The following is a 256,931-nucleotide window of genomic DNA, read 5'->3' on the forward strand; positions in this document are numbered from 1 at the left end:
GGAAGAGGCAGAGACGCTCCAGGGTCTCTCAGGCCTGGGAAAGGAACGATTCACAGCTACCCTGCTACAGAGGCAGCTGGAATAGAGGGAAAAATACTTAGAGCTAGTGATGGTATCCTCTGACTGGCACTCTCTAAAGAGCCGATGTTCTGGTGTGGAAAACAAAAGGCAAAAGACGACCGGGCTGTAGAAAGATGGATAAGGGCTCCCTGATGAGCCTAGATGAAGAAAAGATTGGTGTGACTGTGGGCACAGACAGAGTGGTCAGATTCACCCACAGGCCAGGGGAAATCAGCAAGTATTAGTTCCTGGTGGCACGTGGGAACTGAGAGAGACACACGAGTCAAGAATAAAGCATGGGTTTCTAGCCTAAGCCTTGGGGAGAAGGAAGACAACCCTGAAGAAGGAGGTTAGGGATGCTACGTGGAAGGAGGGCCCTGAGTCCAGCGTCCGTCCACGCTTACTCTCAATGACCCCTTGAGCGATCAGAGTAGGTACACCGAGTAAAGCTGACTGAGTAGACTCATTTCCCAAACATTGAGAGTTGCTAGGAAAATTAAAGACTTAGGACTGAGTGGACTTATGAAGGTCCTGTAGCATGAAAAGAATCTGGGACCAAATTCTAAAGATCTTTAACTTTAGGTAGTTAGAGAAGCGTGGTGAGGGACACTGGAAAGTGGTTGCCAGGAAGGTCTGGTGGCCAGGAAAATGACGTCACGGCGAGTATTCAAAGTGGGGAAAATATCTATGGAGGAATTTAAAATCATAAATCTACTGAAAAATACAGAACAGAGGAGAGGGAGAGCGAGGAGACAGAAAAGAAACAGAGACACAGAGACACAGAGACAAGACAGAGGGACATAGAATCTCTTAGATTCTGCAAAAATCTCTTAGAAGTAGTGATTTGTAGAATTCTGTGTGGGGGAGAGATGATACTACCCCTCTTCTTTTCTGTCTCTGTTTCTTTGTCTTTCTCTCTCTCTGCCACTGTCTGTCTCTGTGTCTCTCCTGTCTCTTCTCTCTGTGTCTCTGTCTCTCTGTATCTCTCTTTCACTGTGTCTCTGTCTTTGTGTCTCAGTCTTGTCTCTATGTCTCTCTCCTGATCTCTCTCTCTCCTGTCCCCCCCCCCTCTCTCTCTCTCTCTCTTTCCTACCACTTCTCCTCCCAAATCTCACACAGATGCCTCTGTTGTAGACCTAAAGCAGAAATGTAGTTTCTCGAGATTCAGAGATGCTGATGGAAATGCTGGGAAGTGTGGTTTTCAAGACACAGAGTCCCTCAGATACAGAGTTCATGGAAGGGTGTGGACTGGGTTACACCCAAACAAAAGTCAAGACAACCACGGCTACAATAATACTAACAGCACCAAGGCTTGGCAGCCAATGCAGGGCCTGCAACACCCACAAAGGAGGGTGGGTGTCTGTGTGAATCTGACTCCCCTTGGCTTTCTGACAGGCCAGGGGCATCCAAGCTCTCTTCTGTCCAGTCCTTACTGCCTAGAGGGCCAGGACTGACTTCCCTTCTTTTGAGAAAGTTCCTCTCTGACAACCATTTTTCCATTTCCTTTGTATGACAAAAACAATTTTTTGGAGTACTGGACCCTTCAGCTGGTTTGAATCTTTCCAACTTCAGCTCTGTCATGTGGCCTCCTGCTTTGACACACTCCCCTGCCTTTCTGAACAGGGATCACTCAATCAAGAGCTTGTATAATGAGCAGGCAAAATATTTGCCAAGAGGAAAAGAAAGCATGGTACAGCACTGTTTGTTTTTTTAACAATGTCTTCACTTCTAGCACAGTAGAGTGTTGCCAAAGATTTGAGGTAGTGAGCTGAAACTCATTAGTTAACATTTGGCTCTAAGGATTCTACAACATTGTTAAAAAATACCAATACCCTCCCCTCCCCACTCTCTCACTCCGTGTGTGTGTGTGTGTGTGTGTGTGTGTGTGTGTGTGTGTGTGTAGTGTATGTGTTGGGGTGTGTTGGGGGATGTGTATGTATGTGGTGTATGTGTTGGTGTGTGTTGGTGTGTGTGTGTGTGTGTGTGTGTGTTGGTGTATGTGTGTGGTGTATGTGTTGGTGTATGTGTGTGGTGTATGTGTTGGTGTGTATGTGTATGTGAGTGTGTATGTGTGTGTGAGTGTGTATGTGTGTGTGTGTGGTGTATGTGTTGGTGTGTATTGGTGTGTGTGTATGGTGTATGTGTTGATGTATGTGTTGATGTGTTGATGTGTGAGTGTGCATGTCTGTGTGTATGTGTGAGTGTGTATGTGTGTGTGTGTGGTGTGTTGGTGTGTGTGTTGGTATGTGTGTTGGTGTGTGTGTATGTGTTGGTGTGTGTGTGTGTATGTGTGTATTTCTATAAAGAGATCTGTTTTTAAAATGTATATGGCTCAGCAGTTAAGAGTGCTTGCTGTTCTTCCACATGTCAGCTTTCAGCCAACTGCCCATAACTCCACTTCTAGATGACCCAGCACTCTCTTCTGGCCTCTATTGACACTGGGCACACAGTCAATGCAGGCCAAACACTCATATGCATAAGATAATCTTTTAAAAATCATATGTGGTTATAGCCTATGTGTGTGGGTTTGGTGGAACAGCGAGTGAGGACAAGGGTGTTACTGCGCCCACCTCCTTATCCCCACACCTCTGGTGTCACCTAGCAAATACTGACCCAATGATCGACCAAGTAAGCTACATAAAAAGTGGAGATTGCAGCTCAGCCTGAGACAAGGAAGCTCAGCTGTCGGCGCAGACTGCCTCCAAAGCAAAGCTTGCACTTCTAAGTGTTGTTTAGCAAAAAGAAAACAATGGAAGAGACACCTAGAAGGTCAAAGAAGTTTTCCTCCTGCTGCTTCCTTTCTGGGAGGGGGTCCCTATGAAGGACTGGACTTCTGACTGTAATTGAATGAGTGCCTTCGATCTCCAGATACAGCAGCTACTTACAAGCTGCTCCCCTTTCCTTATAAAATGTAGCGTATAAATTCTATAAACAGACCTCTAAGCAAATCACATGCTTCCAAAAAAATACGTTATCACGATTCAAGTAACACACTTTATTATTTCCATGTTCGCTTGTGTATTCCAGCAGCCCCTCATACACAGCCCACATAGATATTCCCAGGGCTGTAGATCTTGTCAGTCTGGAAATATTTCAGTTACCCCATATGATGCCCTCCTAAACTATTTTTTAGAGGAAATAGAGAGCCCTGAATTCAGCCACAGTGTCTTAATGTGCACTTTAAAAAGCCCTTGTCACCTTGGTTGGCTCAAGGTTAGTGCATTTGTAGAGACAAAGAAATAACAGCATGTGCCCTCACTAACTAGCAGAACAATAGGTGTGTCAGCAAATATCAACAGTGTGGTTACTCTCCAGGTATCTGTGAGAAGGTTCTAGAGCACAGACAGAGCAGCAGCTTCTTCTTGCGGGAGTTGTTAGAAAAAAGCACGAAGACCTGCAGAAATGAAGGAACATAAACCGGATCATGGAGGACAGGCAGAAGTGTCTGAGCAAGCAAAATATGGGAACCTGTTTCTAACATTCTAGCACTTCATCCAGAGAGAGCAGGAGTCCTGAAACCCAGCCACCACTGACAGCTCGTGGGTGGGTAGGCAAGTTCCCTGTCTTCCTTACATTAGTTCCCTTATCTGAACATGGCATGGACAACAGTGTATTTCGTAAGGTTTCTTGTGAGGATTAAATGCATTAATGTTTGTTAAGTGCTGAGAGGAGTGTACCTTGCAGGAAGGGTTAGATGGCTGCTGCCACCGCCGTTACCACCACCACTACTTCTACTACTACTACTACTATTGTTTGGTTGGAGTCAAAATTTTTCTCATCTGCTAAGGAAAATTTAGTTTTGTGCCTATGATGGATTCAAGTCTACCTGTGTGCCTTGCATAGCAATTGAAAACCCTTGCTCTAAAGAAACTGGAGTACAAATACAGCAACCAGAGGCATGCACATATTAGCCAGCTTCAGTCATTCAGGTGAGGGATAGCATTGCTCCGTGTATTGCAAGCAGAGCACTCAGCCCATGTCGATGCTTTTGCAGGATTTATCAGGGAACACTGTTTTATTGCTACTCACAAGAAGAAAGATCTCAGGTCTGCCATGCATATTTGAGTACTGGTGCCAATCAAGCCGGCATCCTTCCTAAGAATGCTTTTTTTTTAATGGCTATTTTTTTTTTTTTTTGCCTGGCAATCTTTAAGGAAGGAAGATAGCTTAACACATCAAAGCAGCATTGTTCATTCTGTATGCATTGCCCTGGAGTAATCTTCTCCATGAATATTTCATGAAACAGACTCCTTGCAGGGAGACTGCAGACTGAAGGTCAGAGAGGGTGAGGCACAGCTGATGTTGGAAGACTCACCCGAAACCATTGTTGAGGTGTTCAGATACTGTCTGTAATGGAGACAAAGGATTCCAGGCCCTGTTGCAGGGGTCTAGAGAGAGAGTTTTAGGAAGACAGCTACTTTACAACAAATCCCTGCCGTTTCTGGAGCCGGCTCCCCACTCTGGACTATACTGCGTCATCACTCAACTCCCAGTTTTCTATTTCCACCTGATTGTCAGATGATTCTCAGTCATAACGCAGATTGCTACATACTTCCTCCCCCTAGGATTGCGCCAACACCACAGAATTATAGTGGCAATCTTACAATTTATATAAATCTCTAGCTAAGCTACTGGGATAATAAGAACAGCGGAAGGTTTCCAAGATGTGAGCTCAAAAGGGCCAGCTGTTTGCCCAACTCCCCCTAGGATGTTAACATGCATGCTGGGGGTGAGTCATGGCCCATCAGCTGGCTTTGTAGAGCAGTGAGCCTAGAGCCTTGTGAATACATCACTTTTCCATCAAAGCAGATGATGGTTACCACCCTTTGTTCAGATTTTAAAAGAATAAAAGAGGAAGAGGAAAAGGAAAAGAAGGGGGAAGAGTGAAAAACTTTTATCATAACCTCAATGACAGAATAAATGAAGCTTGTTCTGATTTTGTGTTAGTGATAAATTAGAGCTCCTTTACCACATCCTTCACCAAAACACTAATGCACTTCTTAAATGTGACCCTAGGTGATCAACTTAGATATCACGTGAAGATTCTTTAAATATGCAAATTCCCCAAGTTGCCAGTCAATCAGAAATATGAGATGTTATCTAACATTCTGTATATTTGACAAACTCCACAGGTAATTCTGGTGTACATTAAAGCTTCTAAGCTATTGCTCCAACTGTGTGAAAATTTATCTTCCAGAGATAAATTTTTACATTGAGTTGCAAAAGGCTTATATCAAATAACCATTTTGTTGACTCTAAGTCAACTTACCTATTTACAATCCTCTGGTGGTCCCTCTAAAGAATAAATTGCAAATCCCTTAGCTTAGTCTACAAAGATCTTACAAGCTGATCCTTGTCTAGTGTTACTTCCCTATGACATACACAACACTGCAGACCTACTGTGTGTGCCTTAATTCCATTCTATGTATATGCCTGGTAGACCCCTCTCCTTATATCACAGATTTCCCTCCATTCTCTCATGGACAATTAGATGCTGTAGCCTCAACATTTCCATGACACCTTCCTTGTTCACATGTCTCCAAGAGCACCCATTAAGTTATTTCCTAATCCTTCCCCATCTCTAAAGAATGGGATAAAGACTGAGCAAATCATGAATAAAGGCATTATCTGTTCTGCCTTTGTCGTCTCCTGACCCTGCTATACATTTGACATGTTTGTTACAGTTCATGCCATTGTTACTCACAGATGGCTTCTCTATCCACCCGTTTATACATTTCACTCTATGACAGAGACATCTGTGGTTATGGGAAGAGTTCATATGATCAAATTCTTATCAATGTTCTGAAAGTCTGTGTGAATAGATACTTAGTGATAGAAAAACCAAGTACTTCCACTTGGGGAATCATGAGATTTGATTCTGTTATCTGTTTACATTGAGAAAATGAAACGCTGGATCTCAGATTCTTTAATTGTAGAATGAATGGGAGGGAAGATTGAAAAAATATCTGCCTTATTTGTCTCACCAGTTTTTGTAATGACATGAAATCCCATTTACCATAAAGAAGATGATTGAAATCTCATGTCCTTTTCAATAGTTCGTCTTGTTATATATTGTATATTATCTGAAATGCTAAGGCCAGTAGAGTATAAAGGTCTCAACCATCACTAAATTCAGGTGACACTGGGATAGAAGGAAGGAAGGAAGGAAGAAAGGAAAAAAGAGAGGGAGGAAGGGAAGGAAGGAGGAAGGAATAAAGGTAAGGTAGGAGAAAAAGAGAAAGAGGAAGGAAGGAGGGGAGGAAGAGAAGGAGAAAGAGAGAGAGAAGCATATGTTCATCTGTTGAAAATATCCGCACTGCATTTCAAAGCAGGGACCCTTCCTATGGACACTTGCCCTACAGATTAGGTAGGATTTTCTCCCATCTCTGTGCGCCCCCCTCCCAGCTCCCACTCTGCTTTCTGAACAACATGAAAGCAACAAAGAGAACTCGCTGTGGTTTTATTCCTAATATCCCTTTACATTTTCTATCCCCATGCTCCATTGCTAGGAAAGTGGCAGCCTGCCAACTAGGTTTATTACCATCCTCCCAAGAGCCTCATGTCAAACGATTGTACCAGGCTTCAGGTTACTTGTAGTCAGGTTATCAGGCGCCTTTCAACTCTAGGCTTTTTGGCAGGTGTAGGGAACTGGGCAGAGCTGGGCAGGATCTTTAGTTATCATCCTGCTCTGCCAAGTAGTTGATGCATAGGGCAAGAATGAAGAAATGTGAAATTGACTGTGATATTCTAGTCAAACGCATCAGCAGTTTATAAAACTTAGTCATTTTAAAAAATTAAGTTTAATTGTTTGGGTGTGATACTCTGTAATATCCTCTGTTTTACAGCATTTGAGCCTATTTTTAACAGCCCTGTTTAGATGATATCATGGGATATGATGACTTGTCTATTTTTTTCAATTTTTAAAATGCTTTGAGTGCCCTATACCATAAGGCATTTTCACTTTGAAGGGAACTGCATGCATGAGCAGTACAGGCTTTGTTTGCTATATTGATAACGAACATAGCTATGAGCCAGGCAGGCTTGACTTGTATTGAAAATGATGAGTGAAGAGCCTCTAAGCAAAACTGAGAGGAAATAAATAAAATAAGGAAGAGGAGAGGGTAGGAGAGGAGGGAAGAAAATGAGAGACCATCCCTGAGGCCACTATGAGTAGGATTTGTTAAGAAACCAAAGCAACACGTCTAGGAAGGGCTCAAATGCATGCGATGAAGAATAGATAAGGCTACTATATCATAAAAGGAGTGAGTACCAATGACAAGAGAATAACTTTCTAAGAGAAGTGTCTCATGTGAGGTAGAACCCTCAGGGAACTGGCTAAGTTGGAATATATGATGGTTTGAATGAGAGTGGCCATTCACTGGCTTATACCCTTGAATATTTGGACCCAGTTGGTGGAATTGTTTGCGAAGAATTAGGAGGTGTAGCCTTGTTCTAAACAATCATCACTGAGGTTGTGATTTGAGGTTTCGAAAGACTTGCACCATTCCCATTATGCTCTGTCTGTCTTCTGTTTGCAGATCAAGATGTGAGCTCTCAGATGTTCTTACCACCATGCCTTTGCAGAGCCATAGACTCTGAAAGTCTGAAACTATATGCTCAATTAAATGCTTTTTTTTTTATAGGTTGCCTTGGTCATGGTATTTTATAACAACAACAGAAAAATAACTAATGCAGAGTATCTATGAGATCAATTTTAGGCTGGAACCAAGAAGTAGACTTAAGGTCCCCCATGAAACTTGTTTGTTTCCTGGTAAGAATAGTCAAATTAACTTAGACTTGGCATAGATTATGAAGAAAACAGTCATCTTGGAAGAGTCAATTGGCTTATTAAATTCTAAAATGAATATGGTAGAATCCCTAAGATTATATTCCTCTATTTGCTCCCAGGAAGTATCTCCACCCCAGAGTGGGTTTTATCCTGTGGTAAGGACACTGAAGAGCAAGGAAGACTTGGAATAATTGAAGGGAAGCAACTCTCTGAGTTGGCACTGTCTGATGCTAGCAAAGATAAACATAAATCACCACTTGTCAACTGGTGTCTCCCAAGCTCTAGTAACTCAATAAACTGATTCATTGCCCTGCTCTGCTGACTAGGAATTTTCCACGCCTCTGGACCACTTCTGACTTGGGAGAAAGGTGTCGATCTTCTTCTAGTCACTCCCAGCTCCAAGTTCCCTCTTATGCTGTAATGCTTTCTTTCTGACTTGAGATGGATTACCTAACCATGTCAATTCTGTGATACCTATTCCTCATAGTATTGATCCAAATATTTAGTTTGACCCTTTCCCTTAATATTCACTACCCAATAATCTAACAAAGTAAAACTATCATTGATATTTTTGTGTGAATAGAAGGCCTTACAGAGACTGGGACAATAGCAGAATACATGTAACAGAACAGAAACAAAATCCTTTGCAATCTCCACTTGGACCTAACAGTCTCTTGGCCATTTCTCTGAGCTGGCACTGGTTTTCAATTGTGTTCTTGACCCTTTCTCTCTTGTCTTTGCCTCCCAGGCTTGTAACATTATATTTACTTTTACAGAAGAGAAAGTGGTGGATCTCATTTGTTGCTCCAGGCCATTAGTCCGTGATGTCAGGGACTCATTCATGATAAGAAGGAAATCATTACCTTACCATATGAACACTCAGATCTCCTTCTTCAGCAAGTCTATACTCCCAGTAACGGTTTTATTTAACTGTTGCTTATTTAGTAATTGCTTCAGACAACTAATATGAACGAAGCAAGATGTTCATGCAACAGTTCTAATAATGCACTAATTCTAATTCTAATAACTCAAGTTTCAATCTGAGGTCACTAAGAAAATGCATCATGGATGAGTCTTGAAAAGAGATACTACCAATACTTAGTAGTTTGATTTACATTACATCATTTATGTGCCCCCAAAAAACCCTGCAGTTGCTTAGTCTTATATTTCTTTTTGGGGAAGATGGAATTAACTGATTGTCTTGTCTCATTTAAATATTAATTTGTGTCCACAACTTAGGCATTATGCAGTGTCTTTAAAGAGCAAGGCTAAATCATTTCTAAAGTTCCCTCCCCGTCTCCCTTGTTCAGATGCTAACTGGTTATAGGACAATTTCTCTCCTCTTTGACACCAGAAAAGAAAGGTCTCCTAGAGCATAGTATTGGCTTCCTCCTTTGATCTCTGGAGCAGGCTCCAGGCTACTCTGCCCTTTCTGGCACCCAGTGAAGCAGATGCCACTAGTCCAACTCAGTCTCATCTCCTGGCTTGACTAAGTGCTGAGTCCTTGGCTGAACAGACTGAATTGGTTCCTAGTAGATGATTATCTCTAAGCAGTCATCATAGCTTCTATACAGCCTTATAGTCCACTCTAGGTTTTGCTGCAAAATTACTTCATTTTTCCATAACAAACCCAGTCCAGGCTCACTTTTCTTGAACTCAGGATGGACCCCTGGCAAGGACAGAGGTATTCTAGAAAGTGCCAACAAGGCATTTAAAAATAAAAATGAAAATCTGATTTGACCATCCACCTCTCCCTCTTAATTAGCTTAAACTACCACATTGGCCCAAACAGCTCCTCCTTATGGTCCCAAAGGAGAATCACTAAAGAGGACCAGGAGCCTGCTGAAGGCTGTTTGTACCCTCAGCTCACAGAGGGCATAGCAAATTGGGGCTCACATTCCAATCTTTTATTTTCTTCTCTTCTTTCTTTTCTGTCTCTTTTCTCCTCTGGACATAAATAGAACGCTCTCATTGGCTATCTACATCCCCTGCAGCCTCTGAGCCACCTATTCATGTTTGACTGCCTAGGAAAGAAGTAGTGTTTCTTTCTACCAGAGACACAGTATAGTCTGGGAGCATCCAGGCTGCACCATATGATACAGAGAGGGAAGTGACCAGAGAAGTGTAGCAATCTCTTCCTCCTTTGCACCATGGTCCTATCTGCAGGAACATCGGCAATTTGAGATACTCCTGCCTTTCTCTCAACATTATTCTCATATCAAGTCAATGCAAAAAGATAAAGCCCACATGTTCAGGAAGACAAAAGAGGAATGTATGTTAGTAAGGAGCACCCTCATAGAGGCAAAGGGGAGGAGGAAGGGGGAGATGATGGGGAGGTTGTGGAGGGGTAACTGGGAAAGGGGATATCGTTTGAAATGTAAACAAATAAAATGATTAATATAAATAAAAATAAAATATTACTAATAAAAAGAATTTTAAAAATATGCTTCCATTTCAGGGCAACATTTTAAAATATGCTTATGAGGGTCGAGAGCTGTAGCTCAGTAGGTAGAGCGCTTGCCTGAAATGTGAAGTCCTTGGTTCAGTAGCCAGCGCCACATAAAAGCCACCTATGGTGGTGCGCACCTGCGATCTCAGCATTTGGTAGATGGAGGCAAGCGGATCAGAGAATTAAGGCTACGTTTAGAAACGTTTTCCAATTTTCATTTGGAAAAATAGATTTCTGAAAATAAAGCAGGACAAAAAAAATTATGGGAAAGTAAATCATAAGTACATTAAAATATGTATAGAGAAAAGATATCAAAACACCTTGCGTGGGTGCTTTGCTATATCTAGCAGCTGTGACACCTCATGTTGTTTTCCTGCTTGAAGTGTGTGCTTGTGTGAATTGCTGTTATCATGGAAAATGATGTAATGTTTTAAATGTAAATAAAGGATTTTAAATACGTTCTTAAAAATTTCCTGTAAAACTTAAAGTCAAGCACTACTTCGGCTTGCCATTTTCTCAGTTGAGGATCCCTCCTCTCAGGTGACACTAGCTTGTGTCAAGTTGACATAAAAACTGTCCAGCACATGGGTGTTCTAAATGCTGTGGGTTGCACTGACAAACACAGTTCTTGTCCCTAGGAGATTTTACATTCTGACAGAAAAAAAAAAAAGAGTGATGTCAAATTAAACCAGTCTGAGCTTAAATAGATCATTGAAATAATTCATTTATAATTAAAGTATCCAGACAATAATTTATCTTAATATAGCCTAGTATCACACATATGTAGCATATACTGAAAGTGTAGTATCTCTATAAATTATATGTATATGCATATGTATGTATGTATAATGTATAGTATGGATAAGAATGTTGTATATCAATACTATAGTAGTATTTAATACATTTAATTAAGCAATGGTATAAAATTTTTCTAAAATGACATTCTTAGAACACTGTGTAAAGCATCCCTTGATGCACACATGTGCTTGTGTGTGCATTCACACATACACACACACACACACACACACACACACACACTACTTCATATGTTTCTCTTTCTGGAGAGATATGCAAGCCACTGATAACAATGGTTCCTTTGGGAGACACATACTGAGGAATTGAAGGACAGAGGTAGGAAGCAGATTGGCTTGGGATATATGAATTTTGGCTTGAACTACAGACCTTAAAATTAAATAAAATTTTTCTAAGGTCCATGATTTCACTGGCCCTGGGAAATTGGCTAGGTTTCCAGCACCAGGCATGATTCCCCTCTTGGTGGATGGGTGCAAAGTCAAATTAGAGAATTGTTGGTAGCCAACAGTGTGTGAGTGCTACTTATTGCGTCATTATGAATATCTTGCCACACTGGTAACTGTTGTAGTCCATAGATGCTGCAGCTGGAAAGGACCGTGGATTCTCCTTGGTCTGTGCTTGTATCCGGTTTGCTAGTATTTTATTGAGGATTTTTGCATCTATGTTCATCAAGGGTATTGTTCTATAGAACTTATTGCTCTCACATTGCTAGCATAATCTCTTGATACTTTCTAATTTTATTTTTTTTTCTTTGTTTGCATTGTTTTCTTTATTTTTTAAAATTATTTTATTTATTTATACTCCAGCTGTTGCCCCCTCCCAGTCCCCCCTCCTACAGTTCCTCATCTCATTCCTCCTCATCCTTGCCTCTGAGAGGGGGCTCCTCCTCCCAACCAGGCCTCCCCCTTCCCTGGGGCCTCAAGTCTCTCAAGGATTAGGCACATCATCTCCCACTGAGGCCAGACCAGGCCTGCTATATATGGGCCTCTGGCACCAGCCTATTTATGCTCCTGGTTGGTGGCTCAGTATCTGGGAGCTCCCTGGGGTCTGAGTTAGTTGAGATTGCTGGTTTTCTTATGGGGTCACCCTCCCCTTTAGCTTCTTCAATCCTTCCCCTAATTCAACTGAAGTCAGGGGTCTCTTCAGTCCAGTGGTGTGAGTATCTGCTTCTGTCTCAGTCAGAGACTGGTAGGGCCTCTCAGAGAACAGCCAGGCTCCTGTCTGTAAGCGCATCATAGCATCAGTAATAGTGTCAGGCTTGGTTCCCACCACCCCTCCCCTCCCCAGTAGCTGGATCCCCAGTTGGCCCCATCATTGGACCACCATTTCTTCAGTCTCTTCTCCATTTTCATCTTTGCAGTTCTTTTAGACAGAAACAGTTCTGGTTTGACTGTGAGTTAGTAACCCATTCCCTTCACTTGAGGCCCTGCCTATCTCCTGGAGGTGGACTCTTTGAGTTCCCTCTCCCCATTGTTGAGCATTTTTGGATAAGGTCACCCCCATTGAGTCATAATAGTCTCTCACCTTCCAAGTCTCTGATACTGTCCATAGAGTCCCACTACCATCCCCTTCCCTGAAGTTGCGTATTTCCATTCATTCTCCTGGCCCTCTGGGCTTCTCTCCTGGCCCCCCTTCCATACCTAATCCTGTTTCCCTTTCCCCTCCTCCTCTCTTCTCCCACCCAGGTTCCTCCCTTCTTCTGCCTTCCATGATTATTTTCTTCCCCCTTCTATCTTATAACCAAAGACAAGTCTAACTATCACCCCTCCTTTAAAAAAAAAAAAAGCCTGTCTTTATAGCAATTGAAGACCATCACAAAAAAATCATGACTGGATAAATGCAGAGATCAACAGATTGTGGGAAACTTAACTCCAGTAGCTACACCTGCACTATAGTTCCTGTATGTCTCAGAGAACGTTGCAGAAAGGAGTGAAAAGATTGTAAAAGCCAGATAGCAGGAATTCTCCCATGAAATAGTCTCTCCTAGAAATGGCTGCATAGACAAGACCTGATCAGTGGCAGTATCAATGGATTTAATGTGAAAAGGCAAAAATTCCATGGGGTCCTTCACCTAAACAAAGAACTACAGGCAACTCTTGACAGTGAAAGATCGAGGATTAGCTTTTCCCAGGGACGAGCCTTGGGTTGTCTAATACAGAATGGTCATCCCTGAGATCATATACACACCAACGGCAAAATGGGTTTATCAAGTCATATGTAAGTATATATATATATATATATATATATATTTGTGAATACATAAATAACATATGAATACATGTATGTATTTGACAATAATAGTCAAAGAAGAAGAGGCTATCAACTTGAGAATGGAAGGAGTTCTAGGGAGGTTACCTGGAAGAGACTAGAGGGAAAAAAGAAAGAGGAGAAATGGAATCATTATATTTCAATTAAAAACATATTTTAAAAATTAAGTCTACATGGGTAATGTTATTTTATTCAATTATAAACGGAAAAAATCTTATTATTTTCAGGGAAATAGGTTTAACTTGAAATCATCATATTAAGTAAAATAAACCAGAACCAGACTCAGGAAAACAAATTTCACATGCTCTTTCATTCAGGTCCTAGATTTTTATAGGATGATATTAAATTATAACATATATATGTTATACATGTTACAAGCACATACACACACACACACACACACACACACACACACACACACACACACATATATATATATATATATATATATATATATATATATATATATATATATATATATATATATACTGTAGGAGCCTACGTGAAGCTGGAGGAGGGAAAAGGCTGGTGGGTGTTACAGGGGAGAAAGGAAAAGGAAGGATATGGAGGTAAACATCTGGAATAAATTCCTTATGAAATCCACACCATTTGCAATAAACACATGCCCATAAAAACATTTTAAAGCATCTTAAAAAGGAAAATACACATTTAAAACGTTCTGTCTAGCTGTGTGAACCATGTAGTCTGGCCCACATTTTCTGATGTTTCCTTTGCCTCTTGTACTTTCTCACACTTATCCCCCATCACCCTCCTTTTACTTCTGTTAGTATTGCTATGAAAAGAGGCAACTTTTATACAGTGCTATATCTAAAGGATACTCGACATCAAGTCCCCCAACACAGAAAACTTAAAATCAAATTGTCTTTGCATATCTTTTACACAGCAACTGCTTAGTAAGCTATAGTTTGAGAAATAAAACCTTTCAGTAAGAGAAAAACCCCACTGTTGATAAGTTCAACTTTCAAAGTGACACCCCCTTTAACATGTGATCTCCTTCTTGCTAATCGATGTATCCTATTGAAGCCTTCCTCCTTCTGAAGACAACTTGGGTTCCCTGGAAGGAACTGTGGAGGTCAGACCCTAGCTGAAGGGCTATGGTTGCTAACCATACGTCTTCCTCTCTCTCCATTTACAGCTCTCTCCGAGCTCTGCCAGGTTTTCTGGAAGCTCATTACAGCCAGCAGCTCAGTTCACTGTGTCTCCAGTCACTTTGCCTTGGATTTATCACGATAATCTTCCAGAGGCAGACCTGGGAAGGCCTGGGAAGGTCTGTCCTTTCCTTTGCTTTGAAGCTGCCCTCGCAATGAGCACACATAAATGCACAACTGTTGCTTTCTGAAAGTGTTGTTTCAGATGCCTTCTGCACCCTGGTTTTCTTCTTTCTTTTCCTTGCTGTTTTTCATTTGTCGGTTTGTTCTTTTGAGATAGGGACTCATGTAGCCCAAGCTGGACCCCAAATCAGTGACTAAGCCTGACCTAGAACTGTGGTCCTCACGCCTCTGCCTCTAACAGGAGTGCACTGCCATACCCAGTTTTATACCAGGTTGTGGATCCACTCTGGGGTTTCAAGCATGCTAGACAATCTCCTCATCAACTGAGCCATGCCCCAGCCTCTGACATCAATTTTCATCAAGTGGCTCAGCTGTAGATAGTGAAAGAGCTTCAGAAGTGGTAGGATATGCAAGGCACAAGGATGCCTGAAAGCACTTCTACTCTTCTCTTCCTTGTGAAGGCGCTGAGTACCCCTTGGTTGGCAGGAGGTGCTGGATCCAGGGCGTGTTTCCTCCCTCTGTGTGCGTGCAGACTGCCTTTCTTGTGCTTCAGCTGTGCCACTAGACTGGCAACCCTGATCCCACCTTCATACTTACTTATCTAATCATTTTATGGGGCTTTAAGCTACTGGGCTGAAGCAGTTACCAGCTGTGACAACGCTCCAGGAAAGGACATGACCTGTGCTATAGTAAAACACAGACAAGAGACAAGAGCTGTCTACACATATCTCTGATTCGAAGTTTATATAATTTACCCCGGGGCTCCACCCACTCTAGGCATGGGACAGCACCCACGCAGCAGGAGGGGATTGCTCACTGAAGGCATCCTGCCAGGCTAAGCCACTGCTAGGGTTGCAGAGGAAGTTGGTAGACCTTTTGCCATGGCAACGCATCTTTTGCACTTTCTGGGTGCAGTGAAGGGGGTGGAGCCAAGTGTTTCTGGCTTACAGACAATAACTGAAGTTTTACTATAGGCAGCAGTTGCCTTGTTTAAGGGGAGGATCAGCCTCTTGCCTGTTGAAAGAGGCAGAGCCCTGCTGTAACCCCAACATTTCAAACATGTTTTGGCTTGAAAAGATAATCACCGCCTGCAGCTGTCCACTGCAGCCTCCCCTGCACGTGCTTCTCTGGGGCTCTGGCATGTGTCACTCTGCAGCCACTGGCAGCTGCTGCTCAGTGCAGGAGATTCTAGCAGGTGAGGAATGTGTATTATGCAAACCATGGCAACCAGAAACACCAACATCTCCTGAACCCTGAAAACTGATGGGGTAGCTTCAGCAGCCAAGACCCCATGATTAGAGCCCAGTCCTGTAATAGAATCAATGGAGGTCCTGAAAATACGCCAATTCACTCACCAAGAGATGGTGTGCTGAAGTGGTCAGAAATACTACACTAGTGCTGGCCTGGGTTTGGATCCTGGTTCTAAGTCTTGGTAATTGTTTGACCTTGAGCAAGGTCTAGGATAGTTCTGTTGCCTCTGTTTCCTCATTTGTAAAATGGAGAAAACATCTCTCAAGGCTGTTCCAGATATTAAAGGAGTTAGTACAGTAACAGAGCCTTATCTGGTGCAGACTAATACTTTGGTAAGTGTTAGCTTGTCAGGTCAGAGGGTTTCCTTGTTTATAAGTCAGTATGTACAACATTTCTAGCCCCATAACAGATGTTCCCATGGCTGGGAACATCTTTTCTGAGATGTCTCCAAAGCTCTGCTGTCCCTCTGTGTCCAACACACAACAGGACAAGTTGCAATTGTTCCCTGGTCAATCAATCCAGGTGCTCGCTGTGCTCTTGGTCTTCTTGGACTCCAGCTTCTCCCTCACTGCACATTCCCTGCTCCAGGCACCATCTGGGCTTTTACCAAAGCAGTACAGACACTTCTCTCCCCACCTCATCCTGTACCTCTCCAATCTGGTCTCCATGAGCCATTAACAGTGATGCTTCCTAAGTCTTCATCCTATACATATATGTTTGCTGCCAAACAACCTTCAGCAGCCTCCCCAGACTCCCAGCATAAAACCTGATGCCCTTACCAAGCCCACTGTGTCTGGCCCTGCTGGCCCTTCATCCTCATCCTCCGCTGTCTCCTTCCTCTTTTTAGTCCAGACACATCAGCTTAACGTCAGTCATTTAGCACAATCCAAGCCATTCACCCTAGAAAACCTGTGCACCTTCTGTCTCCCCATCCCTAGTTTTCTTTCTAAGCCCAGTTTGTAATTAGATGGACTTTGATGTCTCTATATTCCTGTAGGCTAAAAGATTCAGGAAAGCAATGACTTAGGACAGTAAACAGCCCATGGATAGGGCTGAGGATTTCTAGAACTCTTTATTGAATTGAAGACATACATGTGTTTAATATTTCTCTAAGCATTACCTCATTTAGCCTCAGTGCCAGCCTTAATGTTGTGTGACCTTGTCCCATTTTCATGGGCACATGCTAGAGAGCCCAGTAATTTGCTGAAGATCATAAAGGGGGTGCATGGGGAAATGGAAGGCTAAGAGCCCCAGCAGGAAGTCAAGCCCCTCCTCACAGGTGCTCTTGCCAGCCTCTCCTCAGTAGTCCAGTATGGTTCAAAACCTCTGTCAGGAGCACCCACTAGCTTCACCAAGAAACCGAACTGCTCTGAGTCACAGACCCAGAATGTCTGCCTCCACTACCGAGCGACTGCGTCCTCCAGATAGTTCCTCTCCATTCACGAATGCTTACCTGAAAGGGGGGGGGGGCAAAACTCTTGGCAAATGGAAAACTAAGCCTCTGCTCATAATTACCCGAGGGCTAAGACATCCCTGCATCTCCCTGCTCTGTCCCCACAAAGACTACCCAAGCACCATCACTTCCCCTTGTCCAGAAACCAGAAAACCACTTCAGCTTGTCAAACAGTAACGGGGAGGGGTATCTGCTGCTAAAGTGGCTGAAAAAGAAATGACATGTGACAAGAGGCTGATGAGCCAGCCTGGGAGCCGTGCAGAGTTTTTCAGAAACCCACTGTCATCACAATGGACCTGATAACAGAGAGGCAGGGAGGTCAGTGAAGGCAGTACTAGAGTTGTGTGGTCACAAGTGGAAGAATGTGGGTAGCCGGGCAGGAGGTGTGTGTGGGGAGGGGTATCTCTAGAGCCTGCATGAGGCTAGCCCTACTGAGTTTAGTCTCTGAAGATAAATTTCTGACTTTTGGCCTCCCAAACCATAAAATGATAACTTTGTGTAGCTTAAGCCATTTGGTAGGTGTGTGTGTGTGTGTGTGTGTGTGTGTGTGTGTGTGTGTGTGTAGTCATTTGCAACACTAGCCACAGGAAACCAACATATCAGGCTTATCCTCTCTTCCCACTCTATAATCTTTCCATTACCTGAAGCCAACAGGAAGCCAACTGGCTGAGAAGCAGGAGAAGGGTCAGGAAAGGATCCAGGCGCATGTGCTCTGCCCACGGGGACCCTTTAGCGTGATGCTCAATCTCGCATGTTCACATTTGCAAGGCCTATCTTTCTCAGTTCTATTTTCAAAGCCTTTATTGGGTATAAGCATCTTTCTCCTAAGTGTATTCTGATTTAATTGGGGGGGGGGCAGCAAGGGGAGGAAGAATGACAAATTGAAACCAATTGCAGGGACAGGAACATGGGCACAACACTCACTCTCTCCTGATTCATTCAAACTTCATTGCTTATGCCTTAGAACCAAGAATGGCACCTGGCCAAGAAATACTTGCATGAAATAGTCATATGATTTTATAGATTTGGTTTATTTTCTCCTATTTTATTATCGTATGAATCAGAACAGGTGCCATGAGCTCATCTTTTGCAGTAATAGCGGTAATCAAACAGTCTATAAAATGAAAGTATTTCATCAGGACAAACGCCACCGAGTTATCATGCGTGTGGCTCCCTTCTCTGAGTCACATCCCACCAATGTGACTTGGCAGCTCATCAGATCCCATCAGGCCTGTGGTTGAAAAAAAAAATGGGTCATTGCTCCATGACAAAAGGACATTCAATGAAAATACAGCAATTAAGAAAAGTTTGAGCCCCAGTGGTCTCAAATGCCCAAAGGAAGCTTTTCCTTGAAGTGTGTGGGTGCCAGAGGCAGACAGACCTGCCAAGCAGCACAGACGTCACTAGCAGCCCACTGGGGACACGTTTAAGAATCCAACCAGACAGAAGGAAGTGGCTGAAAGCCACTGATGAGGAGGATGCGAGGACTTGGGGAGGGGTCATTTTCTGCATTTACTAGCATTTAATTGAAGCATTCTGCAGTCTCCATTCTCAGGGCCTTTACAAAGAGTGGGAAGGGATCTCAACCAAAAACCTCGGCATGTATTCACTTATGAAATTTATTTTTGCCTATTTGATGTGGGAAAAGGTAAGGCTCCCATGCTATGAAGGTAAAATTCTACCTGACACACACACACACATACAAAATACATGGGGAGAGGGTATTCATAAGCAAGCAAGCGAGAGCTGGTGGTTATGGAAGTTGGATGATAGACCCATAAGAGCTCATGTTCTAGTCTCCCTACAATTTTCACTATGCGGTTTTTAAAATTTCCACAAACCAGGTCATGTTGCTCACTAGTGGCAGGCAGGTTTTGCTTCTCCCTCCGCTGTTTGGTTTACAAACTCCTCTCCAGGTTTCATTGAAGCTCTTTGTCTAGGAAGCTAGAAACTCCTAGAACTCTGTGATGTTCTGTGCTTCAGTGAAGAGTGGATGCCTGGTCTCTGAGTAGAAGGGTGGGCATCCAGGCTGGGGCCTGGGAAACTAGGGGCAGCTGAAAGAGAGGGAAGATCTATGAAGTCCCACCCTCCACTGAAACACAGGACTAGGTCCACTTCATGGGATTAGTTCACCTGCACTAGATGGTTCCTGGCCCCCAACGGGTACCCAGACCCTAATGCAGCAGACTCTAACACAGCATCACTCCAAGTAGCATCAGTTGAACAGCCAGCTGAAGCTGCAGCACAGGGCTCAGCTCTGGGAAAAGCAGGCTGAAGATACAACAGCTTCTGAATGTCATCTTCTTGAGCTAAAGTATAAATATCTTTAAAGATGGAAGACTATTGACTGACTTGGCTACAACTGAATCCTTTCAACAACTTTAACTAAATGAAGAAACCAGAGATCCACAGCCAAACACCAGGCAGAGCTTGAGAGTCATGTAGAATAGTAGGGGATAGGATTGAGTGAGCTCCAGGAGTCAAGACCACCACAAGGTAACAGAGCCAACTAACCTGGGCCCACGAATCATCAACCAAAGAACATGGCTGGACCAAGGGCCCCTACACATCTGTAACGGATGTGCAACAGATGTGCAACAGATGTGCAACAGATGTGCATCTTGGTCTTCACGTGGATCTCCAAACAACTGGAGCAGGATCTGTCTCTGTTGCCTGCTATTGGATCCCCTCCCCTAGCTGCCTGCCTGCTCAGACTTCAGTGGGATAGGATGTGCCTAGTTTTGCTGTGACTTGATGTTCCCGGGTGGGGTGGTACCTAAAGGGAGCTTCCTCTTCTCTGAGGAAATGGAGAAGGAGTAATTGGGGTGGGGTGGGGTTGTGAGGGTGGGAGTAGGAGAAGAGGAGGGAGGGGGCCACAACTGGGATATAAAGTGAGTACGTGAATAAATAAATGAATCAATCTGGAAAGACAAATTCTTCAAGCACTGTTGCTCAGCACCTCCTCCCCCTGCCAGGGAGGGTAGATAAAATGGAGACTTTATGTGCTTACTTTCTTCTTAGAGGCAGTTTTTAAGAAGCAAGGCAAAGCTGTCCTTCCTAGGGAATAGCAAGACCATCAGGATATGTGCTGTCAGTAGGATGATTTTCAGCACTCATAGAGATACATCGATGAAGTGGAATTCAGTGAAAAAGAGAAATGTCCCAATCCCTCTGTGAAATACTGAAAATCACAAGGGCCCTTCCCTCCCTTCCAGCCTGATTACATTACAGCAGGGGGGAGGAGAGGGAGGAGGGAGGGAGAGAGGGGAGGAGGAGAGGGGAGGAAGTAAGTTGGATGCTCTGGGTTGTGCTGTGCCTTCTCCTCCTGAAGCCCTCCCTCCTCCCACTTCTTTTCCTTCTTAACAGCTGACCCAAAGGGCCTAAACTTAGCAAGGGCGAGGTGTAGGAAACTAGATAGTGCATTCTCCAGTTGGATAGGAAGTACTGGGCTCAATGTGTTTAAGGTTAAGATTAATTCCACACTTCCTCTGAATCTATTTTAAAAACCCAGCAAAGGATGGCATATGCTGTCTTCTAACAAAAATGACATATGATCAAAGGGTAAACATGAGCTGCGTGTCAGACTCTCTGACTCCTGCCCCCGACCTGTGCCTACAGAATCAGAAAAGGTATTTTACCATCTCCGTTAAAATGTGGTTGCTTCTGTTTATCAAGAAACTTCTGTAGTGACAACAGCCAGAGGAATCACAGATCAGGAAGGCTGAACTGAGAGGAGTCAGGACATAGGAAAAGCCCAGGAGCTCTGTTGCTGAGTGTCTCCTACTGCAAGAGGGACTATAAACTGCAAGTCTGAGCCTGGACGGCTGAGAGCAGAACTCGACCTGCTGCCTGGGTGGGAGAATGAAGTTCTCTCATTTTCAGTGACCATCCTCATTAATGCTGGCTTGTTATTATTCCCTGAGCTTGCAAACAGGAGCTCCCATTCTGTAGACCCACTCATTAGGGCTGATTTAATTGAATTTGAGTAGAAAAAGTACTGCCTGCCAGGGAAGCCAGGATTGAGGCTCCTGGAGAGCCCTGGTTTCCTGGTGACTTGAAAGTGTGGCTTTCTCTCGCAACAAGGTACAGAGGAAGAATTAACACAATCGCTGCATCGCTCTGTGTTTCTTCCAGTGTCCCTGGCCATTATCCACACAACACCTCAACTAAGGTTGACGTCACCCTAAACTATGGTCCCTTTGAGGTTTGTTTGGATGTTTGTTTGATGACCTACAGGCACGGGAGAAGTTGAAACTAACTCATGATCTCTTTTGTATAGAGAAAAATCAGCTCAGAGGTTCACAGGTCACAGAGCCTAACAATTCTACATTCTAATTGGTACGCTAGGAGTTCTTTTAAGCAGCATGGTGGAATGGTGGCAGCATCTGGGTGGAAAGTGATATGTCTTTGTACTGGGTGCAGTGGTTAACGCCATTCCTGGCCATGCCTTTCCTCACTGTTCAGACACTAGTGTTCTTAAACCAAGTTGGGTTTTCTGCTCTGAGCGCCAGTTCTATTCTTAGGGAGATTAGAACCTGGTAGAGAAAGATGGACCATGAACATGAAACCAAGCAAGTGGCCAGAAGGAAAATGCCATAAAGAAAGTAAAGAAGGTAACACACTTCACAACTTCCAGGCGGATCTGTTGGACCAGACATAGAGGGAAGACTGAGGCCATGCAGAAGCATGAATGTCCCTCGTAGGGGACAAGTTCAAATGCTACAAGGCAGGAGCAAGCATGGCAAATCCAAGGATCAGCATGGAGGCCTGCAGGGTGGAAACACAGAACACTGAGGAGGTGCTGTCGGGCCCACACAGGGCCAAGCTCTTCACGGCCTCCTGGTGCAAAGCTGGCCTCATTCTGGTGTCTTGGGTTTGATATTGTCCTCGTGTGATGGAGGAGCAGTGGTGGACAGAAGGCTATAAGCAGGGGATGCCATGCTCTCTCTCTCTCTCTCTCTCTCTCTCTCTCTCTCTCTCTCTCTCTCTCTCTCTCTCAGTGTGTATGGGGAGTAGAGGTAATGAGTGACACCAGTTGGGAAGTGATTGTGGCACAGCAAAGATATTAACAGTGAGTGACAGCCACCCTGAGTGTTCCAGGGTGCTCCGGCCACTGTTCTGAGCTCTCTGTAGGCAGGACTTCATTCATTTTCCCTAATACACCTTTGAGAAGTTGAGACTAAATGTCCACAAAGGGTGGGACAGGCAACCAGATGAATTCACCACTGTGGAACTTCTGCACTGAAGTCTACGGAAGTAAGGGGCAGATCCGTATGACAGTGAGACACTTCCTTTCATGTATCTCTATGTTTTCAAGGCAGTCCTAGAATTGAAATTATTTATTCCAGCAATTCTGATTATTTTTTATTTTATTATGAGACTGTGTGAAGGAGGGTTTTGTAGGCAAACACCAATGGGAAACATAAAGCAGCAAAAGGGAAGGGAGAGAACAGTCGCGCTGCCGATCATCTTAGTTAGGGTCTCTATGGCTGTGATTAAACACCAGGACCCAAGCAGACTGGGGAGGAAAGCATTGATTTGGTTCACATTCCCAGGGTCACAGTCCACTCAGGGACTCCAAAGCAGGAACTTGGAGACAGGAGCTGATGCAGAGGCCACAGAGTAGTGTTCTCACTGACTTACCACATCGTGGTTTGCTCAGACTGATTTCTTATAGCACCCAGGAGACAAGCCCAGCAGTGTCACTGCCCAGGGAGCTGGGCCCTTACATTAATAATCAACCAAAATAATACAACACAGGCTTGCCCACAGACAATTTTCTCAGTTGAGATTCCCTCTTCCAAAACGACTCTAGCTTGTATGACGTTGGCATAGAACTAGCCAGTACACATGGCACAAGGCAACACACCATTGTTTCAATAACTTCCTTTTGTTCACCTCCAAGTTTTCGTAATAATAAATGTTACAAATAGAAAACACGTTACAGATTTAAAAGTCCTATAGTCTTTACAAATTCAAACACTTTAAAACTTCAGTCACTAAAAATCCCAAGTCTCATCGCTTCTCGGCCTTTTGGCTAAGATCAAGTGTAAAAATCCCAAGTCTCTTTAAAACTCCAAACCTTCAGAAGTCTTTGATTTGAGGGGTGGAGAACTTGGGAGAAAGAGAATCTTGTCCCTAGGGGAGAGCGGAACAAATGATCCGTGACCAACAAGAGTGGGAGAGGGTGGGTCTCGTGGATGGGGATTCCAGAGGACCTGCTGGGATGGCTGGCAGAGAGCACAGAAGTGGGAGGATGAGTCAGGGGCGGAAATGAAGGAAACAACCTGGGAGTCAGAGTCCACACAAGGATGTGAGCTCACTTGGCTTTCATTTGGGGGGTGGTAGTGGCCAAGTATGACAGGGATGGAAACCAGGAAATTGAACGGGCTTATGGATCCAGACAGGACTTGGGCCTGGAAGCTGCTCTCTGCCCCAGAGCAGGGTTGTGGGTACTGTGAAAGCATCTGCTACCAGTTCCTCCCCCTTCTGTCATTTATCAGACACTAGCTCTTTACATAAGTGAGGCACACATAAGTTAGGCTCCTGAAGTCATCAGGTATTCTAAAACCTTGAAAACATAATTTATTCGTTTCAAAGTTTTAGGTTGAATTCTTCCCAAGGCTTTCCAGATCTCCCTGCTCTCCAGTGAGTAGGCTCATCAAAGGACATGAACCTAAACTTAACTTTGAAAACATTTCCAACTAAATAAGATAACATGTAACAATGAGGCAGAATGGAACAATATACTGGTAAGGTGTTTTCTATTTCTCTAAAATATCAATGACTTTGCCAACTATTTCCAGAAAATTCGTGGACTCATATAATGAGGATGGGGGTAACCCTGAAAATCTTTTGATATATAAGAATAGCAGTTTTTTGAATCTTTTTAAATCTTCTGAGAAAAAACAGATGTCTTCTATGCCAACCTACCTTAAAGTTAGCAGAGTCCCTGGGAACTATACTACAACAAGGAGGAGGGACATGCCTCAGAGATAGAAGCCATCCCACAGAAGGCTTCCCCACAGCACACACTCTAAGCACTCATGCAGTCTCTGTATGGATTCTGTCCTTGATTAGCTCTCTCCACACAGCAACCTCATTCAGACAGGAGTACTCACTCACCTCATTCAGACAGGAGTGCTCACTCACCTCAGAACCCCAAGCACATGCACCACACATGCCTTTCTGTTCCTTTGACTTCATCTTGAAATTTTGATTATTCTCTGCTTTCTCCTTTAGAGTGGGATTAAGGGGTGTTCCAAAGGAAAAGGAGGACTATTCTGCTGAAAACTTTGGGAAATAATAATTAGGTCAGATAAGGGAAGGAAATACTGACTTGTGTGCATTATATGTCAGGAAAACTCCAGGCAGCCTCTTCTGCATCTCACACACCCGTTCCAGCCCTCCACTCCTAAAGCCTGCATCCCGTTCACGCACCCGCTAGGACTCTACATGAAAAACTTGACTGAGCTTGAACAAATGATATGAGCAAGTTAATTGTATGTTATTACGAGGATGACAAAATACATCCTAAAATAGTATAGCATCCAGTTTGGCAATGTCTTATTCCAAGAGGGCAAATTTCAACAGCAGAAGCCGAGAGCCCATTTTTCTTATCAAGATCATCCATCCCTGGTCAGTAGGTCAGATAAGTGAGATAATTATATACTATCAGGATAATTATATGAGTTGAAACAGTCTATACTTGTGTAACATGTCAGTTTTACACCTTGGTGCAAATTATCACAGGAATCTCTTACAAGTTTTCCTGATGCCCAGAGGGACCACACAGTTCCCACTCACGCCTCAGCCTTTCACTCAAGGCACACCTTGGCCTTCACCTGTCAGTATGTCAACCTTTTAACGCACTTGTGTCCTTTGCCTTTATGTCACATGACATAAAGTCATAGTCTCAAGCTCCTGTTTACCAGTGGCCATCTTAGGAGCCCCCAAAAGTGTGTAGTAGACTAGAGTAGGAAGAGAAAGGAACCTCCACATGTTCGAGCAAAACACCACCCACTCCTTCCCATCCACTTATAGACACCTAGCTTAGAGACAGAGCAGAGGAGGAGACAGGTGTGATGGACTGTCTCTTGTCTGTTACCCATGCACTTTTGCTAATAAGATGTTCATGCCGACAAGTGCTCAGGGCTATAGAGACAGTACTACTAACAAAAGGAAGACTGCTGGGGGCTTCAAGGAAAGGTTTCCTCTCTAACAAAAAGAGATGTATGATGCTAGATCTTTAATGTGCCCCAGAGGATCATGTGGCAAAGAGTCTCCACTATAAAGGGGAAATATAAAACCTATCTTTAAGAGGTAGAACCCCCCCCCCCCGAGCTCCCAGGGACTAACCACTAACCAGAGAGTACACATGGAGGGACCCATGTCTCCGGTCATATATGTAGCAGAGCCATATATGGCCTTGCCAGACATCAATGAGAGGAGAGGCCCTTCGTCCTGTGAAGGCTTGATGCCCCAGTGTAGGGGAATGCCAGGATAGGGAAGCAGGAGTGGGTGGGTTGGTGAGCAGGGGGAGAGGGGTATGGGATAGAGGATTTTTGGAGGGTAAAGAGGAAAGGGGTCAACATTAGAAATGTAAATAAAGAAAATATCTTATAAAAATAAAAATTTAATTTTTTTTTAAAGAGGTAGAACCCACTGTGTCTTCAGGTCATTAAAGATATGCCCTGAAAGGCGACAATAAGTCCCAAACCCTTTCCTCTTCCTGACTTTTGCATTCTACCCATAGAGTAGACTATTTGTTCTGCTGCTTATTTTTCAGCATTGCTATCCAGCACCCTGACCAGGGACCTATAAGCATGGATGAGAGCATCATGACGATGGGCCAAAGTAAACCTTTGTTCTCTTTGTGAATTGATTCTCTCAGGTATTTGTCTAAGTAACAGAAGTTGACTAACACAAGGACATGGGAGGAACTGCCCTTTCAAGCTTTGTATATGTGTTGGGGTCCTCGTATCAGCTAGTGTATGCTGCCTGGTTGGTAGTCCAGTGTTTGAGAGATCTCAGCAGTCCAGATTAATTGGGACTGCTGGTCCTCCTACAGGGTCACCCTCCTCCTCAGCTTCTTCAAGCTTTCCCCTAATTCAACCACAGGGGTCAGCAGCTTCTGTCCATTGGTTGGGTGCAAATATCTGCATCTGACTCTTTAAGCTGCTTGTTGGGTCTTTCAGAGAACCATCGTGCTAGGTCCCTTTTTGTGAGCGCTCCATAGCCTCAGTAATAGTGTCAGGCCTTGGGACTTTCTCTTGAACTGGATCCCACTTTGGGTCTGTAGCTGGACCTTCTTTTCTTCAGGTTCCTCTCCATTTTCATCCCTGCAGTTCATACATGCCTTTGTGGGTTTGAGTTACCTCACTCAGGATGATATTTTCTAGTTCCATCCATTTGCCTGCAAAACTCAAGACTTCCTTGTTCTTAATAGCTGAGTAATATTCCATTGTGTAAAGGAACCACATTTTCTGTATCCATTCTTCTGTCTTGTGACATCCAGGTTGTTTCCAGCTTCTGGCTATCACAAACAAGGCCGCTATGAACATAGTGGAACGCATGCCCCTGTGGCGTGGTGGGGCATCTTTTGGGTATATTCCCAAGAGTGGTATTGCTGGCTCTTCAGGTAGATCTATTTCCAGTTTTCTGAGGAACATACTCTGGGAGGTGTTTCTTCTTTTTTGTCAGTTCTTCTTTAGGCAGCGGCGGGAGGCAAAACTTGGTCTTATGAAATTCTGGGGTAAGACTTTGTCTTATGAGATATTTAGGGTTGCTAAAAAAATAAAAGTTTACTTATCTAAGTTATTATGCTAAGGTAGCTGACCTGCCTTTTGTGTTCCTTTGAGGCCAGAGACTGCAGTCTGGGCACTTAGCATCTCATCCTAAAACAGCAAGAGATTAAGTAAAGGATTATTTGCTAGAGCCTTTTCCTTATTGCCCAGATGCCTCTTGCTTGTTGGGCCAGAGGGAAGTTTGGAGCAATAAGCTTCTATTGAACCAGGAGAAGAGAATAACACTGGCAGAAAGAAAAACTTTTATATAAGTGAATATGCATAATCTCACATAAATCCATATACAGCTTCATGCATGCAGAGTTCTCATTTACACATTTACACACAAACTCAGTTGGGCCCAGCTTGCATGCATCTCACGATTACATACTTACACACACATGCATACATTCTCATGGTTACATACTTACACACACAACCATACTTACATATGCATATGGAGCAAAAGACCAAGCACTGGTGCGGAAAGAACTCACTCATTCTGGATGAACATTGAGCTCCAATCTTTATCACATAGAGAAAGAAAAGGTGTCCACCCTTTTAATGCTAAATGAATTAAAACCATGCTTGTAAGAAAAAAGTTTTGTTCCTTTTAATAAGACTAAACCTGCCTTCTCCTTGCCATGGGACCCGCTCTGTCCCACAGTTAGAAGAAGCCTGCCTGCTCCTTCTGCTCTCTTCAACATCTTTTTTCCTCTTTTCCTCTGCATTCTGCACACAGCCCTCTCTTTTTTTATGCTACCTATAGTTTTGAGATTACTCCACTCTGCATTCTCCTTCTAATCTTGTTCTCTTCTGACTAAAAAACCTCTCCTCAGCTCAGTTCCTCTCTCAGTTCAGTTCTTTTCACCTCTGTTCCTCAGTTCTGACTCTTCTTTGTCCTCAGCTCTAAAACATCTTTCAGAATACATGATCACATGTTACAAAGTTCATCACAAGTTCACACACACAAAAATCATAAATTGAAATAGACATTTACAACAGAGAATGTTTACTTGCATATCTATTAAGAGTAATTAGCTAAATATTTATCACCTGTCTGAGCTCTACAGGTTCATTGAAAGTTTAAAACCATAACTAAGTTATTAGTGAAGTTTTATATAAATAAACCCAGTCAATATTTTATCTTCATTCCTAGCACTTATAATAAATCATTAGTTCCCTTTTTATGACCTTTGGTCAATTGTTTTACAACCTCTTGGAATGTGCTCTTAGTAGAAGAAAGTCTGGTTGGCATCTAAGAGCAATTAACTTGTGACACTTGGAGACTGGCAGAGTTCTCATTGCAGTTTTGACTATAATAAAAGAACCTAATAGCAGTCCCACTATAAAAGAGCTTAATAATCACAGATATAATTTTAGGATTCGTATAGGATCATCATTAAAACTTAACTCACCTATTTGTCAACATAGCATCACTATAAGACAGTACATCTTCATGGATCTGCAGAGATCTGCCCCAAAGGGGTGTGCCATTACTTACTGATTATTATATATGTTTAATAATAACAGGAAAAGCATATTAATAGCAGGAATCTTTCTTAAAGTTAGTCCCTCACAGCCTTGCTTAATGAGTGCTCACCTGCCACAGATTACATAATAATCCGAAGCAGGCCATTTCAGGATGATCACCTGCTAGTATATTAGCCATTATGGCTCTTGACAACCTACAGATTGATTTCCAGAGTGGCTGCATCAGTTTGCAATCACACCAGCAATGGAGGAGTGCTCCTCTTTCTCCACATCCTTGCCAACATGACCTTAGCCATTCTGATTGGTATAAGGTGGAATCTCAGGGTCATTTTGATTTGCATTTCTCTGATCACTAAGGACTTTGAACATCTCTTTAGGTGCTTCTCAGTCATTCAAGATTACTCTGTTGTAAATTCTTGGTTTAGTTCTATACCCCATCTTTTGTTTGGGTTGTTTGGGGTTTTTTTTGTTTTGTTTTGTTTTGTTTTGTTTTGTTTTTGGTGGTTAGCTTCTTGAGTTCTTTTTTTTGTCATTTTTTTATTTAGATTTTTTTATTCGATATATTTTTTATTTACATTTCAAATGATTTCCCCTTTTCTAGCCCCCCACTCCCCGAAAGTCCGGTAAGCCCCCGTCTCTCCCCCTGTCCTCCCACCCACCCCTTCCCACTTCCCCGTTCTGGTTTTGCCAAATACTGCTTCACTGAGTCTTTCCAGCACAAGGGGCCACTCTTCCTTTCTTCTTGTACCTCATTTGATGTGTGGATTATGTTTTGGGTATTCCAGTTTTCTAGGTTAATATCCACTTATTAGTGAGTGCATACCATGATTTACCTTTTGAGTCAGGGTTACCTCACTTAGTATGATGTTCTGAGTTCTTTATATATATCTGGAAATTAGCCAGTTGTGGGGTTAGTGAAGATCTTTTTTTCCTATCTGCAGACTGCCAATTTGTCTTATTGACTATGCCCTTTGCCTTATAGAAGCTTTCCAGGCCTACACCTAGACACAATAAAAGCAATTTACTTCAAGCCAACAGTCAATATCAAATTAAATAGACACATACTTGAAGTAATCCTACTAAAATTTGGGACAAGACAAGGATGCCTATTCTCCCCATATCTAATCCATATAATAATCAAAGTGCTAGCTAGAACAATAAGACAACAAAAAGAGAGCAAGGGGATAAACATTGGCAAAGAATAAATAAAGGTATAACTATTTGCAGATGATATGACAGTATATATAAGTGACCCCAAAAATTCTACCAGAGAACTTTTCCAGCTGATAAACAACTTCAGCAAAGTTGCCAGATATGAGATTAACTCAAATAAATTTGTAGCCTTCCTTTATACAAATAATGAACAGGCTGAGAAAGAAATAAGGGAAACAACTCCCTTCACAATAGCCACAAAAAATATAAAATATCTTGGAGTAACTCTAACCAAACAAGTAAAAATCTGTATGACAATAACTTTAAGTCTCTCAAGAAAGAAGTAAAAGAATATCTCAGAAAATAGAGAGACCTCCCCTGCCGGGCAGTGGTGACACACGCCTGTAATCCCAGCACTCTGGGAGGCAGAGGCAAGTGGATTTCTGAGTTTGAGGCCAGCCTGGTCTACAGAGTGAGTTCCAGGACAGCCAGGGCTATACAGAGAAACCCTGTCTCGAAAAAAAAACCAAATCCAAAAAAACCAAAAATAAATAAATAAATAGATAGATAGATAGATAGATCTCCCATGCTCATAGATTGGCAGAATCAATATACTAAAAGTGGCCATCCTATCAAAGGCAATAAACTGATTCAATGCAATCCCCATCAAAATTCCAACACAATTCCTCAAAGACATGGAAAAAGCAATTCTCAAATACATCTGGAAAGGCAAAAAACCCAGAATAGCAAAAAATAATAATAATAATAATAATAATAATAATAATAATAACAAAAAAAAAGAATGAGAAAGCGGAACAAAATACTCAAGGGAACAAATCCGGAGACAAAGTATGGATGCTTCAGCCCTCCTGCTGGTGGGATTGCAAGCTGGTACAACCACTCTGGAAATCAGTTTAGTGGTTCCTCAGAAAAATGGGCATAATACTACCAGAGGACACTGCTATACCGCTCCTAGGCATATACCCAGAGGATTCTCCAGCATGTAATAAGGACACATGCTCCACTATGTTCATAGCAGCCTTATTTATAATACCCAGTGGCTGGAAAGAACCCAGATGTCCCTCAACACAGGAATGGATACAGAAAATGTGGTACATTTACACAATGGAATACTACTCAGCTATTAAAAACAATGAATTCATGAAATTCTTAGGCAAATTGATGAAACAAGAAAATATCATCCTGAGTGAAGTAACCCAATCACAAAAGAACACATATGATATGGACTCACTGATAGGTGGATATTAGCACAGAATCTCCAAATACCCAAGATAAAATTCACAGTCCAAATGAAGCGTAAGTAGAAGGAAGAACAAAGTACTGATACTCTGCTCCTTCTTAGAAGGGGAAACAAAATACCCACAGGAGGAGATGCAGAGACAAAGTGTGGAACAGAGACTGAGGGAAAGACCATCCAGAGTCTGCCCCACCTAGGGATCCATCCCATATACAGTTACAAAATCCAGACACAATTGTGGATGCCAACAAGTGCTTACTGACAGGAGCCTGATATAGCTGTCACCTAGGAGACTCTGCCAGTGCATGACAAATACCCATGGGGACACTCTTCAACCATTGAACTGAGCACAGAGTCCCCAATGGAGGAGCTAGAGAAAGGACCCAAGGAGCTGAAGGGGTTTGCAGCGACACAGGAGGAACAACAATATGAACCACCCAGTATCCCCAGAGCTCCCAGGGACTAAACCACCAACCAAAGAGTACACATGGAGGGACCCATGGCTCCAGATGCATATGCAGCAGAGAATGGCCTTGTTGGACATCAAAGGGAGGAGAGGTCCTTGGTCCTGAGAAGACTAGATGCCCCAGTATAGGGAATTCCAGGACAGGGAAGCAGGAGTGGGTGTATTGGTAAATAGTGGGAGGGATAGTTTATGGAATTTTCGGGGGGGGGGACCAGGAAAGAGGACAACATTTGAAATGTAAATAAAGAATATATCTAATAAAAAAAGGGGAACAAAATACGGGAGCAAATATGGAGACAAAGTGTGGAGCAGAGACTGAAGGAAATGCCATCCAGAGACTGCCCAACCTGGGAATCCATCCCATATACAGTCACCAAACCCAGACATTATTGTGGATGCCAAGAAGTGCATGCTGACAGGAGCCTGATATAGCTGTCTCTGTAGAAGTTCTGCCAGAGCCTGACAAATATAGACAGAAGTGAGGCAATACTGAGCACAGGGTCGACAATGGAGGAGTTAGAGAAAGGACTGAAGGAGCTGAAGGGGTCCATAGGAGGAACAACAATACCAACCAACTAGACCCCCCCCCAGAATTCCCAGGCACTAAACCACCAACCAAAGAGTACACATGGAGGGACCCATGGCTCCACCCACATATGTAGCAGAGGATGGCCTTGTAGGGCATCAATGGGAGGGGAGGTCCTTGGTCCTGTGAAGGCTTGATGCCACAGTGTAGGGGAATTCAAGAATGTGGAGGCAGGAGTGGGTGGATGAGCGGGGGAACACCTTCATAGAAGCAGGGGGTGGGAGGATGGCATAGGGGGTTCTGGTGGGAGGAAACAGGAAAGAGGATAACATTTAAAATGTAAATAAAGAAAATGCCCAATAAAAATATAAATAAAAAATTTAAAAATCAATAAAAAGAATGACTGAGAGAAATTACCATCCCTGACCTCAAGCTTTACTACAGAGCAATAGTGATAAAAACCACATGGTACTGATAATGAGAGATACACTCGTTGACCAGTGGAATAGAATTGAAGACCCAGAAATAAGACCACACACTTATGGATACTTGATCTTTCACAAAGAAACCAAAAATATACAATGAAAAAAAAGAATGCATCTTCAATAAATGGTGATAGTCTAACTGGCTGTCTGTATGTAGAAAAAAATGAAAATGGACCCATATTTGTCACCTTGCACAAAGCTCAAGTTCAAGTGGCTCAAGGACCTCAACATAAAAACAGATACTCTCAGTTTAATAGAAGAGAAAGTGGGAAAGAGCCTTGAACTCATTGGCAAGGGGGAAATTTCCTAAACAGAACTCCAGTGCCTCACTCTCTAAGATCGAGAATTGACAAACAGGACCTCATGAACATTGACTTTGAAGGATACAATCCTTGTAACTGCTACGACTTTTTGTGCTCATGAAAGTAGTGCCAAAGAAATATGAAAAAAGCTGACCTGGAATGCAAGAAGCTTATCCTTGTCCATAATAAGGAAATAAATTATTTAATGGTGAAGTTATTTTTTAGCTAGATATTAAATTATTTAGAGAAAAACTCAACTTCTAGTCTGTTATTTATTCTTCACTAAAGGCTATATGGAAGATAGGGCTCAAGCATCAGCAACACATCTCTAAAGTAGCACTTGTGGATCATGGAATATATCATTTTTGGGTGGAAGGGGAAGAAAGATATCCTTTAACCAGCATCCTTCAGTGTCCTGCAAAAATGAACAAAATTTCCCAACAGTTCTGTTAATAAATAATGATTGTGGAGGCCAAAAAGACGGTTCAAGTGGCTCAAGGACCTCAACATAAAAACAGATACTCTCAGTTTAATAGAAGAGAAAGTGGGAAAGAGCCTTGAAAAATAGTGCTGTTGTATAAGCATGAGGACCTGGGCTCAGATCCCTAGAACCCATACAGAAGCCAGGCTTGGATATACATGCCTATAACCCCAGAGCTGGGGGACCGACACAGCGATCTCAGGATCTCAGGAGCTTACCAGCCAGCCAATCTAGTCCTAACAGTGAGCTCCAGATTCAGTGAGAGGCTGTGCCTTCAGTGACTGAGGTCTAGCCTTACTAAGAGCACCAATGTCTTCCTCTGCCCTCTATATTTTCTTACATGGCTGTGAGCATTTGCATGTGCACAAAGATACACTACACGAATCTCACATACACAACACACACCAAAAGAATAAATAAGATATGATTGAGTGTTGCTGGCAACCTCAGCACCTTAAAACCCAGCACCACCCCCAGAAAACCAGATTTCTCTTTCTTGTAAGGGCCCTTCAATAGGGAGTCCATCCCATAGCTATGAACAATATATGATCTTCATTCTCAGGGAACAGAAATCATGGTAGAAACAACAGAATCCTTGAATTCTAGAGGCAGAAAAAGGCAAAAATCATATAGACAAAACATTTTAATTTATAGTTAAGGAAAGAAGTTGCCTGGTCATAATTAAGATTCATAAGAGGAACAAAACTTTCACTTTTTATTTTAAAATAAAGTTTCCTCAATAGCCATTAGACCATCTACTTTTAAATGACGGCTTCTTTCTACCAGGGTCCTAGCATGTCGAAGTCTCCTTCCAAATGTTTATTTAATGATACGGAAAAAATTAACTCATGCATGCAAAAATGAAAGTTATCTGACTTCCCTATCCACTCCAGATGTCAATATGCAAAGAGATCCTAAGTTTATTTCCCAGGCTGCCATGTCTTGGAATTATCATCAGCATAAAACCACTCCTTCACATAAACTGCAATAATTATACTAAATCTGTGCTTGAGCCTTATCTTCTAAATACATGAATATATGTTTATTAACCATATAGAAAACTGCCTTTCTCCACCAAATCCATCTACCCCATTGTTGGAGAACATTTGTATCCCACCCCTCTGTGTGGTCAGTTTTCTAGTGCACTAGAAAAGTGCATTAAACCAGTCAAAATAAAGAGAGCTTTTTGTGGGCTCATGGTTTCTGAGGTTTCTGTCCACAGACTATTGTTCTTTGGTCTAGGGTCCCCTGGTCTATAGTGAGGCAGAGGCAAAGAAAGCTACTCACCTCACTGAAGCCAGTGGCAAAAGAGAAAGGAAAGAATAGGCCACATCCCAATATCCCCTCAGGATCATGCCTTCAGTGGCCTAGCTTTTGTTACTAACTGTACTATCACTTACCAATAGTGCAACAGTATACAGATCAAACAGACAACATATGGACTGTTGAGATACATTCGAGACCGACATGGTGATGCTCTCTAATTCCAATATGGAAGGGTCCATGATGTACCTTAGGCTATCTCAGCCTCCCATTTCAACACAGGAGGCCATCAAAAGAAGAGTTCCATCCCAAACTCTAGTCCTGTCTTCTCTTTCTCATTTCCCACATCCCTTGCAAATCAAAAGCCCCGACAGCTGAAAAGAAGATTAGGTAGGCCTTAACAAAATTCTCAGTTTTTATTAAGCAACATGGATCTAATTCCTGCCAAAAAGTGGTACTTAAACTTTGGCAAGGTGAACTTGAGTGCTGGAATGAACTTAAGAACTTTTGATAGGTCCAGACTCAACATGACTTATAGAGAAAACAAAAGCCTTAAAATGATCATGCACCTTTTAGTGACCTTGGCCCTATTCCAGATCCATCCTGGGGTGATTTTTCCTCCAAGGGTGAAAGGAAGCATTGGAATAAGATGTGAGGGCAAATATTTTAGGAAGAATCAATATGCTGGTTTAGACTAAGCAAAACCAGAAACTGTGCTTAAAAGACAAAGGATGCCTTGAGACAATACAACATGCCTGCACCTTTTACAGAAATAACAACCTCTGATGGAATTTTCATGTAATTGTTGGTTAGAAAGAACTTTCATCTCTTTGGAGGAAAGGTAGATAATGTATTAGATGAAAGCATAGGAAGATTTTACACCAGAAAGACAAACATGTTATTCAAATAACAATGAGTGAGGCTCAGTCAAGCTTGGTGTCAAGGGCCATTATTAAATGATAACCTTTTTTGCTAGAAGCACATGTAAAAATCAAAATTTTAAAAATCAGAAAGAGGAAGAATGTCCACTCTGTTCTGTCCCCCAATATGTTCCTAAGAGGTAGGCTTTTTTGTTAAGATCAAATTTCTGTTAACAACCACCAGACATAATAAAGACAGCATCTGCAACCCTCCGATACACAGGCTGAATTTTCATTTGGAAATGAAATTGGAAGTGAATTTACATTTCCATGTTTGAGAGATAATTTGTTGCTATTTAAGATGGGAGAGTAGAGTAAAACTTCCCAGCATTCATAACTTACACAGCTCTACTTTCTCCATTCATAATGCTGGCACTGGGTAGTGCTAATAATGCCAAAAGTTCTTGAAGATGTTAGGGGGGAAAAGCTTAGCAGAAACAATAAAAGAGCAGAGTCAATGAATGAGTACACATTAAATCATACAAATGAAACTGCCCCAAACTGGACAGCTCTTGTGACAGCAGAAAGCATCGGGGGCGTGTGTTGGAATGAGAGTCAACACCAAATAAAACAAAAATGGAGTGACATTTACTCCAGAAAACTAGCAAAGTAATTAAGAAGAATCAGAACAACATGGCTAGTTTAAAAATGTAGTCCAAGTTGATCATGTGTTCAAAACAGAAGAGAAATTGCTCACAGATGTTTTGGTGGATGAAAGAATGGAGTCTGCGTGACTTGGTCAGATGTTTTGAAAGGCGAACCTATGACACAATTGGGTGCTTTCAACTACAACCATCCTTTGAAGAATCTCAAGAAACAGAAAGTGTACATAAATTCTGACTTTTGTGGCCCTGATTAAAAAATTGTTTAACTGTAATTTATTTAAAAGTAAGTTGGCAGGGCTGGGATGATGGCTCGATGAATAGAAAGCTTGGCACATGGTCATAAAAGGTACTGAGCTCAACCGCCAGAACCCACACAAAGTCAGATGCTGTAGTGTGTCTAGAACCTCCATGCTCCTACTGCAAAGTGGGAGACAGAGCCTGGAGAATCCAAGTAAGTTTGGAGACCCTGGCTTACACAGGGGACCAAAAGACATATCAAATGAGGTAGAAGATAAGGACCTACATCCCAGAATGACTGGTACATGTGCATCTGCACACACACACACACACACACACACAGCAAGAGGGGTGGGACGTAGGGAAGAGGGGAAAGAGGGAGAAGGAGAGAGAGACACCAAACAGAGAGAGAGCAAAAGAGATTAAAACAATAAAATAATTTGGCAAAAAATGATTCTCAACCTGTGGGTTGCAACGCTTTGAGGGAGTCAAGTGACCCTTTTACAGGGATCACCTAAGACCATCAGAAATACAATGTAACAATAGCAAAATTACAGTTATGAAGTAGCAATGAAAATCATTTCATGGTTAGGGCTCATCATAACATGAGGACTGTATCAAAGGCTCATAAAAGTAGCCTGGTTGTTTATCAGCTGTAGGAGTTCTCTAGTGGAATTTTTTGGGTCACTTAGGTAGACTATCATATCATCTGTAAATAATGATAGTTTGACTGTTTCCTTTCCAATTTGTATCCCTTTGACCTCCTTATGTTGTCTAATTGCCCAAGCTAGTACCTCAAGTACAATATTTAAAAGATAAGGAAAAAGGGGGCAGCCTTGTCTGGTCCCTGATTTTAGTGGGATTGCTTCAAGTTTCTCTCCATTTAGTTTGATGTTGGCTACCGGATTGCTGTATATTGCTTTTACTATGTTTAGGTATGGGCCTTGAATTCCTGTTCTTTCCAAGACTTTAAGCATGAAAGGATGCTGAATTTTGTCAAATGCTTTTTCAGCATCCAATGAAATAACCATGTGGTTTTTTTTTTATTTGAGTTTGTTTATGTAGTGGATTAAATTGATGGATTTCCGTATATTGAACCAACCCTGCATCCCTGGGATAAAGCCTACTTGATCATAGTGGATGATCATTTTTATGTGTTCTTGAATTCGGTTGGCAAGAATTTTATTGAGTATTTTTGCATCGATGTTCATAAGGGAAATTGGTCTGAAGTTCTCTTTCTTTGTTGGATCTTTGTGTGGTTTTGGTATCAGTGTAATTGTGGCTTCATAGAAGGAATTGGGTAGTGTTCCTTCTGTTTCTATTTTGTGGAATAGTTTGAAGAGTATTGTTGTTAGGTCTTCTTTGAAGGTCTGATAGAATTCTGCACTGAAGCCATCTGGTCCTGGACTTTTTTGGTTGGAAGGCTTTCTATGACCCCTTCTATTTGTTTAGGGGTTATGGGACTGTTTAGATGATCTATTTGGTCCTGATTTAATTTTGGTATTTGGTATCTGTCTAGGAAATTGTCCATTTCCTCCAGATTCTCCAGTTGTGTTGAGTATAGGCTTTTGTAGTAGGATCTGATGATTTTTTTAATTTCCTCAGTTTCTGTTGTTATATCCCCCTTTTCATTTCTAATTTTGTTAATTTGGATACTTTCTCTCTGCCCTTTGGTCAGTCTGGCTAAGGGTTTATCTATCTTGTTGATTTTCTCAAAAAACCAGCTTCGGGATTCATTGATTCTTTGTATGGTTCTCTTTGTTTCCACTTGACTGATTTCAGCCCTGAGTTTGATGATTTCCTGTCTTCTACTCCTCCTGGGTGAATTGGCTTCTTTTTATTCCAGGGCTTTCAGGTGTGTCCTTAAGCTGCTAATGTATGCACTCTCCATTTTCTTTTTGGAGGCACTCAGGGCTATGAGTTTTCCTCTTAGCACTGCTTTCATTGTGTCCCAAAGATTTGGGTATGTTGTGCCTTCATTTTCATTAAATTCTAAAAAGTCTCTGATTTCTTTCTTTATTTCTTCTTTGGCGAAGGTGTCATTGAGTAGATTATTGTTCAGCCTCCATGTGTATGTGGGCCTTCTGTCGTTTTTGTTGCCATTGAAGACCACTCTTACTCCATAGTGATCCGATAGGAGGCATGGAATTAGTTCGATCTTTTTATATTTGTTGAGGACTGTCTTGTGACCAATTATATGGTCGATTTTGGAGAAGGTACCATGAGGTGCTGAGAAAAAGGTATATTCTTTTGTTTTAGGGTGGAATGCTCTATAAATATCAGTCAAGTCCAATTGGTCCAAAGCTTCAATTAGTTTTATTGTGTCCCTGTTTAGTTTCTGTTTTCCTGATTGGTCCATTGAGGAGAGTGGAGTGTTGAAGTCACCCACAATTATTGTGTTGGGTGAAATGTGTGCTTTGAGCTTTAGTAAAGTTTCTTTTACGAATGAGGGTGCCCTTGCATTTGGCACATAGATGTTCAGAATTGAAAGTTCTTCTTGGTGGATTTTTCCTTTGACCAGCAAGAAGTGCCCTTCTGTATCTCTTTTGATGACTTTAGGTTGAAAATCAATTTTATCTGATATTAGAATGGCTACTCTGGCTCGTTTCCTGAGACCTTTGACTTGTAAAATTGTCTTCCAGCCTTTTACTCTAAGGTGGTTTTTGTCTTTGACAATGAGGTGTGTTTCCTGTATACAGCAAAATATAGTGTCTTGTTTCCTTATCCAGTCTGTTAGTCTATGTCTTTTTATTGGGGAGTTGAGTCCATTGACGTTAAGAGATATTAAGGAGTAGTGATTATTACTTCCTGTCATTTTCGATGTTATAAACAACTTCAGCAAAGTGGCAGGTTATAAAATCAACTCAAGCAAATCAGTAGCCTTCCTATACTCAAAGGATAAGCAGGCTGAGAAAGAAATTAGGGAAATTACACCCTTCACAATAGCCACAAACAGTATAAAGTACCTTGGGGTGACTCTTACTAAACATGTGAAAGATCTATATGACAAGAACTTCAAGACTCTGAAGAAGGAAATAGAGGAAGACCTCAAAAAATGAAAAAACCTCCCATGCTCATGGATCGCAGGATTAATATAGTTAAAATGGCCATCTTGCCAAAAGCAATATACAAATTCAACGCAATACCCATCAAAATCCCAACTCAATTCTTCACAGAGTTAGAAAGAGCAATTCTCAAATTCATCTGGAATAACAAAAAACCCAGGATAGATAAAACTATTCTCAACAACAAAAGAAATTCTGGGGGAATCAGTATCCCTGACCTCAAGCAATACTACAAAGCAATAGTGTTAAAAACTGCATGGTATTGGTACAGTGACAGGCAGGCAGATCAATGGAACAGGATTGAAGTTCCAGAAATGAACCCACACACCTATGGCCACTTGATCCTGGACAAAGGGGCTGAAAACATCCAATGGAAAAAAGATAGCCTTTTCAACAAATGGTGTTGGTTCAACTGGAGGTCAGCATGCAGAAGAATGCGAATTGATCCATCCTTGTCTCCTTGTACTAAGCTCAAATCCAAATGGATCAAGGACCTCTGCATAAAGCCAGACACTCTGAAGCTAATAGAAAAGAAACTGGGGAAGACCCTTGAGGACATCGGTACAGGGAGAAAGTTTCTGAACAGAACACCAATAGCGTATGCTCTAAGATCAAGAATTGACAAATGGGACCTCACAAAATTACAAAGTTTCTGTAAAGCAAAGGACACCATCAAAAGGACAAATCAGCAACCAACAAATTGGGAAAAGATCTTCACCAACCCTACATCAGATAGAGGGCTAATATCCAATATATACAAAGAACTCAAGAAGTTAGACCCCAGAAAACCAAATAACCCTATTAAAAATGTGGTACAGAGTTAAACAAAGAATTCTCACCTGAAGAACTTCGGATGGTGGAGAAGCATCTTTAAAAAATGCTCAACTTCACTTGTCATCAGGGAAATGCAAATCAAAACAACCCTGAGATTTCACCTTACACCAGTCAGAATGGCTAAGATTAAAAACTCAGGAGACAGCAGATGTTGGCGAGGATGTGGAGAAAGAGGAACACTCCTTCACTGCTGGTGGGGTTGCAAATTAGTACAACCCCTCTGGAAATCAGTCTGGCAGTCCCTCAGAAAACTGGGCATGTCACTTCCGAAAGATCCTGCTATACCACTCCTGGGCATATACCCAGAGGATTCCCCAGCATGTAATAAGGATACATGTTCCACTATGTTCATAGCAGCCCTATTTATAATAGCCAGAAGCTGGAAATAACCCAGGTATCCCTCAACAGAAGAATGGATGCAAAAAATGTGGTATATCTACACAATGGAGTACTATTCAGCCATTAGAAACAATGAATTCATGAAATTCTTAGGCAAATGGATGGAGCTAGAGAACATCATACTAAGTAAGGTAACCCAGTCTCAAAAGATCAACCATGGTATGCACTCACTAATAAGTGGATATTAGCTTGGAAAACTGGAATATGCAAAACATAATCCACACTTCAAATGAGGTACAAGAAGAACGAAGGAGTGGCCCCAAGTTCTGGAAAGATCCAGTGTAGCAGTATAAGACAAAACCAGAACAGGGAAGTGGGAAGGGATGGGTGGGAGAACAGAGGGAGTGAAGGGGGCTTATGTGACTTTCGGGGAGTGGGGAACCAGAAAAGGGGAAATCATTTGAAATGTAAATAAAAAATATATCGAATAAAATTAAAAAAAAAAAAGTAGCCTGGTTGAGAATCACTGTTTTCAATACATAAGTATTCACTAAACAAATGCCACCTTTCTATATATTGAAAATTTTTGTGATAAAGTCTAAAGTTCATTAATAAATGAAATTCACTTGAATTAAAAATGTACTAAGACTAACAAATTCAGCACCCATTAGCTGGTGCCCAAAGGGAACCTGTATCACTAGGGTCTTCCTAACACTTGGCTGAAAGCTAACAATGAGATGATCTGTCTCAGGTTTATACATTTTAACCTCCTGTTGAAGAGTAAGAAACCTGAAAAATAAGAGACATGAATATATCTTTTTTGTACTCAAATAAACAAAAACTCATGTTCATGTTTATCCCAAATAGTCAATATTTGTGAATAATTTTCTAAAAGCAGCTGTTGTCTGTTCATCTCTCCATCACATGAATGTGTCCAGGAGATTTACACTTGAAAAAAAGCAGTACTTAAAATATGTCTATGAAAATTATGATTGTGTTGTGTAAGCTACAAAGCTACATTAAATGTTCATGAGTACTCTAGGGAATGTTCAGTTAGGAAAATAGTGGTAACCCAAAGGTGTCCATGTCTTCATGCTCAGAATCTGTAACTATGTTACCTTCTGTGGTGGTTTGAATAGGTTTTGCCCCCATAGACTCACGTGTTTGAATGGTTGGTCAGTGGGGAGTGGCATCATTGGGAAGTGTGGCCTTACTGAAGTGAGGGTGGCCTTGTTGGAGGAAGTGCGTCACTGTGAAGGTGGGCTTTGAGTTCTTACATATACATGCTAAAGCTCTGCTCCATGTGGAAGACAGTTTTCTTCCTGGCTCCTTTTGAATTGAAGTAGAACTGTCCAGCACCATGTTAGTTTACCTGAGCACTGTCTTGCTTCCAGTCATGATGATAATGAACTACACTTCTGAATCTATAAGCACACCCTAATTAAATGCTGTCCTTTATAAGGGTTGCCCTGGTCATGGTGTCTTTTCACACCAATGCACCCATTTCAGCCAAGTTAAGATTCAAAATCTGAGCAGCCAAGCTGGAATTCTGATAAAGATGATAATGATGCTGCTTCGATCACTAAGGCTTAGAATACTCAGGCATGTGACAAAAATTAACCAACCAAGTGTTTTCCTTAAAGTCTGTTTTCCACAACAACCAAATAATGAGATGCTAAGATGTGACAGTAAGGTGTGGGCCTGGATGGGAACAAGTCCAGAGAGGCTGCAAGGACTCTAATGACCAAAGTCTCTACCAGAGCAAAGGCCTTTGCAGGGCCTGCTCTGCCTCCAGGAGGTAGTCCACAGTCTGACTCTGAAGGAGCTAGCGCTGAAGATACCACTTCCCTGTCCTGGGATTGGGATGGAGGAAGCAGACTATGCCATTGTAGAACCCAAAGCTTGGATCCCAGTTCAAATGCCACCACCTCGGCTGTCTACTCTGATATGAAGTAGGCTTAACATAAAATATTGGATCCGCAAGATAGAGGCAAATTATGGAGAAACCAGAGAATACAAGGTGATGAGAAGACACAGACAGCCATAACATTTTGGTATTCTGAGGTATTCTAGTATTTTGTCTGTACTCCACAGTTTCACCATGTGTCTGCAGAAATATTATCAGAAAGGTATGGTCTTAAACTTACCATGGTTCACGGATGGAGAGGAGATACAAAAGGCCACCAGAGAACTCTGAACAAGTTTTGTGGTTTCTGTAACTAAAGTCACTAAATCATCATATCAGAGACTACTGGCAACTTGTCAATGCTCACTCTCCTTCCTCCTAGGTCCACAGCTACTTTATACTTCAGTCTCCTTCCCTGAAATAGCACCATGTGACTGAGCGCTGGCCAATGGAATAGGGGCAAATATAACACAGTCCAGCTTATGTCTGCTCCGTTCAAACCTTCGTGATCTTCTCCACTCTCTGTGTTGTTACAGCCATGACATCTCCAAAAACTACACAGAAAGCCATCAGATGAGTACAAACTCCTTTGCTTGGTTTTGTCGGAACAAGAATGAATCTTCTGCTTAATTAAATAATAGTACATATTTATAATATTATAATATAAATAAATAGCATTTAATAACTGGGATCTGGTAGCATACCTGATTACAGTAGCCAGAGTTATTTGCCTAAATAATACAAACATGCATTCTTTAATCTAATGGTTAATAATATTTTGACAGTTCTCAGGCACACTAATGTGCTTTATTTCAAAGCATGGGGAACAGCACACAGGCCATACAATTGTGACGCATTGGTGTGAGACTCAGAAAGATGACACTTATGATCCAGGACTGAAAGGATGTGTCTCATTAACACACAATGAAGTTCAAGAAGGGTGAAAATTCAAGAAGGGAGACAGAGAAATGGCAAGATTCCAAAATACACTGGTAAGGCCCTACCTGTGGTTGCACAATCCCAAAAACATGTACAAAGTAAGCATGTTGAGTCAGATTAAAGATGCTAAGAATGCAAAGGAAATGGCCACATCATACATGTGCCATATGGAGCATGAAACTGGGTGACAGTCACTAGCTTCCTGATGGACACTAAAAAACACACAGTAGAGTTGGATCATTCCAATAATATCAGCAGCCACTACATATTTCCTTCTGCTAAAGACAGTGTCCGGCCCATTCTTCCCCTTCCTGCTAGTGACTTCATCTCTCAGAGGTACAGGAAACCACAAGGGGACTGAAGTCCTAGGCCTGACTCTGAAGAATAAGAATGTGGTTGGTGATCAGATGTCACAGGAAGTGACTGTGTCCCTTGGAGTCTACAGCAGAAGAAAGAAACCTGTAAAGTGTTGGCCACACAAGTGTGGGCTTAGTTATTTCAGAGAAAAGTTAAATATGGCCGGATATTCTGAAGAAAACTTCAGAACTGAAGGTTTCACAGGTTTTTTTAAAGTATGAAATTCTGGGTATCCTATTTATGGAAAGATATGTGGAGAAGCATTTGAAGATATCAAATGTATATTTCACAAAAGTCCTACATTACCTTAGACTTGAAAGTTTCCAGTAAAGAAGAAAGGGAAGGAAGGGGGGAGGGAAAGAGGGAGGGAAGGAAGGAGGGAAAGAGGAAGGGAAGGAAGGAGGGAGGGAGGGAAGGAGGGAGATGAACAAAAGCAAGAATCAATACCTCTAAGTACAGGCTCGGGAGAGTACAAAGGACACGTGTTTTCCTTAATTCTGTAAAAATCATATCAGGAAATCCAACTTTTCAAAGTTACTCTGCAATTCTAAGGTTAATTAATGCTGAACTAAAAGGTGTCCTCTGCCATCTTGATTACTGCTCAGAATGTGGTACACTGTTACACGGTACAAGTTAGTGTCAGCTCAGAGGGTGACATGAACTCTGCTTCTGCTTCCAGAGTTTCCATCCTAAAGAACGAAACATCGAGCTTGGGGTGAGCAAGTTCACATGATGATAAGGAGGAAAGGTTTTTGGTTTACCAGGTGTGTGTTTGTTTCATGGGTTGGTTTTGTTTAGAAGCATTTTGTTGTTCTGTTTTTTTGTTTGTTTGTTTTCTAAACCAGGAATGGAACACAGAACCCAGGGCCTCACACCCTACCACTGAGCCAAATTAATGTTGGGCTCAAAACTGGTTCAAGAAAGTGGACCAGCATATACTTGACAATGCCTCTCCTAGACCCCACTAAAATATAGTAAGTGTCTAAAAATATAGTACAAGCAAATACCTGGGCCCTACTTTATAGCTTCAAAATAGTGCTTGCTCATTGAAAACCTTCTGGTAAGGTTGGGAGTACATTTCCCCTGGGTCCACGATGGTCTCTTTCCCATCATCATCTGCATTCTCTGTCTTCAAGTAATCAGTTCCCTCCTCCTTCCCCTCCTCCAACTGCTTCTCCTCCTGGCTCCACCACCTCTTCCCTCCTTTCTTCCCTGTTTATATGTCTGTCAGCTCCCTTTCATTCTACTGTCTCCAATTTCCTATACCCTTCTAAATAATAATAAATGAATGGAATAATGATAATATAATAATAATAATAATAATAATAATAAATACAAGAACAAAGGAAATCTTCCCTAAGCCTGAGGTGTGGCCATTCTTCCTTAAGAGCCAAACTTAAGAGTAGCAGGTAGCAGAAGACCAGAGGGTGGAGCACTACCATTAATTAGGACAGTGTGGTACACTGCAGACACTGTCAGGTAAGATCAAACTGTTTTGCTGGGCTTTGATATTCAGCATGAAAGATAAAAAATCCATTTTCCAGATTGATAACATGTGTGACAGGCTGGATGGATTGGATACAGTAAAGAGAAACAGTAACAATGACAGATGCAATTAAAGACGCCAGTTTGTGAAGTCTATGATGACCCAAGCCATCCTGACGCCATCTGTCCTCTGCTCAGAGCAAAACGACAAGATAAATGTAAAAGAAGAAAGAAAGAAATTCTGGCTGTGTATCCTTCCAGTCTTTAATGAGAGCATTAATCTTTGCTATTCCCTTGGTGTTTGGTATTGTTTCTGGCTCATAAAATTGTCTTTCCTGCCACAATAAAGAATAAACCACAGATCCAGCTGAATATTTTGCTGATTGCTCAATATATATCTTCAAACACTCTATTCAGATCCCACGGAAGGATCTGTGGTCCCCACTAAGCTCGCCTTGATGGGGCTCTGAAGGTATCTAGTGTCTGCTAATCAAGATGGTCTATGTTATACATCGTTATCACCTCCAAATATCGCCATCTTACTAAAACAAAGACTGCTTCCTGCTCACATTGCATGTCTATCACAGACTGCGCATGACAGCGGCCTGCACTGCCTTCACTCCACCATTCAGGCTGTGGCTGCCATGGGAACAGTGTGATCTTATAGAAAAGAACCATCAAGAATGCAGCATCTTGAAGCTCTCTCCCAGGGTGACATGTACTCCTGACCCAGCCACTTATCATCAACTACAATGACCAAAGTGGTGGCTAATGTGGCATAACAGAATCCTTCCATCATGAAGATAGCACAGAGAACAAAAATGGAGTTATCAGGCAAACTGAAATAAGGTTCACCACCTTGTCTTCTGACTAGTGGATCACAGTGACATTTGGGGATCTAAGGAATTAGTGTCTGCTTGAGGACAGTTATAGTGCTTACAGAAAAATCTGAAAAAAAAAAAACACATTGCACAGCTATTAAAAACGCCAAAGGATTCTTTGCTCAGAAGGCAAGCCTTCTTGTCAAGGGTTCCTGATGTAAGATCAGGTTCAAGTCTGGAAATGGAATGGTATAACTCAATCTTTGATTAAGTCTATACTCACAGACCTATAAGATTCCTATTTATTTGTTATATAAATGTCTTGAGGGTGTTATGATCTATTAATTATCATAAGGAATATCTGCTGCCAGGCTCTTCTGATTATCACTAATTAGCATCACTTTGTCAGCAACTGCTGTCACCTCCCTTCTGTCACTCTGAAATCCATCAGTCATGTTTAAACTGAGGAGCTCATTTATGTAGCAACATCTGCACCTGGTGACCCTTCCCAATAAAACACTGGAGCCCTGTCAGATGTGATTACAAATATAATAAAGGTTGACTGGTATAACCATATCCCAAATACTTGAGTCCAGACTGTTTGGATTTAGGATTGGGGAATATTTTCAAATGCATAATGAACTAATTGGATTATGAAGGAAACAATATTTGTTTATGGTCTGTGGGCACCTTATACAACTAGCCCAAACATAATTTTGTGTATTTCTAGTGCAACTTAATTTTGACATAACCCACCATGTAGGATCGATTGTGGAATTTTCCACTAAGGTTCATATATATATATATATTCTGGAGCATTTTTGATTTGGAGATTTTGGAATAATGATACTTAATAGCCTCTGAAACTTTGATAAGACAGAAAAAGAGTGCATTGTTTTCTAGGACTGCTGTAAAGCACTCTGAGCTAGGTGGCTAAAACGAAGAGATTCACCTTCAAATTATAGTTCTGGGATCTAGAAATCAGATTACAACATGCTTGCTTTCTTCTGAGGCCCCACTGCTTGGCTTACACATGCATGCTTCTCATCATGTCTCCATACAGACCCTGGTATCTTTCTTCTGCCACAAGGTCAGTTAGAACAAAGTCCCACCCTTATGGCATTGTTTAACCTTAATGACCTAGTTAAAAACTATTTATATCCTTATTACATGGTGGGGAATCCTCTGGATATATGCCCAGGAGTGGTATAGCAGGATCTTCTGGAAGTGAGGTGCCCAGTTTTCGGAGGAACCTCCAGACTGATTTCCAGAGTGGTTGTACCAATTTGCAACCCCACCAGCAATGGAGGAGTGTTCCTCTTTCTCCACACCCTCTCCAACACCTGCTGTCTCCTGAATTTTTAATCTTAGCCATTCTGACTGGTGTAAGATGAAATCTTAGGGTTGTTTTGATTTGCATTTCCCTAATGACTAATGAAGTTGAGCATTTTTTAAGATGCTTCTCTGCCATCCGAAGTTCTTCAGGTGAGAATTCTTTGTTTAACTCTGTACCCCATTTTTTAATAGGGTTGTTCGGTTTTCTGGAGTCTAACTTCTTGAGTTCTTTATATATATTGGATATTAGCCCTCTATCTGATGTAGGATTGGTGAATATCTTTTCCCAATTTGTTGGTTGCCGATCTGTCCTCTTGATGGTGTCCTTTGCCTTACAGAAACTCTGTAACCTTATGAGGTCCCATTTGTCAATTCTTGCTCTTAGAGCATACGCTATTGGTGTTCTGTTCAGAAACTTTCTCCCTGTACCGATGTTCATAGCAGCCCTATTTATAATTGCCAGATGCTGGAAAGAACCCAGGTATCCCTCAACAGAAGAGTGGATGCAAAAAATGTGGTATATCTACACAATGGAGTACTATTCAGCCATTAGAAACAATGAATTCATGAAATTCTTAGGCAAATGGATGGAGCTAGAGATCATCATACTAAGTGAGGTAACCCAGACTCAAAAGGTGAATCATGGTATGCACTCACTAATAAGTGGTTATTAACCTAGAAAACTGGAATACCCAAAACATAATCCACACATCAAATGAGATACAAGAAGAAAGGAGGAGTGGCCCCTGGTTCTGGAAAGACTCAGTGAAACAGTATTCGGCAAAACCAGAACGGGGAAGTGGGAAGGGGTGGGAGGGAGGACAGGGGAAGAGAGGGGGGCTTACTGGACTATCGGGGAGTGGGGGGGCTAGAAAAGGGGAAATCATTTGAAATGTAAATAAATTATATCGAATAAAAAAAAAGAAAAAAAACTATTTATATCAAATTAATGATCTTTAATTTCATTATCTTTAAAGGCCATGTCTTCACATAGAGCCACCTCGAGGATTGGGAATTCAAAATATGAATCTGGGGAGGGCACTCAGTTTATAATAGTGTTTCTTAGCTAACAGCATGTCTTTGACTGACAGTATAGTAAACTCTACCTGCTTTATACCCCTCTGGTGTGCAAGATCCATTATTTTGGTCATATATTTAGGTACATTTGGTACTTAAGGGTATTTACTGTTACTCCAAAAGATAATATTTTGGAAATATTTGGAAAACTCTGGGGTATTCTGATCATCCTTTTAGACAAATATATTCAAGAACTGAGAATATTGTTCCTTTCTCCAATCTTTCTAATTCACTCAGAAATATCCATCCCACTGTCAGTCCCTGTAGACTTCACTACAACAGTATCTAAATGTTAAAGCAGTCTCTCGGTCTCTCAAACAGTTCCTTTCAGTTAAGTACATCGATCTATGCAAGTGATAATTTTGTAACTGGTTTTCCCTGAGCTGCTAACTCTTCAGAAATCATCCGTACCTTAGATTTTTCCTCTCCAACAGCTTAGCCTTCATTCTGTTTTTAGGTTTGGTTGGGCTGAGAGATGGCTCAGTGGTTAAGAGCACTGAATGCTCTTCCAGAAGTCTTGAGTTCAATTCCCAGAAACCACATGGTGGCTCACAACCATCTGTAATGGGATCTTATGCCCTCATCTGGTGTGTCTGAAGAGAGCTACAGTGTACTCATATACATAAAATAATAAATAATTCTTTTTTTTTAAAAAAAAAAAAGACTTTGTTAAGTACTCTTTGTAAGGGTTAGTCACACTAGAATCTATTCTAGGTTGTCTTTCCTAGCAGGAAATGATTTCATGCACTGGTGTGAATTTGTTAAAATTGCTAGAAAGGTCATACCCGGAAATCAGGAAATCACACAGTTGACCATAAAGCTTCAGCTGCTTGTGGTGAGTAGGTAATATGAGAGTAGAAGTCGTCCATGTTAGCCTGTATTACTTCCTATGGAAGAAGATGAATCCCTGTTTCACTTCCTCCTAAACCCCCTCTGAGTGCCTTTCCTTGTCCTACTCCAAATAAGTATACCACTGGCAAAGGATCCTGGGAACTACATCCCTGGTCTTCCAGCCTCTCTAACACAGGAGGAGATCATGAAAGGTACCAGATGTAAACAGATGAACAGACATACATGCATTTATTGCCAGAAATTACTGGAAATAGCTTCCACAAAAATGAAGGATTAAAGAAAAGAAAAGGAGATCACAAAATCCTAAAAACTAAGAGTTCAAACCACAAGAGAAATAAAAGAATTTTCCAAAATGATGACAAAAAGAAATCCTGCTGTGCCAGATGTTCGTAGAGTAGCCAGTCTGGGTTAGAAGAGAGGATGATGGGAAGGAAAATCAGATGCACAGAACACAAGTGGATACAACCCTGCCTGTCTTGAGAGGATTTTGATCCAAAGGAGCTCTTGGAAAGATAAGGAAGAATTAGGGATAAGCATCGATATGTAAAAAACAAACAACCAGGCAATCCTGAACTCCAGGAGAAATAAAGAGCATATTGCTTGGTTAGAGACAATATTATAGTTAAACCACTTAGACCACTAAATTAGTTTAATCAAATGTTTATTATAATTATACTGAAAGGGGGAGAAAAACAGGTCAAGGTGGTAATATAAGAAAATAAACTTTGTGCTATCATGATAAAAGGTATAGGTTCATTCAAAAGTAGATAAATCTCTAAAAAGTAGTATGATCATCTGTATTCTAGAGATGGAGATACATACTAGGACAGCTAAAAGATAATGAAATGTTTACTTGAGGCATTATTAATGGAGATAGGAAAGTTAGAAAAGGAGAATGCCAGTTTTTGTTGTGAGCCTTGTGGCATCTATTTAAACTGCTCATATGCATTAACTAATTATAGAGTACAACAATTAATATTCAAAATTAATGGAGGGTGAGAAATTAAGGATGCAAGCTGTAACTTCAATGTTCCTGATTGCCCGGAGGCCTTGTTTGAAACACACAGCAGTACACATAGCGTAGAAATCTAAAATGTTGTATTTCTTTCATGCTACCAAGTGATCGGAAGGCTACAGGCTGGAGCATGAATCAGTCATACGCTGGGTAGCAATGCTGTACACTGTTCTTTGTCTTAGGAAGCAGGAGAGACCGGCAACAGTGTGGGCTTCCAGGGCAGAAAGCGGAGCTGCAGCTGAGCAGTCCTGTTGAATACCCTACCTTCCCTGTATCTCCAGCCTGAAAACCTGCTCACACTTTAAGGCCCTTTCACAGGCCATTTCCTCTGCATTCCCTGGAGCTCTGCAGTTCCCAGGTCCAAGCAACATTAGTTCCCTGCTTAAGGGCTCCCCCAAAGCTCTGAGAAAGCACAGGATTCATTGATCACTTGTTAAGAGTTCTTGTCTGTCCTTCCTCCTTAGATGTGGAACAAAATCATATTTTCCTAAACCTGTGTAATCCTTCAATATAGCATCAATATTATGAATGTCAACATTTCAATAAATGTTTTTGAAGAAAAGAATCACTAATGACAACATAGTCACAAGTTATATTTATGAGAATTATTTGAAAGACAGATATATGTTTATTGCAAACACACCAATGAAATTTATTTATTTAGGAGAAGCTGATGGCCACATAAACCCCCTTCTAAGATTCTGTGAGTCCAAACCCTAGACAGTACAAAAGAATAATTTTCAGTGAATGCTTGTCATACTTCCATTAATTTGTTTGGAGGAACTTTTTTTTTAACTTTTAATATATCTCGTTACAGTTGGTTTTTTAACTAATAAAATTTTAAGTGAGTTTTGGGTTTTTGTGTAACAGATATCACTATGTAGCCCAGGTTGGCTTCAAGGTCACCAATACCCCAAACCCTTTCTACCTACCCTATGCTGGGATTTAAAGTTCATACCACTGTAGCCAACTCTAAAGAAAATGGGAGAGGGGCTTAGCTCAAGGTCACACTGACAAGTTCCAGATTCCACAAACAAAATTGAATTCAAACTGACAGCCTCTACACCCTAAATTCTATGAGCATAGGAAGGCCGCTCACTAGTCATTCTACTTAAGGTGATAACCAGTGGTGACAGTAAGCAAGTGAATTTAGAGAGAGACCCCAATGGCATAGTTTTTAGATAATTCTTGATATTAATTCCAAGCATATAATTTAACGTTTTCTGTTTTTGGAACAGAAAGCCTTATCTATACACTTTATTTTTAAAGGGATATCATCAACACACCTTATACACATATAAACTCTAGACCACTTTAAAGAAAACTGAAGTTAAATAATTTGCAGAAAAATATGTGAGCTTATATATAATTTTTCATTTCCCCTCCCCCTACTCCTCCCCTTGTCTTTCCACCTCCCTTCCTGTCAGAGCCACACCCTTTCTGTTTCTCTTTAGAAAACAAACAGGTATCTAAGTAATAATAATAAAAGGAAATAGAATAAGAGAAACAAAACCAAGAAGAAAAGAGAGACAAAAAGCACAAGAGACACATATAGACTTAAGGACACACACATGTTAACACACACAGGAATCCCACAAAAACATACAACTGCAAGCCATAATGCATACATATATACATACATACATACATATATGTATATATATAAATTTATATATTTTAATAACCTATAGTTAAAAAAATTCTGATTCAACGTTGTCGGATAAAGAACTCCAAACAAGTTGAGTTTGCTTTGTGTTGGCTATCTATCTACAGCTAGGCACAGGGCCTACCCTTAAGGGCAGTTTGTTCCCTCAGTGAGACTCCCTTGGAAGAAACTAAATTTTTATTTGCAAGTGGTTATCACTTGGAGATAGCTTCTGGGTTAGGGATCTGCTAGGTAAGTCTCCATTTCTCCTTAGAGTTCTAGGACCCCATCTGGCGCAGGCCCATGCAGGTCCTGTGCACGCTGCCTCGGTCTCCATTCCTACTGCAGCTCAGGCCTGCTACATAGGAGTTGGCATCCATGCCCTCTGGCTCTGACACCCTCTCTGCCTCCTCATCCCTGGGCTCCCTGAGACTGAGGGGAGGCACTAGATGGGCTCACCTCTTTTAGGAGCGAGTGTTCCAAGGCCTCCCGCTCTCTGCATATTTTCTGGCTATGGGTTTCGGTATTTATTTCTATCTGCTGCACAATTTTTAAATGAAGTTCATTGAAAGAACAGGAACAAGGAAAGAGGATCTGACAGTCATTCAGTGAGTCGCTAAGAGGTGAAGAAGAAAGACCTCAGGTGGATGTATCATTCCAGCTGCAGACATCGGCAGATGCCAGAGTAAATGACCATGATTAGAAAGGGAATTAGGGAAAGTGACACTTTGAGCTGAGCCCACTGCAGTGAAGGATGTGAGGCCTGGGCATCCATCACCTGCCAACGCCTACACTTGAGTCTGAACTCAAAGGTCTAAAAGTCAACTTCCAGAGCAGTCATTCTTAGCAGACCTGAGGCTGGAGACACATGAACATCACACATCTCCTTTAACATTTTTCTGATGTCCCACAGGGATTCTGAGATGCCAGGCTGAGACCAGGCCAGGGTTCAGTGTTAGTGAGTTACTCGGAAGCAATTTGAACTTTAATAACAGCAAAATATTATGTGTCATCTTCCAAGCATAATGAAAAAAATAAAATTGCTTCCTTACTGCCCTCAGAAGATTCAGAGGCCATTCTATTCCCTTCATGCCAGACTCACCCTGTCGTAAAGTGCACATTACAAGACGTGTTATCCACAAGTTATTTTGGCACAGTGGAGAGAAGCCCATTACACCAAGTGTATAGTCAACGTAAGGAGCAGCTTTATTTCAGAAACATCAACTTATAAACAGCCATATGTCTAAATGTCAAGGAAATGGGATGACTTCCCTTTAACTTGAAATTGTTACCACCTGACAGAATCCCTCTTCCCCCGCCCCCCATTACAAGGTCACAGGGTTATCAATACAGCAAACTGACAAGGCAAGGCTTTGGGATCCCAAACATCCTAAAAGGTGATTAGGTTACTAAACGTACCACATCTTTGTTACCCATTCATCTGTTGGTGGATGTGTAGGCTGATTCTACATCCTTGCTATCATGAAGAGAGCATCAGCAAATGTGGACAAGCAAGTGTCTCTGTAGTAGGATACAGAGCTCTTTGGGTTTGTGTTGAGTAGTATAACTGGATCCTATTTTTACTTTTTAAAGATGCCTCCACTCTGATTTCCATCATGTATGCATTAATTTACATTCCCACTAACAATAAGTAAGATCAGCACAGAATTTTGTCATCTCATTTCTTGAACCTAGCCATTCTGGTTGGAGTATTTGACAGGAAAACATTTAACCTCCTTTCCTCTAGCTTTTGAGATGCATGTTACACAATGTGTATCTATGTAACCTTTTTGTACAACAGCTTTCTAGAGCTCCCACTTCCTATCCAACTGAAGCTCAGTACTCATCGATCAATCAACCTCTCCCCTTCCTCTCTATTCGCCCCAGCCAATGGTGACCATAATTCTTCTACCCAGACCTTTGAGATCAACATTTTATTTTTCACATATACACGATATTGTAAGATCACATGGTATTTTGTCTTTCTACGCCTGATTTATTTCGCTTCACGCAATAATCTCAGGTTCCATACACGTTGTCACAATTGGCAGGAATCCATTCATTTTCGTGGCTAAGCAGTATTTCATTGTGTATATTTACCACATTTTCTTTACCCACCTATTAAGTCACTGATGAGCATTTAGGTCACTTCTGTTTCCTGGTTGTTCTGAATACTGTTACAACAAACAGGAGAGCACACATGTCTCTCTGATTTACTGATTTCATTTCCTTTGGATATATACCCAGGAGTGAGACAACTGGTTTACCCAGTAGTTCTATATTTTTATGTATGTGAGTATTTTGTCTGCATATACATCTATACACCAGGTGTGTGAAGTACCTCAGAAGGCAAGAAAAAAATCAGATACACTGAGTTGGAGTAATAGACAGCTTTGAGCCTCCGTATGAGTGCTGCACTTGAACCCAGGTCCTCTAGGAAAGCATTCAGTGCTTTTAATCTTTGAAACATCTTTCCTGCCATTTTTAGTTCTCACCAGTGACTAGTAAAAAGTCACTGTAGTTCTGAATTTTCAGCATCATTAATATCCTTCTAATGTGTAGTCATATCTCATCACTTTGATATGCAATATTCCCCAATATAGCAACTTCACATAAGCTCCTTTGTGTATATAATATTTGGTATATCTGGGGACGAGTGCGCTTTTTTTCTATATTCTTTGTTTACATTCCAAATGATTTCCCCTTTCCTGGTTCCATCTCCCCATAAGTCCCATAAGCCCTCATCCCTCCACTCATTCCCCAATCACCCCCTCCCACTTCTCTGTCCAGGTAATCCCTGACAATTCTGCAACAAGCCATTCCAGGATCAGGGCCTTCGCCTTCCTTTTTCTTGGGAATCAATTGATATGTTAATTGTGTCTTGAGTATTCAGAGCTTCTGGGCTAATATCCATTTATCAGTGACTGCATTCCATGTGTGTTCTTTTGTGATTGGGTTACCTCACTTAGGATGATATTTTCCAGTTCCAACCATTTGCATTATTTTTAATTGCTGAGTTGTATTCCATTGTATAAATATGCCACATTTTCTGTATCCATTCCTCCATTGAGAGACATCTGGGTTCTTTCCGGCTTCTGCCTATCATAAATAAGGCTGCTATGAACATAATGGAGCATGTGCCCTTATTACATGCCAGGGAATCCTCTGGGTATATGCCCAGGAGTGGTATTTCAGGATCCTCTGGAAGTGTCATGCTCAGTTATCTGAAGAACTGCCAGACTGATTTCCAGAGTGGTTGTACCATCTTGCAATCCCACCAGCAGTGGAGGAGTGTTCCTCTTTCTCTACATCCTCGCCAACACCTACTATCTCCTGAGTTTTTAACCTTAGCCATTCTGACTGGTGTGAGGTGAAATCTCAGGGTTGCTTTGATTTGCATTTCCCTAATGATTAATGATGTTAAACATTTCTTAAGGTGCTTCTCAGCCACTTGAAATTCTTCAGGTGAAAATTCTTTGATTAGCTCTATACCCCATTTTTAATAGGGTTATTTGGCTCTCTGGTGTCTAACTTCTTGAGTTCTTTGTATATATTGGATATTAGCCCTCTGTTGGTGAAGTTCTTTTCCCCATTTGTTGGTTGCTGTTTTGTCTGCTTGACAGTGTCCTTTGCCTTACAGAAACTTTGTCATTTTATGAGGTTCCATTTGTCAATTCTTGATCTTAGAACATAAGCTAATGGTGTTCTGTTCAGGAACTTTCCCCCTGTGCTCATGTCCTCAAGGGTCTTCCCCAGTTTCTTTTCTATTAGTTTCAGTGTGTCTGATTTTATCTGGAGGTCCTTGATCACTTGGAGTTGAGCTGAGTACAAGGAGATAAGAATGGATGAATTTGCATTTTTCTGCAATATATTAATCCTGCCAATCTATAAGCATGGAAGACTTTTCCATTTTCTGATGTCTTCTTCAATTTCCCTGTTCAAAGACCTGAAGGTCTTGTCATACAGATCTTTCACTTGTTTGGTTAGAGTCACACCAAGATACTTTTTATTGTTTGTGGCTATTGTGAAGGGTGTCAGTTCTCTAATTTCTTTCTCAGCCTGCTTATGCTTTGAGTATAGGAAAGCTACTGATTTGGTTGAGTTGATTTTATAACCAGCCACTTTGCTGAAGTTGTTTGTCAGCTGTAGGAGTTCTCTGGTGGAATTTTTTTGGGTCACTTAAGTATACTATCATATCATCTACAAATCGTGATAGTTTGACCTTTTCCTTTCCAATTTGTATCCCTTTGACCTCCTTACGTTGTCTAATTGCTCTAGCTAGAATTTCAAGTTCTATATTGAAAGATATGGAGAGAAGGGCCAGCCTTATCTAGTCCCTGGTTTTAGTTAGAGTGCTTCAAGTTTCTCTCCATTTACTTTGATGTTGGCTACTGGTTTGCTGTATATTGCTTTTACTATGTTTAGGTATGGGCCTTGAATTCCTGTTCTTTCCAAGACTTTTAGCATGAAAGGATGCTGAATTTTGTCAAATGCTTTTTCAGCATCTAATGAAATGACCAGGTGGTTTTTTTTCTTTGACTTGGTTTATATAGTAGATTGCATTGATGGATTTCCATATATTGAACAACCCTGCATCCCTGGGATGAAGCCTACTTGATCATAGTTAATGATCGTTTTTATTTCTTGGATTTGGTTGACAAGAATTTTATTGAGTATTTTTGCATCGATATTCATAAGGGAAATTGGTCTGAAGTTCTCTTTCTTTGTTGGATCTTTGTGTGGTTTTGGTATCAGCATAATTGTGGCTTCATAAAAAGAATTGGGTAGTGTTCCTTCTGTTTCTATTTTGTGGAATAGTTTTAAGAGTATTGGTGTTAGGTCTTCTTTGAAGTTCTAATAGAATTCTGCACTAAAATAATCTGGTCCTGTGCTTTTGTTGGTCGGAAGGCTATCTATGACCCCTTCTATTTCTTTAGGGGTTATGGGTCTGTTTAGATGATCTATTTGATCCTGATTTAATTTTGGTATTTAGTATCTGTCTAAAAAATTGTCCATTTCCTCCAGATTCTCCAGTTGTGTTGAGTACAGGCTTTTGTAGTAGGATCTGATGATTTTTTGAATTTCCTCAGTTTCTGTTGTAATATCTCCCTTTTCATTTCTAATTTTGTTAATTTGGATACTGTCACTGTGTCCTTTGGTAAGTCTGGCTAAGGGTTTATCTATCTTGTTGATTTTTTTCAAAGAACCAGCTCCTGGTTTTGTTGATTCTTTATATGGTACTCTTAGTTTCTACTTGATTGATTGCAGCCCTGAGTTTGATGATTTCCTGTCTTCTTCTCCTCCTGGGTGAATTAGTTTCTTTTTGTTCCAGGGCTTTAAGGTGTGCTGTTAAACTGCTAGTGTATGTTCTCTCCAGTTGTAGGCCCTCGGGGCTATGAGTTTTCCTCTTAGCACTGCTTTCATTGGGTCCCATAAATTTAGGTATGTTGTGCCTTCATTTTCATTAAATTGTAGACAGTCTTTGATTTCTTTCATTATTTCTTCCTTGACCAAGTTATCATTGAGTAGAGTATTGTTCGGCTTCCATGTGTATGTGGGTTTTCTGTTGTTTTTGTTGCTATTGAAAACCACTCTTACTCCATAGTGATCTGATAGGAGGCATGGGATTAGTTCCATCTTCTTATATCTGTTGAGGTCTGTCTTGCGACCAGTTATTCTTTTGCTTTAGGATGAAATTATATATATATATATTCCAATTGGTCCAAAGCTTTAATTAGTTTCAATATGTCCCTGTTTAGTTTCTGTTTTACTGATTGGTTCATTGAAGAGAGTGGAGTGTTGAAGTCACCCACAATTATTGTGTTAGGTGCAATGTGTGCTTTGAGCTTTAGTAAAGTTTCTTTTATGAATGAGTTTGCCCTTGAATTTGGAGCATAGATTTTCAGAATTGAGAGTTCTTCTTGGTGGATTTTTCCTTTGACCAGTAAGAAGTGTCCTTCCATGTCTCTTTTGATGACTTTAGGTTGAAAGTCAATTTTATATGATACTAGAATGGCTACTCCGGCTTGTTTCCTGAGACCATTTGCTTGTAAAATTGTTTTCCATCCTTTTACTCTGAGGTAGTGTTTGTCTTTGTCACTGAGATGTGTTTCCTGTATATAGCAAAATGTAGGGTCCTGTTTATGTAACCAGTCTGTTAGTCTATGTCTTTTTATTGGGGAATTGACTACATTGGTGTTAAGAGATATTAAGGAATAGTGATTATTACTTCCTCTTATTTTTATGTTTGAGTAGTTATCTTCTTTTGGGTTTAATGGAAGAAGGTTACTATCTTGCTTTTTCCAGGGTGTAGTTCCCCTCCTAGTATTGGCAGTTTCTACCTATTATACTTTGTAGGGCTGGGTCTGTGGAAAGATACTGTGTAAATTTGGTTTTATCGTGGAATATCTTGGTTTCTCCATCAATGGCGATTAAGAGTTTTGCTGGGTATAGTTGTCTTGGCTGGCATTTTTGTGTTCTCTTAGAGTCTGCATGAAATCTACCCAGGATCTTCTAGCTTTCATGGTCTTTGGTGAGAAGTCTGGTGTAATTCTGATAGGTCTTCCTTTATATGTTACTTGGCCTTTTTCTCTTACTGCGTTTAATATTCTTTCTTTGTTTAGTACATTTGGGGTTTTGAATATTATGTGACAGGAGGTATTTCTGTTCTGGTCCAGTCTGTTCGGAGTTCTGGTGGCTTCTTATATGTTCATAGGCATCTCTCTCTTTAGGTTAGGGAGGTTTTCTTCCATAATTTTATTGAAGATATTTACTGGCCCTTTATGTTGTAAATCTTCACTTTCATTTATACCTATAATCTTTAGGTTTGGTCTTCTCATTGTGTCCTGGATTTTCTGGATGTTTTGGGTTACAAGCTTTTTGCATTTTGCATTTCCTTTAACTGTTGAGTCAATGCTTTCTATGGTATCTTCGGCATCTGAGATTCTTTCTTCTATCTCTTGTATTCTGTTGTTGATATTTGCATATATGACCCCTGATTTCTTCCCAAGGTTTTTTTAATCTCTAAAGTTGTCTCCCTTTGTCTTCCTTTGTGATTTCTTAGTTGTTGCTACCTCTGTTTTTAGATCCTGGATGGAGTTGCTCAGTTCCTTCACTTGTTTGTTTGTGTTTTCCTGTAATTCTTTAAGAGATTTTTATGTTTCCTCTTTCATGACTTCTGCCTGTTGACCCAAGTTCTCCTGTATTTCTTTAAGTGATTTTTGCATTTCCTCTTTATTGGCTTCTATCTGTTGACCCATATTCTCCTGAATTTATTTAAATGATTTTTGTGTTTCCCTTGTAAGGGCTTCTACCTTTTGATTCATGTTCTCCTGTATTTCTTTAAGAGATTTATTTATGTCCTTTTTGTGTTCCTCTAAAAGAATTATGACCAGTGGTTTTAAATCCAAATCTTGTTTTTCTGGTGTGTTGCTGTATCCAGGACTTGCTGTTGTTGGAGAATTGAGTTCGGATGCTGCCATATTGCCTTGATTTCTGTTGGTAATGTTCCTACGGTTGCCTTTTGCCATCTGGTTATCTCTGGCGTTAGTTGATCCTATTGTCACTGTCTGGTGCTTGAACCTCCTGTGAGCCTGTAAAGCTATTTCTGCTCCTCTGTATGACAGGTTTCCCCTGGCACAGATTGCTGATGGGCTGCCCTACTCTTGGGTGTAATTGGAGCCCTGGTGTGCCTTGCCCCAAGAAATGTTATACTCGGTTGTCTCTGTGAATCTGGTGTTGCCTGTCCTGTCTGTCTGGGAGTGAAGATTGCAGCGAGGAGTCCCTCATGAGTGTGCTTCTTAACAGACCCTCTGAAAACCAGACTTAGTGGGGAGAGTCTTCTAAATGAACCATCTCTTGTTTCTCACCTTTACTTAACCATTCAATTCCCATCACAGGATCCTGGACTGAAGTGAAAACTTCTGGTTTCTTTGGAGACTCAATTATGTATGTGATGCTTTTTCTGGAAGCTGTCTTATGAGAGAATGTTTTGCTGAAACAGACATGTGAGAGGATGTTTTGGTGAGGCAGACACTTGAGAGGGTATGTAATGCTAGGAAACAGTATAAGTATAAGCCAATAGATACTGAACAACACTCTTGTGTTGGTTGAGCTTGCAATACTTTGCTGATTTTAGCTTGTTATGACTTTATAGAGAGAAAAGCACCAAAGACTCTCTCATGGTATTCTGGCTGCTTCTCTGGACCTGTGCAGACTGGGGGAACCTTGAGGATTTTCTGGACTGAGCCACTGCCACTGATTCATGTTTTGTGTTTGCTATTGGACTGGACTGCTGATATTTTGATAATGAAAATTAGAATCACCCCTAAAGAATTACTTCCTTTTTTATGTTTTTGTTTTTTTACACTCCAGATTTTATTCCCCTCCTGGTCTACCCTCTAACTGTTCCCTATCCCATACCTCCTTCCTACCCCCTGTCTCCACAAGGATGTCCCCATCCCATCCCTACCCCACCAGACCTATAAACTCCATGGGGCCTCCAGTCTCTTGAGGGTTAGGTGCATCTTCTCTGACTGAACCCAGACTCAGCAGTGCTCTGCTGTCTATATGTTGGGGGCCTCATATCACCTGGTGTATGCTTCCCGGTTGGTGGTCCAGGATCTGAGAGATCTTGGGGGTTGAGATTAATCATCTGGTGATCCTACAGGGTCGCTTCCTCCTCAGCTTCTTCTAGCCTTTCCCTCAGCTTCTGTTCATCGGTTGGGTCTGTTTCTTTCATCTACTGTTGGGTCTTTTGGAGGGCAGTCATGATAGGTCCCTTTTTGTGAACACTCCATAGCCTCAGTAATAGTGTCAGGCCTTGGGACCTCCCCTTGAGCTGGAACCCACTTGGGCGTGTCACTGGACCTTCTATTCTTCAGGATCTTCTCTATTTCCATCCCTGCAGTCCTTTTAGATAGGAACAATTATGGGTCAGAGTTTTGATGGTAGGATAGCAACCCCATTCCTCACTTGATGCCCTGTCATTCTGCTGGAGGGGGCTCTACAAGTTCCCTCTCCTCACTGTAGGGCATTTCATCTAGGGTCCCTCCCTTTGAATCTCAAGCATCTCTCACCTCCCAGGTCTCTGGTATATTCTGGAGGTCCCCCCATCCTCCTACATCCCAAGGTTGCCTGTCTTCATTCTTTCTGCTGGCCACCAGGACTTCAGTCCTTTCCCCCCATCCAATCCCAGATTATGTATCCCTCTTCCCCCCTGCCTCATTCCCATTCCCTCCCAGTTCCTTCCTTCCCTTTCCCCTTGTGATTGATTCCTTCTCCCTCCCAAGGTGTCCTTCTGTGGACTGAATTATTGACTTTTGCTTGACTTCTGTGGATTGGATATCCTGAACTTTTTTTTGGCTAATATCCACTTATTAGTGAGTACATACCATGCATGTATCTGAGTTACCTCATTCAGGATGATATTTTCCATCCATTTGCCTGCAAGACTCAGGATGTCCTCATTCTTAATAGCTGAGTAGTATTCCATTGTGTAAATGAACCACATTTTCTGTATCCATTCTTCTGTCTTGGGACATCTGTGTTGTTTCCAGCTTCTGGCTATCACATATAAGACCACCATGAACATAGTGGAACACATGCCCCTGTGACATGGTGGGGTATCTTTTGGTTATATTCCCAAGAGTGGTATTTCTGGGTCTTCAGGAAAATCTATTTCCAATTTTCTGAGGAACCTACAGATTAATTTTGAGAGTGGCTGTACCAGTTTGTAATCCCACCAGCAATGGAGGAATGTTCCTTTTTCTCTACATTCTCACCAACATGTGCCGTCACCTGAGGTTTTGATCTTAGCCATTCTGATTGGTGTAAGGTGGAATCTCAGTGTTGTTTTGATTTGCATTTCTCTGATTGCTAAGGAGTTTGAACATTTCTTTAGGTGCTTCTCGGCCATTCAGGATACCTCTGATGTTAATTCTTGGATTAGTTCTATACCCTATTTTTTGACTGGGTTGTTTGGTGTTTTGGTGGTTAGCCTCTTGAGTTCTTTATATATTTTGGATATAAGCCCTCTATCGGATGTCGGGTTAATGAGTATTTTTTCCCGTATCTGTAGGTTGCCAGTTTGCCTGATTGACTGTCCTTTGCCTTACAGGAGCTTTCCAGTTTCATGAGGTCCCATTTATCAATTCTTGATCTTAGAGCATGAGCCATTGGAGTTCTGTTTAGGAAATTTCCCCTTGTGCCAATGAGTTCAAGGGTCTTTCCCTCTTTCTCTTCTGTTAGCTTCAGTGTATCTGGTTTTATGTTGAGGTCCTTGATCCACTTGGACTTGAGCTTTGTGCAAGGTGACAAATATGGGCCTATTTTCACTTTTCTACATACAGACAGCAGCCATTTAGATCAGCACCATTTATTGAAGATACTTCCTTTTTACATTGTACATTTTTGGCTTCTTAGTCAAAGATCAAGTGTGCATGTGTGGTTTTATTTCTGGATTTTCAATTCTATTCCATTGATCAACATGCCTGTTTCTGTATCAGTACCATGCAGTTTTTAATCACTATTGGTCTGTAGTAAAGCTTGAAGTCAGATGGTGATTCCCTCCAGCCATTCTTTTATTGTTAAGAATTGTTTTCGCTATTATGTGTTTTATGAAAACAGTGCTAAGAGGGAACATTATAGCACTAAGTGCCCTGGTAAAGATTCCGGAAAGATCTCATCCTAGCAACTTAATAGCACACCTTCCATCTCTAGAACAAAAAGAAGCAAGCACACCCAAAAGGAGTAGGTGGCAGAAAATAATCAAACTCAGGACTGAAATCAACCAAATATAAACAAAGAGAACAACACAAAGAATCAATGAAACCAGAAGCTGGTTCTTTGAGAGAATCAGCAAGATAAATAAACCCCTAGCCAAACTAACTAAAGGGTCCAGAGGCAGTATCCAAATTAACTAAATCAGAAATGAAAAGGGAGATATAACAACAGAAACAGAAGGAAATTCAAAAAAAATCATCAGATCCTATTACAAAAGCCTACACTCAGCAAAACTGGAAAATGTAGATGAAATGGATGGTTTTCTAGACAGATACCACATGCCAAAGTTAAATCAAGAGCATATAAACTATTTAAACAGGCCCATATTCCATAAGGAAATAGAAGTCATTAAAAAACCTCCCAACCATAAAAAGCCCAGGGCCAGATGGATTTAGTGCAGAGTTCTACCAGACCTTCAAAGAAGACCTGATACCAATATTCCTCAAACTATTGCATAAACTAGAAACAGAAGGAACACTATCTAATTCATTCTATGAAGCCACAATTACTTTGATACCTAAACCACACAAGGACCCAACCAAAAAAGAGAATATCAGACCAATCTCACTTATGACTATCAATGCAAAAATACTCAATAAAATTCTTGCAAACCAAATCCAAGAATGCCATCATTCACCATGATCAAGTAGGCTTCATCCCAGGGATGCAGGGTTGGTTCAATATACAAAAATTCATTAATGTAATCCACTATATAAACAAACTCAAAGAAAAAATTACATGATCATCTCCTTATCTGCAGCAAAATCATTTGATAAAATATAATACCTCTTCATATTATAAGTATTGGAGAGATCAGGAATTCAAGGCCCATATCTAAACATAATAAAAGCAATATACAACAAATCAACAGCCAATATCAAATTAAATGGAAAGATACTTGAAGCAATCCCACTAAAATCAGGGACAAGACAAGGATTCCCCCTCTCCCCATATCTATTCAATATAGTACTTGAAGTGCTAGTTAAAACAATAAGACAACAAAAAGAGAGCAAGGGAATACAAATTGGCAAAGAAGAAATAAAGGTATCACTATTTGCAGATGATATGACAGTATATATAAGTGACCTAAAAAATTCTACCAGAGAACTTTTCCAGCTGATAAACAACTTCAGCAAAGTGGCCAGATATGAAATTAACTCAAATAAATCTGTAGCCTTCCTTTATACAAATAATGAACAGGCTGAGAAAGAAATAAGGGAAACAACTCCCTTCGTAATAGCCACAAATAATATAAAATATCTTGAAGCAACCCTAACCAAATAAGTGAAAGATCTGTATGACAATAACTTTAAGTCTCTCTAGAAAGAATTTGAAGAAGAAAAAAAAAACAAAAAAAAAAAGAAAGAAAGAAAGAAATTGAAGAAGATCTCAGAAAATGGAGAGATCTCTCATGCTCAGGAATTGGCAGAATTAACATAGTAAAAATGGCCATCCTACCAAAGGTAATCTAGAGATTCAGTGCAAGCCCCATCAAAATCCCAACACAATTCTTCAAAGACATGGAAAAAGTAATTCTCAAATTCATCTGGAAAGACTTCTAAACATGTTCACAGCCCCCTTTGTCCCCTTTTGTCCTATTCACCACCTTTCTCCCCTACCTTTGGTCAGTGAGCTAGAAAGGAGTTTGAAGCATTAAAGAACCCTAAGTAAAGTAGGCTTTGAAGAATCTAAGCCTATATTGGACAGTAGTGGAAATGCTTTCACCATTACAGAATTCTCCACCTTGAGAGTTCCATCATTTACCTATCCATCAGCAATGCACATGAGTAAAAGAATAATCTATTGAAAGAAGCATCCTCCCCATGGGGGAGGTACTCACAGGTTGCAACAGCAACTTAGAGATGCACTGGCTTCTATAGTTTAAGGGACTGCATGGGTCATCATGGTCATCTCATGGCATCCCAGGATCTTCCCAAGCAAGACTATTTGGTATGTTACATTCAATTTCATAATTCAAGACGCATTTGGGGTTTTTGATAAAAACAAAGGTGTGATTCCACTTATAAAGTACAGGAGACTTGGTTTAGATTAAGCTTATACTTACATACAAAACAAATAAAAACCTTACACTAAAAAAAAAGCCACCTTTCCTCAATAGCCCTTGATACCATTGTTGTGTCTATTCTTTATTGTAAAGAGAAATTTTCTATTTCTCAAATTTTAGATGTCTTGGGGTATGTGCCACTCATACGTCCTGGAGGCTTCTCAGTTCCTATTGTCCTCAAGAGCTTCAAAGCACGTTATCACTTTCACGGAGTAGGAGTTGATCCGCCTCCTCTGCTCTCTGCACCAGCAACAGCAAGAGCAGTGGCATCCGGATCTTCATCAGAGGGACCTGTAGCTCTGTTCTCTTTTTGTTGCTTTTTCATTCACTCTGAAAGTTTAGAATAGACAATCACCCCATCGTTACCACCATCACAACCATGGTCTGGATATGTTATGCATTTTTAATGTACCTATAGGTACCATAAACTGTCTTTTTTTTCTACTCAATCACAACTCAAGATCAGCATTATTGGCAATCAAACCCTCTCAGTTACTATCATGGACTCTTTGCAGCTCTGGGAGAAGGGGATTATCAGCATTTTCCCACTTAATTCCATGCAATTATCTAGTGATTATCCTTCTTGCAACCTTCTATAGTCATCTCTATGTTGTTAGTTTTGTTTGTTTGGTTTGGTTTCAGTTTCCCAAACAGAACCTCCTGTATCCCAAGCTGGTCTTGAACTCACTATGTAGCTGAGAATATTCTTGAACTTATGAGCCCCCTACCTCTACATCCCAACTGCTGTGAAGAAAGGCATGTTTTTTCATACCTGGCTCTGGGTTGCTGTGGCTGTGAGCAAATGCCTACTTGTCTACTTTTGACAGCTGGCTATTCTTGGCTGCAGTAATGACTTCAGCTATGACCTTCTTCAAGTCCAAAGATTTCTTCATGCCTAAATTCATCCTCTGGTAAAAATACTGACCCACTTCTATAAAACACAGGGAGTATTGCCTAATAGATTATTCCAAAAATGTCAGGACCCATAAACATTTTTATTAATGTGCTTAGCTATAAATATACACATTGAAAAAAGCAAGTCCTCAATCTTTACTTATAAAATACCAGCTTGAATATTTTAATATTACTACCTATGTTTACCTATATCATACTAGATTTTTAAAAAGAAATCTAAGAGTTCATTTTGCCAGAAATAGTTAATGCATATGAAGGGAAGCTTTAGTTTTCTTTTATTTAATTATCCCAATGGTTACATCAAAGAATTTTCTAGAAATTTTAACTACAGAGTCTTAAATATAATCATACTATTATATAAACTACAAATATAATTTTATAAGAGTGTTTAAGAATCTTTCTATTCAGTCCTTTGATCATCTCCAAAAGTACATATGTCCTACTTCAGATGCTTAGTAGATGTGGGTTTTCAAAGATGTCTTCCTTCAGGGGAGAGGAAATCTCTTAAATAGCAAGCCTTTGGTCTATACACTGGAACTAAGCAAAGTGAACCTCGTTGCTATTTTACCTGATAATCTTTTTGCTGCTTCATGACAAGTATCAGAGTCACCCAAGTCTTTTTCATCTTCCAGGTCCCAGTTCCTTCCTTCATTCCTAACATGACATGCTTTCCTAAGCTCAACCTCTTTCCTCTTTCCCACTCAAGACAGGTCCAGTTCCTCAAGGCACCCTGAAGACACAGAAAGTTACAGTAACAACCCAGTGGGAAACCGTTCCAGACTGCCTCCTGTCCTGTGCACTGCCATGCTATGTAAGTGTCCAGTTGCAGACAATGCTAAGATGCTCCCTCCAAGGCCCTGCATTTCTTGTCTTCCAGCCAAGAGTTTCAACTGCAAATAATTAGAACACTCTAGACCAATGGTTCTCAACCTGTAGGTCTTGACCCCTTTAGGGATTGCTTATCAAATATCATACAAATCAGATGTTTACATTATAATCCTTAAGAGTACAAAATTACAGTTACAAAGTATCAGTGAAATAATTTTATGGCTGGGACTCACCACAACATGAGGGCTGTATTAAATGATCACAGCATTGTGAAGATTGAGACCCACTGCTCCAAATCTTGTAGCCTTCCTAAGCATTATTCTGCCTTATGAGGTCCCTGATGCCAAGTGCAGATGCCATTAATACCCACCAAAATAGCATCCATCCCTTTTCTCAGCTTCAGCAAAGCAATCCCCCTATGCCAACAACTCCATGCTCATTCCTACTTCGTCCCCTTGGCTGCATATTAGGGATCCCTGAGGAACTTTGACATCCGCAAGTGCTCATGCGCTATCCACAGAGGCTCAGATAGAATCAGACTGGCTAGGACTAGCATGTAGTTTATGAAAGCAAACAACAAAAATCCTCATCGAGAATGTGCCATCATGTGCCATCAAGACTGAAAACACCGAGCAAATACAGATTCATCCAGAGGGCATGCTTATCCATTAAACACATTTTCTCTCTCACACTACTGTGATTTAAGTGTAAACTAGCTCCCACAAGCTATTGTGTTTAAACGCTGGTGGTGATGGTGTTCAGAGAACTTATGGAGCCTTCAGAGATAGATCCTCAATGAAGGAAGTGAGTCACTGGAATGTTGTGAAATTTATAGCCAACCCACTTCCTGACAGCCTATGCTTCCAGGAAATGTCACAAATTATACCAGCACAGCCAAAGCCCCAGCCACTGCGACTCCCCATCCATGAAATTGTGAGCTAAAATAAATCCTTCTTCCCCTAAGCTACTTCTTGTCTGGAATTCGGTTACAGCAAAGAGACAAGTAACTGAGACTTCTGGGTCAGTAGATGTCACCCCTAGTCATGGCCCACCAATACTCCAAGTTGTTAGTGTAGGTATCTGCTATTGAATGTTGAATGAATGAATGATCCCAGATTCCCTTAAGACACTCATCTTGGAGAAAGACAACCTTGGGCTTTGGGTTTATCTTCGTATTCATTGCTACCTGAGAGACATGGAATGCCTCCACAGACTGTTTCTGCCAACTGCCTTCCACTTCTTCCTTAGCTTAACTGGTGACCGCTCCCCTCAAGTCCACATTCAACCTTTATTAGCACCCAGGACATCTTTCTTTAGATCCTCTCCCCACGGTCCCTTTCCAACCATCCTCTGCAGCTTTCACTCTTCCCCCTCCCTCCCTTCATCTCTCTCTTTCAGAGACGCACTTTCATTCTCCAGCATCATTTTGCCATCTCCTGTCCACTCCGCAAGTCACCACACTCCACTTCCTCACCAGTGTGTCCCAGGATTTAGCTTGTCTGGGGATATCTCTAATCTTGGGATATTGTCATACTTCCCAGTGTGACTTTCTTGAAGTCATCTCCTCTCTCAGCCTCACTCCCATAGCTTGCCTCTCAGACCACAGACCACTGTTTTTCAGCGTCCCTTGAAGATTCCTCCCCTGCCACCAGACTTGTGTCATGCCCTAAGGCCCCAGCCTGTTCCCTTGCTTGCACTTGAACGGTTGCAATCCTGCTTGTTGCTTCAAGTATTGTTTGTAAGCAGATATTATCCAAAACCAAGTCTTCATTCCAGACCTTTATCCTGAGGTATGAGGTGAATTTAGTATGTCATCATCCTCTCAAATCTAATACATTCACAATATAACCACTTGTCTTCTCATAGTAATGGTATTCTTCCACAAAGTTATCTGACTCAGACTCCAACCTGTGAGTTTAAGAATGGCTGATAGGCTAGGAAAGTGATTCAGGGAACAATGTGCTTGCCCTGCCAGTGAGAACCAGAGTTCTGATCCACAGAACCCACAGAAAAGCCAGGCGGGCAGTGTAGTCTTCTGCAACCCCAGGGGATCTCCAGGGCAAGCCGGCTGGCTAGACTGCAGAAATCGGGAAACTTTGCATTCAGCAACATGCCCTGCCTCATTAAACATGGTAGAAAGAGATCAAGGAAGACCTTCCAGGGTCAACTTCATGGCTGCTGCAAGAGCACTCCATGCAAACACATGTGCGCTCACACACATGCAAACATGCACACATACCATGTAATACAAATACATGTATACAAATAAGAAAAAAATTCATTCCCTAAGAACACCAACATGAATGAGCAAAAGCTACCATGTAACCACTCTGCTCAGAAACATCTGAGCAGAACCTTGTTTGGAGTGTACTCCCAAAATAACACTCTTCCTAGATTCCCTATCTAGGTATAAACACTGTTTTTATCCTGGTGATACATATATTTTTTTCTCATAGTAACAATGTATCTGGATAGATAGATAGATAGATAGATAGATAGATAGATAGATAGATAGATACATACATACATACATACATACATACATGTATATATGTATGTGTATATATATATATATATATATATATATATATATATATATATATATATATATATATATAAGTTGATCCTCCCTCTTTTACATCAGAGCAATCACCAAATCCCATTAACTCTCCCTTTTGAAAACTTCCTATTCAAAGACACCTATTTAGCATTTTTCTAACTCCCAAGTATTGTTCTAGATTCTGGAGATAATATGATAAGCAGGAAGTTGCAATTTTGCTCTTACTGTCTCCATGACCAATATCTGACAGAGTCCAATCAGAAAGGCAGACCCATTGAATGACCAGGGCTTCAGAGTAGAGACTGACCTCATGCAACTGTAGGGGGCGTTAGCTGGTTTGTGTACAGCTCTTACTTCTTCATGTGGTGCTGGCTTGAAGTCAGCAGGATGGGAAGTTAGGAAGGAAAGATTGGCAGGAAGTAGAGCTCAAGGACAGGCTTAACCTCATGTGAGTGAGTTGGAACTCAAGAGGACAAGCCAGAATGAGCATCATTCTGTTGCCACCACCAAGCTGTCAGCTTCCACAGTGTGGGTGACCTACAACAGGAGCCCACGCCCTCCATCCACAATCTAAACCCTTATCTGGCTCAGGAGCTGGTTTCTGAGCCCCAGATGGTCCCTTGAACCAAGAACCAGTGCATCCCTGACTGTGAGTGTGTGCTTTGATAGTGAATGAGCCTACACCAGCTTTTCACATAAACATGACTGGGCATTTTAGTCTCTCCTCCCAATTGTGAGCTAGAAGGATGTAGTTACCATGTGATCTTGACTATCCCGGAACTCAGTGTGGAGACCTGGCCTGCCTCTGCAGTTCTGAGATCAAAGGCATGTACCATCACTCCCAGCTTGTAGAAATACATTGTAATGTCATTCCTTACTCAAAAGCCAACAGGGAAAAGAATTTTTGGAAACATGTTTCTGGTTAGATAAGCTCACTAATACAAAGCCATTCAGTATAGCATCTCTGCCCTGAGGTGTGAGACTATGCACCTCTGATTTGCCTCACTCTCACTATGGTACCTAGGGGATGGCTGTAACCTCTGATCAGGTTTGCTGACCAGCTCAGATGAGCTGATGGTGCTATCTCTCCATAAGCAGCAGTACAGCACAAAATGTTCTTTACTCGATGAAGTCACTAAGTATGTCTGAAAGAGACAGTAAGATCAAAATAATAGCTGTTTAAACAAAACAAACAAAAAATGTACTTTTCATATAGAATATTTGTGGGCACCTCTGCCACATCAACCCTGAATCTCAATGTGCATCTCTAGTAGGTAAGACTTGAAGAGGAACAGTACCATATTAATTGTGCCAATCCACGAGCATGGAAGATTTTTCCATTTGCTGAGGTCTTCTTCGATTTCCTTCTTCAGAGACCTGAAGTTCTTATACAGATCTTTCGCTTGTTTGGTTAGAGTCACACCAAGATACTTTATATTGTTTGTGGCTGTTGTGAAGGGTGTCGTTTCTCTAATTTCTTTCTCAGCCTGCTTATCCTTTGCATATACGATGGCTACTGACTTGCTTGAGTTGATTTTATAACAAGTCACTTGCTGAAGTTGTTTTTCAGCTGTAGGAGTTCTCTGGTGGAGTTTTTTTGGGTTGCTTAAGTACACTATCCTATCATCTGCAAATAGTGATAGCTTGACTTCTTCCTTTCCAATTTGTATCCCTTTGACCTCCTTATGTTGTCTAATTGCTCTAGCTAGAATTTCAAGTACTATATTAAAATGATATGGAGAGAGGAGGCAGCCTTGTCTAGTCCCTGATTTTAGTGGGATTTCTTCAAGTTTCTCTCCATTTAGTTTGATGTTGGCTACAAGTTTGGTATATATTACTTTTACTATGTTTAGGTATGGGCCTTGAATTCCTGTTCTTTCAAAGACTTTTAGGATGAAAGGATGCTGAATTTTGTCAAATACTTTTCCAGCATCTAATGAAATAACCACATGGTTTTTTTCTTTGACTTTGTTTATGTAATGGATCACATTGATGGATTTCCGTATATTGAACCATCCCTGCATCCCAAAAGCAATCTACAGATTCAATTCAATCCCCATCAAACTCCCAACTCATTTCTTCATAGAGTTAGAGAAATTCTCAAATTGATCTGGAATAACAAAAAACCCAGGGTAGCTAAAACTATTCTCAACAGTAAAAGAACTTCCAGGGGAATCAGTATACTGGACTTCAAGCAGTACAACAGAGCAATAGTATCAAAAACTGCATGATATTGGTACAGTGACAGGCAGGTAGATCAATGGAATAGGATTGAAGACCCAGAAATGAACCCACAAACCTATGGTCACTTGATCTTTGACAAAGGAGCTGAAACCATCCAGTGGAAAAAAGATAGCATTTTTAACAAATGGTGCTGGTTCAACTGGAGGTCAGTTTGCAGAAGAATATGAATTGATCCATTCTTATCTCCTTGTACTAAGCTCAACTTCAAGTGGATCAGGGACCTCCACATAAAACCAGAAACACTGAAGCTAATAGAAAAGAAACTGGGGAAGACCCTTGAGGACATGGGCACAGGGGAAAAGTTCCTGAACAGAATACCAATACTGTATGCTCTAAGATCAGGAATTGACAAATGGGACCTCATAAAATTACAAAGTTTCTGTAAGGCAAAGGACACTGTCAAGCAGACAAAACAGCAACCAACAAATTGGGAAAGGATCTTCACCAACCCTACATCCGACAGAGGGCTAATATCCAATATATACAAAGAACTCAAGAAGTTAGACGCCAGAGACCCAAATAACCCATTAAAAAATGGGGTACAGAGCTAAACAAAGAATTTTCACCTGAAGAACTTCGAATGGCTAAGAAGCACCTTAAAAAATGTTCAACATCATTAGTCATTAGGGAAATGCAAATCAAAACAACCCTGAGATTTCACCTTACACCAATTAGAATGGCTAAGATTAAAAACTCAGGAGACAGTAGGTGTTGGCGAGGATGTGGAGAAAGAGGAACACTCCTCCACTGCTGGTGGGAATGCAAGTTGGTACAACCACTCTGAAAATCAGTCTGGCTGTTCCTCAGAAAATTGGGCATAACACTTCCAGAGGACCCTGAAATACCACTCCTGGGCATATACCCAGAGAATTCCCCTGCATGCAATAAGGACACATGCTCCACTATGTTCATAGCAGCCTTATTTATAATAGCCAGAATCTGTAAAGAACCCAGATGTCCCTCAGTGGAGGAATGGATACAGAAAATGTGGTATATTTACACAATGGAATACTACTCAGCAATTAAAAACAATAAATTCATGAAATTTTTAGGCAAATGTTTGGAACTGGAAAATATCATCCTAAGTGAGGTAACCCATTCACAAAAGAACACATATGGAGTACAGTCACTGATAAGTGGATATTAGCTCAGAAACTCTGAATACCCAAGACACAATTCACATATCAAATGACTCCCAAGAAGAAGGAAGGAGAGGTTCCGGATCCTGAAAAGGCTTGTTCCAGCATTGTAGGAGAGTACCAGGACAGAGAAATAGGAGGGGGTTGATATGAGAATGGGCAGAGGGAAGAGGGCTTAGGGAACTTATGGGGAGGGGGGAACCAGGAAAGGGAAAATCATTTGGAATGTAAACATAGAATATAGAAAATTAAAAAAATTATAATAAAAAAAGAAGAGGAAGTGTACCAAGGATCAGGTGCTTGTACCAGATGCTCAAATCTGTCCCTATGTTGCTGCTCTACAAATGAACTCTGAAGTTCTTGGGGGCAGTGTTGAGCCCTGGCAGGTTCTGTGGCTGTCAACTGCCACAGATGGGATTTAGCACAGGCTTCCCAACAGAAAAGCCTGGGCTGAGGAGAACAGCAATGACTTCTTCATGTCTCCCACCCACTGAGAGTAAACCCAGTGGGTCTGAACAATTTATGTGCAGGAAAGAAGATATATTTCACAAGTCTCAAACTGAAGTGTCATGGGATGCCTTAAGAAGGCTAAGAAGAGGATGTCCCATAGCAAGCTGAAAGCCAAGTAGACAAATATCACCACGGAGGGCATTGGTTACTAACACCACAATAGTGGTTGGGAAAAATGACCCACCCCCAACCAGTCAATACTTTATCCTCTCTCGGTCATCTTCAAAATAGGAGGCCCTTTGAATGCCACTATGTCCCCACCCTCACTCAACTATATCATCCTTTTGAAAAAAATATGAAAGCTCTTCCTTTGACCTACAAACACAGAACACTAAGGACAGCCCTTCCTGGTAATTACTGAGACACAGCTGGCATTATGTTTTGCTGAAAAGCAAATTTGAAAACTGTATTTGTAGCTACAAACAGTTTTCTTTCCTGTCTTGCTTGACACTCTGGAACTCAGAAACATGCTTCACCAGTTTCGAGCCTCAGTTGTGTGTCAGTGGAGACCATTTCAAGGCAAACCTGGAAGATTATATTTTCATTTGCTGAAGGGAGCCAGTGCAGCCTTGCAGAATAGCCCAGAGACTGCTGCTGTCCATATGACCATATCACCGAGAAAATACTACTTCTAGGGAATGATTTCAAGAAATTAATCAGTGTACGCAAAGTGTGTAGGATGGCCAATCCATAAGTGTGCAGGAGCAGTGAATAAATATCTCATAATAAAAAATTAACCATTTTCTCTCTCACGCACACACACACATGCATGCATAGACATACACACATACATACATACACCTTCAAAAAACAATGCTAAGGCACATATATTATTATAAACTAGTGTTCATTATGCTAGGTAAAAACATAGGGATATAAAGGAGAGTATTCTGATACATGTTCTACTTTTAAATTTTTCGTTCATATATGACAACATAGTTGACTAGGCAAGTGCTGGCCTAGATCATCACGTGCCTTCAAGTATATCTTTCCACAGTAAGACCTGAGACTGATTTGGTCTCTGCCCATGACCACTGTATATTCATAATTTATAAATGAGTAAAGACTCCTGAAAACCTAAGCCCCTCCTTCTGATTCCAGAGTGTCTGTGAACTGTCTGACGGGTTGAGGGTGAGAGTGTTGACTGAGTTTGAATTTTAGAAAACTCTGAAAGGGATTCACAATGTGGGTAGAAGGAATGATGAGCAGTGGATTCACCAGGGCAACAAAGAAAGGGTCAAAGGTGATCACGAGTCTAGGTCGGAGCAGGATTCCCTCCCAGCTCTTCCCAAATCAACCGCACAGAGATGGGTTTATAACAGAAAAAGTCTGACCTCCAGCTCCTTCTTGGAGAGGAGACACCTCAAAGGCCTCTCTCTGCCTTAATTGTATTGAATAAAGTAATGCAGCAGTAGCCCAATGGAGATGAATCCAAGAGGGGCTGACAGACCCTCCACAGGATCAGTGGTGACACTCATCTTACCTCGGTGACTGGCATGAACAACCTCACTTAGAGACTTCATTCTGTCCCTAGAAAATTCATGACTAACTGAGTGACTGGCATCCACTGGCATTTGGCTCTCTCAGTTAACAGGCAAAACCATTTGTCTTTCCCTGTCACCTTCAAAGTTGTTCTCCATTAGCAGTCAGATCTAGAATTTGTTCAGTAACGACCTCAAAGGAGACTTCAGTGCCTCGGCTACCTACAAATAGAAAAGTTCATGCTTGGGGACAAGCAAGTTCATTCTATAATTCTCAAGGATCCTGGGGAATAAAGACGTGGAGGAAACTAGATCCTCTATTAATTACCTGTAATGTCCATGGGTCAATCTAACCTGAGTATCAGTATGAGGATAACTAGTCTGAAAACCTGTAGGTGGAGTAAAGGGTAGCCTTCCAGAATGACTAATTTGTCAAGTTATACTTGCTATGAGAATAACTACTATGTCCAGGACAGGAATGATGTGACTTCGGGTACAATACTATATCCTGGTATTGTAAGAAAACAAGTGTGGACGAAACAGTGACTAGTGAAACTAATAATAAAGGACATTCTTATCCATGAGAAGCTCAAAAGAAATAATAAAGAAAATTTAGCTCTTTGAGGAAAAGAGATAGGAGTTAACTATTTGGAATGCTTAGTTGTGAGATGTGGTCATGGTTCTAGAGTTATCCTATGAGAACCACTTAAGCCATGCTCTTTACCAACACTGGGGAGTTGGAATTCTGTGCCCACATCTAGCACCTGCCTTTACTTCAGGTACATGTGGAGTCGGAGTGACCTGATGGTGCTATGGGGATGAGCAAGAAGGGGTTACAGCAACAACCACACACTTTCTTGAAGATCTGCCAGGGCTTATAGAGGGGACACTCTCTGTCCTCACTAACAGGGGTCAACCACAGCCCATCACAAGTTCCTGTCTAATGCCCTAAGTGAGAGACTCAGATGCCCTCTGGATTTTTCTTATCCCTGTCCTGTATACAGAGTGTACCAAAAGACAGAAGTGGTGTCCTCTCCTGGAGTATTTCAGACCAGGATATGTAGTTTAAATCTTGAAAATGTCTTGTTGAAAGGGCGTTTTGACACCAAGAATGAAGCAGAGAGTAAGCCAGGTGATGATTCATGCCCTGTCCTTCCTAGGTGATACGATCTGTGTTCAGGCCAAGAGCACAAAGACAGGGATGCCAGAGGCACGACCCAGAAAGTGGTACCTACCATGGAAGGAGAGCCATGGGTGAACTTAATATCTGACTAGAATGAGTGGTTGACAGTATCCTTTCCAGATACTTTCTTATCTAAACCATGATGACTTGAACATCAAACGGGGCCTGTTAATATTTATACCAAATAATAGACATAACACTAGGACTGCTCCAGACCAGTCATGAGGTTTTAATGATGTAATTGTTACTATATCCTATAGCCCCATAGGATCTTACTGTATTATACAGAAAAAAATAAATAAAATTTAAATGTAACATAAACTACAATCCTCCAAATAAATACACCTAAGTATATATTTTTAAACAGGCCCAGTAAATACCAGACTAAATGTTCAAAGTCCAGGTTTTTTTCCTTTTTTCTTTCTTTTTTTTTCTTTTCTCTCAGGTTTTTTTAATGACTGTTTTTAAGATGGAATGTTATCCAATATGTAGAATTAACCAAGGTGCTAAAGAAAAAGTATGGTATTACACCTCCATTGTATAAGGGACCAATTTAAAAGCATGGCCCAAAAGACCTTAAAAATAATTTCTAAAAGTTGAGGGTAAACTGATTTATAATATAAATTATATGAATGGGCATTTTATTTTTGACCCAATATTTATATAAATATTTGGAAACATAATCCCTTTTCACCTTGATAGGTACTAACACAGGTCCTTAGTGACTCAACAAACTCAAAGCCAAACTCTGTATAATTGTTATACAGAATATGGGCTGTCCTGACTTCCTTCAAACTGACCATCCCTAAATTATGGTGGTAAGACCCCTCCAAAACTTTTTTTAAAACCTTAGTCATAAAGGAAGGGGCCAGTTTACAGCTTCCCAATTCTCCCCCCTGCTTTGCAGAGGGTCTCTCTGTGTGTCTGCTGTGTGTGTCTGTTTCCTCACCCTAATGAGGGCCCTTTTTTCCAAAAATGAAGCACATCTTTGCAGGATTGCATTAGGAGTGCAGCATGAGTACCATCACTGTCAGCCCAGTTCCATCAACAATCTGAGACCTCCTTGAACTTCAAGAGCTTGAGGAAGGAGTCAAGGCAAGTCATGGCATTGTTGCCAAGAGGCAAACAGAAGGAATCTCTTTAGAGCAGGAGCTCTTGGAGACTCCCACTACCCTGGCTATTCTGAAAGCCCATCAGAGAAAGGTTTGTGAGGAAGCACTCAAATGCTCAATACACTTCCAAATGTGTCTCTGCTAGCACATCTTCCTCTCAAACCTTTGTTCTGTGTTCTCTTGCTAGTTCTGTAGACTGGGAACTGTGCTCTGTGTGGAATCCTTAAAGGAGAAAGAGCCTGTGCTGTTACCCAATGATCTATTTAATACCAAAACTTGGTACAATCACCAAGCATGACCTTCCTGCTGCCAAAGGAGTAAGTAGTGTTTGCCAGATGCTTCTCTGGGGTAGCTGGTAATTTTTTACTGTAGTAACACATCACCAATGTTACTCTTCTGTTGCTGGGTGACAGAAAACCCTGAAAGTTCAAGGTGAAGAGGCCCATTTTACAAGCACAAAGGGAAGATAGAATCCTAAGGTTGATTTAAGACTCACCTAACAGCCTACATTTCCACAGTCATGGAATGGAGCCTCTGCTTCATCTTAGAGTAGATGAACTGTAACCTCCTAGGGGACATTGGCATATGAAGGGCCTTGGCTTAACAATGACACAGACTAACATCAGCTACAGGGAAACACCTGCCCGGGACTGGCTGGCCCTGAGAAATTAATAGCTGGCAAAGCAGAGAAGAGAATAGCAGAGAGGACAAGGTACCAAGGCTTCTGCAGCTGGGCTCTGCAGAGCCAGCAAGACATCCCAGTGTCTGTGTGAACAGATGCCAATTTCTTTCAACCCATACACACACACACACACACATATATATATATATATATATATATATATATATATATATATATACATATATATATATGTATATATAAAATGGGTAAAAATATCTTGCTAAGTGGCTTGATAATGCAGGCTCCACAAGAAAGATCATGTTTTCTTTCTTTTCCCACAAAGTTGTGTGACTTTATGAATGATGTTTTTAGATACAATTATATTCAAAAGACTTCTGTTTTGATTACAATCATTCCTTTTATCTCCAATTGCCAAAACAAAGGCAAAAATAGAAGCTAGATGTGTACTGTTTTTGTAACTAAAAATATATCAAGCAAAAGGACGAAGACTAAGAGGTACAAGGGATTGTTTTGCAAACAGAGTTGGGAGCTATTTAGAACCAACATTCTCATCTTTATATATGATAATTCATACATTTCAGAATAAGCTTTATTCAGAAATTTCCATCAAAACAGTTTAGAAAGATCATACTCTGTAAAATAGATTTAACAATCACTATTACACAGATTCTATAATGTGGTTTACTCCTCATCTAAATGGGCTAGCATCACATGTGTTAGGAAAAGGTTCACTACCTCTCTTAATTAGTTTCTATTGCTGAGATAAACACCATGACCAAAAGCAACTTAGGGAGGAAAGAATTTATTTCACCCTACAGATCATAGTCTATCATTCAGAGGAGTCAGGGCAGGAACTCAAGGCAGCAACCCAGAGGCAAGAACCAATGCAGAGGCCAAGAAGGAATGTTGTTTACTGGCTCCCCATGGCTTCCTCATCCTACATTTTTATATCGTCCTGAACCATCTGCCAGGGACAGTACCACTCACCAGAATGGGTAGGGCCCTTCCATATCAGTTATTAATCAAGGTAACTATACAGACTGGCCTATAAGCCAATCTATGGAGGCATTTTTTTTCAGTTAAGATCCCCTCTTCCCAGATAGGCCTAGGTTTGTGTTGATTTGACAAAAACCAACCATCACAGTCCCTGAATGAAGAAGCACTGGCACCTAAAGGAAAAGACCATTTTAGCTGATATATGCTTGGTATTGACAGTTAGAAAATTTATCCAGAAATGGAGTAAAAGGTGTTAGAGTTAAGTGATTATTAAATGCATGGACAGTGCTACAATTTTGGTGTTCAGTCCCCTACACAACACCATTACAAACCCTCTTATACTGCATTAAAGTACACTCAAATCTCTACTTTGTGTGATCTGAATACAAGAATGTTCTTATTCTGAAAGATTGATATACTCCTCATTGGACAACATACAATAGCAAACAACATTTGAAGGCCAATATTACAGAGGAACATTTCAGGCCTTTTATAAAGAGAGGGTATATTGTGAAGAAACACCTATGGACTTACTTAACCTAACATGGACGGACTATTTTGGACACCAGCACATTCAGATATATAGAAATTATGACCTAGTTTGTAAAGATGTGTGGTTTCAACATTAAAAACCCATTGACTTCATGAGAAGCAGCTTATATCATTTGCTTTGAAAAAAAAAAAAAAAGCAAGGCCCAAAGGTTGAGTCAATAAATGAGACTCTACGGAGTTGTTTTAGCTCTGAAAACATCAGCCTGATTGCAAGCCATCAAATGGATGAAGCACATAGAAATCTAGTGTGTAATCAGCACGAGTCCCGGTATCATCCCCAGTAGTGCTATATGTACTCTTCACTGATACTCTGGGTTCTTCTCTGTCCACTGAAATTTGAGATTGAGGAGTTTCAAAAGATCAACTAGGGCAAAATTAATTAACTAATAAAAAAGTCTCTCATTCCATTTTCTAATTAAAACATTTGGCCTTAAGGAAATGAGAGAACATTTAGGAAGAGAATTGGAGACTGGAGTGAAATCCAGTCTCTTTTCAGGTCAGAAAGTAACATTGGCCTCTGTCCTTAGTGCGGTGACCTGGAAAGGAAACTAGAAGGTTTCCTTCCAGAGGAGAAGCAAAGACTGCTAACATTCACATATAAATTCATTCTAAGCTGGCTCTCTATCTAAATTCTTCCTCTTGGTCCCTCCAAGTATTTTGCACCACGTACCTACCAACAGAAGGACAGTAGGGCCAAAGCACTTCCTGTATAAGCATAAGGACCTGTATGCAATCCTCATGTTTCATGTAAAAAATCCTAATGTGATATTGTACACTTAAACCCCAGTACCCAGGAGGCTTACTGGCCAGCCAGACTAACCTACTTGGTAGTTTCCAGGACACTGGAAGACCCCAACTCAAGAACCAAGATGGACGGTACCTGAAAAACAACAGCCAAGGTTGGCTCTGGCTTTCACATGCATGGGCACACACATGTACCCCACACACATAAACATATGCACACAGACGTACACATAGACACACACATTAAAAATAAAAAATAAAAGTACTTTTAAAATTCAGGAAATGGAATCTTCTTTGAACACCTACAAAACAGCAGCATTTGTAGTCACGAGTGCTAACAAATCCTTGAAGGTGGCCTCACTCAAAGTTGACATCAGCTTTATCTACTGACAGCTAGGATTATGAGAAGGAAAGAATCCTGAGAATTTTCTAACTCCTCTATGGATACCTTCATGGCACCTAAATTCTTCTTTAAGAAGTTACACCTCCTTTCAACACCATTCAAAAACAGGGGGTAAAATTTTAAAAAGGAAAACTTGCTGCCCTCCTCTAATCTAACACTGCCTAGATGACCTAGATGAATTGCTACTTACCCTACTCTTGTCTACTTTTGAGGACAGGATACATATGAGGCCAAAAGGTTTTGTTGTTTGTTTGTTTGTTTGTTTGTTTGTTTGTTTGTTTTTTAAACAAGGGCTGGCCAAAACTGATTAGATGCAAAATAGCTACCAGAGAGACAGCAGATGACCTATGACTTCATTATAACCTTGCCTGCTGCTAAATGGCACTATCACAGTGTGATGATAGTTAACAATTGAACAATTGGCATGACAACAACCAGGAAGAACCCTTAAAGGAACAAACCGGTCCCTAGCCTCCTCAGTACACACAACTCCCTGAGATATAATCATTGTACAATCCTTCCCTTCACTCACTGGGAAAGTTCTCTAAGACATACAAAAGAAAAATTAAATAAAAGGAAAGAAAAAACACCTATCAAATTACTCTTTGCTATCAAGAAACATCTACTATTCTTTCTCAGTTTCCATTATCTAGTCTAGCCTAGTCCAGTGTAGACATATGACAGTATCCACAATACTGATAGGATGATCAGCGTGGAATGGGATGGGAAGCGAGAGAGGAGCCCATGATTCCCACCCATTTCAGGGACCCTGCAAGTTTGCTACTGTCTCTCACATTAATTTTTTTGTTTCTGGTGGTGAACAGGCACCCAGTTTCTCAGGCATGTTAATGATGGCCTGCATCATGGAGCAACAGTGCCTCATTTCTCATTCCTCATATACAAGTACCTATCTATACTTTATGGTGTCTCTTCCACATTCATCACATACTTGTTTGTTCCATTCTCTTCCCATTCATCTCCCATGCCTCATATTACTCAGAACATTTTCTGTCAATTACATCAGCCATTTCCCTTCTTCCATTATCTCTAAACCTTTGTCCTGTCATCGAGACATCATTTGTACTATAGTCTGTTCTTTCCACTTTACTGTTATTTACTAATGCCAACATCATAAACCACCATCTTCAGAATTTTGTCACCTGCATGGATACTTTTAATCTCCATGTAATCATTTACATAACAATGTTCATTCAACTTTGAAATTCTGGGTTGATCTTGTATAGTCGTTCTCATTCTTCTTCAACAGTCTGTTGTAAAGAGTATGGGTGTTCTAACTGAGCATTTGAAGCTCTAGCAAAGTAAAGATTATGCTCCTAGCCTGTCCAGAGTTTTATCTTTTCATGAACCATCTGAAGCACAAGGTGACAGGTCAATTAATCAAAGAGTCAGGGCTACCCATAGTCCCAAGAACAGTCTCTTCCATTAAATGGAACACTTCCTACAAGATGGTTCCTCCCACAAGCCAGAGGATTTAATCAATTGTTAAAGTCCTGTTCACTTAATCACCTATATATTTCTTTAATATTCTCCTTGTTCGTTATTCCTATTCCCACACCATAACTTTAAGGCTTCACCATCTACGCATCAATACCACCCTAATAGCCTAACTCCGCGTAGATTTTCCCTTCAAATCTGTTCTTGCATAAATCTATTATCTAAGTTGTAAATTTGTTTATAACACTCCTGCCTCATTATTTTTCTAGAGAACCTAATCTCTGCAATGAGGTGAGAAAAAGAATCAAATATAATAAGTAATAGCAGAGAAAAGTTATCATTACTTTTAAATCGCATAATTATCTATTAAAATATAAACTGAAGAACTATTATAAGTCATTAACATGACAAATTATAAACATCATATATAGAAATTAGTAGCTTCCTTTATAGCCAGATAGAAAATTGACGAAATTGAAGCTATACCTGGATAGAGGGAGCTGATATCCTAATCTTAACTACCTTGGACTCGCATCAACTGAATGCAGTTCAAGCAAAATCCAAGAAGAATGGAATGAGGTGTTACAGAGATAGCAACTGTTATGCTCCAGTATATATATATAATTTTTTCCAAGTCAAGATTGATCAGGAGATCCTGAGACCCAGTACAACCAATGAAATGCAAGTATAAATGTTCTATGTCAACCAACAAGAAACCTCCTTTAAGATAGCCAGTGTGCCACATTTGCCTTGTGATCCCCATTTCTTCTTCCAGATGTTGTAACTGACCTTGATGGTGAGGCAGAGGCCAAATGTTGAGGGTGGCAAAAGGAAAATTCAGAAAATACTGGTATTGCACTAGCCACAGGTGCATTTAAGCCTGTCTAAGACTCAAAGACTCAGATTCAGAGTTTGAAAAGTTTCTAAGCTAATTCCCTGCAGGTTTGTGGTTTTAGCTATGCCTGGTCCTGATGAATAGACTACACAAAACGGGTAAATGAACAAATAGTTGACAGTCAAAAAAAATTTTTTAAAGACTAATTTGGTCTGTCAGATGGAGGGAGCAGGACTGGCATAGGATGTATATCCTGACCCAAGCCTGGGAGCAGGGGAATGTGAGAAAAACCCAATCTGTGTCCCTTAATAATCAGCACCTCTTTCCTTAAGACCCCATAAAAGAAGCCCCAGTAACCTGGGTCTTCCGATACTCTACTGCTCTTGATAGCATATTTTGGCCTGCACTACCACTTTGTTTTTAACTAAGTTTCCTTGCTACTTTGCAATCTGCACATTTACTTCCGTTCCTTGAGTAAGATGTCAGAACCTGGAAACAGCCATTGCTGACACCAGAGACCAGTAGCAACAAGAAGGAGAAGGAAGGATTTCTCCCATGTCTCTCAAAAGAAGCTTGAGTTCACCAAGACCTGATTTCAGGCCAACAGCCTCCAGAACTGCAAAGCTATACATTTCTATTGTTTTCTAAGCCACACAGTTGCAGTGCTTCATTGTTCAACCTTGGAAGCTAATTCAGGTCACATCTTCAGTCTAAGAAAAGACACATGTACACATAAGGTAAAAAAAAAAAAAAAAAAAAAAGACAGAAATACAACGCATGTATTAGAATCAAGATTAATAGCACCAGGTAGTGATAACTTTACTACGGATCCATATAGGGGAGAATTGGGCAAATTCACAGATGCAATGAAACTGGCTTCGAGCACAGCATCCTGCGCTACATAAAGCATCCTGTACTACATAAACAACCGGATAAGGAAAGACTATTTGCCCAACATCACCAAAGCACAGAGGCCGGCTGCTGCAGAGCCTGGAAGATGGGAAACAGTAAAGTGGAGCCACAGCTACAAAGAATTTCTACTGGTGTGCTATTTGAGAGAAAGGGTGCGGTTCCTGATTCCAAATCTAAGCATAACAACAAAGATTCCTAAAGCATGGGCTGGATGCCGCAGTATATGTACGCTGCCTACAGCATCCTGGAGGCTGTGCCCAGAAAGCTAGAACTTGTCCATTCCATGATGGGGAACACTGAGATTCTGAGGGTATAGATTTGATTCTGATTTGACCAGTTTTGAAAGGTCATTCACTGAGCAAATGCTGTAGTTAGGGCAGATTTTAGGCATCAAGGCAGATTACTAGGCTAGCAAGTTTCTCTATCCTTTGTGACCTCTCAATTCCAATCCACACTTCATCAGTCCTAAGGGGACCATCAGACACCAAGTATTACAAGGAAAAGCTATCTGTCATCTTCTTTTACAGCCTGGATTGGTTAGACTAAATGGTGAGAAAAAAGGAAAATATAAAAAATACTTATAAAAATATTTGTAATTATTTCAGCTTCCGACCCCCTCCTAAGAAATATATCCTAAGAAAATCTCTGTGAAGCAGGAACATTCTGATAAAATAAAAAATGTTTTTCTCCTCTGGGTTTTTATAGATCTCTTAGTGTTCTAATTTACACTGTGACTCCTCACAAAGGTATGATTTTATAGAATAGTTCCCTAATATATTTTTCTAAAGTATCACGTCTGAAACCAGAGCATACCTGGGGAGTGAAGCTGGAATTTTCTAGGAGGTCCTAATGCTTCCACCTGCTGGGCTGTTTGGTGAGACATCCACTCTCTGAAGAATGAATGACACATTAGACTAAGTTACTTCTGGGTCACTTTCAACTCAGCTTGCCATTACTCTGTGGCTATTGACAATTTCCTTGTGCTGAAATCCAATTTGTTCTATCTTCAATATTTCATTTTATTATTGATTTGGTTAAAAGGGAAGGAAGTTTTACTCATAATTAAATGATAAACCAAACTGAGAAATGAGGATTGAGCTTTTCCTTCTTGACTTACATAAGGGTCATTCAGCTCCCAGGTTGACTAAGAGAGACCTCTGTATATTTCTTAACCCAAATACACAGAGAGCCATGCGCCTTGTATCACCTTCAGTGAGTAGTAGTGTGGCTTTCTTCAGATCTACACTCCACAGGACAGACAGCAACAGATGCTATTCCTAACCTTTTTCTAGAAATGGGAAGACATATTTTACTCTCTCAGAGGAATGCTGTCATCACTGATGCTTGTGGGACTGAAAGGCAGGCAGAGTTAATGTGGGAGGGAATGCAAGGAGCTCTATCCACAGAGAACTCTGGCCCAGCCTTGCTGAACCTTCAAGGAAAGGGGAAAGGTCACGAGCCAGCACAGAGACCTAAGCTTGCAAGAGAGGTGCAGGGGAGCTTCTGGCAGTGACAGCTTTAGGGGAGTGCTCTCTTCCCAGGAAGTGCTACAGCTCTTATAGGACAGATGTTCTTAGGCAATGGAGTAATCCTCACACAGCTTGATTCCTTCTGGAAAGAATCTTTTATGCAGATTTGGGGCAGGTGGGGTCTGACTGCAGATGCTTCCTATTGGCTTGGTCTGAGATGTTAGGGATACTTTATTTGCATGTGGAAGGGCTTGAGGACACTGCCTCTATGTGACTGATGGTCGCAATCCTCTCTATGTTGGGCTGTGACCATGTGACATGGGCCTGGTGTCAGGAGCAGGTGAAGCTCCTACTGTCCCTTTGGGTTCTAGGGCTTCCAATCCAGCTCAACCTTACCAGGTTTCTTGACACAGTCCACTGCCCCACAGCACATGTCTGTCACACTGTAACCAGAAAGTATCTGAGAGTTGGTTCAATTGAAAGTGACTCCTGAGAGACAAGAGGACATTCTGAAAGAAATCTCTATAGGAAAGGAAAAAATGCCGGGCGGTGGTGGCGCACGCCTTTAATCCCAGCACTTGGGAGGCAGAGGCAGGTGGATTTCTGAGTTTGAGGACAGCCTGGTCTACAGAGTGAGTTCCAGGACAGCCAGGACTACACAGAAAAACCCTGTCTCAAAAAAAGGGGGGGGATGGAGGAGAGAGAGAGGCAGATAATTTTTTTAAGATCTTCAAACGATTCCACAGTTTATAAAGAACTCTTACTAATTTCTAATCTTTCCAAAAGAGTCCTGGATGGTGGATATCCATGTTATTTATAGATCAAGAGTCAAACGTCTTGTCTAAGGTCTGCATGTCTAATACATGCAGAAATGTTTTGATTCAAGCCCAGTGCCCTTTCTGTCCCACCTTAACATCCTGATAAGACCCCAGTGTTAATATGGATCAGCACAGAAGCATACTATCAAGTGAAGGAGAATTGCGAGCATTCCACCAGCCCTGGATATCATACCCTTGGGACGTGATGACCATGTCTGAAATGCAGAAATGGGCCTGATCCTATTCAAGTGTCCAAACTAAGAGGTTACCACTGACTGTCAACGTGAAATAATTTAGTCATCCAGGAAGGGAGCCTCAGTGAGGAGCTGTCTAGGTTAGCCTGGCACGAGGACATATCTATGAGGGATTTTCTTAGTTGGATTAATGGAGGTGGTAAGACCCAGCCTTAATATGGGTGGCACCACTTCACGGGCAGGGCCCTGGACTGTCTAAGAGTAGATATGGAAAGCAAGCCAAGGACACGTGTGCAGGCATTCACTGTCCCTTTGCTCGTGACTGTGGATGTGACTGGCTGGTCAGCTTCCTGCCATTGTGACTTCCCTACTTTGATGAACTATTAGCTAGAATTGTGAGCTAAAATAAACCCTTACTCCCCCAAGTTGCTTTAGTTGAGGTGTTTTATCACAGCAGAAGGAAACAAAGCTTGGACACCCAGGGTCCCATATACCAGAGCAGCTCTGCTTGTTCCCCTCAGGGCACTGCCTCAGCATCCAAGTCACACCCCAGCCTGGTACCCAAGCTGCCCATAAGGCAATTAATATTCTAAACGTGTGATTTTGACAGTCTTCAAAACTTGTATTACTTCAAAGTAGAAAGAAATGTTGCACTATTAGCTATGGTGTAAAAATGGTTTATTGATGGCATGACCAAAAGAATTGCTAACCAAGAATGATTAATCAATAAAGTGTTATAAAATCACCCCACTTGAACCACAGATTTTCACTGGCTGAAAGTAGCCACATAACCTGATGGTATGCATTGCATCACAAGGGTTATTTTGACCCCATTTCAAAGAAAATTATGAATAGATTCAGTGGATCCATAATGCTCCAGGAGCCTTTCAATGATTTTTCTATCAAAAAGCCCTCAAATATATACTAAAAGTGTCCATTAAAAATGTTGCAGAAAAGCCAAATTGATAAAAATTTGGTATTTCTGATTCTTTCCAACAAAGCTTTATCCCAGTGTATCCACTAGATCCATACTCTTCCTTCATGATCACATTTATCATCACCAAAGATCACATGAAGAGGAGAAGGAAAAAGATAGCAATGCTATCTTTGCAAAGCTAGATGGTGAACTCCTTCTAGAGATGATCTTAAGTTCATTATGTCTTAATTTCCCTTAGTTGCAGTGAACGGTTAGATGGATTCAGGCTAGGCAAGAAGTGAAGTAAAGAGAAGTCAGGGGACTGGAGAGACGGCTCAGCGGTTAAGAGCACTGACTGCTCTCCCACTGAGTTCAAATCCCAGCAACCATTTGGTGGCTCACAACCATCCGTAATGGGATCCAATGTCCTCTTCTGGTGTGTCTGAAGACAGCTACAGTGTACTTACATATAATGAATAAATAAATCTTTAAAAAAAAAAGGGGGGGTGGAGAGATGGCTCAACGGTTAAGAGCACTGACTACTCTCCCAAAGGTCCTGAGTTCAAATCCCAGCAACCACATGGTGGCTCATAACCATCCATAATGAGATCTGATGCCCTCTTCTGGTGTGTCTGAAGACAGCTATGGTGTACTTACATATAATAAATAAATATGTAAAAAAAAGAGAGAAGTCAACTGTTCTACATAGTAGTGGGAGTTTTGTGTGGAAAGATCTAAGAATAGAAAAGAAGCTGAGGGGGCCATACAAGAAATGATGGAGACACAGAAGGCAGGAATGTTAAGGGAAGAGACACCAGGGAAGTTACCAGGTGTGGGCATGGCTGTTAGGCTTAGAGAATAAGCATAAGTAATGTGGCACCTTAAATAACTCTCAGAGCTACGTGAAGTCACACAAACCTGACTCCAGCACCTGGCATCAAGTGCAAAAATCTGCAAAGTCAGGGAAAGAACCCCTGCCCTTCAGGTTGAACAAGAGCAAAGAGAGCAGGACATGGGGGAAGGGGAAGAGGGAGTTCCTGCAGGAATCATGGCCAGCAGGGAAAAGAACCACAAAAAGGCAAGAATGAAAGCTCACTTGGTACAGCACGATGTAATCCGTCAGACTGCGTCAAACTTATAGTCTGATCCTGTGGTTTAATGTTCCTACATATTTAAACACAGTAAACACATTTAAACACAGTAAAACTTTGGGGGAAGATCTCCACATGATTGTCTCCACATGACAATTCTTATAGCAAAACTTCAAGGATTGCTACATCAAAATTCCCTTGCAAAATACCCTGTTATTGCAAAGTACCTGAGATATTCATCATAATAATAAGTTCTATTGAGTGGGAAAAAGAGCCCAAGGCTAGGGTCTTGAAAGGAATAATTAGTAGTTAATGTAATTTATAGATGGAGGATGCAAAGTACATGAGACCTCTTTCATAATGGTAAGTTCTACTCACAGGGAGACAAAGCCCAGGATTAGGGCCTAAGCAATCCTCAGAATTTTGTGGAAATTCAGGTAAAGGCTGGCTCCTAATAGAATAGTGAACCATCACCAGGTCATTGTACCACCTTCTCTCCAGCGTTCCAGGTTACTAGGCATCACTTTTATATCTGATATTTGGCTACTTTCTGAATATTCTTCTACCCTTCACCACCCCTTTTCTTCCACCCTTTCAACCCCTATCACTAGATAGACAATGAAAAGGGGACAGAATTGTCATTAACTATTTCCTGCTGATTAGCGTTCCTTAGAGCAAGTTTGATTTTCATCATCAAGATCTTTCTTTCTTTCTTCCTTTCTTCCTTCCTTCCTTCCTTCCTTTCTTTTTAAATTTATTCGATATATTCTGTATTTACATTTCAAATGATTTCCCCTTTTCTGGCTTCCCACTCCCTGAAAGTCCCATAAGCCCTCTTCCCTCCCCCTGTTCCTCCAGCTACCCCTTCCCACTTCCCTGTTCTGGTATTCTCCTATACTGCTGCACTGAGTCTTTCCAGAACAAGGGCCACTCCTCTGTTCTTCTTGTACCTCATTCGATGTGTGGATTATGTCTTGGGTATTCAAAGTTTCTAGGCTAATATTCATTTATCAGTGAGTGCATACCATGATTGATCTTTTGAGACTGGGTTACCTCACTTAGTATGATTAGCTCTATCCATTTGTCTAAGAATTTCATGAATTCCTTGTTTCTAATGGCTGAATAGTACTCCATTGTGTAAATATAGCACATTTTTTTATCCATTCCTCTGTTGATTCCTCTCCAATTTCTTTTTGGAGGCACTCAAAGCTATGAGTTTTCCTCTTAGCACTGCTTTCATTGTGTCCCATAGATTTGGGTATGTTGTGCCTTCATTTTCATTACATTCTAAAAAGTCTTTGATTTCTTTCTTTATTTCTTCCTTGACCGAGGTATCATTGAGTAGAATATTGTTCAGTTTCCATGTGTATGTGGGCTTTCTGTTGTTTTTATTGTTATTAAAGACCATTTTTACTCCATAGTAATCTGAGAGGAGGCATGGGATTATTTCAATCTTCTTATATTTATTGAGGTCTGTCTCGTGACCAACTATATGATCGATTTTGGAGAAGGTACCATGAGGTGCTGAGAAAAAGGTATATTCCTTTGCTTTGGGATGAAAAGTTCTATATATATTTGTTAAATCCAATTGGTCCAAAGCTTCAATTAGTTTCACTGTCTCCCTGTTTAGTTTCTGTTTTCCTGATCGGTCCATTGAGGAGAGGAGAGTGTTGAAGTCACCCACGATTATTGTATTACGTGCAATGTGTGCTTTGAGCTTTAGTAAAGTTTCTTTTATGAATGAGGGTGCCCTTGCATTTGGAGCATGGATGTTCAGGATTGAGAGTTCTTCTTGTTGGATTTTTCCTTTGACCAGCAAGAAGTGTCCTTCCATGTCTCTTTTGATGACATTTCAACATTAGGTTGAAAGTCAATTTTATCTGATATTAGAATGACAACTCCAGCTTGTTTCCTGAGACCATTTGCTTGTAGAATTGTCTTCCAGCCTTTTACTCTAAGGTAGTTTTTGTCTTTGCCACTGAGGTGTGTTTCCTGTATGCAGCAAAATGTAGGGTCCTGTTTATGTAACCAGTCTGTTAGTCTATATCTTTTTATTGGGGAATTGAGTCCATTGATGTTAAGAGATATTAAAGAGTAGTGGTTATTGCTTCCTATCATTTTTGATGTTAATTTTATACTTGTGTGGTTATCTTCTTTTGGGTTTGATGAAAGAAGTTTAATATCCTGCTTTTTCCAGGGTATAGTTTCCCTCGTTATAATGGTGTTTTCCCACCTATTATCCTTTGTAGGGCTGGGTTTGTGGAAAAATATTCTGTAAATTTGGTTTTGTCATGGAATATCTTGGTTTCTCCATCTATAGTGATTGAGAGTTTCGCTGGGTATAGTAGTCTTGGCTGGCATTTGTATTCTCTTAGGATCTGCATGAGCTCCGCCCAGGATCTTCTAGCTTTCATGGTTTCTGGTGAGAAGTCTGGCGTAATTCTGATAGGTCTTCCTTTATATGTTACTTGCCCTTTTTCTCTTACTGCCCTAAGTATTCTTTCTTTGTTTAGTACATTTGGGGCTTTGATTATTATGTAACAAGAAGTATTTCTGTTCTGTTCTGATCCAGTCGGTTTGGAGTTCTGCAGGCTTCTCGTATATTCATGGACATCTCTCTCTTTAGGTTAGGGAAGTTTTCTTCCATAATTTTGTTGAAAATATTTGCTGGCCCTTTAAGTTGTAAATCTTCACTCTCATCAATGCCTATAATTCTTAGGTTTGGCTTTCTCATTGTGTCCTGGATGTCCTGGATGTTTTGGGTTACAAGCTTTTTGCATTTTGCATTTTCATTGACTGTTGAGTCCATGGTTTCTATGGTATCTTCGGCATATGAGATTCTTTCTTCCATCTCTTGTATTCTGTTGTTGATATTTGCATCTATGGCCCCTGATTTCTTCCCAAGGTTTTCTATCTCCAAAGTTGTCTCCCTTTGTGATTTCTTAGTTGTTTCTACTTCTGTTTTTAGATCCTGGATGGTTTTGCTCAGTTCCTTCACTTGCTTGTTTGTGTTTTCCTGTAATTCTTTGAGAGATTTTTGTGTTTCCTATTTCATAACTTCTGCCTATTGATCAAAGTTCTCCTATATTTTTTAAGTGATTTTTGTATTTCCTCCTTATTGGCTACTAACTTATGACCCATATTCTCCTGAATTTCTTTAAGTGATTTTTGAGTTTCCCTTGTAAGGGCTTCTAGCTTTTGATCATTTTTCTCCTGAATTTCTTTAAGAGATTTATTTATGTCCTTCATGTGTTCCTCTAACAGCATCCTGACCAGTGATTTTAAATCCAACTCTTGTTTTTCTGGTGTGTTGGGGTATCCAGGACTAGCTGTTGTTGGGGAATTGGGTTCAGATGCTGCCATAATGCCTTAGTTTCTGTTAGTATCATTCCTACATTTGCCTTTAGCCATCTGGTTCTCACTGGTGTTAGATGGTCTTATTGTCACTGGCTGGTGCTTCAACCTTCTGTGGACCTTTAAGGTTATTTCCGTGACACTGGATGACTGGGTTTCCTCTGGCACAGATTGCTGATATGCTGCCTTCCTCTTTTGTGCCTTTGGAGCCCTGCTGAGTCTTGCCTCAAGCAATGTTATACTTGGGTTGTCTCAGTGAACCAGGTGTTCCCCCGACTGCTCTGTCATGGAGTGAAGATGGCGGTGGAGAGTCAATCCCTCTGCTGATCCTCACATAGGACACAGGCCCCATGACAGGCTGGCTGGCAGATGAACCGCCTATGTGCTCAGGTCCTGGGTGCAGGCAGAGACCCCTGTCAGTTTGCACCCCCAGAGATCTTAAGCTCAGGATAAATCACTACCTAGTGATGCTTTTCTGCCCTGCAGGCAGCAAAGATGGCCACGGGGATTCACTCCCTCTGCTGCTCTCTACCTCTCTTTCTTTCTTTCTTTCTTTCTTTCCTTCTTTCTTTCTTTCTTTCTTCTTTTTCTTTCTTCTTCTTCTTCTTCTTCTTCTTCTTCTTCTTCTTCTTCTTCTTCTTCTTCTCCCATGACTAATTAATAAACCATTACCACCAACAAACAAACAACCCATCAACCTCTTTGTACCTAGCATTTATGTGCCCTCTGAAAAGTCCCCAGAATTCCAAATGGCATACAGTCATAGAAACTCTCACACCCCTGTATGAGGCAAATCATAGTCAGTCACTGTGGACAGTCTGAAGCAGCCCAATATCATGTATCTGGGATTTTAAAAGATTGTTTTAATATTCTGAGTTTTGTAAAGAAACAAAAATTCTAAAATTGTCACTACAATTCTCTCTTCCTTTGAAGAAAGTAGGATTTTGTGTTTAACAACCCTGATTCTTCCAATATTTTTTAAAGCTTCTACCAATATGTGTAAACAAGAAAACAGAAGAGGAACTTTGGAAAGAGAAAAATGTGGAGAAGAGATTACTGAGTGATGTAAATAGTGTTGTCAGATGAAATGCAAGATTACTGTTTGAATTTTAATTTCGGATAACATTTGTTGTGATAAGTATATCTCAAATACTGCTTGGGATATATTTATGCTAAAAAATTAACTGTTATTAGCTTAATCTTGCAAACAATTCTCCTTCCCTATTCCAAAAGCCTTCAGATCTATTGTAGAGAGTGTGTATTTTTATTTGATATGGGGTTTCAATCCAATTTTATTTAGATTAATTAAGCATGTCTTCTTATATCACAAGAACTGAGGTGAACTGGGAAATTTAATGCAAAAAGATAGATATAGCGAATTCCTTGTTACTAGCTAATAATCAGTGCCAACCTAGTTATCTGTAACTAAGCATCTTTTCTATGTCCCACAGCAGCTTGGTACAGCTGTGCATTTTAAAATGAATACTGTTCTCTGAGTGTGTTTTATTTCCTCTGCTACTAAAAGAGAAATGAGACGTGGGTTTCTATGTGTCATCTCAGCATTAGTCACCTTAAACAACCTTCCCAAATGAATCATCTAAAACGCAAAATGAAACATGCTGTTCTAAAGAACTGCTATGAATCCATCCCAGAAATGGTACAAAGGAAGTTCAAAATTGAGCTGGGAAGAGGAATCTGCCAAGAGAAGCAAGGACCAAAGCCTGTAGGAAGTTTGCAATACCCTGGAAATAAATGGAGTAAAAATCACAATGCCCAGGAAAGAAAAGAATACCCCAGATCCTTCACAACACAGAGATTCACACGGAGAGCCCTGCACACAAGGGAAATTTCAGCCATGCTTAGAATCAAGGAAATGAGGAACAAATGCCTCCCTCGCTGAAGAAAGAGACCGTGTGCCTGTACCTGGCACTGGTACAGAGAGGAAATCTAGCTTCTCTTGAGATTTCACAGCCACAGAGGATCACAGTCTAAATTCACCCAAACTCTATGACCCAGGATTTCACAAAGAAAATGTGAGGTTTCTCCGAGGACTTACTCAAGGTGAGTGATAGCAGTGGGGTGGGGTTACCAAAACTCCCAACTTACCATGAAAACCCAAGTCAACAACTAAAATGCTTCTGTCCCTCTTCCAGACACTGGCCGGAACCTTGGGAGGCTTTCTTTGGTACTTTTAGCCCTTTACCCTTTCTCTGGCCCTTTACCCTTTCTCTGAAGTTCCCCTCCCATCATGCTGCTGCTTGTCTGCTGTGAGTCTGACCTCCATGTCCACTTAAATAGATTTCTTCAGTTCTCCATTCCCATCTTCCTGGAAGCTGCTGAAATTTACAATTTGCCTTGCAGGGTATTTTTTTTCTTTTAAATGCTAATAAAATTGTCCTTGAGCTATTGTTTTTTAAAGTTGACAAATACGCAACACCAAAAGAAGACCCACTCAAGTGGGACTTGGAAAGTAACCCTGAGGACAACTGGAGGGGCGGAGAGAAAAGCTCAGAATTGTCAAGCTTAGTACAACTGTTGTTGTCCTGCACTTTTCCCCAGCATTTCCAATCTTAAAGGTTTCCCCTGATTTTCCTCCAGTGGCTCCCACTAGAAACCCAAGTAGCCAGTGACATAGGAACTTAGGAAGCAAGGCTTCTAAATATCCACTTTTTATACTATACAGTAAGGAGGAAAAGGATAAAGATAAGCTCATGTCAATTAGGCAAATGACCAGGACATCCCTAGTTTTTCCTTAGCTATGATCAGAGAAGCTCTTAGTATGGAAAAGTGATGAGCATGGCTTCTGATGACCTTGAACAAACCTGTGACAGTGTGTTTAAACCGTTAAATTTTTGAAAGAATGTGATCCTTTCATACAACCTAGGTTGACTTTGGTGAACACAAAAATTGTTACCAAAAGTGGAATTCTGCTGCAACAAAAATCCCAGAAGATGTGGCACTGGCTTGGAGGTCTGTGGGTCTGCAAAAGAGAAGCTGTACTGAAAGGCTGAAATGGTCATCCATTTTACACAATGAGAAGCATTGGGTGAAGCTGTCACTCTAGTAACCTGGAAGGCAGATCACCTGTCAAGTGAATTTATATGCTTTAGCGAAGAGTTCAGAAAACAAAATGTTAGTTGTATGTTTTTGTTGCAGCTGGCTGCTTCCAACAGGAGCCAGAGGGCTGAAATGAGTTCAGAATACTTGATCCTTCCATAGAAAAGAGAGAAAACAGAGCCCACAATTTCAAGACCTCATACAGTGCAGAAAGCAAATGTTTCTCAACTCTAAAGAGTTCATTTCAAACTAAAACATTGAGGAAGTTGGAGCACAGCAAAGGATAATTAAAACTTGGCTTTAGAACAAAAATGTAGTTAATAATATGGGCATATGTTCAGAGTTCCATATCCCTGAATCGACTCAGGTAGCAGCTGGAGTAGCTATTGAATTAGTAATGTGAGAACCAACAAGTGTCTTCACTGGGAAATTAACTCAACAAAAAAATATCATGTCTGTGATTCGGTGAATTTAAAAAAATGCAAATATACATCTGTGCTCACATACACATATAAAACATATATATACACATGTATGTTTTACTAAAAAGTAAGGCACTTGTTGGAGGGAGGAAGTCATAAAATAAAAAACAATATTTATTTCAACATAAGTTATTTCAAGGCTTAATGTTTTAATCATATTGTTTTATGTTCTCAAGATATGTAATTAAGTTTTTAAAACTAGAAAATAAACATGAATAAAACAAATGAATTTGCTGTGTATTAAGTTGGTTGTGTAAGCAATTTGCATAACCATAGATGATTAGAGAAAGAAGAGTATTTATCCAATTGGCCATAGTGTATTTAATAATAATTATCTAGTGGGGTATAGTCTATGGATAAAAATCATGTTGTAAGAGACAAATATTATTCAGTAGTCTTATTTTCACTATAATATTGCTGCTATTATTTTGAGATCAATTAATATATTCTACAGGATAAAGCAAATGAGGTCTTATGTTTAAATATTCACAAAATTTCTCATGGTAATACTTTTTAAAAGATTAATCATTCCTGGATGTTAAATTGAAATTGAAAATATCAATTTAACTCACATGAACACAGGTATATATACTCTCGCATATCTGCCTCACAGTATCCAGGAAAGTAAGAAAGACATTAAGAAGGATATAAATAACTCCTTTAATGAAATACAGGAGGACACAGGTGAACAAGTAGAAGTTCTTAAAAAGGAAACACAAAAATCCCTTAAAGAATTACAGGAAAACACAAATAGGTGAAGGAATTAAACAAAACCATCCTGAATCTAAAAATGGAAACAGATACAATAAAGAAATCACAAAGGGAGACAACCCTGAAGATAGAAAACCTAGGAAAGAGATCAGGAGTCATAGATGCAAGCATCACCAACAGAACATAAGAGATAAAAGAGAGAATCTCAGGTGCAGAAGATACCATAGAAGACATTGACACATTAGTCAAAGAAAATACAAAATCCAAAAAGCTCCTGGCACAAAACATCCAGGAAATCCAGGACACAATGAGAAAACCAAACCTAAGGATAATAGGTATAGAAGAGAGTGGATTCCCAACTTAAAGTATCAGTAAATATCTTCAACAAAATAATAGAAGAAAACTTCCCTAACATAATGAAAAAGATGTCCATAAACATACAAGATGCCTACAGAACTCCAAATAGATTTGAGTTCAGAAAAGAAATCCCTCACATCAGATAACAGTCAAAACACCAAATGCACTAAACAAAGAAAGAATATTAAAAGCAGTAAGGGGAAAAGGTCAAGTAACATATAAAGGCAGATCTATCAGAATTACACCTGACATCTCACCAAAGACTATGAAACCTAGAAGATCCTGAGCAGATGTCATACAGTCCCTAAGAGAACACAAATGCCAGCCCAGGCTACTATACCCATCCAAACTCTCAAATAACATAGATGGAGAAACCAAGATATTCCAGAACAAAATCAAATTTACATATCTTTCCACAAATCCAGCCATACAAAGGATAATAGATGGAAAACTCCAACACAAGGAGGGAAACTAAACCCTAGAAAAAGCAAGAAAATTTTTTTTCAACAAGCCAAAAAAAGTTAGCCACACAAATGTAAAAATAACAGGACGCAACAATCACTATTCCTTAATATCTTTTAACATCAATTGCCTCAATTCCCCAATGAAAAGACATAGATTAACAGACTGGATAGGTAAATAGGACCCAGAATTTTGCTGCATATAGGAAACACAACTCAGTGTCAAAAGACACTACGTCAGAGTAAAGGGTTAGAACACAATTTTCCAAGCAAATGGTCACAAGAAACAATGGCATTCTAACATGAAGAAGGAAATGGAAGAAGACCTCAAAAAATGGGAAAACCTCCCATGCTCATGGATCGGTAGAATCAATATAGTTAAAATGGCCATTTTGCCTAAAGCACTATACAGATTCAATGCAATACCCATCAAAATCCCAACTCAATCCTTCACAGAGTTAGAAAGAGCAATTATCAAATTCATCTGGAACAACAAAAAACCCAGGATAGCTAAAACTATTCTCAGCAACAAAAGAAAATCTGGGGGAATCAGTATCCCTGACCTCAAGCAATACTACAGAGCAATAGTGTTAAAAACTGCATGGTATTGGTACAGTGACAGGCAGGAGGATCAATGGAACAGGATTGAAGATCCAGAAATGAACCCACACACCTATGGCCACTTGATCCTCGACAAAGAGGCTGAAAACATCCAATGGAAAAAAGATAGCCTTTTCAACAAATGGTGCTGGTTCAACTGGAGGTCAGCATGCAGAAGAATGCGAATTGATCCATCCTTGTCTCCTTGTACTAAGCTCAAATCCAAATGGATCAAGGACCTCCACATAAAGCCAGACACTCTGAAGCTAATAGAAAAGAAACTGGGGAAGACCCTTGAGGACATCGGTACAGGGAGAAAGTTTCTGAACAGAACACCAATAGCGTATGCTCTAAGAGCAAGAATTGACAAATGGGACCTCATAAGGTTACAGAGTTTCTGTAAGGCAAAGGACACCATCAAGAGGACAGATCGGCAACCAACAAATTGGGAAAAGATCTTCACCAATCCTACATCAGATAGAGGGCTAATATCCAATATATATAAAGAACTCAAGAAGTTAGACTCCAGAAAACCGAACAACCCTATTAAAAAATGGGGTACAGAGTTAAACAAAGAATTCTCACCTGAACAACTTCGGATGGCGGAGAAGCATCTTAAAAAATGCTCCACTTCATTAGTCATTAGGGAAATGCAAATCAAAACAACCCTAAGATTTCATCTTACACCAGTCAGAATGGCTAAGATTAAAAATTCAGGAGACAGCAGGTGTTGGAGAGGGTGCGGAGAAAGAGGAACACTCCTCCACTGCTGGTGGGGTTGCAAATTGGTACAACCACTCTGGAAAGCAGTCTGGCGGTTCCTCCGAAAACTGGGCACCTCACTTCCAGAAGATCCTGCTATACCAATCCTGGGCATATACCCAGAGGATTCCCCACCATGTAATAAGGATACATGCTCTACTATGTTCATAGCAGCCCTATTTATAATTGCCAGATGCTGGAAAGAACCCAGGTATCCCTCAACAGAAGAGTGGATACAAAAAATGTGGTATATCTACACAATGGAGTACTATTCAGCCATTAGAAACAATGAATTCATGAAATTCTTAGGCAAATGGATGGAGCTAGAGAACATCATACTAAGTGAGGTAACCCAGACTCAAAAGGTGAATCATGGTATGCACTCACTAATAAGTGGTTATTAACCTAGAAAACTGGAATACCCAAAACATAATCCACACATCAAATGAGATACAAGAAGAAAGCAGGAGTGGTCCCTGGTTCTGGAAAGACTCAGTGAAACAGTATTTGGCAAAACCAGAACGGGGAACTGGGAAGGGGTGGGAGGGAGGACAGGGGAAGAGAAGGGGGCTTACGGGACTTTCGGGGAGTGGGGGGGGGGGCTAGAAAAGGGGAAATCATTTGAAATGTAAATAAATTATATCAAATAAAAAAAAAAGCACTGATTATTACAAAAAAAAAAAAACCAATTTTCAAGCAATAGATATCAAAAAATGATGAAGGACACTTCTTACACATCAAAGGAAAAATCTACCTCAAAAATCTCAATTCTGAACAGCTATGCTCCAAATGCAAGGGCACCCACATTCATAAAAGAAACTTTACTAAAGCTCAAAGCACACATTACATTTCACACAATAATAATGGAAGACTTCAACACCCCACTCTCAGCAATGGACAGATCGTGGAAGCACAAACTAAACAGAGACACAGTGAAACTAACAGAAATTATGAGCCAAATGGACTTAACAGATATCTATAGAACATTTCATCCTAAAACAAAAGAATATACCTTCTCAGCACCTCATGGTACCTTCTCCAAAATTGACCATATAACTAGTCACAAAATAGGCCCCAACAAATACAAGATTGAAATAATCCCATGCCTCCTAACAGATCACTATGGATTAAGGCTGGTCTTCAACAGCAACAAAAGCAACAAAAAGACCACATATACATGGGAGCTGAGCAAAACTCTACTCAATGATAACTTGGTCAAGGAAGAAATAAAGAAACTAAAGACTTTTTAGAATTTAATGAAAATGAAGACAAGCCACACCCAAACTTATGGGACACAATGAAAGCAGTGCTAGGAGGAAAACTCATAGTGCCTCCAAAATGAAACTAGAAAGAGCATATACTAGCAACTTAACAGCATACCTGAAAGCTCTAGAACAAAAAGAAACAAATACACCCAAGAAGAGTAGACAGCAAGAAATAATCAAACTCAGGGCTGAAATCAACCAACTAGAAACAAACAAACAAAAAAAAAAAAAACCATACAAAGAATCAACAAAAACCAGGAGCTGGTTCTTTGAGAAAAATCAAAAATATAGACAAACCCTTAGCCAGACTAACCAGAGGGCACAGAGACAGTCTCCAAATTAACAAAATCAGAAATTAAAAGGGGGATATAACAACAGAAACTGAGGCAACAACAAAACTGGAAAGTCTGGATGAAATGAACAATTTTCTAGAGCAAATACAAAGTGCAGCATCAGTTATAGTGAAACAATAAATTTAGGTTTTAGCAAAAAATATATATATGTAACATTCCAAAAAAAGATTAAATGCAATATTAAGTTGTGAGCCAGTCAAAGAACATGCCTAGCGACATGCCCAAGGTATTTGTAAATGTAGTTGAGTCTCATAGTCATGATTTCTGGTATCTTGGGGCCAGGAGGAAAACCATGTTCTTACAGAAAACATCACACAGCGCCTTTACCTATGCCAAGCTGGGATACTGGGTGTAAAAATATGTAAATTGCATCAAAACACCCCAGTCTTTATCTATATGGAACTGTATCATGCTAGGGAAGAAACACTAGCTCCTCCTTTTGAACTAGAACCAATAAAATAAATTAACAGGGACAGTCAGTAACTATAACACAGGAAAACTGTTAGTAAAACATTTTCTCAACCCTTTGTCTGGAGTTTCCATGTGTATGCTTTCTTCTAAGAGCATCAAAGCAGAAGGCCAAGAAGAAAAGAAAGAGAGGAAGAAATATGGTTTCCTGTCTTTGTTAATCAGGAATATCTTTGTTCTTCTCATAAAGCTGAGTGTTTTCTAGCCCAAAACCTTGTACAAAGAGATATAATGGCCAGCTGGCTCTGTGGAGTGCTGGAGGTGGTCTTGGAGTAGTTTCGATGTCACAGAACCATTACATAAATGCCATGTTGCTAAATTTCAGAACGTGACCTCATGTATGAGCTATTCATCACCTTTCAATCTAGGTAGGAAAGGAACGTGCAAACAAGTCTGTTGGCTGAAGACATTGCCCATCATAATATCCCCAGGGCAATTTGTTAAGGGCTATGCACATATTTTCTAGCATCGTTTTTGTGTTTTCAAGTAGTATAAATGGACCACTGTCAACTAGACTTCAGGAAGTCAGTGAAGGTTTACACAGTGGTGGTGTTAATGTCACATGTTTTGCCATCCTGATGTCACTTGTCTTTAAGCATTAAATAGATTTAATAAAAAAAAAATCCTTTGCACCCCCTTCCATGAAGAAAATCAGACTCAGAGAACTTAAAATGCCAATTCTAGCAAACATTCAAGTCGACAATATTTATAATTCAGTGTAGACCATTGTAAACTCTTCCCACAGAGCAGAAAAAGAAATAGTCTTCAGTTCAAATTAAGAGATTACTATAATTCCACATTCAAATCAGAAGGCATCATGAGAAGGAAGAAACTACATCACCCAAGCTGGGCCCACTCAGGGATACATACATAAGCATCCTAAGGAAAATGTCAGACCATGAAACCTCAACAGTAAAATAATATTGCACAGCAAGTGGCTTTCAATCTCAGGAATGAAATTTCAACTTGAAATCAAGCACTGATTTATTTCAGTGTATATCTAAGAAAAGAAGTTTAAATATCCCTGTCCATTCATGATTATTTAGTAACCTTAGCAAGCTAGAGACAAAGTTTCTAACTTACTAAAATGCATAGATAGACAACTACCAAAGGTGAACTTCTTTCTTGACAGGAAGGATTTTTGCATATCTCTATAGGCAATTGCACAGCACCAAACACCACAGCTATCCATTAAGCATTTTTGCTGAACATTTTATGAAACATTTAGTTTGTACAATAAGAAAAATATTTGCAAGATATATATTCTTGTTTGTTATCATTATTTTAGATGCCTGTTTTCTAATGAGAAAGAGAATGGGTGTGAACTTGGGAGGGTGGGGAGGTGGGCAGGGAGGATTGGGGAGGAGTTGGGGGGAGGAAACTATAATCAGAATATATTCTATGAAAAAATATCTATTTTCAATAAGCTAAATAAATAAGATATATGCAAAAGTAATGTACAGTAAGGATTTGAAAGGAAGAAACATGTCAATATTTATTAAATAGGATATCTACAGACACATTTAATTTATGTTACTTTTTAGGGTTATTAACAGTTTAGCCATTGATATTAAGAAGTTAACATGAAAATGATAGTTGAGTTGCTCTATACTCTCAACAGAAATTACAGTTTTAAAATATACACTTGAGCCGGGCGGTGGTGACGCAGGCCTTTAATCCCAGCACTTGGGAGGCAGAGGCAGGCAGATTTCTGAGTTCGAGGCCAGCCTGGTCTACAGAGTGAGTTCCAGGACAGCCAGCGCTACACAGAGAAACCCTGTCTCAAAAAGAAAATATATATATATATATATATATATATATATACACTTAAGAGTTTTTTTTTTACAAGAGATACATAACTAGGTGAGAAGGTAAACCAACAACATAAAGCCCTTTACATAAAAACATAAAATTTTGTTACAAGACTTTATAAAAGACCTAAGCAAGTTAAGATGTGTCCTATAGTCTTAGATAGAACGATTCAATATATAAAAAAACTTAGACTCATGTAAGGACTTGCAGTTTTCAAAAAATGTACAGATAAATATACAACAAGAAAATAACCACAGAAAACAATGGATGAGTTCAAATTATAGAATGGTTACCGTTGGGAAGTGGGATAATTAGCAGAAAGTTCCTGGGAGATTTCTAAGTTTTTATAATGATCTATTTCTTAAGCTGAAGCACGAGTATGTAATCATTTACTCTATTTTTCCATTAAACTGTGCAGTTAATTTTATACACTTCTGACTATACATCTTAAAAGACAGAAATTGGGAGCCTGGGACTATAGCTCAGTGGTAGAGCATTTACTTCTTGAGTAAAGACTTCAGTTTAATTCTTAACACCTTGGGTGAAAAAAAAACAGAAGGGAGAGAGAAATAATAGGTTATTTAAATAAAAATATTAGTAAATGATTTTCTCAAACTGTCAAATAGCATATGGTTGGCTTGAAAATTACTAATTATTGTTAGCTTTTTAGACTTTTGATGACCAGGGGGGTTTTCTTTTTCCACATACTGTTCCATTGTCTTGTAAAAGAACCTGATGTAGAAAAAATAAATGAATAAACAAAATCTCATTAATTCTTTATAATGGCACACTCAACCAAGCCAAAGCCAGTAATTCTCATCTTCAGAATTATAATTCCTGTGTTCGAATATCTCTAGGCCCTGATGGTTTTCTGTTTCTTTCCTGCCTATTGTTGACTGGATTTTCTTTCAGCTGAAATGGTTGACTCACTTCCTCATATATGTTTAATGAAGTTATTAACAAAAACATTTAGAGATTTCAGCCTGGCTTGTCTTTCACTTAATGTCTTATTACAATGCCTAATTGTATTTGCAGAAAACATTGCTAATTAAAATATCCAATCTGAGAGAATAGCTCAGGATCATTCTTGGCATTTAGCTTGTATCAGCATTAGAACAGAGTGTGGGAACCTAAATCTTTGACTGTATTTGAGTAGCATGACAGAGCTTGAGAGTTTTTTCCAGAATCAGTGAAAAGTCAAAGAGGGGAGGAAGAGGAGAGGGGACGGGCATAGGTAACAACAGTGATGCTAGTGTGCTGAATGGTGTGGGAGTCTGAATGATAACAACCCCACAGGCTCATATATTTGCACATTTGTTCTCCAGTTAGTGGAACTGTTTAGGAAGGATTAGAAAGTGTGGTCTTGTTGGAAGAGGTGTGCTACTAGGGACATGTGGGCTTTAAGGTTTCAAATGTGTGTTCCGTTCACAGTTATCTCTCCCTCTCTATTACCCTCTCCACCTTGTGTTGTACATCAAGAGTGTAAGCTCTCAGGTACTGCTCCAGCACCACGCCTGCTTTCCTGCTGCCATGATGGTCATAGACTAACCCTCTGCAACATTAAACCCCAGTAAGCACTTTCCTCTATAAGCTGCCTTGGTAATGGTGTCTCTTGACAGCAATAGAAAAGTAATAAGGCAAACGGGCTTTATTGTGACATTTCACAAATATATAATTTTTCATCAGATGCGCATTCTCCCATCAAGCTGCTCTCCCTCATAATTCCTTTTCCACATCTTGCAATCCCCTTTGCCGCCAAATAGTTAATTCTCTATTTTTGTATTAACATAAAATACTCAAAGAGACATAAATATAAATACAGATATAGATATATAATTCTAGATACAAATATCTGTCTTTCCTCAATTACCCTCTCTTGATACCCTGTTCCTCCCTTTTGACCCTCCTTTCCCTTATTATAATCCTTCTTCTACCCTCATGTCACACACACACACACATATACACACATACATACATGCACACACATACATACATGCATGCATGCACACACATACATACATACATGCACATACATACATACATACATACATGCACACACATAAACACACATATACACACATACACAGACACATAAACACACATATACATAACACATACATACATACACACATGTTCATTTGTTTATAGTTCTATTTCTTTTCCTGAAAAAGCAATCATTTCATTCTTATTTAAAGCCAAACAAAACTGTTGTGTGTACATGCCACATTGCCTTTACCCACTCATTTGTTCTCAGACTCCTGGTCTAGTTTTATATCCTGGCTATTGTCACTAGTACTACCTCTCTATCTCTGTGAATGCGGACTTAACTTCTTCAAAGAAGGTACCCCAAAATGGTCTATCTGAATCAAATGGAAACTCCACACTGGTCATAGAGGTTGCTTCAGCTGCATCCCCACCAGTGGCTTTTCACACATCTTGTCCACATCTGCTTATTTGTGGAAGCCATACGGACCAAGGTGAGATAGGTCTCAATGCAAATTTACTCTCCATATCCCTGGCCATGAAGGATACTTATATTCTTCTAAATATATATTAGTCACTTGTATCTTTTTCTAAGAACTATTTGGGAAAATCTTTATTGATTAGATGTTTTGTGCATTTAAAGTTTTTAATTATTTGTAATACTAAATATGAATCCCTGAGGCTTATTTTTCAAAACCTTACACTGATAAGTATACTTAAATGCTTTAACCTCCCTTCTATCCCACCACCCACCAGAGGCAGTGGAAAGGAAAAGTTAATAAGGCAAAGAAGCATGTGGACCTGATTAGAAATAGTTCTCTGTAGTGAATTTGATCTGTATTATCAGGATATCAGCAGTTCAGTTCACACAAATCAGTAGCAGTGGTTCAATCCACTCAATAAACACAAGTCAGCAATGGCAGTTTGATCCAGAAGAAACCACGAGGCTCTGCCAATCAGCCTGAGTCTGCAGAAATGGCGAGGAGCTGCTGGAACACCACTAGAAGTTCTTTAGTGGTGTTTCTCTCTATGAAGGCACTAAAACAATGACCAGCAAAGAGTGGCAAGGTGAACCAGTACCACACAGCCTTGTCCACTGTCTGTTGGCTTATACTTATACCCTTTCCAAACATCACATGTTCTCTTTAGAGTCCACTCCAGCAAAATATAACATGCCCTTTTCCAGGCTGCTTCCAGAAAAACACCCATGTGTATGTTCTCAGCCATCATCCTCCCATATGTCCACTTCAGCAAAAACATCATCTCTGGTACTACTATGTCTAATTTTCTAAGGAACTGCCAGACTGATTTCTATTGTGCTTATACCAGTTTGCCATCCCACCGACAATGGAGAAGTGTTCCTCATTTTTCACATCCTCACCAGCATCTACTATTACCTGAATTTTCAATCTTAGGCATTCTGACTGGTATGAGGCGCAATCTTAGGGTTGTTTTGATTTGCATTTCCCTGATAACTAAGGATGTTGAACATTTCTTTAGGTGCTTCTCAGCCATTTTGTATTCCTTAGTTGAGAATTCTTTCTTTAGCATTGTACCCCATTTTTAATAGGGCTATTTGGTTCTCTGGAGTCTAACTTCTTGAGTTCTTTGTATATATTGGATATTAGTCTTCTATCAGAGGTAGGGTTGGTAAAGATTTTTTCCCAATCTGTTGGTTGCTGTTTTGTCCTATTGACAGTGTCCTTTGTCTCACAGAAGCTTTGCAATTTTATGAGGTCCCATTTGTCAATTCTTGATCTTAGAGCATAAGCTATTGGTGTTCTGTTCAGGATCATGTCCCCTGTGCCCATGTGTTCAAAGCTCTTCCCCACTTTCTCTCCTATTAGCTATACCACTCCTGGGCATATACCTAAAAGATGTTCCAATATATAACAGGGACACATGCTCCACTATGTTAATAGCAGCCTTATTTATAATAGCCAGAATCTGGAAAGAACCCAGGTGTCCTTCAACAGAGGAATGGATACAGAAAATGTGGTACATTTACACAATGGAGTACTACTCAGCTATTAAAAACTATTAATTCATTAATTCTTAGGCAAATGAATATATTTAGAAAATATCATCCTGAGTGAAGTAACCCAATCACAAAATAACACACATGGTATGCACTCACAGATAAGTTGATATTAGCCCAAAAACTCGGAATACCCAAGATATAATTCACAGACCACAGGAAGCTCAAGAAGGAAGACCAAAGTATGGATTCTTCTTTCCTTCTTAGAAGAGGGAACAAAATACTCGAGGGAGGAAATACAGATACAAAGTGTGGAGCAGAGACTGAAGGAAAGGCCATGCAGAGACTGCTCTACCTGGGGATCCATCCCACATATAGTCACCAAACCCCAACACTATTGCCAATGCCAAATAGCACTTGCTGAAAGGAGACTGATATGGCTGTTTCCTGAGAGGCTCTGTCAGAGCCTGACAAATATAGAGGTGGATGCTCACAGCCAACCATTGGTCTGTGATCCTCAATGGAACAGTTAGTGAAAGAACTGAAGGAGCTGAAGGGGTGTGCAGTCCCATAGGAGGAACAACAATATAAACCACCCAGTACCCCCAGAGCTCCCAGGGACTAAACTATCAACCAAAGAGTACACATGGAGGGACCCATGGCTCCAGATGCATATGTAGCAGAGGATAGCCTTGTTGGATATCAATAGGAGGAGAGGCCCTTGGTCCTGGGAAGACTCGATGCCCCAGTGAAGGGGAATGCAAGAGTGGGGAGGCAGGAGTGGAAGGGTGGGTAAGGGAGCACCCTCATAGAAGCAGGGAGAGGGAGGATGGGATGAGGGTTTCCAAAGGGGAAACCAGGAAATCGTATAACATTTAAAATGTAAATAAACAAAATATCCAAGAAAAGAAAAGAGAAAAAAGAACAGGCAAGTGTGGTAGCCACCTGTAGTCACAGCACTGAGAAGGCAGAAATAATGGATCTCAGGGGCAAGCTGGCTAGCTAGACTACCCAGAATTAGTGAGGGACAGGTTCAGTGAGAGACCTGCCTCAACAAATAAAGTAGAGATCTATTGTAGAAGATATCTAATATGAACTTCAGGCCTCCACAGCCACACATGTACGTGCACATGCACATGCAAACACATAAGAACATGCACATTCTACCCATACACATACAAAAGAAACAATAAAATACCAGATTTTCTCTGAAAACTGAAACTATATATATTTAAAATAATTTCAACATTTGTATTTTTTTTGATGGGGGTGTGGAGGGCTCTAGATATATATACCTTAAATTTTAAAATATCCCCTTTAATAAAGGTTAAGGTAATATTAAACTTCTATGGGAATGGGGGGGAAAACACATGACGGACTTTTCAGAACTCTGTAATGGGATTAAGCCATCTTGGGTCAGCAAGGTGGCCCAGTGGATGCTCACCAACAAGGCTGAATACCTGAGTTTGATCTCCAGAACCCATATGATAGAAGAAGATTGAACCAACACCTGCAAGTTGCCCCCTGACCTACACACATACATTGTGGTGGTTTGAATATGCTTGGCCCACAAATAGTGCTATTTGGAGGTACAGCTTTGTTGGAGTAGGAGTCCCCTTGTTGGAGGAAGTGTGTCATTGTGAGGTAGGCTTTAAGACCCTCCTCCTAGCTTCCTGGAAGACAGTCTTCTCCTGGCTGCCTTCAGATCAAGATGTAAAACTCTTAACTCCTTCTCTAGCACCATGTCTGCCTGCATGCTGCTATGCTTCCTACTATGATGATAGTGGACTAAACCTCTGAATCTGTAAGCCAGCTCCAATTAAATGTTTGTCTTCATAAGAGTTGCCTTGGTCATGGTGTCTCTTCACAGTAATAGCAACCCTAACTAAGACACACACACACTCTCACACACATAAATAAATAAATAAATAAATATAAGCAATTTTTAAGGTTTTAAAACGAAACCTACGAATCCATGGACTAGAAGAAACTGAGATAAAAATAAAAGCATTAAAAACTTTATTAAATGAAATTACAGTAAAAATTTTACTAAAACTAAATTTTTTTGTAAAAGTAATTGACACCTGAACACAAGACATTTTAAACCCTAAACAAGAATCATTAAATAAGAAACAATCCAAAACACATTAGAGTCAAGATGCCAAAGCAACAAAACAAAGAAATAATATTAAGAGTCACAGGGCTGTGTAGATGGCTCAATGGATAAAGCACTTCTTGAAAAACATGAAGACCTATGTTCAGATCCCCCGCTTCTGTGTAAAAGCTAAGAGCATCAGCTCACACCTATAAACCTAGTGTGGGGGCGGTGGGCAGGGGGCAGAGATAGGTGGGTTCTTAGGAGTGTGTTTGCTAATCAGCCCAGCTAAAACAGTGAGCCCCAGGTTCAGTAAGAGGCCTTGTCTCGAAAACTAAGTGGAAAATGATAGAAAACACCCGAATCAAACTGTCCTACACACACAGGTGAGCATATACCACGTGTATGTACACACACAGGCATACACCATACATAAAGAGAAAAGAAAAAAATGTGAGAGAAACGCGCTAACCTACTGAAGAAGGCAAGCACGTTGGAACAATGTCACAATTCTAAACAGGAACCCTAAGAAAGCTCAGAACAAACCCATCAAGCTGTAAGGGCTAGAGAGATGGTGGCTCAGTGCATTGAAGGGCTTGTCTTCAAGCCTGATCACAGGAGTTCATATCACCCACAAAGTAGGAGAGAATGAACTCCCTCAAGCGGTCCTCTTACCCTCACATATACACAGCAATAGAAAACTAAGTCTGGAGAATAAAAGAAATTATACGTGTGAGGTTCTAGAACACAGATCTTTTCTGATCTTTGGAAAGTGCTCAATGACTATAAACAATCACCATCACCATCATCACGGTATGTATGAAAGACAAAGGAAAGGTATTCTTTTCTACTGGGAATGTATGAAATTAAATGCTGCCGTGTTACCTGGTAAAGAAAGATAAGAGCAATTCCAAGGAACACATGCATATTGTCTTAAGTACGTTTTCTATTGCTGTAATGAAACACCATGACCAAAAAGCAAGATGGGGAGGAAAGGGTTTATTTGGCTTATACTTCTGCATTGTAGTCCATCATTGAAGGAAGTCAGGACAGGAACTCAAACAGGGCAAGAACCTGGAGGCAGGAGCTAATGCAGAAGCCATGGAGGTGTGCTGTTTACTGGCTTGCTCCCTGTGGCTTACTCAGCCTACTACAGAAAGAATTCAGGACCACCAGCCCAAGGATGATTCCACCTACAATGGGCTGGGCCTACCCCCATTAATCACTAATTAAGAAATACCCTACAATTGGATCTTATAGAGGTATTTTCTCAGTTGAGGTTCCCTCCTTTTAAATGATAGCAGCTTGTGTAACACTGGCATAAAACTAGCCAGGATATATATTTAAAAGGTATTTCTTGCTAGACACCAAGACAAAGCTTGAGTAAGACGTATCTTCCTGGGCTTCAGCTGCCCAAAATCTTACTGTGAAAGTAACTGAAGCCAAACCACTAATCTACATCACAGAAAGAATATGCGGGTGAAATTACTTCTTCCTCTCATTAATGAGAGAGGCTGGCTGGAAAATCATCAAAGGGAAGGGGACACTGATTCATGAGAGACAGAGGGCTCAGGGCAAGGACAGTACAGACAGGCAAGGCAAACACTGGCAAAGAGAAGAAGCAGAAACTGTGCCTTTGCCAGGAATCTGGCTGTAAGAGTAGACTAGACACGAGAAAAGACTTCAGGGCAAGACTGGACAAAACTGGAAGGGCCTTGGATGCTTCTAGAGTTTCTCCCTGGCCTGGAGATTACAGAGGAGTTGGGAAGCAGAGGCCATAGCTATTCCTGGGTTAAAGCAATGAGTTAGAGCAACAGAAAGATAGAGGTCAAGAGAGAGGACATGCTCAGGTAACAAAGGGGAAAGAAGACTCAGCACTAAGGATAGCCAGCAGGCCCCTGGCATGTAAATGCCTGTGTCTGTAAAAGTTCAGCACTGAGAATAGTTTTTGTTGTTCCAGATAAATTTGATAATTGCTCTTTCTAACTCTGTGAAGAATTGAGTTGGGATTTTGATGGGTATTGCATTGAATCTGTATATTGCTTTTGGCAAAACGGCCATTTTAACTATATTGATTCTACCGATCCATGAGCATGGGAGGTTTTCCCATTTTTCAACAGAAGAGTGGATGCAAAAAATGTGGTATATCTATACAATGGAGTACTATTCAGCCATTAGAAACAATGAATTCATGAAATTCTTAGGCAAATGGATGGAGCTAGAGAACATCATACTAAGTGAGGTAGCCCAGACTCAAAAGGTGAATCATGGTATGCACTCACTAATAAGTGGATATTAACCTAGAAAACTGGAATACCCAAAACATAATCCACACATCAAATGAGGTACAAGAAGAAAGGAGGAGTGGCCCCTTGTTCTGGAAAGACTCAGTGAAGCAGTATTCGGCAAAACCAGAACGGGGAAGTGGGAAGGGGTGGGTGGGAGGACAGGGGAAGAGAAGGGGGCTTACGGGACTTTCGGGGAGTGGGGGGCTAGAAAAGGGGAAATCATTTGAAATGTAAATAAAAAATTATATCGAATAAAAAAAAAGTTCAGCACTTGGAGCAGCAACATGGGCCGGAAGGAAGAGCTGAGGTGTTCATGAGCCCCAGGTAATAGGAAGTCTGCAGCTCTGAGCTGCCAGGCTGAGGACTGGAAAGCTGAGGGTGATCACCAGAGCCTGTAGGGTGACACTGAATGACAGAGTGGGAGAGGGCAGTGGCTTGCCTCTGCTATCTCTAGGAACCGAGCACCCACTTCAGAAGCCAGGGATGAAGTCTTGACATACAGCACCCAGTGGCTCAAGCCCCCATCCAATACTCACCCTATCTTCCACAAACATGTCTGTTTAAACTCTCCAGGCTGACACTGCTGCAGAGATAAAAGGTGGAAATGTGTTGCCCTGCCTTAGAGTCCCTGGCATCCGTGTGCTTAATCGTCAATGTTTTCAATTAAATCATGAGGAAATAATTATGCAAACTGTAATTCCACCATCCACGGGGAAATGATCAGTGTGTTATCCTTGAGGAGTTTGTGCCAGAGCATCTAAAAGCCTTAGATAAGGAACTAATTTAATTTTGCTTCCCCTCGTGCTAACATTTCATACTCCAGGGTAATATATACAAAATATGGAAAACATGCCTGGTCTCTAGGTCAGGGATATCAATGGGCTTAGTAATGAGCAGGAAGACGGTTTCCACATCGCTTCACTTCCTACATCACTAACATTCTTTCTTGTGTGCTAATCTCTTTCATTCTTAGAGACCATAAAGACGCACAAAATGGATCCGAAAACTAAGCTATATACAAGGCAAAGTGTGCCCTGGGAAGAGTCTTGTTTTTAAATGTGCATCACTGAGCTTATAGAATGTTACTGCGGAATGAGTCATTTCAAGGAATCTCACCTATCTGAGTGTCATCAGTGACAGCACAGGGACCCAAGAAACCTACACTCTCCAAGCCATCCCTTTTCAAAAACAAAAAACAACCAAAAAAGAACAAGTTTCTCTAAATTTTAAGTCTCTATATAATCCTCCCTCTGTTATTCTATCTGACTTTACCCCCTCTCCTTGATGGGTTTTTCTCAAGTTTATATATCTGCCACCCTTCAGACACATAGTCCCTTTGATCAGGCCTTCCTCTCAAGTTCTCTCCTCCCTCTCTTTCCTTCATAGGCAAAAATCTATTGAAAGTCTGTCTCCCTTCAACATCCGCTCTTCCTTCCCTTTATTCCTCAGTCCACTGCCATCTGGAGCCTGCGGCTGCCACACCAGTGAACTGCTTTGGAAGTCCCTTGAGATCTCAGCCCTGGAAAAACCAAAGGACCCTGTCTTTTGCAGACATATCTGCTAACTCGTTCCTTGACAGTGTGATCCATTCAGTCTATCTTTCCTGCTCAGTCTTCATAGCTGCACTTTGCATTCGTGAGCACTGACGCCATGAGGAGTGAGTTGGCTGGTCTGATGAGGAGCCAAAGAGAGACCGTTATCTCGGACCACCAAGATCCTCCAGCCATCATCCCAACGCAGAAGTCCTGCATTTTCATCTCTCACTTATTCACTTAATACCTATTTGTAAAATTATGTATCAGGTAATGTGCTTGGCATGCTTAAGACATTGATATGAGAGAAGAGAGTATGGGAGCCGCTTTCGTTCTGTCCTGCCGACAGCCTGTTGTAGTTCCCAGATAAAAGACGTACATGCAGCCTTTATGTTCACAATAATCCTTAAAGAGCACCAGAGCTGGGCAGCATATCTACCCTCTATGCTATTAGAATCTACTTTCCTATCATTAACCCCAAATTATTGCGTATTATGTTTCATCTGGGCTGTTCTTAACTCCAATTGGCCAGCCCTCAGAGCCATGTTCTCATGGCCCACCTAACACATGGCGGCTTCTCCTTCCTCCTGCACCTTCTTCTCCCCTCATGGTTCTCCTCAACCCCAAGCCCAGGAATCCTACACCCCACCTATGTCTCTTCTGCCCAACGATTGGCTGTTGACATCTTTATTTACCAATCAGAAATAACTTGGGGGCAGAGTCACAAAGCATCACTTGGGTCTATGGGCAGACACCAGGTCTTGGGAACATGCACTTAGCATTGCAATAGCCAGCAAGACCAAACATCAACACCAGCTTCTCTTTCCCTTGGGAAGAGGTTCATAAGATCATATGGTTCCTTCTGTCTAAACTCCACCTGTTGTCCTTTCAGGACCATTCCTCTGAGCACGGTGTGTAACTGACAGCAATCTATTTTTCTTTTTAAATGTATTTAGTCTTTAATTATATACATTTGGGTATCTATGTGGGTATGTGCACATGAGTACAGGTGTGTTTAGCATCCAGAAGAGAAGATCAGAGCCCCTGGGACTAAAGTTACAGGTGGTTATGAAAACATGAGTACTGGGAACTGAACTCAGGTCCTTTATAAGAATAAGACAGGTACTTAACTGCTGAGTCATCAATCCAGCCCCTTAGTCTATCCGTCTAAGGAAAGCTGTTTCCATTCCCCCAAGTGAGCCACACAGTATAACTGTGATTTCCCAGAAGGCACTTTTTGTTTTTACATGTCTTCTGGGTATAAAACATTCTCTTCTTCTTTCCAAGACTAAACAGCATGTCCACCTGCCTCATGCTGCCTTATTCACAGCCCCTGCATCCTGTTCTCACAGCTCATCAGCATGTCATAGCTCCTATCAGGACTTTATGTTGAATTAGTCCTCCTTCCTCTCAGCCTTCCCAGTAAATGATCTCTAGGACAGACCAATGGGGTACCTAACCCTGAACCTGCTGATGCCTCGAGAATCTCCAGCGGTGCATTCAGTTATTTCGAGTTAATGGCTACATTGTTGTTGGAACCATGAGCACTCGCTACAACCTGTCCTCAGTAACAGAGGATTTTCTGGGTTGCTTCTTTACAATTGTCTACCTCTGGCCACTTCTTTCTAGGCTATTTCTGGACCTCAAATGGAAAAGAAAAAAAACCTGACCTCTTTTCTCATGCCTCAGGCTCCTCTTTATTAAGTTGAAACTGAAAAATACTAAGCCACAGAAAGAGTCTCGGTCCAGACTCCTCTTCCTGTGCATTTAAATAAAGAGGCCAGATTTCTTTTCATGAAATTTGATTCATTCCTTCATAAATGGCATGAAGATTAACTTTAGGGAAACAGTACATACAACCAGGGGTAATTCAATGACTAATGAGATATTACGTAACCATTTAATTGGCTATTCTTCGTTTAAAAGGCACAACCTCCGTGTTTTACAATGTTGAATTTCCTTTCACTCTTTCCAAGCATGTACTGTAGTGATTTCTACACGGCCCTCTTTGAAAAGTGTCCCTTCCGCTCATCCTATTCCTGCCCTTTGAAAACAGCCATGCCCACCCTCACTAGACTTCATTGAGACTGAGTTAAAGTCGTCACAAGGAAATATAGGTCACCACTCTGCCTCCAGGATACTCGGAGGCTCCTTAGTGTTTGCCTACCCCACTATGTCGTCCACTTGGTGTTTGAGATTCCGCTCCACCAGTGGTTCTCAACCTTTCTGACCCCTCATAAAATTATTTTGTTGCTCCTTCATAACTATAATATTGCTACTGGTATAAATCATAATATAAAATATCCAGCACGCAGGAGATCTGAGCTGTGTCTTCATTCTCTCGTGTTTGTGGCTGCGTATGGCTCCCTGAAGTCTCCTGGTCACGTGGAATCCTAAATGGGCCGTTCAGTCCGGACTCTCTGAGAGCTGACCTTAGTGTTCTTCCGCGATGGATTTTCAGAGCTACCTTCTTGCTGCGTACCAAGTGCCCGCTGGCCCCAGAGAATCACCTTGGGAACACAGCCTTAATAAGCCCAGGTCTGGAAGGAGAGGGAATGGGGGTGGAGGGGGGGGGGCACCAGACTTGTTCTCAGTCCTCACCTACAGGGAGCGATGCCTCAGCGGGGCAGCTAGCTGCCCTTCTTCACCTAACTCCCTCTTCCCCACTCTCTCACCTCCTACTAGAGGCCAGTCACCATCCTTACCCACCACCTCTAGCATTTAGATGCTCATGGCTGCCAAATGGTGCATTTAGAATTCCACAGCTGCTGGCCTGAAATGTTGACCTGATTTTCTAATGATTTTTACCAGGTTTTTTTTTCCTCTTTTTCCAATTGCTAACACAGTGGCTCCAAACTTGATTGCATAAGAACCACCTGGAGGTGGTTTAACAAAAAAAAAAAAAAAAAAAAAAAAAAAAAGAAAAAAAGAAAGAAAGAAAGAAAGAAAGAAAGAAAGAAAGAAAGAAAGAAAGAAAGAAAGAAAGAAAGAAAGAAAAAAGAAAAAAGAAGGGAAGGAGGAGAGCTAGCTATGCAGCCTTGGTTTCAGCCTCTCAATATTCCTGTTTCGGCCTCAATTCAGTTTTTTTATATCCAAAACCCAATTCTCAGGGTCTCTGCTCCACCCACCTTGATAGTCACACTGCCCCTCCATCTGCATGACAGACAACTTTTTCATTCTGTCTTGAGCCAAAAGCCCAGACTCACCCTTAACTCAACAATTGCCCACCCCATCTCTAACCAGTCTGCTTCCCAGAAGGGCACTGAAAAACACTGTGCTTCATTTACAGTTATCTGATCCAAACTACAGATCTGTGCACACAACGTTCAGAGAGAAAGCAATTGTCAGGGACTCTCCTCCCTGGCTCAACATTGGGATCACCAGGGGTGTCAGACTGCCTTCCATCTTCAGATGCCTTTGCTCTGGGATATAAGAGTTTTAAAAGCCACCTGCCACCAGCTGGGTGTGTTGTCACTTGCCAATAATCCAAGAACATTGGGGGTGGGGTGCTAACACATGAGGATTGAGCATTGGATTGAATATTTGATTGGGTGTTTAACCAATTCCCTAGGCTACCTTAGCTAGATGTTGTTGTTGCTGTGGTTGTTTTGTTGTTGTTGTGTAAGAAGGTAAAAAGAAAAGGAATATGTTTGGTGGAGGTGTAGTCAGGTATGGGGGAAGGGTGTACCTCCGAGGGCTCATGCTGAGGCGTCCCTTTCCCCTGAGGGACCAGCCACAAGATGGTATAGTATAGTATAGTATACTATAGAATAGTATAGTATAGAATAGTATAGTATAGTATAGAATAGTATAGTATAGAATAGTATAGTATAGAATAGTATAGTGTAGAATAGTATAGTATAGAATAGTATAGTATTGAATAGTATAGTATTGAATAGTATAGAATAGTATAGTATAGTATAGTATAGTATAGAGTTTATTCAGGGCATGGGGAGGGGAGTTGAGAGAGTAGTAGAAACAGCAAACAACAGAGAGAGAGAGAGAGAGAGAGAGAGAGAGAGAGAGAGAGAGGAAGAGAGAGAGAGAGAGAGAGAGAGAGAGAGGAGAGGGGCCATGAACACGTGGAGAAACAGGGGTGAGGGGAATGGAGAGAGGGAGAAGGGGCTGAGAACAGAGAGCAGAGGGGCAAGCAGCCCCTTTTATAGTGAGTCAGGCCCTGTTGGGTAACTGTGGGGCAGAACTTAGACAAAATGCTAACAGTTGTTGTTGTTGCTGTTGTTGTTGTTGTTTAAAACCACTCTAGCCGGGTGGTGGTAGCACACACCTTTCATCCCAGCACTTGGGAGGCAGAGGCAGGCAGATTTCTGAGTTCGAGGCCAGCCTGGTCTACAGAGTGAGTTCTAGGACAGCCAGGGCTACACAGAGAAACCCTGTCTGGGGGGGGGGGGGGGAACACTCTAGGTAGTTCTGGTGTGGTTGTTTCCAGACCACTGTGCTAGGAAGTTAAAAATAACTAGTATTAATTAACGTTTAAATGTTAAGCAGTTTGGGTATCATACACAGACAATATTCCAATATTAAAATAAATAATAATTAAAGCTGGGGTGTATGAAATATACCCTAGCCTCTTTGCTCACCATCACTTTAATCTTTTCTAATCTTTGATTTCTCACGTTGATTAAAACCTTTTACGACTTTTAAATATTGATCTTTTGCTGAGAATGTCTTCCCACTACAGAAAAGCACTCATTCTCAGCTCTCCCTCCTCTGGGTATTTCCACAGCAAGCACAGATTCATATTTTTTTCCTGTGAACTGAAACTGAAAACATGGCAGGGCTAAGGAGGTGGAACAGCTGACCGACCGGCCTAGCACCCTGGCTTTCTCTCTGAAAGTTGTAATGGTTACTTAGCAGACAAGTGGACAGTCCCTGGTGCACTGGCTGACACTTTAATTCTAGCACTTGGGAGGCGGGGCCGGGCCAGGAGAATGGAGAGTTGCTCTCTGTAGTGGGACCAGGGGGGGAGGGGAGCAGGGATTGGGGTGTGGGGCAGAGAGAGCTGCGTGGGACTATAGCTCAGTGGCAGACTGCTTGCCTGACAGGCACAAGGCCCTAGGTCTAATCCCCGGGCCTTAGAATTAAAGTCAAAACAACAGGAGAATGAGAGGAAGGAGGAAGACACAGGCAGGCGCAGGCCTGCACCTACACCTTCCTCCTTACACCCGTCCTCCATTCCTGTCTTTGGAAGGCAGCTGCGTAAGAGACCTGGGTGGCCACCCTGGTATCAAATCCATCATGATGTCAGAACCTGGCATTTCTCTCTCGCATGCCAATTTCTATGGTTTTTTACTTTCTGATCAAAATGTGTATGTGGTGGCAGTGAAGGGGTTTATTTTTGTGTTTGTCTGTCCATTTGTCTGTCTGCTATTGTTATTTGTTGTTACTGTTTTGTATCACAAGTTTGGCCTCAAACTTGATACCTAGCCAAAAATGACCTTGAGTTCTTAATCTGCCTCCAATTCCCAAGTACCCCCCCCGCCCCCCACCACACACACACACACACACACACACACACACACACACACGCACACACCTAGCTCCCAGAAATTTCTGTTTCTACTTATTTATTGAACCAAAAGGAATTCCAGGTGAACGTCATGATGCAATTTGAGCTGTGTGATTTTCTAACTGAATTCCTCCAGGTACGCACGCAGCAAGTATCTATTAATGCGAAAGTCCTTTTTTATTTCACTATAGCTATGGGAACGCAGGCTGTGTGTGCACATGTGTGTGGAGGCCACACGTCAACACTGATGTCTTTCTTCCTCAATTGTTCTTCACCCTAGTTTTTGAAACAGGTCTCTCGCTGAACCTGCAGCTCGAAGATTCAGCTGAACTGGCTGGTCAGCCCTAGGGATCTGGCTGTGTCTGCAGCTGGGCCTGGGTGCTGGGGTCTGGGTTCAGGTCCTCATACTTACACAGTGCCATTCCCTGACCCCTCGATTTTTATTTCATGTAAAACTCCACAAAATCAATGATGACAACTCCTATAGGGAAAAAAAAAAGAAAAGAAAAGAAACCCTACCCCCCCCCCCAAAAAAAAAGAATCAGAGAAAATTAAATTTTGGGAGCATTTTATTGCTTTTTTTTTTTTTTAATTTTCATTTCCACACTGTGTCATAAGCTTGAGTTACAATGACACTTCTCAACTGATTTCGGGAAATGAAAAAAAATATTTACCCACATAAATATCCCGGCAATATTTTCCAGGTTGTGAACATGTGCCCACAACTCGTTGCATCAGCAGCCTTGTTTGTTCTTTCGATCATGTTTAATTTCACCTTTAAAATACACCATCTTTCTGGTTTGGGGAGAATATCGTTAAAAGCAAGAACAAGCCCTTCTCTTCAGAAGAGCACATGAAAGGCTTCTCTGTCTCCGCTCCTGGAATGGTAACAGGCTGACCCTAATTTCACTCCTCTAAATAGGGTAACGGTGGTTTGAGCAGGAAGTCTAAATCCGGCCTCCAAGGTAGCCCAGTGATTTTCCAGGTCAAAGCCAAGGGAAAAAGCAAAGTTGGAAGGCTTTGTTCTCTCCCAGGTACCAACAGGCTCCGGCGCTCGCTGGGAGAAGTCTGCCACCTAGTGGAACACAGAGGCCACTGACGCTGCGTGCAGTGACAAACCTCAGCGGCCTCAAGAAATAACTGTGGAGTCCACATTGGCTCGCATAAATATGTACAATGACTGAATGTTGCTTTTAAATAACAAGCTTTTAAAAATAAGCGTTTCTACAGCCAACTATAACAGAGCTTCATGGTCCAAAACTTCTGTTAATGCCCGGTAAATTAATAGAATAAATAGTACACCATTCATTCGGGCGGCGGCGGCGGCGGTAGCAGTGGCTGCTCCAGCTGAAGGGCCATCAGCAGTGGAACCAAGGCGACACAGGGTCCAGTTAGGCCCTGCGCCCACGACCACTGACCTTCGCTGACCAGCCGGGCGGCAAGCAACTGCGGTTCTGCGGAGCCTTTCGCTGCACGGAAGCCACTTCAGAACTCGGCTGCCCGCCAGTCAGGAGAGACTCACCGCCATCTTGATCCCGGGCTCCAGAGATCAGTCAGACTGAGGTACACAAACATAATCCTAGACCCAACACCGCAGGGGTCTGAGCCAGACGGGCGTTGGCCTGCACCCAGGCCCTGGGCTGTTCGAGTGGCCATCGGGGCGCCAACCCAGCCAGGAGTTTTTTTTTTTTGCCCCGGCCGGTGCACGCGCCGCCATTTTGCCTACAGGAGCCAGAGTGCTCGGGAGGGCAGAGACTGCTAACAAGCGTAGCCTGAGGCTAACAAAACGGGGGTCTAGGCCCCAAAAGGCACAGGACTGACCCCAAGAACTGGGCGGCTTGGTGGGCCATCTGTGTGTCAACCAGCCCAGGAGGTTATTAGCACAACAGACTCTCCCGGTGCTTTCGCGGAGCGCGGACGCGCACGCCCGCCATCCGGGTCACCTGGCGGACCCAAATAACAGACATAGCCCTAGGGGAACTTTGCTCGGACCTTGGCCTCCCAGGCGTTTGCCTGGACTCAGGGCCCAGGCGACAAGGCTAACCTAGTGTGCGCCAGCCCGGTTGGGGAAATCGGCTGCCCAGCGGAGTGAGCGGAGCAGAGGGGAGGTCACAGCAACATTCACCTTCGGAGCTCCCTGGGGGTGCACACGGGTTCCACCTGGTCCACAGACACAATCTGGGGCAAGGCCTCAGGCAGAAGCCCCCAGCTCAACTCTCTCCGCTTCAGATCAGCCTGGGTGGCCGCCACATCTCCAGGTCCCTCAAGAGGCTAGTGGGGGCTTCCGGGCGGCCAGCTGGGAGAAGTCGGTGTGCTCCAATAAATCCTGCGGGCCCCAGCGGGAGCCTTCAGGTGCCTGCTTCGGGATCTGAACAGCCTGGACAACAGCACCCTGTCTATAGGCAGTGCAGAGTGTAAGCTGTGCACCAGAGGCCAACGGGGAAGGGGCAGCTTGCACTGGTGAGTCCAGCACTGACAAGACCAAGTAACACCAGTGAGAGCTAGATGGCAAAAGGCAAACGCAGAAACGTCACTAACAGAAATCAAGGCAATATGGCAACATCTGAACCAAATTCTCCTCTACCAGCAAGTCCTGGATACCCCATCACACCAGTAAAACAAGATTTGGATTTAAAATCACTGGTCATGATGCTGGTACAGGAACACATGAAGGACATTGAGGAGAAAATGGATCAAAAGTTAGAAGCCCTTGCAAGGGAAACACAAAAATCATTGAAAGAAATCCAGGAGAATACAAAAGCCAACAAGGAGGAAATGCAAAAAACACTTAAAGAAATACAGGAGAACTTTGCTCAACAGGCTGAGGTCATGAAAGACGAAACACAAAAATCTCTTAAAGAAATACAGGAGAACTTTGGTCAACAGGCTGAGCTCATGAAAGAGGAAACACAAAAATCTCTTAAAGAATTACAGGAAAACACAAACATGCAAGGGAAGGAGCTAAGCAAAACCATCCAGGATCTAAAATCAGAAGTAGAAACAACTAAGAAAACTCAAAGGGAGACAACTTTGGAGATAGAAAGCCTTGGGAAGAAATCAGGGGACAGAGATGCAAATATCAACAACAGAATACAAGAGATAGAAGAAAGAATCTCAGATGCTGAAGATTCCATAGAAACCATGGACTCAACAGTTAAAGAAAATGCAAAGTACAAAAAGCTTGTAACCCAAAATATCCAGGAAATCCAGGACACAATGAGAAGACCAAACCTAAGGATTATAGGCATAGATGAGAGTGAAGATTTACAACTTAAAGGGCCAGCAAATATCTTCAATAAAATTATGGAAGAAAACTTCCCTAACCTAAAGAGAGAGATGCCCATGAATATACAAGAAGCCTACAGAACTCCAAACAGACTGGACCAGAACAGAAATACTTCCCGTCACATAATAATCAAAACACCAAATGTTCTAAACAAAGAAAGAATACTAAAGGCAGTAAGAGAAAAAGGCCAAGTAACATATAAAGGAAGACCTATCAGAATCACAGCAGACTTTTCACCTGAGACTATGAAGGCTAGAAGGTCCTGGGCAGATCTCATGCAGACTCTAAGAGAACACAAATGCCAACCAAAACTACTATATCCAGCAAAACTCTCAATCACCATAGATGGAGAAACTAAGATATTTCACGACAAAACCAAGTTCACCCAATATCTATCCACAAACCCAGCCCTAAAAAGGATAATAGGAGGACAACACCAATACAAGGAGGGAAACTCCACCCTGAAAAAAGCAAGATAGTAACCTTTCATCAAACCCAAATAAGTTAAGCAATCAAATTTAAAAAATAACGTCAAAAATGATAGGAAGTAACAATCACTATTCCTTAATATCTCTTAACATCAATGGACTCAATGCCCCAATAAAAAGACACAGACTAACTGACTGGATACGTAAACAGGACCCTACATTTTGCTGCTTACAGGAAACACACCTCAGGGTCAAAGACAAACACTACCTTAGAGTAAAAGGCTGGAAGACAATTTTACAAGCAAATGGTCTCAGGAAACAAGCTGGAGTAGCCATTTTAATATCAGATAAAATTGACTTTCAACCCAAAGTCATCAAAAGAGACTCTGAGGGACACTTCTTGCTGGTCAAAGGAAAAATACAACAAGAAGAACTCTCAATCCTGAACATCTATGCTCCAAATGCAAGGGCACCCTCTTTCATAAAAGAAACTTTATTAAAACTCAAAGCACACATTGCACCTAACACAATAATTGTGGGTGACTTCAACACTGCACTTTCCTCAATGGACCGATCAGGAAAACAGAAACTAAACAAGGACACAATGAAACTAATTGAAGCTTTGGACCAATTAGATTTAACTGATATATATAGAACATTCTATCCTAAAACAAAAGAATATACCTTTTTTTCAGCACCTCATGGTACCTTCTCCAAAATCGACCATATAATTGGTCACAAGACAGACCTCAACAAATATAAAAAGATAGAACTAATCCCATGCCTCCTATCTGATCACTATGGAATAAAAGTGGTCTTCAATAGCAACAGAAACAACAGAAAACCCACAAACACGTGGAGATTGAACAATACTCTACTCAATGACACCTTGGTCAAGGAAGAAATAAAGAAAGAAATTAAAGACTTTTTAGAACACAATGAAAATGAAAACACAACATACCCAAATCTATGGGACACAATGAAAGCAGTGCTAAGAGGAAAACTCATAGCCCTGAGTGCCTCCAAAAAGAAAATGGAGAGAGAATACATTACCAACTTAATGACACACCTGAAAGCCCTAGAACAAAAAGAAGCTATTTCACCCAGGAGGAGTAGAAGGCAGGAAATCATCAAACTCAGGGCCGAAATCAATCAAGTAGAAACAAAGAGAACCATACAAAAAATCAACAAAACTAGGAGCTGGTTCTTTGAGAAAATCAACAAGATAGATAAACCCTTAGCCAGACTGACCAAAGGGCACAGAGAAAGTATCCAAATTAACAAACTTAGAAATGAAAAGGGAGACATAACAACGGAAACTGAGGAAATCCAAAAAATCATCAGATCCTACTACAAGAGCCTGTACTCAACACAACTGGAGAATCTGGAGGAAATGGACAATTTCCTTGACAGATACCAAATACCAAAATTAAATCAGGACCAACTAGACCATCTAAACAGTCCCATAAAGCCTAAAGAAATAGAAGGAGTCATAGAAAGTCTTCCAACCAAAAAAAGCACAGGACCAGATGGTTTCAGTGCAGAATTCTACCAGACCTTCAAAGAAGAGTTAACACCAATACTCTTCAAACTATTCCACAAAATAGAAATAGAAGGAACACTACCCAATTCCTTCTACGAAGCCACAATTACGCTGATACCAAAGCCACACAAAGATCCAACAAAGAAAGAGAACTTCAGACCAATTTCCCTTATGAACATCGATGCAAAAATACTCAACAAAATTCTTGCCAACCGAATCCAAGAACACATCAAAACGATCATCCACCATGATCAAGTAGGCTTTATCCCGGGAATGCAGGGTTGGTTCAATATACGGAAATCCATCAATACAATCCACTACATAAACAAACTCAAAGAACAAAACCACATGGTCATTTCATTGGATGCTGAAAAAGCATTTGACAAAATTCAGCATCCTTTCATGCTTAAAGTCTTGGAGAGAACAGGAATTCAAGGCCCATACCTAAACATAGTAAAAGCAATATACAGCAAACCGGTAGCCAGCATCAAACTAAACGGAGAGAAACTTGAAGCAATCCCACTGAAATCAGGGACCAGACAAGGCTGCCCCCTTTCTCCTTATCTTTTCAATATTGTACTTGAGGTACTAGCTCGGGCAATTCGACAACATAAGGAGGTCAAAGGGATACAAATTGGAAAGGAGGAAGTCAAACTATCATTATTTGCAGACGACATGATCGTCTACCTAAGTGACCCAAAGAACTCCACTAGAGAGCTCCTACAGCTGATAAACAACTTCAGCAAAGTGGCAGGTTACAAAATCAACTCAAGCAAATCAGTGGCCTTCCTATACTCAAAGGATAAGCAGGCTGAGAAAGAAATTAGGGAAATGACCCCCTTCACAATAGCCACAAACAGTATAAAGTATCTTGGGGTGACTCTTACCAAACATGCGAAAGATCTGTATGACAAGAACTTCAAGACTCTGAAGAAGGAAATGGAAGAAGACCTCAAAAAATGGGAAAACCTCCCATGCTCATGGATCGGTAGAATCAATATAGTTAAAATGGCCATTTTGCCTAAAGCACTATACAGATTCAATGCAATACCCATCAAAATCCCAACTCAATTCTTCACAGAGTTAGAAAGAGCAATTATCAAATTCATCTGGAACAACAAAAAACCCAGGATAGCTAAAACTATTCTCAGCAACAAAAGAAAATCTGGGGGAATCAGTATCCCTGACCTCAAGCAATACTACAGAGCAATAGTGTTAAAAACTGCATGGTATTGGTACAGTGACAGGCAGGAGGATCAATGGAACAGGATTGAAGATCCAGAAATGAACCCACACACCTATGGCCACTTGATCCTCGACAAAGAGGCTGAAAACATCCAATGGAAAAAAGATAGCCTTTTCAACAAATGGTGCTGGTTCAACTGGAGGTCAGCATGCAGAAGAATGCGAATTGATCCATCCTTGTCTCCTTGTACTAAGCTCAAATCCAAATGGATCAAGGACCTCCACATAAAGCCAGACACTCTGAAGCTAATAGAAAAGAAACTGGGGAAGACCCTTGAGGACATCGGTACAGGGAGAAAGTTTCTGAACAGAACACCAATAGCGTATGCTCTAAGAGCAAGAATTGACAAATGGGACCTCATAAGGTTACAGAGTTTCTGTAAGGCAAAGGACACCATCAAGAGGACAGATCGGCAACCAACAAATTGGGAAAAGATCTTCACCAATCCTACATCAGATAGAGGGCTAATATCCAATATATATAAAGAACTCAAGAAGTTAGACTCCAGAAAACCGAACAACCCTATTAAAAAATGGGGTACAGAGTTAAACAAAGAATTCTCACCTGAACAACTTCGGATGGCGGAGAAGCATCTTAAAAAATGCTCCACTTCATTAGTCATTAGGGAAATGCAAATCAAAACAACCCTAAGATTTCATCTTACACCAGTCAGAATGGCTAAGATTAAAAATTCAGGAGACAGCAGGTGTTGGAGAGGGTGCGGAGAAAGAGGAACACTCCTCCACTGCTGGTGGGGTTGCAAATTGGTACAACCACTCTGGAAAGCAGTCTGGCGGTTCCTCCGAAAACTGGGCACCTCACTTCCAGAAGATCCTGCTATACCACTCCTGGGCATATACCCAGAGGATTCCCCACCATGTAATAAGGATACATGCTCTACTATGTTCATAGCAGCCCTATTTATAATTGCCAGATGCTGGAAAGAACCCAGGTATCCCTCAACAGAAGAGTGGATACAAAAAATGTGGTATATCTACACAATGGAGTACTATTCAGCCATTAGAAACAATGAATTCATGAAATTCTTAGGCAAATGGATGGAGCTAGAGAACATCATACTAAGTGAGGTAACCCAGACTCAAAAGGTGAATCATGGTATGCACTCACTAATAAGTGGTTATTAACCTAGAAAACTGGAATACCCAAAACATAATCCACACATCAAATGAGATACAAGAAGAAAGCAGGAGTGGTCCCTGGTTCTGGAAAGACTCAGTGAAACAGTATTTGGCAAAACCAGAACGGGGAACTGGGAAGGGGTGGGAGGGAGGACAGGGGAAGAGAAGGGGGCTTACGGGACTTTCGGGGAGTGGGGGGGGGGCTAGAAAAGGGGAAATCATTTGAAATGTAAATAAATTATATCAAATAAAAAAAAAAAGACCAAAAAAAAAAAAAAAAAATAGTACACCACCAGGTGGTGGTGGCATTCAAAGCCAAGTAACAAAATGTTCTTTTCTACTAATGGAAACTGCTCGGTACCACCATTTAAAAGCCTCCTTGTAAAGCACTGTTGTGCAAAGTGGAGTGTTTTTATTTAACAGCCTTCTCAATGTGACAGCAACCTGTGTATCTTAGGTGCTTTTTCCCCTCTGAATGGAAACAGTGTGAAATAGGGAGCATGCTTATCCTCTGTCGTGATGATGAAAGTCACACGCGTGTTGTAAACTCCTGCACAAAGAGTATTTTCCAACTGGTCACATCCATGTAATAAATCATGCATATGGTCTTTTGGAAATGACAGAGTTACCCATTCAGAGAAGGTGAGTTTGAGTCCCATGCAATTGGTGAGGTCAGAGCTGGAGTCCATCTGGCCGTTCTGCTTTCTTCCTTTCATTTGTTGTATTTTTCCAGGTTGTACTAAATTATTGCTATTAATATCTATTAAAAAGATGCAGTATATATTCGATAGCACAGCCCAGATACACCCCTTCCCAACTCTAGACTTGTTTTCTAGTTGCAGCTCCAATAGATGGGTTGTGGGTGGGGGTGGACTCTTCTTCCATTGGCTCTTCTACCTGGATGCTGTCTATTGAGCTGTCTGCTATGAAACCACATTACCACATACCAGGAATGCTGGGGGATTTGGATACTCTGAGGATAGAATGATCTGTTGCTTATGTTAAACAAATGACAGTAAGGACCCCTTCTGGGTGTGGAGTTCCCTGCCACGTGGCAATAGAAGTTTCATCCTGAGGCACAACGCATCCACCTAGAGACAGTATGAGATTTGGTCTATGTTCCCTTTTCTCTCATCTCCAGCCGCGGGTTAGCACTGCCTCCCCCTCTGTGACATGTAAATGTGAAAACAGAAGTCATTTTCAGTGGAAGGCTCTTCTGCCTTCAGGAACCCATACACTGCCAGAACAGTAGATGTCAGGGCCTCCAAAGAAGTGAGCAGAGGAAATCTCTCAATATCAGAGGAAAGGGGGAAACCCAGGGATAGGAACTGAGACAGACTGCCAGTCTTGTATCATATCAACTGAGCCCATTCCAAGCATGGCACAATGCCTGAATCAGATACATGGATCCTGGGATAAAAGGTTTTTTGGCATCAACCAATGTGGACAGCGACTGCTATCCAGAAAGACCAAGATCTCCACACCACTGCTCTGATTGTTAAGTGATATGGGAGTCTCCTGACAGATTTAAGTTGACTGCATAACAATATCGCACACCAAGATTCATGTGGGCACCTGCTTCAAGATGACAGACTGACTGGTGGGAGGGAATATATGTCTACAGGGGATACTTATAGGTAGAACTCAAACTCCCCTTCTCTGAATGGGTAACTCACTGGAAGATAGGGATGTCTAGGAAATGCTATGCGTCTGTGACAGGCTTGGTTGGGAGAGTATCTCAGAATGCCTCAAATCCTTGAAAGGTTCAGCTGCAGCCCCGCCCTCATGAACAGCAAACTATCACCACTTGCTTGTTATTGTCTTTGTGGATGTCAGCACAAAACAGGACAAGGTCAAACTTAGAATAAGTGAATGAAAAACTTGTTGGCAACATTGCAAACTTTGTGAGAAGAAAAACCAACTGAGGTTACATCCAAAGCAATCGGCGAGACAGCTATAGCCCCATGAAACTCTACAAGTGGACATCTCTTGATTCATAGAAGGAAGTGTAGATTTTAATGTCTCTAACTTAATTCTCTTTAAAATTTTACCTTTTTCCTAGAGATGGAGAGAACACCCAGGGAGTTGGCTGAGAGGGGGCCCAAAGAGGAAGGACCTATTCTGCCTACAACAGAAACACGAAGAAACAAGCCTTCACCCACCATTTCCCATGACAAAACCCCAGTGTAAAGACACGTGGATCTTCTTAAGGAACATCTCCAAAGAACTGTTGCTACTGTAGAACTAGGAAGTACAAAATGAGAACTGCATAGCTAACAGCCTTCCTGAAGTCTTCCCGTCCTCCATGACTAACTAACCCCTCTGGGCACTCACTATCCACCAGCCATCTGCACTGGCCTGGCCTCCTTCGTGCCCCTTCTTCGTGTGGCCACTGCCTCTGCCACTTTGTTCTTCCCAATATTAGTAAGACCTGTGTCCATTCATCTCCACTCTCTTGTTTCGTTTTTATGAATCAGATTCTATAATTTGCATCAGAAAACTTTTCTCAGTTACTTACAAGTAAACTTACCGGTGTTCTGTTTCCCACAGTTTCAAGGTAAAAACATTCCTCCCTACCAAGCAAGATGTGCCATGCTAATGTTGCAACCTTGTAATTTTCTTGGCCCTGGAAACCCCTTGGGCTATAATCCTTGCTCTTAAATACAGACATTGGTTAAGTACCATGTGAAACAGTGCCTTGTGCCCAAAAGCATTATACCTACTTGACCAAGACTCTCTGGAGTCAGATTGAAAAGTATTGTTTCAACCCCCTGTCTGTGTTATAAATGCATGACACCAAAAAAAGTATTATTTATAATTTTTTTTATAAAAAAAAAAATGAGTGTCCTAGTTAGTTCTGTCTGTCGACTGCCAAAGCAAAGAGTTACCTAAGATGGGAGTCTCAACTGAGGTATTGCCCAGCTCAGACTGGCCTGTGGGCGTGTTTGTGGGCAGTTGTCTTCACTGTCAGTTGTAAATGGAAACAGCTCAGATGGTTCCTGCTTCTTCCTGCTCTGACTTCTCTCAGTGATGGGACGGACTGCATCCCATAAGGTGAAATAGCCCTTTCCTCCCTAAGTCGCTTTTATTGAGTGTTTTGTCACAGCAACAGAGAAGTGACTAGGACAATTAGAAAACAAGTCATTTTAAAAACAGACAAATATCTTTAATACAAATGAGCTGTGTCTATGTAGCGATATCAGAATAAACTGTGTTCAATACGAGGGTTTTTTCCCCCCAAAAGATACAAGATGTACAGATAAATCAGTCATACCTTACACATGTTCACTGGGGGACAATTTAATTTCATAATGAAGTATGGATATTTTCATAGTTTTTATCAACTTAAAATTTCAAAGACATTAACAGAATTATGCATTTCCATAATTGTTACTCATAAAAAAGTAGTGAATCATATACCTTAATATTTTCACTCTACATATTACTCCAAAGTACAATAACCCTGAAGATAAGCATCCCCTTCTTCCCTTATATAGTACAAAAATACCAAGACAATAGCTGGCATCGGTAATATAAATCAAACTGTTTTAGAATAAATTTCATCAACACAAGGCCATCTTTCTCTTTGGTTCAAAAAAATAAAAGAGGTAGGTAGGTTAAAGGCAAAGATCTCTACTAGACTTTTCAGAAGGCAACTATAAAAGAAATTACCAGAAACCACGTGAATACATGGACTAAATCTTAAAATGTTAAAACTATCTTTTGTTTGTTTGTTTGTTTGTTTGTTTTTGTCTTTGTTTTGGACACAGGGTTTCTCTGTGTAGCCCTGGTGCCCTGGAACTCTATAGACCAGGCTGGCCTCAAACTCAGAGATATGCCCACCTCTGCCTCCTGAGTGCTAATATTGGCATGTGCCAATATTGCCAGGCTAAGACTATCAAACATCTTCTTATAGAAAATATAACATTTTTCTAAGTTTTAAAACAAATCATAAAAGATAATTGACTACAAAATCAGCTTTAGTTTAAAAAATTTGAAATGTTATTGATACTACAAATTTTCTGTCATCTTCCTGGATCTTGGGGCAAATGAATATGTAGATGTGTATGTATACAGATTGAGCCTTTCATTAAAACAGGTAAGATGAATATATACTACTATTGAAATGTGCTGGTGCCTTAGCTTTGTGTCACTTTGAACCTGTGTCACAGGTTCACCTGAAATCAGCACTCAAGTCAGGAGAAGAGCAGCTCCAGATGTTATGAAGGCCCCAAGCAAACCTCCTGATTGAGAGAATTTGATTAAACAAGTAAAAAAAAAAAAAAATGAACAAAACCAGGATGCTCTCTGAGAAATGCTACAAGTCACAGTTTTGTTCATTGGTGCTTTTCAATGCAATGACCGAAAAAATAGGATCTCCCAAATGACCTGTCCCCTGTCAATAATGTAACAACAACATTAATCAAGGTCTAAAACTGGGGGCCAAGCAGCAGGACAAGTAAAAAGAAGGATGTCTACTGAAACAAACATTACCTCGTGGCCCCTGTCCACTGAGTGTGGCTTCTATAATCCATTCCTATTCTTCTTACAGATGAGGAGATAAACTGTGCAAGATAGACTTTAAATATAGTGATTTCTCTACTAATGACTGTCAGGGAATTTTACATCTATAAGGAATATAATAGATATATAAATTTAATTCCCAAAGCTTTCTGATCATTTTGGTTTTTTTTAAATTGGCTAAAAACAAATTGACATGAGCTTGAACCAATCTGAACAAAGGTTAGTGATTTATAATCCTACCACACAAATGATTTCAGCTCAAGCCAGTACATTTTCAGATTTAGGATACAGGGCAGAGATCTCTATCAGCAAAAGTAAAGGCCAATCTTGTGGTTTCTTCGCTGACTGAAGCTATGATTCTGAACATTACTGAAGGTATAAAACTGAACTCAGAGGCTTGACTTGACCATGGCCACACTATTCCATTTGGCAGGAAACAGCTTCTTTTGTGACAGACTTGCGGCAATCCCGGAAGTCACTGGAGAGTACTGTCTCGGTCATCACGGAAAAGCAAAGGCTTGTGCTCATCACTTCTGAGCTACTCCCAGCGTCTGCTTCATATTTTCATACACCACGTAGCTGATGCCCACGGCAGGGAGCACTTTCATGAAATTTGGGGTGATACCCCTGTAAAGTCCTGACACGCCTTCTTTGGAGACTATTCGCTGAAAAAGGCCAACCATGCTCAGCTGCGGGGCTCCTTCTACCATGGCTGACAAACAGATAAGCAGACAAATGAGATAAATAAAAAGGGGAGAGGCAGGCTAATCCAATATTTAAGCGTGCCGCAAGTCAGTGTGATGGCAGTCAGCTGGGGATTCACAATGGGGTCTAGAACACGATGAACCAATAAAAACCAGTTCCAAAACCAACTCTGGGCAGCACCCACCAGTGAGTTACAATGACAGGCGCAGCAGCTCATTATGAATGAGGAATATGCTAGATACTAGGTTAATTTCTCCCCATGCCAGTCCTCCAGGATAAATACATCCACGAGGAACTAGAAACTTGGAAAGACAAGGACCTTCCCCTGAATCCTTAGTTAGCAAAACCAAGAACCTGTGGTTGGTGACACTGAAGTCCAACACCATCACCACCACCCCACACCACCACTACACCCCACCCCACCCCGCCCCGCCCTATCCCGCCCCACCCCACCCCATCCGCAAGCATTGACTAAAATGGTTAAATTCTGGATAATGGGGAAAGAGGAGATTTGGAGGTGTTTAGAGAGAGTGTAGAGACCTGGGCCTTATAATTACTTCAAAAGGAGTGAAGATAGGAGGAGAAAAACAGAAGTGTCGGGGAGAGGAGGAGGCAGCCTTGAACTGTTGGTACAACAAAAGATAAAGGCAGGAACAGGCATGGAGGAGGCGACATGGTAATTGCTGGATGTGATTATCACCCACAGAGTATGGAGGAGCTGGAGATGCCAATATATCCATTTCCATGGACTAGAGAAGCCCCTAAGACTAAGGAAGTCAACAAAACTTGCCAAGCTCGGACAGCTTCCGAAACTACATGATTCACAAGGCCGCTCGCTCCCTGGGTTCCGCGAGTAGTTATAACTACTGTGGGCAGGAAGCTCCATCGTGTCTCCTGCAGACTATGCAGGGAGCTCCAGTGATTCAGCCTCTGTGGGAGGTCGCTTGTGCTGGGTGAGGGGTGGGGGCGAGGGGCTGCTAGTGATGCGGCTGTCTTTGAGCTGATAGCTTCTGTAAGGAGCTATCACCCAAGCTCCAGTAAGAACCCCACCAAACTCAGCGATGCACTACGCTAGACGTAGGGTGAACCTGTCTCTCTGGTCTGTCCTTGCCCAACCTGGGTGAACAGAGAGACGTCTGGAAAAGACACACAGCAGCGCAGTGGAGGCCAGAGAGCAGGGGTGGGGCTAAAACTGAAGCATGATATGATCGCTGAAGACTTCGAAACTCCCACCGAGAACTATGGGATTGATTCTGAAAACTCTGAAGAGTAACAAAAAATGTCTAAAGAAACACAAAATGTTTGGGCCTTGAAAAATGGCAGACCTTGGCAGCTGTGCTAGGCCGGGACTGTAGCCGATGGGAGGGGCAGGCTCACTGCACCAGCGTAAGTACCTGAGTGGGTCTGAACTCCGGCTTGACTCCAGCTCAAATGCATAACCTTGTGGCCATTCCTTAACTGTTCTTGCCTGTTAGTCTTTTGCCAAAACTGGATGATATCAGTATCAAGCTCTAACAGTGGTCACCCTGGCTAACTCTGCAGCCATGATTGCCTCTCAGCTCCTCAAAGCCTCCACGGCAGGCCTGTGCCCAGCTAAACTCCTGCACTGCAGTCCGAGGCTTCAGACGGGTTAGGCTGGAACTGACACCATGAGGACTTTTAAGGGGCCATGTTCTGGTCGCACCCATGTCCTTTCCACTCCACAGAGACCGCTTCACACCTGACTTCTCTAACCCCAGCATCCACCCGACAGCATGGAGGAAGAGTGTCACTGACTGACTGACAACAGCTTGCTTGAAGGAGGGACAGCTGTATTTGGTGGGTTTTCCTAAGAGAAGGCACAGTGGATGAATACGACCGGGGGAAAAAGAAGAACAGAAAAGAAAGACAAAGAGTTCATGTTTCCACAGGGCAGGCGTCCAGAAACAGCAGGAAGACAGGAGTCAGGAAGAGTCAGGAGGGAAGGGGTAGTGCAGCCTGGGAGGCAGCAGCGGAGAGAATGTCACAGAGGGGAGGACTGTAACAAGCCTGGGGTCTGAGCAGCACTGACAAGCAGTCAGGCTACCACTCACCTCCAGAGTTTAGCAAATGCCAAATTCTTTACACATACTGCCAATAATCCCTATTCATGGAAGACAACACGAAGGTGGGGGAGGGGAGGTGGCCGTGGGGGAGGGGGGCCGTGCTAAGACCCAAGCACTTGTTAAGCCTTATGCTCTTAAAACATGAATTACTTCTACACCAAACTCACCTTGTGCCTGCATGCGAGTCCTCACCAAAGCCAGGGGGTAGCTGGCCAGCTGCCCGCAGGTGCTGGATAGGGCTCCACAGCCCAGCAGCACCACCACGCCAGGGTTGACAGAGTCTTTTGCAAAGTTGTCCAGCCAATAAGTCTTCAAAAGCTGCCCCGCAAACAAAAAGGACAGTCAACAATGGAGACAGGTGAACATCTCCGGGCTGTTTCATGTAGTCAGTCAACTCCTTACAAGTAAACTATTTGAGCATAAAATTATGCTAATGCATATATATATAATAATGCATATATATATATATATATATATATATATATATATATATATATATATATATATAATTGTAGTGGTTTTAATGAGAATGGCCCATAGGCTCATAGGTTTGAAGAGTTGGCCCCCAGTTGGAATTGTCTTGGAGGAAGAATGTCACTGCAGTGGTCTTTGAGGCTTAAAAACCAACCCACACTCAGCTAGCTCTCTCTGACTCTTACTTGTGGATAAAGGATGTGAACTCTCAGCTACTGTCCCAGCGCCATGCCTGCCTGCCTGGCTGCTGCCATGCCCCTGTCATGATGGCCACAGACTCACACTCTGAAAATGTAAGCCCCAAATAAAGACTTTCTTATAAGTTCTGGCATCTTATCAGAACAATTATATATATTTTTATATATATATATATACTTTAGCTTAAATATTTTAAGTTTTTTTATTTGTTTGTTTGTTTGATAGCATTGTGTTTCTCAATGAAAACCTCATGGGTTGGGAGGAGTCAGGGTGTGATATTCAAAGTGCTAAGTTTAAACAACAAAAGGACCCTGGCAAGTATATAGACAAAATTGTCTTTTGAATATAAAGAATAAATTAAGAGCTCCACAGACAAATAAAAGCTGAGAGAATGTGCTACCACAAGACGTGCAAGAGAGGACAAAAGGCATTCTTCAGTCTGCAACAAAATGGCACTAGACAGCAGCAGAAAGCACAGAAAGTCTACAATGGAAGTGAATAAATAGAAAAGGACAGCCTTGTAATCGTGTAATGTTGGCATGTAAATAGCTTTGAAATCTAGTATAATTTTCAAAAATAAAAGGATGACAACGCATTGTAAACCCATGTTAGGGGACACACTCTAAAAAGACATACTGATCGTCACCCAAACAGGACATGAGTATCCAGAGGTGTGAAGGAGTGGGATTGATATATAGTTGTAGTTGACTTGACATAGTTGCAATATCGAGATTTTTATATTGGAGCGATGCTGGCTTAGCAGGAGGCGTTTGGGAATGCTGTTTCTGCTCCTGCTTTTTAAAATAAATTCTATATGGAAAGTTCCATACAGAGACTAAGGGATCAGCACCCGTCGTTTATCACTGCTGCAGACTATCGTGCACATGACCTTCCTCAACAGGCTCCACAGTCGGTTTCTCTACACCAACACCATCCCAGTCACGTGGACCACACCTTGAGCTACTGATGTTGAAACACCTAAAACATCACCAAGCAACACGTAGTTTTCAGCTCCATTATAATCTGCAGCAACCTCATCATATATAAGAGGCCTCTCGTTGGCCCAAACATTATGATGTGGCACGTGATTGCACACATTGTACGATGGATTATTATTGAACCAGTAAGAAGAATAGAGTACGAGGCATGAATGAACGTTGAAGACATTATGTCTGAGAGAAGTCAGACTCATAATATGTCTAACTCCACTAATGAAACACCATCGTACACACGTTCATAGAGACTGGGCATAAATTAGAGGTTCTGGGGTCGAGTGGAAGGTGAGGTAGACGGTTACTGCATGATAGTTTGGCTGATTTAAAAAAAAAAACGGTTTGGGAATTTATTGTAGTGAAGACTGCACACTAGAGCAAATAATTATTAACATTACTGAATTTCATGGTTTAAAAGGGGAGTTTTTGGTTCTGTCTTCTCATAGTTTCAAAAGTTAACAATGTGATAGTCCAAAAGTCTTTAAATTGTATATTTTAAGTGGGTGAAACTTAGGGCCTGGGTGTTGTATCTCAATAAAGCTGTCCAAAATAAAATGAAATTATTATTTTATAAAAATGAGGACCCAAAGCTGAGTGGGTAGAGAAGGAAGAGATCTATGAGAAAGGTAAAACTGAGGATAATAATAAATATATAATAAACTAAGTCTCCTGAGTTGCTTTCATTACACCTCTTCCCTCCAGAGTTGGGGCTCAGCCCTCTCCTGCTGTGTGTGCTGGCTCATGTCTGGCATGACTAACAAGGCTGGGCTTTATCTGTGGGCTTGCCCAGCTCCCCACCAGAACCTGGGGTTCTTTTTTTTTATTCGATATATTTTTTATTTACATTTCAAATGATTTCCCCTTTTCTGCCCCCCCACTCCCCAAAAGTCACATAAGCCCCCTTGCCTCCCCCTGTTTTCCCACCCACCCCTTCCCACTTCCCTGTTCTGGTTCTGCCCTATACTGCTACACTGAGTCTTTCCAGAACCAGGGGCCACTCCTCCGTTCTTCTTGTACCTCATTTGATGTGTGGATTATGTTTTGGGTATTCCAGTTTTCTAGGTAAGTATCCACTTATTAGTGAGTGCATACCATAACTGATCTTTTGAGTCTGGGTTACCTCACTTAGTATGATGTTCTCCAGCTCCATCCATTTGCCTAAGAATTTCATGAATTCATTGTTTCTAATGGCTGAATAGTACTCCATTGTGTATATATACCACATTTTTTGCATCCATTCTTCTGTTGAGGGATACCTGGGTTGTTTCCAGCTTCTGGCTATTATAAATAGGGCTGCTATGAACATAGTAGAGCATGTATCCTTATTTCATGCTGGGGAATTCTCTGGGTATATGCCCAGGAATGGTATAGCAGGATCTTTCGGAAGTGACATGCCAAGTTTTCTGAGGAACCGCCAGACTGATTTCTAGAGTAGAACCTGGGGTTCTTAAAGGCCCTGTTCTGGCTAGTTTTGTGTGTCAACTTGACACAGGCTGGAGTTATCACAGAGAAAGGAACTTCAGGTGAGGAAATGCCTCCATGAGATCCAGCTGTGGGGCATTTTCTCAAGTAGTGATCAAGGGAGGAGGGTCCCTTGTGAGTGGTGCCATCCCTGGGCTGGTATTCTTGGGTTCTATAAGAGAGCAGGCTGAGCAAGCCAGGGGAAGCAAGCCAGTAAGAAACATCCCTCCATGGTCTCTGCATCAGCTCCTGCTCCTGACCTGCTGAGTTCCAGTCCTGACTTCCTTTAGTGATGAACAACTGTGAGGAAGTGTAAGCAGAATAAACCCTTTCCTCCCCAACTTGCTTCTTGGTCATGATGTTTGTACAGGAATAGAAACACTGACTAAAACAGGCGCTGAGCCCTTCTTTCAATCCAGTATCTAATGTAATAGTTTGAATAGAGTATGTGTTCAGTAAGTGTCTGTCAGGCTCTTTTGTTTATTAAGTGACCCGTGTGGCAGAGGTGACCCAGTTTGTTGACCTGAGGGGCAGGAGCAATCCGTGGCTCATGTTCTGAGTTGTCTGAACTCAAATCTCCAAGCATGTGCTGGACTCTACAGGCAGAGCTGCATTCCCCATGCCCTGCCCCCAGCCCTGGAGACTCTTAGATGACAAGGAGCACAGCCTTGCAACCGCATCACTCACTTTGCTTTAGCAGTGCAAGCTTTAGTGATTCTAATACATTTCTGCTCGTTTTTCCTGTCCACCGCCCCCATCCCTCACACCAGCTTCCAAGCTGAATTCAGGTTCATATTTTTTTGGTGAACAAAAGTAAGTAAGCAAGGAAATCTAATACAAATCAGTGCATTCCGTTTCCCCCATCAGGGTGCTGGGAAGATCAAAGGATGAACCTGCGGACAGACAGCCCAGCCCCCAACGGTTCTCCTCCACTCTCCCAGCCTTGACACAGAGTCCAAGGTGGCCAGGCCAGCTATCCACCGAGCCTGCACACTGACGCACACCTGCCCCCACTCACCTCGTACACGGCGAGATCAATGCCTGCGTAGGGAATGATGCCTAGTAAATTAGGAACGTAGCCTTTGTAAAAAGCCCCAAAGCCTTCGTGTTTCAAAATCTTCTTGGCACAACCGTATATTCCAGAGTATTGTCCAGTTTTGGCTACAGCTAGCCGGGTTTTCAAAACCTAGATACCAAAGAATGCAACACAATATCATTCTCACTTAACACTGAACAATTAAAAAATATTGATTTTATAAAGCACTAGCAGATTCTATCTCTCAAGAGGACGTCCAGTCTGCTGATATTTTCTCCCTGTTACTTCCACTGAAAGGCTAAAATAAGAGCCAGGAAGGCCAAACATTTCATAGTCTGAAGGAGGGCTTTGCCGAAAAATAAAAAATAAATGTGGACCAGATAATCATTTTTGTCATAGTAAAATTAGTTGGCAAGAAAAGTGAATGGTGGCATTGGGGACAACACCAGTGACTTCAGCTTGAAGCATGGGACAGAGATGGGGAGGTGGGAAGTTTAGTTGAAGGGTGTGTGGAGTAATCTCTAGAGACTCAGGGGTAGCTCAGTCTACAAAGCGCTTACAACATGAACATGAGGACTTGAGTTTGATTTGAAAAATCCACATAAGAAGCCAGGCATGGGAATGGATGAGATTCCTGGGGAGGTGAGACAGGTGCATCTCTGGGCCAATCAACCAAGACTGTAACACTGAGCTTAGGCCAGTGAGAGACCCAGTTTCAAAAACAAGGTACACAGTGTCTCCTGGTGAATGACACCTGGGTTGACCTCTGGCCTCCACAGGCACATGCACATGCATGTGTACCCACACAAGCTTGTACATGCACACACATATACACACATGTGCACACACATATGCATACACACATATACACATGCACACACATATACACATGTACACACATATACACACATGCACACATACCCACACACATACACATGCACACACCTATACACACATGCATAAATGCCCACACACATACACATGCACACACATATACACACATGCACACATGCACACACATGCACACACATATACACACATGCACACACATACATATACACACATACACACATCTATTTGCATGAGTATGGCAAAGAGGTTCAAGTTAATGGTAGATTTTGCTTAGGTCTTAATCAATTATTGGAAAACCCTAGTTGTATCCATAAAATTATCCACATCTACAGTGTTAGTTTCGCTCTAAAGCAGGAGTTGGCCTACACTTTTTGTAAAGGCCACAAAGTAACTATTTCGGTCTTTGCAAGATGTGAGGTCTGTTACACGTTCTTTGCTTTTCCTTTGCTTTCACCCTGACTTCTTCAGGATAAACAACAGCTGAGGCTGTACCCAACAGTCGCTAGGTGGCCCACGATTTGCTAGCCAGCCCATGCTGTACTGCAATGATGTCTAGTTAGTGTTACTGTCCTTCCATTACTGGGGTTGTGGTACAAAAGCTCCCGGGAGAGGAATGAGAGTAATATTCTGTGTCAGCACTGTGACAGCCAGCCTCTGAGATGTCCCCTGAGGGCCCTGTCTCTGGGGACAGATGTTCTGCCTTGCACAGTCCTCTCCCACATGGTAGCAGGATCAGTCTGTGTAGCCAGCAGGGTGCAGTGAACGGGACAGCAGACAGAAGTCTCCATCCCTCACAGTCTTTCTCTCTTCTCGCTCACAGTGCTGACTCTAAAGGAAGCGAGCGGCCCTGCTGTGAAGATACACAGATCATCCAGAAGGGCTCACAGGAGAGAATGATGTTTCCAGACAGCAGTCAGGGAGGCCTGGCAGCAGCCACAAGAGTGAGCCTGAAAGCTGACCCCCCCAGGGGTGAGCCTCCAGAGGACTGCAGCCCTGACTGACACCCTGACAGCAGGTGCTAAAAAGCCTGGAGCCATTCTGACTGGTGTAAGGTACTTTACCTTACACCAGTCAAAATGGCTAAGATTAAAAACTCAGGAGACAGCAGGTGTTGGCGTGGATGTGGAGAAAGAGGAACACTCCTCCACTGCTGGTGGGGTTGCAAATTGGTACAACCACTCTGGAAATCAGTCTGGCGGTTCCTCCGAAAACTGGGCACCTCACTTCCAGAAGATCCTGCTATACCACTCCTGGGCATATACCCAGAGGATTCCCCACCATGTAATAAGGATACATGCTCTACTATGTTTATAGCAGCCCTATTTATAATTGCCAGATGCTGGAAAGAACCCAGGTATCCATCAACAGAAGAGTGGATGCAAAAAATGTGGTATATCTACACAATGGAGTACTATTCAGCCATTAGAAACAATGAATTCATGAAATTCTTAGGCAAATGGATGGAGCTAGAGAACATCATACTAAGTGAGGTAACCCAGACTCAAAAGGTGAATCATGGTATGCACTCACTTATAAGTGGATATTAACCTAGAAAACTGGAATACCCAAAACATAATCCACACATCAAATGAGATACAAGAAGAACGGAGGAGTGGCCCCTTGTTCTGGAAAGACTCAGTGAAGCAGTATTCGGCAAAACCAGAACGGGGAAGTGGGAAGGGGTGGGTGGGAGGACAGGGGAAGAGAAGGGGGCTTACGGGACTTTCAGGGAGTGGGGAGCTAGAAAAGGGGAAATCATTTGAAATGTAAATAAAAAATATATCGAATACAAAAAAAAAAAAAAAAAAAAGCCTGGAGCCAGGGAAACTTAGACTCCCAGTTGACAAACTGTGTGATGGTGAAGGTTTGTTTAATCTGTTGAGTGTGGGTTAACTTAGTACACAAGTACAGCGAGCTGGTTCATGCCCCACCAAGCAGTCAGGCCGTATGGTACTCACCTCCATGGGGTAAATGAAAGTCTGCGCGGTGGCTCCAGCCATGGAACCAGAGATAAACCTCTCAAAGGTCCCTAATTTTTGTCCTTCCTCAGTAAGCAACTTTTTGTACTGTTAAAAAAAAAGGAAGGAAGGAGGAAGAAAGGAAGGAAGGGGGAGGGAGGGAGAGAAGGAGGGGGACGGAGGGAGGGGATGGAAGGAAGAAGGGAGGAAGAGAGAAATTGAAGATGCACATTAATATCTATTTTAGGGTAACTGTGCCCCTCCCAAATTCTTATGTTACACCCTAACCACCATTGCTATGGTTTTAGGAGATGGAGTCTGTGGAGACAATTATGCTTAGAAGTGGTTCTGAGGCCTCAGGATAGAGCTCGCTAGCATCCTTATCGGAAGGTACACTCAGCTTACACTCTTCCAAATCATGCACCAAGGCCATATGACTGTAGAGCAAGAAGCCAGGAGGAGGGTCTCCCCTGCCTGGCCCCTTGATCTAACTCTCCTTAGCTTGAGAACCTGTGAGGTAGAAATTTCTATTGTTTAAGCCACACCTTTGGTGGTGTTTTGTGGTGGCAAAACACAAAGCAGATTCTAGGAATCGGTTTGCTTACAGTGGGATGAGATGCCTCAAGATGTACCCTCTACCTTCAGCCCCAGTAGAAAAGTCGGGCTTACGCTGACTGAGTCTCCTGAGCAGTGGGTTTGCAAATTGGATTTCCATGGGACTGGTAATAGAGCTCAATGGAAGAGCTTCTGCCTGGTACACGGAGCACCTTAAGTTTAGATTCCAGCATCATTTAAAAAGGGGAGTGGAGGGAGAGGAAGGGAGGAACTGTTGGAGTAGCCAGGATAAAAGTCTGACACATGGCAAAAGTGTGCTGTGGGTGAGCGTTGGGAAATACTGAGTTTCCTCATATTGAAATACCAGAGGGAAAAACATTATTTTTGAACCTGTATCTTAGGCTCTGGCATTCCTCATAAAATCAGTCATAATCTGAATGTTCTAGCATTTGCATCAGGAAAAATTCTTTCCCCCAGAATGGTCTCCATAGGAAGCCTGAGGCCAGCTGCTCCTGCTTCTCTCTTTTCCAAATCAAGGAAAGGACACCACTAACCCTGGTCCTCTCAAATGAATTGTACTCCTCCAACACAACACAACACAAGCTCTCCAGAATAACATTAAACTTACTCAAATAAGAAACTACAGTGTGGAGTTAAACTTCTAAGGCTCATATGGACCATGATAAATAATGGGGGAAAAAAAGACAAAAACTAATACGTTTATAGGAGCTCCAGTGGTTCTGCAAGTAACTGTAGGAGAAGCCAACCTCTAACCCCACTCCTGTGTTTTAATCTCAGTCAACTGGGATGCTGACAGGAAGGCAAATGCCTCGTTTGCTGTCTCAGTCATTCACTCAGCAAACACTCAGTACTTCAACTGTCCTGTCCTCAGCCTGGGTGCTGGAGTGATGGGAGAGACCAGACCCTCGTCTTTGTGAGATTTTTTAATTAAACACTACTCCATTCGCACAGAGGAATTCATCAGAACAGTTTTGTTTCCTTAGATTAAGTCCCCTGTGCCCACTAGGAACTCAAGATGAGTCACCTAAGGCCTTGCTTTGAACACCTACTTAGAAAAGAAGTAGAGGAAAGCCTCCCTCTATAAATGGTATTATGGCATCCAAAGTCCCAGAATTCAGCAGTGTGGAGTCACCGAGTTTATCTGATTCTAGGCTCCCATAGGGAATTTCCTTGTGAGGTATTAGGAGTGAAGGCACTGCATACAGATCTTTACTGAGTCAGTCAGCTAGCTCCTTTTGTTAGTCATTTCCATGGATGATAACAATTACCTGTTCATAAGCCCAGAACTTCACAGCTGTCTCAGGAGCTATTTTAATGACATTGGTGCCATTTCCTCTCCAAAGGGAACGGATTCCTCCTTCCTTTACCATCTGCCGAAAGCCTCCAAATATATTCATTGATTTGGATCCATGAACCTAAAAGGAACAGCAAAGTACCATGGGATACTTCTGCATACTGTTAATGCTATTCCTAAAGTAGGTCGGAGCCAAATACAAACCCGGGAGACTGGATGCCAAAGCTTTAGTGAGTGTCTCTACAGGGCTGCAGTGTCTGATAGGCTGTCCCATGTCAGCACCAGGGAAGAGAGGCATCAGGGATGCACAGGGCATGCACAAACGCAGTCCTGCACCTGACGCTGTCCTGGATTCTGCCCCTGTGCTTCCTCTATCCTTGGCTGATTTGAATTCTCATTTCTTCCTGGTCATAAACCAAGACCACGGAGTCTGTATTTTCATAAGGCCATCTAGTGAAGAATTAAACCTGAAGGAGACTTTGGAAAGGCCTTCAGGTGTGTGGAAATTACAGTCCTAACAGATCCATTTTATTTTAAATAATAAACATCACGATAAGATATGACAAGGGGAAAGGTGTGCTTGGTTTACTAAAGAAAACAGCCTCTATCAAAATTCCCCCATTCTTCATAAAGTGCCGGATCCATAAACACACTTTTTTACAGTCAGCTTAAAATACTGTCAGAAATATTTTGTTCAAACAGTTTAAAAATCAAAAGAGAGCTGCCTGTAGATATGACAAGCACAGCTTTAAAAACATTTTAAGGAACTGTAGGACACGGGTTTGCTTCCCACCACACACGTGGCATCTTACAACCCTCTGTACCTCCAGTGTCAGAGATTCCAAGGGCATTGCATGCATCCGGTGCACATACACACATCTGGGCAAAATGTCCATACACATGAAATAAAATAAAAACACTCTTAGGCAGCCACTGTCTTCTTCTAGGACATATGCTGGTGCTTACAAGCTAGACCTTAGAGCCAACCTTGTTAGGCTCCTGGCCCTTTGTGGAATGGAGGAAACATGAGATCTCAGAGGCCAAATGCAGTTTAGGAACCAAGGCTCTGGCTGTTAAGCTCTATCACGCTTCATCTACTACTCTTTTCCATAAAGAAAATTTTAATTTTGCACCCTCAGCTTCCTCATATGTAAAATGAAGCCAAACCACCTGCTTTGCAGGCTGCCGCGAATATTAAATGGGTTTCCGTCATGTGCACAAATGGGTATCCTTTCTTTTCTCTTCTCTCCTCATGGCCAACCCAATGCCTGTAAGTAGCCAAGCCAGGTCTTCTCTGCTAACCTTACATCTAGAATCACTTTTGAAATTACATTCTTGTCACCAAGATTCTAGACTTGAGACATCCTCTGCTTTCTCAAGTCATAAGATCAAAGAAAATATAAGTAACTTAATGAGAACCCTATAATAGCAGTGAAGTTTTTTTTTAATTAAACATTTAAAGTCATGGAATATCAAAGACTAATATTTCATTACATACAAGTACTAACGATTTACTGTTTAGTGGAACAGCACCAAATTCTTAGACATGAGCCTAACCTGAGGCATAATAGTAGAATAAAATTTTCTAAGATATGAAAGGGGCTTAAAGCTTGAGGCTCACCTGCATCATCACCTTGAGGCGATCCAAAGGAGCGGTGCTCGTTCTAGAGACGGCGCCAGCCACACCTCCTGCCAGGAGCTGCCGCCACCACTGTCCTGATTTTTTCTCATCTTCTGTGAATTCATCCGGAATAGTTAAACTATCCCCTATGTCAATTCCCTGGTGAAATGGAAAGAGATCCCACAGTTCTTCAGTCACTAACAGACAAGCCCAGAACTTTGTTGTGTCAGAGATGTTATTGCTAGGACCAACGTTCTTCTTGGGACTCACAGCGAACCAAGCTGAGTCCACGTGGGTGAGAGTCTAGTCACACTGAACACAACACAGAATCAGTGCACAAGACTGGGAACTGTCAGTTACAATGTCCCAGGCAGGGCCACAGTCACAGCTTTCTCTTGTGTCCAAGTCAGATGACTTTTATTGAAAAGGTAACGTTTACTACATTTAATAAATCCTAGTCAGTCCCTTTTCACAATGCTAGAAAACCACAGTTTGTGACAGCTTTGACAAGCTACTAGGCCAGTCCCTCAGACACTCTGTCACAGTAGTTATGCCCCACTACACCTCCATGCCATGAGCTATGTATATAAGCGTAAATATGTAAATTGAAAAATTAAAGCATGTACATCAGTAGCCCTATACTCACCTTCCATAGAGTTTGAGATCAGTTTTGTCATTATGATATTTATTTTTGCAACTTAATTATCTAAATGCTGTGGTGGGTATAACTAGCTCATAGAGCACTTCCCTGGCATGCTGCAGACCCCCGCACCACACACGCAAAACTGACCTTGATATAAACTTTATGGGCAAAAATGAAAGTCAATAAACTACACCTGAAGCAATGCTCTCTTCTTCCATGTGTTCCCAATAAAGTGAATTTATGATTATAACATCAAAAAGTTATCAACTATCCCCAAAGATATAATACAAAGTTCACAGTGTAAAATTTATAGTCATAATAGATTTTATGATGTTCTGTGTAAACTTAGACATTGATACTAGTGACAGTATTGAATAGGAATCAAAGATACTTGTCTCCAAGTACACAGGACAAATCCACAGGTTGAGAGGTGGGAGGTCCTGCAAAAGGTCCCCAAGGGCTTCAAGGAACAGGCAGCATGACAAACCTAATTTATACCAATATATTTTAAGAGAAAGTTAATGAAACAATCGCAATAAAATTAATTTTGTGAAGTATAAACTGGCAGGAAATGCCAACCACATGAGTCAAAGTTATTCCCCTAGCACTCAGTGAGTAATACAGTACCTTATGACAGCAATAAATCTGGCAGCCAGCCTATATAAGCAGAGGTGCAGGGACCCAAAGCCATCTCAGCTTTAGCAATCTGGGAGCGCAGGGATGATTTCAGCAAAGCGTGTCCTCAACTACCACACTTCCTTATGGTAGAAGCAGTGCATGCCAATGAGACCCAGACAGCCTGTTCATCAAGATGGGACTGCCACCAAGTTTTGAGAAAAGCTGCATTATGCCACCTTGAGGGCGCTTTAAAGATTCTCTATAAATCTGTGCCTCACAGAATAAACAGAACTGTAGATATCAAACACAGCCTGGGACTCTCTTGAGACTTGGCCACACTTGCCAGGGTGTTTTGATGCTCTTGGGTGGTAACTGCTGTGAACCAGAGTTCCACCAAGGATAAACGACTGTGAGGACTAACAGCCCGATTGGAACTTCAGTGATGTGGAAAGGTGGTGGTCTGGGGCCAACTTATCTTAACTGTATTTATCCCCATTAATACGTATCGATTGCCCACCTCTGTGTGTGGCCTAATACCCCTGTGACTATGGAAGAAATGAATGGCCCCTAGATTCCACCAACAAGAGGGCTAAGAACATCATCACACGGCATCCGAGGTCCACAGTAGACATTTCCCTGCTTTGCTGTAAGCCGTGTATCTGATGTATCTACCAATGTATTTGAAAAGTGTCCTGTGTTATGATTTCCCTTGCCCTGTTACTATTTTAAAAAAATAACGCATGGAACTATCCCATGTTAGAACACTGAATTTAGGGTAACCTGAATCTATGCTCCCAGGCCAGGGTCCCTCATTTCAAAACAGAATAAATTCTCTTTGTCTCCCTTGAGGCGAGAGCTGTTTCCTGCATCAGCACTGTACCTGTGGCTTGGAGCTACAGATACAGAAAGCAGACTTACAGTAGAGTGTTTCCAGAAACGGATAATTTCCTCAATGTCTGTCACGGGGTTAAATAAAAAGTAATCCCTCCATTCATTCCAGTCCACGGTCATTGTCCCATCAGAGTCGATGCTGAAAGTTTAAACAGATGATAAAAGAACAACATAAATGAATGATAAATGCACAGGACCAACATTATTGCCTACCTTACTTGACAAAATGAAAATCTGCTTTCCAACTTAACGTTCATACTGAATTTTAAAAGCCCCTTGGCAGGTTTAAGAGGTTCAGTGACAGGGTGTTTGGTTAGCAGGCATGAGGCCCTGGATTCCATTTTCAAGAAAAATACATTACTTGCAATTATACATTGCTGGAAATAGATTCTGTGAAATATGGTCTTTTCCAGTCATTGTCACTATTTGGAGAAAACTGGATCCAAACATTTCAGAGAGAGCCCATCACAGATTGCCTTTAGCATTCTGTCAAACTCAAAGTCACTAGGCTGAAAGACACAGAGACTGGACAACAGAATATTGAGAGGTGCAAATGAATGAACTCAGGGTCCTTTTCCCCTCTTCACCAGTTCAGGATTATTTCTTAACACCCTAAGCTTGCAACATTTGGGTATAATTTTGAAATAGATTCAAAATACATTATCAATTTTCTTCTTCAACTTTTATCAGTGAAAGAAAATTAGCATACTGAGCATGGTGGCACGTAACTTTAATCCCAGCACTTAGGAGGCACAGGCAGGTGGATTTCTGAGTTCAAGGCCAGCCTGATCTACAGAGTGAGTTCCAGGACAGCCAGGGGTACAAAGAAATCCTGTCTCAAAAAAAAAAATAGATAAATAGGTAGATAGGTAGATAGATAGATAGATAGATAGATAGATAGATAGATAGATAGATAGAAAAAAGAAATAAAATTAGCAGTGATTCTGAAAAATCTAATTCTAAATGCCTGATGTTTTGAGTTTTGAGAAATCCTCACTTTCAATTCTAAACTTATCATGCTGTGATCTTACAGGTGTAAGTGGTAACAAATGCTGGGGTTGGTGGTGGTGGTGGTCTTGGTGGTGGTGGTGGTCTTGGTGGTATTGGTGGTGTTGGTGGTGTTGGTGGTGGTGTTTTAACAAGCTTCTTGACAGAAAGCCATTCTATGAGATTTTCCTATAAACAATGCAAAATCGTACCAGACATGCTCCAGGATTTTGGTTATGTATTGAATTAAAGTGTCTGGGGAAGATGTTTTGGTGTTTCCTCACATTTTATTCTATAATTTGTATGACAGTGACACATGCACATGGCATATAAAAATGTAATTTTCAGATACTTATTATTATGTTTTCACTGCCATTTTCTGTTCTGATGTGCTTCTATATGAAATTATAGCTCAACTTTGTCCCAGTGCAAAGGTGTCAACAGTCGGCGTCTGCTGAGAATCCTGCTTGCTTGTGTTTAAAATGTATTCTGGGTTGCAGTATTAGCTGCTTTGATTGTATCACTATCGTCTTTTTCTGTGCAATCATGTAGCAGCCAGCCCCAACTCCCTTTCATGAGCATGCTCTAATTGGCAAACCTCATCTGAGAATCATCCCACAACTTGACTGTTTCCAGTCAAAATATGCCTGGGTTTCCGCTCTGACCAGTGTCAAGGGGAAGTGTGTGTCCATCTGGGTGTTTGTTATGCAGCACACAAGCTGACTAATAATGGCGTTGGATCTTTGTAGAGCTCAAAGTTAGAATTTGCTTTATTCCTAATGCTGTTAAAGGAAATAAAAGAAAATTATTTGGGTCTTAAACAAGACAGGGGGAAACACATCTCTGTCAATCTAAGGGTTTGTCAATCTTTGCTTTTTCTTTTTCCTTTTTCTTTTTTCATCTTTCTTTTGTTTTCTTTTCTTTTCTTTTTTATTTTGTCAGTAATCTTTATTTCCAAATGGAAATCACTAAATACTAATACATATTTATATAAATTTGTTTTTTCAAAGAACTAACCCTGTTTCATTATGACACAAAAATTCTCAATAAAATATTTGCCCTTAAACTGAAGACAATAACACATTGAAAAGGTTCTGCACTGTGATCAGGTCAGTGTCATTCCAAGGATGTAGGAGACAGGGGCTGGAGAGAGGCTCAGGAGTTCTTCCAGAGGATCTGGGTTCAATCCCACATCTACACTGTGGGGCAAGTGGACCATGCCACCAGACAGAAGAACTGGTAAGGCTGAGTCAGCCTAAACCCCAGGATATCTCAGAATTGAGAACAGTTGGCATGAAGCTAGCTCCTTGCTAACCTATGAGATGTTGAACACATAACCACAACTCTTCACTGAGAGGACCATGATAACCAGTCACTGTAGCATAAAAATCTGGAGTTCTCCATGCTAATGAGGTATCTAGATAGGCACCAAGTATTTAGCCAGTGAGCGTCCCTTCCTGGGCATTCCTTCCCAAAAAAAAAGTGTTTAATCCCTGGTTAACCCTGAGTAAAGTGTATGGCTTCACATCTACAATCATATAAAGTAATTTGGACAAACAAAGACTATCTCCTTCATCAAGGACCAAGTGGGGAGAGGCCTTTGTCATGAGGAGCCTCACACTTATTTCCAGAATTCTTTTCTCTTCCAGCCCCAGCCCCTCCCCGCACTCAGTAGGAACCAAACCAGATTCTCCACTGGTCCTGGGCTCAGCTATCACCTTCCTGCCTGGTACACCCCTGTTCCCAGCACCCTGAGATCCCCAGCGGCATCTGGGCACCCTGGGTAACCTCAGTATGCATCCCAGATCCCACTGTTTCTCATCAGGAAAAACACGGCTGAAACCCCTACCATGGACTCTGTTCTGCCTCCCCTGAGTGGCAGCTGCACCCCAGCTGGAAGACAGACACACAGCCTGACCTTACATGGTAGCTTAGACTGTCTGCAACTGTCTGCAACTGCAGACAGATACCCTGTTCTCACCTCTGTGGGTACTGCATGCACATGGTACACACACACACACACACACACCAGTCAAACATCCACACACATAAAATATTTAAATGGCTCAACATATACAAGCCAATAAAGTAAATATAGCATATAGTAGAGGCAAGGAGAGAAATCACATGATTGTCTCAATAGATGCAGGAAAAACATTTAACAACATTTTACATCTCTCTATGATAAAGTCTGGAAAGCTAGGAGCACAAGGAATATATCTCAACATCACAAAAACTACCTATGACAATCCTATAAACAACTTTATATTAAATGGGGTAAAATGAAAGAATTACCTCTAAGATCAAGAACAGGCTAAGGTGTTCAGTATTCCCACTATTTAGTACAGTGTCTGAAGCTTTAGTGAGAGTAGTAAGGCAAGAAAATCAAAGAGATACAAATAAGACGGAAACAAGTCAAATTATTATTATTTCCTGATAATATGATCCCATATTTAAAAGACCCTTAAGATTCTACCAGAAAACGTTCCGATCTCATGACCCTTTCTGTAAAGTAGTGAGGTAGAAACATGACATGTAGAATCCAGTAGCTTTTCTATATACCAATAACAAACATAGTAAGAAAGGAACAACTTCATTCCCAATAGCTGAAAAAAGATACAAATACTACAAACAAACCTAGCCAAGAAAGTGAAACATCTTCTCAACAAAAACTTCCTACAGAAAACACTGAGGAGAGAAGGAAGGCACTGAAGTGCCAGCAGCCCTCCTCACTTAGATCTCAATGCCAAGAGATCTCGATACCAGGAGTCGTTCTCACTTAGATCTTCATGCCAGGAACCATTCTTACGTAGATCTCAAAACCCCCCTCCTTTTGAAGCTCATCCATGGAGAGGTTACTATAGCAACCCCTTCCACTTCACCTCCTCATGACCCCCTTTATCATGCCAAAATTCCAGCAGCAATAACTAGCCTTTCCCAGAAATTCTGAGAAACTGTTTCTAAGAAATGATGCCAGCCTCCTGAGATTGTTCCCCTCCCTACACCTATACCTTTCCCTTTAAATTGGCTTATGTAAAAAATAAAAATTGAAAGCTTGATCAGAATACAGACTTGCTGTTCGTTTCCGTGTCTCTTGTCTCTCGCCTTCCTCTTAGGTAGTTCCAGGGACCCTGTTGACTGTCCTGTGGGTCGGGACACTGAAGGAGGGAAAGAACCTCTTTGCTGGTGGATTGACAGGGTCACTATTGTTCAAATCACCATGTTACTAGGAACAATCTGCAGATTACTAGGGATTCAGTTTAATCCCTAGTAAAATTCTAATGGCATTCCTCACAGAACATAAAGAAACAATCTTAAAATTCATATGAAAGCACAGAAGACCCCAAATAGCTAAGCCAATTCTGAGCAATGAAGATCAATGCTGGAGGTACCACCCTAACCTGATGTTAAATTACACTACAAAGCCACAGCAACAACAGTAGCACACAACACAAAACAGACACTTAGATCAAGAGATCAGAGCAAAGTACCCAGCCACAGACACCTGATTCTTCTCAAAAGGCAGCCTCTTCAGCAAAATAAATAAATGAGAAAAATGTAACTAAACACCAGAAAACTCACAAATAATCTAATGGCCAAATGAGTTGGATACTTCTCAAGAGAAGATTCCTAAGGAGGCAGTAAATGCATGAAAAATGTTCAACAATTCTTAGCCATCAAAGAAATGTAAATTGTAATCATTTTGACCCAGCACCTTACCCCACTGCAATGTGCAGGAGGGAGGAAAGCTTTACCCTGTGGGTGAGGATGTAATCGTGCAGCCACTATGGAAATCAGCATGGAGAGTCCTCAAAAACTAACCCTAGAGCTGGCATGTCATCCTACCATTCCACTCCTGGGAAAGTACCCAAGGACCCTAAAGCAGACCTCAGAGGTACTTCTCATCAGTGTCTATTGCTGATGGATCACAATAGCCAAGACATGGAATCAGCCTAGATGTTTATCAACAGATGAAAGGAAAAATAGATACACACATACACACACACACATACACACTCCCATACATGCATACACACACATACAAACATACACACATACATACATACATACACATATACACACATACATACATACACATACACACTCCCATACATGCATAGACACACATACACACTCACATATACACACATAAATACATACACACATACATACACACACACACACACACACATACACATATCAGAGAACTGACCACTATAAAGAAGAAAGAAATGATGTCATTTGAAGAGAAATGGATGGAATTGGAGATAATCATGATAAGAAAAACAAATATTACATGTTTTCTCTCATGTAGAATCAAGGTAAATTTTAAAGATTAACTAGAAGGGGGACTTTTTGAGGGAAGGAGGCCATCAGGAGGGAAAGTTTGATCAAGAGGTGAATGTGACTGTGGAACATTCCAGAAAATGCCGTAGTGAACCTCGTTACCTTAGAGGGTTAACATGTGCTAGTACTTGATTTAAAATAAGGAAGAAAACACATTGATTTAAATAGTAATAGCCAGGGGCTGGAGAGATAATTCAGAGATTAAAAGCACCGAGTACTCTTGCAGGGGGCCTGGGTTCGAGTCTCAGCACGTACCTAGTGGTTCACAACCATCTATAACTCCAGTTCCAGGAGACCTAACATCCCTCTGTGTTCCACAGGCACCATGCATGGAAGTGAAGCAGGGACACACATGCACATAAAACACCCATTACACACAAAATAGAGAAAGTAAATGTTTGAGGTAAACCCCTTAGCCCTATCTCTAGACCTGCGGTCCTGGTGCCTCCAAGGACTTCTGACAAACAGCCCAGCTTGAGCGTGCCTTTCCCATCCCTGCACGGTGCATAGTCTGTTCATATAGACATAGAAGGGGAGAAGGGAAGGAAGGAACCATAGCGGGCAGGTGCAATGAGGAGACGGAGGGAGGCATTTTAAGCAGCACTTAGAAACCACCATTGTGAGTACTCTCACAAGAGAGTACGGTAAAATTAAAAAGTACTTTGTCCGTTTGATGGAGGGCTTACCTTTGAAGAATCAGCTCTGCTTGCTTTTCAGAAATATGTAAACCCAGCATCTGGAGAGACTGGACAACTTCAGAAGGCTCGATTTTCCCTTCAGACAAAGAAACAGCATGAGGTCTTCTGAATGACTGAGGTGAAGCTGAGAAGTTAGGTAAGCCAGCGATTTGCTTAGACACATACTGCAGCGTTAATACTCAAAACTCCCACAATTCCTTAAAGACATCTACACACACTGTTTGGTTCAGTGATCATAAAGCATAGTGGGTATTCAGTAATATTCCTCCACATAGGAAACCAAAGGCTCCCGGCCACAGGAGAGAGCTCTAAATCTTCTAACAAGGGACTGCTCATTTAAAAATACTCATATCCACATCTTCCTTAGTAAAGGTCCATTTACTGTGCGTGGAGTCATGTGACCAGGCAAAAGGGAACAAGCAATGAAGAAATTGAGCCAAAGAGAACAGGATTCTCTGAGAAATCTGGCAGTAAAAATATACAGTAACAGCAGAAAACCAGAGAGAAAAAACTAATAGAAGGAACGAATCAGGAGAAAAGGAGAGCTGGGAAAGGCAGACCGCACACCATAAACACTCTCACCTCTTCCCTCAAGGGCTCACATCCTGCGGGAGGGGGACAGGGATCAGGAAGGGGAGGGCTGGAGAAGGAGGAGGGGATGAGGGGGGAACAGGAAGGGTAGGGAATTGAGGTCAGGAGGACAGGATAGGACTGAAACCTTACTCAGAGTAAGAGGCTCTGCTGCCAGAGCAGTGTGGACAGCAAGTGTGTGTGTGTGTGTGTGTGTGTGTGTGTGTATGTGTGTGTGTATGCGCGTGCACGTAAGTGGGGAGGGGGAACACTATGCAAAGGCCAAGGGGAAGGGAAGGAACCTAAAGAAATGATGGTATGGGGAAATATGAAAATAGCAGATGGTGGGAAGAGGTGTTATCTTCAGCACTGAAGCCCTTTGGATCCCTCCCAGCATTTTCCTGGGCAGCACTCAAAGACTTGGTCCTGTATGGGGAGCATCTTCTAAAGTAAAAAAATTCCACCAAAGATGTACAAAGATGCAAAAGACAACAAAATGGATCTTGGGAAAAAAAAACATTTCCAGTCTGAAATCTAAAATAAAGCAGAATGTCGCCTATGTTTTAAGAATAAAGAATGGAACCTTATTCTCATTATGTCCCCGCCAGGCACTCCTATGTTCAGTGATTAAAAGTTTTACTCTTGTGCATGGCCATGAACAACTGAAACACACATCTTGGGACTACTTCTGATGCTAAATTTCAGCAAGTAACCATATTCACAAGGCCAAAGTTCACAAATGATGAGAAAATAAACTATAAACGTTTAAGTTAAGGAATTCTGATGAAAACATGAACCTATAATGATACATTGTTTCAAACTACATATAAAGTAGTAAGTGAAGGGGAAACAGTCTACATTTACTAACAATGTGTTGTTAACTTCACCTGTATTTCCTGCACTTTGTTTCCTGGAGTGGACAGTGATGCACTGAGCACTCTGTGGTGGATGGCTGAGCACTCGATCACAGCAGTTGATCCTGAGATTGACCCAGTTCCCAGCTACTAGCAGGACACAGACAACATTGTCTCCACAACTAAACTGTAGAGAGTCCAGGTTGGGATGAAAGTTTGTATGGAGGAAGGAAAGTTAATTTTAAAAACTGAATTTTGCTTGAGGATGGGGCTCAGGCTAGACTTGAGGGCACATCATGCGAAGTGCACTGGCGTTCACAACTCCACCTTCACCACACGCTCAGCTCTTCGCTGTTGTGAACCATCAACGGACCCATCCAAAAAGTTCGGTTACATGAAGGAATTTGATTTTAAGTTATGGTCCAGTCCAAATTAGTAGCTAATACACTGTAACTGTCTCTCCAAATAAAGCCTGTTGACTTTATTTGAACACATCCATACGGTTTGTCTATATAAACTCTTTGGCTGAGCTACAGACACAACTCAGACTACATGGTCCCCATGTTAAAATATTTACTATCCAGATTTGTATTAAAAATTTGCAAACCAACCCTTGAGAAGATCAATATGTTTTTCAATCTATTGTTCAGCTTCTTTCTTGAAAAGCAATTCTGTGAGTGAGTGACCCTGACCACACATTAAGTCAGGAAAGGTGTAGAGCTGCATTATAATCCATCAGTTCGTTCTCCCTGCCAGCGGTTGCCTCTGGGCATGGAGTCTAGTGCTTTTCCTACCTTGGCCATTGCTGGCTTCCTTCCTATTTAACTGGAACTCTGTTCCCAAGTGACTTCTTTAAACAGAGAGAATGCCACCCCAGCCAGAAGGTACAGACTCATACTGTGCTGTTACCTTTTTAAGGATCAGAGACTATTTTTTCTAAATTAGTCCTTCAAAATGATTGCCAAGTGTAAGATATGAAGTTGTTGAATTTTACAATATACAATAGTCATGCCCATATATGAAAAAATTAATACCTCCTATTGGATAAGCAAGTAAGTAATTTTTTAAAACTGTGACTGTAAGTGAAATTAACATAATCTCAATAGTTAACATTTTGTCGAAATTTTTAATTCAGGAGACAAAGCTACCTATAGATTTTTAATTTAGTAGACAAAGCTACCTATAGATTCTCTTCACTAAAAATAGGCTGGAGAAATGTCTTGGTTCTCTCGTAGAGGCCCCAAGTTCCGTTCCCAGAACCCATGTTGGGGGGCTCAGAACCACCCACAACTCCAGTTCCAAGGGATCTGACACCCTCTTAGAGTCTCTGCAAGCACCTGTACCCATGTGCACATAACCACACACACACACACACACACACACAAAACTAAAAATAAAATAAAATCTTAAAAAATAGATGAATAAAAATATGAGCTCCCAATCACATTAATAAATAAGCAGTAAATGAGACAAATAACAATTGCCTAGAGTTATCTTAGCTTTGAAAGCATAAAGAGGATTTTCCATAAGAACTGATATAGGACATACCATCATTATTCTTGTCCAAACTTTTAAATGCTAATTTCATTTTCTTCTCATGGTCTTTTAGGTATTTCATAAATTCTTCAAAATCTAGCTTCCCATCTTTGTTGACATCGCCCGTGGTGAAAATTTTCTACAGAAAAAAAAAAAACAATTAAATATACTTTATTGTTAGCACGGGAAAGTACTGAACTAATTATGTATAGACCAGAAGTAGACTAGCTGCTTTTCTTTCAGACTAATACTACTAAACACTAATAATACAAAATATAATACCAATAATACTAATACTAAATAATACTACCAAATAAATAATAAATAATACTAAATTAATGCTAATAATACTAATATTAAATAATACCACTAGATAAATAATAAATAATGATAATAAATAATAATAATAATAAATACTAGTTTGGACTAGATGTGTTACTGTACATTATAACACAGATCTACAGCCTTTCCTCTAAGTAAAGATTCCCTGTGTTTCATAAGCTGTGGATGCTGCCAATTTAACACTTGTATGAAGGCTAAGACTTCTCTTTTGAATTGTCTTATAATTCCTTCCGTGGAAATAAAGGCAAAAACAAGGGCCATTTCTTGCTGCTGTCATTTGTGTTCTGATATAGACCCAAAGATGGGCAGAGTACAGGAAGCTTTGTAGTAGAAAAGAGGAGGTTTGTCATGAGAACAGGTGAGTTCAGGCTACCTGGGAACAGAGAGTCTAGTGTGGTTGTATGGGGGTGGGGGGAGTTGGGGAAGGGGCATAGCTGTCTTTAGTTAATCCAAAATTGAAAACGGAGTCAAAAATTATGAGAACTGTTAGTGTTAACTTCAGGAGTGTTGATTAATCAAGTCTCAGCCACTTGGGGAGGAGATGCTTACAGGAGCTAGTATGTAATTTCCTGTATTGTCACTAGAAGCCTCAACTGTCTTCCTCTAAGCTTGTCATTTCTAAAGACCAGGTTTCCTGGCTGGGAGAGCTGACTCAATATCTATTTTTATTTGTGGTGTAGCCATTATCTGTTTGTATATTCAGTCTCTCCAATTTATAGAATAACAATACCAAATTATCACTCATGCTACACAAGGTAAATTTCTATTTTTTTTTAAATTAATTGAATTCTAGGTCCATATGAATGAAATTTCTTCTACAGATATAGGAGAACCGACCCAGCAGAACTGTTCAGGAGATGTGATCTTTATGTGAGGAAAAGCCCAAGAGCTCCTTTAAAATAGAATGTTCCGTGTGGTTGGTGCACAGCCCAGGGGGAACGATTCTCACTTAATTTTAATAAATGATCCCCTTATCCATAACCAATGGGTATACAAAGCCTCATACCTTTGCCAAGAAGATTTTCAGGAAAATAAAACATTGAAAAGAAATAAGTGGGTTTCAGAAGACTTAACTTGTTTATGACAAAATCCAGGATTCCTTCTGCAAGGCTAACATACCAAAAAGCAAATGCTCATCCTATTTGAAAGAAGAGGGACCAAGGTCCCAACAGCCACCTCCATATGGAAGATTCCCAACTCTTAAAGTTCCCACCTTCACGACACATCTCTGAGGAGTTCCACCACCACTTCACAACAGATCACTAGCTGAATGCCAAGTCCTTAAAAGGACTAGTTTTGAGAAATCTTTATCCCAACCTTAGCAAAAGACAAAGAAACCACAGTCCAGTGCTTGACTTATGTAATCAACTTTAAAAACAACTGGTCAACAGACAAATGGAAGCTTAAAGACTCCAATAGTCTGCACAACTAATAGGAAGGGGAAGACTTACTAACAGCACCCCCTTAAAAGCAGAAACAAAGCATAATTGTTCCCAACTACCACTGAGCCCCAAACACACATGGAGTAAATGTTCCAGTTCTCTAAACCCATGGCATATCTTGGGCCCAGAGCCTGTGTGAATAAGAACGGCCCTGATAGACTCATATATTTGGATGCTTCGCCCACGCTGTTTGAGAAGGATTAGGAGGTGTTGCCTTTGTGGGCTTTGAGGTTTCGAAAGCTCATGCAATTTCCAAAACACAATACTTTAGCCAAGAGCAAGAGCAATCAGAAATTTTGTTGGAGCCTGTCTTAGTCAGGGTTTCTATTCCTGCACAAACATCATGACCAAGAAGCAAGTTGGGGAGGAAAGGGTTTATTGCGCTTACACTTCCACGTTGCAGTTCATCACTAAAGGAAGTCAGGACTGGAACTCAAGCAGGTCAGGAAGCAGGAGCTGATGCAGAGGCCATGGAGGGATGTTTCTTACTTACTGGCTTGCTTCCCCTGGCTTGCTCAGCCTGCTCTCTTATAGAACCCAAGACTACCAGCCCAGGGATGGTACCACCCACAAGGGGCCCTCCCCCTTGATCACTAATTGAGAAAATGCCCCACAGCTGGATCTCATGGAGGCACTTCCCCAACTGAAGCTCCTTTCTCTGTGATAACTCCAGCCTGTGTCAAGTTGACACACAAAACTAACCAGTACATAGCCACAAAGAAAACTCAGAAGTATGCTTGAGGATCTTAGGTGTGAGGACGACCTTAAATTTCTAATCCTCCTGCCTCAACATCCTCCTTGCTTGGATTTAAGGCCTGCACCACCACAATGGTGTGTGGTTTTGGTGGTTTAGTTGGAACGCTCTATCGACTAGCTACATCAGTGGCCCCTGAATTATTCTTAATATACAAAAGTGGTGCTAAACAAGCATCAACTCAAAAAGCCCAGGCCAAATTTGAGATTTGGCTTCACTGGGTTTCAGGAGGCCACGCTAGAGGTCCTGGGCCCGACATCAACCTGAGCTTCATGAAGCTCTCCTTGTCATCCTCGAGGCCGAATGACCCTCTACAGCTGTCAGGCCTTTCTTAAGATCAAGGACGTCCACAGTTCCATCTTCATCATGGTCCAGATACCAAAAAGCGTAGAGGCTATCTCTCTGTGATGTCTCCTGTGGCCAGGATAAGGGTCCTGCCGTGGCCCTTTGAGTTCCCCAGCAGAAATCCCTAGGACAGGACAAAGTGGATATATGCCCCGGGAGAGGAGAAGGATATATGAGGGAGAAGGGCCAAAGGCAAGCCCCTGCAAGGGTCATTGCACCCAAAGGAGCGCTCATCCCAACTGCTCTGAGACAGTAGCTCTGAGACCAGAGGCTCCGCCTCCACAATCTCAAGACAGAGTCCATGCCCAGCTCCCCTACACCCCTGCCAGAAACGTCCACAGACCTGAATGTCTAAAAAGGAGGGTTGTGTTTTATCTTGTTTTGTTTTTGTTTTGAAAAATGCAAGAGTAGAGTTTGGGGGCTGGACTACTGCTCCATAATCCGCTGACAGTAGTGGAGGTCACCTGACCACTATTGGAAGATTGAGTGTATTTTGTGTTTTGTGACTCATTGTTAGTGTTGTTTCCTGTGGTGCCAGGGTAAGGAATACGTTAAAACATGCACCTGCTGGAAAAATCTCTGATCACTCCACGCTGAGCTTCAAGCCGGATCGGCGCCAACCAGTTTTAGTCAATAGGAAGGTTACACCTGCCCAGGACCCCTCCTTTCAGGGTGAGGCTCACAGAGTGCCTGTCGTAAAGACTGACAACAGAGAGAAAATAGCCCAGGTGGACGCTTTCTTCTGTGTTCCCTACATCTCACCTCCCACACCCGTTATTTTGTTTGTTTTTTGTTTTGTTTTGTTTTGTTTTATCTTTTAATTTCACCCAATCTATAGCAGATCTGCAGGCGAAACTACTCCATCGGTGCACCTGCTGAGAGGCACCAGAGGATAATCCCCAAATGGCCAGAAATTAAGGCAGCTGGACTCCAGTGAGAAGGCAGGAGATGTAAGTATTAATATCTGGTTTTTAATCCTCATCCTCCAGGGCTATGGGACACCCCGAACCCCTTATTTGTTTATCTGTGTCCCCCTCATCCTGCTCCAGTAAAAATATGGAAATGCAGTTTCACAGAAAAACACCCTGCTTTTATGTAACTTATTTACATATTAAAAGCTGAATACTTTTAATAATGATAAAGAAATGTTGAAGATCGCCCAGTGAGCCAGCACATGCCTAACACTTGAGGATCAGCTAGGAGGACCCCAAGGTGCTGGGCCAACCTGAGCTAAAGCAATAAAGATACCTCCACTCAAAAATAAATGACTAAATAAATATTTTAATTAGATATTAAAATTCACAAAAGAAATGTTGATTCTGCCTTCTGTTCTCTGCTAACTTTGGCTCTCTGCTTCCTCACACTGGATGCGAAGAGCCGGACAAAGACTGTCACAGATCCTAGACAGACCCCTCAAGGAGGAGACTGCAGCATGGCGGGGCATAGGTACTGCTGTAAACTGCGAAATAGACACTTTCCTAAGAGCTGTTGACCTGGCACTAAAATGTGAAACTCTTTCACAAAACCTTTGTGGCCCAATCGTGAATGAATTATCCCACAAAAGAGGGTTTTGTTTTAATTTAGATGTTTTTATTCCGTGTGTGTGTGTGTGTGTGTGTGTGTGTGTGTGTGTGTGTGAGCGGCGTGTTGCCTGCATGTGTATTTAGGTGCATTTCATGCCTGCTGGTGCTGGTGGGCAGCAAAGGGCATAGGGTCCCCTGGAATTGGTGTGACAGATAGATGGCCGTGAGCCATGGCCGTCCAGGAGCAGGGGACAGTGTTTTGTTGCTATTCATTTCTCATAAATCTCTAATCTCCGCCACATTTAATGTCACCGTATTCTCCTCTGCCCCCACCCATCTCCTTCTGCAACCTCTTTCTGGCTGTTTTGTTTTGTTTTTAAATCAAAAGTTATACTAGACATTTTTAAGAGACGGTCCCAATACTTTGGTATTATCTGGGATACTCTGATGAAAGCAATAGTCATGGGGCACTAGAGATGTGGGAAATCGTCTGAAATTGCATGTTTTGATATGGAAGTCATGAGGATCATAGCACAATGCTGACGAAGGAAGAGTGGATGCACTTATGTGGACATGCGCTAGTTCACACGGTTTCACTTAGAAGACTGAGAACGTCGACATCGACGTCCAAAAGCTGCACTCACAAACAAAGCAATCGTTAGTGAAGGGGAGTACACCTGGATGAACCGACATTTGGGAGGGCCTTTCTTTGGTCCATGCTTATTTTTGTGGCAATATTTTATATGTGTATGGAAGAGAAAGAGGGAGTGGGGCAGAAGAGAGTAAAGTGTTCTCTGACCAAATTCAGTGCTAGGGATTTAATAAATGTGCTTGCTTAGCTTAAGAAGTTCCAAGTACCAACCATTTACCTAAGAATTTCATGAATTCATTGTTTTTAATAGCTGGGTAGTATTCCATTGTGTAAATATACCACATTTTCTGTATCCATTCCTCCATTGAGGGACATCTGGGTTCTTTCCAGCTTCTGGCTATTATAAATAAGGCTGCTATGAACATAGTGGAGCATGTGTCCTTATTGCATGCCGGGGAATCCTCTGGGTATATATATCATCCTACATGAGGTAACCCAATCACAAAAGAATACACATGGAATGCAATCACTGATAGGTGGATAATAATTAGCCCAGACGCTCTGAATTATCAAGACACAATTAGCATATCAAATGATACCCAAGAAGAGGGAAGGAGAGAGCCCTGGTTCTGAAAAGAGTTGATCCAGCTTTGTAGGGGAGTACCAGGACAGGGAAATGGGAGGGGTGGTTGGGAAATGGGCTGAGAGAAGAGGGCTTGTGAGACCGATGGGGAGGGAGGAACCGGGAAAGGGGAAAGCATTCAGAATATAAACAAAGAATATAGAAAATTAAGAAAATTAAAAATAAAAGAAGTTCCAAGTAATTTTAAGATGAAGTTGTTTGCCATGATTTCAGTCTTACCTTGAACCTCGAGAAAACCACTGTAAGGAGAGAATGTGTGTGTCCTTAGCCTCCATGAGGATGCAGCCTGTGCCCTGACTTCACCACAGCAAGTTTATCTATTTTTATTTTCTCTGCCTTGGATTTCCCCCATTCTTCCAGGGAAATTACTATGATGGTTGTATGGTGTAGCTCCTCTCTTTTACCCTAATCAATTCAGAATTATTTATTTATAATTTTTTCTAGGTATTCCACATATAGCGCTTCCACCAAGCAACATTCTATAAGATGCTACTTAACCTCTCTTGTCCACTCTGGTTCAAGATGTTTACCTTTTAAAGAGTGAAGTAGAATTCTCTGGTTGGACTTGTGAAAACAGCAAAAGGGTTTGCTCTCAAAAGCTGAATAAAGTTCACTGAAGTATGGATCATTGTCTATCACGCATTTGCTAGTTATGGAATATTATGGGCTATGAATCAGATGAGGGTTCAAATGCTTCACCAGTTGCTAGATTCAGAGCCTTGGTCAAGTTATTTAATTCTTAGAGGCTTCCAATGTAAAGTGGAAATGATTAGAAAAATCCCCCGGACGGTGTAAAGATGCCTGTTGCGTTGAAGTCAGGAACAGTGTGAGGCAATGGTCATTAAGCTGGGGGAGCAGCAGTGAGCGAGGCCACGGGCAGCCAGAGCTGCGTCCCTGAAACGCTTGCTGTATTCGTTAGCAAAGTACAGAAAAATCAATAGGCGAACAATGAGCGGGGCAATTTCCAGAGTGAAAAAGAGATGTTTGATAAAAGACTTGCCTATTATAACATGATACCATCAGCCTTGTGGTTTATTCTTCCCTATCAACTTGAAAATGCTATCAGCCGGCTTTCCTCTTTATCTTGGTCATGACTTGGGTCTTTCTGTGTGGACACATGGGAGCCTTCTATAGAGGTGTAGTCTCTTCTGGAATATGTCAGATGTGACTTCACAGTCTCTGCAATATACTTAACTGTTCATGACCAATAAAGCCCTCATTTGTGGGGCTAGAGAGGTGGCTCAGACGTTAAGAGTACTAGTTGCTTTTGCAAGAGACCTGGGTTTATAACCCTGAGTCCTGGGAGAACTTACATGAATTTTCCCTCTTAATATCACAGTAAAGGGCTAAAGGAGCATCATGGAGGCGGGACACCCAGAATGCCGTGAGAGCCAGAGGTAGCAGGGAGTGCCATCCTCCAGACATGATGTGGCTGTTGCACATAGGAACTCATAGCACATGTGATTCGCTGCACAGAGCCTGCGTAATACCAAGCCAGTTAAAAACAACGTAAGGAGGAGTAGATCGTGCGCCTGCTGCTCCACCCCTGGCTGGGGAGCTTTGGACAGACAGTGCTGCCTTTAGCAGGGTGGCCACTGGGATGGTGTCCATGCCAGTGGATGACCCCCCCCCACCATTCACATATGGGCTGTGTTTATAATTAATTAAACAAAAGAGGAAGCTGAAAGGGGAGGAGGCTACAGGAAGCTGAAGAAAGGGAGCGGAGGTGGATATGATGAAGATGCATTGTATCCGTGTATGGAATTTTTCAAAGACTAGATTTTAGAAAGAGGAAACAGAGGTCATAGCATCAGAAGCATAGCAGGGCAGTTTCCTATCAGGCTAACACCTGACTTTGTCTCAGGACTGCCTGCCGTAGTCTTTTCTCTGCCACCAGTAATTTTGGAATGCCTACCAATGGTTCCCTGCTGTGCACTTTATGCCTGCTTTCTACATTCTACTCAGGCATATTTTTTTTTTTTGGTACTAAAATATAAAGACACTAGAGCCAGAAAGACAATAAAGGTAGTTGTCAGCAATCCTCACAATCTGAGTTTCCTCCCTAGAAAGAAAACTGCCTCCTACAAGTTTTCCTCCAATCTCCAAGTATGCATAGGCTTGTGCACATATATAACAAATACAATGTAAAAAAAAAAACAGCATAAAATCTAAAAAACTTAAATAGATAGTTGGTCTCTTCTATGTACTAAATTTATTCTAAAAAGCTTAAAAATATGAGGGAGAGGTAAAATTAGGTGAAAATCTACAGGGATTTCTCCTCAAGGTAAAAATTTGTCTTAGGGACAAACTATTTATTACCTTGGAACTTGAAGTCATGGATAGTTCTTACCCGTGCATACTCAAATAGACCATCTCTTCAGTCCTTGACAATATAACAATGCTTGACCATGCCCTGGTCAATATCTTTTGACTGAGTCATCAAATCGAAGCATTTTATTGACTCTAGTTTCCCAGATATAATACTGAGCTTTGTGTATCAATTTGATTAGTATAAAAAAAGATACCCAGGTAGCCAATAAAGACATTCCTGGGTATGTCTGTAAGTAATTTTGGAGGAGATTGGCATTAGAACCAGTAGACTGTGTGTGAAGGCATATGCCAGTCCACAGAACAAAACAAGAAAAGTAAAAACATAAAGGAATTTATGTTTCAGAATGGGAACATTTATAAAAACTGATATTCTAAGTGGACGGACTTGGAAATGTGTGGGCTGTCAGTCAGCACGGAGTGCGGGGGTCAGGGGGTGAACCAAGTTTCTTCACAGAAACACACAACTCAAATGATATGTGTAATCCACAGACTTCATAATTTCCATTTCTCGAAGTGTGTCCTCTGATAACGACAATGCAGTACATATGCAACACCATGCAATACTGTTCATCTATAAGGGAAGTGAAGTCATGGATTTTGCAGGTAAATAGAAGGGACTAGAAACAATCATGTTGAGTGAGGTGTCACAGACCCAGAAAGACCAGCATCCATGTTTTCTCTCATGGGAGGCTCCTACTTCCAAATCTTCAGCTATGAGAACACAGCCTGGAGTGACAACAGGGACTAGGAGAGTAAATCAGGATCATTGCCAGGAGCAATAGAGAGGGGATACCAGGTACTAGTCGGCTGATGGGGGGGGGGAGGGACTCATTAGGGGGGAGGAGGGAGGTAATGGGAAATGGTAGGACGCAAGTGATCTGATGAGGTTATGTGAAAGGGAGGTGGGAGGTAGGAGGTGGAAGCAGGAAAGATAAATACAGAGGAAGGGGAAGAGGGTAAAATAACCATAAGGATGCCGCAAAGGCCACCATACTAGTAACTATTTGCCTAAAAATAGCTCTAATACGCATAATTCTGTGTGTAAATATTAATCTATAGATTTAATGAATGTTTCTCATCTGGGAAGACAATGTTCCCTCCAAGAACCAAAAACCACCTAAGCAGACTTGAGTTCTTGGTCAGTGCCATCAAAGACTCCTTCTGCGTTCAACCTATTACCATTGCCCTTGGTTGCCTCCGAGGGGTGGAAGGCAAAGCCCCTATTGCTGGAGATACCATGTACTTCAGAAACAGAGCACAGAGGCGCTGAGCTAGCACTAACCTGATCTAGCTGAAGAATCACAATAACAACCAGAATGGGATAACAACCTAAAGGGTTCAGGAGTTTCACGCCTATTGGTGATAACTATGCACTCACTAATCAGTGGTTATTAACCTAGAAAACTGGAATACCCAAAACATAATCCACACATCAAATGAGGTACAAGAAGAAAGGAGGAGTGGCCCCTGGTTCTGGAAAGACTCAGTGAAACAGTATTCGGCAAAACCAGAACGGGGAAGTGGGAAAGGGTGGGTGGGAGGACAGGGGAAGAGAAGGGGGCTTATGAGACTTTCAGGGAGTGGGGGGCTAGAAAAGGGGAAATCACTTGAAAATGTAAATAAATTATATCGAATAAAAAAATTAAAAAAAAAAAAAAAACCCTCTCAAGAGGGAAAACATGCCTGGACTGGGAAACCTGACTACCCAGTGCTGGTGAAACTATGGATATTGGAGGAGAATCTATAACCACTAATTTACTAAATCAGCATAATCCCTACCAACAATCTAAACATTCATCCTTATACCTTGCACTGGCTGGGTTTTTTTGTGTGTGTCAACTTGTGCATGTCAACGAGGTGGAGTTATCACAGAGAAAGGAGCCTCCCTTGAGGAAATGCCTCCATGAGATCCAGCTTTAAGGCATTTTCTCAATTAGTGACCAGGCTGGGAGGGTCCAGCCCATTGTGAGTGGTGTCATCCCTGGGCTGGTAGTCTTGGGTTCTGTAAGAAAGCAAGCTGAGCAGGCCAGGGAAGCAAGCCAGTGACCTCCCTCCATGGCCTCTGCCTCAGCTCCTGCCTCCAGGTTTCTGCCCTTTGTGAGGTCCAGTTCTGACATCCTTTGGTGATGAACAGCAATGGGGAAGTGTCAGCTGAATAAACCCTTTCCTCCTCATCTTGCTTCTTGGTCAGGTTTTCTGCAGGAATAGAAACTCTATGACATAGCTACAGATAGGTGTAGTGTTCACCCTCATCAAGGAAACTTCTCTTTGCAGCTGACAACAACAACAATCAAAATGCAGAGTTGTGGAGTCCAGTCTTTATGGACACATCTGCAATACACTCCCACACCTAAGGTTCAGAGAACATTGCACACGAGAGGGAGGAAAGATTCTAAGAGCCAGACGATTAGGGAGTCTGGTATCAGACTGTGTCTCCTAGTAAAGTCAGAAACAACATCCATAGAGTCTAACCAAAATCTCATCCATGAAGCCAAAATGGCTGCCCAACTATGAGCTGAAGGATAACACCAATAGATGTGCCAAATTGGATGGAGAAAATCTCATGAGGCCTCAACCCTGCACCAGGAACCACAAGCCAGTAAGGAATGCTGAAGGTGGGACAGATTATCTCCCCAGAGAAGAGCACAAAATTAGTTGTCCAATACCAATGGTCAGTCCTGAAAACATGAATTCAAGTAGCATTATAAAGACTGAGAAGGTTATATATTTGTGTGTGTGTGTGTGTGTGTGTCCACAATAACAATGAAGAAAGTGTCCTCAAATTTAGAGGCAAGCAAGAAGGAGTGACTAGGAGGAGGAAAGGAAAGAAATGTTGTAATTACTTTATTAGCTCAAAAGAGTTTTTTTAATGTATCTTATGCAGATAACTGGAGTAAAATAAAACAAGAAAATTGAAAGCCAAAAGATTCTAGTATAATTTTATTTGACACAGTTTTGAAACTGTGATAAGCTAAATGGCGATCAGGGTATTGGTGATATATTATAAACATGATGTTGTATATTTCATACAATCATTCAAAATACCCTATGGCAGGGACTAACAACTTCTTTGATCTCAGGGTCCTTTTACAATCTTGAAGAGAAAGTTTTTGCATATTGTGGAAATGATAGCCTGTGGAAGGTGGAATTATTTCTTTTCAAGGGACCCTTCATAGGGGACACAGCTAACTACTACCCTCTGGCCTCCAGCCGTGGCCCCTTCTGATACAATGCAAGGCCATCTTTTCCCTGGGCTGCTCCAGGAAGTGACTGGAGTCTGTGGGGGAACTCGAGCTAGGCCACTCCTCCCCAATACAAGTGTCCCCTTGTCAATACCATGTGACTAATTCCCTATCAGCCAGGCCTAGACTCTCAAGGAACTTCTGTGTTGTATGAAGCGCTTCCTTTTCAAATCCCGCTTCCCTACAAATGAGGAAGAAAAGCTGGAGCCCGGTTAACTAAGCATCACTTAGGGTTTGAACTGCCATATTCCAGTCACAGCCTGAAGGAGCCTGGGACAAGTGAAGAGAAGGAAAAATCTTTCTAGAATGTGTTGTGGGGACAGAGGGGTTCGCTGCTTATGTGAGGAGAAATGGCCTGAAGAAGAAACAAAGTCAGGGAATATATGTCCAGATGACAGTTAATATGGTGTTCAAGCTGGCCCATGGCCAAGGAACTCCCTGTCATGTCACATGCCACATGTCACATGCCACATGTGTACCTGATTTTCCCCAGCGTGTTCTTGGCCAGCTTGTCCTCCTTATGATGAAAGCAGAAGCACTAACAACTGTGACCCACAGGACAACTCAGGCCTGAGCTCCGTCCTGGTGCTCACGTGTAAAAGGAGGGAAGTGACTGTGTGAGTTGTCCTTTGACCTCCACACACATGATGGCTCCCATGTACGAATGTGTGTGCATGCATGTGTGTGTGTGTGCACGCACACACAGAGAAATAAATAAACAAGTGTATAAAAGTAACACACCTGATTTCAAGTTCAATTTGTATTGTTATTATTATCATTATTATAGGACAGGTCACTGCCGCATCAGTGTATTTCACGTGCTAGCTCTAAATCCTTTAGTATCACCTTGATCCAATGAGCGAGGCAGAATCGGCCATACTAGGAGCTGATCTTATTGGCGGGCACAATGATTAAATAAGTAACTGGAGAATTGTAACGTTAGTGACGTGTGAGGTGAGGGAGCCACCCACAGCGGTATGCAACCAGCTCATCTCTGGAAGATTGTCTAGGAAGGCATAGCACAGACGAGGTGACCGGCAGTCAAAACTTGCCCTTTATTGTAAAAATAATATGTACTCATTCATTTTCCTAAATTACTACAAATGTTGTAAATAAAAAAAGTACGAAAACTCTTATAATTGAAAAATAAGACTTTCTGTAGAAGAACACATTAGTGCTAGCAATAGTGGACCATGTCAGGCTTGAACATCAATAGTGACACTACACATACAAACAAAGTATAATAATATAATATAATATAATATAATATAATATAATATAATATAATATAATATAATATAATATAAAATACATATGTGTGTGCAAAATATATTCATTTATTAGTGACAAACATGAGTTGCCAAGTTCTGTTTGTTTATATACATATAGGTTTTTACATAATTTATATGTAATTATTTTTTTATTTACAGACTTTCCCCCTGACTCTTGAGTTGTCTGGGGTTGTTGTTATTGTAGGGTTGCTGTTATTGTAGGGTTGCTGTTATTGTAAGGTTGTTGTTGTTGTGGGGCTGGGGGTCTTGAGGTCTGTTGTTGCTCTTTGTGTCAGTTCGCTCCAGTTTGACTTAGATAAGGAGAGGACAGAGCCCAAGCTGACCTGTAACTAGCGACAATCTCAGCTCCCAGAGTCCTGGGATTGTAGACATGCACCAGATGCGTTGTCTGCTGTATTCATATTTTCAAAGAACAAAAACATACTGGGAAATTTAAAGTACGTTTAAAATGATACATGAGTCAAAGAAATCATGTCAGTGGTTAGGAAACACCTGGAAGAGAATAATCAAAACAACTAATAGCCCGTAACATGCCTGCGAGATGCAGCCACGGGGTGGCTGAGGAGATGCTATCACTCCAAAGTTGCTAGGCAGGCCTTTGATTCAAGAAATGGGAGGAAATGAGTCAACCCAGGGCAAGCAGAAGAGGCACACTCAAAGTTGGTTCTTTGAGAAAGCGCATTGACTAGGCAAACCTACGGCCAGAGAGAGAATGGAGAAAGAACAGAGATCAGGAATGAAGAGGGACCCTGCAGACACAAAAGTCCTGTGAAGTTAGATATAATAACGCCTTGGGCAAAATCGGTAGCTTCCAAAAACTAAAGTTGTAACTTATTAAGAGGACAAACTAAAGGGAAGAGGCCTCTATTAGTGACACTGACAGTGACTGAAAGAGGAGTTTTAAATATAGGTACAGAACAGTTGGTGGCCCACTCAGTAACTCAAGCTCGTTCCTCTTAAGATAGAAAAGCCAGCGTCCTCTTGTAAGACTGCGGCCTGGACAAGTTCCAGATCTAGTGTCCCCACCCTGCCAAGGGGCCTGGATGTCAGGGGCATAATTCATGACTCAGAGAAAGTCCAATTGCTTTGCAACAGGTCAACCCTTCAGATCAATGTGTGTACTCAGGGCACAAACTTCGAATGTCATAAAAACGGAATGTGGCCTTTCCACCTCAACCAGCAGCTGGGAGCAAGGCTGGTTTTAACTCCTTTTTGAAACAATAAACTCTAGTTGCAACAAAGCTACTAAGTTGTAACCAAGTTAGAACTCACTAAAGTCTGACTGCGGGACAATCATGCAAATCTTTTGCAAATGACCAAACTGGTGAACCAAGAACCAGAGATGCTCTCAGAACAAAAGCGTTCACAGTTTTAAGTGTGCACCATTAATTTATCTGGGAATATACCCGCTGCCTTCCAGATCCAACTCTCTGGAGCTCTTCTAGCTGGCGGGCATAGTTCCTCCTTCTTCTTGCCTGGCCTCAGGCCACCGCCCTCCCAGGACCTGGCTGTGTCCAGGGAGCGCCTATGGCCACCCCATCACCCCACAGCGACCCACCTCCTCGGCGTCCTGGCCCAGCGGGATGCCCAGGTTCTGCAGCCCCTGCTGCAACTCTCCGATGTCCACGACGCCGTCCCCATTGCGGTCCAGCGCCCGGAAGAGCGTCTCGTAGCGCGTGGGCGGCTCCGCGTCCTGGCAGATGGCGGTGGGCAGCACGAAGGCCCGCAGCCAGCGCAGCATGGTCCCGGGGGGAAGTCACTGTGAGCTGGCGGGGCGCGATCGAGGGCTGAGGCCCGGTGGGGTGGGGCAGCGGCCGCGGAGCGTCTAGAGTGTCGTCGGGGGGCGAGGCTTCTGCCTCACAGGAACCGAGCTCGGCATAGGGCGTGGCCGCCCCGCTGCTGCTCGGGGCGGAGCTGGCCTAGGCTTGGGCTGGCTGCTGGGAGTGGAAGGGCCAGTCTCCTGCCTCCAGAACCTCCAGGCAGGTAGGATCGGGTGCTAGAGACCCGGGGAGGGTTTCTGCTTTGTCCAAAGTCCCCCAAAGCCGCAAACTTCGCCGACAGATTATTAAACCTTGGGGTGCAGAGGTAGTTTAACAAGAAGATTGCTCAACCTCAAAGGCCCGTTGGCCTGGAAGACTTGGAGAATTACTGTTTGAGTTCACCAGAAAGGCAGCAGTGGGTGAGTATCAGGCAGCAGGACAGTGGAGTCAAAAGAGGAAAGGGCTATCAGACCAAAGGAAGAGGAAAGGGGCCTGCTAGAGGCCCTTTTCTGAGAGGAGCATCAGTCACCCAGGAGGCTGTAGAGAAAGGTGGGAATCTTCCCACAGCACACAAAGAACCCCCCCCTTCTTCCCTTCAAGGCAGGTGCGGTCCTGAGGCTTGCCATTTATAGTTCAGGTGAGACAGCTTCGGGGATAACGAGAGAGACATTGGAACTACAGAGACTTCAAGTCCTCATCCTTCTTCGACTGCGTAATTCCAAAGACCAGGCATTGCTTCCCTGGAGAGCCTTCTGTCAGTAAAATGAAAATATGAACACCTGCTTTGCCATCAGGTGAAATATCCTTCTTTGGAATAGTCTCAATTCAATCACTGCTGTTTAGCAGAAACTGTGTTATGTCCTGTTGTCTTCGGGTATTTAAAATGGAAACTAAAACCACTTGTTTCTCCAAAAGTGGGGGGCTTGAATTTATCTCCTTCCTTACCATTCTGTACATTAAAATATAGTGTATAAATAGAGTCTGCAGATATGGGCTATCTGATGTTAATAAAAATTATCCTGAAAACAGTTTCTGTGCTTCTATTGCTTCCGTGCTGTAGTCTTGGAAACCAGCCCCTTCCTCCGGAAACGCTCTCAGATGCCACCATTCGTAAGCTCTCCTGGAAAATGGCTTCTAAGGCCATGTCTGGAGATGGCTGGTGTTGAGGATGCTTGCCAACCCAGAAACAACTGAAAGGTTCCTCGGTGTAACAACCTGTGCTGTGTTCGTACAGGAGATGCCTCTCGGCACTGAAAAGCAGTCGCATGACAGGAAGTTCTGAAAAGAGATGAGCTATATACTGACAGACACATATCAGGAGCTGCAAGAGTTAGGGGTCGATATTACAGAGCAAAAGGCAGCATATGAGGTGAGAGGTTTTATTCCACCCTGAGCTCCCCGCTGCTGCCATCTAGCGCCCCCAGCAGTGGCCTACAAGCAATGAGGTCAGGCAACCATGCCCGGACCTCTGAACCCAGCCCAGGTGAGCATTTCCCACGTCATCTCCAGTATTTGCTATGAAGGTAAAGGGTGGCCAACACACAGACAGCAGTCATAGGAAATGTCTTCATGGGAGAAGAAAATGGTCACGGCCCTCAGACATCTCCATGAAAGGGCTTCCCTTCCTATGTCCATTGATCAGGCCCACAAAAGGCCAAGGGCACCCACAAAGGCCACACAGAAAACCCTGGGTTCATACTTAGCTTTACTTGATTGATTCTGTGATCAGGAAAAAAATAAGTCTAGGGTTCAGCCTAATTCAGCACTTCTGATTAAAAGCCTTGCAGCCTTCTCATGTCCTTCATTTCCATGGGGACCACAGCCTTTTTTTTTTTTAACCCCCATGAATTTTGGTCCTTGAAGCCATCAGCACCTACTTTGGATCACTTGAGGTGGTGACTATCTGCTTGAGTAACCACTCCAGAGTCTCATGGTTTGAGCGGGTAAACATGTCTACCCTTTTAGTAATGGCTACTAATTACTCTATTTCAGACAACTCATCCGCTTCCGCACAAGGCTCAGTTCATTTCCAAATTCTTCACCATTGATGCTCTCCAATCTGAGTGATCATGAGGAGGTCATGTATTGAACATCTCCTGTAAAAAGCTGTGATCGTCACAGGAAAGGTGATTTCATCATGCATAAGACACGAACCTGGATGTCCTAGCAGTACAGTGAGGAGATAATCATTTTAAGTTTTGGCTCAGTCATATTCCATTAAGCTAATTGGAAATTCTATCACATTCTCTAAGTCATTTAGGAGTCAAAATTCCAGGTTAAAAGAGAATTCTGTCTCTTGCCCAGACTATCAACCCATCCCATCCCCAAACTAAATGCAAACAACTCCCAATTGTAAAAACATGACACAAAATTATGGGTATCACCATCATTACTAACTCATGTGAAAACTTCATATTTTAAATCAATTGTAATTGTTTTAAATAATAGAATTACAATTGGTTTTAAAACCATGTCTCAGCACTTTGAAATTTTAAAAGCTGTTAAGACTTGGGTGTTTGGGGGGGATGAGCTGTCAGGAGGGCCTGGGAGGAGATGGGGGCTTCGAGCTGGATGTGAAGTGAATAAATAAACTAATTAATGGGAAAAAAGACTTCAGTGTTTCAACATTTATTTGAATTGTGTCCTATAAACTATATTTTAGTGTAAATCACTTGAACTTTTTAGTAACAGTAATCATAGACAGCTGATCAATATTGTACATTTCTATTTTATATATAAAGCACTGGGCATTCCTCTCCCGGCTACGCCGCCTCTCTCCATCTCTAGCCCTCCATGCTTCCTTCTTCCCTTCCCTCTTTCGTTTTTTCTTTCCTATCTTCCTTACAGTTGAAGCCGCCAGGCAGGTCTGAGTGAGACAAGCTGTGTATCAGGAAGGAAAGGAGGTGGAGCAAAGCGCTTGACAGGACTGAGTGAGGAGCTCCCCACAGGAGGAGAACAGATGCACAGCCTGATGCAACCATGAGGAACTGCCAGATAAACCCAAACAGAACCCTCCACCGTCTGTAACCTTTACATTTGTGGGGGTTTTTTGTAATTTTTTTATTTTCTATATTCTTTGTTTACATTCCAAATGACTTTCCCTTTCCCAGTTCCCCCCTCCCCATAGTTCCCCAAGCCCTCTTCCCTCCCGCCCATTCTCCTATCAACCCCCTTCCCACTTCTCTCTCCTGGTACTGCCCTACAATGCTGCATCAAGCCTTTCCAGGACCAGGGCCCTCTCCTTCCTTCTTCTTGGGAATGATTTGATATGTGAGTTTTGTCTTTGGTATTCAGAGCTTCCAGGCTAATATGCACTTATCAATGATTGCATTCCATGTGTGTTCTTTTGTGATTGGGTTACCTCACTTAGGATATTTTCCAGTTCCAAACATTTGCCTAAGAATTTCATGAATTCACTGTTTTTAATTGCTGAGTAGTATTCCATTGTGTAAATATACCACATGTTCTGTATCCATTCCTCCATTGAGGGACATCTGGGTTCTTTCTAGCTTCTGGCTATTATAAATAGTGCTGCTATGAACATAGTGGAGCATGTGTTCTTATTGCATACGGGGGAATCCTCTGGGTATATACCCAGGAGTGGAATTGCAGGGTCCTCCAGTTTTCTGAGGAACTGCCAGACTGATTTCCAGAGTGGTTGTACCAACTTGCATTCCCACCAGCAGTGGAGGAGTGTTCCTCTTTCCTCACATCCTCGCCAACACCTACTGTCTCCTGAGTTCATTTATTTGGGGGGGGGGGGACAAATCACCATTTATTTGATTATAAATTCGAATACCAACTTTATTCTTTATTTTCAATGTATGTTATCATAATGGGCATAATACTGCATTTGATTTTTTTGTAGTTTTATAGTTAATCAACAAGACATGTCATTTCTTAAAACACTAGATATGATCTTCCATGAATCAATCAATTGAAATTAATCTCATTATTTGGTACTTAGCAATTGTATCATTATTTCACTCGATATTTAAGCAAATACATCTAAAAAACAGTGTACTTCTGAAACATTTCCTATCTACCTATATTCATTTACTTTATTTCCATTCCTAGGGATATTGATGTCTCCACTAATTTCTTACTCTCTCCGTAAACTCTGTGATTATATGGACTGTAACCTGCTTAACAAAGACTTTACAGTTAACATCTACATGTGAGCAATTATATATTTGTCATTTTCTCAGTTACCTCACTCAGAATGATTTTTTTCTAGCTTTATTCATTTTCCTGTAAATTTCATAACTTTCTGTTTTATTAGTTAAATAATATTCCATTGTGTAAATGTGCTACATTGTTTTAATCTACAAATGGTTTCTAATTTCTTAATCTTAACTGTTCTGACTGGTGTAAGGTAAAATCTCAGGGTTGTTTTGATTTGCATTTCCCTAATGACTAATGATGTTGAGCATTTTTTTAAGGTGCTTCTCAGACATCTGAAGTTCTTCAGGTGAAAATTCTTTGTTTAGCTCTGTACCCCATTTTTAATAGGGTTATTTGGTTTTCTGGGGTCTACCTTCTTGAGTTCTTTGTATACATTGGATATCAGCCCTCTGTCAGATGTAGGGTTAGTGAAGATCCTTTCCCAGTTTGTTGGTTGCCATTTTGTCTGCTTGACAGTGTCCTTTGCCTTACAGAAACTTTGTAATTTTATGAGGTCCTATTTAAGTGGAAGGATGATTGCAACAATGTTTCTGGTTGTAGAAGACAGGAAGTAAGAGAAGAACAGGGTGAGACCTGAAAGGATATTGTTTGGTGGAACCTGTGCGTGAGCACACCAGCTGCTTCTTTTCCATGGCGCATGGGCTTGCAAATTTTGTGAAATGGCTTTTGGAGTGAACAAAGCCCCATTGTTCTTAAAGCAAACAAACAAGCAAACAAACAAACAAGCAAACAAGCATCCCTCTCCTTCACAGACGGGCAGTGTGGTATAGCAAAAGCCATCCAGATGATGATGGAAGAAACAGCAGCCACTGGTGCTTAGTTTGATGGCCAGGAATGAGGTTACAACAGAGAACTTACTGCCTGCATCCTCTTCTGTCCATCTCCTACAATGCTGGTGGCATCAGAGACAGGAGGTTGGGATCTGGCTAGGAAGCTAGCTAGCACAAAGAGGTGAGTGAAGGCAGAGGTTGGTCTACACACCCAGTGGGTCTATCCAGGTAAAGGAAATGCATACTGAGGGTTGTCATGTGACCTTCCTTCACCTAATATCATCACAGGGTGAGATTAAGTCAGAGGCAACCTTTATGAATCTTCTATCAGCCATGAGGATAAACTAAACTTCCCAAATACATTTCTTCATTTTTATGTTGGAGATAATGCACACAAGCATTGAAGGCAAGTCATAATGTACAATGGACACATAATAATTTTTCTTACCTGCAGAATATATTCTATTGAATAAGTTCACACAGGTCACAAACTTGCCCAGTATAAAATACTTCTCTTTAAGGTAACCTGTCTGTGACAAAGCATGGCTGCTTTTCTCTTTGCGACCATGGGAACAACAGATCATGCAAGCGGGGGACATTCTCAGTTCTGCTAAGGTACTGCACTGCCACCGCCGTCTTCATCTGCTCTGTTTACTATCCTAGCTCTCAGGCCTGCCTTCCTACCTTCCAGCAGGAGAGAAAGTTCAAAGCAAACACAGTTCAGAGGGCCACTGGGAGTAGTCAGGGATGTTTAAGCCACGGACAATGATAGAAGTGACCACAGGCTGGAGGAAAGCAAAACACTTCAGCTAGAGTTTTATTACAGCACATGACAGTGATAAATGTTAAGGTATTGAAAACAAGATCCAGCATTGTAGGGGAATACCAGGACAGAGAAATGGGAGGGGGTGATTAGAGAATGGGTTGAGGGAAGAGGGCTTATGAGACATATGGGGAGGGGGGAACCGGGAAGGGGGAAAGCATTTGGAATGTAAACAAAGAATATAGAAAATAAAAATAAAATAAAATAAAAAGAAATTATTATTGTTATACAATGTAGGATGAGCAATTAAAAATTGATATATTAAAAATGGGCTAGAAAAGAAAAGAAATGAAAACAAGCTCCTAGGAAGGTGCATTGCTTTAGAAGGTAAACTAAAAGCGTGTTAAGTTGCAATGCAATACAGGATTAGGGGTGGGAGAGCGGGGAAGATGTCTCAGTCGGTAAAATGTCTACTTTGTATGCACGAGGACCTAGTTCCATCACCCAGCACCTACATCTAAAACAAGAACAAACAAAATGGGCCGGCAGGGCACACCTACAATCCCAGCCCTGTAAAAGCAAAGACGGGAGATCTCTAGAGGGTGCTACCCAATCAATCTTGCCTTAATAGGCAAGTTCCAGGTTTTCTAGAGACCCTGTCTCAAAAAAACCGAGGTAGAGGACTAGGAAGACGGCCGAGCAAATGAAGATACCTGTAGTTAGTCCTGTTGACTTGAGTTCAACCTTTGGGACACATAGGGTGAGAGAAAACTGGTCCCCAGCAAGTGACCTCTGACCTCCACGCACATGCCTTGGCACTTGCTTATGTGTGTGAGGTGGGGAGAGATTAGGGAAGAGGTCACGTGCACACCCGCTCATATGAACACACACGTGCTCAAGGCGGCAGGGAAGCTACAACAACATCAATTATCTTATACAGATGACTTCCCTGAATTATCTTAGAGTTAGGTACTATAGTGTAAAATTCAACTTTCTAAGAAGAAAGGGCCAGAATTAAGGTTGAAAATGACTAGTAACAAAAGGTGGTATTAAAAAAAAAAACAAAAAACAAACAAACAAACAAAAAACCCTTGCCCTCTACTGAATACAAAACAAGGGTAAACAGATGTTCCTTCCTGTATGTGCTGTTCGTTCAACTATTAAATATTCATTGAATGCCTGCTAGGTGCCGCCTAGAGCCCTCCAAATAGCAAAGATGACAAGGAAGAAAACTAGCTGACGCCCTGTGCTCATGGAGCCCGCCTCCAGCCCAGAGAGACAGAGAACAACATGATAGTTTCTAAAGGATTCTGATACTATAAAAAATGTGGGATGGGGGCTGGAGCTATGACTTGGCAGTGAAGAGCACTGGCTGCTCTTCAGAGGACCCGGGTTTGGCTCCCAGCACCTGCACGGCAGCTCACAACCATCTGTACCTCCAGTTGCCACCTCTCCCTCCCAAGCCACCGGCAGCCACCGTTCCACCTGCCTCTGTGAGTCTAACCACTCCAGGGACCCTCACACACTCATCCTTTGTTCCTAAGGGAACCTTGTCCAGGCTCATCCAAGTGTAAATGCATCAGGATTTTCTCACCCCATTGTATGCGTAAACCACAGTTTATCACGCCAGATGGACTCTGAGGTCGCTTACCCGTTTCGCTTGTTTCGAGCAATGCTGTGTGAGCACAGATGAGCGAGCACCTTGCTCCTTGAGACGCTGCTCTGAATTGTTTTTGAAACAGTGTGAGCCGCTGGGTCATACCATCCTTCTGCTTGTGTTTGTATGAGGTCTGCTGAGGAGCTCCCCCCTCTCCACAGCACTGTGCTCTGTCCACAGTCCCCGGGGCTCCAGTTTCTCCAGGTCCTCACCAGCACTTGTTGGTTTCAAGATGATAGCCAAGGTGAGATGTCCTTGAAGTTTTAAGTTGCTTTTCCTGTGATCAGGAATGCCAAGCAGGTTTCCTTTGCTGATTTGTCTTTTGTATATTCTCTTCGGGGACATGTTTATCCAAGCACTTTGCGCACGTTTTAACCAGAGTTTGTTGTTGAATATGATCTCAGTGCATAGTATGAAGTATGACACAACAGAGGAAATGTTCATCGTGTACAACTGATATTTGCTAATGAAGTAAGAAGGTTAATACAGAACTATTATCATCTCACGGTAACAGTGACTATTAGGTTATAGTGGCGTAATTGCTCTGTCGATTTCACGACTCCTGTAGCTCCCACTCACACTGCAGATAAACAGAGTGACTCAGAGGAGGAGCGTTGGGGATAACCTGCTCTGCCCACACTCTTGGATCCCCGCTTGCCTGGGGGGGTGGGGGGGGGGAGGGCAGCTGCCCCACCTCTAGCGCCACAGCCAGTTTCAACCAGATTACCAGAGAGAGCTGAAGTAGGTACACAACCAAACAACTAAGGAATGTCAGCCAGCCTTTCTCATAATGGAGGGAAAGAGAGGCTCTTGCCCTGAGCAGTCACTCCAGTGTTTGTGGAAACTGTATACAGGAATTCCCCCAGGTGAATGAAGGAAGCGGGGCAGCTCGTGTCAACAAAGATGTCTAGAAAGATAAAATCATCTTCACAGGGTGAGGGGTCAGATGTGGGGAAGCTGAAGGTGGTGACTCATAGCACTCTAGCCAGGGAGGTGACTTATAACACTCTAAATGGAATTATGAAGTGGTGTGTCCATTTTGCTGAAGAAATTAACTGTAACATCAAGTTTAAGTTCACTGATTTTGGCTTGACTGTGTAAAACATGTTCAAGCTTAACTTAAAAGGAATTTCTAACAAAACCTCTTGTGTAGCTTACCAAATGTTCCGTAATGTAATTTATGATCTATTACCATTCAATCAAAAACTAATTTTAGGATTTTAGAAAAGGTAACAGAAAATGTAAAATAAAAATTCTGTGGATGATAAGAGATTTTAAGTTATTGAATAATTTTACCAAAACCGCCATTTGATTTGTATATTTTATAATAAATAAAGACAAAGTAATTTTGTACAAGTAGTTGATGTTTCTTTCTTTCTTAGGAAAAAGTAAATCACCTTATAACCCAGGTATTATCTTCTACCTTAGTGATTATGGCAATGATGACAGTTTGGTATTCCACTTCTAGGTTAATCCAAAAAAGAACTTCACTTGTTCGTGGGCCACACAGCCAATGCCCACGGCAGGAAGCAGCTTGAGGACATTAGGGGTGAGACCCCTGAAAAACCCCTTCTTCCCTTCCTTAGTGTATATCTCCCGGATGAGCTGCATCATGCGTATTGTTTCCTTTTCCAGCATGACTATAAATTAAAAAAGAAAAACAGTGTAACTCGGTATTTAATATTTACATATCAATCTAGCCCAAAGATAAGGAGAACTTATAGAATTGGAAATCATTTTACAGGATACTCATGGACCGAATGAAGCTATAGGGAAATGCCACAGTTCACTCCCTAGCCCCCATAGGCTCGTGGCCATATCTTAATGCAAAATGTATTTAGTACAACTTCAAAAAGTCCCCATAGTTTATAACAGCTGCAAACTTGTTTAAAAGTCCAAAGTTCAAAGTCTCTTTGGAAATTCATACAATCTCTTAACTGTAATCCCCTATAAAATCAAAATCAAAAAGCATCATACTTCCAGACACAGGATCTATATTTTGACTCTAAAAAGGAACACAATGAGGAAATACTGGACTAAAGTAAGACTGAAAACCAGCTGGCCAAAGTGCAAACGTTGCATCTCCATGTCAGATGTCAAATGGTCCTCAGACCTCCAGCTCCTGTCACGTGTATTGTCTGCAGCACACCCTTTCTCTTGGGCTGGTTCCACTCCCTTTAGCAGCTCCCTCAGCAGGTTCCCACAGCCCTGGCTTCTCCTGCAGCTCAGTCTCCAAGGCCACCCAGGATTCACCGTCACAGCTTCACACAATGGCCCCTCTAGGCCTCCGTGTAGGAGCCTGCCTGCCACATGCCCCGCCTCGGTGGTTTACCTTGGTCTCAGAGGAAGATTCCATAACCCGTTTCTCTAAAGACCCCTTGACTCAAGACACAACCACATGGCCAAAGCCACCAAGTTCTGCTGCTTGCTGGGGCTGCAACATGGCCTCCTTGTGCAATTCCATCTTCACCAGCTTTGTGTTTTCAGTGGTTTCCTTTACTCCCTAAGCTTGGCTGTCCTGAAACTCAATCTGTAGACCAGGCCGGCTTCAAACTCAAGAGATCTGCCAGCCTCTGCCTCTAGAGTACTGGGGTTGCAACACCACATCTGGCTCTAAGCTTTAATTCCTTTTCACAATTGAAAGCTTAGCTTGGTGGGATCTTACTCTGAGGTCACCACTGCCTTTTCCCCATTAAACATCAGAATTTTCTTTAATCTGTTTGTCTCCTTGAACACAGGACTCAGCTCCATTCTAGTTCTCGATGCCCCCTTTCTCCTCAAATGGTACGTTTTGTAGCTTTCCTTGCCCAGTCTGTTCCTTTTCATTACGGATTTGCCCAAGTGTGGCCACTGACAGCCACATGACACAGCCCACATATAGACTATGTTGAAATCTCCCTCTGCAAATGCAGTTAACCCAAAACTCCTCTTTTTAACCTGAGGCAGATTTTTAATTTGGACAAGGACAGAAAGCAGCCATATTCTTCACCAAAATATCGCAATAGTCTTTAGGCCACATGCTAACATTCTTCTTCTCTGAAACCTCTTCACCCAGGCTCCCGCAGTTCAAATCAACCTCAGCACCACTGTTTTCCATGTCCCTACTAGAATGGCCTATTAAGGCCCATTTAAAATGTTTGACTGCTTTTCAAATCAAAAGTACACATTCCTCTAAATGAAAGCATAGTCGAGCCTATCACAGTAAATACCCCACTCCTAGTATCAGCTTCTGTCTTAGGTTTTCTATTGCTGTGAGACAACATGACCACAGAGACTCTTACAAAGAAAAACACTTAATTGGGGCTGTCTTATATTTTATAGATTTAGTCTATTATGGTCATGGTGGAAAGTATGGTGAATGCAAACAAACTGTGCTGGAGAAGGAGCTGGGAGTTCTACGTCTGGATCCACAGGCAGCAGGAAGAGACTATGATCCACTAGAGCTGGCATGCTCATCTGAGACCTCAAAGCCCACCCACTTCCTCCAACAAAGCCACACCTACTCCAGCAAAGCCACACCTACTCCAGCAAAGCCACACCTACTCCAGCAAAGCCACACCTACTCCAACAAAACCACACCTACTCCAACAAAGCCACACCTTCTTCAACAAAGCCACACCTACTCCAGCAAAGCCACACTTCATAATAGTGCCATTTCCTATGGGTCTATGATGGCTGTTTTATTCAAACCACCACACGTAGTGACTATATATGTGGCTATTTAAATTTAGCTAAAATTAAATTAAATTTCCACTCCTCAGTAATATTAGTACATTTCAAATGCCTGGTATGTGTGAATATAATGCATGACTACTATACCAGGCAGAACAGATATAAATGATTTCCATCACTACAGAAAGCTCCTTGGAACAACTTGCAAGTCTTTCATGAGAGACTTTGCAGAGGCATTTGGAAGTGAAGGGTAGTTTAATAGAAGTTATGAATGACAGTGGAGAGAGAAATTCTTCATCTTCAGTGTAATATAAGTCAAACCCAAAGCCTAATTGAGACAGCGTGAAAGGGAAACAGTAAAAGCATATTACCCGCCGTGAGACCCTGGATTTAATCAAGAAGAAAATAGCATTGTGCTGCCTTTTTCATCTTTGAAAAGTAGTATTTTTTAAAAAAAAAAATGTGTTAAAATTTAAATCCCTATCATTTCACATAGTGTTTGCCATTACATCCCTGAACAGACTGAAGAACAGAGCGTCCCAAAGCAGCTTACTGCAGTGACAGCAGCACCAAGGAGGATGTGCCTCCATAGATTAGCTGTTGGTTTAATTTAAAGAATGCAAAGTTTAATTTTGTTCCACATGCCCTTCCCAATTAAAATCTTTTTAAAGAGATCACTGAAGCAAATGCAGAGGGCCCAGACAGAACTTTGGAAGAAAAAGAAAACTGAAACTTACAAAAGGTTCTAGGAGAGAAGGCTCAGTAGTTAAAGAGCATTTGCTGGTCTTTCAGAGGACCCAGGTTCAGTTCCCAGCACCCATGTGGAGGCACATGACCATTTATAACTGCAGTTCCTGGAGATCTACTGCCCTCTTCTGGCCACTTCAGGCACTGCTTCTATGTAGTTCACATAGATACATGCAAGGAGCCCTTTCTTAAAAGTCCTTTAAATTGGCTAGCTTCTTTATTTTTCAATTGTATGAGTTTTCGGCCTTAAAAATTATCAGTTCACAGCCGGGCGGTGGTAGTACATGCCTGTAATCCCAGCATTTTGGGAAGCAGAGGCGGGAGGGATTTCTGAGTTCGAGGCCAGCCTGGTCTACAAAGTGAGCTCCAGGACAGCCAGGGCTATACAGAGAAACCCTGTCTCGAAAAAAACAAATCCAAAAAACAAAAAAAAAACCCATATATCAGTTTATAAATATGTAAAACATATTTCTTACCTTGGCAATGACTTCATAATAATAATAATAATAATAATAATAATAATAATAAAAAATTAATAACAATAAACTCACCAGCCTGCATGCGAGTTCTAACAAGGTTCAGTGGGAAACTGGCTAACTGGCCAAACGTGTGCGACACTGTGCTACAACCCAGCACAATTACTATCCCAGGATTCACAGAGTTTCCTGCATGGTGTTCTAGCCAGTAATTCTTCAGAAGCTGGTAGAGAAGAAAGGACCTTTGATCTTGCATCTCTAAGTAGAATGAAGCTTAGCTCCTGAGTCCACAGTCTGTCTGTGTGTTCTTATGTCCCCTTTGCCTGGCTTTGCTTTTCGCCTTCCTGTCATTGTTTTGGTTTTAAAGACCAGAGCAAAAACTCTGGATATTCTCACAGGAATTAACTCAATACCATTTTTAGGCCAGCATCAAATCCGTCCTGAGACAGGTAACATTGTCGTGCCCATGAAATGCCACAACTTTAACTGATGACATCACACCATCAGAACACCTCAGGATATGGCTCAGGGGGGGTTATTCTTTAAAAGATGTACAAGCCGGTGAGTCTGACACATACCCAGGACTGAAAACTACTATTTTATAAGAAGCTATGTCTATAATCATCATGGCCAAGAAGTGAGTTTAAAAAAAAATCAAACAAACATTACTAGATTACCAGATGTCTAAGAAAAAGGTAAATAAAAATACTGTTTGATACTTGATCAGAAGCTATTATATGCAAAGCCAATTTCAGAATAAAAATATTGTGTCTCCTTTTCAAATATAATGCATAATGTCGGACTTTTGAGAATGAACTCACCTCAAAGATGGTGAGATCTAAGCCTGCATATGGTATGATGCTCAGCAGGTTGGGAACATAACCTTTGCTGAAGGCCTGAATACCCTCTCTCTTCAGAAGTTTCCTGCCACAATCAATAATCCCAGAATACTCTCCAGTTTTACCTAAAATCAGCCTGGTCTTTATCACCTAGGTGTGAAAGAATGTAATAAAAACATATTGATTAGATTTACCTAACTCATGAACCAATCTAGGTCTGCTCTATCTACCATGTTTACAATTCTCTTTAGAAATCATTTAATTCCTGGTGGCTTGCTTACACCCGTAGTCTTAGCACCTAGAAGACCAGGAAGGGGATTCCTACAAGCCCGATGGCAAACTTCCAGGCCAACATGGACTACAGAGTAAGACACTGTCTCCAAAAAAAAAAAAAAAACCACAAACAACAACAATAAAAACACCCAAAACAGTCTAAAATTAAATGTCTACTTATTAAACTCCATTTATTCAACTGGTTATTTCCCCACTAAAACGCCTTTCTCCATAATCCTTGTGTTCAAAGCCTAAGATGTGGTGATACACTCTATTCATATCTTTCATGGAGTTCTTAACTAGAAATAAGAAAATGTTCCCCTTTGAATTTCCACAGCACTATTTATTGAGCTATCCTCTAGAACATGTTTTTAAATCTTGGATCATTAATATTGTAGTAGATTTTTTATTTTCCCTTCTAGACTATGGAATATATGGTGATCAAAATCTCCATCTGAGTCTCCCTTGGATCCCACATGGTACCTAGCAAAGCACCTTAAACCTTGCATGCATACAATCCATATTTGCCTAACAAATTACTAAATACATAACTGTATTTTCTTGGTCTATCTACAATACCATTTGTCTAAAACAACAATAAAGTCTCTTGAGATTGGCACTTTACACAAGGTTAAAATCTTTGTGAAGTTGTTATAGCGATCTGGAAGTCATTTCTGATGGTTAGTTGCGTTAACGGCATGATTTTAGTGAAAAGGTTATAATACATACCTCCATGGGATAAACACAGGTTTGGGAAGTTGCACCAGCCATGCAACCAGCTATAAATCTTTGAAGAACCCCTAAATGAGCATCATCAAAACTAAGAAGTTTCTTATACTGTATAAATAAAAATATTGAAAGGTATAGTATTACTGAAATATATGCCTTTCAAGTTTTATAACATTAACTAATAGTATAAAATCATATTAAAATTTATATCAGGTTCCTAATATTAGCACAATTTAGTATAATACTAAATTTTAGTTTCTATGTAATACATGATTTAAAGATTTCTATTCAGCTTTTTTCTTTTCTTTTTTTCTGTGAAATAATTCAATAACAATGTTAAATTAAGTCAATCCTTGAATTGTTACACCATCAGAGAAGCATGCAAATAATATAAACAAAAGTTGGGTTTTTTTTGTCTCTTTTCAGCATCCTGCTTTATACATGGAAGACCATGTGTTTGGTAGCTAGATAGTTAGAAACATGGCATGACAGACTCTTTAGGTCCTAGGAACATAGCAAAGAAGAAGACAGCAAAACTGATGAGGACGTCACTGGGAATTAACCTACAGGCAACCGTTGTCAACTGTATAAAAGAGTTAGGGTGTAAAAAGAATTAAATATAAAAGAAATGAAGAGATGGCTCAATGATTAAGAGCATTTGCTATTCTTGCAGAGGACCTAGGTTCAGATCCCAGCACCCATTTGGAGGCTTGCAACCAATCTCAATTCCAGTTCCAGGGGATCTAGTACACTCTCTTTGACCTCTGCAGCAATAGGCACGCACACACAGAATACACATACATGCATGCAGGCAAAGCATGCACACATATGTAAAAGCACTACGATGCATATTGTTTATGACCTGGGATTTAAAAAGTGACAGAAGGTTTTTTTGGCAGAGAAAGTTTTAAAGCAGGAAAGCATTCAGGCTGCAGCATGTGTGGGCCACTGTTATCAGATACACCCCAATAACTGGGCAGGGAGCAGATATACCATAAGAACTGGGCAGGGGGCAGATATACCCTAAGAACTTGGCAGGGGCAGATATACCCTAAGAACTGGGGCAGGGGGCAGATATGCCCTAAGAACTGGGCAGGGGCAGATATGCCCTAAGAACTGGGAAGGGGCAGATATACCATAAGAACTGGGCAGGGGGTATATATATACCATAAGAACTGGGCCAGGGAGCATATATACCCTAAGAACTAGGGCAGGGGCAGATATACCCTAAGAACTGGGCAGGGGGCAGATATACCCTAAGAACTGGGGCAGGGGGGCAGATATACCCTAAGAACTGGGGCAGGGGGCAGATATACCCTAAGAACTGGGCAGGGGGGCAGATATACCCTAAGAACTGGGGCAGGGGGCAGATATACCCTAAGAACTGGGCAGGGGCAGATATATCATAAGAACTGGGCAGGGGGCGGATATACCCTAAGAACTGGGGCAGGGGGCAGATATACCCTAAGAACTGGGCAGGGGCAGATATATCAAAATAACTGGGCAGGGGGCAGATATACCCTAAGAACTAGGGCAGGGGCAGAAATACCCTAAGAACTGGGCAGGGGGCAGATATACCCTAAAAACTGGGCAGGGGCAGATATATCATAAGAACTGGGCAGGGGGCAGATATACCCTAAGAACTGGGGCAGGGGTGGGGTCTGAGCAGAGTGGAAAGATTTAGAACATCTACATACTGTCTAGAAAAGGGGGCACTGGCAAAGTTGCTTGAAGATCAGCACCATTAAAGAGGAACCCTGCAGTTAAACACCGTGGTGTGGGCCCCCGCTGCCAAGGTACTGACCTCAAAACAGCAAGTCTTTTAAAAAATGGAGGGGGAGGTCTTTTTTCAAAAACTAAAATTAGAAATGGAAAGGGGTTGTTACAGTTAGTATTAGAGAAGTAAAAATGATTATAAGAGCCTAGTATGAAGAACTATATGCCAATAGCCTACATAACCTTTTCCCCCAAAAGTAAAGTCACCACCAGACTTAAGAAGAAATTGAAAGTCTAAACAGACCAGTAACAAAGTAAGACAGGATCACCAATCAAAAATCTCCAAAGGAAAAGAAATCAATGGTCAGATTGCTTTAGTTTATTTAACGGATGTCACTCTAAACTTTTAAAAATGAAAAGAACACTCCTCCAAGGAGGCCAACATCCCTGATTCCAAGCCAAACACACAATAGGACAAAACAGTATCCTCAATAGAACACTAGCAAACCAAACTCAATAGCACACTTAAAAGATCCTATACTTGAACTGAGGATCTTATTCAAAGATCAAAGTTCAGCATACTCACATCAATGTGGTACAACTCTTGGATAAGAGGAAAAAGACGTTATCATCTAAATAGACAGAAAAGGCCAACGTTCATTCATGGTTAAAACCCTGGGGAATTTTTTTCCAAATAGATATTGAAGGAACTTATCTCCATAAGATCAGACAGGAAAAGCCCGCCTAACACTGTGGCTTGAGTCCCTCCCTCTTCCACACTGATGGAATCTAACTGCCGTGTGTTCTAGTTTCATTTCTGCTGCTGTGTCCAAGAAACTGAGTGGAGAAAGTTTGTTTGAGCTCACTATTCCAGGGTACAGTCCCTCAGCAGGAAAGTCAAAATAGCAGGAGTCTGAAGCAGCAGCCAGTAACATCCACAGGCAAGATCAGAAAGAGGGGGGAAAACCGCATTCATGGTTAGTGTGCAGCTAGCTTTTCTACTCTTAAATAGTATGGCCCCAAACCAAGGAATGTTGCCGCCCATTTTCAACCTGAGTCGTTCCACATTGATTGAGGTAATGAAGAAAATCCTCCACAGAAATGCCCATAGACAAGACAATCTATGCAATGTCTCTGAGACTTTCTTCACAATTGAATGATTCTGTCAAGTTGCCCTTTAAAATTAACCATCACATTTTTTTATCATAAATAACCACACAGTAGCAGTATTAACAAGTAGGGCCTTTATGAGGTGATTAGGCAACAGGGGCCCCTCTCTTATCAACGGCTTGATAACCAAACTATCACAGGAGTGGATCGAAGCTTACTGCTAGAGTGGAGCGGGATGAAGTTGAGCAGCCCTTCTTGCCTTTTACACGCATTCTTTTGACCGCCCATCTTCCACCATACGATTGTGTGGCTGGAAGACTCTCAAAGCATTTGTTGTCTTGAACTTCATAGCCTCTAGAACCGTGAGACACACATCTTTTTTCTTTATAAATTACTGAGTGTCTCACAGCTGTTGTAGAAGCTTAAGATGGATGTGAATAGACTTAGAGAAACCTTACAGTCAAAGGGGAAAGTGGAGGTGTTCCCCAAGGCCCAGAACAAGAAGAAACTCTCCCTCATTTCTGCTCAAGGTAGTATTAAGAGTTCTTTTGTTTTGTTTTGTTTTGTTTTGTTTTTTGTTTTTTTCTAGACAGGGTTTCTCTGTGTAGCCCTGGCTGTCCTGGAACTCACTCTGTAGACCAGGCTGGCCTTGAACCCAGAAATCTGCCTGCCTCTGCCTCCCAAGTGCTGGGATTACAGGCGTGCACCACCACACCCAGTAGTATTAAGAGTTCTAATCAGGCTCAGAGGTGGAAGCGCACACTTTTAATCCCAGCTCTCGGGAGCAGGTGGATCACCATGAGTTTGAGGCCAGCCTGGTGGTCTACAAAGTGAGTTTCAGGACAGCCAGGGCTACACAGAGAAACCCTGTAATTCAGTGCACATTTCTCAACTTTTTCTTCACTAATTCTTGGTTCATTAATAAATAGGCAGAAATCTCTGAAAAACATTCAAATGGTTCTAGGAAAAGAGCAATTATTAAGTGTTTTGTGGACACCTCGTATGCTGTGACAATGAAGAGAGCTAGTCACAGGCCTGTCATGATACTGCGCTGTAACCTACACCTTATCATAAGAAAGCACAAGAAACCAAAGGAAAACAAAGCAGTAATGTTTGCACCAACAACTACTGCTTATACATACATGTGCCCCCTTTTCAAAAGTCTAAACTTCTAAAAATTAAGTTTAAAACGTTATTAAGTCAATAGCACCTTACCTGTTCGTAGGCCCCGATCTTGATTACTGTCTCTGGTGCAATTTTTAAAACATTTATACCATTTCCTCGCCAGAGAGAGAAAAAGCCTCCCTCCTTCACCATCTGTTTGAACATATGGACCAGCCCCATCTTAGTCAGTTTTGAACTTCTAACCTAGAGATAACCAGCAAATGCATCAATTTATTTTGCTGGTAATATAAAATAATTTCATTGCTGGTGAAACAATTATACCATATACCTCATAGCTTTCAACAGCTGTTTCATTTTCCTTCAGTCACATAAAACCAATGTTAGTATTTCTCTTGTCCCCAGTAATGTTCCCTCTATCCCGTAATAGAAATAAAGTAGAATCTCAGAGATAAACACTCCGTGTGCTTTACCTTGCATCCTGCTCGGCATAGGTAGTGAAGTCACCCACACTCAACTCCGTTTTGCCGTCCAGGCTCATGAGTAACTCTGTGCACTGTAGCTATACGGTATAGTCTGCCTACCCAGGAATCAGTCAGGAGCTATCTCAGTTCTCAAATCTACTACTACAGGATTACCATAGTACGTGTGTTCCGGTACCATTTCACTTCACCAAGGCCCCAGAGCTCAGCAGGACTGATATCTGCAAGGTGCATATGCCAGAGGTAACAAAGTGCTTCCTTAAGAGAAAGCGTGAAATCCACGTAACTCGCATTAGAGTCTATGATCATGACCATACTACCTTAGTAATCTCTTATTATGCTTAATTATAAATTAAACTTTATCATCAGTATGGATATGTATAAGTATGAATATACGTATCTATGTATTGGATAAAATACAGTAGTCTAGGTAAATAATGGGATTTTCCTAAAACATCAAAGGAAAATAAAGACAAGTTATAAAAGACAGAAATAATTCAATTATCAGAAACTCTTCGCACAAGAAAATGATACCCAAAGATTACTAAAGAGCATATCAAAATATGCTCTGGAAACAGAATTAGATGCAAATACATCAAACTTTCTTTGTTTTTTAATTGAATATATTCTTCATTTACATTTCAAATGTTATACCCCTTCCTGGTTTTCCCCTCTCCCCAAAAACCCCCAGCCCGTTCTCCCATCCCTGCCTCCCAGAATATGCCCAGCCCACTCCCACAACCCCCCCTGAATTTCCCCATGCTGGGGCCTCTATTGAGCCTTCACATGACCAAGGACCACTCCTCCCAATGATGCCCAACAAGGCATTCCTCTGCCACACTTTTGGCTGGAACCATGCTTACCCCTTGGTTGATGGCTTAGTTCCTGGGAGCCCCGGGGCATCTGGTTGGCCAACATCATCGTTCTTCCCATAGGACTGTAAACCCCCCAAGCTCCTCCAGTCCACCCTCCAACTCCTCCATTGGGAACCCCTTGTTCATTCCAATGGTTAGCTGCTAATATGCTCTTCTCTATGTGTAAGGCACTGGCAGGGCCCCTCTGGAGACAACCATAACAGGCTCCTTTCAGTACTCACTTCTTGTCATCCATAGTAGTTTCAGGGTTTGTTGACTGTTTATAGGATGAATCCCCAGGTAGGGCAGTCTCTGGGTGGCCTTTACTTTAGTCTCTGCTCCACACTTTGTACCTTTATCGCTCCTTTGAGTATTTTGTTCCCTTTATCAGAGGAACCAAAGCACTCCCACTTTGGTCTTCCTTCATCTTGAGCTTCCTGTGGTCTCTGAATTGTAACTTCTTTATTTTGAGCTTTTGGGCTAACATCCACTTATCAGTGAGTACATACCATGTGTGCTCTTTTGTTACCTCACTCAGGATGACACTTCTAGTTCCATCCATTTGCCCAAGAATTTCATGAATTCGTTGTTTTTAATAGCTGAATAGTACTCCATTGTGTATGTATACAACAATTTCTGTATCCATTCTTCTGTTTAAGGACATCTGGGTTCTTTCCAGCTTCTAGCTATTATAAATAGGGCTGCTATGAACATAGCGGAACATGTGTCCTTATTACATGTTGGAGTATCTTCTGGGTATATGCCCAGGAATGGTATAGTTAGGTCCTCAAGTAGTACTCTGTCCAATTTTCTGAGGAACTGACAAACTGATTTCCAGAGTGGTTTTACCAGCTTGTAATCCCACTAGCAATGGAGAAGTGTTCCTCTTTCTCCACATCCTGTCCAGCATCTGCTGTTCCCTGAGCTTTTCATATTAGCCACTCTTATTGATGTGAGATGAAATCTCAGGCTGTTTTGATTTGCATTTCCCTGATAACTAAGGATGCTGATCATTTCTTTAGGTGTTTCAGAGCCATTCAAGTTTCCTCAGTTGAAAATTCCCTATTTACCTCTGTACCCCATTTTTAATAGGGTTATCTGACACTCTGGAGTCTAACTTCTTGAGTTCTTTGTATACATTGGATATTAGCCCTCTATTGGATGTAAGATTGGTAAAGATCTTTTCCCAATCTGTTGGTTGCCATTTTGTCCTATTGACAGTGTCCTTTGCCTTACAGAAGCTTTGCAGTTTTATGAGGTCCCATTTGTCCATTCTTGTTCTTAGAGCATAAGCCATTGGTGTTCTACTCAGGAAAGTTTCCCCTGTACCCATGTGTTCAAGGTTCTTCCCCACTTTCTTCTCTATAAGCTTCAGCGTATCTGGTTTTATGTGTAGGTCCTAGATCCACTTGGACTTGAGCTTTGTATAAGAAGATAAGAATGGATCTATCTGCATTTTTCTGCATGCTGACCTCCAGTTGATCCAGCACCATTTACTAAAAATGCTGTCCTTTTTCACTGGATGGTTCTAGCTCCTTTGTCAAATATCAAGTGACCCTAGGTGTGTGGGTTATTTTCTGGGTCTTCAATTCTATTCCACTGATCTTCCTGCCTGTCTCCATACCAATACCATAGTTTTTTGTTTTTGTTTTTTTTAATCACTATTGCTCTGTAGTAGATCTTGAGGTCAGGGATGGTGATTCCCCCAGGAGATCTTTTGTTTTGGAGAATAGCTTTTGCTATCCTGGGTTTTCTGTTATTCCAAATGAATTTGCAGATTTCTCTTTCTAGCTCTATGAAAAATTGATTTGGAATTCTGATGAGGATTACACTGAATCTGTAAATTGCTTTTGGCAATATGGCCATTTTTACTATATTAATCCTTCCAATGCCTGAGCATGGGAAAGCTTTCCATCTTCTGGGATCTTCTACAATTTCTTTCTTCAGAGGCTTGAAGTTCTTGTCATACAGATCTTTCACTTGCTTGGTTAGAGTCACACCAAGGTATCTCATATTATTTGTGACTATTGTGAAGGGTGTCATTTCCCTAATTTCTTTCTCAGCTTGTTTATCCTTTGAGTATAGGAAGGTTACTGATTTGCTTGAGTTAATTTTATATCCATCCACTTTGCTGAAGTTGTTTATCAACTTTAGGAGTTCTCTGGTGGAATTTTTGGGGATGCTTAAGTATATGATCATATCATCTGCAAATAGTGATACTTTGACTTCTTACTTTCCAATTTGTATCCCTTTGACCTCCTTTTGTTGTCTAATTGCTCTGGCTAGGACAGTACTATATTGAATAGATAGAGTGAACAGCCTTGTTTGGTCCCCAATTTTAGTGGGATTGCTTCAAGTTTCTCTAGTTTGATGTTGGCTACCTGTTTACAGTATATTGCTTTCACTATTTTTAGATATGGGCCTTGAATTCCTGATCTCTCCAAGACTTTTAGCATGAAAGGATGCTGAATTTTGTCAAGAGCTTTTTTAGCATCTAATGAAATGACCAGGTGGGTTTTTTCTTTGAGTTTGTTTATGTAGTGGATTGCATTGATGGATTTCTGTATATTGAACCATTCCTGCATCCCTGGGATAAAACCTACTTGATCATGGTGAATTATTGTTTTGATGCATTCTTGGATTCAGTTGGCCAGAATTTTGTTGCATATTTTTGCACCAATGTTCATAAGGAAAATTGGTCTGAAGTTCTCTTTCCTTGTTTGGTCTTTGTTTGGTTTAGGTATAGGCGTTATTGTGGCTTCATAGAATGAATTGGGTAGTATTCCTTGAGTTTCTATTTTGTGGAATAGTTTGAAGAGTAAGAGTGTTAGCTCTTCTTTGAAGATCTGATAGAATTTCCCACTAAATCCATCTGGTCCTGGGCTTTTTTCGGTTGGAAGACTATTAACAACTGCTTCTATTTCCTCAGGACTTAGGCGGCTATTTAGATGGTTTATCTGATCCTGTTTTAATGTTGGCACCTGGTATGTATCTAAAAAATTGTCCACTTCGTCCAGATTTTCCAATTTTGTTGAGTATATGCTCTTTTAGTAGGATCCAATGATTTTTTGAATTTCCATAGTTTCTGTTGTTATGTCTCCCTTTTCATTTCTGATTTTATTAATTTAGGTAGTGCCTCTGAGCCCTCTGGTTAGTCTAGCTAAGGGTTTATCTATCTTGTTGATTTTCTCAAAGAACCAGCTCCTGGTTTTGTGGATTCTTTGTATAGTTCTTTTTGTTTATATTTGGTTGATTTCGGCCCTGAGTTTGATTATTTCCTGTTGTCTACTCCTCTTGGGTGTATTTGCTTCTTTTTTCTCTAGAGCTTTCAGGTATGTTGTCAAGCTGTTAGTGTAAGCTCTCTCCATTTTCTTTTTGGAGGCACTCAGAGCTATGAGCTTTTCTCTTACCACTGCTTTCATTGAGTCCCGTAAGTTTTGGTATGTTGTGTCTTCATTTTCATTAAATTCTAAAAAGTCTTTAATTTCTTTATTTCTTCCTTGACCAAGCTATCACTGAGTAGAGCATTATTCAATGTCCATGTGTATGTGTGTTTTCTGTTGTATTTGTTTGAACTTAAGACCAGCCTTAGACTGTGGTGATCTGATAGGGTACATGGAATTATTTCAACACTCCTGTATCTGTTGAGGCCTGTTTTGTGACCAATTATATGGTCAGTTTTGGAGAAGGTACCATGAGGTGCTGAGAAGAAAGTATATTCTTTTGCTTGAGGATTGAATGTTCTATAAATATGTTAGATCCATTTGGTCCATAACTTTAGTTAGTTTCATTGTGTCTCTGCTTAGTTTATGTTTCCATGATTTTTCCATTGTTGAGAGTGAGGTGTTGAAGTCCCACTATGATTGTGTGGGATGCAATGTGTGTTTTGAGCTTTAGTAAAGTTTCTTTTATGAATCTGGGTGCCCTTGCATTTGAAGCTGTTCAGAATTGAGAGTTCATCTTGGTAGATTTTTTTCCTTTGACAAGTATGAAATGTCCCTCCTCCTCTTTTTTGACAACTTTTGGTTGAAAGCTTATTTTATCCAATATAAGTATGGCCACTCCAGCTTGTTTCTTGGGACCAATTGCTTAGAAATTTATTTTCCAACCTTTGACTCTGAGGTAGTGAGTGTCTTTGTCACTGAGGTGGGGTTCTTTTATGCAGCAAAATATTGGTTCCTGCTTACGTATCCAGTCTGTTAGTCTATGTCTTTTTATTGGGGAATTGAGACTATTGATGTTAAGAGATATTAAAGAAAAGTGATTGTTGCTTCCTGTTATTTTCATTGTTAAAAGTGGGATTCTGTTTGCAGGGCTATCTTCTTTTGGGTTTGTTAAAAGAAGATTACTTTATTGCTTTTTCTAGGGTGTAGTTTCCTGCCTTGTGTTGGTATTTTCCACCCATTATCCTTTGAAGGGCTGGATTTGTGGAAAGATATTGTGTAAATTTGGTTTTGTCATGGAAAGTCTTGTTTTGTCTATCTATGGTAATTGAGAGTTTTGCTGAGTATAGTACCCTAGGCTGACATTTATGTTCTCTTAGGGTCTGTATGACATCTGCCCAGGATCTGTAGCCTTCATAGTTTCCGGTAAGAAGTCTGGTATAAATCTGATAGGTCTGCCTTTATATGTTACTTGTCCTTTTTCCCTTACTGCTTTTAATATTCCTTGTTTAGTGCATTTAGTGTTTTGATTATTATGTGTCAGGAGGAGTTTCTGTTCTGGTCCAGTCTGTTTGGAGTTCTATAAGCTTCTTGTATGTTCATAGTCATCTCTCTTTTTAGGTTAGGGACTTTTTTTCTATAATTTAGTTGAATATATTTACTGGCCCTTTAAGTTGTAAATCTTCACTCTCTTCTATACCTATAATCCTTAGGTTTGGTCTCATTATATCCTGGATTTCCTGGATGTTACAGGCTTTTTGCATTTTGCATTTTCTTTGACTGTTGAGTCAATGTTTTCTATGGTATCTTCAGCACCTGAGGTTCTTTCTTCCATCTCTTGTATTCTATTGGTGATGCTTGCATCTGTGACTCCTGAATTCTTTCCAAGGTTTTCTATCTCCAGAGATGTCTCACTTTGTAATTTCTTTATCGTTTCTACTTCCATTTTTAGACCCTGGATAGTTTTGCTCAATTCCTTCATTTGTTTGTTTGTGTTTTCCTGAAATTCTTTAAGAAATGTTTTTGTTTCCTCTTTAAGGGCTTCTACCTATTGACCCATGTTCTCCTGTGTTTCTTTAAGGGATTTTTGTGTTTCCTCTTTAAGGGCTTCTACCTGTTGACCCATGTTCTCCTGTATTTCTTTAAGGGAGTTATTTATGTCCTTTTTGAAGTCCTCTATCAGCATCATGAGATGTGATTTTAAATCCAGTTCTTGCTTTTCAGGTCTGTTGGGGTATCTAGGATTTGCTGTTGTGGGAGAACTGGGTTCTGATGGTGTCATGTTGCCTTGGTTTCTGTTGGTAATAATCTTGTGTTTGCCTTTTGCCATCTAGTTTTCTCTGGTGTAGCTGGTCTTGCTGTCTCTGATTTTGGTTTATCTGTCCTGCAAGCCTGTGTATCTGTACTCCTGAGATTCCCATTCTCTCTGTGCACACATGTAGGCTCTCTTGGGAGACCAGCTCTCCTGTGCTCCCAGGCTTCTCCACACTCCAAATGACCTGAGTGCGGCTGGTTCTCAAATGCCCTGAGTGTGGCTGGTTCTCTAGGAAGTACCAGGAAATGGTGTCTTCATTGTAGCAGACCAGGCAAGGTTCTGTCACAGCAGAAAGGGCTGGCGGTGGCAGAAGTGGGGGAAGGATTGGAAAGGGGAGTACTATTCAGAAGGGTGGGTCTTTTGGTGGTTGCTGGGGAGTGAGTGCTGCTGGACCCCTGGTAGCAGCTCTGGGCCTCCAGAGGTAGGAGTTGGGGTTCTTATCAATTGCCCTGAGTGGCTGGTTCTCTAGGAAGTATCAAGAAATGGATTCTTCACTATGGCAGACCTGGCAAGGTTCTGCCACAGCAGAAAAAGGCTGACAGCGGCAGAAGCTACATCAAACTTTCAAAGTGAATATGTTGAGGTTTCAAGGTATGATGACTTGAATTGCAACTCCCAAAATGCATTTGTTGAATTCCTAACTCATACAAGTCCAGAGCCCTTGGGGTGTGGTCTTATTTAAATAGGGTTTTGTAGATGAAATAAAGTTAAACTGATATGACCTTTATTCTTATAAAAGGGAAATTGGACACAGAGACCTAGCACACCATAAAGGGAGGCAACGAGACGTGCTAGGAAGACGGCCAGATCCAAGTCAAGGAGAGACTGCAGAGTCCACGCCCTAAGCTCAGAGGAGCCAGCCCTGCTGGCCACTGGATTGCTCTTCCAGGCTCCAGAAATACAATTGCTTTCTGTTTTTATGCCAGATTGTGGTACCTTGTTACTGAATCCCTAACAAACATATATACAGGAAATACAGCTCAGTAAATGTCTGCCTCTATGCTTTTCTGTGTTTTGTGTTTCTATGTCTTTTTTTAATATAAAAAGTGTGTGTGTATGTGTGTGTGAGAGAGGGGGAGGCTGGAGGGAGGGAGAAGAGAATGAGGAGGAGGGAGGGAAGAAGGGGGAGGGAGGGAGGGAGGGAGACTGGCCTAATGCCTGGTATATAACTGAGGATGCTCTTAGACCTTGATCTCCTGCCTCCCCTTCCCCAGTGCTGGTGTTACGGAACTGTGTTCCCACACCTGGCTCTAATTCATTCCCATTTACTATGGCGCCTTATTCTCAACTTTGTTCTAAAGTTTCCTTTTCTTTTTCACAGTCTTTTCCTATTCTATCTGCTTTATTCCTTTCCATTTTTCAATCTTTTCATTACCCTACATTTGTTCCATAATTTTATAAGATTTCTTTGCTAATTTTGTACATATGTAACGTGTTGATCAGATCTGCCCCAGTTTCCTCCCCTCCATCTCCCATCACTTCTCTGCCTCCATTTCATGTGCTTTTTACGTCTACTTGATGCTACAGGCATGAGGTGGGTGCAGGACCATCTCCAGCCGCACGGGGAGACTCTCAGCTCACATCCCTCCCCAGCAGCCATCGAGTACCAATAGCTCCTCAGAGGCAGGATTTCATGAGGGAGCCGCCCCTGTCCCTGCTGTACTTTTAACTGGCCTGATTGTCCATGGGACTTGTTCGTGCAGTCACAGCTGCTGTGGATGCCTGTGTGCAACAGCCTTTCACATCCAACAAATGTTGCCACATGCTTTTGCACTCTCCCTAATGCAGCGATGCATGTATAGCCCATTAGAGAACTAATTATCCCTGCTCTGTAGCAAAACCAGGAAATGCGATAACATTTGAAATGCAAATAAAGAAAATATCTAATAAAAAAAGGAAAAAACCCAAAAAACCTCTGAAGTGACAGTTACTATTTTCAGTTTCATACCATCACTGCAGGCTGATTCTATGTGCCTGAAATGCTCTGGGAAATAAGAACTATGATCTTTCACCTTTGCATTTCTAGCACCTGGCATGTGATTAGCACACAACAGCATCTCGGGTTTCTTACTTTGTCTTCTTGGCTCTATTCCCATCTCTGTCACCATTCAAAAATATTTCCATCTGTGTACTACTGCACATGTGTCCACCTGTGTACTACTGCACATGTGTCCATCTGTGTACTACTGCACATGTCTCCATCTGTGTACTACTGCACATGTATCCACCTGTGTACTGCTGCACATGTGTCCATCTGTGTACTGCTGTACATGTGTCCATCTGTGTACTGCTGCACATGTCCATACATTTTTCCTTTACATGTAATTTTCATATTATCTTACAGGCCTGGTTACTGGGGAAACTGAGTTTTCTAATGTGCTTCAGAACATGTTCAACTTGCCTTTACTAACAATGGTCCAAATTTAGCTTCCTTGTTGCATAGAATGTGGGTTACACATGGAGTCAAACACATAGAAGGAAATGGGTTAGTTGTCCCATTAGCATATGCTAATCTATATTCTCTATATTAGGATTATTAAACTAAAGCCTTTATTTCCACTGAGTAAATTAACTACGATATATCCTTATATATCTACAGGAAACATAAATGAGATGCATTCATTCTCCCTTGGTATCCCCACAGTACTAGTGTGTTTTTTTGTCTAGCTATATAATGGTATCTTAATATTTCTCATCTAACTATTTATTTTCCCTGATGTATTATAATTCCTCTAATGGTAAAAAGTGTGTCTAACCCACTGTAGCACCTAATGCCCATTAAAGCACCTAATGCATAACATACCTACTGAATATGTATGGAGTGAATAAATGAAGCTCCCTTAATCCAGAATAATAGCCTTTTAACACATGGTATTTTCTTAAAATGGCATATAAATTGAATAGTTAAGCAGAGTTAAAGGTTTTGAAAGGACAAATAATAATTACAGATAACTTACAAAGTTCTCAATTAGTAACATTACAATTTTACACAATAATCCTATAGTATAATAACTATTCTTAATTTAGCACCAAAGGCTACCAATATCACCAAAACAACAAAGGACAAGAAAACAACCATATATTATTTAGTTACAAATTTTAATTCACACCATTTTTCTTGACTTTTATATTCTTATAGAAAAAGTATCTAACAAGTATTGATTTGTAATTACAAATTTTAATTCATTGAAGTCTCAATGATAAGATCCTAAGAAATCTGCCAGGCACTTAAAATCAACGTTCTACTTATCAAGGACTCTTCTTGTTACCTCCACTCTTCAGGAGTGGATAACGCATGCATGCACGCACGCACACACGCACACACGCACGCACGAACGCACACTACCTGCATGGTGACTTTCATGCGGTCCAAAGGGGCCGCGCACGTCCGTGTGATCGCACTGGCTATTCCTGCGGCTACTAACCGCTTCCACCACTCTCCGGACTTCTTCTCTTGTTCTGTAAATTCATCTGGAATACTAATACTCTCTCCTATATCAATTATCTGATAAACACAAAAAATAATCAGACAGTGAAGTGTAAACAGTTGAGAAACAAGAGCATAATTTTCTACAAAGATCAAGAAAAACTTTTCACATGGACCAAAAACTTCAACATTTCTTTTTCAGATCACCTCCTATACTAAAGATTGACAATTTACTTAGTACACAGTTCTTATACTTGAATGATTTTGACTAATACATTCACATGAAGATGTAAACTAAAATATTCATTAATTTCAGTATTAATTTAAAATAATTCTCAAACCATTTGTACAAAAATCTCTTCCATAAAATACAAACCTGAGAGCAGGGAACACACTACTTCACATGAAGTCTGCCACACAGTAGGTGAGGAATAAATACTCAATAAATTCCCACGCATTATCCGAAATTCTTAGATGTAGCCTAAGTCAGGAGGCAAGGACAGCATCTTATGTGCTCCAACTTACTGCTCAGAATGATCTTTTGTTGACCAACTTTCTCTTTAAAAATAGGTATTACAATGAGTTTTATGTAGTAATTTTACCTTTAGCAATCGCATTTTGTCTTCTGAAGACTATTTTTGAAGTGTTAAAGCCTAACAGTGAAGAGTGCCAAGCTAGACTTGAAGACTTGGGTTCTACTTATTGCTGTGGATGTGGTAGGCAAGTTGCCACTCTTAGCTTCCCCGGGTTTATTCCCTCATTCCATTAAAGCCCTTTCAGGAACCTTCTCAAATTATTTTCCCTCTGCCCTAAGGAATTCTTCGTGACTCAATCACTTCCTCACTAATACAGTCTTAATCAGTTTATTTCTGTTTATTGCTTGGCCACTCTTTTACAAAGTAAGTCCAATGAGGCCAAATACCTAGTCTCCTTGTGTACTGTTGGAGACCTAGATCTTAGCTTCTTAAGATAAGCTCAGTAAATATTGCTGAAGGGATGTGTCAGTGTGCTGGGCCCTGGGATTTGTATTCATGACAGGTCACACAAAAGTTGGTTTCTACCTCTAGCATTTAGAGACCTATGTTACTATCTCTATAACAAGAGGCATAGAAAAAGATACAATCAACTGCTATACAGAGTAGTAACTACAACAACAAAGGCATCCTAAGAAAATCCTACAGAGGCACTGGATGCATAAATAAATTGGTCTTAATGGATTAAAAAAGGGAGACAACATTGGGCAGGCCAAGAAGGAAGAACGGATCTGGGGGGAGTTGGGTGGAGATAAGTATGATCAAAGCACATTGCACAAAATCTCAAAGAACTAATTAAAATGTAATATTTTAGAAATAAAAATTGTAAGTTTAAAAATACTTTTAAAAGAAAGTGAGTTTCTTTTCATTCTTTCTTTCTTTTTTTTGTTTGTTTTGTTTTGTTTTGTTTTGTTTTGTTTTGTTTTGTTTTGTTTTTCGAGACAGGGTTTCTCTATATAGCCCTGGCTGTCCTGGAACTCACTCTGTAGACCAGGCTAGCCTCGAACTAAGAAATCCACCTGCCTCTGCCTCCCACGTGCTGGGATTAAAGGCATGCACCACCACTGCTCAGCTAGAAAGTGAGTTTCAATGTTTAGGGAGAAATAAATGCTTTATTCTTCTAAAGTTATGGTAACTTAGAAGCCTCAAAGCCCTAGTTTGAATCCAGATATCATGAGGCCACCAGTTATGATATTACCTTTCTATATAAGCAGGGATGTTTTAGGCAATGAAAATGATATGCCTGAAGATATCACTTACTGTAAGAACCACAAGATCATATGTAGGCAAGGACAGACAAGTTTAAAAAATAAAATAAAAAGGCATAAGCCAGTGGAATGACACTGCAGATAAAGAACAATGGCCGCCAAACCTGACAACCTGAGTTTGCTTTCCAGAAATTATGCAGTGCAAAGAGAAAACTAGCTCTGGCCTGTGTCCTGCCACGTGCACACCATGGTGTAACACAATACTCACACTTGCTTAATTTCTTTATAAAGAATTTATAGTGTTTGTTAGAAATCAGAAAGATTCTAGAGTAACCAAACCAAGAGTTTGAAATGGTTACTGTTTTGCTAGGTTGGTTATAAAGAACAAAGGGTAATATCAAGTTTTGAATTTATATTGCATCATTCTATGTGCAAAATCAAGTTGATCAGCCTAGAGAAGACCCAATGTCACAGATCAGCTAATTAGAAAGAAAATGAAAGTAGGAGGTGACTGAAAGAGAGAGATGCAAAAGAGTCAAAATATAAACCAAGGTTGACAAATGCAAGTGCTTTTGAAGGTCAGGCAAGAAGACTCATGCACCAACAGGAGAAAGACCACAGAAAATGGACACATCTGCCTCTTCATTTTAGCCAGTTATATATAGTTGTTCTTTTGTGGGAATGTCTATTGAGGCTATATGTTCCTTTAATGTTCCCAGAGAAAGCAGAAAGCTCTGATTTACCTATGAAATTCCTGTAGTTTTAAGCAACATATAAGCCAAACAGAACAGTTGCCCTCTGATAGATGCCTGGGAACTTGCAGCAGGGTAAACTATACTCACTCACACCTGTGCCCAGCTTGATGTTGAGATAAGGCTTTATCTTGGGCTTTTAAGTTGATACTGGAACAAGTTTTAAAAAGAGGCTGTGGGAAGAATCGAATTTATTTTGCATGGAACAATGTGAAAGTTTTAACAAGTAGCAGAATATAATGGGATGGATATTAGTGCCCACACACACAATTTTATACACTTTAATACCAATGACAGGGTGGTGATTATATGGAGTGGGGTCCACTAAGACACAGGTAGATTATAAAGGTAAGGGTCTCAAGAATAAAATGGGTGTCCTAAGAAGATACCTGAGAGCGATCCGGCTCCTTTTTTCAACCTGTGAGAAAACAAGCACACACACACACACACACACACACACACACACATACACACACACACACACACACACACACACACATACACACACACACACACACACACACACACACAAAGACAAGACAAGAAAAAGGAAAAGGAAGAAAGAAAGAAAAAAAGAAAGAAAGAAAGAAAGATAGAAAGAAAGAAAGAAAGAAAGAAAGAAAGAAAGAAAGAAAGAAAGAAAGAAAGAAAGAAAGAAAGAAACAAAGATGATAGATAGATAGATAGATAGATAGATAGATAGATAGATAGATAGATAGATAGATAGATAGATAGATAGATAGTGATATCCCTCTGTAACAAGGAAGATGCTGCTTAAAATGCAGGAGTTGAAAACTTAGTCAGCTTAGTACAAGGAGATAAGAATGGATTAATTCGCATTCTTCTGCATGCTGACCTCCAGTTGAGCCAGCACCATTTGTTGAAAAGACTATCTTTTTTCCACTGGATGTTTTCTGCTCCTTTGTTGAAGATCAAGTGACCATAGGTATATGGATTCATTTCTGGGTCTTCAAGTCTATTCCATTGGGCCACTTGCCTGTCACTGTGCCGATACCATGCAGTTTTTAACACTATTGCTCTGTAGTATTGCTTGAGGTCTAGGATACTGATTCCCCCAGAAGTTCTTTTACTGTTGAGAATAGTTTCAGCTATCCTGGGTTTTTTGTTATTCCAGATGAATTTGAGAATTGCTTTTTCTAACTCTGTGAAGAACTGAGTTGGGATTTTGATGGGGATTGCGTTGAATCTGTATATTGCTTTTGGCAAGATGGCCATTTTAACTATATTAATCCTGCCAATCCACATAGCAGCCTTATTTATAATAGCTAGAATCTGGAAATAACCCAGATGTCCCTCAATGGAGGAATGGATACAGAAAATGTGGTATATTTACACAATGGAATACTACTCAGCAATTAAAAACAATGAATTCATGAAATTTTTAGGTAAATGGGTGGAACTAGAAAATATCATCCTAAGTAAGGTAACCCAATCACAAAGAATACACATGGAATGCAATCTCTGATAAGTGGATATTAATTAGCCCAGAAGCTCTGAATACCCAAGGCACAATTAGCATAACAAATAACTCCCATGAAGAAGTAAGGAGAGGGTCCTGATCCTGGAAAGGCTTAATCTAGCATTGTAGGGGAGTTCCAGGACAGAGAAAAAGGAGGGAGGTGACTGGAGAATGGGTGGAGAGAAGAAGGCTTATGGGACATATGGGGAGGGGGAACTGGGAAAGGAGAAATCATTTGGAATGTAAACAAATAATATAGAAAATAAAAAAAAAGAAAAGAAAACTTAGTCGGGTGCCACACCGACCCCAGTAGAATCTATGTGAAAAAATGAGGCATTACACTTAAAAAGAAAGAGGTCTCCTGGAACTGGTTGTGGAACTCTCGGCCAAAGCAAACATAGTGAGCCCTAGTTCTCAAGCAATTTTTCTGTTTTGCTTTCTTACTTTTCTTTTCTTAGTTACAGATTCCTGGTAGCCTAGGCCAAGATCTTAAGCAAGAATAATGGGCAAGAAACCATCCCTTGAGATTGGATCACTAACATAACCTTATCTCCGGGGAAACCAGGGCTTTAATTTTAAATCATTAATAAAATTATTATGATAGATATAAACTTTCCCAACAATAAAATTTCATATGGCTATACTCGTGTCATCAGAGGTGGGTTTGGTATATGGTAAAGAAAGCCTTCATTAGAAAGAATTAAAATAATTTAAATTTATATGTTGAAAATTTATTTTAAAAAATCAGTTATTAGATGTTAAACAATAATTGACCACATGGGGCCGGAGAATTATCTCAGTGGTTAAGAGCACTGGCCATAAAGATTTATTAACCTGCTCTTGGAAATATGCCACTAGCCTTGGACTACCGCCCTGCTGAATACATCTTTTTAGAATTGTTATATTTGAATTACTTCTATTCATAATGATGCTACCTGTTCTGTTTGTGATTCACTGAATACATAGTTTCAGAGTTGTAATGCTATGATTTTTGTATTTTACTGTGCCAAATGATTTTTGTCGGTATTAGTGATTATTTCACTGGATACTGTTTCTAAGAGTTGTTATGTTTGGTTTTTTAATGTATAAAATCCCCTGCTTGAGAACTGCAAATTACACTCAGATTCAAACTGCCTCTGTGTTTGTTTCTATTTGTCACTGCCGAATCCTTACCCACCTGGACTTCGAGAACCATCATCCCAGGGACCCCCCCCCCATACCGGACTGGGGTGGGATGGCAGTCAGGGTCTTATTGCTATGAAGAGACACCATGACCTAGGCAAGTCTTATAAAGGCAAACATTTATTTGGGGATTGGCTTACAGAAGTTCCAGAGGTGCAGTCTATTATCAATCATGGTAGAAAGCACGGCATAGTGCAGGCAGAATTGGTGTTGGAGAAGTCAAAATCTCTACATCTTGATCTGAAGGCAACCAGTAGACTGTCTTCTGCAGGCAGCCAGGAGGAGGCTCTGGACCACGCTAGCCAGACTTCAGTATATATATATATATATATGAGATGCCAAAGCCCTGCCTGCAAAGTGATGCACTTCCTCTAACAAGGTTACCCCTCCTCCGATATGGCCACACCTTCTAACAGTGCCACCCCTCCTCTGGTATGGCCACACCTCCTAATAGTGCCATCTCCCATGGGCCAAGCATGTTCAAACTACCACCCAAAAAAACCAAAACATAACAAAACAAAAAACAAACAAACAAACAAAAGACAGTTGACTTTTGATTCATTTAGCACCAAAAAGTAAGGATTCCTTTTCAATTAAAAACAGTGTGAAAATACAACAACCAAATAGGCAAACAACATACTAGGAAAATAATTGCAAATCTTAAGTTCAAGAAAATATACCTATGCCTTCCGGAAGCTTGACTCCTGGGTGCTCTAACATGCCCAGGATCACAGGATCATAGTGAGGAGGCCACAAAATCTGCCCCAACACCAGGAAGTAACTGGGACCAGCAGGATCCAGGGACACAGGAACCCCACCCAGCCAGTGGCCAGTGGCACAGGTTCCTTCCGGTCTGAGCTGGTACCCTGAGAAGACCTTGGGCGGTAGCTCCACACCAAGTCCCACAACACCCAGAGGAAGCTCTACTTGCAGGCTCTCAAACATGCCCAAGATCAGAGGATAAAAAGATCTCAGGAGCTTGGTCACACCAGCATCTCAGGATCCCAGAGGCAGTTTGACTCCCAGGAGTTCTGACACACTCAGGATCTCAGGATCACAGGATTACAGAATCACAGGATCACAGAGACAGCTGGACTCTGAGGAGTTCTGACACAACCAGGATCACAGGAAGGACAGGCTCCAGTCAGATACAGCAAGGGCAGGTAGCACTAGAGATAACCAGATGGTGGGAGGCAAGCATAAGAACATAAGCAACAGAAACCAAGGTTATTTAGCATCATCAGAACCCAGTTCTCCCACTATAGCAAGTCCTTGATACACAATCACACTGGAAAAAATAGGATTAAGATTTAAAATCACTTCTCATGATGATGATAGAGGACATTAAGAAGGACATAATTCTCTTAAAGAAATACAGGAGAACACAGGTAAGGAGGTAGAAGCCCTTAAAGAGGAAACACAAAAAAAATCTGTTACAGAATTACAGAAAAACACAAACAAATAGGTGAAGGAATTGAACAACACCATCCAGGATCTAAAAATGAAAGTAGAAACAACAAAGAAATCACAAAGTGAAACAACCCTGGAGATGGAAAACCTAGGAAAGAGATCAGGAGTCATAGATTCAAGCATCACCAACAGAATATAAGAGAAGAGAGAATCTCAGGTGCAAAGGATACCATAAAAAACACTGACACAACAGTCAAAGAAAATGCAAAAAGCAAAATGTTCCTAACACAAAACATCCAGGAAATCCAGGACACAATGAGAAGACAAAACCTAAGGATAATAGGTATGGAAGAGAATGAAGATTTACAACTTAAAGGGCCAGTAAGTATCTTCAACAAAATTATAGAAGAAAACAAACTTAAAGAAAGAGATAGCCATGAACATACAAGAAGCATACAGAACTCCAAATAGACTAGACTAGAAAAGAAATTCCTCCCATCACATAGTAATCAAAACACCAAATGCACAAAACATAGGAAGGATATTTAAAACAGTAACGGGAAAAGGTCAAGTAACATGTAAAGGCAGACCTATCAGAATTGCACCAGACCTATCACCAGAGACTATAAAAGCCAGAAGATCTGGGGCAGTTGTCAAACAGACCCTAAGAGAACACAAATGCCAGCCCAGGCTACTATACCCATCAAAATTCTCAATCACCATAGATATAGAAACCAAAATATTCTGTGAAAAATTAAATTTACACAATATCTTTCCACAAATCCTACAAAAGATAATAGATGGAAAACACCACCAACACAAGGAGGGAAACTACACTCTAGAAAAAGCAAGAAGGCAATCTTTCAACAAACCCAAAAGAAGATAACTACACAAACACAATTCCACCTCTAACAATGAAAATAATAGGAACCAACAATCACTTTTCCTTAATATCTCTTAACATCAATGGATTCAATTCCCCAATAAAAGGACATAGACTAACAGACTGAAATCCATAAACAGGACCCAACATTTTGCTACATACAGGAAATGCACAACAGTGAAAAAGATAGACACTACCTCAGAGTAAATGCTGGAAAAAATTTCAAGCAAATGGTACCAAGAAACAAGCTGAAGTACTCATTCTAATATAGAATAAAATCAACTTTCAACCAAAAGTTATCAAAAAGGATAAGGAAGAATACCTCACGCTCATCAAAGGAAAAATCTACTAAGATGAACTCTCAATTCTTGACATCTATACTCCAAATACAAAGGCACCCACATTCAGAAATCAAACTTTACTAAAGCTCAAAGCACACATTGCACCTCACACAATAATAGTCAGAGACTTCAACACCCCACCATCAGCAATGGAGAGATCATGGAAAAAGAAACTAAACAGAGACATAGTAAAACTAACAGAAGTTATGAACCAAATAGATTCAACAGATATGTATAGGATATTTCTTCCTAAAACAAAAGAATATACCTTCTTCTCAGCACCGCATGGTATGTTCTCCAAAATGTTCACAAAACAGGCCTTAACAGATCCAAGAAGATTGAAATCATCCTATGCATCATATCAGATTACCACGGACTAAGGCCAGTCTTCAATACCAACAAAAACAACAAAACAGCCCACATACAAATGGAATCTGAACAATGCTCTGCTCAATGATAACTTGGTCAAGGAAGAAATAAAGAAATTAAAGACTCTTTAGAATTTAATGAAAATAAAGGCACAACATACTCAACCTCATGGGACAATGAAAGCAGTTCTAAGAGGAAAGCTCCTAACTCTAAGTGCCTCCAAAAAGAAACTGGAGAGAGTTTACACTAGCAGATTAACAGCACACCTGAAAGCTCTAGAACAAAAAGAAGCAAATACACCCAAGAGGAATAGATGGCAGGAAATAATCCAACTCAGGGCTAAAATCAACCAAGTAGAAACAAAAAGAACTATGCACAGAGTAAACAAAAATGGGAGCTGGTCCTTGGAGAAAATGAACAAGATAGATAAGCCCTTACTAAGACTAACCAGAGGGCACAGAGACAGTATCCAACTTAATAAAATCAGAAATGAAAGGGGAGACATAACAACAGAAACCAAGGAAATTCACAAAATAATCAGATCCTACTACAAAAGCCTATACTCAACAAAACTGGAAAATCTGGATGAAATGAAAATTTTTCTAGACAGATGCCAGGTGCCAAAGTTAAATCAGGAACAGATAAACCATCTAAACAGTCCCATAACCACTAAAGAGATAGAAGCAGTCATCAATAGTCTGCCAAACAGATGGTTTTAGTGCAGTATTCTATCAGACCTTCAAAGAAGACCTAATACCAATACTCTTCAAACTTTTCCACAAAATTGAAACAGAAGGAACACTATCCAATTTGTTCTATGTAGCCACAATTACACTTATACCTAAAGCACACAAAGACCCAACTAAGAAAGAGAACTTCAGTCCAATTTCACTTATGAATATAGATGCAAAAAATACTCACAAGCCAAACCCAAGAACACATCAAAAATGATCATTTACCATGATCAAGTATGCATATGCAGGGATGGTTCAATATACAGAAATCCATCAATGTAATGCACTACATGAACAAACTCAAAGAGAAAAAACCCGCATAATCATTTCATTAGATGCTTAAAAAACCATTTAACAAAATTCAGCACCACTTCATGGTAAAAGTCTTGGAAAATCAGAAATTCAATACCCATACCTAAACATAGTAAAAATCAGTATACAGCAAACCAGTAGCCAATATCAAAATAAATGAAGAGAAACTGAAGCAATCCCACTAAAATCAGGTACTAGACAAGGCTGCCCCACTCTCTCCCTATCTATTCAATATAGTACTTGACATCTAGCTAGAGCAATTAGAAAACAACAACAACAACAACCAAAAAGGAGGTCAACAGGATACAAATTGGAAAAGAAGAATAATATGATGGTATATTTAAGTGACCCCAAAAATTCCATCAGAGAATTTAAACCTGATAAATAACTTCAGCAAAGTGGCTAGATATAAAATTAACTCAAACCAATCAGTAGCCTTCCTCTACTCAAAGGATAAACAGACTGAGAAAGAAATTATGGAAATGACACCCTTCACAATAACCACAAACAATATAAAGTATTTTGCTGTGACTCTAACCAAGCAAGTGAAAGGCCTGTATGACAAGAACTTCAAATCTCTGAAAAAAGAAATCAACCAAGATCTCAGAAGTTGGAAAGATCTCCCATGCTCATGGATTGGCAGGTTTAATATAGTAAAAATGGCCATCTTGCTGAACGTAATCTGCATATTTAAGGCAATTCTCATCAAAATTCTAATTCAATTCTTCATAGAGTTAGAAAGAGCAATTTGCAAATTCATCTGGAAGAACAAAAATCTCAGGATAGCGAAAACTATTCTCAATAAAAGAACTTCACCATCCCTGACCTCAAGCAGTACTACAGAGCAATCGTGACAAAAAACTACATGGTATAAGACAGGCAAAAAGATCAATGGAATAGAATTGAAGACCCGGAAATGTACCCACACACCTATGGTCACTTGATCTTTGACAAAGGACCAAAAACCATCCAGTTGGAAAATGGTGCTGTTTCAACTGGAGGTCTTCATGTAGAAGAATGCACTTCAACCCATTCTTATCTCCTTGTACAAAGCTCAAGTCCAAGTGGGTCAAGGACCTCTATCTAAAACCAGATACACTGGAACTAATAGAGCAAAAAATGGGGAAGAGCCTGAAACACCTGGGCACAGAGGAAAATTTCCTGAACAGAACACTAATGGCTTATGCTCTAAGATCAACAATAGACAAATGGGACCTTATAAAATTGCAAAGCTTCTGTAAGGCAAAGGACACTGTCAAAGGACACAAAACAACAACCAACAGATTGGGAAAAGATCTTTGTCAATCCTACATCTGATAGAGGGCTAATATCCCATATATACAAAGAACATAATAAGTTAGACTTCAGAGAATCAAATCACCCTATAAAAAACGGGATACAGAGCTAAACAAAGAATTTTCAACTGAATAATATCAAATGGCCAAGAAGCACCTAAAGAAATGTTCAACATCCTTAGTCATCAGGGAAATCAAAACAACCCTGAGATTCCACCTCACACCAGTCAGAATAGCCAGGATCAAAAACTCTGGGGACAGCAAATGCTGGTGAGGATGTGGAGAAGAGGAACACTCCTCTGTGGTTGGTGGGACTGCAAGCTGGTAAAACCACTCTGGAAATCAGTCTGGCAATTCCTCAGAAAATTAGACACAGTACTACCTGAGGATTCACTCCTGGGCATATATCCAAAAGATTCTCCAACATATAATAAGGACACATGCTCCACTATGTTCATAGCAGCCATATTTATAATAGTCAGAAGCTGGAAAGAACCCAGATGTCCCTCAACAGAGGAATGGATACAGAAAATGTGGTACATTTACACAATGGAGTACTACTCAGCTATTAAAAATGATGAATTCATGAAATTCTTAGGTGAATGGATGGACCTAGAAAATATCATCCTGAGTAAGGTAACCTAATCACAAAAGAAGACACATGGTACACACTCGCTGATAAGTGGATATTAGCCCAAAAGCTTGGAATGCCCAAGATACAATTCACAGACCACATGAAGCTCAAGAAGAAAAAAGACCAAAGTGTAGGTGCTTTGGCCCTTCTTAGAAAATGAAAAAAAATACTCTCAGGAGCAAATATGGAGACAAAGTATGGAGCAGAGACTGAAGGAAAGGCCATCCAGAGACTGATCCACCTGGGGATTCAGCCCAAGATACAGTCACCAAACCCTGACACTACTGTGGATACTAAGAAATGTTTGTTGAAAGGAGCCTGATATAGCTGTATCCTGAGAGGCTCTGCCAGAGCCTGACAAATACAGAGGCAGATGCTCTAAGCAAACCATTGGACTGAGCATAGGGTCCTCAATGAAGGAGTTAGAGAAAGGATGGATGGAACTGAAGGAAGAACAACATAGGAAGAACAACAGTATCAACCAACCAGACCTCCTGAGCTCTCAGGGACTAAGTCACCAACCAAGGAGTACACATGGCTCCAGCTGCATATATAGTAGAGGATGGCTTTCTTAGGCATCAGTGGAAGGAGAGGTCCTTGGTCCTATGAAGGTTTGACAGATTCCCCAGTGTAAGGGAATCAAGGGTGGAGAGTTGGGAGTGGGAGGGTGGGTGGAAGAACACCCTCATAAAAGCAGGGGAGGCATGATGGGATAGGGAGTTTCCAGGAGAGGGGGAAACTGGGCAAGGGGATTACACTTGAAATGTAAATAAATTAAAAAAAATAAATTTTTAAAAAAGAAACACACCTTCATATCTTATATATATCACCTCAGGGTAAAAGGATGGGAAAATAAATTCCAACCAAAATGGCCTAAGAAGAAGGCTATTGTAGCCATTCAAAATCTGACAAAATAGACTTCAAAACAAATTTTATCAGAAGAGATAGGAAAGGATCGTAAACACTCAAAGAATAAACACACATACACACATAGCAGACACATACACACATGCTTGCACACACAAACACAAACACTGCAATTCTTAACATCTACGAACAAAATACAAAGACACCAAAGTTCATAAAAGAAATACAATGATAGTATACTTAAGTGACCCCAAGACTTCCACCAGAGAACTCCTAAAGCTGATAAACAACTTCAGCAAAGTGGCTGTATATAAAATTAACTCAAACAATCAGTAGCTTCCTCTACTCAAAGGATAAACAAGAGAAGAAAGAAATTATGGAAATGACACCTTTCACAACACCTAGGTGTGACCCTAACAAAGCAAGTGAAAGATATATATGACAAGAACTTTAAGCCTCTGAAGAAAGAAATCAAAGAAAGTCTCAGAAGGTGGAAAGATCTCCCATGTTCATGGATTGGCAGGATCAGTATAGTAAAAATGGCCATCTTGCCGAAAGCAATCTACAGATTCAATGCAATCCCCATCAAAATCCCAAATCAATTCTTCATAGATCTAGAAAGAGCAATTCTCAAATTCATCTGGAATAACAAAAAACCCAGGATAGCAAAAACTATTCTCCACAACAAAAAATCTTCTGGGGGAATCACCATCCCTGACCTCAAGCTCTACTACAGAGCAATAGTGATAAAAACTGTTTGATATTGGTATGCAGACAGGCAGGAAGATCAATGTAATAGAAATGAAGACCCAGAAAAGAACCCATACATATGGTCACTTAATATTTGACAAAGGGGCTAAAAACATCCAGTGGAAAAAAGCATTTTTAACAAATGGTGCTGAATCAACGGGAGATCTGCATACAGAAAAATGCAAATTGACCCATTCTTATCTCCTTGTACAAAGCTCAAGTCCAAGTGGATGAAGGATCTACACATAAACCAGACACACTGAAGCTTACAGAGGAGAAAGTGGGGACGAATCTTGAACACATGGGCACAGGGGGAAAGTTCCTGAACAGAACACCAATGGCTTATGCTCTAAGAACAAGAATCAACAAATGGGATCTCATAAAACTGCAAAGCTTCTGTAAGGCAAAGGACACAGTGAATAGGACAAAATGGCAACCAACAAATTGGGAAAAGATCTTTACTAACCCTACATCCAATAGAGGGCTAATATCCAAAGTATACAAAGAACTCAAGAAGTTAGTCTCCAGAGAGTCAAATAACCCTATTCAAAAATGGGGCAGAGAGTTAAACAGGGAATTCTCAACTGAGGAAACTCAAATGGCTCTAAATTCAGCATCCTTAATTATCAGGGAAATGTTCAGCATCCTTAGTTATCAGGGAAATGCTAATCAAAACAATACTGAGATTCCGCCTTACACCAGTCAGAATGGCTAAGATGAAAAACTCAGGGGGACAGCAGATGCTGGAGAGGATGTGGGGAAAAGGAACACTTCTCCATTGCTGGTGGGATTGCAAGCTGGTAAAACCACTCTGGAAATCAATTTGGCAATTCCTCAGAAAATTAGACATAGTACTACCTGCAGACCCAGCTATACCACTCCTGGGCATATACCCAGAAGATGCTCCTACATGTAATAAGGACACATGTTCCACTATGTTCATAGCTGCCTTATTTATAATAGCCAGAAGATGGAAAGAACCCAGATGTCCCTCAACAGAGGAATGGATACAGAAAATGTGGTGTATATATACACAATGGAGTACTATTCAGCATTAGAAACAATGAATTTATGAAATTCCTAGGCAAATGGATGGAACTAGAAAGTGTCATCCTGAGCGAGACAACCCAATAACAAAAGAACACACATGATATGCATTCACTAATAAGTGGATGTTAGCCCAAAAGCTCAAAATAAACAAGTTACAATTCACCCACCACAGGAAGCTCAAGGAGGAGGACTTAAGTGAGGGTGCTTTGGTTCCTCTAAGAAAGGGAACAAAATAGTCACAGGAGCAATAAGGGAGACAATGTGTGGAGCAGAGACTGAAGTAAAGGCCACCCAGAGACTGCCCTACCTGGGTATTCATCCTATAAACAGTCAACAAACCCTAACACTACTATGGGATGACAAGAAGTGTATACCAAAAAGAACATGACATGGTTGTCTCCAGAGGGACCCTGCCAGAGCTTTACAAATACAGAGGCAGATGCTAGCAACCAACTATTGGACTGGGCATGGGGTCCCCAATGGAGGAGCTGGAGGGTGGTCCAGAGGAGCTGAAGGGGTTTACAGCCCCATGGGAAAAACAATGATTTCAGCAACCCAGACACCCCAAGACTCCCAGAAACTGAACCATTAACCAAGGGGCACACATGTTTCAAGCCAAAAATGTGGCAGAGGAAGGCCTTGTTGGGCATCAGTGGGAGGAATGGTCCTTGGTCAGGTAAAGGCTCAACAGAGGCCCCAACAAAGGGAAACCAAGGGGGATGGGAGTGTGTCAGGTGGAGGGGCATGTACATGGAGGCAGGGGGAGGGAAGAAGGGTTGGAGGTCTTAGGGGAGGGGGAAAATCGGGAAAGGTTTTACCATTAGCAATGTAAATGAAGACGATATTCAATAGAAAAAGAAAAAAAAGAAATATTACTACAGCTTAAATAACTTATTGATCCTCACATATTTATAGTGGAAGATTTCAATAACTTACTCTCACCAATGGACAGGACATCTAGCCAGAAACTAAATGGAGAAATGCTAGAGTTGGCTGATATCATAAACCAAATGGACCTAATGTATTTATAGAACATTTCACTCAAATACACACACACACACACACACACACACACACTCTTCTCAGTACCTCATGGAACTTTCTCCAAAACTGACGCCATACTTGGTCACAAAGCAAATCTCAACAGATACAATAAGACCACCGTGGATTAGAGCTGGATTTAAACAACGGAAAGCTTACAAACTCATGGAAACTGAACAACTTTCAACTGAATGAAGGAGAAACAGAAAGGGTGTGGATCCAGAGGGAAGGACATGTGGGGAGACACTTGAAGGAGTTGGGGGAGAGGAAACTAATCAAAATATATGGCATGAAAAAAAATCTATTCGCAATAAAAGAAAGATGTGGTAATACACCCTGGGTAATAGTTACAGGAGACAAAGTGAACACTGAAGGGCCAGTCAAAAAGTAAGATATCAAATGTGTTATCACAACACTATATAAATCAAACCCAAGTATGAAATGATGTAACATATTCTTCACATATGTTCAAATATTCCTGAACACAGATGAAGGCAAGTGCCTATCATAACATTTATTCAATACTTATGTTCTTAGCTTAGCTTGTTTTAAATACATTGACTAATGCACTAATTGAACTCTTTAAAACTCATACCACTAGCCTTTAATCCTGTGCTCTTAATCCCTGCACTTGGGAGGCAGAAGCAGGTAGGTCTCTGAATTCAGGGCCAGCCTAGTCTACAGAGTGAGATCCAGGACAGCCAGGACTAGAGAGAAACCATGTCTAGAAAAGACAAAACAAAACAACTCAGACCTCTATCCCCACTATCTAATTGAAGAAATTGGGGCACACAGGGAGTATGAGATGTGGGGTTCAAACTTGGGCCTTCTGACTGCAGAGCTAATAGCCTTTTCTTGTGTGCCATCCATCTATGGAGGGAAGACAGACACTGAGAACAGAATGCTGTGTATTCGGTATTAGGATTTCAATTCCCGCACTGTACATCTAAAGAACGCAAGTCTTTAACTACAGATTTCCTTTACTCCGTGTTGTGGATTTGGTCTAATTCTGCTTTATTATGTTAATTTGGTCCCCCAAGTCACATGAGAATCCACACACATAAGACACTGAGAGACCCTGGCCCCAGTTGGTTTTAACTGGTAAATAAAGTTGCTGGTGGCCAATGGCTGAACAGAGAGACACAGACAGGATTCCCAGGCAAGAAGAGACTGAGGAAGGAGCAGGAAGGGGGAAGGCCACCATGCCTGGAAAGGAGTAGAAGTCTCACGCCTGAGGTGTGCTGGACGCAGAACATAGCCGGAGATGGCTGCAGGTCTGGGTCCGGGGCAGCCAGGAAGGACTATAAGTTTTAGTAAGTAATAACTCAGGAATGTCGGAGGGGAGTGTGCTAGCCACGTGGAAATTTGGAAGTGGCCCAACTATTGAGGGGTTTAAAGCATATTAAAATATAAGGCCGGTGTGTGCGTCTTTCTTTAGGGAACCCAGAGCATTGGGGCAGGTAGTGAGGAGCTCCAACTGTCACTGCTGGAGTTGATTTGAGCAGTGATTCTTTGGGTACAGCCATAACTCCTTACAACGTTGGGCCAGGTGCTAAAAATTAAAAGAGCAGATAGCTTGTACACTTGTTGCTTTTTCACTCTAAATTCTGAAATCTTAATATGTAATTTTATATTTCTGATGCCAAGTGATCCATTCGGTAATGGGATATATATGTAAAAAGGAAAGGAAACACTTTTTTTTTCACTTTTCTAGGACTATCCAACTATGCATAACAAGGTGATTTTTAACATAGAGTGAATCATTTTAGTAGGTACCTATCATAAGATGTAGGGTTTAACAACACAAATTGTGGTTTTTATGTTTTCACATAAAATACTACATCTCCTTCCAAAATTGGTAGAATATTGCTAAAAGGAAATAATACATTCTTAGCCACTGGAGCTAAAACTAAAATAGGGAATATGTAATAATAATGACAACAATTAAAGAAAAGTAAAAGCAACAAAGTGCAGAATAACCTTACAGTAGAATGCTTCCAGAAACGAACAATGTCGGTGATATTTTTCGCAGGGTGGAGGAAAAAGTAGTCCCTCCATTCGTCCCAGTCTACTGTCATCGACCCGTCAGAATCCATGCTGAAAGGAAGTTTAAATCGTGTTTATCACACTTATAACACCATCATTGCTCACATTACTCAAACACTTCCTGAGTGTTTGTTACTGAAGCCATTCCTTTGCCCTTCGTGGATATCATCGTCGTTTCCATCCGCCCCCTTTAAAGAACAGCCTATCTTTTAGATCACTGTCACACGTTAAGAGAAGTTGAGATGACAACAACAGTTAGCATGTCTTCCTAAGGCCCTCCTAACTACAGCAGTTTTCAGACTTTTCTTATTTTGAACAATGTTCACACACACACACACACACACACACACACACAGAGAGAGAGAGAGAGAGAGAGAGAGAGAGAGAGAGCGAGAGAGCAGGACATGGAAACCAAGCTCAAGTCCTAATGTTTCACAAGCACTTTACCCACTGAGCCATCTTCCCCAGACCCTCAAGAGAAAAAACATTTTAATGTATTTGTCACAGGAATTAATACAAATGAATTAATAAAGAAATGGGTAATATACACACAGACTAAAGAAATACATGTTCAATCATCTCAAAAAGGAAATCCATCTGAATTTTTTTTTAAAAAAAAATCTCTCTACAAAACAAGAGATAGCACCGAAAATGCCATGTCTGGCAGTTAGTTTCTGGCATAGACTATCAAAGATGAGAGCACAGGCTGACCTTTTCAGGATGCCGTTGGCCTGAGAGAGAGAAATGTGGATTCCCAGGGATCTCACAGCAGCAACTACTTCTGAAGCATCTATTACACCTTTAAAAAATGAAAAACACCAAGTTAAGGATCTGAAACTATGACAAAACAAAATACACTTAGAATGTGACCATACTGAATTGACAAGTCTGCGTTTGGTGGATCTTTACTCCCAAATTCATGACTCAAAGCCTAAAAACTCCGAAATGTTGGCACCACGTTTACATTTGTTAGTGAAGTCTCTTTAAACTGGAACAAGAACTATTCACCTAGTTATTTGTCCAGGTGTGAACATTCACGTTTCAGGACAAAAATATTTATGAATAGCTCATGGCTCAGACATCACTTGAAATATTACAAATCACAGGCACACTGCATTTTTATAAACTCCAAAGTCTAAATTTCAAACAACATCTGGCCCCAAGGTATATAGACTGTAACACATTTAACTATTGTACCTATTTGAAAAGAGCTGATAAAGTTAGTGCTGAAAACCTGATTTAGGGGCAGAAGGATAAAGGACTTTGTTTATAAAGTAAAAGATCCAACATCCTTATACAACCCAGCTCTTTTAGAAGAAACATTAACTATATTAAATAACATATACACATATAGATACACATACACATATTTCTCTCTTATTGAGTAGGTCTTAAGTCCAATAAGAGAGCTGTTGGTTTTAACCAAGGTATGTGTGTCATATATGTATATATTATATGTGTGCTATGTGTGTGTATATTTAAATATATACACACATAAATATACATATGTTGTGGTGGTTTGAATATGATTGGCCCATAGGAAGTGGCACTATTAGGAGGTATGGTCTTGTTGGGGTAGGTGTGGCCTTATTGGAGGAAGTGTGTCACTGTGGGTATAGGCTTTGAGGTCCTATGCTTAAGGTCCATCCAGGGCAGAAGCAGGTCTCCTCCTGGCTGCCTTCAGAATAAGATGTAGAAATCTCATCTCCTTCTCCTGAACCTTGTCTGAAACTGTAAGCCAGCCCCAATTAAATGTCTTCTCTTCTAAGAGTTGCCTTGGTCATGGTGTCCTTCACAGCAATGAAGCCCTGAGGCACATGGCTACGATGTAGTTCACCCTCACATTGCTCAATGTTGTGAAGAGAAAATTAAAAATTCCATATTCTCCTCAAACTCTAAAACACAACTGTAACACATCATTTTCCAAGTTTAAAAAGAAAATCAGATTCTTTTTACTTTTATTATCTATTTTTCGATTTTTTTATTGTAATGATTTATTTATTCTTATTTTTATATGCATTGGTGTCTTGCCTGAATATTTGTCTGTGTAAGGGTGTCAGACCCTCTGAAACTGGAGTTACAGGCAGTTGGGAGCCACCATATGGATGCTGGGAGCTGAACCTGGGTCCTTTGCAAGAGCAGCCAGTGCTTTAAACCACTGAGCCATCTGTTCAGCTCCCCCTTTTTCTAATTTTTATGATTGTAATATAATTGTATCATTTCACCCTTCCTTTTCCTCCCTTAACCCCTCCTATACATTTCCCCTTCTCTCAACTACATGGCCTCTTTTTAGTTGTTGTGAAGTATTGAGTGTGTGTTTACTTATTTATATTTATATGTGTATGTGTTCTTAAATATATAAATACAACCTGAGAAGTCCATGAAACACTGCTTGTATGTATATGTTTTAAGACTAGCCATTTGGTACTTGATAACCAATTGGTATGCTCTTCCCTGGGGAACACTATTTATCTAGCTTTCAGGATTCCTTAGATGCCTGTCATTCTTTGTCTAAGGTTGAGCTTTCTTGACATTTTTTCCCTCCTTCCACGTTAGTATGTATATTGGTGTCATCCTTGTTCAGGTCTTGCTTAGGCAACCATGATGGTGAGACTTCATAGGTGTAACTTTCTGCCCTCTCTTCAATAAGGACCCCTGAGTCTTAGACGCAGGAGTTGTGTTACAGATGTTATCAGTTGCGACTTGCCTCCGCAGCTCTGCATATGATCTTCTGTAATGGTCTCCATCTGTTGCAAAGAGAAATTTCCTTGATGAGGAGTAAAGACTACACTTATCTGTGAGTATAAGGGCAAATATTTAGAATATAACTAGGGATTATTCTAGTCAGTAAAGTTGCAGTGGTGGATTTTCTCCAGAATCCATGACTTCACTAGCCTTTGGCAGTTGGCTAGGTTTCCAGTGCCAATCATGATTTCTCTCATGTTGAGCAGGTCTTAAGTCCAATAAGAGAGTTATTGGTTATGTGTGTCACTACTGTACCCTTGGGGTTATTGTGCCATGGGGGGCGGGGGGGTCATTGCTGCAGTTCATAAGCATCTCCAAGTGCCACAGTGTGTATGTGGACATCAAAAGATGAGTTTCAAGATTCAGCTCACTGTCACTGTCACAGTTTCACTGTAGGATCAGTCAGTTGTCTGACTTGCGGAGCAAGTGCCTTTCCCCATTTAGCCATCTTACTGGCCCTGATAATTCAGTGTGTGTGTGTGTGTGTGTGTGTGTGTGTGTGTGTGTGTATCATTCTATATATCAACTTTAGTGTCTCCTGACTTATAATTACATCAAAATGTTACTATAAATGTAGCCATACTTTTCATTTCCATAAACCATTTAAGAAATTATGTATGAGAAACTATGTACATGTGAGGTATTAATCCATCAACAAAGACTTTTTCATACAGAGTCACATTTTTTATGACTCAGGTGTTCCAAACTCCAGATAAGGAAGTGTACTAGCCTATGAACCAAAGTTTCTTCAAACAATAGCTCTTTACCTAGCAAATGCTCATCTGGTAAGTCCAATATTTTTAAAATTGTTAATCTGCTATGGAAATCACTACCTTCACTAGGGTTATTGTTGCTGTGATGAAGCCCCATGATCAAAAGCAACTCGGGGAGGAAAAGGGTTTATTTCGCTCACAGTTCCATGTCACAGTTCACCATCAAAAGCAGTGAGGGCAGGAACTCAAGCAGAGCAGGAACCTGGAGTCAGGAGCTGATGCAGGGGCCATAAAGAAGTGTTGTTCACTGACTTGTTCCTTGTGGCTTGTTCAGTGTATCTTCCTGCAGCTGCAGCGAACTGGGTTCCTGGAAGAGAAGCTGGGAATAGATGGAGAAGTGGCGAAAAGAACGAAGGCCAGGATGACTCAATTGCTGATCGAGGCCCCACGTTTAATGAGAGTCTGACAATTTAAGGGTTTAGGCAGGTCCTTCCCCCCAAACTCTGGGGTGTGTTCCGGGGAAGTGATCTGACTGTTCGTTGGACATTGGCTGGGTGGGTCACCTGCTTAATTCAGGAATTCATAGACCAGGAGGAACAATGAACTTCACCTTCACTCTGAGCGTTCCACCCTAGGTAGAACAGGATCCTGGCTAGCACAGGAGTCCCCGCTCAACAAAGGCTGGGAGAGGACGTTCACCTTGATCAACGTCGAGTTCCTACCAGGTGGCATGACACCCCAATATGGCTCTGTATAGTTCGGCCTCCTTACAGAACCGGAGATCACCACCCAGGGATGGCTCCACCCACAATGGATTGATGGATCCTTTCCCATCAATCACTAATTAAGAAAATGCCCTACAAACCTGATTACAGCCCCATCTTATAAATGCATGTTCTCAGTTAAGGTTCCCTCCTCAGATGACTTTAGCTTGTATCAACTTGATACATTACCCAGCACAATCTCTATAACTAAATGTTATCTAGCTCAAAGATTGATAAACTCCCCCAAAGACTTGGCAATTTTGTATGAATGTATTCATATTTTTGAAATATTTTATATTAGGAACTCCAGGAGTACAGTTAGCACTTGCTACTTCTATAAAATATATTACATTGTGCTAAATGTATGTTACCTGAAGGGTTATAAGCAGAACAAAAATGACGTATTGTAAAGAACACAACTCAACCCATAACAAGCTCAGTATCTCTTTCTCCCCTTCAACCACCCTGGTCACACTCTACACAACAGGAATGACGATGACATACACAGTAGCAGGGACTAAGAGGGCAACACGGAGCAGACAGCCCAATCAAGGCAGCACCCTTGATGGATCGCCCGGGCCTGAGTTCTGCACTCTGCATGCTAGGCAGTACCCCTGATGATAATTATACCTACTCCTACACCTGGGTTACTCAAAGCAACATAGCCAGTAGAAGGCAAATGATAATGCCTCTAGAATGACATTTCTGAAGGCCGAGGCTGAGCTATAATATTCCAGCTTGACGTGTTAAGACCTAGTATGATTATATATCAGCTCAGGAATGTCTTCTTGATGTGAAACTTATTTGCCTCGGGCGAATTTTTCTACTACCAAGGTGTATTAACAGATATATTACTTAAGGTTCTATAAAGGAACAAAACTGATGGGCTAAACATATATTACAAAAGTGATCCATTACATTGGTTTACACAATATGGGCTGGGTAGTCAATAGTGGTTGTCTGTATGCTAGAGAGGTTGAAAACTTCACAGATGCTTAGTCTACGAGGCCAAAGGCCTTGATAGTTCCTGCAGTCACTGGTCTTCAGTTCAGTTTTGAAGGCTGCCTTACTTTTCTGTTGCTGTAATAAAGCACTGTGTCCGTGGCAATGTACAAAGGAAAGTGTTTATAAGGCTTATGACTTCAGAGGGTTAGAGCCCATGATGGTAGAGCAAAGGCGTGGTGGCAGGACCAACTGAGAGCTCACGTCTTGATCCACGTGTAAGGGCAGACTGTGGAATGAGGCAAGTCTCCTCAAACCTCAAGGCCATGACCACTAACACACCTTCTCCAACCAGGCCATGCCTCCAAATCTTTCCCAAACACTTCCACCAACTGGGGACCAAGCATTTTCACATATGAGTCTTGTAGGGGCCATCTGCATTCAAACCACCACAAAGGCAAAGAAGTTAAGTTCCAGTGCCAGCAGAGGGTGGCAGGAGCAGTGACAAGAGTAGAGGAATTCACTAATGAGGAGTAAAAGTTGGCGGGCAAAACTAGAACTTCTTTTACCTCAGACCTCTGTTTAATTGGGACATTGCCAAAGAGCACCATCCACGCTGGGGGAGTGTCTGCCTACCCCAATCTCTCATACTCCAACCCGCCCAGTACACCACACACCCATTCCCCCACCATCAGTGCAAGTCTACAAATTGATTCAAGTTGATAACCAAGATTAATCATTACAACGGGGATAATAGAAACACTGTATGTAGAGGAATTTTAATCCAGCAACAAGGCTGCTCTTGAAAAAGATCACATCCAAAGATCATCTCTCTGCATCAGTCAGCTGCTTCAAGCTCCACCTCTGGGAGTTCCCCACCCAGAGAGGCTGCTCCTTTGAACCATGAATCACAATAAGCCTTTTATCCCTTCAGTTGCTTTGGTTGGTGCTTTTTTCTTTGCTGGTTTCCTATATGCACATAATACACTTTAGTAACTTTAACACCTCATTATACCCTCTCTAATCCCCCATCTCCCAGTGAGACTTTTTTCTTCCCCAAAACTTTCTCTGCTATTTCCATGTCTTTTTAATTGGGGTGCTTTTGTGAGACTGTAAGTAGGAGGTTATTTTCTGGAGCATGGGCAGCTTGTCAGGAATTACTTAAAATAGTGACACCTTCCCTTCACCACCATTTTTTTCTTTTCTTTTTTTTATTCAATATATTTTTTATTTACATTTCAAATGATTTCCCCTTTTCTGGCTCCCCACTCCCCAAAAGTCCCATAAGCCCTCTTCCCTCCCCCTGTTCCCCCATCCACCCCTTCCCACTTCCCTGTTCTGGTATTGCCCTATACTGCTTCCCTGAGCCTTTCCAGAACCAGGGGCTCCTCCTCAGTTCTTCTTGGACATCATTTGATATGTGGATTATGCCTTGGGTATTCCAACTGCTCATAGTCCATCCCTAAAGGAGGGGTGGAGCCTCGTGATGGAAGGTTAGCAGGCCAAATCATGTGCAGCTCTTGTGTAGGTAACCGCAGCGATGGTGAGTTCATGAGTGTAACAGCAATGTCATTCTACACATCTTGCCATCCTCCAGTTTTTCTGTTCTTTCTGCTTATCTCTTCCACAATGTTCCCTTGAGTCCTGGAGCAGGTAATATAGAGGACCTACTAACAGCCAAGCATTACACTAGCCCTTATTCTTGGAAATTCAACCAGTTATGAGTCTGCATTAACCACAGCCCACTGCAGTAGGAAAAGCTTCTCTGACGAAGGCGGAGAGTAGCACTAATCTTTGGATATAAACGTGTATTTGGAAAGCAGGGTGACCTCATGTTGACTTAGGAAAACCATGATGGGCTCCCTGTGAGACCCTGTGATCTCCAGGCCACCAGCTCTCAAACAGGTTTACAGTACCAGACATGGTTTCTCTCCTTTGCACCAGGCCTAAAATCCGACCAGAAAGCAGTTAACCCTGTTTCATTCATGCCTGAACAGCCTTTACTGTAGCTCTCAAAGGTCACAGCTGAGTTGGCTTTTCTCCCCAGAAGCCTGCAGCACACCTTTCTATACTATGAAAGCCAGCCAGAAGGAGGGATGGTCACAGGTCACAGGAAGGAGGGATGGTCACAGGTCACAGGAGGGGAGGGTCACAGGTTAGTACCAGCCTGATTTCTCCATGTCCTGTGACCAAAAAGTGGGGTGTCTTCAGCAATGCTCGTACCATCCATTTCTAGCAGAGCAAGGGCAGCTGCTCGGATTTGGGGGTAGGTAGGCTTCACGGCAACGCTTTGTCGGATTTGGGGGTAGGTAGGTAGGCTTCACGGCAACGCTTCGTCGAAGAATTTCATCGTGGCAATGAGAAAAGAAACTAAGAGCAGGATTCTAAGCAATTTTTATTTTCTTTCAGAAGTTTGTCTACATTAACTAAACTTCCTGAAATAAATATATTTTCAAAATCATCAAGACTCATTTTTGAGATGGGGGGAGGCGGGATGTCAGGCACATGTGACACAGGATACTTGTGAAGGTGTGATGATAACCTTCAAGAGTGGCTCTCTACTTGTACTGTTATGTTAGTTCCAGAGATCGACTCAGACTACCTGGCCTATGAGGAAGTACTTCCACCCACAAAGCCATGCTGCCAGCCCACAAATGTCACTTTTTAAACTCCCACACCAAATTTTCCATTTAATAATAAAAAAAAAATAGAAGGACTATCCAATACACAAAGCTTTAAATTCAGAGGATACAAAACTCTGCAAAACTAATTAAAAATAGAAGGTATCAGGTGTGGTGGTGCATGCCTTTAATTCCAGCATTCAAGAAACAGAGGCAGATCAATCTCTTGAAGTTTGAGACCAGACTGGTCTACACAGTGAGTTCCAAGCCAGCCGGGGCTACACTGAGAGATTCTGTCTCCAACAGTAAATAATTAAAATTTAAAGGAGGGGCTAGAGCAGTGGTTCCCAACCTGTGGGTCACAACCCCTTTGGGACTCAAATGACCCTTTCACAGGGGTCACCTAAGAACACTGTAAAACACAGACGTTTACAATTGTGATTCATAACAGTAGCAAAATTACAGCTATGAAGCAGTAATAAAAATAATTGAATTTTTTGAGAAACTGTATTAAAGGGTTGCAGCATTAGGAAGGTTGAGAATCACTGGACTAGAGAGATGATTCAGTGGTTAAGAGCACTGGCTGTTCTTCCAAAGGACCCAGAATTCCTGTACCCTTATGGCAGCTCACAACTGTCTATAAATCCAGTCCTGAGGAATCCATGACCTCTTCTAATTCCCATGAACACCTGCCACACATGTAATGCACAGACATACAATTCAGGCAAAATGCTCAGTGTGTGTGTGTGTGTGTGTGTGTGTGTGTGTATACTGAATGCGCCAAACATGATGGTGCATACCTTTTATCCCAGTACTCAGGAAGAAGAGGCAGGGAGATCTCTGTGAGTTTGATGCCAGCTTGGTCTACATAGCAGGTTCCAGGTCAGCCAGGGCTACAAAGTGTGATTTGCAAGATCAAGAATTTCCTACAAAAGTGAAGGAACTCATCGCAACAGTCACATGCAAAGCCGCCATGCCATGCTAATACTAGCACATCTCACTCATCACAATTATGGATTCCATAACTGTCTAGTACATAGGTTTTAGTCGTTAGGGCAAGCCTAAGTCTCAAAGCAAACAAACAAACCATATATATATACATACACATATGATTTAGGGGAATTATAATACCTATTGCTGGTTAGTTTTTTGTCAACTTGACACAAGCCAGAGTCATCTGAGGGAAAAAAAAAAACCTCAGTTAAGAAAATGTCCCACCATATATGCCTACAGACAAGCCTGTGGGACATTTTCTGGATTGACTGTTGATGTGGAAGGGACGAGCCTGCTGTGGACAGCACCATCCGTGGACAGGCAGTCCTGGGTGTAGAGGAGCAGAATGAACGCGCCAGGGGCACAAGCCGGCACGCAGTGCTCCTCTATGGCATCTCTTCAGGTCCTGCCCGACTTCCTCAGCGTTGCCTCGCTGCCATCTAGAAGATTCAGAAGAAATAGACCCTTTGCTCCCCAAGTTGCTTTTGGTTATGCTTTATCACAGCAATAGAAACCCAGGAATATCTATTATAATATTCTCAGTAATTTAAAAATTACTGCTAGATAGTAGCTTGGATCTGACAGTAGGAGCAAAGGAAAGACAGAGAAAGTTCTCGCCGCTTAGTCACGGCGAGCTAACTGTGGAGGAAACATTCACACACCATCATCATTTTTGTCCAGACTCTTGAATGCCAGTTTCATTTTCTTCTCATGGTCTTGAAGGTACTGCACAAATTCTTCAAAATCCAGTCCCGAATCAGCATTCAAATCTGCATTCTTAAAAATTTCCTACAAGAGAAGAAACTCATTGCAGCAGTCATATGTAGAGCCACTGTGTCATGTTAACATAGTGCATGTTAACATTAGGTCTTAAAGACAGACAAAAATTAGAGACAAAAATCTGTCCACTAAATGTGATAAACATGGAATTCTAATTTATTCGTTCGAGACCTAGCTTCGTGAAGTAAGCATGTATGTTCAAGTCTCACTAAGTCCTTAAGCTTTTTTAACATGAAAAAAATTAACACTATAGGTCTGGAAAGATGGCTCAGCAGTTAAGAACACTTGCTGTTCTTCTGGGGATCTGGGTTCAGTTCCCAGAACCCACATGGCAGCTTTCAGCCACCTGTAACTCCAGTTTAGAGGGATCTAGAACCCTCTCTGGACTCCACAGGCACTAGACACAGGCCCAGTGCTCTTACATAACTGAGGCAAAATACTTACACAGAAAAATAAATAAATCTTTCAAAACATATGTAAAAATATGTTTATATTCCAAGCCCAGCAGACTCTTACCTCATTGGCCATATATTATTCATTTTTGAACCATCAAAGTCTAGCATAAAGTATGAAATAGAGGCCTATGATAGACTAGATAACTCATACTTAGTATTTATGGAGTTTGAGAATAAATGTTATAGGCTGAAAACTGGATCACACCGCACACCACACACCTCACACTGCATAACACACACTGCATACTTAGCACTGCATCGCACACACCACACACTGCATAGCTTTGCATACATCACATACTACACACTTCATAGTGTACACCACATACTGCACACTGCACAGTGCACACCACACACTGCTGGGACTAATGAAGCAAAAAGGTAGTCTCTAGTATGAAGCAAATTATAGACTACTAGAGATGATCCACATAGCAAAGGAATATGTCAGGTGTAATAATGCAAGGAATTCAAGGTAATCCCTGTCTACCTGAAGGTAAGCTTTCAGATAATTAATGCTAAAAGATAATAAATGCTGAAATTCCAGTAAAAATGCTGAAAGAACTGAGAGAGACTTCCTAAGCGAAGGCTGCATGAGCCTGGATTCACAAGGGTAGACATGTGCTAGGCAGATAAACAAAAGTGGGCATTGCAGTAATATATGAAATGTTTGCATGGCGGTGGGACAGGTGTCAATCATAAAGCTACGGCAATAACAGTGGCGGTGATAACAATCAAGACTTCCTGGGTGCTTAGTTCTAAGCAAGTTGTGGATCTAAGTTCATTTCATCTTTATTTGACTTGCTGAAGATAAAAGTGCATGAAAGGAAAGTAGAGGATGAGTTAAAGAAGGGAGAAATCCTGAGGAGATTTAGACACTGCAAAAACTATCTCAAATCAGTGGTTCAAGTGGTTGCTTCCCAATAAGCAGGACACGTATAGTGCTCGCATGAAAACAGAATTAAACAACATTAAATCACAGTTTGAAAAGTTGAGTCTTTGTTTCAAGCGTCATTCGTTCCTGATTACATCATGGGAAATGTCTGTAATATTCTAACATGCCTCAAAACTTGCCAACTTCTTAAAGAAAAAAACGCACCAGAGTGAACTCAACTTCACCAGGTAATATAGTATTTAAATAGTTTTAAAATATTAACTTTTAAAATGCCCATTTTATGGTCACTTACAATCTACTAGATTTCTACCTATGGCAGAGATATATGTTTCATTTTTAAGAGTGATTTTTTGTTGTTGTTGTTTTGTTGTTGTTGTTGTTTCCAAGACAGGGTTTCTCTGTGTAGCCCTGGCTGTCCTGGAACTCACTCTGTAGACCAGGCTGGCCTTGAACTCAGAAATCCGCCTGCCTCTGCCTCCCAAGAGCTGGGATTAAAGGCGTGTGCTATCATATCACAGAACAAAAAGTCTTAAGTTCTCCTCCACCAGATGCACACATACAAGAAAACATAACTAGTGACCATACAAAGAATAGAACAAGCATCTTCTTGAAACCCCTCAGATTTAGAAGCAAGCCCCGAAACCACCCTACATAACTGGCAGAAGTGAATAATAAAAGCAGGAACAACAGGCTCACTTCAGGGATGATGCCATCTCCCACTCCCTGAAGTCAGTGCAAGGCCAGATAGAACCTCTTCAGGTCCAAGCTCCTACAAGACAAAAGACAACCGACCAGAGACAGCCACCCAGCTTCCCTAATATTCCAACACTGTTGCTGAGAGGCCCAGACAAGTCTTACCACACTTGGGCCACTGAGAGTAGCAATACAGTTGAATCCTTGCAGTCAGACAAAAACCAGAAGAAGAGCAAATAGATCAAAGTATAGTGACTGATACATAAACCTTGATAGAGTCTCTCTGTTCCTGCCAGACTCAGTACTCAATCAGAGACATTAGCCAACTTGTAAAAGTTCTGGCTGCCCTCAGAAACACAGTGTGAAGCTTAACCTAATCTGACTCTACTTCAGTGGTTCTCAACCTCACTAACACCATGAACCTTTAATTCAGTTCCTCATGTTGTGGTGTCCCCCAACCATAAAATTATAGTTCCTTCATAACTATAATTTTACTACCTTTTTGAATCTTAGCAATATGCAAGATACTTTGCTACTCACAGATTGAGAATTAGCTCTACAGAGGAACAATAATATGAACCAATCAGTACCCCCAGAGCTCCCAGGGACTAAACCACCAACCAAAGAGTACCACATGGAGGGACCCATGGCTCCAGCTTCATATGTAGCAGAGGATGGCCTTGTCAGACATCAATGAGAGGAGAGACCATTGGGCCTGTGAAGGCTTGATGCCCCAGTGTAGGGCAATGCCAGCCAGGAAAGTGAGAGGGGGTGGTAAGCAGGGGGAGGGGAGATTGGATAGGAGGTTTTTGGAGGGGTAACTCGGAAAGGGGATATCATTTGAAATGTAAATAAAGCAATTATCTAATAAAATAAATAAATAGTTTATGCATACATCTGCAGGTCACACCCCAACAGTAATTATCCAGACAAGGAGATGGTCACTTCCAGAAGCACAGAGGCGATGGGGATAGGATTTGCTGGACCCAGAAAGGCAAGAAGTAGCTCCACTCATCCAAAATGCCTGTCAAGTGACCAGGCAAGGAGAGCCTAATATACACATATTTTGAAAAAGCACAGTAACTCGTTTCCCTGAACTATTATATCAAACAAACACTAAGCCAAAAGCCCAAATCTATAGCTCTAATTTGACAAAAAGACAATACTCAGAGGTACATTTCTGGGAAACATAGTCTCTGGTCTCATTCTTAGAGAACAGTGTAATATTGTCCAACTGTTGTCAAATTTCTCTTCTGGAGAACACACACACATACACACACACACACATGGGTTTATATTCTATGAGGCAATCAGACTAGAAGCACTAGAAGCACTACCCAGCATATGAACAAAGTTAGCAGTCCAGCCAATTAGCAGAGACCATGCACAAAGCTCTACTTCCCAAATCATCACTTGGCCATTCCAGAGTCACAGCTAAACTAAATAGCAGGTGCTAAATAAATGAACTCCCTCCTCGAGCACACAATACAAGGAGTTGAGGATTATGAAGAACTGAGGACCAGGGACTCATTGTACATTCTAGTAGCAAGCAGAAAACCACACAGTGCCAGTCTAGGGTCTCCATTCTGTTTCCCTCTGGGCTCTGTGATTACCAGACAGCCTTGGGTCCAATGCCCAAGGCCATTGAGTCAAGAGCTATCCAAGCATGCAAAATTATCCTGAAATGCATTATTACAGTGAGATGTTGTAAGATAATGCCTTGATCAGATATTTAGGAGTTACCAAGTAGAAGACCTTAACAGCTTTTAAAGACCATATGAAGGATTCAGTGGCTCATCGTTTGGACATGATGTAACTTCCTTGAATAAGAACACTTAGCCTAACTTCAGATAACTGAGCAGGAAGAGCAACAGCCCAGCATGTTCTGACATGCAGTACACTGTAGGCTGGGGAGGATTTCAGGCAGCAGGCTCTAGGGCTAATGTGCAGAAGTCTACGCTGTTAGAAGTTGACATCGGGAGACACTAAGATAGTGAAACTGAAACTGATCAGTTTGCAAGGCCTGTAGGAGGATATCTACTGCTTGCTAGGTTTTAAGCTCTGAAGAACCACGTTTTCCTAGAAGCAGTACATCCAATAAATATCTATCTAAAGAATTTAATTTGACCCTTATCTCTTACCTTGCACAAAAGCAGTTCCAAATGGATCTAAGACCTCAATGTCAGATATAAAACTACTTCTAGAAGACAGAGTAGGGATCACACTTAAGGCTATAGGCTAGGGTCAGACTTTCTGAATAGGATCCCTCATGAAAGAAACTGGGCCAAAGGCTGACAAACAAGACTTTATGAGATTGAACTGCAAACTGTTAACTAAAGAAGCAGCCTACAAGAAAAAAACAAAAACAAAAACCACCATTGCCAGTTATACATCTGATAGATTGGTATCTAGAATACATGAAGAACTCAAGAACCCAAACAAACCCTTTTAAAAATAGGCTAATGAACTGAACAGAGAGTTCTTAAAAGAAGAAAGGCACATAGCTAGGAAATCGTTCCTGTTACATATCTTTATCTATCAAGTAAATGGAAATTAAAAGGGCATTGAGATTTCCTGACCCAGTCAGAATAACTGTCATCAAGAAAGCAAGTAACAATTGCTGGCAGTGGTGAGAGGAAAGAGAGCTCATTTGTCATTTGTAAGAGTGAAAACTAAAGCAACCAGGATGGAAATCAGGATCAGGGCAGGGAGGTGGCCTCAAAAAGCTAGAAATAGATCTACCATGTGGTACTACTGACAGGTATATATCTGCAGAGGACTCTGTATTCTTAGACCACAGAGATATTTGCTTGGCCATGTTCATTGGCTGTTCAAAATAATTACAAAATGAAAACAGCCTCGATGGCCATCAACTGATTGGAAAATGAAAATGTAGTACACACAACTGAATTTTCTTCGACCATAAAAAAGAACAAACTCATGAACTATGCAGGTAAATAGACAATTTTTTTTAAAAAATTTTTTTTAAAAATTTTATTTTACACTGTCAACCCAGACCAGAAAAATTATTCTCACACATGTGGATCAGAGCTGCAACTCTTTACATTTGTGTGTTAACTTGGAATACCTGTAGACCAGGAAACTAGAAAGGGGCCATTGGGGCTGACCGCCATTCTAGAAAAGGAAGACAATACTATGAAAAGAATAAATGAAAGGCATTAGTAAAATATAGGTCTGTTGACTCGCCATAGGTTTGTATACTGTTAAGTGAGAAAGATGCCAATTCCGGACTACTCATTTGCATATAGTTTGTAGAACATCTTGAGGCAAGTTTTCCCTAGGCTGAAAGCCTCTTGAGAAAAGCAGGTTTACTTTAGACAAAGGATAACACAGTCCTTTATGGACAAGAAATGTTCCTCAGAATCTTCTGCAAAAGCCCTGGCGATCTTGCCACTACAGATAATGACTATTTTGAGTCATTATCTATAACTATAACTATCTATCTGTAACTATAACTATAAATGTGCTGACAACACATTTCACTAGGTTATGTTATTCTGCATGAAGAACCCCACAGAAAGAAATTTCACACCTACTCCAAAAGCTCTGGAAATTTCTGGAAGGGGCAGGTCGGCAGGTTGGCTCTGTGCTCTGTGCATCTGTGCAACTTCTTTCCAACATTCCCAGGGCCACATTCTCTCAGTGGCTCACCTTCTCCGGGTCGATGCCAAACGAGGAGCTCCAGTGTTTCAGCCCCTCCCTGAGCTCCAAGATGTCCACCACTCCATCTCCATTGCGGTCCAGGTCTTCGAAGAGGATCTCATAGACCAGGCGGTTATTATCATCCTGGCAGGCCTGGGAGGGCAGCAGGAAGTCCTGCAGCCAGCGTAGCATCGCCCAGCAGGAGACGGCGGCCGCCACGACCCCCCAGGACCACACCACTTGTCCAGGGCCACGGGTCTGCGCCTAGGGCGCGCCAGCCCCAACTGCCTGCAACGCGAGCCTTTCGGTTCCCCAGTGGAACCTTGAGAACAGGGAGCACTGCCGGGAGGGAACCTGGCACCAGGCCTCTCTCACCGGAAGTTGGACGTGGGGGCACCACCCTCCAGACCTTAGGAAGAGTTGGTGAATATCAAGTCCTGGAAGTGCAGCTAAGGAGAGTACATTTCCCAGGAAGCAGGGAAAGTGCATCTGGGCCTCCAGAATCTCCTCACATAGTTTTCAAGAAGCTTCCTGGAGCCTCTCTCAAAGGTCCATGGTATAAGGGTGGGGTTCTCTTCCCCACCTTAATACAGCCCAGTGAAACAATTTGGCAACTTTTTCAAAATAACCACTCTCTGCAGTGCTGTAGCTGCTGCTTGGCCCTGGGAATGATTGTGACTGAGTCATGCCCTGAGTGGAAGTAGCTATGCCTCATGCTGAGGCCTGGAGGGATAAGGCAGGCTCCTTCCTTTTCCCTTTAGTATCTAGTGCCCTAAGGCCACCCACCCACTCCTCATGCCAAGGAAGATGCAAGCAGGCACCGGGACCTAGCGGAGACAGCCCTACCTGGTCTGAAGAAGGAAGGAATACTTTCCGACTAATCCACTTCCTCTTCCTTGTCTCTCCCTTTCATCTTAGAAGAACGCAGTCTCAGAGGCAGGCCTAGCTCTGACTTCAGGTCCAGGGCTACACAGAGAAACCTTGGCGGGGAGGAGAGCGCACACATTACACACCACCACCTGCCTATTGAACCTCCAACGATCACAAAACTCAATGGGTTCGTTAAATGCTTTGATTTATTTACCCAGGTCTGGCCTGCCATCCTCCCCATCCTGAGACATCTCCTTTGTCTTCTGGGACACCATGAGCTTCTGCCTCTGCTCCAAGTCTCTCCCACACCCCTGGCTCCCTTGTGAGCCCAAGACCTTCTAAACATGAAGAATTGCCGTAGATAGACTTAAGGACAGAAAGATAGCTCAACAAGTATTTCGGTGAAACTTTGTGCCCTCTGATCACGTTCTTTGAAAGTTAGCTGCAGAGTATAATAGCCCCAGTTGTTTTTAAATTTATCTTTTTATATTTAAGTATCTGAGTGTGTGGATGGGGGGGGGGGGTTGACATGTGCTTTTAAATGAATTATTTTGTCTTGTTCAAGCCTAAATCTTACATCATGAAGCTCATTTATTTCTTAAAATAGCATTGCCTTACATATATTTTATTATGTTACTTATGTCATACATGTTTTACCATATGTTTTTCTAAATGCTAAAAGTATAAATAACATAACATTGAAATAGCTCTCATAGACAGTCAACATCTAATATACTCTAGAGTGAAATGCATCCTAAGTGCTACAATAAATATGTAACCAAGCATCATAAAATATGTATTTGTATTATTTCATTGGATAAATTCATAAGTCAACAATAAAGCAAAGCTACTAAAACAACTTTACAAAATGCAAGTGTGGGCATTTATAATTATTATTAAAGACCATGTTTCTTTTTTTTAAAGATTTATTTATTACTATTATATATAAGTACACTGTAGCTGTCTTCAGACACACCAGAAGAGGTCATCAGATCTCATTATAGATAGTTGTGAGCCACCATGTGGTTGCTGGAATTTGAACTCAGGACCTTCAGAAGCTCAGTCAGTGCTCTTAACTGTTGAGCCATCTCTCCAGCCCAACCATGTTTCTTTAAAATATAATTGTAAGAAATAAACAACATATTGTGTTAGTTTATAACATGTCAGAACTAAATGTATGGCAACAATAAAAAGGTTGTAAAGGAAAATGTAGACATATATGGCTAAAAAACTTTGCATTATATGTTAAGTGGTATCCATTTTCAAAATACATATAAGTCGGTGTGGTAGTTGGCTTTTAATCCCAGAAATCAAGAGCCTGAGGCAGGAGGATCATGAAGCTTGGCCTGAGCTACATAATGAAATTCTAAGATTTGATCAAAACAGAGAGGGGGCAGGGAAGACAGAGAAAGAAGAAAAGGAGAAGAAAATATTAAACTTCAATAACAATATCAACTAATTAAAATTTCTAGAACACTATATGCAACAATAGCAGAATATCTATTTTTTCTTTCAGTTGCACATGTGAAATAACAGCCTCAAAACTCATGGAAACTGAACAACTCTCTACTGAATGAAAACTTGGTCAGGAAAAAAATAAAGAAATTAAGGACTTTCTAGAATTCAATGAAAATGAATACACAACATACTCAAACTTATGGGACACAGTGATGGCAGTGCTAAGAGGACAGTTCATAGTACTAAGTGCTTATATGGAGAGAGAGAGAGAGAGAGAGAGAGAGAGAGAGAGAGAGAGAGAGAGAGAGAGAGAGAGAGAGAGAGAGAAACTTTTTTAAAAAAAATCTTGAATTTATTTATTTACTTTACATCCTAAGCACAGCTTCCCCTCCCTCCTCTCCTCCAAGTCCCTTCCCCTCTCTTTCCTCACCTCCACCCTGTTTCCCTTTCTCCTCAGACTAGGGGAGGCCTCTCCTGGATATCAACCCACTTTGCCATATCAAGTTGCAGTGCTAGGTTCATCTTCTTCTGTTGAGGATGGTCAAGGCAGCTAGGGGAAAGGTATCCAAAAGCAACAGAGTCAGAGACAGCCCTACTCCTGCTGTTAGGGGTCCCACATGAAGGCAAAGCTGCACATCTGTAACAGATTGTAGGAGGCCTAGGTCCATACCACACACGCTCTCTGGCTGGTGGTTCAGTCTCGACCCCTGCAGGCCCAGGTTGGTTGATTTTGTAGGTTTTCTTGTGGTGTCCTTGGCCTCTCTGGCTCCCTCCGTCCTTCCTCTCCCTCTTCCACAAGATTCCCCAAGCTCCATCTATTGTTTAGCCGTGGGGCTCTCCTTCTGTCACCATAAGCTGCTGGGTGAAGCATCTCAAATGACAGTTATGCTAGGTCCCTGTCTGCAAACATCTCAGGATATCATGTGGCGTACTCTGTTGGCATGGGTCTCAAGTTAGGCCAATCATTGGTTTTCCAGTTCCTCAATTTTGGCTCCATCTTTGTCCCAGCACATCTTATAAGCAGGACAGTTGTGGGTCAAACATTTTGTGGGTAAGTTTGTGTCCTTCCCTTGGAAGTCTTGCCTGGTTACAGGCTATTTCAGGTTCTGTATCCCCTATTGCTAGGAATAGTCTTAGCTAAGGTCATCCTCATAGATTCCTGGGAATTTCCACTGTACTGGCTTTCTAGCTCATCCCAGAGATCCACCCCCACACTGATTCCAATTCTCTCTCCCTCCAGCCTCCCCTCACTTGGTCCCTCCTGTTCCCCTTCCCACTCCCTCTCTCTATCCACCCATGACGTCTATTTTATTTCCCTTTCCCAATGAGATTCAAGTAATTCAAAAAACATAACTTATGTTTTAGTATTAATAAGAAATCTAATATGACCCAAATTAACTTAGTCAAAGCTCATTTTCCTATAGACTCCCAAGTAGGCTTATTTATAATTAAGTTAATGTAGCTTAATAATAAAGCAAACCACTGAAAAATGCTAGATAGTTAGTTTATCCCATAAACACTAAGGTTTGGTCCTGGCCTTACAGTTAATTAGAGGCAAGATTACACATGCAAATATCTATAAACCAGTGTCAAATACCTCGAAATTTTGTAGACACTTTAATAAGAGGGTATCAAGCACATTCAAAATAGCTTAAGACACCTTGCCTAGCCACACCCCACAGGACTCATCAGTAATAAATATTAAGCAATAAACCAGGCCCTTCCTTTGGTCCTCACTGTTACTTAGTGTCTGCATGTAAAAGAATGCAAACGCAAGGACCCTTGAATCTCACATAGAAGAGGGAATAAAATAGTCACAAGAGGCAGATGGAGGAAGGTCCTTGGTGGGAGAGGGGGTTTGGGGAAGGGAATGGGGGAATCTGAACTCCAGGTATGGGGAGGGACAGGAGAAATGGCCAGATGGCCGTGAGAATGAATGGAAATCTGCAACTGGTGGGGGAGGGAAGGTGGAAGGCATTGAGGACATACCAGAGATCTGGGGATAAGGGAGGTGCCCAAGAATCAATGAAGGTGACTTCAGCTGTGACTCACTACACTGGGGATATGGAACCTGAAGAGGCCACCTCCTGTAGCCAGGCAGGAACCCCAGTGAGAAACCCTGTCTCAAAAAACAAAACAAAAAAACAAAAAAACAAAAACAAACAAACAAACAAAAAAAAAAACAAGCGTTGCCGTGGTCATGGTGTCTCTTCACAGCAATGAAACCCTAAGACACTAGGAGCCATCTTTTCATCTTTTTCTATATATTAGTATTTAACGAATGTTACTTTCATACAATTCTGCCTACCTGGATATAATTCTAAATCTCACAATTTAACAGAAAAGTAGAGAAACGTGACAAATACCCTAACATCTGGCTTAAATTCCATGTAAGTTCACGATGTTCCCATCGTTTCCTCCTAATCCGTTGCCTCCTTTTCAGGTTCATTCCCTCTCTTTCTTTCATCATCATCATCATTATTACATATATAGAATGAGTTTATATAAATATCACCTGATGATTTAGCGTTGCTTATATGGACACACGTTTCAGAGCTGAGCACTTAGCACTGGATAACGAATCAGAGGCTCCTTCTTGGGGAGAGCTGGCTCTTCCCTCTCGGCAGTCATCAGCCACCACCGCGTGCTCAAGTCTAGTTTAGACTGCAGTACTGTTGAGAGTTTGTGGGCACAGCTTCCCTGTTACACATGAAGACACAGCTTTACAGCAGATGAAATACACATACACTTATATGGATATAGTTTTGGGATAAACATAAAATAATGTGATCACCTACAGTACTGTCAAACCTCTCTAGTGCCGTTTATCCCTCCTCCCTCCCTTCCACACAGTATTGCCTTCCTCATCTTAAATAAATGCCTTGCATAGCCCTTCACCCCTTGACCCTGCTCCCATTTCCTTAGTCATTTGGTAAATACCCTTGGTTCTCCATACTTATTGTAACTTTATTCCTTCATTGCCATTAGCTATAGACATTCTTCCAGTGCAACCAAAGAGCAGGTGTAAAGCCCAGTAAGAGCTGTGAATACCTGGCAGAGGACAGGATGGTTCCAGTGGCTTCTATTTCTTCAGAGAAGAATAGCATCAGAAAGATGAAAAATAAGGACCAGAAGTGTGAAGACAGAAGAAACCAGAGACAGTTATTATGCAGAAAGATGGGAAGGCTATGGTACATAAGAAAGCGGGTACAACTGTGGCCACTGGAAGCACTAGCTTGTGGCAACGGACTGAGAGGACGTCGGTTTTCAGGACATTATGTAGCTCAGGTTTGGGATGTGCCTATCAGTCTAGAGTGGTAATGGACCACCACACCAGGACCTTCTGTCAGAAATGCACGCTCCACACTGCTGTGAGATGCGCTCACCCTAATGGTTCTGCGCCTGTTTGTTCTACTTGGATCTTGTGAAGGAACAGCACATCAGGAGGACACAGGACATATGACAACAGAAGTTTCACTTCAGTCCCAGACAGAACAAATGGAGCTGACACACAGCTGTGGGGCTCAGACTTTAACCCCCGGTGTTTCCTGTCTCCCGTGGATGAACCTAATTCTAACAAAAACAATCTCCATTATTAATGCACACCTCTCCAGAATAACAGAGAAGCACAAATGCCAAATTACAGTCAAAATGACTGTGAATTACAAATTTGAAACTGCTAAAAAATAACTGTAGTATTTTTAATGGAATCAGTATATTATAAATATGTTTCATTGACTTTTATGAATGCATAAAATGCATAAACATCTTTTGATGGAAAATGAGAACAATTAGTTATAGAAATTGCCTCAGAATTTCATTAATCTGGCTTTAAAAAAACCACTATATAAGCAAAATGCTGTTTATAGGGATATGAAGAATAAACAAGGGGCCCCTAACATTATGGAGACTACAGAGACACTGTGTTGTGTATGCTTAGTTGAAGTATTATTTATTTTGTTTGTGAACAGATTCTATAGATTTAGCAAATGAAAACTCTTGTTTAATTTTCTTACCCTTCAGAAACAACTTAGGGTAGGGTAGACTAGGTGTAATTTTGCACTTTCGACACTAGAGGGCACCAAAGCAACAGGACGACAACTTAATGATTCCTCTGTGGACCACCGCACAGACTGTTTTCTGTAACTAATTCATTCAATGACTTTTCCCTCAGAATCAGTGGCATGGCATAGCTATAACTATAGAAAGTATGTAAAGCTGTTCTGGTTAAAACGCATTCATGATTTGCCAAAGTACATTTTAAAGTAATTTTATTACTGCTTTATTATTCTTTTTTATATTTTCCCCTCTATGGTATGATATCACAAAAATTGATCAACCAAGGAAATGCATTAATCAGCCTTCTCACAAGTGTTGTCCTTATCAGTTTTACTACTATCTTTCCAAGTTAATGATCAAGTTAAAACCGCTATCAGGAACATCAAGCCATCTCTGGCCGCTGAAAGAATAAGATCTCTCCCCCCCCCCCCCCCCATGTTAACTCTATGCGCAGTGTATCTCTGCAGCACGGAAGTTGATAAGCCTTATTTATATCAGTCCCTTTGGCTGCCTTTCATACAAATAATATCCACATGGTCATACGGTTTCAAAATGCAACTGTAGCAAAGTGCTTTATGTTAAACTATTGTATGGAGAGAGAAGCAACGCCGCTTTCTGTATCAGTGCCTGATGTAAACTTATTGGAAGCCCCGCCCTTGCTCACCTTACCTTGGAGGCGCATCTACTGCCGTCATTTGCGGTGTCAGTTGACCCTGAGTTTATGGATATTCAGAGAAAGAGTTGGTTTGGGGGGTTTTGTTTAAGTTCGAGTTAAGGCAGTTCTCTGGGGTTGCTACAGTAAATTACCAAAAAACATTCAAAACAACAGAAATTTACTCTGAGGCCAGAAGATCGAAATCAAGATTGTGGGGGTGTCAGGGAGAGGGACTTGTAAGGATGGAACTTGGGGCAGAGCTGAGATTGGGATATAAAATGAATTTTAAAAAAAGTTACTGAAAAAAATCAAGGCAATCAGAATCTCTGAGGCAGAATGTAGCCCCAGACTTTCTGGATTCCCTCAGTTGCATATAAATTCTAGCTGTCCTTGAGTTAAGGATACCTGACTCTGATCTTTGCCTTTGCGCCCCTGACGCTAATCCTGTGCGTTCTCCTCAGAAGACCTCTGAACACCCTCATCGCCGGATTTAGGGCTCACCTCATCCTAAGTAATTATGTCTCCAAGACCCTATTTTCAGGTAAGATTAAATCCTAAGATTTCAGGTAGGCATGACTATTGAGGAAACTCTCTATTTAGCCCAGCACAAGAAGTAAGACTCTTTTATATCTCGTTGAAGAAATAATGAAAGAGAAAACCAATGCTATCCTTGATAGAAATAATATGGACAGCCTAGGGTTTTATTTTCAGAACAGATGCAACAAATACTCAAATAAGTGAATTTTTATTTTTATTTATATTTTTATTTATTGAGAAAAGGTCTTCATTGTGCATCCCTAGCTGACCTGAAACTCATGGTTTAGACCAGGCTAGCCCTTAATTCATAGAGTTCTTCCTGTCTCTGCCCCCAAGTGATGGAATAAAAGCCATTTGCCACACACATTCATTCAGCCTCAGTTTTATATTGAATTCTTATGCTTATATTATTTGTTGCCTGTTCTGCAGAGGTTTTCAAGTATCTTACAAAATAATTAATATATTGTATATAATATAAGATGAATGCTATTCATTGTCTACAGTTAGTATGTACTTTCTATTAGCTCTGGAGGATTAATAATGATTCCATTAGAAAGGAAGATACAGCAAAATCCTTACAATAAGCAGAGTTCCAAACATCGTATCTATAAAAATTCACCTTTACCTTATTAAAAGGCTGGCAGGGAGTGCCTCAAGAAGTCTTCCAGCGAATGTGTGTTTTACTTTGTTTGATAACCATGAAAAGATAGACCAGTGGTTACAATTTATATCAGACACTAAGTTGAAAATAACCCCAAGTGGTGGTCCTAAGTAAGACCCCTAGTGGCAGGAGATGTGGAGCCTGAAGCAGCCACCCCCTGGAGCCAAGAAGGACTCCCAGTGGAGGAGGGGACATCAAACCACCCAACACCTTCCACCCAAAATCTTTCCTGCCCACAGATACCCAGGGATAAAGACTGAGCAGAGATTAGGGAATGGTCAACCAATGACGGCCCAACTCGAGATCCAATCCACGGGAGAGAACCAACCCTGACACTATTAATGACGCTCTGCTGTGCTTGCAGACAGGAGCCTCGCATAACTGTCATCTAGAAGTTTCATTCAGCAGTTGATGGAAACAGATGCAGAGGCCTGCAGCCATACATGAGGCGAGCTTGCGAGTCCTGTGGAAGATAGCAGTAAGGACTGAGGGAGCCAGAAAGGACAAGGACACCACAAGAAGACCTACACATCCAGGCTGCCACATTTAGCTGTATTTAGTGGGTGAGGTCTGTCTGCTGTTAACCAAAACATCGTCGTGCCACTCATGATTCCATAATAAGTAGTATAAATCTTGTTTTCACAAAAAGAGTCAATGCACCACCTCCTTGAGGGAGCCAAGATTTTTGTAGCAAACCAAATCCAAGAACACATCAAAACAATCATCCATCATGATCAAGTAGGCTTTATCCCAAGGATGCTGGGATGGTTCAATATATGGAAATCCATCAATGTAATCCACCACAAGAACAAACTCAAAGAAAAAAAAACATATAATCATCTCTTTAAATGCTGAGAAAGCATTTGATAGAATTCAGCAGCCCTTCACGGTAAAAGTCTTGGAAAGATCAGGAATTCAAGGTCCATACCTAAACATAGTAAAAGTAATATACAGCAAACCAGTGGCCAACGTCAAAATAAATGGAAACATGAAACAATCCCACTGAAATCAGGGACTAGACAGGGCTGCCCACTCTCTCCCTTCCTGTTCAATATAGTACTCGAAGTCCTAGCCAGAGCAATTAGACAACAAAAGGAGGCCAAGGGGATACAAATTGGAAAGGGAGAAGTCAAAATATTACTATTTTCAGATGATATGATCGTATACTTAAGTGACCCCAAAATTTTCCACCAGAGAACTCCTAAACCTGATAAACAACTTCAGCAAAGTAGCTGGATATAAAATTAACTCAAACAAAACAGTAGCCTTCCTATACTCAAAGGATAAACAGGCTGAGAAAGAAATTGGGGAAATGACCCCCTTCACAATAGTCCCAAATAATATAAAATACAGAGCCGGATGCTTGCAGCCAACCATTGGTCTGACCACAGCATCCCCAATGGAGGAGTTAGAAAAAGGCCTGAAGGAGCTGAAGGGGTTTGCAACAACATAAGAAGAACAACAGTATCAACCAACCAGATCCCCCAGAGCTCCCAGGGACTAAACCACCAACCAAAGAGTACACATGGAGGGACCCATGGCTCTGGCTACATATGTAGCAGAGGACAGCCTTGTGGGGTATCAATGGGAGGAGAGGCCCTTGGTCCTGTGAAGGTTCGATGTGCCAGTGTAGGGGAAGGCCAGGGAGGACAATTTGGAGTGAGTAGGGGAGTAGGGAACACCCTATAAAAGCAGGAAGAGGGGGGATGGGATAAAGGGTTTCAGGGCATGCGGGCGGGGTGGGGGGCGGGGGGCGGGGGGGGGACCTGGAAAGGGTATAACATTTGAAATGTAAATAAAGAAAATACCCAATAAAAATATATAGAAAGAAAGAAAAAAGGAAGGAAGGAAGGAAGGAAGGAAGGAAGGAAGGAAGGAAGGAAGGAAGGAAGGAAGGAAGGGAGGGAGGGAGGGAGGGAGGGAGGGAGGGAGGGAGGGAGGGAGGGAGGGAGGGAGGAAGGAAGGAATGTTTAATACACATAGTGAAAGTTGTAAAGGTATTTCTTTCCATGAAATCAGACTGAAGTAACCCTGTGCCTTGCCCTGATCTTCCATACACATTAAAACAAAAATTCAAAGAAAGACTCATTGGAGGGACTGGAGAGATGGCTCCATGGTTAAAAGCAATGTCTGTTCTTCCAAAGGATCCAGATTTGACTCCCAGCACCCACAGGTCAGCTCACAACCGCCAGGAACTCTAGTCCCAATGTGTACAGCGCCCTCTTCTGGCCACTCCAGGCACTGCATTCACCCAGTGCATTAACATACACGAAGGCAAACATCCACACACATTAGGAAAAAAAAGTTTAAAAAACTTTCAGGAATTTTGGAAATTAAATTTAATTTTTAGAAATTAAGCATGTGATTGCTGAAAATTTAAAAGCCAAAGGATAGCCTGAAGTCAGTCTATGCCCTCCCCAGAATATAAAGCAAAAGATAAAGCCATGAAATGCCATAGAAGAGTTTTTAATAACATAGATACAGAATATTTAGCAAGTAGAATAAAAAAAAAAACAAGAGCAAGATGAATCAGCTTTGGGGATGGGTCTTCTAACAATCTTTAATTTTCTGTTTATAGGAGGGCTGGGTGTCATGGCGGCCTTAGGAAGATCCGGGGGCAACTTGCAGGAACTGATGCTCCCTTTGGTGCTCCCTTTTACCATGTGGGTCCTGGGGACTGAACTCAGGTCGTCAGGTTTGGCAGCATGTGCCTTTGCTGTGTCACCAGCCCATGACAGAGCTCGTAAGACGCATAAACTCTCGGGATAATCTTTTCGTGCACTGTGTAAAGGTTGTCTTTGTTGTATTTAAATGTTGATTTTTCTACCTGCAGAAAGTTGAGTACAGGCCCAACTTTGGTATTGCTATTTTATTGGATCATCACCTGCCTGGGTGTTTTGTAAACATTCTTCTCCATCACATTCTGATTGGTTTAATAATGAGCTGACAGCCTCTAGCTGAGGTAGGAGAGGAAAGGCAAAGATAGGAACTGTGGGAAGAATTCAGAGCTGGAAGATTCGCCAGGCAGACATGGAGTACACAGTGAAAAGAACAGGCCATGTGGTAATCATGGGCTAGTATAGATGGGGTTAATTAAGTTATACCAGCTAGCTAGGAAATAGCCTAAGCTAAAGCCTGCGCTATAATAAATAATAAGTCTCTGGGCATTTGTTGGAAGCTGGTGGGTTAAAAACAGTCAATCAGACAATAATAGGCAGATGATAGTAGATGATAGATAGATAGATAGATAGATAGATAGATAGATAGATAGATGATAGATAGATAGATAGATGATAGATAGATGACAGATAATGTTATAGATAGATAGATAGATAGATAGATAGATAGATAGATAGATAGATAGATAGATAGATAGATAGAGATAGTATCTTAGGGTTTTACTGCTGTAAACAGACACCATGATCAAGGCAAGTCTTATAAATGACAATACTTAATTGGGGCTGGCTTACAGGTTCAGAGGTTCAGTACATTGTCATCAAGGCAGAAACATGGCAGCATCTAGGCAGGCATGGAGCAGGAGGAGCTGAGGGTTCTAAATTTTTACTCAAGGAAGCCAGGAACAGACTGGGCATTCTCAGGCATCTAAGAGGAAGATCTCCAAGCCCATCCCCACAATAACACAGGGCTGAGCATATACAAACCATCACAGATAGATAGATGATAGATAGATAGATAGATAGATAGATAGATAGATAGATAGATAGATAGATGATAGATAGATGATAGATGATAGATAGATAGATAGATAGATAGATAGATAGATAGATAGATAGATAGATAGATAGATAGATAGATGAGTTACAGAATGTCATGGATGTTCCCAGTAATGAATGTCAAGCAAAATGAATGAAGACAGATCACACGTACTATAAAATTCTAGGAAGCAGAGCCTGCTGGCCAGCCTTGGCCCATTTATGTTTCTAGTGAGCTAATTTGTCTTCCTACATAAACTCACTTTCTACTTAATTTTGCACCTTCTTCCAACCATTTTTAGTGGTGCCAGGAACCATTACATGCCATGCAAACAAGTTAGCTCTGCACACTACGCCCAACCCTCGGGAAATTTAAAACACCAAATACTGAAAAGGTTTTAGTTTTGTCAGTTGGTTAGGGGGCTTCAGTCCTCTTTTCTCAGCTCCCAAGTGCTGGGATTACAACTGTCATCAGCACACTAGCAAGACGCTGCATCACTAGTTATTCTTACTACTGTGGTAAGAACATGTAACATGACAGCCATCTCCACAACAAAACGTTTAGTTTGTAGTACAGTCCAAGCACATCGAGCACATGGTTTTGATATCTAGAGCTCACTCAACTCAGAGAACTAAAATTCTATCTGTATCAAGTGAACTACCCACCCATCTCCTCCTCCGCTCATGCTGGAAACACCCTTCTGCTTCACCTGCATCTATTTAACTGTCTAGATACTCGTGTAAACAGAATCACACAGGACTGTCATTGCATGGTGACTTTATTTCACTCAGCACAGTGTCTTCCATATTTTTCTCAAGTGGTAGGATGGCCTTCCTATGTCTGCATAACGCTCTGTCATGCCTAGACACGCATTCTTGATCTGCCATCTGTCGGCCGCACACCCGGGTTCCTGTGCGCACTGCTGCAATGCCCACGGAGCTTCTCAAGGTTTTAGGGAGAAAGGTTTTTCAAGGAACTGCAACAAGCTTCATCTTGCTGTAAACACTGGGCTTGAACAGAATGGAGCAGGGCCTTTTCCGTTCTCAGAGGAAAGAGGTTTGAAGATTCTTGGTGTGGGTCCACAACTTTAATGCCAGCACACAAGAGGTAGAGGCAGGGGGATTTCTTGAGTCAGAAGCCAGCCTGATCTGCATAGTAAGTTCCAGGCCAGCCCCGGCTACATAAAGAGACACTGTCTTTAAAACAAACAGAACTATTTGAATGTAGAATGCTGTATCCTGACAAATTATCAGTGTGAACGTTCACTAAAGATATTTTCCAGTTCACACCTACTCCAAAATTTCCTCTCTTGAATGTTTTTGTTGATGCTGCTGCTGAAGAAACACTTAGAAATATGGAGGTGCATGAGGTGCAAACCAACAAAGAGGAAAATGAAGAACATGAGAGGTGGGGGTGACCCAGGAGTCCACTGACTCCAAAGCAGTCCCAGGTGGTAGGTGTGCTAGTCTTCAAACCGCTAGTCATTGGAATAGAAGTCACTCAGTCCCGATGCAATGCCTTCAAGAAGAAAACTGAAGTGAGGTTGGCAGATAAGGTGGCTGTGCGCTGGCGCTCGGACCTGGGAAGAGGACATGTTTACTCTTAAAGGAAAAACAAATGGAAATTCCAGGACAGACAAGCAGCCAACATTGTATTTGAAATTCATGGTACAAATTACAAATCCACTTAATATGTGTCACAATTTTAAGTAAATTTCCAAAATTATGAAAGATGGTGTTTTGGGGGGTTGTTTCTTTTTTCTTTTAGTTTGGGCAGCAAACAGTTTCTCTATGACTCTGTAAAAAAAAAAAAAGAAATATGATTTTTTTTGCACATAATGTACCTAGGCAGTAAGCAATAATTAGTTATAATAGTATAAACTAGGGGTGGGACATAACTTGGTAGTAGAGCATTAGCATGTGTGAAGTTGTGGGTTCAATCCCCAGCACCCAAAGAAAGAGTGTGTGTGTGTGTGTGTGTGTGTGTGTGTGTGTATACATGCGTGCGCGCATGCGCGCACATGCCATGTGTGTAGGGATACCCATGGAGGCCAGAAGAAGGTACCAGATCCTCTGGAGCTAGCATTACTGGTGGTTGTGAGCTGCCTGACATGACTGGTAGGAACCAAACACAGGTCATCAGCAAGAACAGCTCGCAATGTTAACAGTCAAGCCAGCTCCCCTGCCCCAGTCTGGGAATTAATATTGTATCCTCTGTTGTTTTCGCCAGTCCTCAGGGTTACTATCCTGTATCATTCCTGCCTGGCTCTTGAAAGAAAAACCTGATTGTCATATATAACCTAGCTACCCTGGCCCTCAATTTTCTAAACTAGTGAAACAACACTCACAAAGACCACTTCTAGTTATTTTAAATGTCAGAACTCTGTTCCTATGACCCTCAAATCTTCCGATGCTGTGAAAACATGACCACTTAGGAGCATCTGTAACTAGGACTTTGTATGAGGCCAGCACCCACCTCCCCAACCTCCTCAGCCTTGATTCCATCCATTCTGGTGTTGCAGCCAAAAACCTGGGAGTAATTCTCACTGTGCCTCTCCCTAGTTCAGTCCCTTCCACTTCCTGCTGACTATGACTTTTGGAATTCTTTTTGCTAAAGGGAGTCCACGTCGATATCTCGCGTTCGGTCTGACACATAGTAATTTTTAAAGTAAAAATAATAACGGAAACTTCATAATCCTTACTATGGACCAGGCAGTCTTTAGTAAACACAAATTGCCAAGTTTAGTCCTCCTAACAACTCCATGAGAGATTCTAGTACATTCTCACTTCAAGCTGATAAAACTAACATACAGAGTAACAGATAAAAGTAACATGCCCAGAGTCACACAGCTAGCCTTGTGGTTAAATCATGATTGTAAACTTGATTGAGTTGAGAAGCAACCAGGAGATTTATGAAGAACACCTCTGGGGGGTGGGGGGAGGTATAAGGATGTATGCTACAGGGGACCCGACCTGAATATGTAAGGACCATCCAATCCTTTGCGGGACATTCTCTCTGGGTCTGCTTTGCCGTGGATTTAAAGTGAGCAGCTCTGCCCTCGTGTTCTCCTGTGACTGGGTGTTTATCACATCCCGGGGACCAGAGAGCCAGCGCCCATAGACTGAAACCTGGGAACCATGAGAAAAATAAATCTGCCATGCTGGCATCAGGTACTTTGTCACAGCAACAAAAGACTGACTAACTCACCTAGGACGTGAAGGAGTCGTCCATCAGCATCCTAACTGATCCTCTGTCGTTTTTCTGCTCTGATTTCCACATCAGGGCCCAGGTGGTTGTTTAAAATAGCTAACTCCTATATGGGAGTAGACGTCCTCCTAAGAGAGAGAACAGCTTTGCACTTCGGAGCCTGTTCAAGTCAGCACTACGGGCATTCTTTCCCAGCATCTAAGGCAAGTTTTCCTTTTTTTTTTTTTTTTTTTTTTTTTTTTTTGTCATGAAATAGTATCATTTCAACAGTAAAAATGCCCAGGCCGGCATGTTGGGGCAGAAGTCTGAACTTCCTTTTCAGCAAATGCTTCCTCTCCAGTCTCCTCCCAAACTTACTCGAGCTGGTGGCTTTTGTAGTGGGTGCCCTCTCTTCCCTGCTGGGCCCTTTTCCACTACATTCTCTCTACTGACCTCTGACCAGCCAGAGGTGGAAGGAAAGGAGATAAGGGCCTGGGGTGCCTCCGGTAACAGGCGCAGCTGGCCTCCGGCTTTGATACACTCTGGCCACAGAAGGGGAGACAGCCCTGAGACAGGGTTTTAACGATAGCCCCGGTGGAACTCTCGGTCTTCCTGCGGCAGGTCCCTAGGCATGGGTTCCAGCGGCCCAGGACCACTTAAGAGCAGCTTGGGGATTCCTCTTCCTCTGATGTGCTCCACACACGGGGCAAAGCCTCAGCCACAGCTGGACACTTTCCGCTAATGCTGTCCACGGTGGATAAAAGGCCTCTTAAGTGTGATCCGTTTTCCAACGCCCCCAAGTGCGTACTCCTACCAAGAATCTCATTCCTTTGGGCTTCCAGTGAAAGGTTGCTGTTATTTTCCAAGCAGTCCCTTATTTGAACGCCAATACGCTATTTCCCAAATGTCCCTGTGACTCAGAGGGTCCAAGTCAAACTCTCCATGTGGTTGCAATAAAGTCTCCAGTGCCAGATGTGGGGTGAGGGAAAGGCATTGTGTCCATTCGCCAGTCTCCAGAAAAGACTCTTTCCGTGGAGTCTTCCCAAACTCAGCTCCTCCTGCTTCTTCGCCTTCAGTCCACGTGGTGTTCAGCCCTAAAGAGGGACAGGGACAGGGGAGCAAGGGTCCTCAGAACTGGCTTGCCTGTTTGCTTGCTTGTTGCTAGGGCTCTAACCCTAGTCTCATATGCTTGATAAGAACTCTGCCCCTGAGCTCCCCCCCTCCCAGCCTCATAGATTTAGTCCTAAGTACTTCTTCTATAATTGTCCTCGTTGCTGATCTATAGCAAACACTCACTGTGGAATACGGGGGTAACTGAAACCTCTCACTGAAGGTGGCCTGGCCAGCGTCCTGTTCTAATATCCTTAGAAACACTAATCATGCCACGCCTTGCTGGTGCTGTGACCACTTTAAGATGATGTGACCTCGCTTGCCGGTCAGGCCTCATCCCAAACCACTGCTCCTGCACTTGGGCACTCTGCTCCTTTTTAGGTCCTTGAATTCCCCCTGCTGCCTCCTGCCTCGGGGCATACACACACTTTGTGTATCCCCACACTATCCTCTGCCCACCACTGTTTGCTTTCTTATCCTGAGACCTCAACTTAAACATGACCCGCCCACGCCCCATTCTTACTCAGACATGCTAGTTTTAATTTACAGCATTTATCATGAGTTATATTTGTGCGTTTACTGATTTATGCTCAAAGAATGGTCAACTATTTGTCACAGCAGTTCTGTTTCCCTCCTGGGCACATCATTGAACTACATTTCCCAGCATCTCCTGCAGTTGGGTGCAGCCATTTTGACTATTCTAGCCAAGGGAATATAGGTATAAAAAGACAGCACTGAGGTCTGGACTGTTATATCCTACCATATCCAATCTTCCATTCTATTTTTCCATTGATCAGCTTCACAAAGAAGAGTCCAGAAACTCAGAGTATATAATTACAAAAGGGAAGGGATCTCAGTTAATGCCAAGAGGCAGGTGTCCAGCATAGTCAAGGCACTTGTGGAAACATTTCTTGGGTTAAAATCCAACATTTCCCTGGGCTAAGCCACTGAAGCATCTTCTTATAGAACTATTCTCAGGGCTAGAGAGATGGATCCGCAGTGTAAGAGTTTGTTCTGCTTCTGTGGAGGATCCGGGTTCAGCTCCAGCACCTACATAAGCAGCTCCCCATCTTCTGTTGGTCCAGTTCCGGGGGATCTGGCACTTGTGAGCTTTCCAATAAATGACAAAAATAGGCATTTAAGGGAAGGAGTGGAGAGGGAAATGAAGCGCGTGTTATCAAAGCAGAAGGAGAAATTCTACAGAGGAAAGACCGAGAGAGGGGCGGGGCCTGGGAACAGAAGAGCATAGGGCAGCGGGCAGCCGGAACGAACTGCGCACTAAAGTGCCAATAAGGGAACCTGGAATTCTACATGCCACTTAAAAAAAATTGACAGATATGGTAACTTATTTGAAAATATGAAACCTTCATGCTCTGGAGGGTCAAGGGAGAGAGGCTGGGCCGTAGCTCAATGAGGCAGAGCACTCCCTCACACAAGCAGAGACCTAAGCATGGTCTCCGGCATCGCAAAACGTAAAATCAAGTACAAAGAGGAACCAATCAGAAAACACCAGAGCCTTGTTCAGAACCCTTGCACAGCTTCCTAAAACGTAAAATAAAATTTAACCTTGTCACTGCCCTGCCTAGAAGCTCTGCTGCCCCTCTGCGCGTGGCACCGCCATTGTTAGAAGCCTGTCTGGACCAACAGATCAAAAAGAGGGCCTTGTCCTCTCACTGTCCTCACGTTGGCCATCAGTTTAAATGTTTACTTTCCCTCATTGCGCTCGACGCTACTTAGTATCAACTATTTTCTTGTTTGTTATTTCTGTGTTTAACCCCTACCCCACTTCATAATGGAAGTTTCACCAGTATGAGTGCAGAAATTTGGTTCTCTCTCTCTCTCTCTCTCTCTCTCTCTCTCTCTCTCTCTCTCTCTCTCTCTCTCTGTGTGTGTGTGTGTGTGTGTGTGTGTCCATGTCCATATATATATATATATATATGAATAAACTACTCAATTTTGATCACAATTTAGGAAACCCCTGAGATCCTGATACTTAGTGACTGGGTAACCTTGGGAAAGTTGCCTCATCTGTGCCTCAATTTATTCATCTGGAAAATGGAAGACCCAATGACTAACTCATTCAATGTGATGTCTAAATCGATGAATCCAGGAAGTACTGAGGCTAGAACCATTTCCTGGTACACAGTTGATGTTTAACAACTGCTTGCTGACATTACTGCCATTCCAGAACTAGATTTTCCAGAGTTTAAGCCCACCAGATGAAGGAAAGGAGCACTTCCTGCCTCATAAGAGAAATCGTAAAGCTCATAGTAGATCAGACCATACATAACCAGGGTTGCATAGAAACATCACAGGGGAAATGGTCACAAACAGGCCAAGTTTAAAATGTCCTAGAGCACACAACTACTCAACCCGACTCCGCTGGAGGTAGATACATCACTCTTGCTCTGACCCAAGCTTGACCAGAAAACAGGCTCTGCAAATGAGGGTGCTGGATTAATTAGACATGTTAAAGACTTCACTAAAAACAAAACTAAAAGTTTAAAGCAAAACACTGGATACTGTCAACAAAACTCGCTTTCACATCAGTTACTTCCATATGCTTCTTTTCCTAGATACACAGAAAGTATTTTCCTTTCTTATTGTTCATGTTCTGGTGTTTTTGCTCAAGTCATCACCATTCTGTTACATTCTCTCTAGAGCAAGCTGACTTACCAAGCACGGTTGGGCATGAAACCACTCCTCTCTCAGAACTTTGAAACATACCAAAGAAAGGAAATGATGCTAGGTGTCTCAACGTAGCTTAATCTCGCCTCCCTCTCCCTCTCAGTTAAAACCGAACAGTCCCTACTGTTTACAAAGACAGCCTTTAAGATTCAAAAGACAGTTAAAAACTAGGAAGGTTGGGAACTGGAGAGATAGCTCAGTGGTTAGGAGCACTGGATGCTCTGCAAGGTTCCAACTCCTAGCACCCACATGGCAGCTCACAACCATCCGAAATGTCAGTCCCAGGGAATCTGATGCCCTCCTCTGGCCTCTGGGGTCACTGTGTACACATGATGCAATAAAACAAAAAGCAAAAACCGAAAGTCAAAAACCAAAAAATCCGAGAACAGAACAAACAAATGCATGCAGGCAAGGCAACCACACAATAATTAATTAATTAGTTAGTTAATTATTAATTAAAACGGATAAAATTAGCAAAGTGAAAGATGGCTTTATCTTACTCTTCTAGATGGAGCCATTGCATATTCCAACTGTAATTTCAGATCAAAAAAATGCAAAAACCATAATACATAGTAAAGAATTGCTTGAGACATTTTGTGTTATAAACGCCTTCACTTGAAATAACAAGTCTTCCTTATTTGCCTATTTATTCCCAGAGTAAAACTAGTCATTTTTACAAACTATCGTTTAAAAGTCTTTTTTTAAGAAAACTTTCTATCAACTCTTTGTGGGTTTCACATCATACACCCAAATACCACTCATCATCCTGACCCTTCATACCCACCCCTTGTCCTTACGATGTCCCCTGTCAAAAGAAAAAAAAAAAAAATCTCATTGTGGAAGCTGTAATGTATCACAGAGTTTTCTACAACAAACCCTTTTTTCTTCAGGTTTTCACTTAAAAACATTTATTGCAAGGAGTCGTTGGTCTGGTTTAAGGCTCTGGATTCTGCAACATTATCAGTAGAGAAACCTTATTGGGACTCCTCCTGGATAGCCTGTTGCTGCCCTGCCTCATGGAGATCCTGTCGGGGTTTTTTTGTTTTGTTTTGTTTTGTTGTTTTTGTTTTTGTTTTGATCTGTAGAACCAGCCCCTTCACGGAATCCAGCAGTTCATCAATGGGGTAGGTGTCGGAGTTGGCCAACTCAAAACCCTGCACCTGAGCCTGAGAAGTGTGTGAGCAGGTCAATCCAGCCGCTTTCCCACACCCACACCACTGGAGCGAGTGAGCTCACAGTCCTGCCCAGGCTAAGCCATCCAATGCAGCAACCAGGAAGGGGCAATGTCAGTTCTCATGCCCACTTGGCTGGCTCACCTGCAAGCCCCACAACCAGGGCCAGCTCTACTGCGCTGTACAGGCGAGGCGCAGGGCCGGCTCTCCCAAGCTGGTGAGGGGCAAGGCCAGCTCTCCTGCTCTCACGCCCTGGGTGACAGCACAGGCCAGGACCTCACCATGGCCTTAGGTTTCATCACCTAGGTTTATAAAACTGTTTCATAGTTATTTATCTTAAATTTAGAAACCAATACTTCTTAGGGGAAAAAAGTGCAACTGGGAAGCTGAGTGTACTCACATCAGGCTGTTCTTCGTTTCTTTCAAGTCTCCGGCTCTGCCTCTCACCATTTTGCCCACATCCTTCTGCTTCTCTGTCTCCTCCATCTCTCCACCATGTACTTGCTCATCTCAGTGGGGCCTGGAGCCTCTGGGTGTCTGGGGTCATCCCAGGAGTGCTCTCAGGAGTGTTATTTCCCGCTGTGTGGCACTAAGCAGGGGTCATCTCGGGTGTGGTCTGCCCACCCAGGGCCTGTGTGACACTGGGAAGGGGTTGTCAAAACCTGTATTATAAAACTATTGTTTCATACTTATTTATCTTAAAATTTGAAACCAATACTTCTTAGGGGGAAAAATGCAACCACGAAGCTGTATTTCATTCCATGACTTTAATTGTCTCCAAGCTATTGATTTTACATTTATTAACACTATAAAATTAATCTGAAAAGTCCTTCATTTTGAATGGTTAAAGAGTTTCTGAGCTAAAAACCTTACGTCCTTCCTGGGGTGAAAACTCTCTGTAGTTAAAAATAGAGATCTTTTGTGCTATTTTGAGAGTCTCCTTGGTTAGAGATGTTGAACGAGGTAAGAAAATCTATATACCTCAAACACTCTGCTAACAAGGAAGGTCAAGCTAAGGTTCCAGGAAGTGTTTCTCCAACTCATCAATCTGAGAACATAAATATGCTTAAGTAATAAGAGAAACAACATTAAATACAAGTAACCAAGTCACCCATTGTTATTAGATTAAATATGATGTCCTCAATGAACTTACACACACACACACACACACACACACACACACACTTCTAGGATGTAATATAAATGCTTCTTCCTTGTAGGAATATATTTTTGTCTGCCTGTTCCTCCTTCTGTATTTGAAAATGCCACCGCACTCCATGAAGAAGGCTTGGGATACTGGATAAATTTTTACTTCCTTTTATCCCATCATTTCACACATTGGGCTGATGGGTCCTGTTGGCTGTAGCGTTTCAATAACCCCTCACGAGCCTGCCCGTTCCTCTCCACAAGTTCCTCCTGGTTCCTAGAGCAGAGGGTTTCCTGCCCTTATGTGATGACAGCCTTATGTATGGCTCCTTAGGATTATCTTTTCTCCATCCCATCATATATTATGTGCTGTCAAAACTGGCTCAATGTGGCTGAATATTACCTTCAATTTCTCATCTTCCTGCCTCCACCTCTCAGATTCTGGGATTCTAAGCAACCATCCTGGGACAGATCCCCAGGCTCTGGGCCTGCTAGTCAAGTCCTCCACCAACTGCATCTCTAGTCTCAGATTAATAAGCTCAATGAACAGCTGTGTTTGCTCCTCTTTGTTCAAATGCTTCAAAGATCACGAATAAAGTCTGGGCTCCCCAAGCCTGACACTGGAAACTCAGCATGTGACCTCAATCTATATTCTCAATCTTCTTTTCCATTAGTTTTGAGGTTCTTTTTAACTTAAATTCCTCTCTAACTTCGTGTTTTCCTGTCTCAGAAATGGCTTTGCTTCCTTCCTTGCCTTTGTAGATCTCACACTTCCTTCAAGGCTCAAGGTCTCACTCAACACCACATCCTCCATAAAATCTTCTGTTTATCTGGAAGGAAGTGCTGCCTCCTGTGCAGACCTCTGCAATGTGGTCTAAATGCCTTTCTTTACACTCACACTCTGGGGAGATCCTGCACTTGGTTACTTTAAACCCTCTAATGGATTTCATAGTAATATTCTGGTCAACTAAAAAAGAATAATGAAGGAGGTAGAAATGTCTGTATCTAATCAATGTCAAGGGACACCACATCCATTTTTATGTGAAAGAAGATGTCATGGAACACTGAAAAAAAAAACTGTACTTGATTCTGTCACTAGACATTACTAGCAGGAAAGAGAAAAGCAAATTAAAAACCAGGAAATATTTATGTCCAAACACCCTATAAAAGAGTCTTTTCTGACAAATGCCTCCTCATTTTTTTTCTAAATATACTGTTACAGAGTTTATGAGCTTGATTTTTTTAAGATCCATTTGTGGTGTGTGTGTGTGTGTGTGTGTGTGTGTGTGTGTGTGTGTGTGTCTATGACTATCAGTGTACACATGTTGGTCCTGGGTACCCACAGAGGCCATGAAGGAGCATCAGATCCTTTGGAGCAGGAGTTACAGATGTTTCTGAGTCCCTTGATGTGGTTGCTAAGACCTGAATTCCCATCTTCTGACAGAGCAATAAACACTCTTAGCCACTGAAACATCTCTCCAGCTCAACAGTTTTTAAATGGGAAAACATGCAAATTCTTTCATTTCTACTTCTGTACTCTTAATACAAGACAATGTTGCTGAAATGTCTATAGGTAGTTCAAATATGAAATAGGATCATCTCACAATATGCCTGAAATGATCCTATCACTTGGTATGTTGTTTCCTGAAATAAATAAATAAATTCTGTTTTTACTATGGAACTCTGAGATCCTTTCTCAGACATTCAAATTCATTTTCACATGTTCCTACCTGCTACATAAGAAAATACAACATATTGAATGAATGAGTTAACCAATCAGCCATCAAGCAAACACAAAATGAGGGTGCTCATGGTACTAGTTTGAGAGTCCTATTTTTGGGTGCTAGATCTATGCTAAGAAACAGAGTTGATAAAAAGCTGGATGGGAAATATATTAGTTGAGTTTAATGAATATAATTTTAGAGCATAGATAAGCTGTGCCTCTGGTCATCACGCTCTTCTTTGTATGTGGTAGGTTTTTTTATATTTTATATTTAATTTTTATATAATTAGCAAAAACTTATTTTGTCTCCCTCAGTGCTAACTCCTTGAGGACAAAGACATCATGTGATTGACCCACCTTGCGTGCCTTCGTCTCATGCAGTGCTTAGAAGATCCTCAGATGCTTGCTGACTGAGTGAATGAGTCTAGGCCTCTGCTGCCTGGTAGGGTGATCATTGACTACATCATTTAGGATGGGGTAAAAATGTAAATGCAATCCCTTTGTCACATCAGCCACACTTCGGGTGACCAGTGACTTCTGGAGTGTCCAGAACAGAGACTTCTCCCATCATTGCACAAGGCCCTCCAGGACAGCACTGGTCTAGACGATTTCCTTCATTTTGCAGAACAGAATGAGCTCAAGGAAGTTCTCATTTGCTCAAATTAAGCCATGAGAAGCAGTGCCAGGACTCCAGCCAGGACCCCAAGCCCATCCTGTCACTCTTCGGTCACGCCTCCTGTTGGTATTTCAGAATCTTGACTGTAGCATCAACTTGGTGTGCAGTGGTACAGGAAAGTGTGTCCTTGTCTAAGGACTGCTACTGAAGCTATTTTATTTAATTAACAGAATATTTTAATCAAAAAATATGTAATAAATAAAGTAACTGAGAGTTCTATATTGGTGGTGATGATGATGGAGATACTGATTTTAAAGATGCTTTGAAGGTATCTAGCTGAGCAACATATCCTAAGACTCTGGTTTGTGCCAATTTAGCTATAAAGTCCATTCGTAGAATAGGGTCTGGTGTAATGACTGTCAATCAACAAATCAATAAAATTCCCTACAATTTAGAGTTTAGGGGCTGGAGAGACAGTCCAGGAGTTAAGACCTTCCTGCTGCTCTTGCAGAGGACCTAAGTCTGTTTTCCACACCCACAGAGGGCCAGGCCCTAGCATACCAAGAACCATGCACTCACATCTGGCCGCTCACAACCAGCCAACAGCATGCACTGGTTCCGGCCGCTGCAGGCATTCAAATGCATCAACCTCTACACAGACATTCATGTGTATACCTAAGAATAAATAGTAAATCTTTTTACGAAAGCCTTGGAGTTCAAAGTTAGTTTGGTTCAAATTCCCAAAAGGGTTTCTTGGGTGTTTTTAGAAAACAGCCTTTTCTGCCGAAAGGTATTTGTTTATGGAATTAGTAATTGAGTGTTCCCCAGAAAGAACACCAGTTCATTTGATAGGGCAGAAATAGTCACAAAGATGCTAAGACAAACACGTTCATTATTCTTCCATACCTACTAAGCAGGAGACTGTAGGGGGGCAGAAAGCAAGAACCAAATGGAGATGAGATGAACCCCAGATGCCAGTGCCGTTCTTCCACTTTTTCCACTTACAATCACTTTCAGCTGAGACATTTTTATATGACTCAGTATATATGGGTACATAAAAATGAGCACACAAATCAAGCATTACTGATAATAAACCTTAAAGAAATGTATTTTCTTATTTTGAAATGATTTTATTAGCACATAGGTTTCATTCTGAAATCCCCATACCCATTGTTCTAGTTTGTTGTTAGTTGCTCTGATAAAAACACTGACCCAAAAGAACTTGGAGAAGAAAGGGTTAATTTAGCCTACACATCTTAATCAACATTGAGGGAAGTCAGGGCTGGAACTCACACAGGAGCAGAGCCAGAAACCATAGAGGGACACTGCTTCCCTGGTGACTTCCCGGAACAGGGCTAGCTCTCTTATACCTCCCAGGACCAACTGCTGAGGAGTAGCACCACCCACAGAGAGCCAGGCCCTATCACACCAAGAACCATGCCACACAAACATATCATCCAGCCAATCAGATGGAGGAACTCCTCACTGAGGTTACCTCCTCCAGGTGACTCTAATTTGTGTCAAGTTGACAAAAAAACTAACCAGCACACATGTGTATGGCGTCACATGAATTCCCATCACCTTCTTTCACCCCAATTTTCACAGAAACCTTTGGGGTTTTTTTCCTCAAGAGGTCCTCCCACTTCTGTGTCTTTTTCTGTGTCTACCCACTGAGTTTTATTGTGGCTGTTTGCATGAGAATGGGTAGGACTTTATTTTCTGGCATATGGTCAACTTCTCAGTGGCTTCACCATCAAAACAAATATCACCCTTTCCCAAGAATCAGTAACTGCCAACAATCCACAGGAATTGTGGCATCTCACAAGGCCCTCCCCCACCCATGATAAAACATGGATGGACCCAATCTCGTGCTAGTCGCAGCTGTAGTGAATTTCATGAGGACAACAGCCATGTCATGCCCAAAGGATTTACTATTGTTGTTGTTATTTGTTTATCTAATTATTTGTACATGAATATACACACATGTGTACACACATGTCTGCCACAGTGCTTGTGCTAGAGGGCAGAAGACAACCTAGAGTAGTTAGCTCTCTCCTTCGACCTGTGAGTCCTGAGGACGGAATATGGGTCAGCAGGCTGGGCCTGACAGCAAGCCCCTCTACCCACTGAGCCATCTCCGTGGCCCCAGACAACATTTTGAAAGTATCTGTTTTCATAATTAAGCCACTCTTTCTACAAGAGCATAAAACTTTGTGTATGTGTATATATAATATATATTATATAAAATAGCACAGTCCATAACACACATTAACCTCAAATCTGAACTGAGATGATTCAGGAAGCCATCCCTTGGTGTTGCGTAGCATATGACACACAGAATACATGTGTGTTGTGTTTAGAACCAAGGCTATGGGAAGGGGAGAAACTGCAACATGGGTGAGGTACAAGAAACACACTACCTGCCTTACATGTCTTACTAGGAATCAACTTTTGGTTGTTGCACATTCAGAAAACTTTACTGTTGCTAAATTATTCACGGCCCCCACCCTAGTTACACAACCCAGTATGAGTCGCTGGCCACAGATTAAGAAGCTAGGGCCTGGGGCACTTTGGATGCTCGTAAGTGTTCAGTTGAACAACTTTTGACCCACTCTAGTTAGATTCTGACAGGAAAGAAGTTGAATAAACACTGCTGTTTGTGACAGAAAATTATATAATTAAATGTCTGCTTTTAAGGCCTACAAAGGCAGCTTGCCAGCTTTGCAGAGAAATCTGAACGTAGATGAAAACAAAACTACAACGAAAGAGATCCAGCGACAGACGTCAAATAGGAACCTCAGAAAGAAATCATGTGTCTTCCTTCAAAGAAAGCGTTCCCCTATCAGGCAGGCCAGGACTCAAGACAATGCAGTGTCATGTCTTAGTATCAGTGGATGCCTTTTCCACTGTGCAGCCAAAGAAAGACAGGGGTTTGGCTGTTACTGTTTTAAAGCTTTATTAATTGTCATGTGTGGACGTGAGGGTTGGCAGGGGAGAGCACACATTGCAGTGTGTGTGTGGAGGTCAGAGGACAATGTTGTGAGTCAGTTCTCTCCTTCTACCTTTACCTGGATTCCAGGGATCAAACACAAGGCAGGAGGGACCAAGCACCCTTCCCCCATGAACCACCCTGGCAGCTCAGAAGATATGGTTTTGGTTATATATTTAAGCTCCTATATTGTGTCTTTCTACCAAAGCCAAATCTCTCTCTCTCTCTCTCTCTCTCTCTCTCTCTCTCTGTGTGTGTGTGTGTGTGTGTGTGTGTGTGTGTGTGAGAGAGAGAGAGAGAGGGGGGGATTGAGAGAGAAAGAGAAAGACTCTCTATATAACTTAGGCTGGCCTGGAACCTTTAATCTTCCTACCACAGACTTTATTAATATTGGAATCTCGGGCCTGCACCTTCATGATCAACAAGTTCACGGTTTTTAAATAACCTAGCTGAGTAGTTTTCATCCAAAGATGAATTGTGGGATTGAGAGAAAAGGCTCATGAGGTCCTAGTGTTGATTTTTTTCCCAACATTTTGTTCAAAAGTGTACTTGAAGGATTTCAGATAAGGGAATTTTAATCCTCACCTTCTTCATCCTAGTTGATCTGGAAGGGATGAAACCCCCCCCCCCCCACTCTCGTCAGCTACGTTTACCCAATCACACTGGTCATTCTTCAAATATACTTTGGTAAAGTATTTCTGATACCATTGAGGAAAGTTATGTCTTAGTTCCAGTTGATATTCCTGTGATGAAACATCATTACCAAAAGCAGCTTGAGGAGGAACGAGCTTCTTTGGCTTACATATCTTGTGTCACAGTCTACTGAGGGAAGTCAAGGCAGGAACTCACACAGGGCAGGAACCTGGAGGCTGGAGCTGATGCTGATACAGGGCCATGGAAGGTGGCCTGCTCCTCATGGCTCGCTCAGCCTGCCTGCCTTGTTTCTTTCTTCCTTTTTTCTTTTCTTTCTTTCTTCCTTTCTTTCTTTCTTTCTTTTTTTATTTATTTACATTCTAGCTGTTGACCCCCTCCAGGCCCCTCCCCTACAGTTTCTCATCCCATTCCCCCTCCCCTTGCCTCCAAGAAGTTGCTTCCCCCCCCACCCCCTCCCATTCCTCTTCTCTAGAACCTCAAGTCTCTCAAGAAATAGGCACATCTTTTCCCACTGAGGCTAGACAGGCAGTCGTCTACTGTATATGTTCCCAGGGCCTCAGACAAGTCCGTGTATGTGGCCTGGTTGGTGTCTCAGTCTCTGGAGCTCCTAGGGTTCCAGGTTAGTTGAGACTGCTGGTCTTCCTATGGAGTTGTCCTCCCCTTCAGATCCTTCAGTCCTTCCCCTAATCCCTCTGAGCTCCCAGGAGTCCCCAACTTCAGTCCAATGGTCGGGTATAAGTACTTGTATCTGTCTCAGTCAGCTGCTAGTAGGGCCTCTCAGAGGACAGCCATGCTAGGCTCCTGTCTGCAAGAACATCATAGCATCAGAAATAGTGTCAGGCCTTGGTGCCGCCCCCCCACATGAGATGGATCCCAAGTTGGGCTGGTCACTGAGCAGCCTTTCCTTCAGTTTCTTCTCCATTTTTGTCCCTGCAGTTCTTTAAGACGGAAACAATTGTGGGTCAGAAATTTTGACTCTGGGTTAGTAACCCCTGTCCCTCTGCTTGGGGCCATATCTATCCACTGGAGGTGGACTCAAGTTCCCTCTCCCCACTGTTGGGCATTTTGGCTAAGTTCACCCCCATTGAGTCCTGAGAGTCTCTCATCTCCCAGATTTCTGGGACTTTCTAGAAGGTTCTCCAACCTCCCATCCCTCAGAGCTACATATTTCCACTTACTCTCCTGGTCCTCTGGATTCTCTCCTGTTCCCCTCAAGCCCCACATCTGATCCTGTTCCCCCTTTCCCCCTCTTCCTTCTTTCTCCCACCCAGGTCTCTCCCTCCCTGTGCCTCCTATAATTATTTTGTTCTCCCTTCTAAGTGGGATTGAAGCATCCCCAGTTGGGCCTTCCTGCTTGCTAAACTTCTTCTGATCTGTGGGTTGTATCCTAGGTATTCTGTTCTTTTTGTCAGCTTGTTTTCTTATAGAACCAAGGACCACCAGCCCCACCCACAGTGAGTGGCCCCA

The 256,931-nt window shown here is 41.5% G+C and overlaps 2 protein-coding genes and 2 long non-coding RNA genes across 4 annotated transcripts; 1 reads left to right on the top strand and 3 right to left on the bottom strand.

Moving 5' to 3' along the window:
• Window positions 1-127,734: 127,734 nt before the first annotated feature.
• On the bottom strand, window positions 127,735-167,852 carry Slc25a24 (solute carrier family 25 member 24). Its single transcript, XM_052179413.1, has 10 exons — window positions 167,577-167,852; window positions 153,525-153,651; window positions 150,541-150,628; window positions 144,548-144,659; window positions 142,369-142,527; window positions 140,722-140,868; window positions 138,878-138,985; window positions 136,050-136,217; window positions 132,074-132,224; window positions 127,735-129,829 (listed from the first exon to the last, which is right to left on the bottom strand). Exons 1-10 carry the CDS (start codon window positions 167,757-167,759, stop codon window positions 129,645-129,647), a joined length of 1,428 nt encoding a protein of 475 aa, XP_052035373.1. The 5' UTR covers window positions 167,760-167,852; the 3' UTR covers window positions 127,735-129,644.
• An 89-nt stretch (window positions 167,853-167,941) lies between these two features.
• LOC127682786 (uncharacterized) lies at window positions 167,942-168,804 on the top strand. Its single transcript, XR_007977427.1, has 2 exons — window positions 167,942-168,197; window positions 168,379-168,804. It is a non-coding gene; the product is annotated as an uncharacterized LOC127682786 (long non-coding RNA).
• Window positions 168,805-176,617: 7,813 nt separating this feature from the next.
• On the bottom strand, window positions 176,618-228,418 carry LOC127682120 (calcium-binding mitochondrial carrier protein SCaMC-1-like). The gene is made up of 10 exons (XM_052178520.1): window positions 228,236-228,418; window positions 222,406-222,532; window positions 213,677-213,764; window positions 212,905-213,016; window positions 195,998-196,156; window positions 185,931-186,083; window positions 181,890-181,997; window positions 180,870-181,037; window positions 180,124-180,271; window positions 176,618-176,793 (listed from the first exon to the last, which is right to left on the bottom strand). Exons 1-10 carry the CDS (start codon window positions 228,416-228,418, stop codon window positions 176,618-176,620), a joined length of 1,422 nt encoding a protein of 473 aa, XP_052034480.1.
• A 12,544-nt stretch (window positions 228,419-240,962) lies between these two features.
• On the bottom strand, window positions 240,963-243,569 carry LOC127682121 (uncharacterized). The gene is made up of 3 exons (XR_007977353.1): window positions 243,388-243,569; window positions 243,153-243,308; window positions 240,963-241,976 (listed from the first exon to the last, which is right to left on the bottom strand). It is a non-coding gene; the product is annotated as an uncharacterized LOC127682121 (long non-coding RNA).
• Between the last annotated feature and the right edge of the window lie 13,362 nt (window positions 243,570-256,931).

The sequence above is a fragment of the Apodemus sylvaticus genome, chromosome 4 (assembly GCF_947179515.1).
Source record: "Apodemus sylvaticus chromosome 4, mApoSyl1.1, whole genome shotgun sequence".
NCBI classification, from domain to species: Eukaryota; Metazoa; Chordata; class Mammalia; order Rodentia; family Muridae; genus Apodemus; species Apodemus sylvaticus.

Coding starts and splice junctions, on each gene's coding strand:
- Slc25a24 (XM_052179413.1), bottom strand. CDS start 167,759: ATGCTGCGCTGGCTGCGGGCCTTCGTGCTGCCCACCGCCATCTGCCAG. Junction 150,629..153,524: donor TTTGGACAAGAATAATGATG/GTATGTCCTATA, acceptor CTTTGTCTGAAG/GGAAAATCGAGCCTTCTGAA. Junction 132,225..136,049: donor TTGATCTCGCCGTGTACGAG/GTGAGTGGGGGC, acceptor TTTGCGGGGCAG/CTTTTGAAGACTTATTGGCT.
- LOC127682120 (XM_052178520.1), bottom strand. CDS start 228,418: ATGCTACGCTGGCTGCAGGACTTCCTGCTGCCCTCCCAGGCCTGCCAG. Junction 196,157..212,904: donor GTTTCTGGAAGCATTCTACT/GTAAGGTTATTC, acceptor TGTGTTTATCAG/ATAATTGATATAGGAGAGAG. Junction 176,794..180,123: donor TAGAACTCGCATGCAGGCTG/GTGAGTTTATTG, acceptor TTTAATTTATAG/TCATGCTGGAAAAGGAAACA.